Source organism: Cebidichthys violaceus, unplaced genomic scaffold (assembly GCF_023349555.1).
Source record: "Cebidichthys violaceus isolate CVI_PGR_0920_01 unplaced genomic scaffold, fCebVio1.0.p SCAF_12, whole genome shotgun sequence".
Lineage (NCBI taxonomy): Eukaryota > Metazoa > Chordata > Actinopteri > Perciformes > Stichaeidae > Cebidichthys > Cebidichthys violaceus.
The window spans coordinates 1690384-1978741 of NW_027176285.1; the positions used below are offsets into that span (position 1 = coordinate 1690384).

At 43.6% G+C, this 288358-nt stretch overlaps 10 protein-coding genes across 23 annotated transcripts in view; 4 read left to right on the forward strand and 6 right to left on the reverse strand.

The window, feature by feature from the left end:
• Positions 1 to 5437: 5437 nt before the first annotated feature.
• Positions 5438 to 23316, reverse strand: LOC137868872 (calcium/calmodulin-dependent protein kinase kinase 2). Of its 7 annotated transcripts, none has more exons than XM_068705871.1 (18): positions 23014 to 23316; positions 18860 to 18968; positions 17388 to 17721; positions 16568 to 16615; positions 15484 to 15537; positions 14274 to 14325; positions 13997 to 14130; positions 13433 to 13469; positions 13190 to 13211; positions 13004 to 13092; positions 11472 to 11671; positions 11174 to 11227; positions 11009 to 11082; positions 10792 to 10879; positions 10366 to 10497; positions 9383 to 9465; positions 9122 to 9175; positions 5438 to 8102 (listed from the first exon to the last, which is right to left on the reverse strand). In XM_068705871.1, the coding sequence occupies exons 3-18, from the start codon at positions 17718 to 17720 to the stop codon at positions 8030 to 8032; spliced, it is 1527 nt and encodes a 508-aa protein (XP_068561972.1). In that variant the 5' UTR covers position 17721; positions 18860 to 18968; positions 23014 to 23316; the 3' UTR covers positions 5438 to 8029. The 7 variants fall into 7 exon arrangements, with proteins under 7 accessions (XP_068561972.1, XP_068561970.1, XP_068561971.1 ...); XM_068705869.1 differs by having other exon boundaries at positions 18860 to 19474; XM_068705870.1 differs by lacking the exon at positions 23014 to 23316 and adding an exon at positions 22723 to 22983 and having other exon boundaries at positions 18860 to 19474.
• A 2752-nt stretch (positions 23317 to 26068) lies between these two features.
• Positions 26069 to 28245, reverse strand: snrpd3l (small nuclear ribonucleoprotein D3 polypeptide, like). Its single transcript, XM_068705493.1, has 4 exons — positions 28119 to 28245; positions 27310 to 27450; positions 26673 to 26865; positions 26069 to 26288 (listed from the first exon to the last, which is right to left on the reverse strand). The coding sequence occupies exons 2-4, from the start codon at positions 27433 to 27435 to the stop codon at positions 26224 to 26226; spliced, it is 384 nt and encodes a 127-aa protein (XP_068561594.1). The 5' UTR covers positions 27436 to 27450; positions 28119 to 28245; the 3' UTR covers positions 26069 to 26223.
• A 1652-nt stretch (positions 28246 to 29897) lies between these two features.
• adora2ab (adenosine A2a receptor b) lies at positions 29898 to 36984 on the reverse strand. Its single transcript, XM_068705873.1, has 5 exons — positions 36761 to 36984; positions 33564 to 34122; positions 33290 to 33421; positions 31858 to 31961; positions 29898 to 31363 (listed from the first exon to the last, which is right to left on the reverse strand). Exons 2-5 carry the CDS (start codon positions 33758 to 33760, stop codon positions 30387 to 30389), a joined length of 1410 nt encoding a protein of 469 aa, XP_068561974.1. The 5' UTR covers positions 33761 to 34122; positions 36761 to 36984; the 3' UTR covers positions 29898 to 30386.
• Positions 36985 to 43100: 6116 nt separating this feature from the next.
• On the reverse strand, positions 43101 to 111360 carry bcr (BCR activator of RhoGEF and GTPase). The gene is made up of 24 exons (XM_068705874.1): positions 110997 to 111360; positions 108828 to 110767; positions 72277 to 72461; positions 67087 to 67191; positions 66283 to 66468; positions 61705 to 61812; positions 59994 to 60054; positions 59814 to 59866; positions 59360 to 59500; positions 53148 to 53269; positions 52581 to 52746; positions 52274 to 52393; positions 51861 to 51936; positions 51560 to 51664; positions 50738 to 50812; positions 50205 to 50302; positions 49273 to 49404; positions 46893 to 46952; positions 46489 to 46598; positions 45589 to 45728; positions 44913 to 45047; positions 44717 to 44822; positions 44412 to 44574; positions 43101 to 44279 (listed from the first exon to the last, which is right to left on the reverse strand). Exons 2-24 carry the CDS (start codon positions 110455 to 110457, stop codon positions 44190 to 44192), a joined length of 4167 nt encoding a protein of 1388 aa, XP_068561975.1. The 5' UTR covers positions 110458 to 110767; positions 110997 to 111360; the 3' UTR covers positions 43101 to 44189.
• Positions 111361 to 112044: 684 nt separating this feature from the next.
• On the reverse strand, positions 112045 to 133724 carry atp2a2b (ATPase sarcoplasmic/endoplasmic reticulum Ca2+ transporting 2b). Of its 4 annotated transcripts, none has more exons than XR_011102247.1 (24): positions 133113 to 133724; positions 132743 to 132760; positions 132564 to 132646; positions 131148 to 131252; positions 128938 to 129076; positions 122975 to 123055; positions 122276 to 122361; positions 121685 to 121840; positions 121385 to 121526; positions 121073 to 121239; positions 119123 to 119211; positions 118929 to 119031; positions 118667 to 118798; positions 118420 to 118539; positions 117948 to 118166; positions 117683 to 117806; positions 117360 to 117571; positions 116974 to 117194; positions 116662 to 116864; positions 116431 to 116516; positions 116184 to 116317; positions 115836 to 115953; positions 113754 to 115676; positions 112045 to 113260 (listed from the first exon to the last, which is right to left on the reverse strand). XR_011102247.1 is itself a non-coding variant. In XM_068705877.1 (24 exons), exons 1-24 carry the CDS (start codon positions 133228 to 133230, stop codon positions 113247 to 113249), a joined length of 2991 nt encoding a protein of 996 aa, XP_068561978.1. In that variant the 5' UTR covers positions 133231 to 133724; the 3' UTR covers positions 112045 to 113246. The 4 variants fall into 4 exon arrangements, 2 of the variants coding, with proteins under 2 accessions (XP_068561978.1, XP_068561976.1); XR_011102246.1 differs by having other exon boundaries at positions 113594 to 115676; XM_068705877.1 differs by having other exon boundaries at positions 115556 to 115676.
• Positions 133725 to 137145: 3421 nt separating this feature from the next.
• On the forward strand, positions 137146 to 139509 carry pus1 (pseudouridine synthase 1). The gene is made up of 6 exons (XM_068705878.1): positions 137146 to 137433; positions 137690 to 137916; positions 138013 to 138150; positions 138297 to 138399; positions 138493 to 139199; positions 139299 to 139509. Exons 1-6 carry the CDS (start codon positions 137370 to 137372, stop codon positions 139329 to 139331), a joined length of 1272 nt encoding a protein of 423 aa, XP_068561979.1. The 5' UTR covers positions 137146 to 137369; the 3' UTR covers positions 139332 to 139509.
• A 1019-nt stretch (positions 139510 to 140528) lies between these two features.
• Positions 140529 to 144343, forward strand: noc4l (nucleolar complex associated 4 homolog). The gene is made up of 15 exons (XM_068705494.1): positions 140529 to 140687; positions 140847 to 140973; positions 141135 to 141241; positions 141432 to 141539; positions 141718 to 141867; positions 141993 to 142095; positions 142241 to 142275; positions 142366 to 142416; positions 142511 to 142622; positions 142770 to 142830; positions 142917 to 143027; positions 143210 to 143373; positions 143494 to 143576; positions 143749 to 143862; positions 143977 to 144343. The coding sequence occupies exons 1-15, from the start codon at positions 140535 to 140537 to the stop codon at positions 144094 to 144096; spliced, it is 1599 nt and encodes a 532-aa protein (XP_068561595.1). The 5' UTR covers positions 140529 to 140534; the 3' UTR covers positions 144097 to 144343.
• A 997-nt stretch (positions 144344 to 145340) lies between these two features.
• On the forward strand, positions 145341 to 200832 carry LOC137868878 (RIMS-binding protein 2-like). 5 transcript variants are annotated; one of them, XM_068705879.1, is made up of 23 exons: positions 145341 to 145479; positions 147129 to 147272; positions 154380 to 154523; positions 175636 to 175725; positions 177644 to 177766; positions 180459 to 180563; positions 184268 to 184472; positions 185492 to 185649; positions 185845 to 185924; positions 186044 to 186153; positions 187972 to 188787; positions 189049 to 189072; positions 190226 to 190377; positions 191001 to 191780; positions 192077 to 192232; positions 192507 to 192653; positions 193684 to 193786; positions 195905 to 196074; positions 196365 to 196533; positions 196658 to 196758; positions 196923 to 196994; positions 197662 to 197826; positions 200277 to 200832. In XM_068705879.1, the coding sequence occupies exons 1-23, from the start codon at positions 145420 to 145422 to the stop codon at positions 200508 to 200510; spliced, it is 4308 nt and encodes a 1435-aa protein (XP_068561980.1). In that variant the 5' UTR covers positions 145341 to 145419; the 3' UTR covers positions 200511 to 200832. The 5 variants fall into 5 exon arrangements, with proteins under 5 accessions (XP_068561980.1, XP_068561984.1, XP_068561981.1 ...); XM_068705881.1 differs by having other exon boundaries at positions 145345 to 145423; XM_068705882.1 differs by having other exon boundaries at positions 145465 to 146112.
• Positions 200833 to 210240: 9408 nt separating this feature from the next.
• Positions 210241 to 236420, forward strand: LOC137868617 (transmembrane protein 132D-like). Its single transcript, XM_068705495.1, has 10 exons — positions 210241 to 210821; positions 214315 to 215242; positions 219821 to 219967; positions 222795 to 222966; positions 225272 to 225415; positions 227520 to 227728; positions 230804 to 230984; positions 231118 to 231231; positions 231359 to 231550; positions 233996 to 236420. Exons 1-10 carry the CDS (start codon positions 210752 to 210754, stop codon positions 235496 to 235498), a joined length of 3660 nt encoding a protein of 1219 aa, XP_068561596.1. The 5' UTR covers positions 210241 to 210751; the 3' UTR covers positions 235499 to 236420.
• Positions 236421 to 265651: 29231 nt separating this feature from the next.
• LOC137868879 (transmembrane protein 132C-like) overlaps positions 265652 to 288358 on the reverse strand; it is a 122761-nt gene continuing 100054 nt past the window's right edge. Inside the window, 5 exon segments of the mRNA XM_068705884.1 lie at positions 265652 to 268002; positions 268501 to 268692; positions 273362 to 273671; positions 277344 to 277552; positions 283136 to 283279. Coding sequence (XP_068561985.1) covers positions 266920 to 268002; positions 268501 to 268692; positions 273362 to 273671; positions 277344 to 277552; positions 283136 to 283279 — 1938 coding nt within the window. The 3' untranslated portion in view covers positions 265652 to 266919.

The window sequence follows — 288358 nt, forward strand, 5'->3', positions numbered from 1 at the left end:
AAAAGGAAAATGAAAAACCAGATTTCCTTCTGTGTGGAATAAAACTCACTTCAGTGCCAGAAATAGTTTGGAAGCACAGGGAGACAGAGAGAGAGAGACGTGTGGACAAAAACAACACGCATTCCAAATTATTTTGTCTTTGTTGCAACTTAGTATGCAAGAGATGCAGATCAGGCCGTCCTGATTCACAGAAAGTAGAGCGGAGCCTTATCTCCTCGTCCCAGAAACGCCTCCATCCCTAATCTCCATGCACTCGCCTTACATGCACTCTGCCTTGTGCACACCGCTGCTCCGCCTTTTCTTTTTTTCCCCACTCAAATTAGAATTAGCATTGAGTTTGACACGCAAAACAGAGTTTGCAAATATCACAGACAGCTTGTTAATATTCATCTGCGATCCATTCAGAACAGTCCACACTCTGCCTCGCTTGTCTAGAAGCTTCATCACCAAGTTTTACAAACTTCCCTTTCACCTCTCTCTCTTGTATGAACACAAATGACATAAAAGAGTAAGTGTGTGTAAAGAGACAAGAGTTAAACTTTATGTAAACACAGACAGCTTATGGAAGTGAGCGTACTCAAAGACGCTGCTATCTTAAGCTGTCCTCATGAGTCTTTCAAGGTCAAAAAGGCATCTCTGCGCTGCACCTCCTGGGGGTTTAACATTATTAGGATGGTTGTTATGACTTCATATGAATGGTATTTGTATCTGCATTCACCAGCGGCGAAGGAAGTACTCAGATCCTTTAAGTAGACGTAGTTTTACTGAAGTAAAGTCAACAACACATCCTCGCTGTGAGGAGAAGGAAGTTCTGGAGTCTTGCGGTCATCAGGTCAACATTGTCCCTCATCAAATACTTAAGTTTATGACCTAAATATTTACAAAACTAATTTCAGCCACAGCTGTACTTGTTGTTTCAGTGCTAATTAGCTAATGTTGGCATGCTTACATGCTAAACTAAGAACGTGATAATCATCCTCAGAGCTTGAGACAATCAGGAATCCTGGTCACGGACCACTAGAAAGAGGACACTTCAGATAACACGTCTGATATTTTGCATCACTCCGACACACCGAACTCAGCACAGAACAGAGGGACGGTAATAAACCTCCAAGGCGAAACCATGAGAGTCCCACGCCAGCCATTAATCTGGACTCTGCTCTGTGTGGACTGGCCTTTCAACACAGAAGCAAGTCCAACACAAACAGCGGGGTCACACTGCTGCAGACGCACAGCAGCGTCCTCGATATGCAGCAGCGGGCTACGAAACATCAGCTGTACGCAGCAGATAAGTATTGCCTCGGATAAGAATCTCAGAAATGACAGAGCAACAGGTGACCAGCAGCAGCTCAGCGTAGCAGCAGCAACAAGAAACAGAAAACAGGAGGTCAGCTGTTTACGTACGTATTGCATGAAAAGCAGTAAAACAAGCTGACAAAGGAAATGTTTCTGCGACGCTTTGGTTGAATACGAGGAAGACATATTGAGTGTGCCACCTATAGTCTTGGTGTTTGTGTGAGAGCCTCGAACATAAACACCAAGCCTCGAACACCCGAGGTTGTGCGAGAGCCTCGAACACCCGAGGTTGTGCGAGAGCCTCGAACACCCGAGGTTTCCTGCCATGAAACCAATTCAGCACAAAAACACTCCAAAAGTAATGAAACTCAAACATGAATGTCAACATTTCTTCACAATGCAAAATCAGCAATTTATGAAAAATATGCCAAAGAAGAAAAATAACAAAGAGGAGCTGAGCCACTCCGAGAAATATGGATCTGCTGCAGACGCACAATAGATAGATAGATAGATAGATAGATAGATAGATAGATAGATAGATAGATAGATAGATAGATAGATAACATTAAATACTGTTGTTTCCTTAAGTTATCAGAAAGCAGAAATAAAACCCTAATATAGCAAACACTCAAACAAGAACTGGACAGGGCCCAGCCATGATCTCAGATCAGATGTTAGTAGAAGCAGCGCGTGGTTTACTTATCTTGGTTTCTGGCGTCTCGGCTCTCGTCCTGGTCTCAATCTGTCCACAGCAGGACTGCAGACTCCCCCTGATCCAGAATAATCCACAAAAAGACGTCCCGATGCAGCATAAAGTGACTGACGGTAGCACCGATGTTTGCAGCAGCGGCCTGTCGACGGGAAGCGTAACGTCAACAGAGAAACGCCAGACACGCAGGTGTTTAAATACCCGCCTAATTACGAAGGGTGCGTTGGATATACGTTACAGGGCCGCCCGCAGTGAGGGGAGTAGGAGTGGAAGAAGTGTTCACATCATTTAGGTAGTAGCGACACCAAAGTGTGCAAATAGTAGACACGGTAAAAAGTGTACAATTGGCATCAAAATTCCACTTAAAGTACTACAAAATAAAAAACTAGGCCATTATGCAGAGTGGCCCATTTCAGAATATTGTGATGTTATTTCATATTATTGGATTATAATTTGTTTGTATTAATGTATGCTAAATTATAGGCTGTACTACATGATTGTAAGAATATGTATTTTTTTTATTATATTTTGTATAATTTACCTGAACATACAAAAGTAATCAGTAACTAAGTTATCAAATAAATGTAGTGAAGTAGAAGTATAAAGTAGCAGCTCCTGGAAATACTCAAGTGGGCCTATAGTAGTCTCAGTACCTCAAATTGTACGGCAGTACTTGAGTAAAGGTACTTAGTTACTTTCCACCACTGAGTAAAAGTTCCAATACATACAATACAACAAATCCATTACAAGCAGATTTCTGCGTTCAGCACTAGAAACTTAATGTAGGCTATTTATAGTATCATGTAAAAGTACTCATGTGTACTTGTATTTGTCTGCGTGAAATAGCCTGAGAGCTTTATTAAGCTAAAATATCAAAGGCAACAATTGTATTATGCACCAGCGTTGTCTACCATGTAGAAAACTCCTAGATTTGGATTCATATTTTAAATATGGCTCAGATTTAAGCAAACTGGCTGAGGAGTTTACCATCTGCTAACAACATGTTCAGAAGGAGATCGTGTGTATTTCTGCTGTGAGTCATTCCTCCACTTCTGGTTTCACTTTTTGGAAGAGTGTAGTCGTTTCTGTCCGCTATACGTTTTAACATTTCCCTACAAATAAAAAAAAGTCCTAGAGTTTACATTATATATTTTAATAAAATAAGTTATTTTGTGAAAAAACAGTATGTGTTCTTCTCCAAATCTCTCTTATAGAAAACTACCTTAACAAAGAGATGGTGCTTCACATTCTTAATTTCTATTCAGCAGCTACTTCAAGCCTGGGATTCCTTCTGTAAATCTTCTTTTATCTTTCATTTTCATGACCGATGTCAAGTGCCTCATTTGAGTTCTTTCTGACTTTAAAGGCTTTTTGTAGTATAAATCATATACTCCTTTAATATCATAAGTTTAGCACTGGCAGCAAGTAGATTCACTTTGCTGCTAATTGAAAGGTTCTTTTCCTCTTTATTCTACCTTTTTAACTTCTTTTCTTTTGGTGTTATGATCTTCCATTTTGGAAGCCAGAGATTACGATCAGATTTAATTGGGCAGAGTACAGACACAGTGAAGCAGGGAGAAGGCCGGCTGATGGAAGAAATGGGTACCGCTGAACCGAAAACATGTTACCTGCAGAAGTAGGCCTGAGAGCGTGCGGCTGTACAGAATGCTGAGCAAGCCTTTTGTTGTTTTGTTTTAGTGCATTTTACTGCCGGCAGCCTGTAGCAGGTAAACAACTAACTGAGCATGAAGAGTGAAGGCTCCAATTCTGTCACAATCAGCACTTCTCATTTGCTGATGTGGGGTTCTCTGGCTCCCTTATGTACCCCAGCGGGGGCATAACAGCACAGTTCATGACTGGAGATGGCTTCTGAACTGTGTTTACCCTGTTTCTTACAAGACGAACATGACATTGTTCTCGATCCAATCTGTGATGGGCTTCAGCCCCAGAGGCTTTACTCTGTATCTTCTGGTACAACATTTGCTTTTTGGCGTGTTTAATCTATATTAGTTTGATATTTAATAAAATATTCATCTTTGCATGAAACTCAGTAGCACAACGGATGAACTTTTAACCTAAAAGCTTCTGCACTAATGCTGGAGGCTAAATTTGTCATTTAATTTCCTCAACTCATCAGGGACCATAATTGAGAACCTAAAAGCCGTTAAGTCGTCGCAGTCTGAGCAGCAGCGCTGTGAAGTCAGCAGAAGAGGTCAGTGTCACACTTTAAGGTGTGAAACCCTTTGAAGTGTGGAGACCCAAGGTCAACTTCTTGTATGTTGACATATTTTCCACAACCAAAGACCGACCAGTGCAGTGTGAAAAAATCAGGCAGCGCAGAGGCCACTACGACAAATCAGCATCATGACTGTGAACTTTAATGCAAATATCAGCACTGAGTGTCCATAAATTAATTTATATATATATATATATATATATATATATATATATATATATGTATATATATATATATATATATATATATATATATATATATATAGACTGCGTCTATATCAGACAACTGGAGATTTAGGCTTCACTTCGCTGGTAAGTCTTTTCATTATTGGTCTATGAATCATAGATGTGTCAACTGTTTCTAGTATTTAACATATTATGAATGTTTTGAAAACAAAATCATTTACTTTTCATATTGAAACATTTTCTAGACGGACATTGGTAACACTGAGCTGCAATGTAAATATGCTGCACTATTACATGAAAGAAAATATAAATGAATTTGTGAGGAATGTCATTTGAAGGGAGAAATAAATCCATATTTGTGCTAAAGTCTGACTGACCTGACGACATGGTCAAACTCTTCTTTCGTTTCCTTGAACACAATTTTGACCTTTTTGAATCGGTTTGCGTAACGTCAGCCTCTAGTGGCATTTAGAGGAACTACAACTTCAGTCACTTAAGTATCAACCTCAGGATTCCTTTTGTGTAAACATAGATTTAAAATTGAGCAAACTCAAAAAATATACTGAGCACATAAAATACTGTCTAAATAATGAGTCATAAACATTATATATATATATATACGTATATATACATATACATATATACATATATATATATACATATACATATATATATATATATATATATACATATACATATATATACATATATATATACATATACATATATATATATATATATACATATATAAAAACTAACTGAGGAATCTACAAAGGCCCTAATTAACCCAGTTTGGAGGTAGATGATGATTATATGCATTACAGTTGGAAGAATATGTCAGATGTAGGGAATGTGCTGTCATCACATACAAGACAGGTACAAAATGTGTTATTCAGGCTCTCGAGAGCATCTTACAGCTCCTGTATGTTGTGGTGCACAGCACCCTCTTGTGGTGGTTTTCTGGAACTGTTATCACAAAGCTCAACAACAATCGGACCAAAAAACATCACAGAAAGGCAATAATATTTTATTCAAATATGAAGATACAGTATGTATAGAATAATTAATTCAAAGGTCCCGTTTTGTTGCCAAGGACCTCTCATGCTATGACAATAGAGTGGTATGTGTTTAGTATGTTGGCATGCATTTAGGGGGAAAGAGACCCCAAAGCTCTTAATTAAATAAATGTACACTGCTGAATGCAAAACCATGTGAGCAATAAAGGTGAACCACTTAGTCAGGCCCTCGTGACAATAACGGGCAAAGACTGTATCGAAACAAACTACAAGTTTAAATATGTATAAAATATGTATCTTACAGCTTTTCTGCGGCTTGCACCGTCACCCTCCGTCCAGTCAGAGACAAACTGTCCTTCAGGTCATTCTTGTTGGTCGTTGAGGTCAAAATACTCACACCACAGAGGAAGAACCTACGCTGTTTCCCTCGAGGTTAAAAACTGTATCTTAGTTGACTCAAGAGACTGACAGTGTGACAGAATGTAAAATCCCTCGTGACGTGTGTGGGAAGCAAATGAGGTAACGTTTCACAGTAGAACACAAATTGACACGTTTTTGCAATTAATTCTGTGGCTAAATCATGGGCATTAAAAGATCATGGCGTTGTATAATTTAGAAGTACAGTACAATCATTTCATGGAAACTTAAAGCCGGACTGCCTGTCTCTCTTTGCAGAACTCCACAACCAGGAGTACAACTTCATTACATCTGTTTTGGGAAACACTTTGGGTAAGCAAAAAAACAAAAACAGAAATTAGAATCAGTCACCCACATACGCCCTCGTCGTCCAGCCACTGAACGTGACGATGTGAGCAGGGGGGGGGGGGGGGCGCTGCACCATGCAGGGAGAGACACGTCCTGTGCATAGTACTGGTCTTAGAAAACAGACACTTCAGAGAGACATGCAAGTAGTACGCTAAAAAAAAGTCCCTTTTCTCGTACATTAAACACATTAGTGCCGAAAAAATGAGTGCGGAAGCATTAAATGTTATAATTGATATTGTGTCAGTAGTCTATGTTGGAGACACATCAAATGCCTTTTATCTATACTTATTAACATTAAGTCAAATAAAAGGAAAGAAAGTGAAAGAATGCACTGCTTTGGGATCATTTAGAGTGAAACACATCAATACATAGAAAAGTACCGTATAGTGAATTTGAAATATTTGCAGAGCGGCCTTCTCCTCCCATCAAAGATGACAACACATTCTCAGTTCAACTCTACAGATGTGTCATGCATAGTTTTGTACAAAAAAAAAAAAAGAGTCTGCAGCTGCACTATGCTTCCACCTCATAACTCACTCCGGCAGCCAGCTCCAACAGTTCAATGAAGAACAAGTAGTTTAAAGGTTCCTTTTCTTTAGCTCACTGTACCACACTTTACAAAATCTGTCATAATTCACGTTTGTTTTTTTTTGGTGCCTTGGAAATGTTCGCTTTTAAAATAACACCAGAAATATATATATATACAAAACAGAACATTCACAAATTGTAACTCGAGGTTGAATAATCATTACTTTCTGATATTTTTCCGTCTACGTACAAAACATCCACTTTGAGAGGAGACAGGAATGAATGACGCTCTGATGAAACTCTGTTCCTCTGCATCACAACACACAACCTCACCTGTCCGAATAACTGGAGAGAACCGAGCCACTGCAAACAGAACGACTTCGCACCACCGACACATTCTGCTTTTTCTCATATGCATCTGGTAGATCAGTACCTTCAATATTAGTTGTAGCTGTAGACAGTAAAGACGGGTTTGACTGTTCACAAAGCACTAGATCACCAGCTTGTAATGCTTTCTACTGACTGCAGTAAATGGGAGCCTTCTTAAAGAGCCAGCGATACCCTAACTACTGTGTCTATGAGGGTGCAAATATTCAGAAATAGCTTATAGAGTCTTTGCATTGGGAGCGTAAACACATGCATTCAATGAAGTAAACATTTTTTTTTTTCATTTTGGGAAAACTGTACAGATTCTTCACTCTAAAATATGTTACAAAACTGAGCGCTGCTCCTCTTGAAGCAGAGTGAACCAGACAATCGTCGTCACGAAACCCGCTCTACTAAAGAGAATGCCGAGAGGTGGTGATTAAGACAACCCCCCCCCCCCCCCCCCGTTGACCGTCGCCTGTTCCCGTGCCCCGTGTACCTGAAGGAACTGTCAAGTGAAGACGAGGAGAAACGCAAGAGGCCGACTACAATAAAACACAAAACTGTACAGTCGAAGCCTGAGACGAAGCATGCGATGACGATCGATGCATGCAGGGTAAGAGGAGGAGAGCGGGATGGGCAATAAGAGCTGAAGACGGGTTCAACGTTCAGGAGGATTCTCTCAACGGGAAGATCCCATGGGACAGTCACAAGTCCCACAACCCCAAACTGAGCCGTGAAAGAGGAAAATAAATCAAACTGTTGCTTTCAGATCTTAAATTTCTCTTCTTTTTTTGTTTTTCTTGTCCACCTCCCGGGGGAATGTACACAGGTGTGGGCTGCCAGTATAAAAGACTGTGAGTAAAGGGGTGTTGTGCTGTGTGGTTACAGGCAGGCAGACGCCAGCGTGCATAATGAACCCTCCGCATCAGGAAAGAGCCTCGTCTTCTCCCACGTAGGGCAGGTCCACGCTCCTGGTGCCATCGGCGCTCTCCTGTTTCCTAAGTAACACACCAGAGACACAGAATCAGTGACGACACTCCTACACATCACAGAGCAGAGAGGAAGGGGGCAGGTATCGTGAAGCTGCGTTTAGGAACTGAAAACCAAACCGTTACATTGTTACAGAATGCGAGGCAGCCGGCACGAAGGAATCGCCGTCGGGCAAGTTTACGCATCACACACGAGGGGAAACTCAACAAAATAAAGAAAAGGGGGAAAACAAGGGGAGAGGAAAGGAACATTCAATTAAAGAAGTTAGTTATTTATGTCAAGGAGAGACACAAAGAACTAATCATCTACAGGTCCTAAGGATGCTTCATGCAAAGAGATGATGAAGGTAAGATGAAGCTTTGGGCTCCTGATGAACGACTGACTGCTACTTGAAGCGCTACCTCTGCTTTCACTGTGTCAGACAGGCTTTCATTTTCATTTTTGGACGTGTTATAAGTGTGGCACTGTTATATTTAGCCGCATTAGACATTAACACCAATCGAACCGCAGCCTCAAGTGTTGCTGCACAGCTGTATCGGCGCCTCTCTGACACAGTGTCAAATAAAACTGAATTGCAATAAGGTTTGGACAGGTGTTAATGATGTTGTGTTCATCCCCATGTTATTGTCAACTATTCCCACAGATCAGGTGCTCAGAATGTAATAAAGCTCGGGTCACTTGTCATGGCTTTGCTCATGCAAAGGGGTCCAGAGATGCACCGGAGTTCTTCAGCGTAAGGAAGGACTGCAACTCACTTTCAGCTGGATTCTATCCGTCCAGTGACCTGGAGCACTTCTGAGATGTGTTTGTGTGACAGAAGGTCCTTTAACTTTTTTTTTTTGGGAGATAATGCAAATTGTCCAAACACCACTGAACTAGCACAGGTTATTTTACAAACTCAAGAGTGTTGGAGCATTAAAGCAATAATGGAGACAAACAGCTGCTCATACCATGCCAGGGGTCTTAAGGTTTACTATCTAGACTTAACAGCTCTACAGCAGGCAGGAGATGTCCTAAAGTTATTTACCTTCTCTGGTTACAATGAATGTAGCAGTACCTCATATTGCCTGCTCTGCCTTTCCTGCAGGGCAGGACAGGGAGAAGAGAAACAATAACAGGATGCTTGACAAACATTATCTGGCTTTACTGTATAAGAGTCTAAGATCAGCAGCTGTAAGAGAGACTATGGCAGTGAGAGCACACTGCTGCATGTACTCCTGATATTACTGCTAAAGCTTCCCTAGAGACAGAGGTCAGAGTCCGTCGTGTGTCTATGAACAATCCTTACCTGAGCGCGCTGCGGTCCTCTTTACGGCTCCAATCGAAGGGGTTCCCAAAGGAGCGCTTCCTCAGCATAGTTCTCACCATGATCTGAGGAACGATTGTGCACAAATCCAAAAACTGTGCTCTGAAATGTCATTTTAAACAATGTTCTTGTTGTAAAACAATGGCGGGGTTATTTCATAAACAGCATAAAAAGCATAATTGTTTTATAAGAAGCTATAGACCATCTAGAAATCATAGACAGCATGACAACAGATGTGGTGAATTTGGAGGATTGATGCATTTCTACATCTAAACTTTGTACAGACATATGTACATATATGTATATATATATATATATATATATATATATATATATATGTATATATATATATATATGTATATATATATATATATAGCTTTTTTTTTTATATATGTATATATATATATATATGTATATTTTATATATATATATATGTATATTTTTTTATATATGTATATATATGTATATATATATATATATATATATATATATATATATATATATATATAGTTAAAAAAAAAGCTCTGAGAGGCTTCACATTCATTCAAAACATTCATATCTTTCATGAGTCATACAGCAGCTGTAGCACAAAGTGCAGAGAGGGTAATCAAGTAGGTGGTACTGGTGTATGTGGGTGGTACAATGTGACATATAGGAAAAAAACTGTAATACAAGAACTTGAAAAATGTCTTTTACACCATACAGATGTACAGAGAATTAGCAATTCATTAGCAATTCATCTGAAAAGCATTGATTCTCAGTTATGTCAATAATAATAATAATAATAATAATAATAATAATAGTAGGTGAAATCTGACGGTTCCCATGTCTCTTTCAGGGAAGCTAAATGTAAAACAAACTGGAGCCATTGGTGATCTTTGACTTGACCGAATCAGACCTGGACATGACTGTGTTGTTCATTCATGTGAGTGTTTGTTGAGACAGAAATGAATGCATTAACTCACCACTGTAGCCAGACTGGGGATGTGTTTGACAGAATTCTCCACCTCCTCTTCGGTCACCTCAATCAGCATACAACAGTTGTCATCCTCAGGAGGAAGAGGCTCGGCACCGTGCCTCGTCACCCACGGGTGCACCTGTACGCAAATACGAGGAGAACGCTGGTGTTCTGCATTTTCTTTCATATTGATTCCAAAGATTATTGAAAGACCTTCAAATCAAAACACAGATAGGGCCACCGTAGTTCTACGTCACACGCGGGAGAAGTTTCAGCTGGTTGCAATCTGCAACTTCACCACTAGATGTCGCCAAATCCTACACACTGCACCCTCAAGCCCGTTCACTCAGATTAGGTTCTGTGACAGGTGGTACACTGCACTCTCTAAATCCAAAGTAATGGAAACCAGCAGATGAACTAAAAGAGTCCTCACCTTAATCTGTGGGATTGATATTCTGGTCTCTGGATTCTTGTCCAGCATTTTCAGCAGCAAATCCTTGAGATCATCGGAGATGTCAGCGCTGTTGAGACAGAAAGAGCCACAGAACTGCAGACTGAGTTACATTTAAATCACATTCTGCAAAGTAAAACAGCCATTTAATCATATCAAAAGCAGTGATTGTGGCAAAGATGTGAGAAGCAGAGCTGACCGCTCAGGTAACTCCACAGGCTGCGTCTTGATTTTCTGATGAAGGCTAACGATGCGCTCGTCCATAAATGGACACTGTGAATGAAAGACAAGAGTTTTTCCATTCAGGAGACAAACAAAAATGACAGTATCTACCGTTTGTTTTTTTTGTCAAGCACACACTCACCACTCCAAAGACAAAGCAGTAGAGTGTCACCCCCATGGCCCAAACATCCAACGCCTTCACCAAGAAAACAAAAACATGAATCCATGTCAGGAAACTGTTATTTCAGTGTATGACAGTTGAAATCCACCACTGTGCAAGCAGAATGTAGTCAGTCCCCAGAACAATATGACAACTAGGAGAGTAAATTCTACACGAACACTAAGATAAACGTATTCATATAGATTTAGGAAAAACAAAAGGTTCACGCATTCCTGCAAATCCTCCCCAGAGGGCGCTGTTAAGCCCGCTGCTCCTTCACCTTTCCGGAGAAGTTCTTCCTGGTCTCAGAGAGCGCCTCAGGGGCGAGGAAGGCAGGCGTTCCCACTGTGCTGGTCAGCAGAGCGTCAGCCCCCTCGAACTGGTTACTGACTCCGAAGTCTGCTATCTTGATGTGTCCGTCTTCTCCCACCAGCAGGTTAGACGGTTTGACGTCTCTGTGGATGATCCTCTGGTAATGTACTGTTGAAATAGAAAAAAAATATTACAGCGACAATATATCATTTGGGGGAATTGGCAAGAGAGGGGGTGTTCAGATTACAGTTTTACCTTCTCAGTATTTTCATTTTTCATTTGTAAACAAATCAGTTGCTGGCTTGTTGGGAAAAATAAAACAGGCGTGGACCCATGTGCAGGAATCTCTGGAGGTTGGCTAACGTTTCAGCTATAACAGCCATCAAACTGTATGTATTAACCTAGCCCTGTCCACTTACCATTACATATAATGAAATAAAAATGTAGCTCCTGACAGTTCCTGCTGCCAAACCCTACCTCTCTTTTCCTCAGCGCTAGTCTCCTAGACGACAAAACCTCTTCTCCTTGCGTTGAAATACATTAAGAGCCACCGAGCTGATGTGAAATGAGCCTTGTGGGTGGCTGGAGTCAAGAACAGCACAGACGAAGGACTATAAATGGCATGGAAGAACTGTAGGATGAGGGCAGATCTAGATACAAACAAGCTTCATCTTCATACCACCATTACATAACTCTAATTAAGACGCTCACAGGTCTGTATATGATAGACCTTTATCTCTATAGGGGACATGGAAGGAAAGGATTACGGGCAAGTTCAGCTAATTATGGGATAATATTGTGCATTAGGCTCATTTTGCAACAAAACTTTCATTTGGAGGTGGTAATTATAAAATGATATGTAAACATGTGCCTCTGTCTGATCATTTTTACTCCAATGTTAGTTATGGTACCAACTACCAGGCATAACACAATAAAAAAACATTTTAACATATTAAAATATTGAATCAGCTTTAAATCAAAGTGTGTCTAGATGAGTAACAAGCCATCTGAGAGGGATAGAAACACAACCCTAATCAGACCCCAAACGTTCTCAAAAGAAAACATCTTTTGAAAAAATTCCACAAATGCACCGATGATTATAACCACAAGCTGTAAAATCAAAATGTTACTTGCATTTAAAACATTTTCAACGGTAACGAATCATTGGTGACGAACAGTTCTGTCAGAGTAAAGAAGAGGTTGTACAAATGTAAATAGTTACAAATGTTTTTTCCAACATTGGTAACACTTGAGGGCACTTGGACATATGTTGAATATATAGATTTCATTGTTTTCCAATTTTTGTAAAGTAATTTATCGGAGTAATTCTTCTTTTTTATGGTTTATGGAATTATAACTGTGTTTTCTCCCCGCGTTTAGCCATGATTGTGTTGATTCCATAAAGGTGCAGGACTTATATATACTGTAGTGGAAAACAAGGCCACAGTGAGTACAATGTGACTGAAATGGTTTGGGGTTCATGAGGTGTGGACAACTCACAATACTCGATTCCCCGGAGCAGATCTTTGAAGTAAAAGCGCGACTGGTCCTCACTGAAAGGTTTGTCTGTCGGCACCTCCATCACAGCCCTGAACACATAAACACGCACGACATTAGCAATCATAACTAATGAGATTGAGCTCATTCCAGTGACACAATCATTACCGTAAAAGAGGCTTAGCTTACCCTTGCTTGACCAGCTCAAACACTGTGACAGAAACAGATTCAGTTAGTGACGGAAGCTTTTCAAACTAAGAAACAACATACTTTAACATGGGGTTCAAATGCCTTTCTTGTATGCTTAATAATTGCATGACTGTGATGCGTGTGTCTGTGTGTGTGTGTGTGTGTGTGTGTGTGTGTCTGTGTGTGTGTGTGTGTGTGTGTTTGTTTGTGGTTCTGAAGGCTGACTGTCTGGCCACAACATACCCATGTACAGATGGTCCTCACTGGGGTCATCCAAAACCTGGCACCAAATGACAGAGAAATGGAAATGTGTGTAAACACACGCACACACACACACACACACACACACACACACACACACACACACACACACACACACACACACACACACACACACACACACACACACACACACACACACACACACACACACACACAAGATCATTGTCTGCAGTAAAATGAAATCCACACGCACAGTTTTGTTGTGTTTGAGGCTCTTTAAAGAGCTGGGAGGTTTCAGTCATTGCTACTCTCCAACTTTGTTTGGCTTGCTCTTTGTATGAAATGTGAAATAGCGCACGCTTCTTTCCAAATTGTTCCACAATAAGTGAGTTGGCAACATGACTTTGTTGCTCTTTAGAGAGAAGAGGCGCAATCAAATGACGTTTTAGCTTGAGGAGGCCTTATTGTTTATGTCACTCAAATATCATGGGCCTACTTTTCCTACTTTGATCTAATACCAACACTTGTTCTCCCTGAAATTAAAGCAAGTTAAAAAATAAATCAACATAGTCAAAAGAAACTCACCTCTACTAGTTTCACCACATTAGAATGGTCCAGCTTTTTCAGGATGGCAATCTCTTGATAGACCCGCTCCAGGGGCCCTTTGAGCTGAGGGGGGCCCTCAGGGGCAGCCTTGGCTCCACGAGGGGGAGGTCTCCCTGACGGAGGACAGAGGGACAATGTGGGTGTGCATGAGCGACAGATGATAGAATTACTATACAGTGTTCATGTACCACCGGAGACACGACAAGAGACGGTGCTCTCTGCCGTTCAGACCATCGGCCCCTGGATCCAGACTTACGTGGGAAACCGGCCTGCCTCATCAGCCTCTTCTTGGACAAAACCTTCATTGCCTACAGGAGACAACGGGAGACGGATTTGGACAGAGGGGGTGGGGGTGGGGGTGAGAGAGAGAGAGAGAGAGAGAGAGAGAGAGAGAGAGAGAGAGAGAGAGAGAGAGAGCCAAGTGGGCAAGAGATCCAGAGAAAAAATGAACAGAGAGGTAGACAAAAGAGAAGAGTGAGACACAGCAGAGTGAGGCGAGGAATATCTGACAGTGAACCCACTCACACACCCACAAACCAATATCCCGGCGCCTATACACTTCTCTCCTCACCTTGAGCATCCTTTGTGTATTCGCGACTGCTAACGCTGACCGCCGTCATCGGCATAAAAGATTATAAAAGCCGGACGTACAAAAGAGCCCTGGTGGAAAATGATTGCAATGCAAACGTGCGTGTAATGTGCGTTCCCTCATCGATAGCCATCGAATTAAAACCACTACAGTACAATACAAAACGCATGCGTGGCAAACACATTTCGGGGCTGAAGAGAATAGTATTTCCCGCCACACTGCATTGGTCTGACAGGACTGTGACACTCAATAAAAACAGCATTTCTCACGTTTTTTTTCCCCTTTAAAAACGATTAAACTGTAGAAGTGGAAAAACAGCAATAGACACAAAATAAAAGATGCTTTTAAACATCTAATCAAACTAATTATGTTTGACTAGATCACAGAACTTAAGCATTTGTTCCGTGCTCTGTCTTTACTTTGGCTGCCTCTGCGCGTGGGTCTTGAACAATTACCGAAAATAAACCATCAAGGCCGCGCGTTGAACGAGGAGCAACGTGTGACAGCTACATTGTTCGGCAGATATCTTCCCCCTTCTGGGGAAAAATATACTTCTTTTTTTTTATTTCTAATAGCCTTAATGCCATCTGTTATTCTGGCAATGATATAATCAGTGGATGTGACATGTGGTGCTTTGTCACTTGGGAGGAATAATAAAATAATCTCCATGTCATTGCCTGTCAACGTCACGCGGCTCGATGGGAATTTCAGCAATAATCTTGAACAGCAAAAAAATCAAGCGGATGCGTTGTCACAGGACTCAGCGAGGCACAATTAACTGTCATTTCAGATTCACATCACTAAAATGTCACGAAAGGGTTCGACTAGTATGCGGTACGAGATGAATCACATCTGTATTTTTATGTGCGCAACTCACATAGTACGTGTTGTCATCCTCGTTGTAAGCCAGCTTGACGACGCCGTAGGAGCCCTGGTCCGGGGAGAAGTAGAGAAGAACAGACACCATTAAAGTGAGATGGAGCAGCTGTCATTCTTCATGTGAAAATAAATTATCACACTGTGTGCAAAGCGATCTAAATAAATACAAAAACACACGAGAAACAATACTCTCTCACACACACACACACACACACACACACACACACACACACACACACACACACACAAGGGAAGTGAGTGGGCTGACAGTGAACACTGAAAGAGTACCAGCTGCTTCAAAGTGAGAACAGAGAAATTCAAATCATCTCTCCCTCTCTCTTTCATTTTTCATTTCAGGCTAATTAAGGAAACTGGATCTGGTTTGAGCTATCAGGCTCCCCTGCACACACACACACACGCGCACACACACACACACACACACACACACACACACACACACACACACACACACACACAGGAAATCAGGATAAAAACTAGGCCCAATTAGTAGCCTGTGTGCACAAAATCTCATGCCCAAAAAACAGAGAGAGGGAGGGGAGAGAGGGAGGATCAGTTCCTGCTGGGGGAGCAGATTGGAGAGGCAGCACAGAGCTCATGCTCCAGTCCCCGAGATGATCTGATAACAGGAGCCTCTCCAACAGTCCTGAAGGGCTCTCATAGTCTCAGCCAAACACCAAAACCACACGCATTACAAGTGTCTACCGTCATGCAGACACTCACAGCAGTCGTGCACATTCTGTCTTCTGAAGCCCGCCATCTGAAACGTGCACACGAGTACACAAACACACACACACACTTGTACCCACTGAGCCTTTTGCACAACCCTTAGAGAGCGCTATTTATACCGGCCTCTCGCCCGTCTTCCAACTCTCCCGTGGCCCGGTAGTTTACACAGAGTTTGGGAAATGAGGACAGCCGGGAGAGAGGACGGCGGAGACGGTTACGGCGTGTCCTTGGTGATGTGCGGCGCTACTTGACAAGACACGCAGCAGGCGGAAGGGAGAAAGGAAATGCAAGAGTTGGTGAAAGGGTGGAACGCAGTGAGCCGTCTCTGATGGTACCTTTCCAATCTCGTCTTTCAGCTTGTACTGGTTGAGTTGAACGCAATCCTTGAAGAGAGAGAGAGAGAGAGAGAGAGAGACAGGTAAGAGAAAAGAGAGGAGGAGGAGGAGGAAACAGCTTCTTTTGAATCTAATCACACCAGTTATTTTAGCAATTGGACACCAGAGATACATCAGAAGCATTCTTACAAAACTGGCTCTCCCTAAAAAATGGGACTGGATTATTAAAAAGACCAAGTGCCAAGTTTCCACCATAAGAGGATATTTAAAAAAAATATACCGCCTGCTTCATATTCAAAATTGGCGATTCAGTGAAAGCAAAGAATGTATACAAGGCTATAAATATGATATAGGACAACCTCTGCAGCCCCTAGGAGAGACTCTACCTACATTGGCATCTATGCCTAACAGGGATCACAGCTACTGTCTACATCTACTGAGACCTTACCTTTGCATCAGTCTGTACCAGTGCGCTGCTGCTTTTAAGACAAACGCACACTTGGTTCTGCTTGAGCCTGGCTCTGTGTGAACACCAGTCAGTCTGTTCATGCATGTGTAACGCTTTATGCAATGTAGTCCTTAAGGGAAAACGCTGGTCAGATGGTGCTGAGACCATGAATTATATAATCACTATTATGATCATCATGCTGGCAGTAGCCTCAAATTAGCTAACTTCCTGGGATTTGTTGACTGACTTTGAAATTCTAATATTATTTTGTGTTAGCAGGGATGTTGGTTGTGGGACAGATTTTAAGCAGCAATATCAACGTCACTTTAAATTTACATTTCTACCGTGTTACCCCTCGAGGCATGACCGTACCTGGAGGTCCGTGATGGAAACACTGTGGGACTCCACCGTGGGCCGGCGGGGCAGGCGAGGAGAGGAGTGGGGCGATGTGATGGGAGAGTAGGGTAACGACGGGTAAATGTAACGGCCGTTGAGTCCCGGAGAGCTGCAGGGCGACGTCGCAGACTGCGAGCGCTCCTGGAGAGACAGTTTCCGGTCGGACATGCTTAATCTGCCCCTTTGCTCTTGGCTTTCGGGCAGCAGAGCCTCTGACCGGCCAACCGTGTGGGACAGCAGGTCGCAGGAGGGAGTCCGGAAAGATGCCGCCGCAGAGGAAGCCGGCTCGGGCGTCTCAGAACTGTCCATTTCCTCCACCTGAGGTGTGACACGTTTGAATCAGATTTATTTTCCTTTCGTGCGTGTTCACATGTGTACGGTTGTCTAAGTTTGGATATCATATGATGCCCGATATGCAGTTTGTTCCTGCTTTCCAACTGATGTTCTACATTTTAATTCAAGGCATAATCTGTTATTCTTTAACAAGATACAATAACAGTAATACCTGCACAATATAACACAGTATAACAGAGAGAACATTCATAACATTTAGTTATAGTTGACCCTGTGTCAGATGTGTCAAGTGTTGATTCCACTCATGCTCATTATCCCGACATTTAGATTTATTCATGGGTCATGTTAAAGTAAGAACGCTTACTTCCGACAGTCTTAAAATCATATCTTCAAAGTGATGATTTGATAAATCTGAAATGGAAACTGTTAAAAAAAACAACCTATGACCATGTATCATCATGTGCCAAGCAATTATTTCATCCTGCAGAATCCCAAATAATCCAATTAGGCTCCATATCTGATGCGTAGAGTGAAACCCGGTGTGCGCGCCTCATCTTACCTCCTCCTGCCCAGCCTCTCCAGGCGGCCTGCTGGGCTCGTACTCCGTGACCACGATGAGGGACTCCATGGGGTCTGGGGAGGGCGTCTCAGAGTGGGCGCTCAAAGGTGGAGCGGGACAGCTGCACAGCAGATCGGGCAGGGGTTGTGAGGACTGCGCTGGGGGCGCATGACCGCAGGAGGCTGGCGGTTCAGCGGCGGGCCAGGGGGTCGCGTGACAAGGAAACATGGTGCCTCTTCACAAAGACGGACGACCACTGCTCCATCAGACGGGAGCCTCGGAGGGGGGGGGGGGGGGGGGGGGGGAATTGGTGCCTAAGACACAAGAGCAAAATGTGGAGAACAATCACCCCAAAATCAAAAATACATATTTTTCCTTCTTAGCTATAGTGCTATTTATCAGTCTACATTGTTTTGGTGCGAGTTGCCTAGTTTTGGAGACATCGGCTGTAGAGTTGGGACTGTTATTGTCTTGTGGTGCTCAAAAACAAAAGCAGCTCTGTCTCTTTCCAGAAATCAAGATGATCCACAGACCTTGTTGTAAACAGTGCTCACGACAAGAACAATGTGGATGTTTGATTTTGGGGCGTACCGTCCGTTACGGGCCGGTCTCACTGGTCCAAAGTTACACTAACCCGTAGCATACAATGATCTTGATCCTCTCGATGACGTCGGTAACAATTGTACACATGCTGACTATAGTGTCTGCAAACATGAACACGTATAGATTAGTGACACTCTATTTACTCCTGACGGATCAAAGTGCACAGTCACCTGGAGATAAGGTTTCTCATTCAGCTTGGGATATTTGCATTTTTGCGTTTCCGATTCACAAAACCTGAGAGTGTCATAAATGTTTGCTTGCCACAGATCACATTTTCTGCAATAATCCAAAATCCAATAGAAAAATCCAATTGGCTTTTTGTCAAGGGAACCAGTAACCAGGAAGGAGCCCGAGACCATATTCAACACCAACATCCTGCTTTAGGACAGAAGACAAACACTTCGCCACCAACATTGGACTTGACTGAGGGAGGCCTAAACAAATGAACACATGTTATGCGAGGAGGAAGAATAATTATCTTTAAACAACAACCTGCTTGAAGTGAACCAACGCTCGATGCCCCGTGAATTCCCCTCCGTTTCAGAGGCGTGGCCATGCAGGAACCGACTTAAATCAACCGCAGTTTGGCCAGTCAAACCGCGTTTCACTGGCCAGCGTGAACCACCATGAAGTCGTTGGTGTAATGAAAGCGTGTGGAGAGAAAAAAAAACAAATCAGAGATGCTGTTCACTGGCTGAGAAACATAAGGAGATGCAGCTTGTTCTGCAGAATCTGGACTTCTTTCCACACATTCTGTTTAGCGCTAATTAATGCATGTAAACAAGTGTCGTATCTCAAACTTCACCTCTAAGCGGACAGATTTGACGCGTCTATAAAAGCAACGGTTGAGTCTGCTTTTCATGTCAGTTATGTAACATGGTTAATGAATATATATATATATACACACAGCATTTTACCAAAGCCTTTTTTGCATAATTTCAAGAGGGCCATTTCCATCTTCATGTCCACTCAGCTTATTATCTGCTCATTATCTGTGAGAGGAATGGAGAGAGAAGGAAAGGAGGGGTAGAGAGAGAGAGAGAGAGAGAGAGAGAGAGAGAGAGAGAGAGAGAGAGAGAGAGAGAGAGAGAGAGAGGATCTCTCGCTCTCCATCATGGCTTGGACAGGATTGTGGCTCTGTCAGTGTGTGGGAGCTGAGCAAATCTCACAGACACAGGAAAACACAAAGGGAATCCATGCGGAAAAACAAGAACAGTGGAAGCTCCAGCCGAGTTCAGAATGAGGACCGTGTGTGGGAAGAGACACCCACTCCAGGTGGCCTCTCTACCTCCACATCCAGCCTCTATATATACCGTATATAGCGATGTGAACTCACAAACAGGGAAGAAAGAGTCGCCACACATCACACTGAGCACTACCGTTTCGTGGCAGGATCTTACTTCCTGGCGTTACTGACCGCCTGGTAGGGACGAGTGTCGTTGGGGTTTTATGGATACTAGTACTATCGTTCAGTTCCTCCTACAGGGAGGAGCGTATCTGGAGTTGAGAGCCTCGGTCATCTCCCTGCAGTAAAGAAGCCGACGTCGTTAAGGTGTGTCGGCTGGAGCGGTCGTGGGACTAGCAGCTGCAAAATAACAACACAGCTGCTTATTGATAACAACTGTGTGTGACACAACTCAATAGACACTGACAGACGTATTAGTCGTCCCATGAATCCCTTACAGTTATTATAGTAGTAGTTATATCACATTATAACAGTGATTATAAGGATGGGAATTATGATGTTATGAGTAGCTCTCTCCTCATCATGACTCCTCCGCGTCACCCTGTCATCACCCTGACTCAACCACGGAGTGATGAAGCCGTTGCTGCCGCCGCCGAATGGACCGCCTCAGACGTGAGAGACGCGCCTGCTGTTTGCTGCGATTCAGTCGGTGGTGCCGTTTCAGCGCAAGACTTTTCCGTGACGATTCATGCCGGTTGTGAGGCCTCAGAGACTGCCGGACCGGCAGATGACACCCGCCTCTGCACATGAAACTTTCAACGGTTCTGTGAGAGCAGAGTGACGCCGGTCCAATGGAGCAACTTTCAGCTCCCGCTGGTGGAGACTCAGTCACACCTGCCTAAGGGCTTTAATTTTGAAATGCTACATCAGAATGTCCTGGTTCTCTCTGAGTGACACCTGGAGGCGGTCCGCTATCAACCTGAGGAGAAATGATATCGTAACTATGCACCATTTCATCTAAAATCGAATCTGAAATTAGACAAATTGTCTCATGAACGTGATTTGAAGTTAGCTCATGAATGCGATTTTGAAGGGCTTTTATTTTGAAATGCTACATCAGAATGTCCTGGTTCTCTCTGAGTGACACCTTGAGGTGGTCCGCTATCAACCTGAGGTGAAATGGTTTCGTTCGCAGTAGCCTTTAACAAAAGTCAGCTGAACGCCAACTGAGTTTATGACAATGTTTCGGTGTCAACAGCCACTGGTAGGGAAGTGAGTTTCTGAAACTACAAACGACTGAAGCCTCGCACTCAAACTAATACTATAGGAAAGCTTTCTGCAAAACCTGAAATATCAAATCCCCCCTTGGTAGACATTCATGGATAAAAAAAGCCTCTGACCTTTGTGGCCCGAAACAGCGTAGCCCCCGATGTCTCTGTAGTTCCTAGACAAAGATGCTGAATATATCCTGGATAACTGGACTGCTGGCTAAAGCCCTGACTGTCCCTGATCCCTGGTGATCACAAACCCGCTAGACGAAGAACAAGCAGTTAAGAGTTGAGCCTTGTGAAATGCCAACAGATGCCGCCTAGCTCCAGATGCCTACTGCGCCTCTTATCATAACAAAAGTCACATGACTTGACCTTCACTAGGCGGGCGGTGAGGGGGGAGAGAGGGTCCAAGCCCATGTAATAACAACACAGACCCGATCCCACAGACGTAGGAGTAGAACACGGGGGCCATCTGGAGCAGCGGAGGATCCCCAGCTTCATTAAAAGATCAACAGGGCAACCCCCGTCAGTGGTCTGCGGAGCCGAGCGACAGATAAGCTGCTGTAAATGGAGGGATGAGCGTCCTCAGCCAACTGGACTGTGGTGTTATCACACAACCGCAGCAGCATTTCACTGAGAATCTGAACGATCTCACCGGTAGTCAACGTCTTAAACCACCACTAGACACTGCTGTATCAGTGTCAACGCTGAGTCAAACCACACACACACTGTTGGTATGAGAGCAAGATATTAATTTCTCAATAAATCATCAAAAATGGTGAAAAAAATGTGCAACACAACATCCAAGAAGCCAAGGAGACATCTTCAACGTGAAGATAAACACACACACACACACACACACACACACACACACACACACACACACACACACACACACACATATATCCCGTAATAATGTAGGATTTACAGTCCACTTGATCAACAATAGAAATGTGGTGCATTTCAAGTATGTTATCAAGTCTGTCATCTTATGATGAACCAAGCTACTGTATCATTGTGTGCAACTCAGATTTCAACTGACGTTATGATTTAATGGATTGAAGGTTTAAAAACATCCCAAAAACATCAAAAATAATGAGAAATAAATAATAAAGACAATAACATTATGGGACCTTAAGGCCGATATTTAATGCTATCTTTTATAAATGATATGCAACTTTGGGTTCTTAAAGAGCTGCACACGTTAACAATAAAACTGTTTACATTACATCATTAACGAACTTTGAGCAACGGTATTAACTCAACGCTGACGCAATCAAACCATCACCACGACTCACTACCTCGTTGCGTTAACTCTGCAACATCACAAATACAACAAACAACAACAACAACAACAACAGCGGGTTAGCTCGCTAAGAGCAACACTGTCTCTCTTACGCGATCACACCGACTATGAGGAACCAACGCGAGCAGCGTGCAGCGCCTCTTCCATCGACGCTGTCACAGGTCCACGGAGGAAACGAGCGTTAGCTCGTCTGAGGTCCCACACAAGCTAACTTAGCTCCGGGCTCCAGAGGCACTCGGCTCAGCTAACGTTAGCGGCTGCAGCATCTGTCAAGATACAGATGTTGGTGGGGCACGAGCCAAGGATGCTCGATGCCAACGCTGCAGACGACAACAAAAAACACAAACAAATACTATCTGACAAATAAATACATGAATCCTTACCTTAACGAGTGTTATTTAGGCGAACAGGGCAGAGTTGTGAGTTTCCTTCTCGTTCTTCATCCGCGGTGTACTTCGGGTCTGTACTACGACAGCTAGCGAGCTGTTTGACACGCCGATAACCGACGATGTGACGGACCAATCCCGCTGAGCACACGGGTCCCGTGCTTCACACGGAGGAGAGATGGGGGGGGGGGGGAAACGGGCGGTGTTTCTAATTTAACGTTTAATAGTTTCAGCAATGATGCTTCATGGAAACCTACATCCGCGGAGGAGGCGTGGGCTTCCTTTTGTTCTCCTTTTTCGTGTAACTCACGACCTCAAAATACAACACTTCGTGCTTCTTTCGGGGGGGATTTTGTTTTTGCTACAAGCGCTTTGTGGTCGACCGGCTCCCTCCTGTGGTTGCACCGTGGAATTGACAGCCTCTTTGGGGATTTACTCCATATTTATGTCATAATACCCAGGTTTACCCCGACATATTTCACTCATGAGCAGTGTCACAAAGACTGACGACTGTGCGTTGCTTTACAAGTTCCATTACTGCTTTTGTTATCATTGTTATTCTACTATATCCACATCTGCTGTTATTACTAGCAGTCGTACTTTTTCCATCATTATTCTGCTTACTACTCTCATTATATGAATCATTTCTGTCATATGCATTGAATGTGTTGTAACTCTGTGATGTTGTTCATTCTGTACACAATGCATCTATCACACTTCTGTCCATCCCTCCTCTGTGTCTCTCTCTAAGGTTTCTTCCTTTTTTTCCCCAATTAAAATGTTGCATAATGTTTAATTGAATTCTGGAACTCCAGAGTAGTAGAAGTTGGGGTCGTTTCATTCTCCATACAGATGATGAACCATTTGATCTGAGTCACTGTATTGATATTGGAGTCGGTGTATTGGTTTATTTTGTGTGGCCTTTAGCTCCCTCTAGTGGCGACTGTGAATAGCTGCACTGAAGAGGAAGCGAGCGAATAGTATCTCCTTCACTATGTGGGACATTTTGGACACATATTTTAAATAATTTAATTCAACGCGTTAGGTGATGTTTTAGAAAACATTTCCAAACAATTTATCTTCGTCGTTATCAGAAAAAAAATGACATATTTGTTTACGAAATGACAACAATGCTGTGTAGTTCGCTTCCTTTCCTGCCCGGAAGTGATAAAAAACCCAGCTGTCATGGCTGAAAAGAGGAATGTTTTTAAGGCTGCCACTGCTTCTTCTATTAATAACTGTGGCTCTTTTGCGTTTAATAATCTGTCCGTTCACTAAAGTTGAGGAAAGCTTTAATTTACAAGCGCCAGTCTGTATCACAGAATTAACTTTGACAAGCTAAATTAAGCAGGCGTAATCTATAGCATCTCTAGATGCTCGTGCTGGTTGTACTAACAAACTAACTATGCACAGCACCAGTGTATGAAATTATAGTTATTATAAATCACATAGTTGGCACAGTTTCTATGTATTTTAGAGCTCCACAGTTGTGTCATTTGTTTGAATGTAAAATTCATTAACAGTCACCAAGACGGTACATTGAATTGATTTCTGATAAATTCATACTTAATGCATACAAAACCATTAGTAAGAAAATAAATAAATATATTTACCAGAGGTAAAAGAAGAGTGCGGTTCAAAACAAAACAAAAGCACCGACTGAGGATAAAAATATATACAAAGGTCACATTCTGCACTTCCCAACCGAGGCTTCAACAGGAGGCTTTCAGGCCCGATTGATAATTCTGTACAAATCCTCCAACTCACCGTCCCAGTCACCTCTGTGAGGCTCGACCACACCAACCACATCCATCTCCTCCTCGTTGTCAACAGGGTGGATCTGAAGATGAGGGAGCTCAATGCGGCGGTTCTGAGGCCTGAAGAACCCACCGGCTGGGGGGGGGGAACAACACAAAAAATGTCACGTTCTGCATTTCCCTAAAACAGGATTCAACTCACCGTCTCACATCACCTTCATGAGGCACATCGTCTTCTCCATGGTCTTCCTCTCTCCTCCGGAAGGGGAGCCCGAGCATCATGGCCCAGAAAACACCATTGTGTTCCACGAGAGGCTCACGCACCTGACACACAGCATCGTTATTCACACCGACGTCCATCTCTTCTTCTACTCTTACCTGGTCAGCAGGAGGGAGAGGGGGATGTCTTCAGGCAGTGCAGGCAATCCACCTGAGAGGGAGGGGAAATGTATGGAAAGGTCACATTCATCACTTTAGTCAGAACTCAGGATTAAAAGCTGAATGAGTCCCATATATCTAGACTAGCTGTGAATGCTGCACTGCAGCAGGTGCATCACAGGTTGAAAAGCCACCAACACAGAAGGTGCTACTACCACATTTAAAAGTCAAATATTGTGCAGTTCACCTGCTGTTATATTGAACATCTGACAGGATGAGAGTCATGTGATGCTGCATTCATACTAGAATAAGGATTACTCTTCACACCACAATAACCTGTGTTACATTATGAATTAATAGCCTGATAATCCCACTTGATTGAACACAGCAGCTCTGGCTGTAGATCCAATCACGTCACTTCATCTCCTTCACTCAGGCTCATAACATCACAGACATGCTGCTGCAATTTGACTCATTTATGAAAATTGTGATTAATGAATATATAACTAATCTCATGTAGCCAAGGGTTATGTTGCACCTATACTTTACAATAGTAATAAAATAACAGTGCTCCATAGAACCTTTCCCCTTCCTTAGGTTTCATCCTTCACAATAAAAGCCCAAGACACAAACTGGAACACTGAGCTGAGATTAAAAACAGTTGGAGCGATTTTCAGACACTGGGGAAATTTGCTTTCAGGACATGCAAGGTGTAACTGGTGCATTCTGCCAAATAGCTAATACTGAATTTGTTAACTTGGATATATCATTCATGCAAGAAATCCATCTATGGCAGGTAGGAATTAGTTGATCACAAAGAGAGTAGCTGTCTGAAAACCAGGTAAATGTGGCCTTCAGTGACAAAATAAACAGCAGCAGGAATATTTAAATTTGAGTTAACCAGAGGACAGGAGACATCAAATCGAAATATGTTTATTTTCATAAAAAATGAAAGCAAAGCAACAAACTGCAAAGTACAGGATTGCAAAAAACAAAAGGTATCCAATCCAAAGACGACAAAATTAAAAACAGAAGACTATACAACGCAACGATCTTAACGGAGCTGGAGCAATTATCGCCTCTTCTGGAAGATGTTGCCTCGTCCCATTCCACCACGGCCCCGACCCCTCGCAGCCACTGCACATTAAAAAAAAGGGAAAAGACAAATTATACCAAAATGACAAAGTGGTTCACTAAATTTGCCACATAGATGATCTATAAACTAAATGTAAATAGGCAAGAGTTGAAAATATAAAACGCTGTAAATGCTACCTTTGTGAAATGATCATATTTTTGTCACAAGTCTGATTGTGAAACCCATGGGACAAAGTGTCGGGTACAGCTAATCTGTAATTTAAGTGCTTACGAGTAAGAAGATGCATTGACTTGTAAAACAAAAGATTTGGCAGCATTTGTGGAAAATGTTTCTCTCCTTGATAAGTTTGAGTTCTGCTGCACAAAAAAGGGATTCAATGTGTAAACTGCTACAAGAAGATACTGGTCCAAAAACGTTCCACTCACCTTGTGCTTTGAGAATAGCCGCCTTTCCCCTCCCTGCACCGGATCCCTGGTTCTTGTTCTTCATACTCTTTAACATCGGAGCGTTCTTTAACATGTCCGGTAAGATCAGGAAGCGGATCTTGCTGCCGCGGATGTAAACTTGCTCCAACTGTGCCACCCGGCCGTCACGGTAAGTCACTGTTATATTGGACATCTGCGGGGACGGGGGAAAAAAAACATTTTTAAATATTTAAATAATTCCTCCTGTCATGTTGTATTTTCTTTCTGTACTGTTACTCATCGCATTTACTTAACCTGACAGCTCACCACCCACAGTGAGTTATGCAAATAATCACGCAGACTACCTGAACTATTTTCTGTAGGCCGTACAGAGGAGCTCAATGTATGATCATTATTCAGCATTTGTGTCCGTGGCTAAGCGGAGAGCAGGGCCGCCTTTCAATCAGAGGGTCAGCGGTTCGATCCCCGGCTCCTGCTCCGCTAGTCTCATGTCTTGAGCAAGACACTTAAACACTTAACCGCAAAATTGCTCCCGTAGCTGCGTCTACGGTAGATAGTTACTGAATTGTAAGTCGCTTTGGATAAAAGCGTCTGCTAAATGACCGTAATGTAATGTAATTTATTAATAAAGACCAACCTGGCAGTTCATGTTGTCCTCGGCCTCGATCAGCTTGCCCCTGTACACCTCCCCGGTGTTGGTCTCACAGGTCACAATGTGGCCCTCTGCCTCATGCAGGACTTTGATTGGTACACCGATGGACATCTTTCAACCGTCTCCCTGAAAAAAACAAACACCAAGTGTTGTAGAAAATGTTACAATGTGTTGTCTCGTAATAAATGACGGTCACCAAACTTTATTACAATATACCTTTACTTCAAGAAATGTGGAATAACTTGTGGGAATGCGAACCCATTATCCTCTATGATTACCGTATGCTGCTTTAGCTCTGGAAATGTAAGGAATATTAGCTTACTTAGTCTAAAACGTAGCAACTACCGCAAGAAAATATTGCAATTAACTACTAAATAGTAGTCATAAACCTTTAGTAGGACGCAGTGTGAGAAAGCTAAAATTCAGGTCTGATAAATGTGACCAATTTCTTTGTAAAAGCAGTTAGCCGCTAGCTATATTAGCTACATTAGCTAACGTTAGTCCTCCATGAATTACAACAATACAACGCTAACGTCGCACTTAACGCAGAGGTAAGACCACCACATTGTTCTGAACGAACTTGAATTCTAACAAATCAAAGCATGGCGCAATTTAAGTACTTCATTTGACACCAACATTGGATTATTTACTGGAGAAAATGTGACTTCAGCTAACAGACGGAAGCTTGTTAGCCTACTGAATGAATGAGCACTTAGGAACAACACAGACAAACAACCGTGTTGAATAATCAAAGTTTTGAATTTCTATTTCGTCCCATCTGTTTCGACAGTTACCTTGATTCTCTCTTCAAACTGATTTCTTAATCGTTATTTCTTCTTCTTCTTCTTCTTCTTCTTCTTGAACGACTCCGCAACGTGCCGTTTGTCGCTTTCCCGTACCTTTTGGAGCCTTTTCCGCTTACCCACAATGCAACAGTGGTTCAAAGAAGTGCTTCCTGTGGCATCCCGCGTTGCATTGTGGGATTTGCATTTTGAGTCATTGAAGGGAATCCTGATTTTGTCGATGGCCCAGTGTTTTGCCAGAGGACTGAGGCTGTGTTTGCCTGATCTTTGGTCATTTGTGTTATCATACAGCAAGGTTTTGTGTATATTTCTCAAAGGAATACAATTAAAAGAGTTACTGCAGTCTATGCATGAATTTACCCACACACAAACATCACGTATGCAATAGATTTAGGGTTTTATTAAAACATTTGCATTCACTTTTTTTTAATTTGTCCTCAGCATGCTCTCTCACTGAATCAAAGTCTATCCAATAGATATAAGACACCGGATGTCTCCTGCATGCTGCCAGTCCATGTCTCCACTGCATCGGCCTGAGAGAGAACGCAAACAATGCTGCTGCCTCTAAGCAAATTTGTCATTGAGTTATTCTACTAATTTGCTAAACGGAGCACAGAAATTTTGCATGCCAATGTCATGCTTCCCGTATATATTGATTTATTACTGAACGGCATACTATAAAGACATACACTGGATTGTTTCCCATCTGGACATCACGCACTCATGTACCCAGCTGGAGCCTTGTCTGTGAGGTAGATGTGGCGGTTGCTATGGCACATGACTTCAACAGTCCCTTGTTTATTAAGGGTTTTTGTTTCTTTTATTGTACTGAAATGACTCTGGAATCATTCATAACCACATCATTTTCATAACCCTCATCTTGTGATAATCAAAAAAGTACCCAAAAAAAACAAAGCATTAAAATTAAATGGCGCCATCGATTTTAATATCCCTGGGCATGACCACAAAGTAATGAAATACCACTAATATGCATAGTTTCTGAATAAACATAATGTAAACAAGCTAGATACATACCAATGTATGTTTAGTCCTGGAGTCGCGTCTCTCGGATTGCCTCAAGGCACGTAAATGTTGCTTAATGCAAGCCTTTCCAACAGCGGAAGGGCTTTTTAATGAGGAAAGAGAAAGCGTAATGGCATAATAAAAGACATCGTCAAATGATCCTCCATTTGATTGCCATTGCATTAGGCTCATTGACTGGCGTCAGCAGCCAGGCCGCTCTGTAAACACCTCTTGCTGAGTAGTCTGCAGTCATGTGTATGTACTTTACGTGTGTGTGTGTGTGTGTGTGTGTTTTGCATTCTGTCTATTTGTGCAAGACTGACTCTGAAACTAGCCACACTACAGGCATATGGAGTACTATTTGAATAGGTCAAACAAGCTCTTTGTTTTGGTTGGTTGGTAACTCAACTGTATATATTGGCTGCCTTTGACGCATTTGTCTCATAGCTGTTGAACTAACGGACATGTGTTGCCTGGCAGTTATCGAATCACCGATCAAACTAGCAACATCAAATGTTAAGTAGCTATCTAGCACTTTGAGAAATTCGTTTTTGACAGATCTTTACACAAGAGATGGGGCGTGCCCGCATGCTCGACTTCAAACAGTGTCATTGTTTTCCACAAGCTGTCTGTGAGGACTGTGGTTTTTGATATTCAGACCATTAATTACTCTTAGAAGGACACTCTTCTCTGTGGTACATATAGGTGCAGCAGAACCTCAGCTGGTGAAAAAAGAGTAAACTAATACATATTTAAGACTTTTAATTCTCCAGTGAGTGAAAACAATACATTACAGCATTAGAAATTGTGAGGCAACATTATCAAAAAAGCAGTTCAAGAATATAAATGTCTCTTAAAAATTCATGGCAAGATACAGTACAGATGATGAAGCATTTGTTTTCTAAAATGCACATTGTTTGAAAGGCATGCAACCTAAAAAAAATGCACATTTGTCTTGGATAAAGTACAGAGATGTTATTATGCTGCATGTCAATAAAATGATATTAGCAGCCCATTTTAAACACCCACCTGCTTTTGACAAATTCTGGAGTGTGCTTGTAAATCTGATCCAACTCGGAGATGGTTGATGAGAAAGTGTAATGAAGCCAAAATAGTCCCTGCAACCAGTTAATGTGACTTCAGAATGAGAAACAGATTTGCTGTTAATTTAATGAGGCTTCAATAATCCTTCTTATATATAATATAATATATTTTTTAAATACCTAAATATCTGTGTCATGAGACTTCTGTAAGCTCTGTTGAGTACGAACGGTCGGTCTGTTTTAGATAGAGAGCATGAACATTCACAAAAGCAATGCAACTTCCACTGTCTGTCACCTCCAAAACATCTGTTGTTCCCCTCAGATCCGTGACCGACTCGACTCCTTCCTGAGCGCCAAAGCCCACGAAGCGTGGATGCAGCGGCTGCATTACTGGAAGGGTGCTACCCTGTTTTTGGTCCCCGTTGGGTATGTAGCTGCTTGGTGCAGCGTCTAACTTTGATGTCCATTGGCAAGAGGCTTCGTGAGCCGCTTTTGGCGGAGTTCGTTCAGGACTGGTGTCCAGGACGTAGCTGTTCACCACCGTGCTACACAACGAACCCTCTTTACTGGTGTGGGAGGAGGTCCGAATGATGTTGCTGCTCCCAACACCTCTGCCATTTCCACTCCCAACCTCCAACCCATGACCATCCGTCTGCCCTAGGATGTGCTGGTACAGGATCCTCCGAAAGGTCTGTCTGAACTCCAGAATGTGATACGCATAGATGAAGGGATTCACAACAGAGTTAGCATGGGAGAGGATGATGGCAATGTTTATCACCCAGATATGTGCACGGCCACAGTCCTGACACAGGTAGTTGAAACAGTTAATGATGTGCAGCGGAAGCCAACACAGAGCAAACCAACCCACAATGATGGCCAGCGATTTGGCAGCATGCACCTCCTTCTGCAGGGTGGAACGAGACGAACGGGGTGAGGCGACTTCTCCGGGAGCAGGGGTGTGAGCGACTTTCAGCCGCATCAGTCGGAGCTGGCGCCGAGCGGCCATGAAGATATGGACGTAGATGACCAGCATGACCACCAGGGGACCCAGCACGCAGCCGAAGAAATTGAAATAGATCATGTATTCCATGGTCACCACTTCTTCAAACAGGCACTCCGTCAAGCCTTCAGGGCAGGTTTGGCTGCTGGCTGCGGCGGTGCTGTTCAAACCTGTAGAACAGAATTAGGGGTGAGAGCAGAAATGATTATATATAGAAAAACATTTTTTCGTGAAATTATGGTAAGTTAGTGTGAATGGGTTGGGTTGCACCAATAAGAACCACTAAGGTGGACTGAAGCCAACGTAAAAATGCCACATACATTTTCTCTAACTGTCAGAATTGAAGTGAATTTGAGGACTTCTCTCATTTTTTTCTAAGTGTCTTTTTTTTTGCATAAACACATGTTGGAAAATGATTGTAGTAATTGGATGTTTAGGCTTAAAACAGGGTTTTGTTTGAAGATGTGTTTACTTTGATTTACTCTTTTCCCAAATTCACATGTTCTGGATTTAAACAACTGACAGTGAAACAAGTCCGAAACGAAACTCAGGCATCGAACCATCTCCTCAGAAAGCTACGAACGACGTAACATATGCCATATTTATCTTTTTCTACATCTTTGGGTAAACCGGGTTTTATATTTGCCAAAATAAAATCTCTCACCTCTGTTCCAGCCCAGCATCGGTGTCAGGCCGATGCCTACTGAGAGAACCCAGCACAATGCGATGATAGCCTTTGCCCTCTGCCCCGTCACCAGGCTGTTGTACCTGAAAGGGTGAGCGGAGCACAATCATACGTTTAGGGCTATTTGTTTTATCTGAGCTCTGCGTGATAGTATCCCTGTGAGGCAAAGTCAATATTTGATGATTTAAAAGAGGATACAATGGTTGTGCATTCACTGTGTTATTTATTCAATAAGCCAAAGCACGAGTTGAAGATTTGTTTTGTTATTGTTTCACTAATGGCTGATAAGCACTTACAATACTATTCTCCAGGAGAACTACACACTACACACCAAGAGTTTCAAATATCTAAATTCATTTTTAGATTTTTGGAAAGGTTTGTTAACAACAGGCTTTGATGCCAGTATGTGTTCTTCCTTCCTTTCATGATGTAAAATAGAGGAATATACACAGTGTGAAATGTCGCTGTGTGTCATTGAATGACTCCATAAATAGCTGTGTGACATCTGAAATAAAGGCATTTCCTTCCTGATTTAGTGCCACACTTCTTTCTCATCTAAGTTCTGAAAAATTTGTTATTTAGTCAAGTCATATAAGAGCTTCTGAGAAATGCAGAGAATTACAAAAATGACAAACATTAATATCACATAATTATCTGGAGGCTACTAACATGACATTTATTTTACAATGGAATCACTGATATGGGTATGCTAATTATACACATATTTGTATGTTATGTTAAAAAAAAAAAGCTATTGATATCCAAAATAATAATAAAAAAAATTGAAAATCTGCATGAACCACTACAGTATTCTGGGGACCATCACCTCACCTACAGCCATTGTCCCATGTGACTGAGATCGTTCATGGCCAGGGTGGCAGCCAGTTGGCTATATTAAGCCCCCTGAAACTCTGATGAATTATTAGCTCTCTTTGGTGCCAGTGTTTGTGGCACCAGTGTGAGCACACAAACACGCGCAGAAGCCGTTATGCAACTGCTTATGCAAATGCATCACCTGCTGTGGCTTACTCTATGAAATATCCTCCCGTGGCAGGAGTAGAATTTGAATGGTGTTAATTTCATGGATGAAAATGATCAAAGCCAAAGAGAGTTAATCCCTCTAACATTACGCAAACACTAACCCAATAAAGCCCGAGGAGACAGATCTACGTCTGCCCACAGCCGGCCAGATTAGCCTTAATTGAATAAGATCTCTCAATAATTCAAAGTGTTTTGCTACACTGCATATGTGCCTCTCACGTTCAATGGCTTACCCACACGCCTCTGACTCTCCCACAACCAGAGCGATTTGGTCAGTCTGAAAAGCCACGTTGGTTAAAGTGACAGCGTGGGAAGCCGACTCTGTTTCGGTTTTCAGCGCAGCTGATGTGACCTTTTTGTTTCCTCTCACCTGAGTGGGTTCTTGATAGCGACGTAGCGGTCTACAGCGATGGCCAGCAGGCTGAAGATGGAGCTCTGGGTGAGTATGAGGACGAAGCAAGCGATGAACAGGCAGCCGAAGAAGTTGGCACAGAAGCCGGTGCTGATGTTGGAAAGCGAGAAAACATCACGAGTGAACATTTTACATTCTTTCATATCCAATTAAGCAATGTCCATAAAGTTATAACCCAAAACCAATTTTAAATCCTATTGACAAAAAGACGAAATAAGAAACGTAACGATACCTAATAGTGATAGCAAAGGGAATTGCGAGCAGCCCAACAGCGATATCAGCCACGGCCAGCGACACCACAAAGAAGTTGGTGATGCTCTGCAGGTTGGAGTTGAGGCAGACGGCCCAGCAGACCAGGACGTTCCCAGCCACAGACAGGAAAGCGATCACCAGCTCCAGGCCAATATAGACCATCTGGTCATTCTTCATTATGGTTATTTTTTCCTCTTTTTTGCTTTCTTTGCACTTTCATCCCACAGACTCAGCTGCTTGACTTGTTTTTAGACGAAATACCTGCTTGCCAAACCGCAAGGCACGACTTAAGGGAAGCGTGATTGTGTCAAGCGAGGAAGAACCGAGGAAGGAAGTTCCCACCACAAACACCTGCTGACTCAACCTTTTACTGTCAATCACACTATAACAGTATGTCAGTCTTCCTCTTTGTCTCTGCAACCGTCTTCGCCTCCTTTGTGTGCAGCTCGGCGGTAAACTTTGCCACAGGCAGCAGCAGAATACTGAGGAGGAAGGGTCTGGGAGCTTTGCCGGACGGCTGCCAAATTAAGAGCAGGGTTCTGTAGAGGTAGAGGGAGAGAGAGAGAGAGAGCGAGAGAGAGAGAGAGAGAGAACGAGAGAGAGAGAACACAATCTCAGTACTCTTGCCTGTACAAACAGATCGCAGGATACCACACAGGTCAGAATAAAAACATCTATCTCTGGAAGACAGGCAGACACCGGACCAAAGCAGACAGGCCAACAATGCACCTTTTATTTCAGGAAAAGTTTCCCGAAACCATTCCATGCACTAATCATTCATGCTTTCCTCTAAAACCACTGGAAATGACACAAATTAAACCACCTATACATGTCAAAGTACCAACACTGGAACACTTGGTTAAGCTGTCTTTGCTGTGTTTTTTTTTCAGGGTATTTAGCTAAATTCCTCTATATTGTAAGCAGATTAGTTTTTAGAATTCATTTTATTACAACCTAGTTGTTTACAGTAGTACAACTGCTCGGGGGAGAGAGAGAGAGGAAGAGAGGTTTTCATGAAATAATAATCAAGGCTGCAGTGATACTGTAGATTAGTTTATGCATTATTATAAATAATGAAATTATCTTTCAACAACAGCTAGGAAGTAAAGTTGTTATGGAAAGTCTGAGTGGAAGCCTGTTATGAATTTGAATGAGAAATGTGCTTGTTAGCTTAGCCGGGCAATAAATGTATTTTTAATATGAAATCTAATTCTTAAAACCTCAATAAATACAGTATGAGTCAGTCTATAATATCAGCATTAACATATGAAATAGGCTGCTTTATGTAGTTTCACTCAGACCATAAGGAGCAACGCGTAAACATACCTATAAAACCTGTTTTTATCTCCTCTGAATTGTGGAGTTGACATATGATGAAGGTGAAAGTTATTGACTACAGTGAAAAAAAACGCTTTGTAAACATGACCTAGTTCCTGCCAAGGCCCATACAGTGAGTAACATTTGACCAGATAAGGTTCAACAAATGATCCTGGAGGGGAAACCGGGTCACTATAAGAGCCACGCTGGGACCATCTGACCAATTCAGTTTCTTTACAGTCCCTCAGCATATCTCAGAGAAGAGCAACTCACAATCCATTCGTTCATTCAATCCCAGCTTTTCTCCCACTGTGTCAGAAATGTATCCATAAATGAATGTCTTTATATAATATATGTTATTGCTTGGACCCCATAAGGATGCTCACTGACCTTCTCCCCATTACTCAAGCTGATGTCCATGTACTGAGAAGATCCTCAACCTCTAATGAACTTTGAAGTGGGTGTGTAGCAGAGAAGTATTACATTGGCTACGTTAAGTTTCAGTTTAGGTAAATTCAGTTATTGGGGAATTCTCCAATGAGTAATATGAAACCACAGAAATGTGGGGGTATTCAAATTCATATTTACCTTCTGCTCTGTTTAAAATGTGCACAATCGTATTAAATTATTTACTTGATTGAGAACAAGATCATTTACTGCTCTTTACTTCCCAATTAAACTCGCCTTCACTTGTACTGTATAAGAGGAAAAATACTTCAAAAGACCCTAACTGCACTTTAGTGTCCATACATGGAAATGTAAAGACACACTGCCAGTGTTGGAAATATAAAGAGAAGAGAAAAAAACAACCATTTGCTTCCCTTCCACACATTCTTCTTTCATTATTACACACACAGCCCTGTAGCTCTAGCAGCAGTGATCCTGATTGGCAGTATGTCGGACCAAAGTTCTACTTTTCCTCTATTGTTCCGCCGCTGAAACCTTCTCACCGGCCAAAGGAATTTAAAAAAAACAGGCTTTATCCAGCGGCTTTGGTGAGCTACAGCATCCAGCCATTACGCTTTTTCAAGATCTCAAGAGGCTGAAAAATGTTTCTGAAGCTGCACAAGAAAAGTAATTCATCGAATTTAAAGTAAAAAAAAAAAAAATGGATTTCCACTTCCATAGCTTTTCCCCATAGCTGCATTTTATAGGCTACACCATCAGCTGTGAGCCCTCTGGTTTAACCTTCCAGTTGGCTGCTTTGGCAAAAACTACTCCCTTTTATTATGATAGTGGCTGTAAGTGTATAGAGACCTTGGAGGAAGTGATAAGAAAAAGCGCATCCTGCTGGAGAGGGATCTGCCTCTGCCTTGTCAATCAATGGCTCCACCAAAGCCAAAGGAAAGCTGCTGTATTACTTCTGGCGAAAGCGCTGCGTGTATGACTAACGAGGGAGGCACTGACATGCTGTGAACTGATAGCAGGGACAGAAAAACATCAGTAGAGCCAATACCGAACAACCATGTGTGGATGATGTAATAGATGTCGAGTGATGGCGAAAAGGCTTCAGCAATGACCTCAATGTTAGTTTCCATTTATCAGCCTTACAAACTGAGATCAATGCAACCTCTCAAAATTACAGCTTCTTACTTATGCTTATTATAGTGAGCTTTTGTATTATTATGGGCTACTTTTTACTTCAACACATTCCTGAAACAGTGAAAGCTCCTATAAGAATAACTAGAACTGATGTGGGTTGAGTGTGCTTTTGTTCAATTTATTAAAAAAAAGAAGTCATTATATCATTCATTATGGAAAAAACACACCTGTTAAACTGTTAGAAGTCGTGTTAAAATGATCATCAACTGACAACGATTTTAAACACACCACGAACAAGCAGAAAACAAAATATCTTACCTTATTGTGAAAGTGAAAATAATTAGTGTTTCCACCCAAGCAACGTGTTCCGATGTTGTCGGGCAAGCAGCACATCAGAAAGTACAACAACGCAACAAGTAGACGCGTTTACGCCCAACACCAAGGCAGTGTAAATTCCCCTGATCGGGCACCGCCGCCCATGTTCGCTTTGCCCGGAGAAGTTTGAAGGTGCGCAATGTCACGCTGCAACAGGGTGAAGCGCATCCACGCCGCCTCTCCCTCTCCGTGCACGTGTGTGTCTGTGTGTGTGTGTGTGTGTGTGTGTGTGTGAGAGAGAGAGAGAGAGAGAGAGAGAGAGAGAGAGACTGTGAGGGGGGGTCTTCTGGTAAACCGTGACGTATGGACGACCGGGAATAACCGATACCGATAGGGTGAGCGGCAAATAAATGAAGTGAATGGGGCTCATACACTCAGAGTTTCACATTATGGATATATCAGCCATGAGAACGAGAGAAAAGCCCCTTCTGACTCCACGTGCGCAAACTCCACCACCAACCTTGTTTGGTTCCTTGTAAATGAAGCTTGTGCGTAAAAGGATTGTAAACTGTTTAAAGGTTAAGCGCTGAAATGATCTTCTACACCACTTCTGGGTGTTGTTGCATTTTGTGTTTTTCCATGGAGCTGGACCACACTGTTTGTTTATGTGTCACGTAAATACGGCTGTTTGTGTCACTTGTTATAATATGTGTGTGGCTGGCACATCATATGTCTTTGTTTTGCATCATTAAAGTTCAGCGCAAATACAGTTCAACATCTCTCTTCTATTTAATCCCTCCTTTTGTTGCTCTCTTTGCCTCTCGCTCTGAGAAAAAGGATAACGTTAACATTCAAATAAATAGCTTTAATTCAATTCACATTTCAATAGAACCACTGAGATCTGTTCTGAGATATCTCTAAACAGTCTAATTTGTGGAGACCTGTTTTCACAAGTTTGAGCAGTGCATTGCTAATAAATGATGAACAAAACTAGGGAAATATTAATAACAGCCATATTAATTATAAGGAACTGTTAGGTGTACACAGTGACTGAGTGGTCACCGTGATTCATCCCTTCTAACTAAGATTCCCCGGTGACAAGCAAAGATGCTCTGGATGTTTTCAAAACCCAGAGTCTCCTGCTGAAAGTCTTGATTATAATTAGACAAAGGAACTCAATAAAACTATCAAGCACATACGGTGGAGGTAGAAACATATGTTGAAGTGTGTCTGAAGCAAGCATATCCTGTTCTTTAAGGAGATGGCTTACACCATTCCAAATAATAGTATAAACCTTCAAAGACATATTGATATTTTACGGCATCAACCAAACTGCACCTTAAGATAAACTGCAAATACTGTGGATAACCTACCAACACTGCAGTAAGCGATCACAGATGGGACTGGACACTGTTTGCTGAGTGGATAACAATCATATTCACAATAAAAAATGCCCTGCTCACTAATACAGCTTATTATTTATCCAGTCCAGGATATTTGCCAAGGGTGACCACGGATACGTCAACACACCCGAGCCCCCCATGCACTGCCAGATGGCCTCTAGGATCCACAGCTACATCATCTAATTTGCTCTCTGCAGGATAAAACTGGTATTCTTAAAGACTCTCTGCCAGAAGCATGGCCGGTTCGAACATGAACAGCAGCTGTTTCCACCACATGGGGAAATTATTAGATAATAAATGCTACAACTTAGCGCAGAAAGAGCAACAAGAGTTGTAAAGTCAGCGAAACTACTATGAAATGTCATGTTACACAGCAACACCTATAGGCCTATCTAATGCTTGCGGTGGCTAAGTGTGGCTAACATTACCAAGTGAGGCTGTCATAGCAAAACCGCTGAGGGTATTAGCAACAATGCTTTTTATTGCTTGTGGGTTCTTCAATGTATTTATAAGAGGTCCTCCAATTCTTCTTTTAAAAGTTGTAATGTAGAATATTCCTCAATCAGGACTGAATGAGGGGTTTGCTGCTTATCAGATAATGTGATTAACACTACGGATGTGCTGTCAGGCGTAAGGAGATAGCGGAAGAGTCCATTCCAATTGTGATTCATTATAGAGGTCAGGTGAGGCTGGAAGTGTCCGGCTACCCTGTAAATAACTGGCAAGAATTAACACGACGTACATCATTCTAACTCAGCATAAATAAGTCAAGCGTCATGGTACTGTAAATAAATATATATGTGCTAAGAGGAAGGAAACTCATTCTCACTCAGGCATGCAACTGTTGCCAGCAGAGAGCCGAGGGTTCTGCTGCGGGTAATTTCAAAAGGCTCACAACTGAACTTAGTCCCATATGTGTAGGCGCTGATGAAGCTAGGCTCCTCCCACTTCTTTCACCTTCTGCGACAGCGCCGCCGCCTCCAGACCCGTTCTGTTCACAACTTGAGCTCTGCGTTCCAAATCGCATGCTTTTTCTTTTTACTTTTAGCATGCACTGCAGCCGCACCTACAAAGTAGCTACTGTTGCATGCATTGTGCGTTCAATTGAGACATACTACTTTGTCATTCAACATTGCATCTTGAACTTTTGACCTTCTTACTCGTCTACGCAGAGGATTGTGGGTCCGAATAGCCAGAAAAGCACGCTGGCTTGCATATTGCAAAAACGCTACTGTAGGAAAGTAGGACATCCTGGTATCTTGGCACACTGCATTTGACATACTCGGCATACTAAGTCTTTTTCTGCCACACTTAATGGGAGTATAGATATTGAAACAGTCAATTTTCAGCGACAAGCTTAACCTGCTAGACCTGAGTTCAGCCAGTGGGAGTCACTCTTTTCCTCTTCGCCCCTGCTGTTGTCCTGCATCTGAAATATTTTACAATAGGCAGTAAAATGACGGGCTCTATAAAAGTCTTAATTTCTACCTTTTTCAAGTTGAGTGCATCTCCAAATAATAGAAGGACTATGTCTACCCACAATGCCCTCCCTGCCGATATTGGGCTGCATCCCATTAACTCATCAAAGCTTTTTACACACCTCATGATTAACACCATCCTTCAATGTTTGCATGCTTCAACATATTGAAACATGCAAGAAAGAAAGCTTCTATAAATATAAGACATGTTCCAGTTATGTTGATAACATTAATATATTGTACATGTATCTAAGTACTGCTACATTTTAAGTGAAACCTTTCCTGAACAGAGAACACAGGGAGTCGACCTACAAATGAAACATTTCCATTAAAAGGTTTGCTTGCAAGTTGATATATTTAAAAATACTTTGAATCAGTCATTTCTATTTATATTCATTGTCTTTCAAATGCGTCACGAGTCTTGTACGTCACTGGATAGATAATATCATTTATGCACTAAATATAATGTGAACATCAGAATTTGCTGTATTCACGCCAAGTCCGTCATGGCGTAATCATTCTTATGTTGTATAGTTTCTTTTAAAGTCACAAATTAATTCAGAAATTAAAAAAGAAAACCCACAGACGTCGTTCTATGTAGTTACAAGGAGATTTTATTTAACAGTTTTGTGTACAAACAGGCTGCAAATGCCTTCCAAACATGTTTGCCCTCAGAATACGGTATTCCTTTTTACAGTTCTACAAGCAGAACATTTAATATTGAACAGGAACAAGAGTTCAAAAAATTGAGGAAGGTAAAAAGTGGTTGGTCAGCAAGTCTCGTCCTCGGCTTTATGCGTTAAGCGTCGAAACAAAACTATCGTGTTTCCGAAGGTTAAAGTTTTAGTCAGTTGGATGTGGTAGAAGTGGCAGTAGAGGGTTATTTGATAGTATTAACTACGGCATGGAAGTGTGATAATTACCAGGGTCATGTACAATAAATGGACGAGCTTTGTAACTTTCATATAGAGCAATATGTTCCATATCTTCAGGCTATTCCACAGAAAAATGTAACTTTTTCTACTGTATTTACTTGTTGATGTACAGAGGGACTGAGGTTATGGAGGGTACATGCAGTTACACTGACAATCAAACAGACCAAAAAACAAATGCCGATTTTAGAGCAATATAAGACTCTTGTCCTCTACCACATACGGACAGCTTGGCTTTTCAAAGAGACTAGAGGCGTACCGGCTCAACCCTCGACGACAATGCGCCAGCGGACGCCACAATAAATAAAACGGAAACCAAATAATGTACTCTCTAGTATAATACATATTATACAACTCCGTGGAAAATGATAGAAGTTTTGAGTTGCGCAAACTCACGGAATCTACCTTTTAGATTGACAGGAAGCTGCGTCTGCCATTCAGTTGTCTAGATCAGATGAACAATCACAGTGGCCAGTCTGTTGTACAACGCGTCTAACTGCGGAGGTGAGCCGACGCTGCAGGAGTTCAGGGAGTTCAAAGGTGTTTGCAGTTGTACACAGTGGTCGTGATTCTCGGACGAGATAGCGACAAACAGTTGAAACGTCAACAGGATGTTCAATAAACAGACTGTAACATAAGACTTACATTTCCCCAAAGAAAGCACACCACATAAAGACCATTTTTCCTAACATTAATTTAGCTTCAGATGATATTATATCATAAATAAATAGATCCAGTAGACCTTCTTATACCGAACAGGGACAAAGCATAAATAAATAAGAATAAAAGGCATTAAAGGAGCAGAAAATGTTAAGAGCCAAACAAGGAGAAGGGCAAAGAAAGTCTGTCCTTTGCCCAATTAAGACTGACTTCAACACATTTTGAATTACAGCATCACAGTCAGATGAAGATGAAGGGCATGTAGAGTATGAGCTAAGACCATGCTTAAGGTTAAGGTCCTGTCTTAGTCTTTAAGAGATGAACGGTGTGTGGCTGTCCTCAGCAAAGGCAACAGGAGACTGAACAACGTTTCAGAAAACCACAGGCGCAAAACCAAAACCACAGAAGAAGAAAAGTGTCGAGGCACGATAGGGTAAAACAGTGTAGGCAATCGGGACTTGTTATAAAGGTGACTAATGAATGAATGAATGAATGAATGTACGGTGGATTCATTCTCGGTCTCACATCATAACACATTAGATGATGAAACATTGTGTGCATGCTACAATAGGCCAACATTAGTGAAAGCACATTAAAAAGGCATGAAGACAAAATCTGGACATTGATATATCTGGGGTTGGTACAATAATGATGTTGTAGTCTATATGATCGTGTGCATTTGAGTGTAAATGACTTAACATCAAGAGAGCTGATATGGATCCAAAAGGAACGACTCCTTGAAGTAAACGTTAAATGTGTTATTAATAACATTTTCTCACTTACGCCCCTCCCTGCGTTATCTTAAAGATAGACACAACCACACACGAGCCCTTATCAGATCCATTAAACTGGTCAATTGGTTATAGTTTTATGCCTAATATATATGTGGAAACCAACAGTGATGTTTACTCCTAACGGATAGTTTTGCATTTTTTTGTGAACGTGTTCTTTAAATTGGCCAGAAAAGGACATGCTGTAATAATGTAAACCAAGATACTCATGGGTTACCAAAACCCCAAAGTCTAGACAGCAATAACACGACCAAAATGAAAAAAGAACAACAACAATAAAACATGCCTGCATGTTAAATCAAGGACACAGAAATTAAAATGAGAAATGTATTATTTTAGAATCAATAAAATGTCTTAATTGAATTGGCCGTTGAGTTGGACATCTTCGGGCTTAACGGGATGAAGAACAGTCAAAGAACAGATGCTTGAGATAAATAAGAAAAAAAAGATGTCAGGAGAAGATGAAACAAAATAATATTCCTTCATTATAACCAACAGATATGCTCTTCAATGGGCATAAATGCAGAGTGCTCTCAGGTTACTTGAATCATAATACAGTAGTTCTAACGTCGCATTGAGTGCACTTCTGCAGCCGCAGATTAAATGGTACAAAAAGAGAGACAATGTCGTATGCGTGTGTGTGTGTGTGTGTGTGTGTGTGTGTGTGTGTGTGTGTGTGTGTGTGTGTGTGTGTGTGTGCTCTATTATGACGTTGCATAATGTCTACACTAGACAGGCGACGGTCTCTGGATGGGAGACGTTCTGCTGAGGAACACCCAGCAGTTAAAGAGCTTGTGCCTTTTCCACAGCAGCATACAGTAATGTAACTACAATGTGTGTGTGTGTGTGTGTGTGTGTGTGTGTGTGTGTGTGTGTGTGTTACCTTTTATAATAATATCTAAAATGAATGAATCGATAGGCTGGACAGAACAGCTGAGTAAATTCTATAAGAACAAGGCTAAATCCTGCTTATTTACTGCAGGACTTGAAGTCAAGGCTAAGACCTACCACTTTCTTAATCAAACAGAAAAAAAAACATTCACATAGAAAAAAAACGATTTCTCCCCCCAGCCCCCCCCCCCCCCCCCCCCTCCAAAATAAATTACAATAATAGCAACAAGGATTATACTGTTTAACAAAAAGAAAGAAAAAAAATACAACTTTAAGATTATGTACATACTGTATCTGTAAATACAACCGCTTCCTTTTCTCCTAGAAACAAACGAACAACATATTAATTTGGCAAGATGTTCTATGTTACAATAACAAGGACATTTCGTCTGCAAAAGTACGAACACAGACATCCTATGTTAGAAAATATATTGCTTCCTCGGTATTCAAGCTGAAGACTACCTCGAGACACAAACAACACAACAACAGGAAATTTGCTTTTATGGTCTTAAAGAAAAAACGCAGGCAGGCAGATTGCAGTGTATTACTAATGTTTGAAATGTCTCACAGTCCCTTTTTCAAGCGGCAGCGTCGGGGTTTGTTTACGTTGTAAACGCCTCAGCGCACACGTGTCGGCTTCCTCACGCCAAGAAGAAAAGCCGGTACTGTGGCGGCTCTGGATGTTCATGTTTAAACGCCTACAAACGGCACAAATGTTTCCTCTAGTCTTCTCTGTAACAACGTGCTGAGGTTATGTAAGACACGGTTAGACTTCTACCCTGCGGGACATGATGCAATGTTTGAGATGGATCAACATATTTTGCCTTGAGAGCTGATGATTGTCCAAAATAATAAGAGGATAATGCCCAAACAAAAAGGTACATGGAATTTCTGATTTGTTGGCAAACTAAATCAAGAATCAAGAAAGGCGTATTTCCTTCTATTATGGACTGATTCTGACAACTTCTTGCAGTATGAACCACAACCGTCGACGAGCCGTAAAGGTTCAATGTTAAGACCAGCAAAGAGCTCGGTGGAGAAATGTAGAGGTCAGACGCGCCCAACATCGCTACTGAAGGTAGCGGGAAAGACCAGCGGCGCCCTCCTCTGTTTGAGGGAGGCAGGCAACGTCAGAGACAATCCTTTCCAGCTGCGAGAGCCTAATGCAATCTGATCAGTTAATTCAAAAGCATACTACTATAGGCTCACTTTGAGCCACGGTCCGTCTCAATTTCAAAGTCTCAGGTTCAAGGTTAATGTCAATGTCAATGCTAGCTCTATACTTCGGTGGAGAAGAGGATGCTCTGTCGTTTACTGTCCGGGGTGGGGATCGTCTCAAGCTGGAGGAAATACAGCAACACTTGGACCTGCAATGAAAAAGAAAAACGGGAGAAAGACAAATGAGGTTCTGGTTGCTCCAGCTTGCAGTTAGCGGAGCAACTTTTTCTGAAAAAGCTTCACAAAGACAAAAATGCCAGAAAAAGATCTTTATGGCGCACCTGCGCCATGACTTCCAGGGACCAGCTGTCCCCCATACTGATGGGCTGGGTGGGGTTAGCGGGGATCTTGCTGTCCTTCTCAGAAGGCCTCAGCAAGGTCGGCCCAAACACCGTCGCCAGGTTGTGGAGAGACATCTTGTTGATGCTTTCCTTCTCTGCCACCCTGAGGAGACAATGACAGACAAGTCCATTAGTGGCGTGGAGAGATCAGAGGAGCACATGGGGGTGACGTTGATGTGCAGTGATTGATCTGTGTGTATGTGGGCATCCCTCTCTACTTATGATGCAAGCATGTGTGTGTTTACCTCTTCATGTGATCCAAGAGGAAAAGGAATGTGACCAGGTTGGGCTCAGGCAGGGACAGCAGTAAGTTCAACATACAGCTCTCTTTGGCAACACTATCAGATAGGGCTGCACAGAAAGGAAGGGAGATTTTACATGTACTACAAATGCAGGACTTTTACCTTGAACTACTGATAATTAGCTGTGTTTGTCACTTACTGATGCCGCCTGCAAAATTGGGGTAGAGGTCATCGGTAAAGAGCGGCTCTGGCAGCTCTCTGAAGTACAGCTTCAAGGTCCCAGCGATGGCATTGACGTCCATCTCACTCATCATCACCGACACATCTTTATGGTCTGCAGGAGAGAGAGAGACGAGAACAACATGAAGTCAGGAGGTTGCGGCCCCGCCCCCCCTTAAAGGAAGGTGATAAGTCTTGGAAACACCTCGGCACAAGCAGCAGTCTCCATGCGTCTTATTTTTCATCAGAATTACAGTTAAGTACACACACTCGACACAAGATACATTCAAAAATAGCACACACACACACACACACACACACACACACACACACACACACACACACACAAAATGCAAATGCAAGGTCATACGGAATTAGTTCACACGTCTGGTTAATTGTTTGACATCAGAGAAAACGCCTCGTGTTAACTCACAGTCAGACTCACAGAACAATGATCACCTGATCAACAGAAACAGAAAGATTAGAAAAAGGGTTTCCTTCGGGTGACGGTCAATAAATCTTCTCAGCCACCTTTCCTAGAAATGCACAGCAGTTACACTTTTATAACCTTACAGGGTGACGGCAGTACGAGTTAAATCAAAGAGATTTGTTCTTCATCTCCACACCTACTGTGTGCAGATGAAGGGTGTACTCACTGGTGTCAAAGGCGGTCTTCAAGGCCTGAATGTCAGTGGCCACTCCTGATACTCTGTAGATGCCCACCTCCTCCATACCCCTCCTTTCAATCTCCTCTAGGCACTGCCGGACAATGTAGGGCACCTTGGAGCGCTCTCTCCTAGATGGAGACAAACATGAATGATTATGTTATGATTTACATTAAGTGGAACACTGAACAGCATAAATACTGAATAAATCACGAGGCACTTAACGTTTTGTTTTATTGAGGAAAAAAAAAGGGGAAATTGAACCCGGCTGTGGTTTGCATTGTTATGACTACTTGAGGGGCCAGTTATGCCTCTGGCTCTTTGCTTGTGTTTATGTTTAAATTATTTATCTGCAGCACTAATTGATTTTTTTTTTGCTGGTAAATCTAGTTAACCCACTTGTAATTCATCAGCAGCAACAATGGCCACAAACACAACACACTGAGGCTTCTACTACAGCTGCAGATGAAGTGTTTACAGAGAGCCTGCTACTGTCTAGGATAAGAATGAGACATGTGGCAGTCTGCACAGGGGAGAAGGTGGATTTGTTAATGCTGAAGAGAAGGTCCTCAGGACAAACATTCATCCAACTGGAGATGGCAGCTAGGCAAACATTGGCGAGTGCTCTAACCTTTTGTGTCAACATTGAACCCTCAGCATAACATTGTAGGATGTGAGTAAAGAAACAAAACTATTAGCACAGAGAATGCAGAGAAGAAGAGGAGGCCTGGAATCGAGCCCTGAGGAACGCCATTAACAAATACAAATGTGCCCTGATAGACCGACACTAGACCAATGGATGCAAGGAGAACAGTTTGGGGTTTAACAGCACAGGTGATCAGATGGTTACTCATGATCAGGCAGCATCTGTGTGTTTGAACGTCAACTCACCTGGTCACTGTGGAGATCTTGACACCAAACACACCCATGGGTTTCCGTGAGGGCATCCTCTTCAGGCTGAACTCTCGGCTGGTGAACTTCATGGACAGTTTAACCTCGATCTGACACGGGGAAAAAAAAGGGCTTGAAGTTGAAACAGGTTTACAAGCCTGACATCCATCTGCAATGGCTTTCCATGATCTGGAGGAAATCCTGCCATGTTAAACGCCAGATGTAGACTTCACAGAGATATCAACTACATCCTGGAGAAATTGTTTCAAATAGTCCAAATAGTAATGTAAGGCTGCATTGGAGCTACATAACAGGGACACCTATTATGAGTATTTAGAGAAACTAGATAGCTTTTGAAATGCTTGGGGAGGAAATAGAGGAAAAAGTAGAATCTATCTACTCACCCCATTCATGGGAATAACTGTTCTCTGCCAGTCTTTGCCTTGGAGAGTCGGAGGGTCGAGCTGGTGGAGATGACACAAAAGGAGAAAACATGTTAGCATATATTAAGGGACATTATATTTGAGCTACAGAGGTATTTCATAACATCCACACAGCTGATGCTTTTAGATCATCATTAGCGATTCGCTATTCAAATGCTTAAGATTGTGACTTTTACTTGTAATGGAGTTTTTCTACATTGTTGCATTGGAAGTAAAACGTCTTCCACCACTACCCATGCGTTTGTTAGATATGTACAACATTAAGGAGGTCTAGAGGCCACGGACTTGTAATAAAGTTAAAGTAGCATAAAGTTATAATTGCATCAACAGTACAAATCTTCCCTTTATCTTAGTGGAATGTTTTCAAAGGTGGTTTTGTTGTACGGTACGTCACTTTATTGTATTCTCATAAATATGATAAACAAATCTAGCTTGTTCAAAGAGACTAAATTCACACAAAAACGTGCACAAAAACCACTCAGATCTGCAGAGACATGCCATCTGGGGCAATACAATCTGAGTACACACACACAGATCTAACACAACCCAATAAACATACACACAGTATACTGTATGTTGAATGTTTAGCTAAGCCTCTTGAGTGAGCAAAGCTGGATCATGTTTCTCATAACTGAATCTTTCACTGCTGAGAGTGCTCTTCTGAGCCGTTTATCTACAAAGAATTACATTGCATGAAATAACAGCGCAGCTCCTGTTTTTGCTTCCTAATAAAAATGTTTTAACGCTCAAGTTTTTGGCCAACAAATACGATTTTATCTCAGCCTTTATCGGTCGATGGTGCTGTGCTGTTGAACAACATTTCCAATAAATCACAGATCTGTAAAACTACACCGTGTTTAATGCTGACGTGAAGCAAACAGTATGAGCTGAGACAATACGTTTTGGCTGATTATGCATAGAGAATGAAGAGAAATAAACATTTAAATTGCACTATATTTACATGCTGTTTGGCTACCAGCCTATCTAGTAAGATATAATGGTTATTTTATTATATTCTAAACATTCATTCGGTTGGTAAACCACTAAAACTGATCAGTAATCTGTGGGAAATAAACAGCCACTGTGGCTTCTGCTGAGGACAGGAGCGGCAGTTTCTTGCCCTGGATTTATGAAAATCCTGCTGAGCGACTTTCTCACCACTCTGGGTGGTTTGTTTTGAATGACATCATCTGTCAAGATGTGGCGCTGTGACAGGATTACCAGAGGAACCACTAGGTGGAGCATGTGACTGTGATTCACCGCTGGCAGTGAGGCTGCTGCAATTTGAACAAAGTGTGAAAGATACAGGCTGCTCAAAATGAATACTGATACTATAACATGAGGCTGATATTTCATTCTTCTATGACTGGTTCATTTTAATATCACATGTATAAAGAGGGACTCTCATTTGTATTTTTCTAGTGGTTTTGTATTTTCTTCAGTTTTTCTTGCTTTTTGTTTCTCAGTTCCTTTGAGAAAAACACCAAATAAGACGCAGAGTTAAGATCCATTTGTGTGTTTTTGTGGGTGTGAGTTCAAACAATGTTCAGAGATGCATTATCTCACACACAAAGACAAACACAAACACCCGCCCTGCTGTGGGTGGAGGAGCAAGAGAAGCACGTTTTTGAGAGGCGGTGAATCAACGACGAGACTCGTTGTTTCCGACAAAATCTCTCCGTCTGTCTGCTTCGCTCGCTCTCTCTCTCTCTCTCTCTCTCTCTCTCCTGTATCTTTGCTTTCTCTCTGTTGATCTCCTGAGTGACACTTGCCATTATCCTGCAAGGCTGGCGTCGTCTTGGCAACCTAATCTCACCTGCCATCTAGACCTGCTATTAACCTGCGATCAGCCAGTCTCACAGTATCTCTGTTGTTTCATTTTTTTTTGCCGTTTTATCAGAGTTTTGGGCACTTTTGAATGAACGGAGCAGCTGATAGTATCGACGTCATTTCCACACGTGCAGGATGGCATTGCTGTTACTCAATAGCCGTTGCAGACTCTGGACTGTGAGCGACGCTTTGAACAGCTTAGCCTGGCAGCACAGCGATAGATAGCTCAACGGCATGAAAATGAAAGCTTCGTGTCATTCTATCAAAAATGATGCACATCCTCTGAACGGCGATTTCTCTCCATATAACCAACCGCCACCCACCCATAACATATTAGGGTAATTAATCTAATCAGCAATTTTTACATCATGCTCAGTTTAAGTGGCTCACTGAGCAATAATATGGATTTCATGCTCTGTGGCAGTGGTGGTGACATAACTGCGTATCAGTAATGAGTCATGTTGGGTCTGCTGAATGTGGGGGGGGGGGGGGAGGTGACGTCATGTCATACCGGGATCTGTCCTTTCCCCATGATGCGGTCTGTGCTCTCTCCATCCTCTTTGTTCTGCTTGGTCTTGTTGTAGCACTTCTCATAGCAGAGCAGCCTCAGGGTCTGAGAGCCCTCCAGCTCAATCTCAAACTCCTTAGGGGAAGAAGAAGAAGATGGTTTTAGGGAGATTAGATTTCATTCAAGGACAATGACAACAATGGAGACGGTAATAACAACAAGAATGACAATATATAAAAATCTGCATCCACCCTGCATCTTAATTCATACATCCCACCACACAGCTGACCAACATTCCCTGTAATTATGCACAGGGGCACTCTGCATATGTTTTGCACGTCGTTCCGGGGCCCACACTGTGTTGGTTCACTTAACATTTGGAGAGATGTGAGTCATCACCAGCAGCTCCTCATTAGCTGATATTATTTCCACTTTGCTGAGCAAAATCCTCAAAGAGTCTTTGGGTCCACGATGGAAAAAAAAAGAAAGAAAAGAAATTGTGCCGCCGATGAACCGATCCACTGATTGTGTCTCAAAGCTCTCCTCTGCCCTGCTAACCTCCAACATCCAGCTGTGCCATCAATGCAGTCGTGTTCGTATATATATATATATATGTACGTCTGCTTGCATGCGCACAGAATGCGCACACGTGTGGTTTTGTTACATGTTCGCAGGGGCTTACTCGAAGATGGCCAGCTGACTGCTGATTACAGGACCAGATGTTAGATACATAGCAGGCCGCACAAACTCTACCAAGAAGTAAATGCGCATGAAAAAAAAAAAATTCCATCATTAACTTTGGAAGGCCTGTAGGTTGCAACGTAGACGTTACAGTGTATTTCAGCATTGACTCATCACCCGACCCCTCTATTATGTACAAAGACTCTGCAGGGACATGTCCTTCCAAGCGGAACATGTGCGGTACAGTCTCTCACCTCGTTCCATTTGGGTTCAGTAGTGTATCGATACACTCTCGTCTTGGCTTTGCTTGAAAAGAAGCCAAAGGAATCCACCTCCAATGTGCAGTAGAGATCTGGCAGAGAGGGGAGTGTTGAAAACATATGACATTCATATGGCTACTGAATTGTTATTCGTGGATGCATTACAGTAACAATTGAACTGGCTAAATGTTATCACCAGAAAGCGAAATAGGAATAAGTCACGATTAATTTGTCCAAATGTTTTGCGACTCAGTAAATATACCAAAATGACAATTTAAAAAAATGTCAATTCCTACAAATTAAACCCAAATCTAAGTAGTGAAACTTGAAAGATGAACCTAAAGTAAAGTCTGAGGGAAATGCGTACTTCTAAAAGCCTCCACCAGACCCCCCCCCCCCCCCCCCGTAAAATGCAGTTTTCCACTGCACAGTGGTCAAATTAAAGTTGAGCTTTCTCAGTAACTCATTTTGTCTGATTATATGTATTTTCTGTTGTGTGCATGAAGGCTAAAGGTGCCGTGACTCACTCAAGCTCTGTTTGAGGCCGGAGGCAGAGTGGACGATTACATTCAGGAACCCGTGGAGGCCGGGGGATTCATCCTCTGGAAAAACAGTCAGGAGAAGAAAAAAAAGACAGCGAGAGGGGGATTATAAAAGCATGCAGATCTCTGTTTGTTTTGGAGCAGAATCAGACATGGAAGGAAGGGATAAAATAAAACAGCCGTGGACAGCATAAAAAACACGTGGCTCAAACCTCTGTGCACTTTTTGTCCTCATCTGAATCACAACTATCATTAATCAAAAACATTTCTTTCCAGGACAATTTTCCGGCCATTTTAACAGAGCTGCCATACAAGACATGTATGCAGAAAAAGAATATAATGTGTAAGCACACCTCTATACAGACACTACCTACACTAAATCAAATAATTATGTAGCATTTGAATTAAAAAGACCAATAGCTGATCCCTCACAAATTGTTTTTTGCAAGTATCTATAATGCATTTTAAACATTACATGATTATACTACATATAATATATGCTTATAATGTTTTTTAAAAAGATTATACTGTACTACAACTATGGGAAATATAATACACTATGATCCTTGTCAATGAATGATCAGCAATTATGAAGTATTGATCTTATAAGTCATTATAAAAATGCTTTATAATGTTTTATGATGATCGTTATGAGGCAATATGTATATTTTAGGTTGCTTATTACTTTAATTATACAGCGCTAGAAGCAGAATATAATGCATTACAGGTGTGTTTGTAATGCATTATAGACCTGAGTTTCATAGAAAGTGTCACCACAACTTTCACAAGTGAACAATAGTAGCTTACCTTCTTTGTTGATGCTAAGTGGAATGTGGTGGACAGTCTGCAGTTTGACACAGGAGTTGGTCAACATCTGCAGCTCCATGGAAGTCAAGGAGGAAGTTTTCAAACCTTGAGGGACGACAATAAACGTAGACCGTAAATTACACTGCATACAATGACCAACAACCTTGTGAAGGAGACAGAGAGACCAGGAGGACGTACATGTATCCACACTGAGCCTCAACGTTTCATGTAAAGTGTCTTGGATGTTCTTCGCAGAGAAGAAGAAGACGTCGTCTGACAGGACATTTAATAGGACACTTACATTTCTTCTGCTGTTCCTTCATTATCTCCCTCCACTCTGCACGTTCATAGTCAGACGAAATCAGGAAACTGTAACCCTGAGCACAAACACATACACAAGATGGCTGTTATTACCTTAACGATTAATGTGCGGAGAGGCAGATTAAAAGGAAACGTGTCAGTTGTGCAAACATACAATATCAACATTCAAACTCGTGAATCTGCCTCCAGCTGGCTTTAACAGATGGAAGATATCACACAGAAACTGATACAAGAAAGTCCAAGTATGATAAGCTAGGGGATATTGTGCTTCATGGGAATGAAGCGGAGGACGGCAAAAAATGCAGTAAAATGAGAAGAGCAGATGAAATCTGGAGAAGGAGAGCGTACGGGGAGCAGTGGGAGGACGGGGATGAACTTGGAGAGTGTTATCACCTTGCCGTTCTTGTTGTAGACCCTGATGGGGAGGCTCGGAGACGTCAACAGGAGCAGAGACTCCTGTTCAGACAGCTTCTTCCTCAGACGGTCAATGACCTTTGAACCTTTGTTGCCTCTCTGAAATCACAGCAGTGAAAACGTTTGACTGTGTTTCTGCGTTACCTTGATCACCTTGTATTAGAAAAATGTTGTATCCAATAAGTTGCATGAAACACTTTAATAATCCCAAAGGCCAAACTTCAAATTTCAAATGTCAAGACTTTTTTTTTTTCGTTTTTGCAAAACAAGCGTTCATCGACGCTACCTTCTCTCTCTGAATCTCACTGCGGAGGTGTGAGATCTTGACCTTCATGGCGTCAAGCTCTTCGTCGGGGACCTGGGGGATGGTAAGGGGCTCGGTCTCCTCGGGGCCCTGGAAGGTCAGCTCAGTCAGCGGAATGTACCACTTACTGTCGTACTGTTGGTTTTTACTGTGTTGGGAAGAGGAGAGGAACAAAAGAGAAGGGATGGATGGTGAAGGGTGGGTAAAGAAGATGGATGTGAAGGAGGAGTCGATTGATAAGGATGGATCAAAGATGTGGATGAATGGGGGGAGGAGACAGTGGGAAAGGGGAGGAGACATTTTTTTATTTGACAACAATTAAGAAGCAGGATAACTGTGATTATGAAAAAAGTCCAATATAGAAATCTTGTGTAACTGAGATCTCATTAATTATGGGATTTTAACCGAAGAAAGAAATGATTGACTCACGATTTGAGATAATCCAACCATCTTCTGCACTACCAAACTACTGCAATGCTGGTAATCTATGTATTTTCACTACGGCTGCTAAGATACAAAAAAAACAAAACCATTTGCAACGTTTCTTACCCTCCGATCTGTTTCTTCAGCTTGGCGCAGAGCAGCAGATCAGTGAAGAGGAAGACATGCCGCAGCTTCCTGGCGCCCTCCACCAGCTCCACCATGAAACTGTCCCTCAGAAGCTGACGGCTCTGTGACGACAACAAACAACAGCGGTTGGTCAGTAACACCGCTGCAACTTGTGCACAGGAAACAGTTAGTTTGCAGAGCCTCTTTGTGCTGCATCCCAACGCTGTATTCCTTCTCCTCTCTTTTACCAGCAAGACAAAGAACAGAGTGGAGGCGAGGAGGGAGCCGGGGAGACTAGATTTAAGTTTCTCTTGGCGCTCCTTCATGAAAAATGTCCGGTTTACCTAATCATCCGTGACAAAGCTCATGTGCAACCTACTAATGTTCATTAAATACGAACCAAGTCATTACCTCAAAAAGTGTGGAGGGTCTTGCATTCATTTGCATTAATTACACTAATCACCTGGTAAATGCTTTTGTCATATCTTGGTATGATAATCCAGGTTGTAGAGGAATGAATGAGGTAAAGGCAGACCGGGAATCGCTGATGTCAGACTATGTAATGAGATGTGTAATACTGTCATTTGCCAAAAGGGGACAGTGATGTCATTTTCCAAGTAAGAAAACACATTTGGACTTGGAACAATAAAACACGGAGCAGAGAAATGCCAAACCACAACTCAGTAGTAAACGAGCCACCTTCACGAGCTCAGAAGCCTGGTCTGACTTGTGGTGCGGAGTACAAACGGTCGGGCAGGGGAGGCTTACTGTTAAAAATAACCTAATAATACAATAAAATGTTGTATTTTAACAAAGCAAACAAAGCAGGTAGGACCTAGTGGGGGGAGTGACCTCGTGAATACACAATATAGTACATTTTTTCCCTTGCTTTTGTTCTTTTGACTGCACAAATGATAATTTGTGAAAACAGATCAATTTTCAAGAGTCAAAAATGTGTGTTTTTGACATTTGAAAAAGTGTCTGCTTTAATTCTGATTAGTCTGCAAGTTTCAAGCGGATTTCACCCACGTTGACTTGGACCTATCTATCCGAACCGATATTTTGTTTTAATTACAAATGCATTTAGTTCGAACAAACAAATAATTAAATTCATCGTTAAACATTACAGAGTAGGCGCTGCTAGAGGACAACACCTGAGGACCAGAATGGCAGCTAATGGGCAACATAACATTACCAATATGCAGAAATAAGAGGTTTTACAGTCCATCTACTGCTGCTACAAGCCAAGCAAATCAGAGAGTACAGTTGTCCACCATTTGCCACAGTTAATGCATGTTTTACATTATAAACAAAATCTCTTTTCTTCACAGGGCTTCCTATTCACTTCCATGTTGTTCCAGGGGCCACAGCAGCACCCCGCCTAGCCAACCTTACATCAACTGGCCCTGGCAGTAAGGCCTGACATCACACTTGTTCAGAACCAATCACATCCCTATCTTCATCTTTGTGCCCTCCCCGCTCCTGCCCTCTTCCTCCTCCCACCTCCATCACGGCCACACGGCAGCAGAACACACTGGAGTGGAGCTGATGCTTGTGTAGGAGAGGTTTATGTGCTTACAAAACCCGACCGGACATCCGCTGGCAAAGGACCACGCCGTGTCAGTCGGTGTTAAGGCCTGCGCTTGATGGAGAGGGTGAAGTGGGGGTGACAAAAGACAGAGTGAGCCTGAGAGTATGTCAAAAGGAAAAGTAAGTGGCTCAAGGAGAATGGAGAGAAGGAGAAAGCAGCACGAAGTCAGGAAAGAGACAGAGCAGCTCTGGGATACGTGTCACGCCGCAGTTTCCTACTGTACTGATACCAAAACCATGTGACAGCCCCCACTGCGGTGATCTATTGTTGAGGCGTTTCTTCCTGCACATGCACTTGCATGCACACATGAAGATGCTGCAGCAGATTACAACCATGTTCTGATCCACAAAATAAGCATTTAATTGAAGTCTAATTCCCACTGGTGGATGTAATTATTCATTACCATCTAGATAATGAAGTCCGCGATGATGACGACCTGTGATAGATGATTTAGCTTCTGTCTATTTGGCATATTTCTCTAATGGCAACTGTGATGCTGTGATCTGTCAGACCGCACACAACAATCTAATTTCCGGTTCCAGGTTGTGTTGTAATGCAGACTGAGGTATGATGAAATGGCTCTTTATAAAGAGCCTCTGGTAGATATATTTACTGTAAAATCCATCATTCAGTCTCCATCTTTGGGTTTTGGGACTTTGATGCCACAAGGATGGCACATCTATGAAGTGATCCCACATGCAATGTAATCTCCTGAGGATATTATCTCGCTAGAATATAAATCAAGGCTCTGTCTTGCCTTACTTCTATCAGTCTGCATGCTGTCATGCTGGTCTATATTTAGGTCGAGTACAGTTAGTTAGAATGAAACATTGGTCACAATGTGCCGCTTGTTTTTGTCATGTTACTCAAATACAACATTAGGAATGAGGCACACTGGAGCTCATGCTATACTGTGAAGCTATACATGTATATGAAAAGCACCAATTCACCGTCAATGCACCGCACACCATCGCTCTGATCCTGTAATGTGATCGCGGATTTAAAGTTTAAAGGGCATTTAATCCACTGCCAATTACATTCAGCAGATTAAACTTCCATATGTAAGATATATATATATATATATATATATATATATATATATATATATATATATATATATATATATATATATATATATATATATATAGAGAGAGAGAGAGAGAGAGAGAGAGAGAGAGAGAGAGAGAGAGAGACTCCACAGCCAGAGCAGCTCCGTTAGGCACAGCAGAGCTTTGAGCTGAATGCTGACGTTAGCATGCTAACATGCACATGATTACAACGTCAAAGTGTAGATTGTAATGTTTGTTAGAATGCTGACATGTACTAATTAGCAAGTAGCCTACAGCTGAGGCTGATAGGAATGGCATTTGTTTTGCAGATATTTGGTCAGTATTGGAAAAACCTACAGCTGTGACGTTGGGTGTGGCCAGATGTTCGAGAGACTTACAGTATACCTTTCATCCCACAGAGGCCAGTGCAGCTATGTTCTTCCTCCTTCAAAGATCTAGTTTGTATTTCATCTTAATTTTTTTCTTTTCTTCTATGGATGGTAATCGGAGAAGACAACACAAATTCTGTTTGTTGAACAGAAAGCACAAAAGCTTAAGAAGGATTACTGTACACAAAGCGCCCTAACTGACAAACTAGAAACGCTGACTCATGCTCATCTCACGACAGAGAGAGACAATAAAGGGAGGGATAACAGCTTGATTAGGGATGAACGGGCTTCAAACTGTGGAAGGGAATCATTTGAAGGTATAAAGCAAGACTGGACATTAGAATACTGCAACACGAAAGCATCTGCTTTCCCTGCACAATGAAACATGGCGTTAAAAACCCTTCACAAAGGTTTTGACTCCATCAAATCAGAACGAATGTGTTATGAATAGAAATTTCTGAATCAGATGCTGTAGAGAAAAAAAAATCTCCAACAATAATAGCTTAAATAATGCTGTTCTCATGAGTTATGTTATTATTCACTGAATGCCCGCAGATATTTTTTTTTCCCCCCTTGATTAATAATGGTTCATATTTTCCTCTTCGAATGCAGACACACATTCCAGTTTCTACATCAGTAATCTGATAAATATAAAAATGTGCTTTGCTCTGCTACTGCGGGGGGGGGGGGGGGGAGAGACATCCTTAACAAATCAGCTGTCTCAGCGCATCAGATGACATTTTTCACAATATTAATACAGCCAGTAGGAGAAATTTGACTTTCTCTATTTCTCATAATAGCTGACCGCAACATCAGCAGCAGCAACGCTGAAGAAGAGCGACGTGAGGCAGAGCGAGCTGACGGCACACAACGCAGATTAAATATTGACCATCTCTTGGAGGAGCCTCGCTGAGAGCGTGAGCGCGAGTAATGGCATGAATTTACCAAAGATCCATGTTTATTTTTAGAAGACACGCTTGAAGGGTTTCCTCTGCGCTTGTGTGTTTTGCTGTTGTGTACAGTGTGTGTGTGTGTGTGTGTGTGTGTGTGTAAAACAATGTGTGTATACGGAGGGGCCAGTTTGTGTTATGGTAGAGTGAAGGACAGACACACAGACACTTGAAAGTGGTTGGCATTTCTGCCCGAAACACACACACACGCACGCACGCACGCACGCACGCACGCACGCACGCACGCACGCACGCACGCACGCACGCACGCACACACGCACACACACACACACACACACACACACACAGGAGCACATCTTTCCCACAGTAAAACAAAGCGGAGCGAGGAGGTGAATTGAGATTTAGGCAGCGCCATCATTTGCATTTTAATTAAGCAGCTTCTGTTTGTCCCCTCCCCTCTTCTGGCTGGGCCATGGCCTCTGGGGGCCACTTGTGCTGCTCTCGCATGCCTCCACTAAACAAACTACAGGTTACTCACTACCGCGCACACATGGAGGGTAAGAGTGACACTTCAGCGCTCCCTGAATCCTCTTCATTTCCGGTCGCATTATAATGGCCTCTGAACACTGGTGCTATCTGAACTTTTTTGCCTCTTCCAATCGGCAACTGCAGCAACTAAATGTTGCCCACACACCGTTAAACCTTCAGTGTTAACTCTGAAAACGACAGGTGATGTGCAGCCAAACAACTCAGAAGATGTGTGAGCCCAGTGTCGCTACCGATCGCTAAGGCTAGCAACCTACCGTAAAAATTAAATGAATGTAATTTTGCCGACACAATTCCGGCGTTCGTCAAATTTGTGTCGACAAAACATGAGTAAAGAATAATGAGGGCAAGCCTCAGTCCCCTTTGGACATCTGAAGGCACAAAAAAAAAAAAAGAACTGTTATCAACGCTGTGATGATGTTAATGTTCACAGACATCGTGAAGAGGTCAGAGAACAGATTCAGCTTCAGCAGAGCGACAATTTAAGAGGGTGAGGGTGCGCTGACTCGGTAGATCAAATCATTTGATCGTTTTATGGAATTACAGATATTGAAACATTGCGAACACATCTTCTCTACTGGAAGTGATTCAAGTTTTATTTTTGGCTAAAGCTATCACTTAATTTACACATTAATCCTCTACATTAAATGCAAGACATCATCGCCTCAACTTTCCAGGTAACCACAGTCTTTTGAAGCGAGTTATATGTTGCAGCTCAGTTGCCGAAATGTGGACAAAACCCTCAGGCATATTATATACTCTAAGGTACGATTTAATGAGCTCCATCGATTTCCATGCGCTGCTTTCATGTATCCATAATAAATATTTGATGACTGGTGTGGAGGTCTGGACGAACTGGGATGGAACTGGAGCCTGCGGGGATGGGAGGGGAAGTGTGTGTGTGTCCGTGTGTGTGTGTGTGTGTGTGTGTGTGTGTGCGTGTTTAAAGAGAAAGAGAGCGAGTGAATGGAACAGAGAACAGGAATGTGTGAATGTGTGTGTGTGTGTGTGTGTGTGTGTGTGTGGGGGGGGGGGGTAATGACCCCACTGTGAGCAGAGGGAGGAGCCGTCACGGCCTTTTCACTCGTTCGCTCCCACCCTCCATTTATGAATAATTAACTTGGAATCTGCCAGTCAGAGTGGACCGATGGCTCATTACAAGGCATAATGTACGGCAGAGTCACGCAAGCTATCAATCAAGAGGCGTCCATTCATGTGCGGCAAGTCATCTCCGGGGATGACAGAGACAGCGAGGGGGGGGTGGGGGGGGGGGTGTAGGTTGTGGGTGTGCATGTTTGCGTTAGGGGAGATGGAGGGATGGAGAAGAGAGACACAGAGCAAACACAGAATCACCCCTCAAGTAGGCAACCCTGGTATGACCATATAAGGACATGGGCTCTGCTTTAGGCTGCAGATTGGCGGCTCCTGTACACTCATTCGGCAAAGACTTCATGGGTATTGAGAGGGCGGAGTTATGACATCACCATGCTCAGCGTCGGAGCTGGGAAGAGTTGAACTGATGATAGAAATGACGATTGTCTGGAGGGCGGGTTGTATCACATTTGAGTCTTACTTTTGTTGAAACAGTTAATCAAATGTATTACAAGGGACGGTCTGTATGAATCAGACATTGATGCTTATTATTATTTGCTCCATTTCATAGTCATGATTTCAGAGATGCATTAAAACAAGTCATCAGCTGTTCGGTAAATCTCTGAAGGCTCACCTCTCCCTTCTTGACGGTCATAGACTGGCGTCGGGGCGTCGTCTCCTCATTGATGCTGGACAGGAAGTTCTGGGAGATCCGCAGGGCGTCCTGCAGAAGCGGGTGGTCCGGGTGGCTGGTGGGCGTGTGTTTGAGCAAGTCCTGGAGTACAGCGGGTATATGGAGAAATATTAATTTAGTCAAAACAAGGTTTGTGCATAATAAACACAACTTGGGTCGGGTACTGATGGAGAAACTGTTTTATAGATGGTGAGACAGCAGATTTGTAAGAAATACCTGAAATAAAAAAACAATTACATTTTACTTTCTGACAACGTAAAGGCAACGTTTAGTCCTCATTTGATTTGGTTTGATTTAGATTAAACTTTTAAGCAATAGAGGCAATTACTAGAACATTTCAGATCTTCAATTAGTGACATCATTAAGATGTGCTTCAGCTCTCACTCTTACTTACATGCAGTACCAATGTGCTGCGGGTCACTCGGTCCACTGGTTTATACAGCAACGCTGTGCATGGTAGAAGGAGAGAAACCAGATTGACTTGTTTTTATTTGTCTTCTGAATTCCTGTAATATGCTTTATGTATATAATTTAATGGATAGCATTGAGTAAAAACTAGCATGATGTGGCGGACCTTCTAGAGAGTTCTTGGCTGTCTGGTCCTTTGAGTCCTTTGGGCTCCTCACCTTCAGGTTCTGTTTGGAGACAAAATTTCGGTCGAGGAAAACCCTTTTAAAAAAGACCTTTAAAAAACCGTTCAGTGCAGTTAATCCATATGAAAACATAGCGAGGTTATTATCCTTGCTCAAGCACTGAGGTCATCCGTTTCCAAATTAATTATGCCATCCTCAGCAGCATTTCCCCTCACCAGCTTGCTCAAATGGCTCGGAGTCACGCATCATTACTTTGGCCATTAACAACCCTCGATGATGAATCCCCCATCCTGCATGTAGACACCAGCCTCAACGCTAACCGGTAGGCCTCATAAAACACTGACGAAGACCGATGCTACTACTTGAAAAATGAAGACAGAATATGTACAAAAAAAGAGCTCAAAAGACTTAGCCAGCGGTGTACATTTGCTTCGTATTAAAATAGATACGTTGGTTAAATAAGCCTGCTGCACTGAGTAACATTTAAAGTGATGAAACCTTCTTTTTAAAGGCTGCATCGGAACCCGTTTCTGTAGCTGCTGGACAAACAGAATAAAAATCCAAAATGGATGAAGAGAGCTGTAATATCACTTCCACAGTTCCCAGCCTCATTAGATTGGTTGAATATAGCACCGCTAGGAATGTAGATATGTTTAAAATCAGCCTGCAGAACTAGATTTGAGGCATGAGCATGAGTGTTTTTAAATATAGTATGCCTATGATAAAATAAAGCTGTTGGAACTTGTATAGGGAAAATATAAATATACAAATTTATTATGCTGTCACTGCTCATATTTACGATCTGTGACGGTGATACTGAGCTCAGCTGTTTCCTTGTCAGTAATGAGAATGAGATCAAGCAGCTATCCTCTGCACTGTCCACCATTTAACTGATACACACACACACGTGTTACTGATACACACACACACACACACACACACACACACACACACACACACACACACACACACACACACACACACACACACACATAAAAAAAATGCCTCTGGCTGCATTTCTATAGAAATATTGAGCAGAACATGCACAATTAAATGAAGGGAAGTGCTAAAAGCTGCGTGGGTGAATAATGGCAGAGCGTTTTGCAAGTACATTGCATCAGGGACAAAAACTGTTAAGCAGCTCTTAGAACAGCTCCTTTCCCTAATAACACATAATTTAACACTCTGCTGCAAGTCAGTTATCCTCTTTGTCATTTTTGTGTGACCAGACGACACCGCCTCTCTCTCTCACAAACTGTCCAGCTGCAACAAGTCTTTTTTGAAAATGAATATACAGCTACACAAGACCAAGTGTTTTGTGTTAAAATCCACAGGAACCACACTAGAGGTCGACTATGCTTTGTGAATTCGGAGAAAGAAAAGTTGCACGTAAACAAGAAAAGAGTACAGAATGAGGATATCTTGTATTATAGGCATGAATTATGGGACTACAACAAGCAATTAAGTGTAAGGTGATGGTGAAAATCCGATATCCGTAAAATGATCCGATGACTTAGAGATCACAGATTCAACTCCTGCAACAGCTCCGAGGTAGGAGCCAAACCAGTAACCACTTGCTTTTTGTCCAATTCTCTCCTCCACTTCTGCAGTATAGCTTTCAATAAAAAAAACAAAACACATTTCTATCCCTGCTTGGTGTTGTTATCCATTCTTTTCGTCCATCCTTCTTACCTCAGAGATTTCAGCAAACTGCGTGTTAGCCTGGCAGCACTTCTCCGCGGTCTCCACAGCCAGCTCGTAGTTGTCCACAAACGCTCGGTAGACTCCGAGCTGGCTGGCCTGATGGAGAGAGAGAGAGAGAGAGAGAGAGAGAGAGAGAGAGAGAGAAAAAAGGAAACAGAGGTTTTTAATTAACATATTAAGACATATTGATATGTTTTTTGGAAGAGCTTGTTTTGTGTTTTTGGCTCATATACAGGCAACACACTAATGAAGGAGACACATTAGAGAAACCAAACATTTGAACAGCCAGACAAATGGTCAGACTGTGTGTGACTTGCAGACAATGCAAACGAAACCACCAACAGAGGAAAGACACACCGGTCACAACAACAGCACGTAAACCACGGCGCACCTCGCAGCCGGGCCCGTCGCCCTGGCAACCAGCAAGGCCGGCACCGTGCAGGGGTGAGTAATTAATGATTGGTGTAACGGAGGCTATGAAAGCACATTTAGGAAGCGGGACGGCTGAGTAAAACTCCACCAAAACGCTGCCTGCCAGCGCCGCGATCCATCTCGACGGCGAACAAAAGGACAATCAATTCTCCCGAACAAAAGCCAGAGGAGGAACGAGTACAGTGGAGGTGGGTTTTGTGTGTTGAGAGTCACACACACACACACACACACACACACACACACACACACACACACACACACACACACACACACACACACACACACACACACACACCAAATACCCCAGAAAATCTCACCTGAGAGTACTGAACACATGAGTGTATTCAACATGAATTATTACCTTTAAAGACCATTATGACCCATCGCATTGCTCTATTTCAGACCTTTTAGCCCCATATAGGCCTGTGTGGAGCTTCAGTCATTTGGGCAAATTACTTTTGTCCCTTTCAGAAATCTGTAAGGACGGCACCGTGCTCATCGCTGAGATCTCGGACCGCGTCAACAAGGCTATGACGAAGGTCGACAAGGTGAGAAACAGGCAGTCAGATGATCTAAAACCACTTCATATGGAGGGGGAACTGAAAGTGAGGGCGCCCAAAAATGTATAATAATCCCAAATTGTGCAGGAAAACTCCTCATGCACAACTGTGGATACAGAACAGTAGGTCACAGCTGAAACAGGAAGTGGGTCTGTAAACTATAATGGATCTCTACAATAAACAGTTGTTTACCACCTGGTGTGATTGAATGCCCCATTACTGATGGGAATGATGGTTAAAAAAAAAAAGTACGAACCTTTAAAACTTGGGGGCACAGAGGCTTTACAGCCGTGAGCAACCTGCAGCCGTCTGGCCGAGTCAGTGCTTTCATTGTTGATTTCTGGCCTCGTGTGAAGAACTTTCTAATTAGATTAGAAATGGTCTAGAAATATAGGACTGCTACACATCTGTGAGTCAATCACTGTTATTGTCTCAAACTCTGCTTCCATCCTATTTTAAGGCCCTGACCTTTCTAACATGCCCTGATCTTTGCAGTCATGGGGGGGGGGGTTGTGAGATTCAATTCCGGCAGGAATGTGGAGTCACAAGTCTTCTAAACGTTGTCCACACTTGCCATGTTATCACTGCCAGTTACTATGTGTAAGTGAGTATGAAAATAGCAGCGAGCCACCATGAAAGAATCAAACGCACGACTGAAATAAGCAGCAAAATAGTTCCAAAATGGATCTACAATGCGTGCGCGTATATCCTACGCACTACGGCGGGAAGAAGAAAAGTGGAGGAAGGCGAGGAGAAAAGCAATTTTCACAATACTGCAATCCCGTGTCCTGCCCTGGGCCACACAATCTGCGCCACAGCGGAGGCCATTCAGAGCGTGACAGTTTGACTGTGGAGAGAGCAGAGAACCCGAATGTCTGGCAGCCACATCCACGTCGCCACGGAGGCTTATCGAGTGCGGGGCTGCAGCTACGGCGTCATAGCTAGAGAAGGACTTTGGGTGATGAAAGAATCTGCTTGGGTGTTTGGATTTCTCAGTCGGGGATTTGTCCTGTGAGAGAGTATGTGTGTGTAATCCACAGCGGAAAACAACATTAAGAAAACAGCCTCATGACAGACTACGGCCATTATACGAGAAGGCTGGATTCAGCCACTGGGTTTGCAACAGACGAGATATTTCCTTACACAGGGGTAAAGCGCTGTTTATTCCATAGTGATATGAAAAGACAGAGCGTAAGATCCTTTATTTGCTACAGCTTTTGGCAGCTCTATGTAACCAGGTGTTGTAAATCAAAAAATCGAACATGATTCGACATCTGCAAGGTCTATTTTATCACCTAGGAGTCATCCAGAAAACTGCAATTAAATTTGACAAAACCCAGGAACAGCCAAGGGGAAATCAAGGATTTGTCAGCAAAGCAGTTATCAATCAGTTGAAATAATTGTCCCACAACATAGTTTGTTCAATGATAGAAGTATTCATCTTCTCCACATGCGATGGTACGATGGTAGACAAGCAGACTTAGCCTATAGTGGGCTGTAGGAATGAGTCCTAACACTCAGAAGAGAGCTTTTTTGCACTTCCGGTTTCCTTGTCTTGAAATGAATGTCTATTTTTTGGATGTGTTTTTGTTTAGATGCCTGAAATAAGGTCTGTGGTTGACATGACTTAAAATATCTCACTCGTGAATTTTGATACTTTTATGTGTTAATCAAGTGGAAAAATGAGACAACTAAACGTCGTGACGTTGGACACTGGACCAACCTTAGCTTAGTGGTGGTGATGTCAAGTCATGTGACCGTGTTGTAGTTCGTTTGTAGCCTAACGTCGTCTTTACTTCTGCCGATTGCATGTTGGATGTCTGAGGCCAAATAACGGATCATTCTGCTATAAATTCACAGAATCAGCCCTTTTTTGTATCCTTCATCTCTGAAGAGCAACATTCCGTCTTCCTTCATGGTGTAAAACCACCACTTTGCCACTGTGCATGGTGTGCGTGTCTACGAAGAGCAGCAGTGTGATTTAGCCCTATTTTCAGCCTTCAGACACCTCTTCAGACACTCACGCTCAGAACCTGTCAGTGACGCTTCGCCTCTTCCTCTTTTCTCCTCTTCCTTGTTCTGATGTTTCATGATTCCCATAACCGTCTGCTCCGCTCACACACTTCAGAGTCATGGTGAGACAGCTCTATCAGAGCAGCCTAAATCTACTTGCCTCCCTGACTCTCACCCTCTCTCAACCCTTCCTCGCCCCATTCCTCGACTGCATCACCTCCTCTGCTCTCATCTAATCTCTTCTTCCCTCCCTCTTCACCTCCTAACGGAACGGCTGTCATGTAGCATTTCTTTCCCTTTTTTGATAGGCTCAGCGTCTTCTCCTCCTGACTTTTATTAACGTCTGTCTGGGGAGAGGGAGGGAGTCTGTTCCTCTGTGTGGAAGCGGTCGCTTTGCTCGATGTTTACGGTTCATCATCATCACAACCATGACGTCACTTCTTTGTGGGGCAGTTTTGTTTGATAGAAAAGCTAATGTAACGGTGAAGCAGTTTTTAGGAAATATATAGACAAGCTTTTTAAGCAATTATTAAAAAAAAAACGGATTTTGGCGCATGAGTCACTGACGGTAAAAGATACAAATTAAATCCTAATTTCTTTGCAAAGTCCCAAGTGGAGCTTCTTGAGATAAATTCATGAGAGTGCGTGAGAGAGAGAGAGAGAGAGAGAGAGAGAGAGAGAGAGAGAGAGAGAGAGAGAGAGAGAGAGAGAGAGAGAGGCTCCTATTTATAGCAGCTTCTTCAGGACACAAAGCACACAGTGCAGTGATGGCCTCAGCTGCCAGAGGCAGAAAGGCGGCATTGTGAAACACGCCTGCACCTCCGACTGTGTGTGTGTGTGTGTGTGTGTGCGTGCACGCATATGTGTGTGTGTGTGTGTTTTTGTGTGCGTGCATGCGTGTGTGTTCGAGCATTCGAGTGAGTCTGCGAGGGAGAGAGAGAGAGAGAGAGAGAGACCCAGGGAAAGTGAGGGAGACACTAGTGGGAGAGGAGCAGTATTTCGGAGAGAATTAACAAATGACTCATTGTGAGTTAATTGACCCATTGTGAAAATGATTAAATAGACCCAGTGTACATGTGGCCCAGACATCCTTGGCAGAAACTACTGGAGGGAAGAGAGACAGCAAACGAGCGGCTGTTGAGGAGGAAATAGGAAGGAAAAAAAGGACGATTCAGATTCAATTTGTCCAAATTTAAAATGATAAAGAAGAGCATCAGTAGAAAAATCAAATCTACGTTTTTTTTTTTATTGGTTTATTATTGAATTATGCTGACAGATTCTGCTTCTGAAAGCCTCCCAATTCAAGAAACAATGTTACTGTGAATTATGTCACTCCGGCACAGTGCTTTTGCTTTGGGTCTGCGCCCACGCGTCATTTCTAATACCGTCAGCTTTTGTGGGTGCCCAATGTTGTCACTTAGATTAAGGGTAAGGTCAGACATCCGCTATCATGGGCACAGACACACACACACACACACACACACACACACACACACACGCACACACACACTACAACCCCAAGCGCCCCAACCCCCGTCGACCAATCATTTATTTCCCTCACCAGTTTCTGGAAGAGGTCTCCGACTCTCTGGTGGTGGCTCCACTGCTGAACGCGAGGAAAAAGTCCGTCGTAGAACTCCCTGTGGATCTCGTAGAGCTCAGGCACTTTGAAGAAGATCGTTTCTATCTGGGCCACGGTGAGCACAGGCTGCGACGTCGTGGCGGCGGCCTTCAGAGGCTTCATGGGCTGAGAGGGACAAACGGGAGAGGCGAAAAAGTTGCTTTCGCGGGGCATCTTTTGTGTGAAGCGTGAGGACTTTAGATTACTGCAGTGGCTTCTTGTCTTTGAGCAACAGTTCTGGCTTGTCAAATCAACTTTTAAATGGCACGAAAGTAATAAGAAGTTAAGTTCTTATGGAAAACGAGTTCGCAAACAGTTGCTTATTCACACATCCAGCAAACACAGTATTATTATTCACAAACTCCTCATGCGACTCTTTAGCCGCACAACTCCTCCACTATGTTCTATTTACTTTCATAACACCCAATCATAAAATGTTTCATGTTTTCCTTTGTTGCAACTTAAAAAATAAATCAATATATTTGTTATTTATTTTTGGTTTGGCTATTTCGAAACTCTGATTGTTGTAATTTGTAATCTATTTGTGTTCCTTTCACATTTTGCAGATGCATCTAATGGCACTAAATTAAATCAAGTGTATGAAGAGTTTATCATTAAATAATTCCATACTTTATACTCAATTTGCCTAATCAATGGACTTCATTACATTCTCTTGTGGAGTACGGCTGTGTGTGTGTGTGTGTGTGTGTGTGTGTGTGTGTGTGTGTGTGTGTGTGTTCTCACCAGCAGCAGGGCCTCCAGGTGACTGAGGTACGTTTCCTCGGTGGCCAGGATCCCAGACAGGACCCACTTTCTCATCTCCAAACCTTTTTCCAGGTCGCATTCAGTCTGTAACAAACACACAGATATATAATAGTGAATCAAAAAAATAATATGCAGCAATACGATATTATGCACAACAAATAATCCAATCCTGTACGTGCCCACTTTGCCGTTTAACTTGCTCTTTAAATCCGATTTTTCTGTTTTCACACTGCATCATTTTGAGCCTGAGGCATGAAGAACATTCAAAGCGTCATATTGTTCCTTACATCAGCCGGTAAAAGGCCCTCTGATATTTGTAAATCTCAAAATTGACGGGCTCCTGGTTCTTAGCGGAGCTTGAAACCTCTGCAGTGTTGCCGTTTGTGAAGCGCCACAGTCTGGAAATTCAAAACGGCAAACAATCGCACCTTGGAGAAATCCTCCCCACTCTCCTCCCCATTCCCTTCAGCCCAGTCAAAGCTCACCGAGGACTACGGACATGAAAGGAAGCAGAGACACAGAGAGATTCCTCGGGCTTGTCTTGTTTAACCATGAACTCTGAAATAACACAAACAGGCAGGGTCTCCCATGGGAGCAAGGTTGGCGTGTAAGTATGTGTCTGTGAGAGAATGTGCAAGTGCCGGGAGCGCACACACACACACACACACACACACACACACACACACACACACACACACACACACACACACACACACACACACACACACACACACACACACAGACAGTGAGCCCAGGTTGGGACGTGGAAACATCCAGTCCTTCAGGCTATGAGGAGGAGGAAAGAGAGGAAACTGGGAGGAAGGGTGAGAGAGGATGACGAAGAAAGAAGAAGAGGAGCAGGAGAGATGGAGAGCAAGATAGATTCAGTATAATTAAGAGGGGGAGAGAGAGAGAGTAGGACTATATATTAAGAAGAAAAGGGGCGACATATTGAAAACTTGCAGCTGCACATTCTGTTTCGCTGCCTCTTTGGCAAGTTTGTCTGAAAATAACAGGTAATCTTCTTGAAATTGCCTGTTTTGTCTTAGCAACAGACCAAAAGCCAAACATATTGAATTTACAGCAAAACACCAAATTGAGACAAGCAGAAAATCCTCACATCGATCTACATTTTTGCTGAAATAAATGACTTCAACGTTTATGTCTATATGTCTATGTATGTTAAGCCACTTCTACAACTATATACCTAGACGGCAGAATTCAGGCATTGTATAGATGTGCATGCTAAAATGATGAGCAGCGATCCCGTGAGCCGCACATGAGTACGCGCTGTGAGTGCGTGGATGTCTGTGGGTGTGCATGCGTTTATTTAAATGAAGGGGTAAACAGGCCTGAAAGCTGTTTCCATGGCCACTGCATAAGCAAAATAAAAATAGCACTCAACATTCAAAGGTAACTGTATGTGGTTACGATCAATAACCATTAATCCTCCTGAACTCAGCTTTAAACAAGACAGGTGTGAAGAGGATTTAAGAGGCTACTTTGCTTCTTAGCATCTCCGCCGTTAACACAGTGGGTGTTAATTGCGTTATTAGTTGCTGCAACGAAATAATGTTTACATTAATAATTAATCTGCCAATCATTTTCACGATTTATCGATTCTTTTGGTCTACAAGAAAATCATAAAATGCCAAAAACCCAAGATGACGTCTTCATAAGTCCCGTTTTGTCCAAACAAATGAAAAAAACACTAATTGAAAAATGTTTGTTGTCTAATCTATAAACCGTCTGACCCTCCTCTACTTATTAATATAGTTTGGAGAAATCAGGTGAAGGCCTCAAGTAGAATGGGAGAGTATTTAAAGTACTCCTCTTCACCTGAAGTTAATACTCCTTACTGCACATCCTCTCTCTGTCTCTCTCTGTCTCTCTTTGTCTCTCTTTCTCAGGTGAAGCATAAAGGAAATGATTCTGACAGACATGTATTATGCATCACACAGACATGTCTGGGGATCTGAGCTGTTTATAACAGCATCAGGAAAAGAAAAAAAAAGCTCTAATTGCTCGTTATGTATAGACTCTAAGACGACCGAAAGCGTAAAAAAAACCCTCTTTTGGTATTAGGAATGCAAATAAAAGGCTGCAGAAAGTAAATAAGTAATGTAATCAAGAGTTATGACTGCTTTTAAATGTATTACATTAAATTACAGCGGCTCTGAATTGGTCTTAACTTAAAAGGGAGAGCTTGGGGCAGTGACGGAGCCCCCCCCCCCCCACCCCGCCGAATGTTTGTGAGTTAATGAAAAATGAATGAATCATTGCTGAGCTACAAGTATCGGCATGAGCTATCTGACTTCAGCCTCACAGGATGTGGCGCTGGTAATAGAGCTTGAGAAACACGGGGGTCCATTTGCAGCATCGAGAATATTTGAAGCAAATCACAAGGAGGAAACTTCAACATCCAGTAACATCCAGTTACTGACGTAGCGGAGGCGAGACGAAAGTGTTTATTCATCGCTTCAGACCCCAGACGACTCCCCTAGGAAGTACCCACTTCTCCAGACATATCATCTTTTATTCATCGCTGTAGCAACTAATGAGCCCATCTCTGGGTTCACACTAAAAAGGGGTGTCTGCCTGCCTTTTTCGGTTATAAAATAAGACACGCTCGTCCTGCTCGGGGTGTATTTGGGTTGGCGTGTCTATGTTTTCACGTCCGGTATGTGTCGACGAAAGCCTAATATTTCACATTTTTTGCCCCCCGTAGTGGTGGCTCTGCCTAAAATGATTCAGGAATTCTGACTTGCTTCTGATTTGTTCATGCATGGTGGATGAAGAGAATAAACACAAACAGTGTTTGTTTGCCGAGCGAGCAGACGTAGCTCAGGAGGTGCAGATGAAAGCCGAGCAGCAGTTATTACTATAACATTATTCCCCGTATCCCTCCGTGTCTTTCCCACGTCAGCTCTTAGAAACCTTCAGAGCAGGTCAGAGGTGGAAGAAGTGAGCGGCAATGCACGCCCTGTTGCACACTTTATTAACCATTCTCATGTTTCATATCCTAATCTCTTTAGCATCCTGTTCTGAACGGTCTAATGTGATTGTTTCCTATCTCCACATGTCTGCTAAGTGATGGGGTTGTCTTTGAATTACCGAGTGCTGCGGGAGAAAGACAGTGTCTTTTAAACTGGTTATTTAAATTGCACAGCAATGATAGACGTTGACAGAGTTGGTGTATGCAGGTCTTTTTTTTTTTTTTTTGATCGGCTGTTTGCAATTCAGCATCACATCATGCCTTTGATTGCAAGGAAACAAGCCTCCATTTCTAAAGGTTCTGCTCTGGCCCAGTAGGAAATGACCCCCCCCCCCCCTTCAGGTCTTGGCATCGAGGTGTGATGTCAGACAGGATGAGGGAGCATTATAGTTTCATTATAATACAGTATAAATGTGTGGAGGATTTAGATGAATACATATAAATGAGGAATCCACAGGAACAGAGAAACGGGTTTATGGCTTAAAAGGAATTTTGGGGGGGCCCCGGAGGCCACTAACCATAAACTACAATGTTCTTGATGTGAATCCAGCGAAGTACCTTTGTTCCATGTCTCTCTCTCTCTCTCTCTCTCTCTCTCTCTCTCTCTCTCTCTCATCTAGTAAAAAGCACTAAATGCCAAAGAAAAATACATAAAAAATATGAATTCTGTTTAACTTGGAAGAAGAGGAAAAAGTGGACTCTGACTGTCCTAGGTTGACCTACAAGTATGTGTCACATAATAAAACATATGCGCCAGTGTTTTTGCAAAAACAACAACATTACAGCACAGTCCTCACACGTCAGCTGACTTCTGATCAGTGACCACTCATTTCCCTCTTCAGTGCAAAAATTCCGACTATGAGAGAAAATTAAATCAGCAGTATTGCGGATGGCGATGACTCATCACAGTGACATCATAAAACCATCAGCCAATCAGAGATAGTCCGGGCTCTGACTCATCAATTAGAGAAGCAGACTGCAGCGGACGGGCAAGTCAAGGATGCTGGTAACTCCGCTTTCATGGCAGTTTTTGAACGCATGTCTGTCTGCGTGGAGAATTTGTTGAGGGATGATTGTTGTTCGGCTGTTTAGTATTTATGCTGTTGCTGCTAAACACACACACACACAGCGTCAAGTTTCCAAACATGAGAGGTCACTCTTCAAATCATCTTCAATGTGAATTCAACATTCTGCTGAGAGAAGAGGATGTGTGCATTTCTGTAAAAGAAGCCTATTGGCTTGTACAACCCAAAGCGTGTGTATAAATTAAAATCCAAGATCAGAGGTCAAAGGTTGGATGCAGTCAAGGGAGTCATCATTTATTGGCAGATTCAAGCTATAAATCAGATGGACAGCTAAGACAGTGAGCAAAGACTGAGGGGGCGGAGTAACACTGCTCCATGAACACTGATGCGATTACTTCCTCCAAGGGCACAGTGGAGGGAGGCAGTATTAGCCTATTACATTCTCCCAAAATACCTCGGTGTCCTAATCAAACACATGGCTCCAGCATGTTCACATGCTGCTACTCACAAATAACTCTTTGATGCAAGAGAGAATGGGTAAATGCTTCAATAGATTCTGGTGGTAGCATCCATGTTCATTCTCATCGTTGCTGACACTACAGTTTTGTGTGTGTGTGTGTGTGTGTGTGTGTGTGTGTATCCTCTCCATGGTAACCTTCGATAGCAGCAGACGTCACAGATCGCTGGTTTTCTCTTCGCAGACAAGAAACAGTAAAGGAGGGGGGGGGGGTTAAGAGGATGAAGGCAGTGGTGGGGTGATAGAGGTGATAGGTAATTCTGCCTAATACCCTGGATGAGAAAGAGCCAGACTCTTAAGGGGGATGAGTTTCTTCCCTGGATGACTGCTTCTGGGGGTTATGAGGCAGGCGATATTGTCCTTCATCCGTCCCCTCAAACAGCAGATTTGATTTTCTCGTCAATTGACAGATTTTTGACAGATCGGGATTGCTCTAAGAATATATTTAAGCCCACTTACTGCACTGTATTGAGGTCAAGCTACGTAACTATCGGCCATTGAAGAGTAATTACAGCCACGTTTGTAGGATTGCACTCTCATGCGGTATTATACTTTGGAACAATAGTAAAAGAAAAATTGGCCGGATGCGATGTCCAGCGGTGGGAGACGGTTGGACAGCGCAGCATACGTACCGACTTGGAGGACTCTAACGATCCGGAGGAGAGGGTGTCCCGACTGCTGCGGCTCTTGGAGCTGAGGTGCGGCGAAGATGACGGCGAGTCGTCGATGTACGGCAGGATGTCGTGGTGCCTCCGCTGCTCCTCTGCGCGGTCTGCATCGTAACCGTACGTGGGAGGAGTCCCGGTAAAATGACCATCTGTGACGGGGGAGAAAAAAAAAAGAACAACCTTAAGTTGGCACCTTGTCTTTCAACCACTTTTGACGCAGACGTCTAGACATCTTTTGCAAATCACCAAATGAATGCAATTCAAGCTTTCTGCACCTGGGACAAAGGTAGGGAGCTATAAAACTGACATTTGGAGATGCAAACGCCATCATTTCGTTTAAGGAACACAACTTTAGAAAGCCTCAATCTAACCAAAGGTCCATTACAGTTGCCTGTGCCTTTACGAAGCATCATGCACACAGAAGGTTAGGAATTAATTTTCCAACACTAATTAATGCGATTCTAGAAACTGGGGCACACAAAATGAGTTCCCCCCTCCCCCCCTGCATCTTTGTTCATGCACTCATATGAAAACATAAAGCTCGGAGAGAAAGCACTTTCAGAGGCCGACTATAAACTGGGTCAAGGTTCAAATAATTTCGACACCAGTGTGCAGCATCTCCGGGGACATTTTCAGCCACCTCCCTCCGACCCGCTTCTGCGGTGGCCGCTATCACTTTCTCTGCGGGGGAACGACAGCTCAGCCAGCACAAAGTGGCTTCGCGTATAATTACCCGCGCTGCCCTTTACGAGGAGAGGTGGGAGAGAAAGAGCTCGAAAACAAAATGTCAGTGAGCCGGACGCATTCTACAATTTGACTGCAAATACCTTGTTTTACAACATCACGCTCAGCGAGGCGATGCGTTCAAGCTGTGGATTCCGCTAGACACGTTTTTGTGATTTCAAATGGTTCCGGGTTTTCCGGGAGGCGAGAGTACAGTCAGTGGTTCGGGGAATCTGGTGTGTAACAGCTGAGGGGAAGACATCAAGCATCTCTGAATGTCACAGAAGACCTTTTTGCTCATCTCCTCCCACTCCTACATTCAACAGAGCTGAACTTCTCAGAGAGCTGGCCAGGCCTCCTCTGCGCTGACTCAGACTAATAACCCGCAACAGCACTTTCTAGACTGGCAGGCAAACAATAAAACATGCAGAATACACACCAGTTCAAAATCATTTATGAGTATTCTGTAGCTGTACAACACATTCAGCCAACACTGACACCAGCACATACACAGGCTGACATACGCTGTTAAAGTCAAAGGTCATAGAGGGAAAGAGATAGAAAGAACAATGATGGTGTGTTCAGGGCCCGTCTGACCTTCAGCCCACCCACCGCTCGCTCTGTGTACTCGCTGCCGCCTGTGGGCGGGTGCTGCCCACTCTGCTTCAACCGACGGCATCCTGCCAGGCAAAGACCAACATAGAGGCTCTGTGTGTGTGTGTGTGTGTGTGTGTGTGTGTGTGTGTGTGTGTGTGTGTTACACATTCTTCATTCATTTTTAGTCTTAGTGTGTGTCACTGCTGTTATTTATGACTTTCATTATCATATTCTTGTGTTCCTAAACATTCATCTTCTCCTTCGGTCTTTTCTCTGCTGTACCATTTTTTTTTGATGACTGAATTGCACTGCGGCATGATTTTGGGGTTGGATTTGATGTATTTACTGAGCACTTACTGTGCATAAACATTCAGCCTGTAGGAGGCCAGTCAGGATCACTGAGTTACCAGATCTAACATCTAGGAAACAACAAACATTCTGCAGACAGCATGCAAGCAAAAAGACAATGCGCATGTTAAGGTCTGATTCACTGCTTGTCTTAAAATACAGATGTGGAAAACACCAAGTGGGAAATGAGTGAGTGGCATCCCGGCATGTTTGTCTTCTCTTGTTTGCCAACCCCACCACCGTGTATTCATGTTGGCAGCATAACATCTCCAGCTGACTTATTTTAATCTTCCTACCACCTTGTTTTGGAAAAATACTGTCACTAGAAACACGCTGAGGTTGTGTGTGTGTGTGTGTGTGTGTGTGTGTGTGTGTGTGTGGTGCCCACACAATCCTGAGGCCAGAAATACTGAGCACCCAAACAACATTTTTTAGACTGTAACCACCTCTTGGTTACAGGGGGGGGGGGGCACAGTCGCAGAACCAAAACCACAGTCATGAATAATAATGATAAACTGTAGATAAAATATACGAAATGCCAAATGAATCACAGCAGCCCTGAATCTAACTAAACTCTGTGTCTTCTGGGAAATCCAGACAATCCAGAGTTGTTTGGTCTTTTTTTAACCTATAAACTACGATTGAAGGAATCACCACGACATTAAAACGCTTCAGACCCTTACTGGTCCGCTTGCCCGGTATGTATATCTTCAAACCGGCAGTTTCCAGCGGGGGAGGGGCAGAGCTTTACCAGTCTGTTAATGGGTCACTATAGCCCGTGGTCTTCAAACACTAGGATTCAGTCTGACCACGTGTGACCTCATCTCGGCCCAGACGCTGCTTCTAACGCAGCCCAGTCAGTGACTGACTCTCACGCTCTTTGTGTGTATCCCCCCGCATCGCCGCATATGTCAAACGGCTTCTTTCTATATATTTCGCCGTCTGTTCTCTCTGTCTTTCTCGCGAACAGATCGCTTGTGTCTCCGCTGATTTGGGGGCCTCCACAGCTGGCCTCTTCATCCTCATGCTGCTCACAGGTCTGCGTCTTCCTCTTCCTGCTCTGAGCTGCCTCACTTTCCCCTCCTCTCCTGTTCCCCCAAACGACTCCTCATCAGGAAAAGAATAAACTGCAAAAAGCTTAACACATAAGCACACACTTACGAACACACACACACACACACACACACACACACACACAAACACACAGAGTAGCACCTAATATACCATTGTCCAAAAAACTGTCCACCCATTGATATTTTCCTGGAGCTATTGGCAAAGTAAAGCAACCAAAATCTGCTTCTAACACCAGAAATAAAACACACACACACACACACACACACACACACACACACACACACACACACACACACACACACACACACACACACACACACACACACACACACATTCCTGTGAAATGTTTACATGGAAACAGTGGGAGGGGAACAGGTCTTTTTTCCTGCTGCAGGTGGAAAACTACAATCAAACTGGGAACAGCTGGTGCTCCGCTGCCATGGCAACGCATGGGTCTTTCCAAAACAATATCACAGGCAGGACAGGTATCAGGGTATCAGGGTGTCAGGGTGTCAGGGTGTCATGTGATACTGATCTGTGAACTGAACTGGGCCTCCTATATAATAGAAGACTTGTCTGTTAACTATTGTACTTGGGAGCTGCTTTCAACCGTTACAACCTCTGTGTGCGACGCACAATCAAGGGATTTTTTGGGAGCTTGATACACTTTGAACAGAATGGATTGTGCATCTAGTTCTGTGTTTTGTGTGCAACTCTCAAGGTAGACTGAGAAGACTATAGTGCTTTGTATCAATATCTGATTAGATTAATAATCCTGTTTACTAACATTTGACTAGATACTTTTTTGTGTGAAAGAAATGGCTCAACATTTTGGGTAGTTTGCATATTTGCTTTCTTGAGATGTTCCACACAGCTTTCACGTCTGTCATGCATATGGAGCAGGACCCACGAATGTTAGCTTAGCTTAACATAAAGACTGGAAGCGGGGGGAAACGGCTAGCCTGGTTACGCCCTTCTGAACAAACCATTGTTTTAAAACATTTGAAATAAATCCCAACCAAGTCTCATTAGCTGTTTTATATAATAATAATGCTAACAATAAATACATCTTTCGCACTACCTGTCTCATTGCAATGAGACATCATTTTGAGGGTTTTTAAAGGCCACTCGGCACACTCTCTGTCACTATCCATTCTTTGCTTCATGCTACCTCTTCTCTCTGCCCTTTTCTTTGACCGTGTCCCAGTTTTGCTCTCAGTCATAATGGATACAACATCTATTCATACTGTAACAGTGCTGAAGTGCAATAGCTTAAAAATGAGCTGACCCTCACTCATTCCCACACAGACAAGGAACAAAAAGGCTCATCTGAGTTGAGTTGCGATAAAGAGAGCCAACAGACAAAGGAAACAATTATTTCCTAAAACCCTGCAATGCTCCGTATGGTTCTGCAGGAAAGAAAAGGAAAATTGAAGAAATGATACACTGTGAAGACAGAAATTATTATTAAAAAAACTACAATAATAAGATGATAAATAGCAACGAAGAGAAAGACAATGCGACAGACTGAGAGCCATGAAATTGGAGCGAGAGAGAGAGAGAGAGAGAGAGAGAGAGAGAGAGAGAGAGAGAGAGAGAGAGAGAGAGAGAGAGGGAGTGACTCTCAAAGGAGGCATAAGATATCCTGGATAGTGAGCGCTGCCTCTCCATCCCCCATCACGCGTTCCACTCAGCACGGCCGTCGTAAATCTGCCCCGGCTGCTGACGCCTTTATAGGAGGAGGCCTGTCATCCCAACACTGCTGATATAACCCCACCTCTGGCTCTTTCTCTCTCTCTCTCACACACACACACACACACACACACACACACACACACACACACACACACATACACACACACTTACAGATACATTCACACCCTCACCTTAAAGCCCCACCCAGCCCCAAAGGATCCTAATGTTACGCTACAACACTCTCTCTCTTATTCCTGCCATTCAATGAGAGAGGTGAATGTAATCAGAGATGGAATGGTGTGTTTTAATGGCTTCCTCCTCCCCCGCCCCCCCCCCTCATGCTAAATCTGATTCATATACAGTGTGCTGGATTTGAGAAGGCTAAGCTTATTGAAGAGGCCAAGTCTGGATACTGGCGATAAAGAAGATGCACGTCTGTCTCCCAAACAACGCTGCTGCTTTTCATTACTGCCCATCAAAATGTAAAAATACATGCAGCACTGTGAACTATAATGGGGGGGGGGGGGGGAAGCAAAAGAAAGAGAGAGCATCCCTTCCCCTGAGTTCCTACATCCCCTTAAATATCCAATTTAGAGACAATTTACCACAGAAGAGAGGGGGCTGGTACACGAGCGGAAGAGGAAAGCTGTGGAAATTAAAGTGAAGGCTCGGCTACAGCATCGCTGGGGGGGACAGACATGTCGTCAAATGAAGTCCAACGCAGCGCTTCGCTCACAATCCTCCTGCGACCGCACGGGCACTTGACAGAAGTTAATTTGAGAAAAGTCACTATCTAGTCATTAGAGGGCAGACGCAGAGTGTCTGAACGGGTGACTCGATTTTTGACGTCCTCAATATCTGCACTTTAGGCATGAGAATCTGGAGGCGTGGCTCCCTTCGCCCACTCAGAAGATGCGGGGGAGGGTACTTTGCATCCCTCACAGAAACCATTCAGTGCAACTAGATCGGGACTCTCACGAGATGAAGATGACTCCTAAAGGCATTCTTTGTCACTGAATTGCTGCCTTGGAAGACATGTAATAAGCAAAGTGTGTGTTTGGCTACACAAATCACCATCCATGCAGAGGCAGTGTGTCCCTGGAAGCTGTTTTCATTTATGAATTTGTTTTGGTATTTCTATCGCTCCTTTGAGTGAACCAAGACTGCACATTGTCTGAGTGAAGGCTGCAACTTTCCTCAATTTATCATGAATGCTATTTCAACCGGCAATCACGGCCGCGTCACGTCTATCTGCCGGTGAATTCCTTGTTCCCGCTTCCTGCCGTTATTAACAACACTGGAGTTCAGAAATCATAATAAACCAATTTGCTTTTCCTGAGGGTAATCTCCCTGCCTCAGCGTTGATAATCTCTGCGGAAACGACCCAGCAGCAGCAGCAGCAGCCGGTTTCACTTTGAAAGCTGGGAGGACGGCCAAGTCGGAGACGCTGCTCCTTTAAAAAAAACCGAACAGCGCCCCCTGCAGTGATGCAATCATCCCTTTGTCTCAGGACGGAGAGATGAGAGGCAGAACAGCGATGAAAGAAGAAGGAAAGGGCATGGCCTGAAATCACACCACTAGAGGAAGAGAGATGAGTAGAGGAATGAGAATGTGTGTGTGTGTGTGTGTGTGTGTGTGTGTGTGTGTGTGTGTGTGTGGCTTCACAATGCTACGGTTTGTGCTGTGAGCTTTTTGTTTAAATATTTGTGGGATTGTGCGTTTGCCTGAACTACTCATGGGGACAGGTGTTTGGCCGTGTTCTCCGTGTCATAGATGTCTGACCCAGGGAATAAACACTGCTGCGTTGCCTTGTGCTGCCCATGTAAACGTAAAAAGACGTCTGTGGCTCCAGAGGGACACTGAAAGTTTTGAAAAGAAAAAAAAAAAATAGTCTGGGAGTGAAGAGCTGCATTATTAAAAAAGATGATATTTCTGCTGTGTTGATTTTTTGTCAATCGTGAGTTTCTATTTAGAGTTCTGCAGAATACGGACACTATATTACCACGACTACAGTGCCAATCATGTTTCACTATTGTCAGTTTTTTACGGTAATTCATCGTCAAAGGAGCACAGATAGTTAGTGAAAGCATGTATTAAAAATTATTAATCAACTAACTAATAACTTTAAATGAATATATAAATTACCCACTCTACAAAATGTCAGACCAACAGTCTAAAACCCTAAGTTATTAAATTTCCAATGACATAATACAGAGGAAATAACTAATTCTGTGTTTCCTGCGTCTCCGGCTTTACAGGCTGCATCACTGTCATACGTCAGGTATAAAGTATGGGAGAGTAGACAAACAGGGAGACAAGCAATAGAACGGGGAAAAAAATGATTTGATGAAAAGGAAGACGGATGAAAAGAGACAGTAAGGAGAAGACAAACGTTGACAGGCAGGCAAGCAGGTGGCAGATTTATACAGAAGAAAATGACCGAAACACCAAAAATAAACATAATTACAGTAGAACTAAAGACACGGACACAAAGATAATTACACAACCAATCACACAAACGCGCAGCCACATGTCGTATCTTTTACGTGGCGTCAGCTTCCCTCGGCGCTGCGTGTTTCACTTCTCTCCCCGTCTCCGTCTCTGTCTGCGTCCTTTCTATTCTCTCTCTCCTTCCCGCCGCCGCCTCCTTTGATCACACAAGACTTTCAAGGAGAGCGCTCTCCTGTCTTGGTGGACATATGCTCCAGCGCACACACACACACACACACACACACACACACACACACACACACACACACACACACACACACACACACACACACACACACACACACACACACCACTATACCCTCATCCTGCCAGACAAACCTTTGATTCATCAAGCGCCTGTCGTGTCTTCTCTGTCAACTGTCGGACTCATTAGCGAAGAGACACCCCCCAAAGCATTATGGGGGAAATAAGCGTTCAAATTGCTGCAAAAATCACGCAGAGACTCTGATTAATAATACAGCATGCTGAATTAGCGGCTCCGCTCTGAAACGTGGACAGCGTTCATTAGACTGCGGTTTCTGCAGGCAGAGATGGTAATGTGTGACGAAAAGTGGAAGACGCTCGCTTTAGGTTGTTAACTCAGCGAATGGAGGAGTCTTTAGTGGTATTTACGGTATGTGTCTTGAAGGTAAAAACAATACTAACACATTCCTATCTGCACTCTGCTCTTTCCTTTCCATTTCCATGACACAACGGGAGCTTTCTTTCTCTAAACGTCTTCTTAAATACTACCTTTCCTCAGCATGTCTCGCCCTTTTGTTGCGTCTCTCCTCTTTCCTCTCATTTCTCTTCCACGTTGGCCTTTGCAGGAGGCGCTCTGGGATCTCACCACGGCGGTAAATCTTGAGGGCAGACCTCAGCCCTCTGACACTCTGTTTAATGCATCACGAGCGCCGCAGCCGTTGCGTGTGTTTCAGTGTGGGCGGAGAGCAGCCTCATTCATTTATTTACACTTAAACCTGCATGGCTATCTGCAAAACACTCTGCCGGGCCCATCATGAATAATGTGTGGCTTATCAATGCTCTAATGTGCTGCTGGCTAAACAAAGAATAGATGGGACTGATAGGAATTCTTTATCTGTGCAACATTTAAGTTGGTTAAAAGATGCTAAATCACACCCCATAAAGTGTGAGTGGGATGGTCTATCATGACTGAATTTAAGATCTGCAATGAAGAACCACAAACAAGATCACATTGACAACTCCTTTCACATCTGGCAAATTCTGGATCAACTTTCTAGTAGGAGCTAAAAACGTGTGACTAAACAGTTCACATGGTGACGGAACCTGACCAGAAAGCTTACCGTCTTAGTTTAACATGTTAGCATGCTAACGTTTTCTAATTAGTGCTAAATACAAAGCACAGCTGTGGCTGATGGTAGCACTAGAGGAAACATTAAGAGGACCATCAAAGCCATCAGGGTTCATCCTCTGGGGACCATAAATATATGCACACAGTCTCGTGAAAATACATTCAGCAGTTGTTGAGATATGTCGGTCTGGACCGACGTGGCAGACGGATCGACTGACCACCTACAGAGCCATGCCGCTAGCGGCGCAACTAAAAAGACAACATGTGAATATCTGGCACAACACAATATGATCACACAATCACAGGTGTTAAGTGTTTTCATGCGTCTGTTGCTGGAGGGTGGAGGCACTCAAGGCCCCAAGCGGAGCAAAGGTTGGAGGTCAGAGGTTAACGCATTGGAGAAGGAGGGACAAAGGTCACATGGGTTCTCTGTCACTGTGTGTGTCTTTGTGTTTTCATCTGTGCCTCAAGCAGGGGAGCTGAAATCAAATTAACAAACAGTATTACTACTTCAATCAATACAATCACTAGCTAGAGAATGGACCCGGATCCTTATCCATACCTCCCCTTAGAAATACTTGTCATGTCTCGAAATCCTGGATAAAGCGGTACAATGCCGGTGTCGTGCCGCTGAGGAGGTATTATGATACACGACATGACGTGACGAGGAAGCTGGAGGCTGTTTCCATAAGTGCTTCCAGAAAAGCCAAAACTGAAAGTCAGCTACTCCTTTGATAAAGAGTAGTCTTTAATTAAAAAACGCACTACATTTGACTAAATCTCATCCGTCTATTGATCTCACCCTGAAGCTTACATCGAGCGTCATCTATTGTCCACATTTCATTTGGCTTTTTGTTGTCGTCGAACGAAGGGAGGAATGACAATCGAGTATCGCTCCCGTTTCATTCCATCCGGTCCGACAGAACAACTCATGATGTGAAAACAGAAGACAAACGAACGGAGCGATCGCTCCACGTCGGAGGATTTGACACTTTGAAGCTATCACTGATGAGTGATGAGTGCACCGCCACAACTCGCCATTTTAATCCGATTGGAGACGTTACGCTGACAGCAAAGATGAATGATTGAGCAATAATCTGTGACAGGCCACGATATTCCGCAAATAAAAGGTAAATTATCCGTGTGACAGACCGAGGTTCCACGGGGGTCTAATGACTAGAGACACGTCTTTTCTGTTTATTTGTACCACAACAGTCTCAGATCCACACACACACACACACACACACCTGTAATAGTATTTCTGTTAAATAGATTTTGATGCCAATAAATGGACTTTTACTTGAGTAAAAAACAATGATAATGCATGGCTTTTACTTGTAACAGACTGTGTACTTCTACACTGTGGTATTGCTCCACCACTGGCGGTTGATTTCACCATGAAACAACAGACCAAGACCAAGTCATTAAAAGGCTTTGTTAGTTCCCCAGGAGAAGCAATTCGACGAGAGCTGGGTTGGTTTTGTGTGCTCACGTGTCACACGATCTATTACGTACTGCACTTGTGTGCAGTGGTTGTGAGTTCTATGGTTATGGGACTATGTACAGAGCTGCAAGAGTCCTGTATAACGGGAATACAGTCTGGCAGCTGAACTGAGGGAGTGGCTCCTTCCACATAATGTTCTTCCGACCACGCTGCTTGAAACCGCATCCAATCATCGTACGTGCTCCATACAGCGGGTCGACGTTCAATGAGTGTGTGTGTTGCTGCCATTACTTGGTCTCTGAGGCTTACGCCGTCCCCATCATGACCCCCGGGGGTCCTGTACCGGCAGGTAATGATGCGCTGCTGCTGCTGCCGTCGCTGCTCAGCTTGTCTCCAAGAAACCAAGTCAAACCCTCAGAACTCCTGCTCAACCTTTCTGCCACACAACTGAACTTTTGCCTCTATAATATACTGCCGTTAGCTTCGTACAGCCCATACAACTGGCTCACTGGCTCTCAATGTGACATCCAATCAGCATGACGGTGTGAAGCTACATACATGATCTGATAATAATAACAATAAGCTAGTATTTTGAACAAATTGTACTTCTTTAGACTGATGTTTTTTCCTGTCAAACCAGCATGTGACATTAGTGGGGTGGGGTGGCTACGCTCAGTTTACCTTAACCCCGTTCCCTCTCCCACGGCTCCCGGCTCAGACATTACGGCCTGCAGTGGCGCTTATCATCAGCACACAGCAGAACGAGCACAAAAGGCCCCAATCTGCCTAATCTCTGGTCAAACACAAGCCGCAGCATCATCGGCGCTCAGGGCCATAAACTGCTGCTTTATGCCGGCGCTGCTCAGGGGACACGCGTTAGGACTTTGCTAAACGGACCATAAAGGTTTGCCAAAGCAAATCTCCAGGGGAAACTGTTGCCTTGGTTACCACAGCCAACAGGAAGAGCATTTCATTTGTGATTAGGTAACCTGTCGAGATGCAGAGGACGCTTTTATTTATGCTACTTATGAAATACAACCAGAAGGAATTAAGTTATCCCAAGTGAATATATTATGAATGATTGTTTTTTTGGTTTAAATTAAGAAACTGTGCAACCCCCCCCCCCCCCTCCTCCCCCAGAAAGGCCGATGTTTGGCTCATGGTCACTTCTAAAGCACAGTTACACACATGGATCCAGCCGACATCTGTTTGCCTTGACATCTACCTGAGCAGCTCTCAGAAGAACTGGCACGCTACTGCACTTCTTCGAAAATAGAGAACAGAAGGGGGGAAAAAAAAATGCAAGATTGCATTCCACCAAAAGCTAAACTGTCATTTAAGAATCCTTTTAATTCATTTCTCACCCGATCCGATGGTAGCCATGGAATTTCTGCAGCCTCTATCTCTTCTTCTCTAATCTTCTCCTCCTCCTCCCCCCCTATTTAAACTGGCACTGGGCCAGTCCGACTGTCTGCCAGTTTCAAGCGTCCCCAGCATCAATTACCTGATCCCAGCGCTCACATATTCCCATAATGGCTCTAAAACCTACACACACACACACACTTATGACATACATGCATCGCCCCCCCCCCCCCCCACCCAACACACACACACAGTGTCTGATCAAACACAAGATGAGAGAACATATTGACACTTTTAAAAACCTAGACTCTCAGCCTTTCTCTGTTCATGTACACACACACACACACACACACACACACACACACACACACACACACACACATATTCACATTTTCCCGAAATGAGGACACTGAATAATTAGGGGGATAAAAAAAAAAAGAAAGGAGTCAGAGCCTACACAGACAGTCATTTCAATTATCTCTATTCCTCCGGCTGTCTGGCTGCTGTCTCTGCAAGGTTATGGGCTCAGCTCACCACAGTCTCCACTGGGACTCAGTCATGAGGAACCAGTTTGCTATTTGATTCCCCTCCTTCCAGGGTACCTATGCTAGATCTCGTCACCGCGCTGAAGACCCGATGCGTCTTCATCCCACCTTTCCCGCTATACGCGACGGCTGCCTGCACCGGGCAAAACCCATTTACACTGCATGAAAGATTCATCCTCCGGCTGTGTGAAGGATGCGGGGTATTTGGACAGATTCCACAGCACACATGTGACGTTAAGACCAACGACGGCCAGCAGCCGAGCCAACTGCACGGCATTCCTTGTCTCTTTACGGCAGCATTGTGAGATGATAAACAGGGATGTTTGAATGAAGCAAACCCACTCTCCACCCCTTCCTCCCACTCCTAAATCCTCCCAGGTATTTACTGAATGCGCTCAGCCCAGGCCCCGGTCTCCTTGGCAACAGGACGTAGCAGGGAGACACAGGAAGCTCTGGGTAGACCTGTGTATGTGTGTGCGCTCTTTATCTGCTTCCCTCTGGAAAAGCATGCGAGTGTGCCGTCCTCCATGGCTTTGCTGCAAGGACACGACTCGATAACACCCAATGTCACGCTGACAGTTAAAACGCCTGCACATGAACCCAAGCGGACGCAGGAAATATGCTCAAAATAGGAAATCAAAGGCAAACACGTGCACACGTAGGTAGATGCACATGGGTAAGCACATGAAGCCTGCCAGTAGAAATAGAAGCAAAGCGCATGGTAACGTTGAATAAAACCTCAGTAACACTGAGCTGGAATGGTACAGTGTCTTATGTAACAGATGCAAGGACACAACAAGTCTTTGGGAGAAAAGCCCTGAAAAAAAAATGCTCAGTCGACATTACAGAAGGAAATTCCTTAAAGAGAGGAGCGTCAGGTCCCATCAGTCAATCGGACCATCAACTATCCTCCCATCCGTGTCATTCAATAAAGAGGTCAGCATGGACATGAATGAATTAATACACAAAATATAGATGAATTGCTCCACCGGCATTTCATTTCTTGAAACCACAGTTTCATATTTAAGGGGAAAAAATGGGCACAATAGGAATAACATCACATATTGTCACTGTTTATCCATCAAATGCTCCAGAGAATCCTGGGTAATCTAGACGAGTATAGAAAAGCATCATTTCCACTGGGGACGGGGTGGACACAGGTGGACACAGGTTGATTTCCTTACTGTTGATATACTCATTGGTGTCCTTCAATTATTATCATTCACAATAGGTTGACAATAATTATTTGTTGTCCTACCGTTATAATTTCTCGTAATTTGTTAATTGTTAGATAGCTTTTACATGTCTGTATATGCAGGATTGGTATGTTGATGCATGGTGCTGTTTGAAAAGTGACAAAGAATCTGCTCAGTTACCTGCTCAGTCTGAAATAGCAGTGAGTGAGTAAGTGTGTGTGTGTGTGTGTGTGTGGGGGGGGGTGTGACCTTTAGCCATGCAAAGAGTAAGTCTTGTTCTTGTTACTCATTGTGGCATTTTCCGACACGCATACCTCTCTGAAGACAAGCAGTTTGAGCTTTTCCGACACTTACCTGTCCACGAAGACAGCGGGAGAGAGTGTCAGTGTGTCAAAAGGTCAGGGACTGGAGAAGGGGGGAGTTAAAAGGTGAATTAATTGGAACTCTTTCGCCACAGAGTGTTATGTGTTTTGCCTGTACGGGAGGGAAAAGACAAATGAACCTTCCGCAAAGAAATCAACTGTAGATTTGCTGCCTCATCCTTGGCCGTGAATGCAACTGGAGCCAGAAAATGTGACAGGCAAAACAAGGAACGGGGTTTGACAGAGTAGAATAGTGAGAGAAAAACAGAGATTAGACGAGATAGGAGCCTCTCAGAAGCATTAACTACTTAGAGAGAGACGGTGAGGGAGGCAGTGTGAATTAGAGTCTTTCTTCACTGGCGCCTCGAGGGAGGAATGATACATTCAATTTGGGTTAAAAGAATGCGTTTAGAAAGGAAACACTATGACGGGCCCCGGGTGCATGCAAGACACGCATTGGAGGATTAATGCCTTTTTCTGTGTTTCTCTGCTGGATGGTAATTGAGAGATTCAGGAGAGGAGCTTTTACTGAGCCAGATCAAGGCTACAAAGCTGTCAATGAAAACTACAAACATGGCCATGAGGGCAGCCGGCTGTCACTGAAAACTGCAAAAATGCTACTCAGACGACAGGAGACCACGTTGAGCTTTACTTCTTCATCTTCATCTACTTCTTCACTAACTCCCGTTCAGTTTTTCAATCACATCTCTCCGTTGCTCGGACCTCCTCCTCTCCCATCCGATAAACTTTCCACCAATCATTTCAATGCCCTGCCTCCGCCTCCCTCTCATCTCTCCCCTCTTTCTCTTTTCGGGGGGTGATGACTGACTTTGAGGTGCCAGTTACACGGCTTGCTTTGGGTAACGTTAGCCTGCTTATGTAACCAGACGCTACAAGCAGGGGAGGGCACGGCACCGCAGGTCGTAGGGCTGCTCATGCGTACGCATGGGCGTACGCCCACGGGTGTCATTTTCCTTATGAGAGAGCAGTAGAGCATGTAACCAATTTTAAAGCTTCAATTCCTACAGGCAATAAAAAAAAAAGCTGTACATTCAGCTCGACGGCAACAGATGATACGACTCAAATAATTCAAAAACAAGCACCTCCAAAGATGTGACTCCAACCCTATTTGATTCCATGTAACTAAAAAGTTTTATGACGCAAATTACCAAAAATATAACGTAACTTTGCTCAACCATATGTTATGCAGGGTGTTCCATTTGTCGAGCTGGGATCGGTGAGTTTTAAAGCTTACAGATGACTGTCTAACATCAAGTTGATGCTTCGTACTTTTTTAAACCTCAGCGACACGTTTCTTTTTAAGACGCACTGATAAACGAAATGATCCTTGAGTTACAGAAAAGTAAGTGGAACAAAGCGGGACTCATGACTCATCAAGCCTGTCATTACAACTCTGGAACCTGAATGAAAGCCTGCTTCAGGACCGAGTGAGGTAAAGTACCAGCTATTAATACATACATCAGGAGTGTGTGACACAGTGAGGGGGAACGTGATGAAACCACAGCAGGTCCTTGCACTCATTCTGGCAAAAGGCAGATTTCCCCGTGGAGTTTGGGCGTCCTCAAACTCTGTGGAAACGACCTCCTTTGGTGTGTGTGCGTGTGTGTGTGTGTGTGTGTGTGTGTGTGTGTGTGTGTGTGTGTACAGTACAAAGTGCCTGGGAGGGCAGAGCAGGTGGGGGGTGGGGCAGCTGCTGGTGAAAATGGTGCACAGCAGCAGCACTGCATAGCTTCTCGACCATGAGACAGATGTGCAAAAAGCCGCAGTCCCACATGCTTATTACCTACCAAGGACAAGGCAGGGGAGCCCCACACACACACACACACACACACACACACACACACACACACACACACACACACACACACACACACACACACACACATGCGCGCCTGCGCAAACATGACCTCATGTAGAGCAAAATGCACCACAAGGACACATGAATGCCGTCTGAACAACTGTATTCCATACACACACTCCGGCCAGATGTGCGCGTTTTGAACCAGCAAAAACATCGACTTCAAATGGCCACTTCCTCATCACCACACAGACACACAGAGACATTAAACTCTACATGACCCCACGAGAGGAGGCAGACGGAGACGTACGGAGCATGTCGAACTACAGCGGGAGAACAAAGGAGTCATTTTTGTCGTCAATTCTGAGAAGCGGGTGTGTGACAATGAATCAAGCTTGTCTCACCAATCCATGAGCGTATGTGTGTGTGTGTGTGTGTGTGTGTGTGTGTGTGTGATGTGTTCTCGTGGTGTTGTACGGCACAGCGATGTGGTGGAGCAAACTGAAAGCGCTGCTTCTTTAACTAAAGCCCCGACGTCCTGCTGCCCTTGAATCCAAACACTTTCTGTCTGAAAACCTTTGATTTAGCTTTAGCACCCAAAACCACAGTCAGATTTAAAGAGAAAACTTCTTCTCAGTACAAGGTTGTTGTTTTTTGACTGTCCTGTTTGAGGGAACGATGACGAGGACGAAAATGATGATGAAAGTCATTATGCAACCGGGGCAACAGCATCACATTGCTTTGATTAGACTAGCCAGCTGTTAATTAAAGAGAAGCTGGACTCAGCTCAATCTCGTGTTTTTTTTTTCCAGCAGCAGCAGCAGCAGCAGAGCGAGAGGACACGAGAGGGGGAACATTTACAGGTTCATGGATGGATGAACAAAGGCAAAAATGGCCGGATGGATGGATGGGATATGGAACGAAAACGAGGCAAAATTGGTTGGCGGATGAAAGGCGTGAAAATAGTTTCTTATCAAAATCTTATAGCCCAGTCGCTAACACGTTAGCCAGCTTTTCTTGGGGTCTGGTCATAAATCCGACATTAAAGCTAATAAACCTTGAACTCCCCGGTCTTTTGAGTGTGAAATCACTCGTATGTTACAGTAGAATTAACAGGAGATAACTTGTCCTTTTGACTGAGTTTCCTCTCCTCCCTTTCATACAGGTTACTGCAGTTAAAGGTGCTTTACAGATGACCGGCGAACTGATGGCAACAGTCGTAGCAACAAGCTAGGATGAGATCCAAACACACAGCAACACATTTAAAAATACATGCATGAGACAGAGGCAAACAGTCACGCATCAACACGGGCTGATGCACAACGGTAAACAGAACAAGGAACACAAACACACAGGGGACCAGAGGCGAGCGGAGGAGAGAAGAGGACACACAACTGTTTCCTCTGCACGAGGCTAGAAGGTAAAAACTATATAGATAGATATACTTTTACGTATCTGATTTTTTCACAATTTGATTTTGCCTGATGCAAAGTTGATTTCTAAAGTCCTTTGCTTGTACTTTTGCTCTTCGACATTTTGGCCTTTCTGACCGAAGCCGCTCTCACAGCTCCGGATGGACGGAGGCCGTCAAACAGGCACGGGTTACAAATCACAAAGACAGAGTAGAAACCACCACGTTGTTATATTGTGTCAATTAAAGTTTGTTTAATAGTAAAGCATGATCTAGAAACCATAGAGCCGAGAGCAGAGAGTTGAGTCAATCAAAACAAACGGGCTTGAAACAGTCTCCCGAAAAAAAGTTCTCGGCTCGAACTCTACAGAGCCGTAAAAGCAGCTATTCCCCTGAGGGTGCTGTGCGCTCCGCTAATCTAACCGCCAGAGCGTCTGAATGATGGAGGGAGGAAGGCGGCAAAGAGGGAGGAAGGTGGATAATGAAACGTGTGCATGAATTACGATGCGCTTTGGGCGACATGATTGTTGAGTTTATTTATGTTTCTTAATATGGGATCGGTCCTCTGGATTCAACAGACGTATTGTCAGCCTTCAAAATGAGCTTTCCCTCAACTATGCTGCCGGTCACATCACATTTGGACCGTCGGACGGTCACCATGACTCAAGCTGGAGTCTGTCTGCACACACACACACACACACACACACACACACACACACACACACACAAAGAAAAGAAGAATAAGTGAAAAGGGCAACATCCCACTTAAGAGTTCTCCAATGTTGTCTTTCAGAAGCTAAGTGAATGGTTGATTGCTCCACCATGTGTGCAGTGCTGTTGTGTATGGGTGCACTTGAAAAGGTTGTACGCTAGAGACGCATAAATCTCGCATGGCCACAACAGTTCATTCATAAGTGTGTATATCTATTGGTTTCATTAAAACTCCAAAGGAAATGTGAACAAAAATGCAGCTTTTGACTTCAAATCTGTGTCTAAGAATGTGTCACACCACGGCCGCCACTGAATAACACGACAAGCGGCGGTCTGATGCGATAAAGGAATTGAGATTGAATTTGGTATAAACTTGGTAGATACAGTTGTTTATGATTAAAATACCATAAACATCTGTAGCTTTGTCTGCCGTGTTGTTAACCAAAGAAGATAAACCCTCACCAGACAAATACAATGAGTCATATGATGTGTCTGAGTTAATATTACTCCCACACACACACACACACACACACACACACACACACACACACACACACACACAGATTACTCAGCATGTCACTTGTGTGTTTGCTCCTTTCACCCACTATCTGCCAACAAAAGCAACCCTCACATAACACAAGACCTGCCTTACAGACGTTAAGCAGAAACAGATAGGACCGAGCTACTGTTGGGATATCAGTGACACACACACACACACACACACACACACACACACACACACACACATATATAAACACACACACACAGAGGGTAGAAGACGAAGTGTGTGTGTGTGTTTGTCATTAGACTCACCAGACAGGCTGTGTGAGGAAAAATGCAGGGCAGCACCAGTTCAACTGTGTGCATGGGAACAATTAACCCAAACTAGTGACAGAAGTGTAAGGACAAGCAATATTTATACTTGTGGTTTTGTGAGTTATGCTTTTGTTTCACGGCGCTACAAAGAGCTGAGCACAGTTTTCCACTACAACACTACTACACAGCCGGAGAAGAGGGTTAAACGTGTCACAAATCATCAAGGTGTGACAGCTTTCATCAGACCAGTTCCCATCAGTTCTGTTTGGGTTCTATTAACTGAACAAAGACGGAATATTGACTTCACTGTTAGGGAAGACGTAGCTGTGAAAGTCCTGTTAATCTGAATGAGTAAACTAAAGTACATTTGCACAAAGTACAAAGTGTTATATAAATAAACTTAACATGCTCATTTTTCATAAACGTGTTGAACGGCACCTGACAGAATGCTACATTATTGCATTTCTTTTTTTTTTAACTACATATGCATTGAATTGTAATTGTAAAAGTACTTCAAGCAAGTTTACTGTAAGCAAACAACTTTATATACTGTTGACTGTTGATCGTTAGTCACTCTACCTGTCACATACATGTAGAGGAGTAGAAGTAAAATGTTGGAAATAATCACGTACAAGTACCTCAAAAACTTTACCCAAGTCAGTTGTTGAGTACTCCACCTTCCTCACAACAACTACTTGGCACTATGACACTATGACACGTTGGTCGGCGGACACACACAAGTTGACGCCACGCTGTCGGTGCACACACCCTCCTCAGCTGGCCAAAGTAAGTAACCTTTTAGCACAGAGTTGGAGCCCTTGGCAATGAGCCTAAGGCAATACTGAGTCAACCAGTGGTCAAGGACGGACAGCGAGACAGAGAGACAGGGAGACAGGGAGACAGGGAGAGAGGCGGAGAGGAGAGGGAGGGGAAACCATTATCCATTGAGAAGTGAGACAAAGGACGTCGGGGCCTCGTCACACTCCAGTGAGAAAAAATAAAAGGTCCCAGAAGAAATGGGACAAGAACCTCGAGTGACCCACTTTTTTCCCCCCATAGTTGACCGGTGATAATACTCCAACTGCACACCAAAATGATCAGCAAGTCACCCATAGCTGTGTGAGGCTGTAGGTGTGTGTGTGTGTGTGTGTGTGAGAACGAGGTGCATGTGTGTTGGCGGAGATAGGGAGGGGCGTGGGAAAGCAGCGTGTGCTTCAGTTCATCTTCACCTCTCTCTTGATCTCCGTCAGCTGTGTTTTTTCTCCCTCATATCTCTCTGATCGCTGCAACGTGACTCGTAAACGACTCCTTCCAACAAACCAGCTGTGTATTGTTTTGATTTTAAAATCTGTTGATTGTGTCATCTGTAAAATGACAGAAAACTGTAAAAAAAAAAACAGTCCTTTCAGCCAAATCCAGCCCTGTTGGTTTTGTGCCCTCTCAGCAACATTTATCACATTTATCTGACAGAAACCTGAGATCACCCCATGAGAGAAGAAGATGGTGTGGAGAAATAATAAAAAAAGTAAGGTAAGGGTGTGAGAGTACCTTCACAGGGGGATTCAGTCTCTAATTGAAGCCATCAATTACAGCTGTCACAGTGATATCATGGGGGACTGACAAGCTATCACACACACACACACACACACACACACACACACACACACACACACACACACACACACACACTCTCTCTCTCTCTGAGGCCCGTATAATGTACAACTTTGTCAACTCTTGTCGTGTGAGGCTATCTATTATCAGCTTCATGAGTTCATTTAGCACAGAGAGGTATTACAGCCCTGATTCCTCACTTAAGGTTTATTCTGTTAACTTGGACACATAGAGTCTCTGATCAAATTTCCTTTTACAATATTTTTCTATCATATCTTCCCGGTACTTCTTTTATTTTTCATACTGACTAGCTTGTTCATTGTTTTGGGGAAAAGGGAATAAACTATCAAAAGGAATATAAAAAAAAAAAAGGTCAACCCTCCAGCAGATGTGACAGAGATCCAAATTAGTACCTGCATTATCCAGACTGTGTCTTTAACAACCATGTGGGACCCAGGCTTGTTTTCGTTTGAGTCACCAAATGGCACATGTCTTAAATATGCTTTAACAGGCTTTGGCTCCAGAGCAAAATGAACTCTGCTTATGTTGTGTAGCAGTCTGAAAATACTTCAGAGCGTTTGTTCTTGCGGCGGTCGCTCTTAGGACTGCGAGCCTTTTATGGCCCCTTTCTTCGTTACTCATCCGAAGAGTTTATTTAAAAATCTGTTTTGCCCTCTTTTCCTCTGTCAGTCGACGCTCCACGCCTTAAAGAAAAACTACCCCAGCAGATCAAAAATAGACTTATTCTCATTCAAGCCACCGAGGATGAAGACGCATGTATATACACACTCACTTTATATGTGATGTCCCACCCTCGCCCGTCCCCTCAGTCAGACGTTCCGCCTAGGATCCGTGAATCAGTCTCGAGCAGACGAGATGAGCGACTGTGACATCAGTGTCAAAATATAGCCGCCGACGTCCGACTGAAAAGCATTAGCCCAAGCGTTTCTGCTGTCGTTCAGCCTCGACCGCAAATAAACACGCATGTAAAAAATATCCGCATTAATGCACAAAGTGAGCATTGGCCAGACAGAAGCTATTACCTCCATGACAGTCATCAAAACCTTCAGAGTGATGTCATTCTCCTGTTTTGTGTTTCCTGCAACAATCCTGCTTTTTAATTCAAAACGTTAATATTTACCTCTGTGGTTCCCAAATTGATTCAAAGTAAAAGTCTCCACAAGGTTCTGGAAAATTTCTGCTGTTTTTCCTCATAACTGTGGCCACATGGGACACGTGACATGCCGCTCGCCACAAGAGATTCACGACACGCGACTCCAGCTAGACAACGAACCAAGCCAAGCGTCGGCGACCTCTTACAGCTTTCCAAACAAACTGAGTTCAAATGACAAATACAAAAAATATGGCCATCTAGATTAAGCTGTTGTAGCGGTTGCTGCATAAGGAACTTCTTGCGAGGAAAACCAAGCTAAGTGGAAAACTACCTCTTCATAATTTAACGGACTTTTCCTTTCAGGTTGTTGATGTGAAAGGAGGTAAATGGACGTAAACACAGACTAGAGCCCACTGGATTAGCTGTTGAAGCTAACTGCAGGGATCTACTTGCAAGGAAACCAAACCGCCAACCAAGCTAGCTGCTGGCTGTTTGAATATTATATATATATTATAATATATATATAGATGTATTTATTAGAAACTGTGTGAAATGGTTCAGGACTTTCTGGAGACAAAGCTAAAGAGAGAGTGAACCACGGTGACCAGAAACTCCAGATGAATGCTAATATTGCTCCATATCTGCCAGATGTGTAACTGTTGCTAACAACTTTGCCATATCAGTTCATTTCAATTCATTCAGCCTGCAAATATAGTGCACTCTACTTTCTACACTGGAGAGTATTTGTTTTCCCTAATAATAATAATAATAATCTTCTCTTTACCAGGGATGTATTTAACAATTTCAAATCCTGCTTCCACTTCAAAATGAGTCAAAAACAGGTCGAAGGAGAGAAATGGCATTTTTTTTTGTTGTTGTTTTTTTTTGCGCAGGGGAAAAGGAGGTAATGGCTTTTTACTGGCAGATAGCTTCTTCTTCTCAAGAGGCCTGGCCTTGAGACTAAAATGGCAACAGACCATGGCCCACCATCAATACCGATCCATCCACCTGAACAGGACAACACCCTTTAACCTGGATATCGCTCCTAATACATTCAACTTATCTTGGGATGCTCTAAAATCTACTAGTGCTGAGTCTGGTGGATTGATGTGTTCACAGTGGCCCTCTGAGAAGTGCTGCTGTGAGTGTCTTGTCCTTCAGACTTTCAGCAAAAACTTAAATGTTTCTTTTTGTGTCTCGAGTGCAAAAAAACACATCTGGCTGAATTACAGTATCTATCTTCTTTTTGGAAGATTAAGCACTAAACTAGGGCTGAAATAAATACATTATGTGGACAAATGTTTGTAGACATCGCACATGTGCGATTGTTGAACATCTCATATTAAGGTCGGTAAGAAATGAAGTTTACAGGAGGCATAAGGCAGGCGAAATGAAAGTGAGACGGGTTTTGCAGATTAATGGCAGAATCGGCTGCATTTCGTTTCATGTTTAAATCTTTCTCCTCAGCTGGAGAAGGATGACATAAGCCAGCTAGTCCCTGATCGCCAACACGGCACATGAAAAATGAAACGCTACATTGCCTGCGAAATTCACTTACATAAGAGCCTCAACTGAGATGTGAATTTTAAAGTACAATGACAGAGAGAAAAAAAAACCAACCAAGAATAAGCACAGAGAAGCATCTGGGCGGGAGGCAGGAGGACAAAGATGTCCATATTTGATTGTCTATTACAGGCCTATGCATTTTAAAGCCGTCCTTTGTATTTCAGCCAAAATAATACAGACCATTAACATGGCATGAAACATAAACTACACTGCAATTACTCTAATATACACTCCAAGCTTTTGGGAGTTTTTTGGGGTTTTTTATATTGCAGTGAATTTCTCGTACGCCCCGTGAGAAGATTTGTTTTCTCTCGCAGTCTTTAACACAAACAGACACGCTCACAGGCGGCGGAGATTTAGTAACTATGATCAACACTGCAGCTGACAGAGGAGGGCTGTAATCCTCCCGCAGTATTTCTGGAAACATGCCACTTTAGTTTTTGGTCGAGACAGAGCCAGCCTGTTTTTGCACTTCCTCATCACATGCATCACAATTGTTTCCAGGGTCTCAGTCAGTGTGTGTGTGTGTGTGTGTGTGTGTATCCTGAATGACATCGGAGAGACGCACACACACGCGCACATGTTTTCTTTTTTCCTTCTTCTTAATCTCTCTTGAAATCTCTCTGACAGTTAATGCACTAGTATTGCTTTTCTGTGGCCTAATGCCAGACTGACTGACGGTGACCGGCCAACCCGACAGCAGGCCAAACGGCGTCGACTGGAGGCCGATACATGCTAATCAAAGCTAACAATAACCCCCCCGACTTGCACACGCCACCGCCTCCCCAATAAGATGTCTACACTGTATTTGCTGAGCGTGTTTGTTTGAGAACAGCCTGATCGTGGAGGGGTTACAATCATTGACTCGTAAACACATCTGACTTCACCGTTTGCCAACAATGTTTAGGTTAAGCTGGCGACTTTTGCCATAATGTTATCCTGCTAATGGGACAAAATCCCCATGTTTGCATTCAAGGCTTTATGATGTGAAAAAGGAATCCACTAAACTGGTGCAGACTAGAAACCATACAGAGTCAGAGAAACGGCACAAGTGGACACAAAGGGTCACATGGACGGGTCTACGTGAGCTGAAAGTGTTTTATCGTGTGCATGTAAAATTAATTTATATGCTAAATACACGACTCAAAGATAAGAGAATCATTTCTATATATGTATATATATATATATATCAAGAGATAAAGAAGCTCTAACTGCTGCGTCACGGTGACTTTAAAGCTAATTTGGGCCTCTGAGAAAGACAAAAGACAAGAGAGGACAGTTAGAGACCGTAGTTTATTGTGGACTTCATGTGCGCTCTTAGGGATAAACTATATCGTCTTTTTTCACACATCTCCTGTTTTGTGAGTGAGACAGAGAGACATCTCTCTTGATTCAGCAATATATCGTGCATAGCTGCATTTAGCTTTTGGACCGACACACACACACACACACACACACACACACACACACACACACACACACACACACACACACACACACACACATAAAAAGAGCTCTCATCCAAACACACTTCCATAAAGCTAACACATCTGTTAGTGTGAAAGAACAGAGGCCTTGAAGCGTGATGCGGCGATGCGTCTGCCAGAGGAGCATCTGAGTCTCCCAGCGTTGTGTTCTTCACTGATGCCATCTCTACCTTGGCAGGCTAATTCAATTCATTACAGCTAATTGCGTCAGTGTAAAACACTGGAAGTTTCCACAGCGCGGAGCACTGCGTCTCCTCGCACGGTCGAGCCATCTGTTCGGCTTTCTGGAAGCCCTCTATTTTCAGGAGACGGACGAAATATGGCAGGTAGCTGGATGCTTTGTTTTATGTGAACAACCAGACACACAACCTGCACAAATACTCTTACTGCACTATAAGCCCAGGAGGCAATGTGAGGATCTTTTTCTTTCGTTTGCGACTACCGAAAGAAAAAGAAACGGTCCAGTTGGTTTGCGAGTCTGCTTACGGACGCGCTTTTGTTCCGCAGCAGAACGACTGGAGCGCGAAGATAAAGACGTCAGCAAGGTCAAAGCCAAGCACATGACTGCCACCGATCGTGAGCGCGGTCATCTCACACAGACGAGGGTGCAGCCATCTTTTAGGTGAAGATTTATAGAGGTCTTCTGATGGGCGCCCTCACCATGGATTCACTTAAGAAATCGATAAGAGTTATGAATATCTCTCGGCGTGGCACAACAGTAATAAAATTATTCCACTTTGCTCCGGCCCGGGGAGCAGACCGTGGGCACCGCGGGGCCTCGTATAGATCGCTCTCTGTTTTCAATACAAGGTCACGCTCAAGGCGGTCCGTCAAAAGCGCACACACACACACACACACACACACACACACACACACACACACACACACACACACACACCCAACCGCACAATTACAAGAGCACATTGTGCCCACACATTAACAGACACACATCCACAGCAGGGAGTGGCATCCCTCTGTGGCCTGTAACAGAAGCTTTCAAAGAAACAGCATTTCCAGCGAGGGACTAGCGTGTTTCTGCTACTAGGGAACACGCCTAGTGCGCTTCAGCACAGATCCCATGACACCTAAAGGAGGAGGAGGTGTGCGTATCCAGAAAATAGTACCGGGCGTGAGGTTGTCTGGAGCGTGTTTTATCTTTGTGTGTGTGTGTGTGTGTGTGTGTGTGTGTGTGTGTGTGTGTGTGTGTGTGTGTGTGTGTGTGCCAAAGCATCTCTGGAGACACAGGGATTCCTTGAGACACCTAGTCCTCTGGCCACCATCCAATCGACTGCAGAGGGGGGGGGGGGGACACACACCATGTCAATCACTTTTCACAGCGCCGCGGCTGACATTCTAACAGTGACTGTGATGCTTCTTCCCACATTGTTAGACTTTTCCCTAGATGTTTGATTTTGAATCAGAGGCTTGTCCGATCACACGTTAAGCTCTCACTGTGGGTCTCCTATAATGACTCGAATCAGAGACTATCCTCTAATCCAGGCAAAAAAAAAAGTATTTTAGTCTCGCACATATCCAAAGAGAAACGTCTCTATCGCTCAAATCAGATTTTAAAAAAAAAAATGTGTTAAATGTACAGAAATCTCCATTTTCTACAGTTTATGGTCAATTAGATATCATCCCTCTGTTTCACATGATGGGTGACTAACCTGAATTTGTTCTGACAGATGGAGTCGCACGGCATATAGCCAAGCCTACTGTTGTGTTGTTTACACTCCTGTGCATACCGCTCAACATCTGAGTTCAGATACGAGGGTATTCACAGATTTAAGTCAAAGTCAGAGCAGCTTTTGTCCTTTTAAAATACAACGTGAAACCTCAGTAGGTTATTCAACGATAACGCTCATTACAGAGGTTCAACGAAGCACTCGGTGATGGGGAAGTCATCGTGTTGCAGACAGGCGTCATGAGTGATTATGTGGAGGACTTTTATTCTAAGCTCGTCTAACGCAGCAATCGTCAATGTCAATTTCTTAAGACAACAGTGGAAGAACAGGATCTGTTGTTTGAAGGGTAAACGTCCCGTTTTAACATAATAAATTGTGGAGGTGACATTCCACACAAACGCTGTAACACCATTGAATACATCTGTGTATTCAATTGATTTTTGTTGTCGATCTTACTTCTTCATTTATTTGTGAGCTCCACCAAAAAAAGATTTGTCTGCATCCATTAACATGTTTACATTTATTATCTAAAACGTCTGTGTCAGATGTCAGAGCTTCTAACTCAATCTAAAAGTTGAGATGGGAGAACGTGAAAGTCGAGATTCATCAGTATTTGTGGTTGACGTGTCTTAGAGCTGCAACTATTAGTCCGTCAATATAAAATGAAATTAATATTTTCATGATTTACTATTGGTTTCAGTCATTTTTCAAGCAAAACATGCTAGATGTCGACTTTCCCAAATGTGAGGATTTGCTGCTTCTCTTTGTCATGTGTGACAGTGAATCCAACATCTTAAGCTTCTGGACTGCTGGTCAGGAAAAAAAACCAAGAGAACTGAAGGCATCATTATGCACGATTAATAGATCGAATAATCTGCCATAGGGTAACCCTGTGTCACGACAGTCAGTTTAAAGTTTTTGCAACAAGTGGGCTACAGCATCAATAATGGATGACAGAGATAGAGATTAGGTGGGGGAGGCAGAGTGCATGCGAGCGAACATGCCCCGTCATCAAAATCCAGCAGTCAATTAGCGGGTAAGTATTCAGCTCTACATGCGTATGAGACGGTGACTTTCCTTCTAAATATCTCCATTTGCATTTTTGTGTATTCATGTTGGGCTTTAGCCTAAAACCTTCCTCTGGCTTTATGCTGCTGGATGGCAGACAAACTGACACACACACACACACACACACACACACACACACACACACACGCAGCATGAATTCATTGAGGAGAGCTACTGTACGCTCTCCTCACAGATGCGACAAGAGAAAATACTTCTTGAGTTGTCACTCCGAGCCGATCACGAGGGCTTCGCCCTGAGCGCGCTCTGCCATTTATAGGTCTACAAAGTGGGCCAAATGAGAGGGAGCCGCAGTGACAATGACACATGAAGATTTGTAGAAACTGGAGCGACACAAAAAAAAGGAAAGAAAAAAGGACAACAGAGAGAGGGAAAAAAAAAGAACAAAGAGCTGACAAGGAATGAGAGAGAGAAGGAGAGAACAGAGCGTAGTTACATGAGACTGTTTGGACCATGTGGACGCCATGTGGACGCCATGTGGACGCTACGGAGGAAGCTCCAAATCCCGCGACAAAGCAGCACGTGAGGAATCACTTCTCCTCTTCCTCCTGCAGTCACAGGCAGCTCTGTCACTCGGTGCTGTTCATTTAACACAGAGAAATCAAGTCAGTGTCGAGTGAACCAAGTCTCCTGGCCGAGTGGCTTTTTTTTGGGGGGGGGGGGCATTTTACACACCAGCGTCAAACATTTTTGCCCAGTTGCTACTATAGTCTCATTTCTGATGCGTTAATAACATAACTGCTTATGTTTGAGTCAAAGCGCCCGTTCTCAAGACATATCAGCGGAGCGCAAACGTTACACGCCTTCAGTACAGCCTCGTTATCTGGCAGTCAGGGCTGTTTGCACAAGGTTTCTGTTGAGGACTTACGGATTGCATAACTCCGAGAGAGAGAGAGAGAGAGAGTATCCAAGAGCGGGTGCTATTATCCCAGCCTCTGCATCATTTGAAAGTTATGTTGATTATCTTCAACGTCAAAAGAATGTGTGCTCTAAGTGCTCTGCTGGGGGCACAGGTTGAGTTGGAAAAGCCGGAGGGAGTTGGATTTCTCGTCTCCATTTTGCTCTCGGCTGCAGTCGGAGATATACGTCCGATATTTTCGTCCGATATCTTTGCAGACAAGTGGGGCCTCTCCCTGAACTTGAGGATCAGTTGTCAAGACCAAATTGGGCTTAAAATCAGCCTTTATATTGTACAGTGTGCTCCAGGCTGAATAGCACTGAGTGAAAGAGGCAGAGAGAGAGAGAGCGAGAGAGCGAGAGCGTAATGGTCAGGGGGATAGAGAAAGGGATATTAAGTGACATAAAAGAGATATCACAGAAGGAGGGATGTTACCGAAGGGCATTCAGTGGAGAGATGGAGGAAAAAGGGGAGGGAGGGCAGATCACCACATGAAATCCGATCTTCCCCATGAGCCTCCAGTCATCCAGTCCCTCTGCAACCAGCGGCTCAGCAAACAACACACAATAAAAAGGAGCCCAGAGTCAGAGAAAGCGTAATGGGATTCAAACTCGTCCCCACGTCTGGTAAAGTCTTTTTTTTTTTTTGGTTTGTCATGTTTGTCCGTTCAGACGTGAGAGATTCTGCTCCTCCTCAGAATCAATCGGACCGCAGTCAGTTTCCTTCTCTTCCACTTCTGATGCCGACTCCCTGCATCTGTGCAGCCGTCCTCCAAACAGCATCGACGGCATCTACTCTGAATCCACAGTCATCCGTCACTGTGTCTATGTGAGCAGAGTCCCCTTCAATCACCCACTGGTGTCATTTTCACCACTCTGGAAGAGGAAATCTTTGGAACAGTAAATAGTGTTTTATTTCTAAATTACCTGTCTTAACGTTTCTTGTTCGTTTTATGACACTGAAATGCAAACAAATCCACAAAACAATTCCGTCACTGAGCAGTGTTGTTTTCATGACTTAAACCAATTCAGTGTCATTATGCCAAACATATTGTATACATGACTTCTTTCTTTCACTGGCCCTGGTTCGGTCCATGCATATTCTCTGAGACAGACAGAGCTACATCACAATCACTGTCCTTGACCTCTTGCCTCCAGTCTCACTCCCTCACTAACACATCTGGGTTTCAGTGAGCAGGACAATGCATCTTGGGTGCATCTTGCACACTTTTAACCCAACAAAATGGGTTGAAATGTAATTACACATGTCCTAAAAAAAGCTGCCGATCAGCAGCCAGTCACTTTGCTCATTTAGTTGATAATGTGTTATTTTGATAGAATAGCGAACTCATTCTGCAGTCTCTCTCTCTCTCTCTCTCTCTCTCTCTCTCTCTCTCTCTCTCTCTCTCTCTCTCTTTTGCAACTTCTCTCTCTAACTCACTCACACAGAAGGTGCGCCCCCCAAAACCACACACACACACACACACACACACACACACACACACACACACACACCACTGCCTCTAATAGCCCGGCAGCCTGAAACAAGTGCCATTTATTGAGCAAACCCATCCAGCTGCCCAGTGCAAACACAGTCCAATAACAAAAAGCCTGAGGGCAAGAGAGAGAGAGAGAGAGAGAGAGAGAGAGAGAGAGAGAGAGAGAGAGAGAGAGAGAGAGAGAGAGAGAGAGGTGAAAGGAGGCAAGAGGCCCAGAGTTTTGATTTAGCTAGCTGCACATTTGTTTTGTTTCTGCCTGGTCTGGAGTCTGGATATTGTTTTTTTAATATTTTTTTTTGTTCTGAATTTTAGTTGTTTTTCTATTTCAGTTGCTTACAAATGTTGAAAGCGAAGTGAACGTGTTTCAAAAGGATTCAGGTTTAAAAAGTCGATTCCATACTGGATCTAGATTCGATTAAATGCCACGGAACCCAGAATTTGACCCAAGCAACACGTCTGCAGAGATAAGTACAGTTTGTCTGCGTCCATGCTCGTGTTACTGAGGAAGAGGGTCTGAGAGAGAGAGAGAGAGAGAGAGAGAGAGAGAGAGAGAGAGAGAGAGAGAGAGAGAGAGAGAGAGAGAGAGAGAGCGTCCCGTCTGGCAGAGAGGAAGAGGACAAGGTGTCTCATCTTGTAGCTCTTCATCATCTGAAGCTACAAAAAAAGCTAATAAGGTCTGAAGTGCCTCCTCCCTCGTCTCTGGCCTTTCAGCTTCGCTATGGAAACGACTTCTGGGTTTTTTTTTTCCTGTCCCCGCAGGAGTGCACTGACAACTCCTGGTGCTCCACTTCTAGCAAAGGAGAAAGAGAAGTAGTCCCCTCACTCGGTAGTAAAAAGTCCCCAAATATCTAACGAGGCAATGTTTTGACCATCAAGGGCTCCGTCAGGACTTTGTGCTGCGACTGTGCCCAGCTGGATCTGGATGTGAACACTACCCACTTTCTCTGCTTCCAGTGAGAGGAATGTAAAGATTCACTACTAAATCTGCTCAACGTTGTATGACGAAAAGTAATGATCAGACTGTCATGTGGTATTTCTGTAGTGTTCCATAAATAACCACGTGTCTGTACGGACAGCTGCTCGATGTTTCTTCTCCTCTGCATCCACACCGCTCTCGATATCAAGGACGGCTAACGCTGCAGTGATCCACAGTCGGTTCGCTGCCGACAGTAAACCGAGGTTAACTCCATTAAAGTCAACTAAACCCGTTTACCGAAGAATCATGAGCTTTTAACCGCGTCTGTCAACACAAACGCACACTTAAGCTACACAGCTTGAACATACGAGGGGGGAATGGTGGACTGACAGACAGACGTAAAGAACTAGCTGCAGGAAGAGAGAGAAAACAAACAGGCTCAAGGAGCATCAGGAGCGCAGGGGAATAGACTCGGCGGTCTGCCCTGTTCTGCAACAAGGAGGCCGGCTGCTGACATTTGGCATTGATTGTGTTGTTTTATAGGCATTCGTCAGTTAAACCCCTATTGGACAATTACAGAGAGAGCCGGCTTGCTCCTGCAGGGGGGTCGTGACTTTGATCTCTCCCTAACCCCCCCCCCCCGCCCTTGCTCCGTGGAAAACCCGCAGAAACAAAGACGGAAAGGTGATGCACCTCTAATTGGCTCCGAGCAAAAGGAAAGTAGAAGCAGCTGGTTGAACGGAGCGTAGATGGAAGGAAAGAAAAGGGGGGAAACGGGAGAAGGTATGTTGAGATGAAGAGAAGAGGATGTAGTAAAGAGGACGAGGTGGAAAATAAGAGAGAGGAAAAGCTCCATTTGATGCATGTTCATCTTCTAAATGCCAGGAATAAAACCACCAAGCACACATTATCATAACCGAGTAAGAAAACATGACACTTCATGCATGCCAGCGCTGGCTTGTGGGCGACGATAATCCCATCCGTAATATATAGGACATCATGCATTAGCGGTGCGATGAGTGCAGCGCGGTGCGAGCCGTTGTCATACGAGGGAGGAATGGTTAATCTGATTGTTGGCCGGTTTCTAATTCCCCAGACTGAGGAGTGGAGATTAGGGTTTACATGTTTGCATTACTAGACACGTTTCTGTTGCCCTCTGACCCGGAGAAGAGTAATCACTTGGCTTTCAACTGTACATGCGTGTGACACGTTTGCGACGTGTAAACCTTCCACATTATTATACACGTGCCTCTTTAAGTCACCTTTGATGCATTTCTGCAGGATGTGTCATAAGGGCACCGGCCTCTAGTCACTTACGTGTGGGTCAAGAGCCCAAAACACTGGATCCTACACTTCCCATAATGCAACGAAAGACGGCTAACGTCCATGTCTATTAAAACCCACACCCAGTTTCAAACACAGGATATAGATACTCAAGTGAGTCACAAACATGTACTTTGACGTGTGAAATAGGTGGAATGCTCCTTTAATGTCTATACTCCAGCACAGATTGGGTCATTCTGATATTAATCTTCATGGACGCCACATTGCCTCCCGACCAGAGACCATAAACCAGGTCTTTCTTTCCATCCCCCGCCCCCCCATCCTTAACCCAGTCCCTCAGAGAGCTGGCTGTGATTAACAGCCCATACAGCTACGCTAGAATACACAGAGCGAGCACTCACATTACAATGCCTGTGGTGAGTGGTTAGCGGCGGACGCTAACTAGCGCAGTTTCCCCGTGCCGTGGCCAGTCCGGATGAAAAGCTCAGTGACTGCGACAACGTGGGCCGTGTTACAGAGAGCCAAGATGGCCGACGCTCAAAAGGGGGCAAGCAGCTACACATGGGGAGAAAAGAGTCACCGGGATTTATGTAAGGGATTTTCCATGTTTCTTTTTTTCTTCTTCTTTTCTTTTTTTTTTTTTTTTACAAGAGCTGCAGGTCACCAGAGGGAAGGATTGTGGCTGGATGCTTGGCATAGGAAGTATACAAGCGCACACAAAAAAGGAGAAGAAGTAAACCGAAGCAGGGAAGAGCAATTAGTCATTGGAGGGCTGTGAGTTTGTGTTTATGTGTGCTTGTATTCGCCTGTCTTTCTGTCCAGTTATGATCATCCAATCAGCTTCCCTACAAACAAAGTTTAGCTTGAATGTCCAAAAATCCCTCCCACACCCCCACCATCCTCACACACTACATCAAACACACACACACACACACACACACACACACACACACTGAGTGTAGGGCTGAAGCTGGCTGGGTCCAGCCCCACAAACCAAGCCAGGGCAGTTTGACTCTCACTGGGTAGCAGCTGGAGCTGCTCCACCCTCCTGCCTCCCACTGCCAACGGAGCGACGTGTCAAGATGGACTTCTGCTGCAGCAACACGGCGCGAGACACCACCAGACACGACTGCTTTACACACAGGATAGTTTACATCTTGTGTTTTGCAATGCCACAAAAAACCCCCGCTAAACCCTAACCCTACAGACAACTCGCTCAAATCTTGAATGAGTTCAACAGATTTCTTTTTTTTTTTTTTTTTTTTACTTTTTCTCAGAAAGGAAGTTTTCTTCCTCCATAACTGATCCCAGCAAAAAGGAAACAAAGAAGCCGCTTTGTGCCGGCATACTTGGTCCGAGCAGGTTGCAACAGTCCAATGAAAGACTGAGAGGAGCACCCATCTGGCAAGAAAGGCAGATCGGCTTCACCCCTCCCTCCTCCCTCCCTCCACCTCCACCTCTTCTTCTCCTCCCAGGCTTCTCTCCTCTCCTTCCTAACACTCAGGGCCCGACTGTAGGCCTGCAGCTCCTGTGTGCCCGCTGAGGTCACCGAGGCTTTTACTGCCAAGCTCTCTCGACAGCACGTACTGAATAAGCCTTTTTAAGAGCCACAGCCCCCCCCCCCCCCCCCCTCAGAGTGAAAAAAGGGTCACTGTGCCACGCCAGCCTACTGTAAAGCATGCGAGCTTGGCCGAAGGTACCGCGGAAAATCTCTCTCTGTGTGTCTCGTGAGCCGTGTCTACCCATCGTCATGATTCCATCTCCACTGATCGCCGGCTTGTTGTTGAGACAAACCACACGCACTCAAGCATCCCGCTCAACTCTGATATCCTAGGAAATAAGCGAGAGTGTGTGTTACACAGTGAGATGTTAAGCAACAAATATATATATATATATATATATATATATATATATATATATATATATATATATATATATATATATATATATATATATTTTTAAAACCCAGAAACACGCACAGAGCGGCACAACAACGTCATCAGATTTTATCTGTGTCCCTCAGGGACACCGAGCCCTTTTCTTTTTTTCCGTGACTGTTGTTTTTTTTGTCCTTTCCAACACCAACACATGCTAAAATACACACACACACACACACACACACACACACACACACACACACACACACACGCATTTCCCAGTAAGATCTAATCTGAGGTAATTTAGCCAAATGGTATTGGCGACAAGTTTTGGAAACTGAGGTATGTTGTGTTATTTTTTTTTAGAGAAATGTAATAAAGTCAAGTAAAATGAAGTGATAAGTGACCCTGAGACCAGAGAGAGAGAGAGAGAGAGAGAGAGAGAGAGAGAGACAGAGAGAGAGAGAGAGAGAGAGAGAGAGAGAGAGAGAGAGAGAGAGAGATAGAGGGCGGGAGGTCGTGTCCGTCTTAAAATACGGCCTCTGACAGGACCCAGCTGAGGGAGGTGGAGGTTGTGGACAATACAGCCATTGAGGCTCGTTCAGGTCCGTCCTGCTTTTGGCATCCCCGCCCTCAGAGACACAAACCCACAGGTATTCCCTGGTTAAGAGGCATATTTGCCTTCAAATGAATCACTGCAAACAGCATATGAAGAAAAAAAAAAAAAAAAGACATTTTGGTCACCGATGGTTTCATTACTGTAGGTAGTGAAAGCTCCTTTTCTTCAATGAACTCTGTCAGCTGAGTAATACGTGTGAGGTTTCGGTTTGGGACGTTTGGATTGGATTGTGCTGTTGGGTTTTCTTTTCTTTCTTTTTCGCAGAGTTTTACTTGCAGCGAGAGGTGAAGTACTGAGTCACAGCGACGCCAAAGAGGCGTCGTCTACCTTTGTTTGACCAAACATTGCAGCGCTCCTGTTTGTTCTGCTCAGTTTCACGAGCCGAGCTTCAACTCGCCAAGTGTCTCTGCTTCCTCCTCTGAATGACACTCGGGGGAGATATCTCCATCTTCATCTTTAACTCATTTTGTCATTTCGTTTTTATTTCTGTCGGAGCCACGAAGACCCGCTCGTCTCTGCTCAGCATGCAAACTTTTCATCCTTAAAGCCCCCCCAACATTAAATAAACAAAACACGCTGTGAGGCAATTGCTTCTGTTGTTAGCACGCAGAGAAAAAGAGAACTAATCGCTGCATCACAACAGCTCTGGCACATGGAGCGCCTCCTCCACGGAGAGACGGCGGCATCTCCAGATCCGAGTCATCCACGGGCAGGAAAGCATCCCCCCCCCCCCCCCTCGACCCGGTCTGAACGACACACCTATCGCTGAAGGCAAAGCCGCCTCAAGGTATACGAGTAAACATCGAGCGTGTGTGTGTGTGTGTGTGTGTGTGTGTGTGTGTGTGTCTCTGTGTGTTTCTGTTACGCAACGGGAGAGTTCTTCCCATCTGTGCCTCTCTGCAGCCCCCGCATCCCTGACCAATGAAGCGAGAAACGACAGCTCTGCCTTGCACTCTGCCTCCCTCAAGTCTTCCCTCGCAAAACACCGTCCCACTCTTCGTTATTACCATCAGCCCGCCCACTGAAGACGCACTCTTCTTCCCTTACTACCGCCTCTCTGTTCTGGTCTGTTCTGAAAACCACACGCCGCCGGAGGCCCAAAATGATGCAATATTCATCGTTATCATCACCTCCGCTGTCGACGTCGCGCTCGTCTGCCCTCAGCTCAAACCCCAACTAGAAAACAAAACCACTCTGCGGGGGTGTCTAACCAACAGTTTTACTTCTGATGCTCAAATTCCAGATTATCCCACTAAAATGCCTCCCCCCCCCCACCCTCACTCCCAATATCCTACACCCTCCATATCTCCGCCCCTGCTCTTCCGGCTCGCCAAACGCCCCACAGGGCTCACTGTTGTGGAAAAGATGTTAAAACAAAGAGAGCAGACGAGTGCAGCGATAATCCTGAACATAGCAGCTGGGGAATTAGCCAGCCATTTGCTGCGGAGTCACTATCTCCTCACAACCCGGGTGGCTGTTAGAGCTACGAACGTTAGCATTGTAACCTAATTGTCAATGCTGTTTGCCTATTACTTGTCATCAGGGAGGGAGTGGTAATTAAAAAGATCTCTTTCACTTTCACTGCACATGTGTCTGAGGTGGTTTATCTGTGAAAGGACGCTGTAGTTTGATGATCGCATCATGCCTGGAGAAAAAAAAAACATTTTAGTTGATTCCACCAGGACCACTGTGTCTGTGGTTCTATTCAAATAAATGAATTATAGATGCACAGGGACCCGTTCTCCGTTCAGGATATTTGGGCAATGAGCGGCATCGGGTTTCAGGCCGTAATGCTACCCAGAGAGATGACAGCATCGTCTTTAGTGCTGAATCTTATAGCACGAGAGCTAAATAATGGTATTAAGCTATCATTTTACTGTACAGGTACAGGTGGCATCTCTGGGCCCTCGGTGTCAGATCCCTTCTGCCTGCATACTTTCCCCCCCTCGCTTTATCTTTCGGCGTTCTCGTTCCCTCATTCTCTGTCATTATCGGACGACCTTTTGTCCCGGCACTGGAGCGAGCCTGTAAGGCCTGTCCGGTCCCAAATCTGTTACAATACTGTGGCGCTAAAACACAGACAACAAGCAAATTGCTGAAGCAAATTAAACCCGCACCTCGGTTCAACAACACTCAATGACTAAAAATCATGTCAAATATTTGACCTACCCGAGCAGTGTTTATCTGTGGAATCACAGTAAACTGAGTCCTACTAATGTGCTTCTTTGAGAGACACAGGCCGCTATTGTTGGGCATGAACTGCCAAGTTAGCTCCAGGCTGCACATCTATCCGCTAGCTGCTTTTTAAATTTGTTTTATTGTAGCTGCCATGGCTCTAAGTGGTTAGGGATACGGCACATAATTGTTTGGGGAGTGGATTTCTTTTGTCCGGCTCTGTGATAAAAAAGCGGGTGAAGAGTTTCAGCTTGGAGGCTCAGGGAATCGTCTTCAACTCACGTCACGCTTCAGGCAGAAGGACAGAGAGAGACAGACAGACAGACAGACAGACACCTGCGAATGAAATTTCATACTCGGAGCCACAGGAGTCGTCTGGGAAAGGCTAGACCTGCAGTTTCAACCCAGACTGACCGCATTTATTGTGAACCCTACCCGACTGACATTCCAGGAATAAGCATGGAGGTGGATCTTTCATCCGTCTCCCACGCGAGGCCATCCAAACAGCACACGGTACTGTGTGTGTGCGCCGCGCTCACGATCACGCACATACTATCAATCACGTCATCATTTGGCTGCTTTGTGGTTTTGGAGGAGGAAAGACGTGAAGAAGAGGCTAAAAATGCAGAAGAATAGACGCCAAAACATGACTAAAGTACACTCATTCATCTGTCGTTCCTCCACACACAACCAGACATACTCAGTTTCTCTCTGGGGTCCAGCCCACCTGCTTTCCATCACAACAAAGATTAGAGACGGTAGCCACCACTCACCTAGGTGGTCTCCATGGAAACTGTTGTCATGGGATGTTCTACCATGGGGCACGAGGTCGTGATGGGCACCGGGTGGCCAGATTTGACCGGTCTTGCGAACGCTCACAATAGTGGCTTCAGACATGACCACGTGGCCTCCCTGCTGCCGGTGCTGACGCTTCTGGGACTGCGGCGTCGGAGGGCTGCTGCTGTCAAAGGAGTGCTGGGAGTTCTGGGAGTTCTGGGACGGCGAGCGGCTCTTCTCTCTGAAGGGCCGGCGGAAGGCCGTGGTGGGACTGGGCGAGACGTGGCTGGACTGTCCCGAGGAGAAGTCCTCCTCGCTAGATGTCAGGTTCTCGTTGGAGCTGCAGTCCGGCGTGTAGCCGCCGCCTCCACCGACATCCTCAAAGCTCCCCGGGGAGTAGGACCGGCGTGGCCAGGTCAGGAGGTGGTCGTCGCCTCCCCCGAGGTCTCTCATTGTGACTCCGCTACCACTTCCCCCACCGCCTCTCCCATCTCCACCGCCACCTTCACCCATCATCACCCCACCAACGTAGACGCTGGAGTAGGCCTGGAACTCGGAGGGCTGCCAAGGAGGGGGTGGAGGTTTGCCACCGTTGGCCCTCCCTGCGTGCCGCTGGGTGGGTTCCCCGTCTTCATATTCTGCATCATAGCCGCAGGTGCTCTCAGTGGACCGGCCTCTGTACACTGGCCTGGCGCGGAGCTCCCCTGCCACCGTGGCCAGATTACCTGGGAGTGAGTGAAGAGATCTCTTTCGCTCCATCTGCATGGCCTGGCTGCCCAGGGTGCTGATCTTGTCAGAAACGTCACGGTCGTTGACCCTGATCAGACCCCTCTCGTGGTGGAATTCCATGTTAGAGTAGAACGGCGGCGGTGGCGGCGGCAGCTGCTGCTGCTGCTGCTGCTTCTCCTGGCCCTTTGCTACATCCCCCGCAGAGTGAGAGTTGGCCCGTTTGATCCTCTCAAAGTTGGACCTAAGGGCCGCCACGCCAAGTCCCATTCCCAGCTTGTCCTTGGGGTCAGTGGGCAGTTCCTTGTCTGGGGGCGGAAGGTTGAGTCTGCGGGGGGAGACCGAGATGCCGCCTCTCTGCTTGGACGGCGAGAGGCCATCGAGGCTGTCGCAAGACGTCGACTCAGCCTGCTGGGGCACCTCGAAGGCGGACTCCAGTCCGTCTCCGTGGGAGGCCGACTTCCTGGCTGGTGGAGGCCTGGGTTTGGACCTTCCAGCTCCATCTCCAAGAGGCTGATAACGGCTCCTCTCCATACTGCCGCCACCATACCCTCCACCGACTACTCCTACTCCTACTCCACCAGTCTCCTGCATGTGCGGCTGCTGGGACTGGCACTCTGCACCCTGTATGGCCGCAGGGTCCATCCCCTCGTTCAGCGGCGTCCTCCTGAAGCCCCACCGCTGCTTGTCGTAGCTCTTCCTCTCTTTGGCCAGGAGGGTCTGCAGGTAGATCATGCGGAAGCGCTCCTTGTTCACCTCCTGCTCCAGGCGCCTGATGGAGGCTTTGCACTTCTCCAGCTCCTGCTCGATGCCCCCGACGGATCGCAGCTCCATTTTGGGTGGCTCAGACTCCGGGAATTGCGCTTTCCACGCCTCGGTAAATCCCACCGGCTCCACCATATTGTGCCTAATTTATTTCTGAGACTGACCCTGGCTCACACACACACACAGGGTGAATGAAGCCAAGGGCGCACCGTTTTGTCCTTTTAGAGTCCAGTTCTCCCCAGAGTCCTTATCGACAACAATGGCCCCCTGCGGTCAGAGAGCAGGGGAGCAGTGACAGTGTTTCAGGCCTTCAGGTAAGCCGTTCAGAAACACACAGTGTGATTGCTGACACTTGTCGTGGGCTGCGCAGATGCGACAATACATCCCATTCTGAACCAGAGAAACCGGCTGTTCAGGCAGAGGGATAGCCGGGAATGTGGGAGGCCTGGAAGGGAATAAAAAGAGGCGATCTCATGCAGCTCGTCTTTCTCATGCATTATTCCAGAAAGGGACACTTTCAAAAGATTTTTTTTTTCTTTTTTTCTGCAAATCTCAGCCTTGACACAATGACAGCATCTATCCTCCCTCGCGGGGTGACACAGGGGTCTAGCTCCAATGGAGAGAGACACAAAATAAAAAAAATGAGAAAGTGTTTTAATCCTAGGTTTACTCACTGTCTGTGTCTACCATTCCGTGTTAGTCCGTGATAGCAGGTCCGTTCACTCTTCTCCATTCATATGTAATCCCAGCTGCTGCTGCTGCTGCTGCAGCTCCAGACCGAGCGCCTTTGTATCACCAGCGCGCAAGGAGAAAGGATAAAAAGCGCAAAACACAAGCGACGAACAACATCGGAGTTTCTCAGAGAACGCGATCAAGCGGTGCGATCCGGTTAAAGTGAATCAATTGTTTCGTTGACCTCATTGTTTTTTTCTCCCCCCCCCTCCACCGTACCTATGCGGTACTGTTGTTTTGTTCCGTTTCTTTTCCAGGTTTATCCCGTTTCTTCGGCCGTGATGGTGCCGCTTGTGCGCGCTCCCATCTCAGGCCAGCAGCACTGGAGGGCTGCAGGAATGGGAGGGACCAGTGACAGTGAGCGTGCTGGTTAAAGAGACAGAGCAGGGACGCGGACAACCCTTCACCTCGATACGAGTCCAGATGCATGTCTGGATATGAAATCTGACTGTGAACACTTATTTTCATTTCTTTATTTCACTGCATGGTTGCTGGTTTGTGTCTCACACTCAGGCAGCTACATGTTTTTAAATATCCTTCAGATTTCTTTAGGAACCAGTAAGCTTCCACTTCTCCCAATGTTCCTCTTCTACAGCCGTTATTGATATTTATTGATAATTATAATAATTTCAGGATATTAGCCTACTCCTTCTGGGCTGGTGTCTGTACCGGTCATGCAGGTGTTACAGAACACGCGGAGTGCTGTTGATATCTGTAACACAATGCTGCCACCTACTGGGGTAATATCATATAGCGTCCGTACATTTCTTTTACTAGTTTTCAATCAGCGGCGTCTCTATGGTGACGCCTGGTTCTCCACTTAAAATAATAAATAAATAAGAATAAATAAAAATTATAAGTGCTCAGTGTAGAACTTTCCTAAACTATTAAAACAGTGGCGTTGCTGTTTTAATCGTATAAAAAAAACTAATTGTGTAAAAATGTGGAACACAACATTCATTGGCTGTGCAAGAACGCAAAAGGACACAATTCAAATACTATGTTGTTTTATTTACCTGAAACCACAACCTCAGTAATGCATGTACAACCATTATTAGTCATCAATAACGATCCTCTTTTTACATGTTATTGTTCTTCGATCAGGTGTCGCTGAGGGGCCCCCTCACATTAGATCACAGTTTTACAGCAGTTGATAAAGATACATAATAATAATAATAATAATGCAGAGGCAATAAGACAACACTGTTGTATTGCAGGTTTACCAATGAATCAAAGTGTCTGTTGTCCTCATTGCAAAGGACTACTTCATTAGAAAGTAACTGGATCAGTGATCGGCCTACAGTAGTTGTCAAAGGGGAAAAATTAAGTTACAAAAAAAAACCTCAAGTAGAGCACAGTCAAGTTCAGCATGAGTCGTCTCTCCATGTCTAATATTGTGCAAATTCCTCAAACCGTTACAATAAAAACAGTGATTTACATATCTATGATATATCCATCTTAAAACCATCTTAATATGTCATTTGAGTATTATACATTAGACTCTATAAATACAAATTGCAAAAGCCTACATACAGCTGGAACGCATGCATGAATGTTTTGTACACTGGTGTACAGCTAAGACCATTCAAAGATGTTAAAGATGAAAGACTCTCTAAGCTACCATGGAAGTCGGAAACAAGAACTTCATGCAAGAAGGAACGCTGCGGGTGTTGAAAACTTCCCCACACACACACACACAACTGGAATAGTGTCGTATTGATATAGCATCTGCACAGAGGTATAAGTGTGTTAAGAAATGAGTGTGTGTGTGTGTGTGTGTGTGTGTGTGTGTGTGTGTGTGTGTGTGTGTGTGTGTGTGTGTGTGTGAGAGAGAGAGAGTGTGTGTGTCGTGGTGCAAAGGGGAATGTATTTCCAGCCCAAACCACTTTTAAGTACCCCCTTATGTATTTGGTCTTATTACTGTGAAAACATGTCCTTTTTTTTTTTTTTCTTTCTTGTCTGTGCAAGGGTCCACACACACACACACACACACACACACACACACACACACACACACACACACACACACACACACACACACACACACACACACACACACACACACACACACACACACACACACACACACACACACACACACACACACACAGCTGGTCATCACGGTGTCTGGAGTTAAGAGTGAGAGCACAACTCCAGCCTCTGAGCCCTCTCTTTAAAATCTGCAAAGCTTTTTATTGGAGCCAACCTAAAACAAAGGGAGAGGAGGAAAAAGCATTAGTACAAAACCCTGAAACCAGTTTACAGCTGTACATGTTTCTACCACACTATCAGGAGAAGTAGTGTTTATTTTTGGATTATAGGCACGTGTCAGAGCGGTGAAAAGAACAGCACACAGTGACATTCACAATAGCCAACGTGGTCGACGTCAACGCCTAATCATATTTATATTTGTATGGATCAGAAACATAAACGCTGCTCTATTTAATGGTGGAATGTTCCTCCGCTGTGGAGTTTCATTAGATCCTAATGAGGTGATTTGGTATTTAGTAGAGTGTGAACAAAGCAAATGGATACTCACTCTAGTGACAGGGGAGCCAATGGAAGGCATTGAGGAAGAGAAGCACACAGTTGTTAAGTGGAACACAAACACACACAAGCCCAGGCTGCTACCCAACAAAAACAACATGCTTTAGATTTCTCACTTGTGGAAAGTCACACAGAAAACAAGTTAACCCTACGTGGTTCTGAGATGAGTGCAGCCGACGGTATCATGTACACACCGAGTCCAGCACAAACCAAGACCTCCAACTATGGAAGCCTGTGAGGGTCAAATGTACACCAGATCTCTGTGCTTTGAAAATCTCCCGTCCGCCATGTTGTGCCAAGGACACTGAAGCGTTCATGTGTCTGAAATGATTTTGTATTCAAGTATTATATGCACATAAAAAAAAACAATAAAAACATTAGATTTGGGTAATGCTGACAGCCATCGGCCTCAATCATATTAAATAAAGACAGAAAACACTTTGATTCAAAGGGTTTATGGGTGGATTTTTCGTCGAAGTAAAAAAAACAACATTTTGGGCTCGTATTTGCAATCCAAGTTCATTTGGAGTACGTTCTGCATTAGTATTTATTGTTCTTAGGATTTTCATATTACTGTCCTTTGAATCAAACGCCATGGAGATGCTAATTAACGTACATCATCCCCACTCAGTTCCGTCTCCAAAGCAAAAACACAAATAAAGTTAATGAAAGTCAAAAATCAATACAAACAAAATATATCCTTTAAAATGTTAAGAGGGAAGGGGAAATGTTCTCGTTTTCTGCACAAGTAAATAGTGGCACACCTCAGATGTTACGCTTTAAGCACGACCGTTTAGGAAACTATGTAGAGAGGAGCAAAAAAATATCTTTTTATCATATTGAGGTAGCTGTGCTCTGCCCAGTGCAGACAAACTGGCTTGATTTCAAATCATTAGAGTAAAAAACAAAACATCCATGAGGTTAATGTATACTCTAACATGGGGGGGGGGGGATGAGAAACCACATACAGTTCATGCTTGGTCACAGGACATGCGGCTTTTGTTTTCAGATTATTATTATTATTTTTTTTTCCTTTTTGTTTAAGCGGAGCATTCAAACGTTCACTCCCAAACCTGTCCCCGTCCCCGTCCTCGTCCGCCACACGGAGCTCGTCCTCTCTGAAAGAGTTCTGAGTTCATACTGAAGACACAATGGTAAACAGGAGAACATAGATGAAGGCGGTGTATCGAAGCCACACTGGTCCAAACAATTGACGAAGCCATTTTTTAAAAAAAGAAGAAAGGAATGTTGCATAAAATTCAATCTCTGTACAGATCAGTGGATTTCTGATATAATGATCTCTTCATGAAGAGGGAAGCTAAACCAAATCATTTGCTGTTGTTGCTCTAGTGACGTAAGACAACTGATATTCCCAAAATCATAAAAAATATAAACCTTAAAGGCAATATTAACAATAATAATTAAAAAAAAAGAACTGGCAACAGTATATTTTCTTTCAAACCAGCAAGAAAGTCCAGAGCTACAGGAGCGTCGGTCTTCTACCACTCGTGTTTACAGCCTCCTATCCCAACTCAAAAACAGGTGACTCCTCAATGTTAACGTTTGATATCATTTGTTCAACTCATGTGTTAAAGTTGGTCCTTCTCGTACACACACACACACACACACACACACACACACACACAAGTACACACACTAACTCTACAAACACACACACACTCGCAAGCTATGCACACGTAGGAAGGCAGAGAGGGAAGAGGGAGAGGACAGAGGGAGGTGATGGCGGTGGTGGGGCGGAGGGGGAGGAGGAAATGGAAAAGTCGAGGTTGTGCTCAAGTCAGTCAGGACCAGAACATGTCGGCCATGTTAGTGTCGGTGCTGTAGATCCAGAGGACCAAGGGGAGGGAAAAGGCCACGAAGGGCCAGGAGATGCCCTCCACACATGCAGACAGGCAGCAGCCTTTGCAGCTGTCGGGCTTCTCCAGCTCGTTACCGGGATCCTGGTAGTTCCTGGAGGCAAACTTTAGAATCTCGTCAAGTAGAATGACCGGCAGCGACATCTTGAGCACCATCAGCCACTGTGTCAGATTCAGCGGGGTGATCTGGAAGATGATCTAAAAAAAAAAAAAAAAAAGACAAAACGCAGAGGTTCAGTCCGCACTCACGGCACACGTTTCAATGTTTCGATAGGCGGCAGACGCTGCAACGCTGCCGGCGTTGCTCGTCTCACAGTGTCGTGAACCGGTCGTCAAACTAAAAGAAATGTTCCTCACTGGGAGAGGCTCCACATAGAGGATGAGGAAGTGAAGGGACATGGAGAGGCAGATGGCTCCCAGCAGCCACACGTTCTCCCAGGGAGGCATTCTCAGCAGGGACTGGTTCTCTGACACACTGAGCAAAGACAAAAGACAAGTGGACACGTTTTAAAAACACACTCAGTGACTTCAGAGCCAGTGCTTGTGAATACTGCATTGCATGTTTATTCGTCCATATAAAACATAAGGTCTTTGTGTGTGAAAGGGGAGATGGAGATAAAACCCAGGATGTTGAAGCAAAGACTGTGAGGCTTGTAGGTAATTGGTTGGTAATAAGAGTCGGGAGGATGCCTTGCTCAAACTGACCTGTTTAAGGCATTGCACATCTCAATGGTGACCAGCACAGACAGGGCCATGGTCATCGGGTAAGGGGACTCGAACACCTTACAGTCCAGATCCGTGAAGTCTGGGTTCTCTGGGCCGCACTGCAGGAAGTGGCTCTATGAGAGGGGGGGGGGGGGGGATCAGATTAAAGCCAACAGCAGATTAGATTAAGTGTGTGTTGAAGTGTACATAATTAGCATGATAGCAGTTATTTGGCTGTAACACATACCAGCTGGTAAAATGTGATCCTTGGACCATCCTCAGCAGCAACAAACCACCAAGCAGCAGCACCAACAGTGGCAGCGCCAACATAACCTGGTGATCAAACCAAAACCACGTCATTCACACACCCGGCGTCACAGACCTCTGGCTGTAAGCGGGAGGTCTCCTTTATTTCTAATGCGGCAGCTTTGAGCAAGTCAAATGCTGTCCTGGCGTACAACACACTGCGGCTACTTACAGCCAATGGCGAGGTATCTGAAGAAGAGCCATCCGGAGATGAGGGGCTCGCGGGCGTTGCGCGGTGGCTTGCTCATGATGTCCAGGTCTGGTGGGTTGAAGCCTAGAGCGGTGGCAGGCAAACCGTCGGTCACCAGGTTCACCCAGAGCAGCTGGACGGGGATGAGGGCTTCTGGGAACCCCAGAGCGGCGGTCAGGAAGATGCTACACACAAAAAAAAATAAAAAAATAGCACAATTATGAAAGAGTAAAAGAAATGGTGTGATGTTTATCTTACGGGACACGGTTGTAGAGGGAATGGAGTCGTCCTTACCAGACAACTTCGCCCACGTTGGAAGAGATGAGGTATCGGATGAACTGTTTCATGTTGTTATAAATGGCTCTGCCTTCCTCCACTGCGGCCACAATGGTGGAGAAGTTGTCATCGGCCAGCACCATCTCGGAGGCCGTCTTGGCCACGGCCGTTCCTGAGCCCATGGCGATGCCGATTTCAGCCTTCTTTAGAGCAGGAGCGTCGTTCACTCCATCGCCAGTCTGAAGAGAGAGTGAATTAAAGAAGCTGTTTCACCCTAAAAAAAAATATATAAAACTTCCCACGAGGAGATCATTGATCTCATCTGGTTTTATTTCATGCAGATGGTAGATGGTAAGGTTCTATCAGCGTGCCAGAGGTCCTGAACACGGTTTGAATAGTCGTACCATTGCTGTGATCTCATCGTAGGACTGCAGATACTCGATAATCTTGGATTTATGCGACGGCTCAACGCGGGCGTAGCAGCGGGCCTTGACCACGGCCTCTCTTTGCGCAGCGGGCGACAGATCGTCGAACTCCCGGCCGGTGTACGCCATGCTGGACACATCATCGCCCTCTCCGAAAATACCAATACGTCTGCAGATGGCCACTGCCGTCCCTGTGACGCAAATCAGAGCACGTTTACTTCTCAAGGCTTACCTGGAATTGGAACGCAAGAAAGCATGCGGGACTCTGCGTGAGCATTTCACGTGTGACTTTCTCCACGTACCCTTGTTGTCTCCAGTGATCATAATGACTCGGATGCCTGCGAGGCGGCAGAGTCTAATAGAGGCTGCCACCTCTGCCCTGGGAGGGTCCAGCATGCCCACACAGCCAACAAATGTCAGGTCAGTCTGGAGGATGAAAGAAAAATAGATGCAGCGTTGTGATTATCTGGCTTATTCTCGCCATCTGAAGTGGAACCTAGACACCTAAAAGTGACACGAACGCTTGAGCTGAAGCCATCGACCGCATCCACCCGTCCCGGCTCTCACCTCATATTCAACAAAGCGGGTGGAGTCCTCCAACTTCAGCTCCTCTTTAATCATGCGCTGGTCTCGGGTGGCGAGAGCGAGACAGCGCAGCGTGTCCCTGCCGGTCCCGTATTCCCTGATCACAGACATGAGTTTCTCCTTGATGCCGGGGGTCATGGGCACCTTTTTACTGCCGACACGGACGTGCGTGCACCGGTCAATCACTCCCTCAGGGGCCCCCTACGAGCAGACATCGACAGGAGAACGAGAACACAAAGCACAAGATACTTTCAATAAGCAAAAACATTATATTTTGTAAAAAAAAAATTGCAAACGATTATCCAATATAGCCCCGACACCAACGCGACCATTTTAATATTATCCAGTTAATAAAAAGCATTTATTCTAACAGCATAGATAGACTTCCAGAAAAAAAAACAGCTGATCAACCATATCTAGTGACAGCAGTAACGTCTGATTCTCAATTTCGTACCTTAACAAACATCTTTCCGACTGAGGACCGGGCCTTATTAGCAGTGCAGTACACAGACATGGACTTCCTGTCTCTTGAAAATTCCAAAGTAAACTCTTTCTTCATCAGCTGCTTGATCACCTAAAGATGAGATAAAACACATTGCAGTTAGTTTTTCTGCATTTGGTTCATTTGTTTTAAGTATAAAACAATTCAAAAAGGTTGTTTCTACTGCAGGGAGATGAGTTTGAGAAACAGAGTTACATACAGAATTACAGGCGTTGGCTCGCTCAATCTTGGACAGGCCATTGACGTCCGTATCGAACACGTTCATCTTCTCCACCAGGCAGGTGAGAGCCGTCTCTGTGGCCTCGCCCACCTTCTCATACACACCTTTGGTCTGGAAACAGAAGTGAGAAGCATATAGGGTCAACCTTCATCCGAAACCGTCACACAAACCATGTAAGCCATTGTCGACAGAGCCACTTAAGGATCATGTGTCAGTTAACAGACAAAGATTCACCACCAACCTCGTTATAGTCCAAAGAGGAATCATTACACAGAGCACAGATGGAGGCCAGCTCCACCAGAGCATCATACTGGGAACATTTCACTGGTTTGGCATCATGGAACCTAAACACAACCCAGATGACTGTGACCTTTAGAGTAGTGTGTGACTTTAGATTGTCTCGCATGCATCACTTTCACGAGACTCAATACTCACACTTCTCCATCCGGGGCGTATGTGGAGCCAGTAATAGTGAAGTCCTTTAATGAACAACGATCGCCCTCTGCCTGGTCAATGATGAACATCTGGAAACACAAACATTGTCGAGACAAACTATTAGTACAGCAACTATATGTTTGTACCACATTTCAAGTGCTGCATCCATTCCATTGTATATTTAGATCTAAATGCCAAAAAGGAAAAGACGGGAGAGAAGATTCTGACGGACACTATGTCCAGCAGGTGGCAGCAGACCACCATCCGCAGGAAAGAAAACCCTCCTATTGTGAGTCCGCTTGAGCACAGAGCAGCAGGGTCATCATAATGAAATGCTGAGCCAAAGCAGACACAGAGTACTCTGGTGGGGAGGGTCCATAAATGTCATCTTACAGCAAGGCAGACACGGGATTCTTCCATGTGCCGTCACACCACACAGATACATACAGTTTATAAAAGAGATCCACTCCACGGCGGAAACAGTGTGACCCGGAGTATCCAAACCTCTGGGTACGGAGACGTTGGTTTAGAGTCTGGTTTATTTAGGGTCTTCATAAAATAAATTCAAAGTTTTTTCCATTGAAAGTGCAAAGGAAGCCTAACCCACAGACGTGAAGGGTACGCATTCACTCGTCAGCACTTAATTTGCCCAAAATTGAGAGGAGCAGGACGGAGATAGAAGGATGAAAATAGAAATATCTGAATAAAATGATGAGCTGGCATTACGGCTGCACTCTCCCCCCCTCAGGCATCAGCAAGACTAGAAAAAAAAAAGCAGTGAGGTCAGTAGCGGTCCTCTACAAAACGGAGAGCAAGTGAGGGATTGAATTGAGAGAGAAACATTCGGTCACTCAGGACAGAGACTTTCAAATAGCCAGGAATAGCATCCTTCGGTTTCCAAAATGAGGCCGTTCAAAAATTGCTAAACACGATATTGACTTGGAAATTGTGCAGGATGAGCGAGGGAAGAGGAAATATACAGGAGAGAGAGAGAGAGAGAGTCTTTCAACACAAGGTCAGTTATGCAACTCTACTGCTGGTTCTGCTGCAAGTGACTAACTACTGCATACTGATCAGCATGCTGCCTGAACCAAGGGGGGGGAAGAAGGGAGGAGGGAAACAGACGACCAGCGAGATAAAGGGCTGAGGAACGGAACCAGGAAAGATGGAGGGTGAAATGTAACGTCAAAAAAGATGAATGGGGAGCAACAAATGCTGTTCATGCTCATAAGGGACTGGTGGAAAATCATGTGTTTTCAGAGCGCTGAGAGACTGACAGTTGAAGGTCAATGAGCTGACTTTAAACAACCGGTTTCATTTGCAACAAATAGCCTGTGAGGTAAATCTGGGAAATGATGGATTAAATATAGGATTTCTGACTCACAGTTGAATAAAATGAAAAAGTAATCCGTAGACTTATTAGGGCTGCTCCCTGGAAGTCGATGAAACAAATCATCCGCTGGAGACTTGAAAGCCAAGCCGATGTACGTTTGTTTTTGTCAGCGTGTCTTACATAACATTTCTATATTCTACGAGGGCGAGCGCCTGCTGAAAGAAACTAATCACGGGAACATGAAGGGTAACAACACAGCAGAAAGTTACACCCACACAGCATGGTGACCGAGACGTGAGCCGTAACTCAAGACGGGTCGGTCGGGTCGCCAACAGAGCTGGACAATTTAGAAATCGAAAGTTTATCACGATATGGCCGACAGCGATATTTGCATCGCATGAGGCACATTTTGTTCACGGTGAACTTAAGTCAAACTAGCGCTCTGAATTGAAGATGTGGTGGTCTACACATCACGTTCTACACACTACCTCCATCTTTGTTTGGTACAAACAAAAATCACCCCAGACAGACACATTATAACAGACATTTATCCAGCTTTTGCTGATGGCTGTCAGGTTTCCGCTCTGACGCTCTGCCACCGTTCGCTCCTCTCTCACCCTGCACACAGACATCTGATTGGTGGTCAGCGTGCCGGTCTTGTCGGAGCAGATGACAGAGGTGCAGCCAAGGGTCTCCACGGACGGCAAACTGCGGACAATGGCGTTCTTCTTGGCCATGCGCCGCGTTCCTAAAGCCAGGCAAGTGGTGATGACTGCCGGCAGACCTGGTGAGGAGAGGAGAAGAGGATTAAAACACAGGAGAAAAAAAAGGAGCTCAACAACTGTGCTGCAGTCGGCACAGCATAGGAATCTCTCGGGGGCGTCCAGCATGTCACGGGCCAGGCTTCATGACGGAGCTCTCTAGCTTACCCTCGGGGATAGCGGCGACGGCCAGAGCCACGGCAATCTTGAAGTAGTAGACGGCGCCCCGGATCCAGGAGCCTCCGTGGACCGGATCATTGAAATGTCCAATATTGATGAGCCACACGGCAATGCAGATCAGTGTGATGACCTTAAATGATACGTTAGTTTAGACTTAAAGAGCACGTTTACAGCAAACAACCATAATTATGATCAAGCATGATTTCCTGAAGTCGTTTTATTAACATAACAGTACAAAAAGGGCAAAAAGACAACAACAAAGGGAGAGAATAGAGTAAGATAAATCACCTTTGATAGCTGCTGTCCAAACTCATCCAGCTTTTGCTGCAGCGGCGTGCGCTCCTGCTCCGTTGATGCCATCTCATCTCGGATTTTGCCAATCTCCGTATTGCCACCTGTGGCCACAACCACACCAACAGCCTTACCAGCTGCAATGTTGGTGCCCTGTTAAAAGCAGAAACACATGAGCCATTAAGCTCCTGGGCACTGGAGCAAAACTAGTCTGACAACTATTCTGATGCATGTGTCACGACGACACGGAGACGAGGTTCAACATGCAGCGAGTATCAACATGCAGCGAGGCTAATATACTGCGTTCCTAAATAGATTTAGGAAACGGTAGCAGCTGCCATGGAAGCAAACGTGACGATCTCTTTTGTGGATGAATGTACCGTCGGACAAGCACGTCTACTGGAATGGAGATGCATGTAATCGTGTGTTGTCTTGCATGTACGAGACAGAAAAAGCAAAGACATCAATGGATATTTCACTACTTTCCAAATAGACAAATGGATATAAAGAGGGACGGTGGGATGAGAACGAGCAGGATGTTTATAGGTGTAGACGGACACAGAAAGTGTGGATAATATTGAGACTCACAGAAAACAGCATGTTCTTCTTGTCCTGGTTGACGGCGCGCGGGTCAGGCACAGGGTCTGTGTGTTTGATCACAGACACAGACTCTCCTGCAGGAAGCGGAAACAAAAGGACGTGAGAGAGGGAAGCGGTGAGAACGTTTCTAAAACGGGAGAGAAACACAGTAGTCGTGAGTCTTGGGCAGATGTGTGTGGAAAAGGCTTTGTGGCCGACTGAGCAGGCCTGACAATTATCAAACACAGCGTTGTCTTTCAACCCTTATATCTGATATGTGTGTGTGTGTGTGTGTGTGTGTGTGTGTGTGCTTAATCAACTGTGCAAGGTCTGCACCGTTCTGATGGAGTACGGCAGCGAGCATTTGACAAGCGCTAGGGCCATGAATGGGGAAGGGAAGAGGGGAGAAAAACAGCTGAAACACTAAAATATCCCGTGGAATTTGCTACCAATTAAGGCAGCAGAGGAAGACAAGCGACTTAAGGACTTGATTCACATAAACCTCTACTCTCATGCATGCGTCCTTCAATATTCTCCCGTTCTAATCTTTTCCATCTCAACCGCTGGCAGCGATGCGACGGATCATAACGGTGCATGTGTGAGGAGGACACGGCATACAGAGACACACAAACATGAAGAGATAGAAGCTCACACACACACACACACACACACACACACACACACACACACACACACACACACACTTACCTGTGAGGATGGATTGGTCGACCCTCAGTGTGGTTGACTTGATAGAAGACAGCCTGATGTCTGCAGGCACTTTATCACCGACTGTGGACAGAAACAATAAGGTTTAGGAGACACTTAAGCACCTCTTTACAATTTAAAAGCATCTGTGAACGGCACGACTACAGGTGGATGGTTACCCTGCATAATGCCAGCGATAAAAACAGATGAGTGATGTTCAGATTGATCAAATGCTGGCTCCAGCCACGTTCTCGTGAAAAAGACATCATCCGTACATAGAGGTGAGATAAGATCGGCACTATAAACAAACAAAAGACGGTCCACACACGGAGACTGAAGTCCTGGAAATAAAACCGATGCTTTATTAACTCACTCGTGCTCCTTGGGACTGATAAAATAATTAATTCTTGGAAAGAGGCTGAGGGGAAAGTCATGCGTTAAAAAATATATTAATGTTCCGCTCATCTCCTACACGAGATGCAAATAGATCGCCGCTCTCTCTTTCCACCAACACAAGGCTTTAGCAAACTCCTAGTAAAACAAATGTAAATATACTCCACATTCTAAACAAGCGTATCGTCTTCAGAGAGCGGATGAGCCACCGGCGTTTATTAACTTGGTTTAAAAGGGTATTAAAGCGTTTTACTCCGCTGTAGGATTTCACGTGCGGTTTGGGTAAAAAGTATTTAAACGTTAGACCATGGTTGACATTCAGGTGCACATCTGCTTTAAGTGATATTCTGCTTTGAGTTTTCTCTTTTCAAAGCCCTTTTATGGGATGGGACTGGAAAAAAAACAAACAAGCAATATATCAGATCTAAGAATATAACCTGCAAGGATGTTTTTAATAAGAAATCATACATTCATGTCTTGAAACCGTTATGTTCCTGTATAATACCGCACCGTCACAGTTAGACAGCGTAGGGTCCCCGTAGTGCCCAAAAATGTGACGGCTGACATTTTAATGAAATTCTTAAAGCATGATAGAAAAATGCCTCTGTTGCACCAAAGTGAAATATCACTTTTCAGCTTTAAGTAAGACATCACACGGGGTGGAAAGGGTGAAGTTAAAAAAGGCAATATAACGCGCTGACCCAGAGGCTCTTAAGAGGTCCCTCTGTGGACAGTAGAGTGGTGACAGACACATAAACCAACCCTCAGGCCTCTGCAGTGCCAGAGTGGAGAGGAAGCGAGGGAGGGGGTGGAGAGAGAGAGAATGGGAAGGGGGATTGGATGAGTCCTGCAAAACACGGGTCCAAAAATGGGAAAACTATTTTGATCATTTGCAAACATGTGCTGCTGGATTTGGGGGGAGGAGGAATGATTAAAAAAGCGAGGAGAATCCACTCCACGTCGTAGGAGTTCAGATAGAAGCAGGGAGACTTCTTCTTCTGTAACAAACCGTTCATTCATTCCCATCACTCTCGTGAGTTTGTGACACATTTAAGCCACTCGGACTGAAGGGAGTATATTCTGCTCAATAACTAAGGAACCGATAAAACAAACAACGCTGCATGGTTTCACATCTTGTTTAAACTGAACCATAATCCAAAAATCCAAAAAAGGTTATTACTGTAAATGCACTGTAACATGTGGGAGTGATAAAGCTCCTGGACTGGACCAGCCGCACTACCAAATTTGGTCCTCCACTTGACGAGAGGCCGTCAAAGCCTCGTCATCGTCGCCTCAGACTCGATCCCCCTCGACAGACAGGAGACACCGAAGGAGACCAACAAGCTCGGCGCGAGGGAAGACAAAGTGGACGAGGAACTGCAGTCGCTGGGAATATTTAAAGGCTCAAAGCCCCGTGGGAAGGTTCCCATAGCGACCAATTAGAGAACCTCCTACGTCAACGTAATAGTGACCCTTACTCACCGCTCATTGGTGGAGGGAATAAGGACGCAGGAAGTGGAACGATCCACTTCCACAGGCAGTGAGGATAGTTTAGCACAAGAAGACCTATTAATGATTACAGCCTTTTGAATTAAAGCCTTAATTATAAACACAGGTATGTCGGTAATCACCATCATTACAAACCCATTTCTCCTGTTAATAATAAGTATTACATTTCACAGATCAAATCATAAATCACAATAATAACAGTGATGCACCGATCTGATGCGGGTGTTTGATTAATAACAGCATAATGTTTGTCTTAATGTATGGAAGAGACTAGCATCTTTAGACTTGACTTAAACATTGCTTTCCTAACCAAGTTAAAATGAAATGTAACAAACTAATAATTAGACATACATTTAATTAATTATTACGTTTAATTACAATAATAATTTGCTAATAATCAGCTTTAATAATCAGCTTGTAGAGACCCAAGAAGTTCTGTCAATAACAGTATAAGCCCCGCCTCTCGCCATGACGCTAACCATACCGATCTAATAAAGTCCTTTGGATTTGAATCATAGCGCAGATTACACAGCACATAACTATTCATCATGGGGGGTCCAGTGAATGTTAAGAGGCCTTAAGAGGTTGTATATTTCCTCTCAGCGACTGACTCCCTGATGTTCTAGCACGTACTCTGCAGCCCTCTGGGACCTTTCACGAGTTCCTCCAGGCCTCAAGGGACTCCTCCACTCATCAAAGCAGAAATCTGATCAAAACATACACAAACACACACATGCCACCGTGCATTACACATCCTCTCTGTGTTCCAATAACTAAGCCTTCATATTGACAAAGGAATGAGCAAAGAGGGTGGACGAGTGGAACCGACAGTCAGCAGAGGACGAGCAGAGACAATGGACAGACTATCCGACGCTCCAAACACCAGAGAGGAGATCTGGCCATGTGGAGCACACATTTATCAAATTAAATCTGTACCCTTTCTAACCGTTACATCCCATCATTGCCCTCTCTGACCACATTAATGGTTAAGATAGAACCACAAGTCACAGGAACAGAGGTGATCCGTCTCATACTGAGTTCCATACAGCCAGAGAGCACTCATCGGGGGACGGGAGACAAAGTGGGTAGAAAATGGCCCTCTTTTATTTCTTATGCGCAGGATGCTGTTGCTACAAGGGGTCGAGGCCGTCACTCTGGCAACAGACTAAGAACATCCAGTCCGATAAAGAACCGCACGGCGAAAACAAAAGGCAACCCAAAAGCAAAGAATTGGCACTGCTGCCTCAGCAGAGTGCTGGCAGCAATGAAAACCAGTCGACTCACTTTTGGTCTCCTGAGTATGGTGATGTTTCATTATGAACTCAAACAGTGTATGAATGGCTCGACTGTAGGGACAGAGAGTCGTTATGAAGCGGGAAACACAAGAGAACCAGGAAAACTAAGAACCCTGGCTGTGAAGACGACCCTTGATTCAGCAGAAGTAGACCACTTCCATTAAGAAGCTACATGAAACCAGACCTATTTTTTGACTGCTCGTGTTTTAATGCCCCATTTCATACTACACGACTTTAGCCTTTTTTTTTTTTCTTCCACTTGCCGACAGTTTTCGGAGCTCCCCCGACGAAAGCCCTCAGATCAGAGACAAATCCGCGTCGGCTCAGCGCTCGCAAACCAGTGCTCGAGCGCTACGCCTCCCAGATCCAGACACCTTCCAGACATCCAGCGCGTTACACTTCTGGACCTGTCGGGGGAGGCTGGGAGGGAGCTTTTGCCGATGAGAGCGCGACACGCGAGGGGGTTGCCCGTAACAACGGGAACTTCATGTGTTGCATACGAGCCAAAGTTGTTGTTGCACCTAGAATCTAAACGTAGCTCGGAGACCTCATCACGGACTCCTTCCAGTGAATGACCTTGGAGTGTGTGACCCTCTCTCGCCGGTTATAGTCCACAAGTCGCCATGGTTTATCACACTTGTTGAGTCTATTACTCACTTACCGCAAAATCATAATCAGCAGCAATCTTAGCTTAAATATAGAAAACTTAGAATGCACCAAAGGCCACCATATTGACATGTCAGCTAAAGCTATGTTCTGAGACGAGACCATGTGACCCTTTCCCTGTGCCACTGATGCATGAAGGTGTCATTTGACGCTGCGCCCAGAGAGACAGATTAAAGCAAACTGTGGTCAGTGATACTCAATTCAAAAGCACTGCAGCAAAACAAAGTGTTTATGCAACACACTGAACTGTGACAAGTAAGCAATCAATGGAAGGAAATGTTTACAGTGTATCCAAAAAAAATAATTACTGAAAAAAAACAATATCATTAACGCAAAGCAAGAGCCATAACCGCGGTAATTGACACACTCAGGACTCAGAGTTCCACCAGCCACTTAAAAACAACTGCTCAGACGCAGCAGCTGAGCTTGTGACGGCAAAATCATCGCAGCTCTAAATCTGAAAGTGCCCAAAGGATATAAACCATACGTCAGGTCTGACAAGACACTTTGCAGCCTGGCATTACGCTCATAAATCATCGAGCGTCACAGTAAATCAAACGGTGTGTGACGCTGTGTGATAGAAAGCACGTCGGCCTGCTGGTTTCATTCAGCTGCCGTCCCGCTAACACTTCTGAGTCGGCAGCTATACGGCTCTGAACGGGGGATAACAGCTGTGCAGCAGCAAAGTTACAGTCACTATAAGCTTTGAAGACAATACATTATAATGCAGATTACAGTTTTGAGCTAATTGATGCCTCAAGTTTTAATAAAAAACAGAAAAGAAAGGAGTACTATTTTAAAATATAACCGTATCAATGCTGCACTTAAGCTCTAAAAATCACATCAATATGAGAATTAAGAAAATGTTAGTTTAGTTAACTCAAGTTAGACTGAAACAGTATATTATTTAAGTACATTTATGCCACTGAGTAAATCCCAAAGCCTTTCTGTTAGCTTCTGACGAGATTAGAAACACAATAAAGACGTCTTTTCTGTAACTCTACTCCACTGACCTTTGCTTTGGGACAAAGAAAAGACATCTTTTATGGGAAGCTACATAATTACCAGAGACAGGAGAAAAAAAAAAAAAAAGAGAGAAAGAACCAAAGACAAGAAGAAAGATGGAAGACAGAAAGAGGCCCGCTGAGAATAACTGATGAGTAAGAAAACAAGAGAAATGGGGAGCAGTGACGCAGGAGCCAAAAACATATGTGGCTCTGTTCACGTTGAGGTTAGGAGAGAGTTTGGGAAACAGACTGGGCCTCTGCTCTTGTATTGCATAACTGCTTCACTGACTTGGTGCCACCATTACTCTGAAATTGTCAAGAGGGATGAACAGGATGAGGGATCGGCTGCGTGTGTGCGTGTGTGTGTGTGTGTGTGTGTGTGTGTGTGTGTGCGTCATAACACTGTTGGTGGTGTTTACGTCTGAACGTCCTCTACGCTCACTAAAAGCATCGGTGAGTTGAAGTACAGCCATCAATTCATCGGCTCTTCAAGATACGCCGTACGTCAGCAACTTATCAGATGAAACAAAAGGAACATGTTTAAATAGTATAAAGGCAGATGGCGCCGTGTCCAAAAAAATTAAATAAAAATGGAAGTGTGAGGCTGCACAGAGACAATGACACCACTTTCAGCGCACACACACACACACACACTCTTGGGACACGGCCTTAATCATAAACAACTCTCAAACAGATATTATCCATATTATCCATAGTCGGTGTATTACCTACAATGTGCTGCTGTGGACAAGATCAGCAGCAAACCACGATAATAAGCTTTATCTGTGTGCTATATTTAGAATATTCTTTACCACTTTATCTTGTCAGACAGTCATTTCCAACAAGGAAATGAACTGAATGTTAAACTTCTCTGAACCGTTTCACTTTCAGTTCCCAGATAAATATTCTAAATATAGCAGACATCTAAACTGGTATTGATTTCTAAAATATGTCCCCCGTCCACAGTTGTGTGTTGCTTTGCTCCTGTGTTGGTACTCCCGTCTTCACTGTAGGTGATACACAGACTATGGATCAGTACCTCGTACGGACCCACTTCAAGTAATCCAGGCTATCCCTTTAAGACTTTGAACAGTACCTGCCACCTCCACGATGTCCCCGGGCATAATGTCCCTGGCCTTGATTCTCTGGACGCTCTTCCTGTCCTGGCGGTACACCTTCCCCATCTCTGGCTCGTACTCCTTGAGCGCTTCAATGGCATTTTCTGCATTTCGCTCCTGAACGGTGGAAACGGGAGGAAGAGAATTTAGAAACAAAGTACGTTTCACATTTTTAACACATTTCACAAGAGCTGGATGGAGATGAAGACAAAGCTAAGTCTCAGATATGCTGTTTTAGTTAGAGCCCCCATTATTCAAAATGGATGGATTAGTATCAACTCTTTACATAAGCAAAGCGACAAATACAAAATATACTAAGTGCACAGGATGAGTGATCTCGGATAGACAGCGGAGCGGAATTATGTTAACACTGTGACGCGTTTTAAAGAGCTGAGGGGGAAAATAGGAAAGAAAGCTTTTGCCGAGGTCACATGGTTTTCTTTTCTCAGATGTCAAACAACACACCTAAGACTTACCCTAACAATGGAGATTTTGTATTTCACAGCACAATAACATTCTTAAGTTCCCCCCCCAAATGCTCTCTTAATGCCAGCTCAGTTCGTTCCCGATCGTTTCTTCTCTTGCACTTTTCTGTTAGTGCTGACTTCACCGTGTCTGACACATCGCTCTCAGACCGGACAGTTCTAGTGACAGCCTTCAGGCAGGCAGCATTCAACGAGACATGGCAAGCCAGGGCACGCACGCACGCGCGCGCGCACACACACACACACACACACACACACACACACACACACACACACACACACACACACACACACACACACACACACACACACACACACACACACACACACACACACACAGTCATTAAAATGGCTGCCAGTAACGGTGAGGGTCTACAAGGTTAAAAAAACCAAAAAAAAACAACTACAAAATAAAGCATTCAAAACATTCAACTGCTCTGCATTCAGAGGGAAACTATCCAAAGCAGCACCAGCAGATACAGCCTCCTCCACCTCCACATCATTCACAGAGGCTTTGTTTACACGAACACAGTCAAACAACCAACCGCTTACTGTAACGACTCCCCATTTACACACAAGCCTCGGCAGGACCTTCAACACGCATTTCATTCACAAGACAACCCAGCAGAGACCCGCCCAACCTGTCAGGTGTCCTCTTTGGCATCGTGTGGCGTGACTTACAAGCATGGGGGTTGTTCTTCAGATGAGTTTAGTAGAACACACTTTTGCTCTATGACAAGAGTAAGAAAAATAGCCTGACTCAAGACCTACACACTGTAAGACGTGCTCAATTCGTAGATGTTACCCACAGATTAGGAGTCAGGGGTTCCCCAAATTGTTCCCGGGACATCTATACATTTGTATAAGACATGCAAGGTCTTCTGTTGTATTAATCAGCTTGATGGATGTGTTTCTCCATGCCTTGTTTTCAATCTTGTCAATTAAATCTGTTTTAGTGTTTCTGGGGTGCTTTAATCTAACACTATTATCCACAAGCAGGTGCCAGGATGACTCCAGGGTAATATGTTGTATTCTGGGCAATTCTAAATGTGATCCGAAAAGGTGTCAGTGAAAAAAAACAACTAAAAGGATAATTCTTCTGTGTGTCCAGATGAGTGGCCCCATCCATGACCGCTGCTGCCTTTTCTTCCTGCCTATAATTAAAGTGTGTGTTGACCAATCAATACTGCGTCTCAAAGGAACGGACACCGTAAATCCCGGGAAAAGCCAAGCCTCTGCGGGCGCAGATAAATATAGAGGCAAAAAGAAGCTCCTCACAAGCACCATGAAAAACAATCGCATCGGTCGTCTCGTTTCACTGCTGGAGACTAAATGTTGTCCTGCTCCGTCAAAAAGGGTTTCCCTGAAAGGATCGGTCGATGAATAAGGACCGGAATATACCAAGTGAAGAGGAAGTGGGGCAGGCCAGATTTCCACAGTGTGACTGAGACGAGAAGAAGTGTATGAGATTGATTTGGGTCCAATAAGATATGTTCTGTATCCTTGGCCTGAACGAGAAACGTTATCAAATTCATGTCCAGATAAAAATGTCATTATAAGCTCTTCCGGTCCATTCTGTAATATCATGCTTTTTAGTAAAAAAAAATAAATGGAGTTTTGAAGAGCTCATGTAACTCTCCACTGTTTATGAACTCACTAGTTCAAAACTCAGTGACGTGAAATTGTAAATGCAATCTGTTTACCTGCCAGACTCCTACGATGGCATTTGCTATGAGAATAAGCAGGATGACAAAAGGCTCCACAAAGGCCGTCACGGTTTCTTCTCCCTCTTCAAACCAGGCCAGCACCTAAAACACACAAAACAGAGACAAACACATGAGCAGAGAGTAGAAACATAAGGACTGGACATTGCTGGACAACGATAACTACGAGGTTTGTTTCAGGATCTCTTCCCGGTGTCTTTTCTCCACACCTTCCTAGTAATTGGGAGTTGTGCCAGAACCTCACTCGGACTTTTACACATTTGGCACAATGATTTTAAGTATCAAACAATCATTTAATAATTCATAGCAAGGCCCGCGCCAGCTTCTGCCAGTATTGCAGAAACTGGGCCAAGAAAGCTGTGTGAGCGTAGTAACCACTTTCTCCTCTTTTAGAATCGGTGCCAGGAGTGAAGTGTGTCAAACGAAATGACACCGGCCCCCTTATTTCCTACTCCCAACCTATTTAAGCACGGCCGATCAAACGGCGCATTCAATTCGACGTGTCTGTCTGTAGTCTAAACATTGCCCTGCTAAAATAAATATGAGGTTGTATATTTTCTGCAGTTCATCTGCAGGTGCTTCTGTGATTGAGAGCGAGTCCTGCGCTACAGCTGGTGATTTGTAAGCTTTGTAACCATAGCTGGCTGTCAGCGCCATGCCTTGGTGGACTGATGATATTCTGAGCCAGTAGGCCAACAGCCAACCCTAGAACAAAAAAAAAAGGGCCACGTGATAGTTAACCTCACACTGTGTCACACAGTGGGGACTGTCACTTCACTGGTGACAACGACACAAGCGTCACAAGTTATTTCTGCTCATTTATGAAACGGTCGTCCTGTATTCACGGTGGCAACGCGAAAACTGGACGTCAAAGTAACACAGAGCATGTCGGATATTCCAACAACACACCACAACAAAGTGCCAGGATTTCTTGATAATTAACGCTGTAACATAATCTCTATAAAGCAACAGGCTCAAAGATACTGCGACGACTTGATTTTGGTACAAGAGAGGAAAACGCCCAGCGGACATAAAATACCATAAGACAGAATCATGAAAATCATCTGGGTCGTGTCAGCTGACAGATTCCGGGCGTCTTTTCCGCTCCACTGTGAACATCATTCTTGCTAAACTGTGATCTGCACTAAATCAATCAGAAAAGGTCTGTACACACTTTGAAGGATCACCTAAATACCCAATCTATGGTCATCGTATCTCGAGTTGAATGTTGAACACACGGCCTGATCACGGGCTTTTATTACGACTAATCTTGATCACATACAAAGAAGAAGTCAAATAGGAGCTGTTGTATTTGTTTTACTCGTAATATCTGGTCCATATGGGCTGAATCAACAGTCCACAAACCACCTGTAACAAAACACGCGTTATACTTACAAAGGATATGCAGGCGGCAAGGAGAAGGATCCTCACAAGCAGATCTTCAAACTGTTCAACCACTAGAGCCCAAAGGGATTTACCTAAAAAAAAAAAAACAAGAGTTCAAAATGAATCATTGAACTTAACATAAAGTGTTACAGGTTATTGATTGCATTCATTCACATTGGTCCACTCACCCTCCTCAGCCGGTAATTCTGCAGATCATCCCATCCAGACCGCAGGGAGAAAAAAAAGAGAGAGAGAGATGGAGAAGCTATTTATTTAAATCACTCAGATGAAATATAATAAATCAATACTTATAGCCGTGACGTTAGTGATGCAACATTACAGATACATCGTGTAAAAGGAGGAGGACGTGTTGTTTACTAAGTGAGTCACAGAAGAGATGCTCGCAGATATTTCGACATACAGATCGTGACGTCAACAACCTTTCCTTCTTCGTCCCGTTACAACCCGGGAGCCGTTACTGCCATAGCGGTTCACCGGGACGGAGGCGCTAACGTTACTTTTTTTTTTTAAACATACCGGTATTAACCAGCTCCTTACCGTTTGGTCCATATCGTTCCCGCTGTTTCTTCACTTGCTCTAGACTCAGACCCGTGCTTTCGTTCACGTTAAAAAAGCTGTAAACTTCTTCCACCGTCTTCGTGTGTCCGTTGTCCATGATGGTGAACGCGGCCACTTGAGGACACCGCTGGTGTCGCCCTGCTGGTTCCCGACCTCAACCTCTCAACGGTTCTCTCCCTTCTTTGGTGTCACCGCGGTGACTTAAACTGAATAATTTAAATACCAGAGTGTGATCCCTCGGTGTTGACTGTTACCGAGTAATTAGCTATAGCACGGGACAGGTGCCTGTGGCGAGAGTGCCCGAAAAAAAAATAGCGGCTCCCGAGCTATCGGATAGCTAACAGGCTAACAGCTAGCTAACTGTTGGGCTTCTTTAGGATCCGCTTGAATTAACCGGGCGTGGGTTTCCTGCGAGACCGTGCACGAAACACTCATATCAACATAGCATGGTCTCAATTCGATGTTGTGTCTTCCTCTTCTTTCAAAACAGCGAATTCCAGAACAATTCTGTCCAAATAGACGGCTCAAACATGTGCCTCTGTTGCAGTAAGTCTGCCCGTGCGTTGCGGAATCAGCAGCGTCCTCGTCGGCACCAATCGCGTTTGCCCGCTGCAGCTCTCGCGTGCGTCGAATGCGGTGTTCGGTGTCCGCATGTGGAATCCGCTCATTGGTTGGAAACACCGGAAATCCTACAGTCTCCTCGCTCCAAGCTCCACCTCCACGACAACGGAGCTTGGGATCAAGGCAGTTGACTTTACATATTTGTGTTTTTATATTTTCTACAAAATGTCCCAAATATTTCTAAATATCCTAATATATTTTGGGGGAAATTAAAAATATAATAACAGACCAGCACAAACCTGGACAATACTGTAGATATGAATTGTATTATCTCATAATTGCCAGTGGTTTTGGAGTTCCGTTTGCTCTGTGGGCTTTATCAAAATGTCAGAAAGAATTTATCTGTTAAAGTCCTCTTTGAAATTATACCATGGAGTGAAATTGAACAGTGACATGTGTAACATTTTGCATTAGACATTATATGGTTTCTATAAGAAATAAAAAGACTTCATATTGTACATCAAAAGCAATCAGAAATACGTTATCCAGAGGTTTCCCAGTTGCCTGTAATGCTGACCTCATAGGTAACAACAGAATGCCTGACAAATGGGGCGACCGTGGCTCATAGGGTAGAGAGGGTCGTCCAGTAACTGGAGGGTTGGAGGTTTGATGCTTGGCAACTACATGTTCCTGTGCCGAAGTGTCCCTGAGCAAGACGCTGAACCCCTAACTGCTCCCTGGGCACCTGTCATGGGCAGCCCACTGCTCCCTACATAGGGATGGATCAAATGCAGAGAATTTTTTATTGTATATACTGTGCATTTTTGTTATTTTGTCTTCTTATCTTCTTATATTTAATATGTTCTACTCTGTTATTTTATTGTATATACTTGTGCATCATTTACTCTGTTACTGCGTTTGCTAAAGTATATCTTTGCTGCTGTAACATACAAATTCCCCCCTGGGGATGAATAAAGTATACATCTATCTATCTGTCTATCTAAAATCCCTAAAGAGAAGGATATAGTTAATGTGTGGGAAGGCTTCTGTCTTTTGCAGCCTACAGTATCTGCTGTCTATTTGAAAGGCAAGTTATTTTAAGACTGTGATTAATGTTTGCTGCCGCAATCAGACTCCTGCTCAATGACAGGGAAAGACTAAATCTGTGCAGCTATAGTGACAGTTGTTCACAGTTGGGTTAGTTAATAAAAAATGAAATGTGATAAAACCTAATCTGTAACTATTAAGACGCACAACAGCTTGAGGTAAGAATTAAAAAATGCTGTGAATGAGAGCCAGGATGTCATAGATGTTTTGATTAATAACACCAATCAAGAAATACTTGGTGCAAAACATACACATATGTCTTAATTAAAGGACAAGTTGGTTTTATGTCACTTGAGTAATATCAGTTGTTATGCTTTAATAAAAAAAAGAAAAGATAATGACGACATATAAGAATGCAGAACATTATACTTGAACTATACAGACTTCAGCCAGGTTTTTGAATAATGATGTTGTGTTGTATGTGGTGGCAGTACAGAGGCAATGTGTTGCTGTCCAATCGGGTCAAGGTTGGGCTGTGGCTGTGGCCAGCTCACACTGGGAGTCCAGGTGAGTGTGAGCTTTGCGGAAAGCTTTAGGTCTGTTTGGACAGCTTACAGCTCACCGTGAGGCCAGTTCACTCTCTTTGGAGGCTGGAGAATCTTTCCTTTTAGTCTGATTTCTTTCTGTCAGACTTGAGATGAGACATCTCAGGACACTGAGGTTAAAACAATACAGGCTTTGTTTATGTCTGACTCCAGGGGATGGCTGAACATTTGCGAGAAAAAAAAGAAAGAAAATAAATGTTTTTGTCCACCAAGTTAGGAGACTCTTTTGTAATTTGAACCTTATACTTGGGGTTATTCTAAGACATCTGGGTGGAACATACATTTACAATCACAACGTGCTAAATGAAAAAGATTCTCGCTGCATTCAGTGATTTCACAGCTTTTCAATGTTGGGACTTGACACTCACCAATGCCCTTCTAGCTACAGGCTATGAAAAAGCTATCATAATTCAAGTGAAAGATACTCCTACGCTGTAAAGCCTAATCAGCTGCATTACCAGTCTTGAAGAATCACTGTTTCACATAAAGAATCACCAGCGTGCCGTGAGTAACTCCAGCATTTTGTTAGAACATTTGGCACACGCCGTGTGAGTTGGCATCGTGTCAAACAGGGCCCTTTTCCCATTGCATGCCTATGTTTGGCTTCGTGTTTTCCGCAGAAAACTACTCGGTCACCTTATAAGGGGCTCTGAAAAAGTGCAAGTGGACATTATAAGGCCATCCCAGGATGAGAGGGTTAAATGCTGAGCCTCTTGACAACCACAATCCCCCATTGTAGTGGAGTCCTTGGGAAAGACACAGACACCTCTCTCCTCAGGGAACGCTGAATCCCATTGCAACTATAATTTACCTTAAGCGTTTCCTCACGGGCATTATGGATTCGTGAGTCATAGCAAATTATAATGAGCCGCTAATGTGAATCAATATTGGAAAGGCTTCTTTATATCGATTATGCTTTGTATCATGTAATTGGTTTATACAAGAAACCCATATGTATCAATGCTCAAGTTATGTTACTATAGTGATAGTTATCATATAGCTACATGAGGAAAGAGTCCTTGTAAACCTCTTGACACAAGCAGCCAGTCTATACAGAAAGGAGGAAGCAGTGAGCTTTACCCTATAACAAGATACATTGTAGTCTTACATAAAAAGTATAAAGATTATGAATTATAAAGCTCAGTTGATGTTTGGCTCTGATTATTCAGTGATAGTTCCTGGAGCCCACCAAAGGAAACATCCCATTCTGTCTATACTGACTTTATATATTTCCTATGCCTCATGTTGCTTTTCATGTATAACAACCTGAGATTTGCCAGGAGAGTCACAAAATTGCAAACCATAATCTAAAACAAACAAACTTGGTGGCATTTGAATATCTATTTTCCAATGCAGCTGGATGACTCCTCCATTCATGTGATTCTGCTGCACTCAAGTGGACAAAAATATAAGTACATGTGGGTTTATGTCTGAGTTCTCTGGAAACTCTATTTGGCTGAATGTAGTGTTACTTTTCCTTAGTCCTCTACCAAACGTAAACACATAAAACCATTATGATTACATTCTAAAACATGATATAAGTGGTCCAGAAGTTGTCTGAGGTTCATCACTTGCCTACATTAAGAGACCTCATAAAAGACCATATTAAGCAGTTGAATTTCAAGGTTTGAATTTTCCATATAAGTGGATGTAAAAATGTTTTTTTCTTTTTTCTTTTATTTAATTCTATTTTTTTTAGAAATTGTTTCTTTTAAATAAATTACTTAAAGTATGCAAAAGTGAGAACAAGGCGAGTCTCGCGATATTTACCACAGGGGTCAAAGTTAACTTTGGCCATGTGTTTATGTTGCCGCATCTACTACAGGACTCTTAGACACAGCTACAGTTTGCATTATATTTACATATATTAATGAATTTTGCAAGGCAGAGTTGCGTCTTCAGGAGACTTTATATTTCGTCACCGGAAGTTGGTTGTGTCTGAATATTCCGCTCCGCGTTAGCTTCCGTAGTTCGGCTGACATGCCAGTCTGCATCCTCTAGCTGCATGATGGCTTAGCGTGACATGTTTAAAATCCGACCGCTGTTGAGTGCCTTAGTTAACAACAGACTGACGTTAGAAAGAAACGGTAAGCGAACACATCCAAGACGATGTGCCTGTGAATGCATTCGGTGTGCAAGTCGTGATTACGCGTGTTCCTGTTTTTAAAAAAAATACCCTTTTTATCCGCAGCACTTCTCTCTCTTACCGTGTTTATATTTGTGCAACATGTAATGGCGTCCTTCGTCATAATCACGGCTAACCTTACAGAACATGACATGTAGATAGCTCACAGGCTCATAGGCGCGTCCTGGTCATGGAGTATTTCTCGGGTCTCTCCACAGGTGGCCCTTGGAAGTCGCTTTGCATGATGAGTGAAGGATCCAGAGATGAGCAGACAGCCACGCTGCTGAAAAGAGCCAACGAGGAGAACGAGGACTCTGCGGAGAAGGTGCAGGCTGCAAAGAAATTAAAAGCAGAAGAGGAAAAAGCTGAAGATGAAAAGAAATATCCCAAAAAGAAAGTGGTGCTCCTCGTGGCTTACTCTGGGAAGGGATACTATGGCATGCAGGTACATACTGTAGCTGATTCTCCTCTCCAAGCACTTTGTATTCTTTTTTTGTTGTTGTTGTTACGTCTTTCTAAATGTGTGTTTTCTGTGTTTCAGAGGAATGCCGGAACCTCTCAGTTTCGGACCATCGAGGATGAACTGGTCACTGCACTCATTAAATCCGGTTGCATTCCTGAAAACCATGGCGATGAGATGAAGAAGATGTCTTTCCAAAGATGTGCCAGAACGGATAAGGTACGAGTCTGTGCAGGCATCCCAGAAGGAGTATTTGTCATAGAACAAGGCCGACACGGCCATCTTTAAAAGTGAAATATTCACTGTATTGTGCCCTGCGATGTGAGTTTGCATACAACATTATTGTTATCGGTGTGTTTGTTTAGGGCGTGTCTGCTGCTGGCCAAGTGGTGTCTCTAAAGCTGCGGTTGATTGAAGACACCGTTGAGAAAATCAACGAGCATCTGCCACCGCAGATCAGAATCCTCGGTGAAACATTGGTTTTAATAATCCAGGTTTGTTGATTGGAGTTTGAGATGCTTTTTTAACATTCTGCAATTTTCTTCCTTTTTGTTCCATCAGGTCTTAAACGGGTGACCCAAGGTTTCAATTCCAAAAACAACTGTGATGCTCGTACATACGCCTATATGCTTCCAACAGTGGCCTTTTCCCCGAAAGACTATGATACTGGCAACATAGCAGCCTTCCGCCTCGAGCCCGGGACGCTCCAGAAGGTCAACGGTCTGTTCTCTCTCTACAAAGGAACCCACAACTTCCACAACTTCACTTCTCAGAAGGCTCCGAGCGACCCCAGTGCCCGCCGCTATATCACGGAGATGTCTTGCGGAGAGCCTTTCATCAACAGCAACATACAGTTCGCTGTGATCACCGTACGAGGCCAGAGCTTCATGCTGCACCAAATCCGGAAGATGATCGGCCTGGTGATTGCGGTGACGAAGCGCTACGCGAAGGAGGAGGTGATGGAGCGCAGCTGGGGACACAACAAGGTGGATGTTCCCAAAGCTCCGGGACTGGGCTTGGTCCTGGAAAGGGTTCACTTCGACCGGTACAACAAGCGGTTCGGCGGGGACGGGCTGCACGAGCGGCTGGATTGGGACGGCGAGGAGGAGGCCATCAAGGGCTTCAAGGAGGCTCACATCTACCCCACCATCGTTGAGACGGAGTGTCAGGAGGGCTCCATGGTCAGCTGGATGGCCACACTTCCCATCCATGACTTTGAAGCTACAGCCACAGCTACTGACGCACAAGACAATAAGGACCAGAAACAGGTATCTGGAAGCCATCGTCGAGTAATCGTGTTTACTTAAAGCCATGATGTTTGATGTTTAAAATAAATAATTTTGTTCATTGTTCTCCTCTTCCCCCAGGACAACGCAGATTTAAGAAATGACTCGGATTAAGTCACCCTGCCAGCTGAAAGAAGAGAGGTTTTCAGAACTAAATATTCTCTCTTTTGTTGGGAATTAGCTTTCTTTCAATCTTCCAAGATTGACTTTTGTTTGTGATATTAAATTCTGCTTCTCTTATACAAATGTTATTAAACAAACAAGACAATAAACACCTCTGTTCTTTATTGTACCCTGAGTGTTTCCTGGTGTTATTTTGTCCCTGGATCAGACGCTAATACCCTCTACCAATGTGTCTCAGCTCCATTAGAGCCGTTTGGGTCTTTGTCTTGTAAGAAGACACTTAAGGATAGGTTTGGATTTTTTTGCAATGCAATACTCGCATTCTTATATGCACCTCACCTCAACTTCACTCTAAGATTGGGGACAAAATTCACTGTCAAGCTCTCAGACAAGATTGTATTTTAAAGATCAGCTGTAGCTACTGTGAGATCAAGTGTCTATATTTTGTAATATCTTAGTGATCAGTTATTTATTTGGCCTTGTATCTTCAAATTTGTAAAGCCAGTTAATGCTTTTTGTTGAAAATGATTTACCAATTGGCGTGTGGTAAGATCACCGTGACGCAAACCTTAGATTGTGCTAATAAAATAAAAAAACGTTGGAATGAGACTTATTTATTTTCAGTCCATTTTTCATTCAGTCATGTACTGAGCTAGGAAAGTCAACATCACAAATAGTATAGAGCTTTTATTTCACAGCTGCAGGAGCAGTGAAGATGTTTACACATGAGACATCATCTGTTTGATTAGATCATAGTTATTGTGTTACATGGGAAATAGTAAATGTGTAATAAAACGTCTTTCATCTTTACCCTAGCAGTGGTTAGGTTGGTTTGTGTTAAAACCTAAACCAGGACTTCACCCTCCCGTCACTAGGAGGCGACACATCAGTTGATTGGTCAAGACTGGTGCTGCATTCACTGTCCTTTGAAATAAAAGGAAAGTAGAATATCCTTCTCAAGTATGTTTGCCGCACGTCTATGCATGATATTCGTATATAGTATATTTATATATTACGTAATTCCTTGTATGGCGATATTCAATAGTCGTTACTGTTTATTTTATTGTCTATTTTAAATTATTCACAAACAAAATGTCTATGATGTTCACATGGAAGTTCCAGGATGTTTGTAGTAATATGTTTCATGTTTCATATTATTACAAAGTAACTTGAACGCAGCATCAGCCAGTAAACATGGCGCCGGCCAAAAGACGCAACGTGATTTCGGCGAAAACATCAGAACAAAGTGGAAAAAGAGCTAAAGTTGACTTTAATACCAAAGTTGAAAATGTACTTGAGAGTAGAAAAAACGCCAACGACGTTTTCGACATCCTCGAGTTCCTCGAGGTGAATATATGCGCAACTACGTTTCACTGTTACAGGACCCAGCTGAATACATGCTGGTTAGCTAGCTTTATTGACACCAGGTAGGATGTTAACGTGCTTCCCTCGGTCACTAACACGATACACTGCATTGTGTGTTTTATTCTCCGTGTCCGTTTGCAGTCAGACAAGGAGAAAGATGTTGTCAACGCCGTCAATGCTTGCAGCAAATTGTTCAGCGCCTTGTTGGAGAAGAAAGAGCTGTTTTTGGGGAAACTACCTGGAGAGGAGGAGGAGGATGCGTTGAGTGGTGAGTAACGTTACTAGGTTAATAATAATAACAATTGTACATTACAATGAACCCTAGTTATGAGGTGGATGCTAGCACGTGTTACACCAGCGCTGACCCTCGCTAGGGTTGCAGGTCACATCTGTATATGTGTATATATATATTTATGTTTTCTGCTTCAGGAAGGTTGAGTGCTGAAGAGAAGTACCGCATGTTCATGCGACACCGATACAACAGCTGTGTGGAGATGCTGCTCGAGCACCTCAACCATGAGCTTCATGGTGTGAAGGTGACACACACACACACACTCACACACTCACTCACTCACTCACTCACTTGACAAAGAACCATGATGCTCCTACTGTAAAAATGTGAATGCAGATGAAAAGGAGAGTCAAGTAATTTGTGGTTGGTTACTGCCTTTTACAGCTCAGGTCTGTTTTCTATGTATTTTTTTAACAATAACTGTCTGAATACAGGAGAGTGCCCTGTGCTGCCTCATGAAGTTTGCTGCAGGAGAAGGACAGCATCCCCTCCAGGACCTGGACTGGAGTGAACACTACAGCTTCCCACGAGAACTCATCCAGGTAACGATTCAGTCAGTGGTGGGGATATGAACACACTTTATCTGTTCCTTTATGCGACTTCAATTATTTCCCCATTTTGTTTTCCAAGACAAGAAATAAGGCAGTTTTTTTTTTTTTTTTAAATCATCCTACCTTTTTGTCTGGCGCCTTCTGATGTTTTCTATGGTTTCATCATCAGGCCGTGGTGGACAGACTGCTGACCAAAACGGCAGACAACTCCCTGCTGATCTCCAGGTTCTTCGAGTTCCTGGAGATGGAGGACGTTCGCTATTATGTCATGAGCTCCATCCGGGAGAATGTGGCCAAAGTCATGGACAAAAACAAAGGGGTAGGGGGCGCTTAGTTCGTCTGCTGTTGCTGAGCGTGTTCACCTTCCTCGTCCCATTTGTTCCTTTTATTCCGTAAATATCACTCGGTGCGCTGAAAGCTGCTGGCTTGTCTCGTTCCTCTCAGGCGTTGGTGCCTGTGTATCAGAACAACGTGTTCACCCTCATGTCCAACATCGGTATGCCGAGCCAGGAGTCGGAGCTCAACAACTTCATGATCAAACAGGAAGGTGAGACCTGCTTGTTGTCGATGCCACAATGTTGCAGCGTTAGTTTCTTCTGTGTGGGGAGAAGAGGCTGCTGTTGTTAGTTTTCTACATGAATGCTGTTTTTTTTTACAAGTCATTAAACTGATGTTTTTTTTCTTCTTTCTAGCCAAGCATGAGGACTGGAAAGCTGCTAAACTGAATGTAAGTCAAATATTTTTTTAATCCGACTTTGACATTTCTTAACTTGGATATTTCCCCGAATATGATTTCAAATGTTCTACTTCATAACAGGAACACAAGCGTGCCTTTGAGAGGATGTGGCTGGGCTTTCTCAAGTATAAGGTATTCTAAAAAAATCTTGACTTTCACAGTCATGTCTAAATGTCTTTTTTTTATTAAAATGTCTTCACCGTGCCGTCTCGTCTCTCTGTTGTAGCTGCCAAGCAGTATGTACAAAAAGATCTTGGTGATCCTCCATGTCTCCATTTTGCCCCACTTGAGTAAACCCACGCTGATGATCGACTTCTTGACCGCGGCCTATGAAGTCGGTAAGTTGTGCGCGTGGCTCGGTAGTGACAGTACTTCAACATCTTCGTGTGACAACGAACGCTTTAAAATGACCACAGGAGCGTTTTTTTTTTTTACACAGGGCGATGCTGGTAATCCTGATGTTTTGTCATGTTTTTGTTGAACAGGTGGGGCTATCAGCCTGCTGGCCCTCAATGGGCTTTTTGTCCTCATACATCAACACAACCTGTGAGTATTACATGAAAAGGACAACAGCAGACTGAAGGATGTTTGAATTGCTTAATTACTGTACTATATGATGTGTGTTCCTGCAGAGATTACCCGGATTTCTACAAGAAGTTGTATAATCTTCTTGAGCCTTCTGTTTTCCACGTGAAGTACAGAGCACGCTTTTTCCACCTAGCTAACCTCTTCCTTAGCTCCAGGTAAGAACATTCATGCTTCACTAAAAAAAACAGTGTTTAGGGAGAATGTGATAATCTGATTCAAACTGACTGTATGACCGTGAATAACTCAAAAAGTGTGTATATATATATATATATATATATATATATATATATATTGCATTAGTAACATTTGCTGCATATGTGTTTGTGCCTTCCCCCAGTCACCTGCCAGTGTACCTCGTGGCTGCGTTTGCCAAACGCCTGGCTCGTCTGGCTCTCACGGCGCCGCCCACAGCCCTCCTCATAGTGCTGCCCTTCATCTACAACCTGATCCGGCGCCACCCATCCTGCAGAGTCCTGATTCACAAGCCCAGCACACAGGATGGTGAGCGGCAGCCACTCTCCCGTTGGTGGTTGTAATTTCATCAGTTTCAAAATGTCGGGGGGGTTTTAGGTTGCCAGTTCACAATCCAAGGAAGCAGTTTGTTTCTACTCATAATGACAGAGCCCGTGGAGGACCCATATCTAATGGACGAAGAGGATCCTGCCCAGTGCCGTGCCTTAGAGAGCAGCTTGTGGGAGATTAAGGTGTGTGTGCAGCATGGGATGGTTTTGGATTCCCAAATAAATCGACTATGACACTGAATTTAACTGAGCCATGACTTGTGAAAATGAGATGAAGAAATATCATATATATTTAGGAATCTAGCTTAATGGAAGCATACTTAATTTTCAACTATTTTCTACTCGTTTCCCGCAGACACTGCAGAAGCATTACCATCCAGATGTGGCCAAAGCTGCTGGTTCCATCAACACACCTCTGTCAGGACAAGAAGATGACATCAACGAGGTGCTGGAGATAACAACATATGAGGTAGTGTGACACTTCCGCACTTTAGATAACAGTTACTGTTACTCATACAGGATAATGCTCCTTTATACTCCGTTTGAGGAGCATGAATAATGCGTCCCGTGTTCTTATCCCTAGCTGATGGAGAGAGACCTGAAGAAACCCCAGACCAAGAGTGTCCCGCTGGAGTTTGAAACTGCCACACAGTTACTAAAAGGAGGGGGAGATGTGTTGGGACAGCACTTCTGTCTGGATTAAAACAAGGACGAATGAGCGACCTGCATTCTTACACACTATACAACTCTGGGATCAGTTCATCTGTCAGGGTGACTGTTTACAGCCGTTTGGCCCGGACAGGAAGTGAGAACAGACTTCTCTATGAGAGCAGCAGCAAGAACAACATGCATGCATCCAACCTGCAGTTGTGTTGTTATGTTTTTCTCCATGACTATTGATGTCTTTGATGTGTAACTATTGAGTGTCTATAAAATCATAGTGAATAAATCTCTGGGTTTGTATTTGGCACTTTTTTTGGGACTGTTAAAAGAAAGTTTGAGTATTGTTTGGCCTAAATTGTCATCGATGGACTGTTAAATTATTTTTTTTTTCTTCTGAATCAGGGCCAAAAGATAGCGATGATCTATTCAGCACAGATTGAAAAGCCCCTTGAGGCTGATTTGTGACACTGGGCTGTATAAATAATATTGACTCGACTTTCCAGCTCTACAGTGCTTAGTAGCCTATTTCTAAACTATTGAATGGTACTTTCACCGTTTGATTTCAGTCACCCCTTGCTACAGCAGCAGTAGTAACCATACAGCTACACCACTGCTAATCCCAGGCTACCCTAGCAGCTGAAGACCCCAGAGATAAAAGGGATTGGATCAGTATTGGAGTTCTACTAGCTGGTGGCCAGAAACGAATTCAATCTGGAGAAGACGGATGTCAGGCCTGTGTGTGTGTGTGTGTGTGTGTGTGTGTGTGTGTGTGTGTGTGTGTGTGTGTGTGTGTGTGTGTGTGTGTGTGTGTGTGTGTGTGTGTGTGCGTGTGTGTGTGTGCGTGGGGTGCTTTCAGTTCTACAAACAAAACCGTGTCTTTTACGCGTTACCGGGAAGTATCGCGGTCACGTTTACGCGATATTGGACCTTTAGCGTTAGCGCTACACGAGCACGAGGTCAGGTCTTTCCCCCATATGTGCGAAGTTAGCCTTAAACGCTCTTTTTCCCGTCACCAGTTCATGTTTCATGTTCTCGTTAAGTGTGCCATATGGTCGACCAGCAGGCAGCCCTGGGTACAGGAACACCGCGAGAGAGAAAACCCTGAATCACAACTGACTGAAGTCATGTCAGGTGTAGCGCTGTCCCAGACGCGTGACGTTCCTTACGGGCGGACGTGCTTATGTGGTGCAGCGATACACAGCATCCATGCATGTCTTAATTTTATTTGTTTTAATGTGAAGTTTTTTTAAATGTTATGTGTTTGTCTTTTGAGGCTCATCGTTTTTGAGGATTATTATCGGGAAGGTGAGAAGCCAACAGGAAAGAAGATCAGTGTGAAGAGGATGAGAGCGAGCTCACGTGGATGGGTAAAACGCAACCTTCCGAAGTCATCATAGTGACAGTTTGTTCCCCACCCAAAACAGTAGGATTTTTATTAACATTTAAGGTTTACAGTGTTGCAGGTGCAACATCATGTTCTTAGATATACGTTGTCCTTTTTCTAAGGATATGCAAACTGCAATTGTATGAAGTTTTTCTCCAGTTGCAGAAACTCCTGTACTGCAGACAAAGTCCATGCATTATCAGCTTTATACACGCAGAGCTTGGAGCATGTCTCCAAAACCATTTAAAGCTATTTTTGTTTGTAATAATGCCATAATTGAACTCCGCGTGTTTCTAATTAGGAATGTGCTAAAGTGTTAATAGCAGAACAATAATGCTCAGAATTAACTACATGGCATCACAATAGTAATGCTGTTCTTCAGAGGGAGGTGACATATTTACGGCAAATCAATCATAGTAATGGGCTAATAGAATAATTAATAGATAGATGAAAACCCCCATTGAGGCCTGGATAATGAGGCACGCGCAGCATCCTCCTCTCACTTTAATACATCTGTGAGATGCTTACCATTGCAGCTTCATACATGGCTTGGCGGGATGGGACATTTCTGCATGAATCTACAGGACTCCTGAGCTTTGTGTTGTTGTTGTTGTTGTTGTTTTGTCTGTCCTCGTCCACCAGTCCCCTGCAAGGAAATAGAAGCTGTCCAAGGTGAGTCAGCACTGAGAAGCTGTTTGAGCAGTTGGCTGAGGCTTTAATAAGAGAGACTGGGGAAGAGGGAGCTGATTCATTTGACAATATTTTATTTTTTTTCTTATTTCCTCTATAAGAAAAAACTGGTTGAAAACAAATCACCCGTATTTCTTCTTTTTCCATTGGTTGATAGTACCCGCCCCCCCCCACCCAAAAAAAAGTATTTTTAGCATCACAATTTAGTTTCATTACTGTGATCTTGTTCTGCAGTTGCATTAGTCTAAAAGACAGAACGCAGATGACTGAAATCAGCTGTTTGAGTCTTTATTATGATGCAGCAGCAGCAGCAGCAGAGTCAGATAAATCCAATCTCCTGAAGCAGCATTAACCTTCTTAACCTTCCATGTGTCACTGTATAGTAGTTTCTATGGATACAGTGGGCACACATGCATGCTTGCATGTGTGTGTGTGTGTGTGTGTGTGTGTGTGTGTGTGTGTGTGTGTGTGTGTGTTTGCGCAAAGGTACAAAACAGGATACATAGATGGGGATTTAGGACTGACTGATAACATCTTATGTTTTTTTCCATGCTCCCCCCTGTCATTGTGTTGCTGTGATACAGTAATCCTCTGTTATGTAACTGAGTGTCTCTCTCTCTCTCTCTCTCTCTCTCTCTCTCTCTCTCTCTCTCTCTCTCTCTCTCTCTCTCTCTCACTCACTCACTCACTCACTCACTCACTCACTCACTCACTCACTCACTCAATGAACACACTCGAACACATGCACATGGACACACACATGTATATATCAACCACACCAGTCAGCACCTACACATGCATGTAGACGTACCGATGCAGGCGGCATGCACTGTTTAACTGGACATTGGATCGATGATACACTTTGCAGTAACAAACAAGTTCTGTGTTTTGAAATGAAAGAAGATGAAGGAATTGTACAGTAAGTGTCATGGAACGTTTATGCTTGAGGTGTGAGGTTTGCAGTGTGTGTAACCTCTTGGTCGTGTGGGTTTTTGCAGGTGATAATGCGGGATCACACGTCCGGCGCTAACATGGAGGAGCTGCTGAGGCGCTCTCAGGTGGAGTTGCAGTGGATCCAAAGACAGCTGGCCATGATTGCTGCCAGAAACATACAGCATCACCACCTGCACACCAAGGGCAAGGTATCTGTGGCTCCACTGTAGTAGGCCTGTGTTACTGCTACTGCCGCTACGACATGAAAGCACGACTAGGAGGGGGACGTTTGCTCGTGATTAAATGATCCTGTTATCAACATAAAACAGGCCTCCTCTGTTAGTAGCCCACTTGAGAGGAGGGCATCTGGGGATAAAGCACCACTTTCATGGACTGTCCTTAGAAAATAGGAACATCTGCTCAACCTAATCTGATAGATCTACAGGTTATTGTGAGGCAACATTTGATGACGCGTTTAGACTTTCCTCCGCTCTTCATGATAGACTTCCTGTTGGAGTTTGTCAACCGCCTTCTCCAATACGCTCTTTAGAACACAGATGTAGGTCTTTGCGATGGCATTCGTTGTGATGTGTAATCTTTTAGTTTAACAAGTCAAACTTTGACCTAATATTTAGCCCTACACTTGAATTCTTCAAGCTCAAATAGATAGAAAATCTTATCACTGGGAAGGTCTATTTTCTGATCTGTAGAGCACAAAAGCAGAACAACTAAAATATGATTTCAACATCTATTTTTGTTCTTCAGCACGGTCACCATTGTTATTCCTGAATAATATTTAATCTCATTCCCGCTCCTCCAGTCTTAACATTTTAAAGAGTTTCGTGTTTTTGACCGCAAATCCGTTGTTGTCAATAATCTTTTCCCTTACACGACCCTAACAAATGAACCACTGTCTGCTGCTGTGGTTTTAAATCTTCCTATACTACAAATGTTTCGGGAGCTTTGATGCCATGTCCTGGTTTAGATGTGCCGGTCAACAAGATGGATCGTAAAAGGCATTTCTATCCTTGACTGATATTCTTTATGGGGATAAAAACAGAAGCACTGCAATGGCTCAATGAGAAGAACTCAGACCTTGAAGTGAAATATCAAATAAGCCAAATATTTAACAATACATTCCCATACAAAATCTATTTAGTTTGTGTCACCAGGTGTAGAGAAAGTCTTCAACCGATAACTCCATCCCACATGTTTGGATTTTTCCTTTTATTCAATATGACCAGAAGAGGACAGCATACTTCTTAAAAAACACATATCAAACATTACAACTTGCCCGGCCACACCACGCTGTAGAGGCAGCAGCTTGTTGGGTAGTTAAATGACACGCTGCCTTCAGCTATTTGCATATTTAAAGGGGTCATTGCATATTTTTGCCCAATCCGGTTTCCATCTGTTCCTGAACCCCTGGTCTCACAGGGCTTCATGTCACGAAAACCAGTTCACTACGAGAGCAACGCGTCTACAGTAAGGAAGCAAGCGTTGCTAGGCAACAGAGTGGAACAAAGAGTACTTTCTGCTTTCTCTTCTCACTCACGCACACTTAGTGTCTCCTTTCTTTCTGTCCTCTCCTCTGTCCTGTGCCTCCGCTCCGGTGTTAAACGGAGGACGCCTATCGACATAATACATTGAGTGCCTGCTGCTGATGCAACCTCACTAAAACCGCCGCGCTGATTCAATTTGAGTCCTCCGATCGGGGATTTAGAGGAGGTGAAGAGAGCGGATGGATGGTTGTATCTGAGGTCTGTCCAGGAACAGTAAAGTGTAGATTGGATTTGATGCTAAAGGAATGTTGCAAGTAGTAATACCGGGGCAAACGTTAAACATGTGATATATATATATATTTATGTGTAAATCTGGAGTGTGTGCTTTGTTGCTTCTGTCAGCAAAACAGAACACCAGATGCAGAGGAAACAGGGATGCTGGACAATGATCTACTCTGCTTGGGAAATCTATTCAGAGAGGACAAAATGCTCATCTATGATGTAATGATTTACACATCACTGCTCACCGGATTTACTAAGTCCTTTTAAATGAAAGCTGCCCTGCATGTCTTTTTTTTTTCCTCCTTTTTTTCTTGCCAGCGTGACGTCGTTTTGGGGTGTGCACATGTCTGCGTATGGGCGAGACGGAGAGCAAAACGAGTCAGGGAGGGGGGAAGCAGAGAGCGCGAGAGGGAGCGTTAACACATTCAGGGGTGGGACTCAGGGTGTGTGTGTGTGTGTGTGTGTGTGTGTGTGTGTGTGTGTGTGTGTGTGTTGTCTGAGAGTGCCAAGCTACTGTAGCTTTTTTTTTTCTTTGCTTTCACTGATCGGGTGAGAACCTCCAGCCTGTTCCAGTAGCGTACAGAACAGGCAAGCTAGTGGAGCTGCAGATCTGAAAACGCTCATCACACACACACAGGCACTCATGCACCGGCAAACACGTGCATACGTGCGAACGAGTCACCTCTGCCTCCACTGCCAGCCTGTGATGTGACAGGAAGAGAGTCATTTTGGGACATTAGCGGCACTGCTTTGAAGGTAGGGACATTGTCAATGTTTGTATCCGCAAAGACATACATGTCTGTCCACGCTGCTGTCCCCGTTCCCTTGTATGGACTGTTAGACACTGTTGATTTTTGTTAAACTCCAAACACACACATTATGTGCTGGATGCTGCTGTAGCTGCTGTGATTCCGAGAGGTTTAATGCATTCTGGGAAACACAGGACAACATGTATTCTTTTCATGAGGAGCAGCGATACGTGTTTGTGAATGATACGGAATTATTTATCTCCCGAGCAGTTGACGCTAGATTTATAACAGTCTGTCTAAATCCAAATCCAAGTGAAACACGTTCATAGCAACACTCGCGCTGGAGAAGAGTAGCTTGATGGGCTTGAAAAGACTGATTTTCTCTTTGTTGGAGATCCATTTAATGACGGGTCAATAGCTGTACATCCGTGGCTGAGTGCTTCAGGCAGCCCGGATGCAAGTGTTGCACTCACACACCAGATGGCGATGTGGCAATCCATTTAAATCACACCCCAGTCAAAATAAGATTACCTCGGGGTATCCTGGCGGGTCGGTTGGCTGAGCACACGCCACTTAACCACAATGCCCTTGGTTCGAAGCCAGCCACCACATGCTGCTTTACTAACCCACTCTCCTGTGTCTCTCCACCGTAAGTCATCCAACAAAGCAGAAATGCCATTAAAATCCTAGAAAATGGTGGTTTTATTAAGTGAATCACTGTATGTACTAGACTCGCAGCATTTCTCGACGTCCGTGAAGAATTAAAATCGGTAGCTATTAATTGCTGCAGAAGTGGAGGAAAGCCCAACTGTGCACAGAATAAAGTACTAAAAAGCCACTATTACATAATTATATGCTGTAACATGTTAATAGCTACCCACATTATCTGCTTTGCTTAATCAACAGTTAACCCCAGCTTCCAGTTGTTCATCGGTTTTAAATAGATAATCCATTCACAGTCTACCCATCATTGGTGGGCAGTTCACAGAAAGTGAAGCTCCCTGAATGTTTTCCTTTTCCAAGAAATGTGTCCATGACTTTCTCGTTGAGTCGCGACTTGTAAAGCGTGCTGCCTCTGTGTAAGCTAAAGTTAAACTCCCTTTTGAATCAAGGAAAACTTGATTCTATTCAGCACTGTGTCCCGCGATAAAAGATAACTTTCTCACCTTTTCTATTGTGATTGGTAAACGCAAAAGGAATTTGTCTCTTTTGATGAAGGAAAAAAAAAAACTGCATATAATTTAGCATATAAAATGGTTAAAACTTTTTACATTGTGTGTCACTGAAATCAACAATAACAGACCTTCCGTTGTCAACCTAGCGACTGAGCGAAGGTGAAGTACACTGCTGGATCATTCAGTGACACTGGGAAATACAGACGTCACCTTCACCAGTAGTTGCCGAGCTATTCCTGTCATTAGGGTTATCGATCAATCATGTGGTTACACTTTCGTTATCGCAGACTTCCTGTGAGCACCCTATGCCTGGATTTTGAGATACGACAGGAGGAGCATATACCGTTGAGGAGAGGTTACCTCAGACACTTTTCACAGAGCGTTTGCGAGCTCCAGTAGGGCTTGGGAGTCAGTTTGAGAGCACGGTTTTAGACCGACGAGTCCACTTGATATTTCCTTAGTGCCGTCTCACTCCTGTCTTACCTCCAGTCAAAACTTAATTTATTGCTCGAGTAATCTTTTACCTTTGACTGACCCCTTGAGATGGACTAGCTTTATTCAATAGGATTAAAAGACATGAAAGAGGAAACAAGCAGTTTTGGATACAGTGCTTGGCTTGGATAATAGCGGCTTATGAGACATTGTAACAGATTTAGACAAACACTTGGAAATTATTATTCCGTCTTTGTGTGTGTTATCCACCGTGATGAATACAAAAAGGAAGAGAAAGACTGTTTTTGCTTAGTGTGCTGTGTTTCTCTTGTGATATACGGTGTCGCATCCTTCCGCACATCGTCGAGCTTCTTATTTACTCACTATTCATATATCTTATGTTCATCCACAGTGCTCTATGAAAGACAAACAGAAGAACCGCTGTTCCGTCATAATGACTCAATGAATGAATGAATGCCAAATGTCGAATCCACATTGATATGAAAGGCTGCCATTCAGGAAGTGTGTGACACGGCCCACCTTTGGGAGTGAATGCACGGCCCCAGAACGTGTCTCACTTTTGTCCCTTTTATATCCCTCCCCTCCTGGCTCACATTTAGCAGGAGATGTCGTCGGTGGTTTCTCGTGGCCCCCAGAGCGCACGAGTGCGTCACGATTCCCAACTCTGACGCAGCTCCTGTCAGAGCAGCTTTGGCAGCTCCCTCGGCACAAGGACGATGTCTCCCAAGTGGACGGCACAGTTGGGCCCTGCCCGTCTCGGGACCGGTGTGCAGTGGCAGCCTCTGTTGTCCGGATGACTTTGTTACTCGCGTGCACTAATCACGTCTCAATTAGACGTCTCGACCTGGCGTTGATAAGTGTGCATGAGTACCGTTAATCTGCTCCAGTGCCCAGCCTGCAATCAGTTTATAATTTTATAATAACCACATGTTGTCGGGTTACCAAAGTGATAACCTGTTTTTTTTTGTTTTTTTCGAGCGCACATTCAGTTTTTTTTTGTTTTTTTTGCACCAACGGTTTTCTGGTCTAAATGACTCATGCATCAGTTCTCACACGGATGTCCATATGGCCTAATATCTCACTCTAAATAGGCTGACTGAATGTGTTAGTCTGTCTGTCTGTTTAGAAAACCCACAGTACTGGTTGGCAGGTCTATCTATCTCTCTGTCTGTTCTTGGAAAGTCCACCGTATTACACTGGTGGGTCTATCTGCAGGCTTGTCTGCTTGGCAGGTCTGCTGCAGTAGCAGGTGTATCTGGCTGTCTTTCTGTCTGCTTGGCAGGTCCACCACACTGGCTTTGGTAGCTTCGGCTGTTATCTGTTAACAGACATATTGCCTGCAACTTTCTTTTTGGTCTTTGTGGAGGATGATAGTCTAGCTTGCAGTCAGGGGATACGGTTTGTTATTTTTGTGCGAGTTCTTTTATGTGCCTGACAAGATGCCAAATGCTCTGCTAACACGCTAATTGATATATCAGAGTTATATTAACCGATATTAGGACCATCTGTTGGTTGGTCTGTTCTGCGGGTTTCTACAAGGAAAAAAGTGCTTTAAGAGAAGAAATTGGCATATATTTCCCTCTCTTCCTTAATTATCCTCCAAGTGGTAATTTAAATTTTTAGAGGGAGAAAGCATAGATGAAGAGAAAAGTGAACAGACTTCAGAGTAATGCAGCACAGATTTCTTTTGTCTAGGGTGGTAATGTTTTCCCTTTTATAGCTCTGGTAATATTGGAGTGGCTGGGCTGGCTAAGTGGGCTTTTTTCAGAAGGCAAATGGGAAGACTGCACCCCATTTGGGATTTAATGATTGTAGCTCTCCAAACTGTTCCCGTTTCATACTTTTACATTACTAAAAGTAGATATTCTGGAACAGAGCATCAAATCTGTTTTTAGATTAACTTCTTTCATCTGACACAAAATGGAGCAAAAGGCACCCTCACATCCTTGGAGGGTGTTTAACTTCTGGAGGCGCGGGCAGAGTGTACATGCACTTATTCTAAATCAGCTTCCCTCCTTACCTCGGCCAAACAGCTGCTCGGTTCCTCTGCTATCTGCAGCCCCTCTGGTGGCCTCAAAGTCATTGGAAAATTTAAGAAAGTACAAGATTGGCACCAGAGCAGTTCTCTTCCAAAGCAAGACAATTGTTGACTCAATAACGTACTATCGAATCGTACACATGGATGTCTGGCGCGAAGGAAAGCTGAGCAATACCAGAAACTATTCACCACCCCAATCTGCCCATTACAGATATGCAGTTTATTTCCATGGAAGGTCCAAGCGTCAGAGTGGAAATTCACTTTCAAAGGCCATTCTAATCCATCAAGAAAACTTCTAAGGAGAAAAACACTGACTGGCAAATCCTGCTGAGGCTCAAAACCTGTTGCAGTAGCAGCTTCATTTTCAGGCCTGGTAATCCTTTTCCTGTGACTGACCCCGCGGGACGGGACTAAAGCCTGAGGACGTCGCCGTAAGCAAGATTGACAGTAGCCTCACGTCCTCTTCCATAACTTATATTAATCAAGTGGCGGCTTCCTCCTTATGTATGCTTTTCATACCCACTAACCGGCCTGTCTGTTGTTTCCTCAACAACTAGTGGATTGGATTGCCATGTGGTTTGGTACAGATATCCATGGTGCCCAATGATTTTGGTAATCATCTGGCTTGTTCTGTAGTTCCACCAGCGGGTCAAAAGTTTTCATTTATCTTGTGAAATATCGCTCCATATAACCTTTTGTAATCCCTTCTTTCACATTCATGGTGTTGAGTGAAATGGAGTTATCCTCAGGATGAATTGTAATAATGTGGGCGATCCACTGATTTGTCCAGTATTTTGGTCTACGAACAAATAAATAGCGCAACTAATCACGTTCAGTTATACTTATCTTATATATGCTAGTTAGCGAGTGCTATGCTAACACACTAAACTACGTTGATGAACATGGCGGACATCATGCTCAGCATCAGAATGTTAGCATTGTCATTATGAGCTTGTTAGTAAATTGACATTAGCGTTCACCGCAAAGCTCTGCTGTGGCTAAGTGTAGTCTCTCAGAGCCGCTGGCTGTGGACTCTTGTTACTGTATATTTAGTCTAGTTAATCATGTTGGATTTGTATATGGTATAGTTTTCTCATCTTCACTTTTCGTCTTGCAGACAAGATATGAAGTTTCATCCCAGCAACCTACCGGTAACTCTGCCTACAATGTGAGCCGCTTTCGATTTCTGGAGGAAAGAAACCGAGCTCTGAAGCTTGAGGTATCCACGCTTCGCCAGGAGAAACAGCAGTATAGGAAAAAGGTACATTTCACCACACACACACACACACACACACACACACACACACACACACACACACACACACACACACACACACACACACACACACACACACACACACATATCTACCTTTCTCAGCCACTCTGCGCTGTTCACCCTCATTATTCTAGATGAGCTTTATTTGCCTGCAAATGTGCACAATATACACATTAACCGATACACTCCTCTGGAATTCAGACTGTTAAGACGTGATAATTGTGGCACTGTATGTGCGCAGAGAGTTTCAGTGAGTCACTCTGTTCAAGTCCCTGTTGCAGCTTTTATTCCTCAAGGACGCAGCTGTGTGTAGCGGGGTGACTCGCATGACTCTGTGCACATATACTCCCTCTGATTGGTCTTGGTTATGCAGACATGTGGGCATGTGTAATGTGGTGTAAAATAGATAAGGAGGGGCGTGTGGTTCGGGTGTGTTGTGCATTAGAGTGCGTGCGTGCGTGTGCGCCTTTAGTTTGCGCCGTATGCTTATGCATGCATTTATGTATTTAGTCCTTCGGAGGCCTCCCCCAGGTGGTCTCGGGTGGCAAGGTGTGTGAGCTGTTGTCTTGGCAACACGCCTATTTGCAGAAGTGTGGACAGACTGTCCGAGGGGAACCGACATAACATAATGGCTGCTTCTGTTATAAGCCTCAATGGCTTGAGATTAGTGTCAGTAAAATAGAGCGAGACCTGCATGCTACAGTCTGCCTGTACAAACGCTTTGCTGACAGTGGTTCAGCACAGTGTAGCTCTCAGGCTTAAACATTTTGTCACACCACTCATTTGGTTTGTGAATGTCAGCATTGTCGCCTTCTCCTCATTTATGTTGTATTGAAGCATACCTCAAGTAAAACCAACATATTTACTTAAAGTCTATAAGTTGTTGCCTCGATATATATGGAAACTAGATACAGTACAAATGAAAAATGAACCAATGAGAAGAACCCTCACGCGTATAACTTTCCTACTTCGTACTCTCCTTTCACTGTAGAGGAAAAGCTGACAAATCACTTCTAAAACAGCAATTCATCCTTTTATATGAACACATTACCACACTTCTGATCCAATAGCGTAATTCATGGCAACCTGCCCAGTGGGAGATTTTGTCCATCTTCACAACCAAAAACCTTGGCACGAGACATGTCTGTCACCGTAGCTAACATGCAGTAGTCGGCAACATAACTCAGTAATGTCATGTAATCATGTATGTATGTGTTCGTGTTCATGTGCTTTTCATATGTGGGTAGATGCTGTTGGAGGTAGTCCAGCTGGGTGCCTGGCAGTCTCTTTGCTGTCACTGCTGACGGCTACACTATCACAGACTGCATCATGGTCATTCATGCAAAGACAGACTCAGCTATGGATCAGTCGGACTAAGAGGAGCTCAGTCATGAGAGTGGGTTTGCTCATGCAGATGGACTCTCTCGTCAAAGACTGGAGAAGATGGCGGTGTATCACATCCGTCAATCTTGACTTTAATGCAAAAAATGATTTTTCTTTCTTTTCATTCTTTATTAGGTGATGGAACATATGGCCGTATGATATTTAGAAACAGCCCTCGAGGATTGTCAAACTCACAGCCAGCGAGTTATTCATGGTTTACATGGATGGCGTCTAAACTCGATTCTACACAAAATATCAGTTGTTATTGTAAAACAAATCATATATTTTGTCACATATTAGCAGCATGACATAACTTGCCTCTAGCTTTGTTGCACAGGGTGATGATGGGTGCATAACATGTAGCTATTTCTAGATGTTTTTAAATGTACTAGCAGTCAAAGCTACAGTATGCTCAAAATCACCATGAGTTTATAACACCTTTTTAAAATTGTTGGCATACGTTTTTTGCCCGTAGGAAAAAAATAACAAGAAAAGTAAGAACTGTACCAATTACATATCTACATAATAAAGTGGCTATATTAAATTAGAAATGGATCACATGACTGCTTACTGTATATATTCACTATGAAGCTGGAGAATTCTCCAGGTGGAGAGGGTGACAGCACAAAATGAATGCTAATCTCCTGGATGTTTAAAAAGACGATTTAAAAGGTGACATGTCAGCGTTGTGTCTACTGCTTTGTTTTTGCTGCCCCCGATGGCATTACCAGGGACTACAGGTTTAAGTAATCTTATGTTTTATAACGAACTCAAATCGTAACATGCCACAGTGTACGTTGTTCTCCACCTAGCGCAGACAGTTACGTTGAGTGTTTGATTTGAGAGGGAGACCACACCCAGATCAATGAAACTCGGTCCTCCTTTTCTCCTCATTCATCTTTTGTAGAGTTAGGGAAGCGTGTTGTCTAATCCTTGTTTTATCGTTGAGAATGAGGCACTTCAGCTACATTCTCACATCTCTTGCCTGTTCTTCCAATTCATTTGTTATTTTGCTCCTGAAATGGCAAGAAAAAAAAACAACCAACTGAGAGGGTGGACTGCTTCCTCGAAAAAACAAACAAAGAGCTTTAGATCGGTTGCCTGGAAACAATCTGTGATGGACAGTCGGAGAAAGGTACCTTAGGTGAGGAATGACCTTCTGTGTGCAGTGTGGCTGCTGCTAAAAGGCCACAGCTGTCTCCCTGGACACCGTCCCTATGGCAACGATTGTGTACCGCTAGCAGCTGGCCCACTCGGATGATAGTCCTCGTGATGATACGGGCTGTCCCGCTGCAAAAAGGAACGTCTAATCAATAACCTCTAATAGCCGTGTTGTCTCAGCTGACCCAGTAATCTCCATTTGAACTCGTTCGAATCAAAGATGCACAGACACACCAGGGTTAATAATAGTCTCGTGTAATGTAACACAAATCAGCTGGAATAATACGTACCACCGCCCACAGGATTCTTCAGAATGGTCCCTTTGTTTTGACTCACAACGCTGTTTTAACAACCGGTATTAGACAGGGTGTGTTTAAGCTGAAGTTTTTATTCTTTTCTTAATTGAGTTTATTTCAGACAGTGTCCTTTCAGACGGTTGGAGTTGTGTCTCTATAACTCCATTATCCTCTTTTTACCGGTCCATTTCCCATTCCTTGTCTCGTTACTTAAGTAAAACTACTCAGAGCTAAGGCATGGCACAATAAGTTTTACCCTTTAGAAGAAATTATCAATAATTTTGATGTCTGAGATTCAGCTAAGGCGTCCCTTTTTCTGTCCACACTGACTGTTTATCTGCATTAACATCATGTACTACTCAGACTACAAACAGAAGCCAACAATCTTGTCCCATTTCGGAACGCATTCATATGCAAGCATGTGTTTATAGACAACATTGTAATAGCTCACACGGCCAGTAGTGGGAACATGCTAGCAGATTAGCTTGCTAGTGGTAGCACTGGCTTTGTTGGTCACGTGATCCTCCCTTTTCAAGTTGTAGCAGTCCGAGTCTCCCATCTGTAAATCTCTTTCTTTCTTTTTATGTTTCTCTTTTTAATCCCTCACATCTCCTCTGTTCTCTCCCCCTTCACTTTGTCTCCCATACAATCCACTTCCCCCCCCCCCCCCCCCGGACTTCCATCCGCATCCTACTTCCTGTCCAAACCTCCTGACTGAGGCCACTAATCTGGCCTGTGCAGCTTCATGCCTGCATTCATTTAAGAAGATGTGATGGCCGTGCCAGACTGTGATCAAATTTCAGACATCTTCTGAGAGTTCACTCCAGACACACATTTTGAAATGAATTATGTTTTCTTCCCGGCTGTGAGTGGATAATACTTACATGATAAAACCAATGCCATTTAAGTTCCACCCTAGGATTATTTTTTACTTAGGAAACATAAAAAAACCCCACAGCCACAAAAAGAAGCTGCTACAGTCTTACTGATCATGGTAGGCCTATTGTTTTTCAAAAATCCCAATCCAAAGTGTTTCATGCAGTGTTTTCCATAACGGTACACTTAACTTTTAATTCCAACCAAGCGGTATAACTCATTATGACCGTATTAAGTCATTTACAGTCTATATATTCAAAGATCTATCGTGACTCATAATCTACATAACCACAATTATTAATGTACCCCACAGTGCTGCTTCCTAGGCAACTGCTGCTTTCTTTGAGTTGGAGCTGGATATAGAAATGACAATAAAAGAAATCTGTGAATAATGGCTACCGAGACAGATAGTTACATAAATGTCCAGCATTGGCTTAGATTTCAGAGCATACACTGATGCAAGTGTCCGAAACAAATTTGCTTTCCATCTTGTGAGAGCACTGAATCATATCAGCTCTGGGAAAAATAAATTATGTTGCATCAGTAGGAAAATGTGCTAAAAATATGGCACTGTCAAAATGTAGGGCTCTCCTGGATTAATTGAAAATCCCCTTAACCGGATTAAATCATTTTAGGGGCTAACTGTGGTATACCCACACTCTCAATCACACATACACATGCACGAGCCCCCACACATAAGCTGATGTCAATATGATATAATTACTCATTGTGACAAGGACGTGTAGGCAGTGTGATTGCAAGTGTGTTCTGTGTTGTAGTTAAAGGCTAAGAGCTGTGAAACTGTGAGGATTAGAGTTGGAACAGACCGAAAATGGAATAATTGGTCGCATGGGGATGAAATTGAGCTCCCACCATTAATGCATGTCGAATTTAAGTTTGGCCAGTGTTTTCAGAAAACTTTATATTAAAGCCTCTCAATATAATAAGAGCATCTCAGCAGGAGTTCCCTAACCCTACAAGTGTGGAGTAATATCACAGAGATGGTGCAAGTCATTTCACCCCCTTTGGCCTTGAAAAGGAGGCCGTAAAACGTTCGTAGTGTTCTCCGTAGTGGTTACAAGAGGCGTGCATTAGCCATTGGAGCATGGCATGGCTCTATGGATGGCAATGTCAGGTCTGTTGGTCGTTCAGTCGGACCACCACTTTTGTCCACATTGCATGGATTGCCATGAAATTCTGTTGAAGACAGTCATGGTTCCCTCAGGATGATTTGTAATATCCCATTACTTTGTCTCTAGCACCTCCCTCAGGTTTAAGAACTATAGAATATATATTGAAACTAAAATATCACTTTGTCCACTATTTTGGTTTAAGACCAATTACCTGCAAAACTAATTGCATTACCATCAGCCTGTACTTTGTGTTTGGTGCTAATTAGCAAAAGTAGCATGCTAGTCGGTGTAATTGTATACATGTTAGCATGCTGATGTTAGCATTGACCTGAAAGCACAGCGGTGCCTCAGTACAACCTCACAGAGCAGCCGCTTGGCTGTAGAATATCAGTCTTGTTTTACTATATTAAAATGTCCAAAGATCTTAATTAACTAAAAATGTTGATTTTGGGTGTTTCTAAATAACGACATCCTATGATCAATTAAAAGCCGTTTTAAACAGCTCAAACCATGGCTCAACAGAATGTTTTACTTCTCAAATTTCAAGTAAGTAAATTAAAGTGCCGATGACCTCATTAAAGGACCCACATTACAGTAGAACACACTTTTATTACTACTATGTATTTTTACACTATTCGCAACATCCACACATTTGCCTTTCAATAGTCTCACTGTAGGCCTTTTCACAGTGATTGACAAACTTACCATCTTAAGCTATACCCTGTTTATTAACACTAGTAACATCATTATCAGATGTTTGTATGTCAGTAAAAAGGTGGCATCAATCAAGGCCCTGTTCAATTAGTGTCGTGGCTTAAGACGGGGAGCAGAGACGAGGAGGAGGAGCATTACGCAGGCGGCTGTCATTTCAGTCAACTTGGCAGACAGACAGGAAGGTCCAGACTGTGGTTGTACAGGGCAGCTTTCCAATAAACCATCCCCATTTGTATCCCAGACTCCAAGATGCCCGTTTCCTGTTGCCAACGATACCTCTTCCGATGTAGCTGACGGTTGTAGCAGTGGAGCTGGCTGATTAATTCAACAGAGTAGATTTCCGCAGCTCGCTGCACACGCATACAGAGAGAGAGAGAGCGCAAGAGAGAGAAAGAGAGAGAGAGAGAGAGACAGAGAGAGGGGGGAATTGAGCAGAGGAAGAGAACGCGTAAGAGAAAAGGAGAAAATGATGGAGGAAGGGTGTTAAGGAGGAGGGTCTTCGGGGGTGGGGAGAGAGTGAGAGGAAAGGGAGGATAGGAAAGAGAGAGTGTGTGGAGAGGGGGCGGAGGAAAGGGAGAGCGAGAGAGAGAGAGAGAGAGAGAGAGAGAGAGAGAGAGAGACACACGCAGGCCCCGGAGCTGCTACTGATGCTGCTGCTGATGCTGCTGCAGCCGTTTGACAATTCCCCACCCAGAGAGAGCAGGGAAGAAGGGAGGAGATCAGAGCAAGGAGGAAGAAGGAGGAAGAAGGAGTAAGCGACACCTCAGTCAAGATGCTCCTGTGCTAGCCAACACTCACGGTAAATACCAACCCTTTATCACCACTCTGCTTCCCCTTTACTGCCTCTGTATGTCTCAGCGGCCCGAGTGTGTTTCTGTTTGATTTAGCTCTGTTGAGTCCTATATATAGTGCACAGGGTTAGCATAGCCAAGCAGCTGGGGAAAAGCTGTCTGTGCAGCTGCGGCAGGAGGAGACAGACGTCCACAGAGAGGTGGAAAGGAGAGGAGGATTTGTACATTTTTGTCTCTCCTGGGACTTAATGAGGAGAAAAAAGCAACCTCTAGCTTGCTCTGTTTCTTGGCTGTAGCAGGGCCACCTGTTTGGAGATGTGTGGGTGTGTGCGGTGTGTATTGAAGGGTGGGGGGTGGGGTTACGGCGTATGGGTGTAATGGTGTGTTTGTGGTGTGGAAAGGTTAGTATGTGCATGTGATTGTGCGCGTGCGCGTATGTTTGCACATGGAGTTTTCAAAGTGTAGGACATCGCTGCCTTTTGACTGCTGTCAAATTATGAATCTGATCGTGTTCGTGTGCACATGCAAGCATTATTTGTAGAACGGCATATGTAGACACATGTTCACATGAGCCCTCAGACACACTGGGAGAAAGACAAATGCTTTGTCAAACAAATAGATTTTGTGTGTGCGTGTGCGTGTGTGTGTGCGTGTGTGTGTGTGTGTGTGCTTTGACGTTATCGGCTCCTGCAACCTGAGCTTTTCCTGGTTCCTGCCTGCTGAGGGGTTGCCAGGTGTTGGTGATGAATATTAACCAACTCGTGGCTGATTGACATTTGCTCTCCAGTTATTTATCCTCATGAGGCAAAGTCTCTTGCTAAATATGTGTGTGTGTGTGTGTGTGTGTGTGTGTGTGTGTGTGTGTGTGTGTGTGTGTGCTCATGGGAAGATGCTGTCTTATATACACTCATTTGCCAGTTTATTAGGTGCACCTACTGTAGCTAAAACTGTTGCGGTCTAACACGACCACCCTTCATTTCCTACCTTCATGTTCAGTTTTTGTTGAGCGATACTGATTCATATGGTATGATAGGCTACAGTTCATGGTGCTGTTGAACCGTATTGCAATATAATAAAGGAACGGCGTTTAGTGACTTCTAGCAGTGAGGCTGCAGAACACCACTCCGCTCACCCCCCTCCCTCTCCAATTGTGTCGGAGAACTACGGTGGCCTTCAGGTAACGTAAAAAACCTGAAAGGTTCTCTTCAGAGCCGGTGTTTGGTTTGCCCTTTTTTTTGGGGGCTGCTGTAGAATCATGACTGTGCTGCATGGCGCACTACATGAAGAGGACCTGCTCCCTATGTAGAGACGAGGGACTCATTCTTAGCTAGAATGTGTTTAGTAAAGCTAGTTCCAGGTGAGATGAAAACATAGTTCTGAATATTTTACTCCATTTCTGCTAATAGCTCCCCCTAAATCCTACACACTGGTATTTTGTCAACCGATTTTACATTATGATGAGCTAAATATTATAATAGGAATTTTACCTCCCAAAATACATACAACACCATTTTCATTTAGATAATAAATTCACCCGACATCACATTTTCAATCATAAGGGTGATGGATCCTCACCCCCCATGTTGCTGCCCATAATAACTGCTGTGTCTTTATATGAAATCTCAATATCCTAAAGGACTACTTTGTGGGAACCAGGTGTGCTAACCAGGTGTTTAGACCTGTAACTGGTATCAAATGAGCATTTGGGTGAAAACGTTTGATAAGAGATTAATTACAACTGGGCAAGGTTATGCTAATGTTTTGGTAGCAGTTAGGTATAAAACATTGAGCAATGAAAGAACATTAGTTTCTTATGTCTCGCTGTAGTCCTTTCATGGTTAGAAAACGTAGTCCGATCACGTGTTGTGCTCAGAGTGTGTGTGAATTTTGCAGAGATGGTAGAATGGAAGTAATCTGGTCAGTTGTTGAAACGAGAGAAACTCCACTGCCAATCATTCCGCTACTGCTTTCTCTGTTGGCTGTGGTCGTGTTACTGTACATGCTTAGAAGTGTGTGTGTGTGTGTGTGTAGGTTAGAATATACATTCATATCCCTGCACCATGCATATGTTTGAATGTATGGCTGTGTGGGTGGGTGAGAGACCGAAGGAGAGATACGGCAGAGGAGAGAGAAAGTAATGGTGCTGAGACGGTCTCTTTTTGCAGCATTTTGCTTCATGTGAGCGGTGTAACTTTCTCTTTTTTCCTTCTCTTTGACTACCCCCCTTTTTTCTCCCTCCCTTTCCCTTTTTTTTTTTACCACATGAAAGTGTAAAAATCAGGTATCAGAATCTTACACACTCCCGTAATAACACTCCTCTTGCACCATTCTCCCGTTCCTTCTTCCACTTCCTCATCTCCATGCGGCAGACTGGTCGGCTGTGCCGGCTGACGTTCAGTCGGATGCTAAGGGGCGAGAAGGAGAGAGGGGAGGAAAATAAGATGAAACTTGTGTTTTCAGTCTCATGGCTGATTTCCCCAGTCCTCTCCTGAGATCATCAGTGAGTCTGGCAGCCAAAAGACACCGTCCTCGACTAATCAAAATGTCCCTCGAACGTACAGACGCCGCAATGATCCCTGAACAAGAAACAGCCTCGTCGGGGTGTGGCTGCACATATCAATAAACACACATGTACAACATGCACTAACATGTGGAGACGGGGAGCGCAAACCGTTGTGTACTTTACACAGTTGCTCTGGATTACATGCCTTCACACACATTCATTTCCACTGTATTATTAACAGTGTATCCATCCACTTACTCTCCTCTATTACACATCCACATCACATAGAGCCGACTATGCTGTGCATCGTTCTGTACAAGATTGTATTGCTTACTCGTGTGCACGCTCGCTGAGCATCTTTGGTTTGCTAACTGTTCATTCATCCCCGCAGGTTGAAACAGCAAATAAATTAGACGGCTTTTGTTTGCGATACTTGCGCGCCGGCTCGCATTCAGACGATTCAAAGGGCATCAGATATGTTGGATGTGATACTCCGTTGCTACTTTTTTTTTTTTAATCATCCTGACACACCATACCTGAAAGAGAACAGTTTCTATAGCAACCCCATCATCCCCTCCCCTCGCCCCCCACTGCTGTTGTATGTGTGTGTGTGTGTGTGTGTGTGTGTGTGTGTGTGTGTGTGTGTCTGTGAGTGTGTTCCCTAACGTGTGTATCTCCGAATGCGAACACATGCCTGAATATGAGTGAGTGCTGTATTGATCGCCAGCATACACGTGTTGATGTCATCTAGCCAGCGGGGGAAGCAGAGAGGGAAACAATAAAGGAACATTTCCTCCGCACATTTCCTGGCAGCTTTTCAAGATACACAGAAGTTTTATTAAAGGAAAGAGACAGAGCACTGCAGAGGGGGGAAAAGCAAAAAAGAGGAGGGTGGGGCACAGAAGGAAAGTGAGAGGTGGAAGAGAGGGAGGGCAGGTAGTAAATGGCTGTCTGATTGAAGTCTAAATACAAATACAGTTTCAAATAAGCTTTGATTGACCAGCCAATTAATCAGATGATATTAAGTGATTTTGTCTTAGGATCACTCTACTGAGTGTCAGGTGTACAGAGCCTCTATATGACCCTGAACCAAATTTATACGTTGTAAAAGTTGTGGCATACGTCTAGGGTGGTGTAGCAGACCAAAGTGCCTTTTCAAAAAAACCTAATTTGTGACCTCTTTGATTTTGTTTCGCTCCATAATTTTGCCATGGCACTGCAAGGCTTGGTGAGCCCTTTAGCAAAGACACACGCTGATTAAAGGCCTGTTTATTCCGCAGCACTGATTGTCTCCCACTGTCTCCTGTCCTTTTTTTAGGTTGACTTCTCCCTTCACTTTCCCCTTTATCTCCTTCTCCCTTTGTCTCCTTTCTGTTGAGATCACACTTCCCTCTCAGACTCTGTTCCTCTAAATAACTACTTGATTACCTAAATTACACCTGTCCTGTGCCTCAGTCTTTCTCTACATTTGCCTTCGCTCAACACTTCCACTCTCGTCCTTCTTTCTTTCAGCCCCCAGTGGGTTGTGTCTGGATGGGCTTGAATGATTAAACATAGGACAGGAGCCTTTGGTGGAGTGAACACCAAGGGCAACTAGATGGAGGGAGGAAAGGAGAGCGAGAGAGAGAGAGAGAGAGAGAGAGAGAGAGAGAGAGAGAGAGAGAGAGAGACAGAGACAGTACACACACTGTCAAGCACACCGGCCTGTTTGGATACAGATGACATGACAGGAACTGTGCTTTTGTAACTGTCACCTATTGCTCTGTGCCACAGAGTCCTGCTCACTTGAGGCCTAAAACTCGGTCACATGCATTCCTGTTCCAGGAACCATTATAGAATTCTCTATGTGTTTGTCATTAAATCCTGAGCAGTATTTTGAGCACAGATATAAATTAAAAATATTAATGATCTGCTGTTTTCTACAGTAAAACTTGTTTTGACCCCAGATGATGGGAACTGTTTGTCGTCTGTATGTGATTGTTTCTTTTTTAATTCTAAGGTCTCATTATCCATATTTCTGGGTTTTTTTTAAAGGAACATTTTTCAGACAGAGCTTAATGAGACAGAAGTCTGTGAGGGATTAAAGGTGATTTGCATGTTTTGTTCAAATGTAGTCATGGTAGCAGTCCCAATTCTTTTTTTGCTTCATTGAACCATTTGGTGGATTGTGCCATACTAATGTAGAATAAAAAGTAGGTATATATGTAAAGTAAGCAATGATTTATTTATGTAAGTGCCTCACAATAAAAGCATTTAGCGCAAAATGTCAAAAGGGCAGGATAGAAACAAATGACACAAAACAGAATTAATAAAACTGAAATGACCTCAACTAAAGAGCAATATATCCTGTTAAGGAATACAAACGAATCATATTTATGATCCACTTTGATATTGAGAGCACAAACTTATTCCAAAGTTTAGCAAATGCTCGTTCTTCATTTTATGCAAAGCAGAGAGAAAACATCCAGCGGTCCCCGGTCAGTCGACCTGAGTGACTTAAAGAGGACGTGTGCACACATGCATATAGGTGTCTGGAGTGCCTACCAACCCACAAACTGTGAAATAAGATATTAGAATATACCCCCCCCCCCTCGCAGGCCAATCAGAGCAGACTCTGCTTAAAGAGACAGCCGCTGAAACGGAGCTTTCCAGCCAGAGGGTGAATACAGGTATATTCAGACCGACGGTATGAGAGAACAGTAAAGCATGGGAAGAAAACACAGGTATGAACCTGAAAATGTCTCCTGCAAGTCAATTAAGAGATGTACTCAGGGACGTCGATGTCTGCTGCCTAATAAATGTAAACAAAAACTAATAGGATGAATTCTAAGATCCAGTGGCAGCTGACGTAAAGAGGCCAACGCTGCATAACCTCCCCGCGCTTCGTCTTTGTTAGAAGACTTGCTTGCTGCATTTAGAAGCATCTGCTGATGAGTATAAAATGCTAATTCTGTACTGCTAACCGTTGCGACGTGTACTTCAGTTTGCTGTTTTTGTAATAGGATACACGTACAGCACAGCACTGGTCTAGAAACCAGTGGCGAGGAAACCTCTGCTAAGGCTCTGTCAGTGTATTTCTAGCATACTGTACATTTTAGCAACTGTGCAATGGGGTCAGATGTAAATTATTTAGCACCTTGTGCAGTATGTTTTGCTGCAGATTGGGGTCACGTGTGTGTGTGTGTGTGTGTGTGTGTGTGTGTGTGTGTGTGTATTGTGTGTGGGTCTGTGTATGCACATATAGAAATTGGTGTGCATCCCTGGCCGGGTTTGCTTTGTGTGTGTGTGAGAGAGAGTTTTATGGATTCGCTTGTGCCTGAGCGTTGGTACGCCAGCTTGTGTGTGTGTTTTGTGAGTGCACGTGTGTATTCTGAGCATGGAGTTCCATCCAAGCATTATGTGAGCATGAAGGTCCATCGAAGCACATGTAATCCCTAACCAGCTCTTGGGCTTCTCATTAGCATTACACTGATCTTCCGCAGAACTTATTTTCCAGGCCTCTGATATTCTCTGTGGCCTGAGGGAACAATAGGTCCTGTTCACATCAAATGGGTTATGTCATCAATGTGACTGGAAGCTTTGCTTCTCACGTCATGGAAGCCCTACTTCACTCTCGCTGCCCGCTCCCTCGGTGTGTACATACAGCGCGTGCACACACACTTCAATGTGCATGTTCCCTTGCCCTAATGTTCCCCGTGGGGCATGTGTATTCTCAAGAGAGGCCAGTGTTTCCCCCGGAGGGCCCTCCATATACAGTACAGCTGGAACAACTCTACATATCACATACAGTACACAGTCAAAGGTAATAATACACTCACATGGGCTCTCTCTTTCTCCCCGTTCAGACCACTTTCACATTGGATCTAGATCCAGTTGGGACACATTGCAGTTCATGTCCTGTGTCATATTGTGCTTCAAATGTAAATTGTAAAAAAGAAAGAAACATGTTGAAATCTTTGGATGTCAACCCAAAGCGGTGTTCTTGGATGGCATCGTGCGTCTGTAGTCTGAGTATTTATAACCTCAGTGAGGAAAGGCGAGCTTAGCCAAAATTGACATGTGACAACCTCTACGACCCACGTCTACAATCCAGCCAATCAGAACAATTTTTATCCAAGTTTTTTTGTGTGCTACGGGTAAAGCATGTTTATTGTGCTGCAAAATGTTCAGAACATAAGAGTAACGCAGGAGGAAGACTTGGGTTCTTGCATCCGGTTTGACATAAGCGCTACGATTCACCAGGCATTCATTGCACATTTTGACACACATAACACGCGCAATAACAATCCTATAAAGTCATCGCATGTCGCATTATGCGAGATGGGTCTAGAACGCAGTCTACACACGTCTTAAGGCTGCATCTAACTTTTTTTTCTCCATTATTGCTCATTCTGTCATTTATTTTTAAATTTTTTTATAACATAAGCTGATCGCAAATTGTGGCAGCATCGCGTCTTACAAACAATTGTCGCTTGCAAATTGCAGATGATTTTTTTAAATACTACAGTATTGCTCATGCATTTACCCGGTTTGTTTTGATTAGTGAAAAGTATCAAACTCTATGGGAGAGGAAATGCTCTCATGTTGAAAATTGCAGCTTGCATGTTGCTAAATTTGGTGGCCCCTACGTGAGAATATAGAAAACCATAGCTATTTGGTAACTTGCCCCAGATGTGGGCCTAAAACTTTGAGTTGATGTGAAAAATCAGCTCTGCTGTTGTTGCAATATGGCCACATGCTGCCTGTGGAGACTCAAAAGCAAACACCGTATGAACTCCATATATGTTCACAGCACATACACAAGCACAAGCATTACAGGATCTTAGCAGGGTTCAGATGAGTACCAGGCGAAGCGACAGAGGAGGTCGAAGAGTGAGGTGAATGAGGATGTGCGTTAGGTGGAGGAGAAGTTAATCTCTCCTGACGACAGCGCCGGCCTCTCCCTGCCTCTCCTCTGTCCTCTCTCCTCCATAAAACTCTGGATTGTCTCCCGCTCGGCACACCCACACACTAAAACACACACGGCGGGATGTGGAGAAACCACGGCGTTTAAACAAAACACAAGCCGTTTGATTTTTTTTGCTCGAGAGAAAAGGTTAGCACCAATTTTAAACTACATGTCCCACAAGGCTCTTTATTTGCGCTCAGATATGAGTCTTTGAACTCTTATCCTTCTTGGTAAAATCTTGAGTATGCGGTTTCACTTAGCTCAAGAGATTGTTCAGTCTGTGCAGGGATTCCTTTCCCAGTAAGAAGATTTTATATGTGCATAAAATCTTTGCTGCCACATTGACCTGATGTAGAGTCTTTTGGGCTTGAGACATTAATATTAAACGTCTGTGACTGCGTAGGCTGGCTTTCCATTCAAGCGCCAGTTGATCCACATTATTAAATCTGCAGGAGTGAGTCACATATTTCATACTGAGACCTTTTTTCAAACCTTTATTTACACATCCACCAACAACAGGGGGTTTCCTCAAATGATTAGGGTGTTAAACATCGTGAGAACTTACAGTTTTAACTTAGTAGAGTGTGTATTTGTTTATTATGAGAGGTGGTTCTTGCCGCATGAATTCTTTTTTTAGAGATTTTGAATCCTTAGGATTCAAATGAGAGCTTTGGAACACTGGATGCACAAGAGCTTAAGGCTGATGTATGCCTGGAGATGCCAGTTATGCAACTCATTCATGCTTGCACACACACACACACACGCTCACACACACACACACACACACACACACACACACACACACACGCACACACACACACGCACACACACACACGCGTCACTATATTGATGTTACCCACTGCCATCTGCGTCCACACTTTACACCACAGAAATAGAATAGGACTGGAATGGACATTTGATGAGTACAAAAGAAAATGCAGATGATTGTTAGTTGCTGTGGCGACAACACGTCAGTGGGTTCATAAAGTGTTCGCCGAGAAGAGCCCGCTGGTCGGCTCATCTTCTGGAACCAGTGTAGCATTAAAGCATAGCAGAATTAGCAAGCTAGCTATCTAGCCAGCTGCCCCTCAGTTAGCTAGCTAGCTTGTTAATTCCACCATGCTTTAATGCTACACTAGTGACACAAATTAAGCCGAACAAAGTTGTCACTCATCTGGGAAAAGCAATGTGCTGTCTTACACTTAGACAAGAGTGAGCAGAAGAAGCATGAAGTTGTTAAATGTTACTCATTGACTCTGGCTCTCTGTGCTTCATAGCTTTACTGCACGTTTAAGTCGTTACTGCAAAAAAAACCCCTCACCTCAGTGAGTCTGCAACATGCTGTCTTCTGGCTGTGACGTGTGTATGTGTACACACACACACACACACACACACACACACACACACACAGACACACACACACACACACACACACACACACACACACACAGACACACACACAGATTAGTCACACATTTATGTTTTATGAATGAGGAACCTGTAGAGACACATTAGTGCAGAAGTTGAAATGGACACAAAAAGATAAGATTTTATAGCATGTCGATGAAAAATCTATTGGTGACATTATGGTCACATTCAGCGCACTTCATCATATGACTAATGCAAAAGGTTGCACACAGGAACACTACATGCCTTAAAGGTTAAAGGAAATGTGAATGAACTCTCCAGCTATTAGCCAGTAGTTGTCCCGGTGCCACGCGCATGTCGCAAACCAGCAGTAATGCGCAGTGTTTTGCATTGTAACGATTGATATCACAATGATCTTGAGCCATGCCATAGGCCGCCAAAGAAGCTGATTTCCGCCTGAATATTAAGTGGGATAGAAGTCTCTTGTGAAAAGGAAAAACACCTACTAAGCCCTTCAGAGGACGAACTCTGTGTTATACATCATCTTTTGTGCTGCAGTGAAGACCTTGCTAATGCTACACAATAAATCTTTGACATGTCCCTTGTTTTCATAACCAATTCCTTAAGTGGGGATGTACAGTGCTGACGCTCAACCGCTTTAAAGTTAACACCAACCTTGAAAGTGTGTCCTCTTTCGGACACATTGTGTTGTTAAGTCTACGGTACAATTTCAAAGTTTCTTCTCTTTTCATTCCAGTACGGCATCTTGAGCTACGCTTCAGGTGGGTGATCCATCACGGTGAAATAATACTTGTGATACTACAGCTACACGGTGCCACAGCTGCGATCATTGTATGAATGCTCCTTGAATCAGCTGAGTTGTGTGCAAGGCAACATCACAGATTTGCAGAGCTGATTTTGTGGATATTTTAAATTGTTTACATCCATGTTTGCCAGCCTGGACGTCTTCTTCTTTGCTACCTTTGCTGGACTGTTGCGGGAAACTGGTGGCATGGCTGTGCATCATGTCACCCAATAACTAGTTCACATGTACGTCAAGGAGGGTTCAAGTAACAAAAGGTCACATTTTCATATTGCGTCATGTAAATTGGGGTACAAGACATGAAAACGTTCTATTGTATGTCGGTTGCCATCCATTAGAGCGTACCCCAAAAAAAAGTTCTGGAAGGCTGAGCTCACCCAAAGAGCACGTGAGCGGACGCCATCCCGTTATTTCATATTTCATATTTTATATTTCATTCCACCGCCGGCTGTAATCCTCCTGCGCCGCAGCGCCAGTTAAACTACGCATGTGTCACGCGCCACAGCTCAAGACCGTGTCCCGGCCTTCACTGGTGTGTGATATCAACAAAATGTGGTCCATTCTTAACAGCATCGCACCATAGCGTTACTCGTGTTCAAAGACTCCACAGGGAACCTTTTTATTGTCTTAGTATACTGAAATGAACTGAAACCAATTGCTTCCAATAGAAGTTGAGAAATATTTTTTTGTGACATGCCCTAAAAAAAATGGCCAGTACTGTAGAATATAGTTAATGTTAAAGCAACTGTATCAAAGTTGTTAAAGGGTCAGTCTACAGTCCTTATCCAGGTCTTCACCGCTGAGCCACAGCAGTCTAGGAGGCTCCACAGTTGAGGGAACTGTCCATGGTGCTGATCGCTTCAGCTACTGGACAGTGCTGAGCAGGCAGCTGATGTTGCAGCAGCTGTAATTGGTGAGGACAACATTCATGGCTCTGAATCCATTTGCCCGTTCTGCAACCGCACAAGTGCAGAACAATGTATGGCGACACGGTTGTCGGTATATATGCGCACACGCACACACACACACACACACACACACACACACACACACACACACAGACACACACACGCTGACTAGTCGTCCTGTTTAACACTCTGCACAAAGTTTAGAGGATGATAGCATTGGAGGAAGTTTATGACATGAATTTATAATATCACAATATTTGAAATAAGATGGAAATCCTCTGATACAGAAGCGTGAAGCCTTTTGTTTGAGGATCAGTCTGCTCTCTACCTAATGTAACTTGCAAAGGAAGACAAAGACGAGATTATGCTTCATCTCTGGGTTGAGAGTGAGGTGAGCTCTTTTCTGTTATGATCGCCACACTTTTAAGTCATGAACTCCAGTTTAACTTTCACATGGAGTGGCTGTGGGGGAAGAAGGAGCAATTCTATATTCATTTATATATATATATATATATATATATATATATATATATATATATTGTACATGAAGGTTGTATCTTCACTTATTAGATTTGTTAGGACATCTCTGCTTGTCTGTGACTTCACTGGTGCTCCCACTGAGGACAGCTGATGTCCTCGGTGTCTTTCCGCCCACGGTTAAGTGGAACAAAGTGTTTCACCGTGACATCTGATTAATGACAATCCCCCTGGGAGTTGAGGGAGAGCAGCAGCAATCCTCTACCCACAAAAAAAAAAAAAAAAAAAATCCCATTTAGAGTCAGCAGTAGCCATCGTAGAAATCTCAATCTGCATCAATTACTTAATCCTCCATCCGTTCTCCTCTATAAGTGCAGCAGCTACTGGCTAATGCTCACTCAAATACCATCCTGCAATATTCATTATTATCAATATGAACCAAAAAACGTTTTTTTTTTCTTCTAAATTAAGCAAATCCACGATGATATCCGTGTAATTTTCTGTGGGCTTGCAAGAGGCAATATTTGAATGTTGCGATTGATTCCCATTAATGTCTGTTTTATTCTTAAGTGGCACATCAGCAATTCAAAAGCGCTAACACTTCTTTAAATACATTTTAAGCCTGCATGGAAAAATACAGTGTGTTCAAGATACTAAAACAGCTACAAGGACCAGAGTTAAACAAAGCTGGATGTGCTCTTTATTAAAGAGGGAGAATATTTGAGGAATTTTTCCATCCAATTTGGATCAGTATGAATACAGTTTACGTTTCTGCCCGTTTCCAGTCTTTATATTATGCTAAGCTAAGCTAACTCCTGGCCGTAGCTTTATATATATATATATATATATATATATATATATATATATATATATATATATATAGAGTGAGTGGTATCAATCTAACTCTCGTCAAAAGTGTAGATAATAAGTGGATTTCCCAGAATGTGAAACTAATCCTTTAAAGCTTTCTAAGGTCCAGCCAGTTGTGGAAAAGTTACTTTTATATTTCTTTCTGAAGCATAGTGGAAAATGCTGCTATTGTAAGGTTATTATTATTATGTATTTATTATTATACAATATGATATAAAACGCTTGTTAACATTGAGATTCGGGAGTCACTCGTACGGACGCAGAGTAGATTTTGGTTCTTTAGAAGCTCGGTAAGAAGCCACAGCAGAGCAGAGCAGATCCAGGGCCAGCAGCTAAATTAGTGGGTTTGGGGAGAGAGACTGATAATCATGGTGCTGATGGAAGGGGAAGCGCATGCATGAGTGTGTATGTGTGTGGGAGACGGAGATAGATGGAGAGAAAAGACAGAAGAGGAAGGAAGAAAGAAGTTGTCGAAGTGAATTAGTCGTTAGTGGTGTTGAGGTCTCTCCCCCTAGCTTGTCCACTCTTTCCACACACACACACACACACACACACACACACACACACACACACACACACACACACACACACACACACACACATAGATCTCAGATTTCGGCCATGCAGATTCACACCACACTTTTCACTCAAACATGGATTCCGCAGACGTCCTCGGAGTGCTGTTAATCCCCTTTTAAAGTGTTCTTCCTTAAGAGAAGGTCTAATTATCAAATCATTTATACATTCTAACCAGATTGTCTCTGTTTATTTGTACATATTGAAGGTTTGAATTGTCGCAGGAATGTGCGCGCGTGTCCCTTGGCTTAGCAGTATAGCAATGTGTTTACAAGATGTTGCGAAGTGTTAAGCAGAGCTGTGAACGTGTGATTCACTGGAAGTGGGAGGAAGCGGAGAAGCAGACATCATTCCTGAGGCCCATAAAAAGAAGCCCATAAAAAGGTCACTCTTTGTGTCTTCCTCTCTTTCTTTTGTTATCATAGCAACCTCAAATGAACCCCAAGCTTCCTTTTTTCACTTGAGCTGTCTTTACTCGACCTGTCCATCACTTCCTTCCGGTTATCTTCACATCTCCTACCAAACCCTCACCACGCTTCCCTTCGGTGTCAAACAACAAGGCCACGTCCTGGCGTGTCGGCCGCAGAGGACGACTGTCACGTCTTCCATAATTACCAGTCGAGAGGCGGAAAAGAACAGGATCATTTTTTGCCCGCTGCTGTGGCTCGGTGTGCTTCAGTACAGTTGCTGCTGCTCCGTAGTCTGCGGTGACGTGATGCGGAGGTAGCGTTACACAATAAGAGCAGCGTGTGAACTCACTCACCAGTCTCCGTGTCTTCCCGTCCTTGTCTGTTCTCGATCTGTCGCCTCGGTTTGATCGCGTCTTCCTCCGACAGCCCTGGCTGTCTCTCTGCCTGAAGAGAAGGAGGAACCTGGCTGGCCCCTCTCTTTCCGTTCCTTCCTCTCTTCTCCTCTTGGCTCAGGGTTTATTTGAGTTTCTCCATTTGTCCTGATAAATTTGATCACAAACCTCTGAGCCGGCAGCCGACGTACGATGCCCGAACTCCTCTTTTGCTTGAGTATATCCCAGCAATCGGGCTCAACGGAGCGCATCACATGTGCTGTGTGTGAGGCGTGTCACAGTGTTTACATGGCGCTGCGGCGTGGAATAAAAAAAACAGCACGGTCAGCTGTGCTTTATGGAGCTAGAATGCATCTTGCCAGTCGGATGTTTTTCATCAGTTTATGACACATAGGTGGCAACTGGATTAAACCCTGTTTTAGAGACTGTACATCTTCTTGTTTTTATTTGGGGCAATATTTTTAGATTCATAAAACATGTTGAAACAAAACCCCCACCGGTCTTGGAGCCACCATTTTAACGTACTAGACGTACAAGGAAAAATAAAAGCTGTGATCTTACGCTTTTTGTATGAAGACAAAGCTGAACAGAGAAAAGGCTTGACTGCTATTATAAATGACTTATCCACATGTTATGACGGCGATGCTGACACTGACAATCAACAGCATGAGCTCAGTGCACTGGCATGAAGTGGCATCATGGGCCCAGGATATGACCAGTCGCAGTGTCTTAAATGCTCAGCGCTGTGATAGGAGGAGAGCGATGCCCTAGTTTGAGTCTGCCCTAATTATGTAATGCTTGAGTACCTGCAGCACCGGCGGCGTGACAACTTCTGAATGTGGATCTGGGCAGCGGAGAGTGCAGACAGGGACTAACTACACACCTCTTTTCAATCCTTTTTTTTACGTGGCGTGCCACTTAATATCATCTTGAGCTCGCTACTTTTTGAATGAAATTATGGAATCATTTGCTTATTTAGCATTCAACTGACATATTCAGCACTCCCTCATTCCATGCTTTCATCTCATCGGTCTGTTAGGTTTTTCCTGAATAGATCTCCCTCTAACCTTTTCCCACTTCCTTTTCCTCTTTTCCATCCCTCTCTTCTCCTCGTCTCTTTTTTCCTGTGCCCCTCCCCCCCACCCCCTCTTTTTTCCAGCTCTCCTCGTCCGTTCCTAATGCCATATACCAAATGGAGGGTGACAGTGTGCAGCTGTGGGTTTTGTCCTCCAGACAGCATCTTAGAGAAAAGCTTACCCCCCCCCCACACACACACACACACACACGTGTGCAGATAGAGGGGAGGGATCGGCGCTAACCTGAGTGTTTCCTCTGTCGTTTATATAATAGTTTTAAGATGGAGTTGTGCTGGTTGCCTTGCATACGTGATGCAGTCAGACATGAGGAAGAAGATGCATCATAATGTAACAACGCACTTAACTCTCTTTTGTGTCTCTTGGTTATTTAGAGGGCAAAGCTCCATGCTGCCTTGCAGGAGAAAAATCGTCTGAACCTTGAGCTGATCAACCGCCACCTGAAGACGTCCGAGTATGACCAGGTATGGCATCACACACACACACACACACACACACACACACACACACACACACACACACACACACACACACACTCGCACGCAATGATAATCAATGACCAACCAGGCTGTGATCAATGGTAACATCTATTGTATATTACACTACTACCAGTGATATAGGTGCTACGTATCACAAGCACAAGGTCTTATAAATGGCTGCAACATCAGTCATATGTTGCTGTCTGTGAACCGTCTCTGCAGATCAATACACCTGCAGCCTTTTTCATCATCATCATACATGTTATCGTGTGTTGCCTCTTCATGGGCTTTCTATTGCTTCTTCACCCACATGTGCTGTTAATGTCATGTCTTCCATCTTTAACACACACACACACACACACACACACACACACACACACACACATCATTGCTACGTTTCCTTTCCCATCGCTGTGTCCTTACTGGCACAGACAGCCAGAGTCTCCCACTTCACACATGCATACATAAACAAACACACACACACACACACACACACACACACACACACACACACACACACACACACAGACCCAGATGGAGACAGTCTGTGATGGTAGGCGATTAGCTACTCTGGCGCTAATAGTGACTTTCACAGAGGGGGCAGATTTGACACGTGTCCAGGGACTCAGCTTGGAGCTTTTGCTCCAGCGTGCCACACAAAAAGATGCCATCTGTGCACGGACAAGGTGGGCACAGAGATGAAAAGGAAGCACGTCCAGTCCAGCCTCTGGTTCGTAAGAGCAATCCTGGCAGCGTGCGGTGGACGGAGCGCAGGGAGGAAAGGAAGGGATGAAAGAGGGAGAAGAGGCAGAGAACAGAAAGAAAGTGGTGAGATTATTAGAGAAAGTAATCACAGAGAAGACATTCTACTTCCTGTGGAGTTCAAGAGAATTAACTGTTTCAAAAGGAACTGTATTGACTCAAAATCACCGTGTGCTTGTACTGGACTCACTGAGTCAGGGTGCTGTCATTGACAATTACTCATTTCAGTTTTGAAGAAATATTTGAATGTTGCTGATTAAATAGCACAGCTAAAGACAGAATATTTATCAAATATATATTAGATTAGAATATTTATTAAGGGGAGATACACAACACAAGGTCTTATTACCAGACCACGGTTTTTTAAAGTTTAATTTTATATCTTTTAGTTTTTACTCACCTCATCTTATTTTATGATGTAAACCATCTTTGGGTATCGAGATAAATGCTTGGAAATGATTGCTATGCTACTCGTCTGACGTGACACAGCTCAGATTAATAGAGCTCCAGTCATAAATTCCACGATACGAATGAACTCATTGCCTTTGAAGCGGCGTAGTTTTGTGCAGTTGAGTAAGCATGCTTATCTATTGTACCCTCGTCTCTTTTGCTCGTTAATGAGATGATTGGTGCACGGCTGAGGGATGGTTCTGCTCGGTCCTATGAGGCCACCTTGAGAGGAACCAGCTTGACTCAAGGCCTCTGACTGATGAAGGAGCGAGAGGCAGAACGCTTAAGTCAGCAGCTCTGTCTCATCAAGGCTAAATTGAAATGTGCTGATTAATTTCTCTTCAGACTGTGAACTCCCAATCAACCCTCCAGCACAAAAAAGAACAGCCTCTATTCATAAATGTAAAAAGTAGGTCTACTGCAAGCACAAACCTCATCAAAATTGCATGTTTCTTTTCCTCTTTGAAAAGAAAACCCAGAATAAATGCTGCATTTACTCTCAAGTAAAAAACAGGGAGGAAATGAAGTGCTATGTTGGTTTTTCTGGTTGCCTGTGTCTCCGCTGACCTTTTTTTTTATGGCTGTTTATCCATGTTGTTTTTTTATTTTAATCCTCTTAATCTCCTCTTGCTCTTTTTGTCTCTTTCTTGTCCCTCCCTCCCTTGCGTCTGGACTCGTTCTCTCCATGTAGGTGCGATCAGACTATGAGCAGCTGAGACAGACCTTTGCTGTAGTGAGCCAGGAGAGAGACGTGGCCCAGCAGCAGAGGAGCCAACTCCAAGACAAAGTGGAGAACCTGGAACAGGTTCTAAAGGTGAGACGTTGTGGAACTTGTGTTCACTTTCATCCCATGTACCCCTCAATACAAATATCAGTAGTCTTCTTATAATAACTCCAGCTCTTCATCTCTATATTCATCTCTGTATTCTTTGGTGCGCTCATAATTCTATCCTTACTACATGTTTCATATTATTAATTAATATCATAATTAATGTCATACATACAATTACCTTTGACCACTTCACATTTTGGAAAATCCTGCCCCTGATCTCTCACACTTTGAATCATCTTTACTGCAGGGCAGTGGTAGTAATCTGAGCTCCATGTCACTTCATCATGTCAGAAAATTATTTTGAGTATTGTGGGAGAACTCAGAAATCCTTCCAGTAAGTGTCAGTAATGAACCTTTGGATTACTTGATTAAAGGATTCTGATTTGCCGTTTTTCATACATCCCCCAAGGAAAACATTTCCTTTCTCTCCCGCATTTAATCGCCTGCAGTTCTGGATTAAATTATGTAAATGAATTAAAAGTTAGTTCAGGGATTGATATCATAAACCTGCATTAGTTTCTTCTTCATCTCTCCCGTTCTTGTGCAGAAGACCACTGAGCAATGGCAAACCCATGCGCATGTCTTTCTGCTAAGTAGGCATAGCAAAAAGAATTAGGAGACCCCCTTTATCCTCCTCTATCACCGCTGATTCTATCCGTCCACTTTTTCATCTGGCATACTGTATATCTCACCACATTTCTCCAGCACTCCTATCTGCACTCATTCATCCCTCGCTCACTTCAGTGGTTCTGTTCAGCTCACGCCGTTCATCAGATTTGGAGGTTGTTTTTTTTTCTTTTTTTCGGCCCTATTTCTGCTGCCTCTTTTGGAAATATCCAAATCATCCCATGTGTTGGTTTTGTAAGAAAACTTCAGAAGGAAAGCGATGCAACTCACGAGGTGAAGTGTCATCGGATTCATGGAGAGGCTCTTTTTTCCACCGTCTTCCAGTCTGCCAATAGTAATCAGACACAGTCTCCCTGCGCCGTGAGAGGCGCTCTCATTACAAATCCTCGCCTCCCTGCATCTCCTATCGATTGTCTGTTTGTCAGGATATTTGAGAGAGAAATGTACCCATCGGAGAAAAACTGACCCGCTCCCTAATACAGCAAAGAAAGGTTTGTCACTTTCTCATTGTGTATTGATTAAGCAGACAAAGAGACTATTTAGAGAAAATTACACGAGGGGCAATGTGGATGAAGAGAGCAGAGATGGAGGAGATGCAACATGGAGAAAAAACTAAATATGGCAAAACACGGACTTCTTCAGTCGAAGCTAATGAGATACAGCACTGTCAATCTTGGCTTTAAAGTTATGTAATCTGGTAACAAAACACTTATTCTCATATATGTGTGAATTCAAGACACTTCTCTGTCATACAGAACGTCTAAAGGGCAATATGCAAGACAAATGTAAAGCGGCCTGTTACAACAGTCCATAGGATTAAGCAGTGCTAGTAGCGGCTAATGTAGCTTCGAGCCACAAGCAGAGAGGGGGAGTGGTCTACGGCGGTCTGGTGAGCTCACTTCTTTTTTTAACTCAACGCCCTCAACTGTAGTCTTCAGACCCAACTGATGTTGCAATCACTTAAGTCCAAATCCCAGGTTTCAGGTCTACAGTTCTGCTAAGCAGTAAACATCGCTTGTCTCAAAGATACTGCTCTGTGGTGTTGAAGCAGAGTGGGGGGTTCCTGGCACAGCTTCACCTACTTCCAAGGTGCACGGAAAAGTGTAAAAACTTATATTTTATATATATATATATATGTATATTATATAGAACAACTTTATAGACCAACGTGTTTCATCATGAAGGCCACAAACCAAAAGAAGAAAGGCTGGCAGTGGTCTGAAGGGCTTGAGCTGCAGACTTGTGTGAGGCAGGTTGTTGGTTTAAAATCAATGTCTGTCTCTGGTTTAACATGACATCACAGAGTGTTTGCTTAAAATGTAGGTGAGTTCATCAAGCCTACCGTGAATATCCGAGAGTTATAAAAAGCAGTTTTTTCCACTAAGGCTCCGGTGACAGCCTCTCAGCCAGCCCGGTCCTCTGCAGCTTAGAACTTCTCCCTGATTATGCAAAGCAGTAGCTGCCTGCTCAGGACACCTCGAAGCCACTCCGGGAGGTAAAGAGGCTTTTCTTTTTCTCTTTTTTTTTTTTCAAGGGAGAGAGAACACAGAGAGAAAATGATGAATGTCAGAGCTTTTTAAGCTGTCTTTTCTTCTTAAGCCCGTGGAAACATCTTATGGCCTTAACTCTGTTTCTGTAAGACGTGGCAGCCGGTCGTGACTCCGCGGCTAGATACTGTATGGTTATGACTCGGCTAATTTGGGAAAGGGTAGATTTAGGATCAGCGTGGGTGACCGTGCGTGACAGCTTCGTCTGACTCAGTTTGGAGTATACAGTGGGTTGCATCTGATACGCGTTATACGAAAAGCTCATACTGTATAGCACTACTTTACTTCCGCAATGAACTTCAACGCTCGAGTGCCTGAGATTGCAAAATCTGCTTTTAAAGAAATAGTTCAACTTTCTAGCTGAAACGGTATACTGTCAAAAATCATCTCTAAAGAACATCCGTCAACATAACCTTCTCTCTCTCTCTCTCTCTCTCTCTCTCTCTCTCTCTCTCTCTCTCTCTCTCTCTCTCTCTCTCTCTCTCTCTCTCTCTCTCCAGCATATGCACGAGGCTGTAGAGCTGAAGCAGCAGCTGCAGATAGAGCATGAGCAAGCGTTGGTGGCCCTCCACACCAAGCAGAAGGAGATCAATCAACTGCAAAAGGTATGGCCTCATGGATAACGGCAAAAGTACAAAAATTCGTCATTGAAAGCTTACTCTTTTTTTTTTTTTTTTTTTATACTTTTGACACAACGCTCCTTTTGTAATTGATTTTTGTGATAAGAGCGGTGACGAACTGAAGCTGCTTGTTCAGTAACTGATGTGTCAGTAGTCACTTTGTGCTGAATCACTGTCATTGAATCGCTGCTACTCTATCAGAAAATATGAAGACCTTTGAAAGCTGTCAAATGAAGTCAAAATCAGCAGATTTTGTCCGAAGTGCAGTCTCAGCTTTCAGCGTCTTCTGATATTGTTTGATCGTGTGATGAAGAGCGCTTTGCTAAAAATGTTGCCTCTCTAGTTGTTGGTAAATTTAAACACCGTGTGAACATCTTTCAGACTCGAGGCCTCGTATCCTGTCTGGTCCCTTTTTTAAATATTGGGATATATTCTTACTCTGCTTGGAGACTGCAAATATCACAAGGGACACATGGATTTAAATTTGATGTACCAGAAACTGTTCAAAAGAAGAGGTTTAATCATCTGTCTTAATCATGCATTCAATACATTCAATCACCCTGATGTTCAACATTGTGGAGCCTACATTTTAAACTGTTAGATGAACAAATATGTAGCTTTAAAGAATGTATTTGTTGCACCTTTGTCCTGTTGCAGCATTATTTTACAATTCATTGTTTACACGCCGTACAGAGATAAAACAAAAAGCTAAAAAGCCCATTTCTTATTCTATTGACTGATATGTAAATATACTCAAAATACCTGCTGGTTTAGAGCATGCAAGCTTTTATATGCCTTAGAACAGCTGAATAGTGACTGCTTCCTCACAAATCTGTCAGGTTTTTTTCCATCCACTTATGGTCTTGTATTTGCACCGGCGTCCTTTCAAAGAAAAACAAACAGACACTAAGCAGATGCTAAGTCATTTGTAAAACTAAGCAAAGAGGGTTTTTTTAATGTTGAAAACTGTGCTTTTACTTCTGCCACCAGCCACTTCTCGCACACTAAAATAAATCTGTTACTGCTCATCAGAGCCATCAGGAGCAGGCTTCTCCTCAAGTACCAGTGCTGTGATCAACCTGTGCATTGGGTCGACAGTGTGTCGGCGGTGTGCGGTCTGTTCTTCCTCATGGACGGTGATCGCGGTGTCAGCTGCCACTGTGTGTCTCTCTGTAGGCTAGGTTTCACGCTGACCAACGGCACGAGGAAGCGGCGCACCTGTTCGAGGTGCAGCTTTACCTCAGTGTTCCCAGATGTTTCACATAGTATTAGACAGATGTGGGACAAGGGGTTCTACACAAACTCTCTAAAACAATGCATTTCATTTGAGTGTAAACGTTTAAATGAAAATGATTCAAATATCACTTTATCTGTAAAAAAAGAAGAAGCAAAGTCTGTGCACTCACAGGTGTTTTAAATGACTTTGGCTGATTGCACCTCTGCTCATTTAGTGTTGGTTTAGCTCTGCCCCCCCCCCCCCCTCCTTGTTAGCATTGCTGTCAAGCTTTCTGTTAGTTTCTCAGAATTTTTTGAAACCTTTGCTTGATTCCAGATAGATTTCTAGTCCGCAACCGTCCAGGGACACTACACCTGTCAGTAAGAATGCAAGATCATGATGATGACGTAGAAGTGTCTCAATGTTCTACTCATAGATGAGTGTTCCTTGTGTAGAGCGTAGTTTCAGACATACCTGGTCACTCGAAGAAGGACAAAGGTGTGAACAGGTGCATCAGCAAGACGTTAACGAGACGTCAATCTGCACACGGCCACACAGCCTAGAGAAGAGGTCTAATCAGGCCAGTGAAGTGAAAACACCTGTCTGTGTGTGTCTGTGTGTGTGTGTCTGTGTGTGTGTGTGTGTGTGTGTGTGTGTGTGTGTGTGTGTGTGTGGACATTAAATGTGGAGGGTCTTTTATGTTAAGCACGAGGAGGAAAACCAGGCCTAGGTTTCTGGATCCTCTTTTAACACAATTTCTTCGAGAAGTGGAAGATTTAGTGGCATCGTCAGGGTGCTGGTCGATGCCCTCTGCCCTGAAACAGGTGGTTCTGGCATGAAATTGTGTTTTAAACTTTGAAATCCACCGACGATAAACTGGCCTTTTCCCACCTAGAAGTGGTTGTGAACAAATACTGTAATCCCGTGTCGGTTATTCAATACTCCACACCAGTTTGTGACTCATACCCCAGAGAGTCTAAACCAATCCGTAGCTCAGCTTCTGTGTCTGCAGCATTGTTCCTATATTGTCCTTTGTCTTCCCGTAGGTTTTCTGTACTTTTGCTGTGTGACACATTCCTCCAAACTTTAACAATAGTTGCAGATTCCCATTAATCCTGCAACCAGGCTGACTTTGAATACTAACTGTCCCTATGATCGAAATCACTGACCTGCTGTGTTTCTTCAGTCTCTTAAGAAGCTTGTCACTGGCTCATCTACTCAAAATTATTTTCTCATTTCACTCTAAATCCTTTTGTCACGACAGACTCCTTTGAGTGTAGTTCAAGTAAGGTCATGTTATTATCCAGCTGAAGCACTTTAATACGATTTTACTGAGCAAGCAGGCCCAGTTTGGCTGAGACAAATATCAGGGGTTTGGTCGGAGAAATGGAAGCTCCACAGTCGATGAGTTACTTCTCTTCTTGCAAATCCCTCGAAATCAATTACTAGTCTCTGTCCCATGCCTGTTTCTCTACACTAATGAGCAAACACACAAACACACACTTCAGCGGGAGGAAAAACACAGCCCCACTGTTCAGAACAAACCCCCCGATTCCACCGTCCTGTTGCTCGGAAGGCTTTTACAGATAGACAAACATAAAGTTGTCTTTCTTTTTGGTTCCTTTTACTTTAACTTCATGTTCGTATATTTATCTGCACCGATAAATATATTAATGTTTTGCATTTCACTTTTAGTCTTTGCATCGATTGCAATGCCATTTATTTGTGTTTGGTTCAATCTTCATTATGTTTTTTTCTTTACATTTTTCTTCTTTCTTCACTTTTTTCTTTCTCCTCCTTTTTTTTTGTCGGAACAGAACAATAAGGACAGAATGTTTCAGGTATTTACTTTCCTCCCTGATTAGTTTCATGTGTGAATTTTTTTTAGCAAATCATTAAAACTTTCAAAACCTTATTTTGGGCGAAGTGAGAATCCATTTGTGTCCTGAATGATACTGAGTATCACTGTACTCGCCGTACTCCCCATCCATCTTCCCTGACTTCCTCTGATGTATTTATGATATGACATATTTAATGTCTATACTGTAAGTGTTATAATCCTCTTAACTGCTTGCAGTACTTAGGCTTCCTTATCAGAGTCTAACAGTGTTATGTATCAGCAGCTGCAGCAGTGCAGATGCCGCTACACTTCCATGTGCTTTGATTAGACTGCAGTGGTTCCAATATAACATGCTGCTCAATGCTGAAACATGGCTCTTTAGGGATCCTTTTCTAATTGGGTCTTTGTTTGATCGCCATTAATAGATGAAACGTTGGCTGTTCTTCAGAGAATTCCTATCTGAACATTACATGTGATGAAGTACTCCATGCTTTGTGTGTGTATTTTCCCTCATGTTTCACTCTTTACCTCCTGCTCTCACTCTCTCTCTCTCTCTCTTTTGTTTCTCTCCCTCCTCTCGGTCATTACACCCCCCCTCCTCCTCCTCTGCTCTCTTTGTTATCTTTTTCAAAGGTCAAGGTTCGTGACCTGGAGCAGAAATGCAGGTCACAGAGTGAACACTTCCACCAGCTGTCCAACGAGCTGCTGAATTTCCGTTTGCAATCAGATACTGTGGGCGTCCTTACAAATAATCCTGCCTCCGCGTCCCAGATCCCTCTCTCATCAGAGAAGACACTCTCCCGAGTCGTCGTGGGATTTGAAGCCCAGACGGAGAACGGTGGGTCAGGGCTCTCACTTCACGGCCAAACTTTCACATAAACATGTACATTTCTGAGACGCCAGGTTTTGAAAAGGAAGACAAATTGATACTGCAATGATTTTGAGACTTTCTTTTTTTGTAAACTGTCCATCGTGAGTCTGATATAGAAGTGCATTGCTAAATCTGTGGCGTAAATGTTACTTAGACTACCGGTGTTCAATGGTTCACTACCAGTGAGGTCCACCCATTCTAAAAACATAATGACTGCACTCTGGATAAAAGCATTCACCAAATTACATGTGATCAAAAGGCCTCTGATCAGAATGAAATGAGAGTGATCTAGTCCCCAGACGGCTCGCATAACAGCTGGATCAGCTAACTCCTGACCAGAGGTGGACGACCATTAATGGCAGCGCCGCTTATTCATGATCAATATCCACCCTAATTGATCATAGGCCTGATGTATGACATGAATGTGGTTTAACACATTAGTATTCTAACGACACATAGTGCAACCTGCAGAGCCAGCAGATAGAGCCGTATCAACGATGTAGATTTATACAGTCTGGCACAGACCAGAGGTCTTTGAAGTGCTGGAAATCCTGTTTTATCTTTCCCTCCACTTGAAACAGAGGGGGCACTCACTGATGCTTTCGGGCTAATGCATAATATTACTCACTCACAAACCGCAAGAACCCACTGATGCCGTAGACCCATGTTGTTGACTGACTTTAATTTCCTCAAGGAATTCAGCCGTTCACACTCTTAGACTGCAGTTTTCTATTTTGAGTTGAGTTTTTCAAGTGTTTGTGTGTGTCCCCCCCCCCCCCCCCCTCCATGCGAGGACCTCAGTGGTATTTAAGGACAAATGCATCGCAGATGTGAGGCGTTGATTGGGGTGGAATAGCCTTTGCCACGAAGAGTGTTTGCTGTACACTCGCTTCAACAGGAGATCAATAGCTGTACAGTGAGCAGCAAATGGGTGCAGAAGGAATGACAGTTGCTCTTTATTTGCTATGGAAATCAATGTCTCCCAGGCGATGAGAGCGCAGCAAACACGCCTCTTCTGATCTCCCAGTTCTCGCCCTGCACACCACAGACTGGAGACAGAAAAAGACCAGAACCGCTGTCTGTCAAGTCCAGCACCGTGACGACGGACCGCCCCGGCAACCCTCGACAGCGGACCCTCTCAGAGGTGGGTCTGATGCATCGATGTGACCACTGGCGCATCGACGCTTGTAGAACTTCTCATGTCTTCAAGATAGTTGTACGTTTTGTCATGTATTCAGAGTTAATGGCTTACTTTGCTTACTCTCTGGGTTGAATCCTAATTATGAATAGTACGCATATAGTGTATGACATTAATGTCGGCTACGTTGTCAATCCATAGATGGAGGATGAGGCCAGCCCGTCACCCAGGTCCAAGCCTCGCTACACAGGCCAGGTCCGCCTTTGCACTGCCCGATACAGGTGAATGAGATCAGCTTCAGGAATCTGTTGATTGCTTCTTTATTTAAAAATATAAATGTAAAAAAAAAAGCTACTGTCATGAAAACTAACAAAAAAAGAAATGGAACTCCTCCTTTCAGTTATAACCCTTACGATGGACCAAACGAGCACCCTGAAGCAGAACTCCCCCTTGTGGCTGGGAAGTATCTGTACGTGTATGGAAACATGGACGATGACGGCTTCTATCAAGGTGAGAAGTAAAACGAGGCTCGGAGACGACGTGGAAAATAATGATTAATTATTGTTATTTTCCAAAATTGCACTTTATGTATCAAAGATTACAGTACAGCAGGAGGTGTTCCTTTGTTGCCTTCCAAGTCTGTGGTTTTGCCCGAGTCCCTGTCTGCTGCTGTAGCAGAGAATGCTCGACAGTCACAACAAGCGCGTGCATCATCGCATATTGATTATCTCGCAATGAGACAACACGCCGACATCTGTGCGTCAGCTCACAGTTATCCCCCAGTGAATTTGTTACAGTCAACATCCTTTTAAAATTACCATGTCATATACTATGCATGACGTATTTTGTCCACCTACTTGTCACTTGTACAGTATATCTTGTTGACTTCGTCCTCAATGTGCGAGACGTGACATTACATCACGATCAAACCTTAATGTAAAGAGGCTACAGTGCTGACGCGATCGTCACTGTGAACACTGTTGCTCTTCTTGGGCACCATGACAGTAGCAGTATTTGTCACCCTGATACTTACGTCTTACTGGTTATTTTAACCTTGCGACCCGAACTCCTCTTTGTCAGTGCAGTCAAACATAGAGCTATCACACATTTTAGCAGTTTTTCTTCGACTGATCCACCTTCAGTTTGGGCTCTGATGACAGTGCTGTTGTTGAGCTGCATATCGCTTTGAAAAAGCTCACTATTAAACCTCTTTTAAAGCAATCAAAATTCCAGCTTGACATTCAACCTGTTACTTTAAAGTTAGTCATTCACCCACTAGGCGATTACGTTGATTTGCCGACACCTGTATGTAAGTATGCTCTGTATCAGTCACCAAGAACACGCCCTGTACACTTTTTGTAACTGGTGATTGGAGTGATTCTCTGTCTAATCTCTTTAGAATTATGAAGGCTTCTCCATCAGAGGCAATCCTAATCCCCCTGACTAGAAATCCTGCCGACAGCGCAGCCCGCTGCAGACACAGTCGTACTCAGCTGTAGTGATTCATTAGCTGTGGGCGGTGAAATTGCATGGCATCGTGGAAGAGCCTTGTATTTACCACGCAGGAGGGAGACTCATGCCTCAGACCGAGCTGTTGTCAAGATGGGACCTTGGTCCCTTTTAGCTCGATGACTAATCCAGCAGGGCTCAGTTTAATCATCGGCGCACACAAACAAAACACATTCGCACACAAATACACACGACACACACGGATGTCTTAAGGTCTCCCAGGCCTCTGTGGAGAAAGGGATTGAAGGACAAGATGATAGGGAGCTGTTTTGAAGACAAACTTCTTCCCTTTGGGAAAAAAGTACAGTGCAAATCTAAGCTGTTTTTTCTTTTCTTCTTCTTCCTGCTTTGACCGCAGCATCTACATGCTCAGGGGTGTTCCTGGAAATGTTCAAAAGCGGTGAACTAAAGTTCACGCTCTTCAAAATGTTGAAATGTTTTCTGAGCTCTGTGTTTACTGGAGAGAGTACAAAAGATAGCATCAGAGCAGCAGTTAATCCTGCGTCTTAGGGGATAGCACACACTGTATGTTTACATATCGGACTCTTTCCCACCACACAAGGAAAATAGATCCCACTGATGATTAGCTCTTATTCAAGTTACAGCTTGTCCTTGTGTCTTTTTCTCGTAAGGAGCCATTAGTGAGCCTAATTTGAACATTTGCGTGAGGCATCACGGAGGGACCGTCTTTCCTATAGAGACAAGACAAGGGTAGCATTTTCAGCCTTTTTGTTCCTCAACATGAACAGGAAGAATAAAGGCACCTTGTTGAGTTACTCATCTCCTACAACTTCCAATCTATGTCCTTCTGTGTCACAGGGGAGCTGCTAGACGGCCAGCGAGGACTTGTTCCCTCCAACTTCGTGGAATTTGTCCAAGACAAGGAAAAACTAGCGATTGAGTCGGGAGAGGGAGGAGACGACCTGGGCCCTCTGGACCATATGCCCCTGGCCTTGATGGCAGTGGATGGAGGTGCCCAGGACGGCCTCCTGGGCTCATCTAACGCCTTGGTTCCCTGTAGCAATGGGACAGGGGGGCCCCTGGACCCTGAGGACCTGGCCGAAGACGTTGTGCCTTATCCCCGGAAGATCAACTTGATCAAGCAGCTGGCACGGAGCGTCATTGTGGCCTGGGAGCCTCCACTAGTGCCTTTGGGCTGGGGGAACATCTCTGGCTACAACGTGTTAGTAGACGGGGAGCTTCGCGCCAGCGTAATGTATGGCGGCCGGGCCAAGTGTTTGCTGGAGAAGCTGGACCTGGACGGCTGCGTCCATCGCGTGTCGGTGCAGAGCGCCACGGACCGGGGCTTGTCAGACGAGCTGCGCTGCACCTTGCTGGTGGGGGCCAACGTGGTGGTGGCGCCGTGCGGCCTTCGGGTGGACGACATCCAGCGTGACACTGCCGAGCTCTCCTGGTTGCCTAGCAACAGTAACTATGGTCACAACGTGTTCCTGGACGGGGCAGAGCATGCAGTGGTAAAGCCGGGAAGGTATAGACTACGCTTCATCAACCTGAAGCCCCTGACAGTTTACAAAGTGACGGTGGTGGCACAGCCGCACCAGGTGCCATGGCAACTGCCGCTGGAGCAGAGAGAGAGGAAAGAAGCCGGCGTGGAGTTCTGCACTCAGGCTGCAGGTCAGCAAAGCTCATTACTATACATAAAGATACAATATCAATAATACATGCATAGCGCCAAAGCAGACGATTGCTTGTTTTTAAACAGTCTTGGAGACAGATGGAGACGACAGACTGCTACTGCTCTGTTTGTGTATGTAATGCCAGCGCAAATATGTCACATAATGCCATACCACTTTTAAGGTTATTGTACTGTGCTGTAGAAGAGTGCGGTGCATCATTGCCTTACCTTGCCGTTGTTGTGTATTGTATTTTGTCTAGGTCCAACACCATATTGCAGAACAGGTCAGAATGAAACATCAGTCATGGGCTGGGTTTCCCGAATCATTTTCCTCTATTGCAAACCAATGGACAGAGATGACTTTAGTGCTATGATACTTTCGGAAGAGGCTTGTGGTCATGGAACTGAGAATAATTATGACATATTGTTCAATTAAGAGATTTGGGCAAAATAGCATTTATTGAAAAAAGATTTTTTCTTCTACGAACAATGTACGATTTATATATCTATTTAAATTGAAACATACTAAACATCTTTATGAATAGTTTATTTTTGGAAACCAAATTCTGAGTATATCACTTATTAGAGAGCAGCCATGCGTCACAAGATATGATCAGTTATTATTCTGATGAGTCATTTCCTCAGCCTATAGCCTAGCCTGTAGTAACCAGCACTATATAAAGCAGAGCCTCTCCACTGCTCACTGAAATGACCATTTTGTATGAGTGTGCATTTGCCTCTGCTTGACTGCAGTTGTGCATGTTTTACCCAGTGATCCAGGAGAGTGGGAGACAAAGAGTGAGCTGTAGTCTCTCCGGATTGTGTCCTGCATGCGGAGACAACAGCGCTTCTCTCTGGAGGCCCAGAGGCCCACATTGTTTTATTTTACCCTACATTGTTTCCCCTCACACAAAGAGTAGTCTGAGGTTATGGTACAGCACTAGGCCAGAGGAATACACACTGAATTGTTCATATTTGATTTTGCAAGAAATACTGCTACACAAAGAGGATTGCATTTCACATCTCAGTTTGATTTTGGAGTATATCACATCAGATAATGTTAATGTACTGCCATCATAGGTTTATTATAGGAATATTAATACTTTTTTATAAACACAGCACACAACAGCAATGTCATATTATCACAAGTATCCGCATGAACTGTGCATCTCTACACAGTATAAATATAGTGTTGTGTAATTCTCTCACAAATATAAATATGACTATAAGTGAATTCATAAATGAACCCAGTTTGTTGTGTCTTGAATCCTCACCCCCACCTCACCCCCTCTCATTTCTGTGCATGGTTGTGCGTGCACCACTTTGTGCATTCGATGAATGCTTCACACCCTTTCCCCTTGTTTATATCTTTGTGATGATAAAACAGTAAATGATTACACAGCTTTTAAGCTATTTTTTTTGTTTCTCACCTCCCAGGCCCTCCCCAGCCTCCCCAGGATGTACAGGTGCTCTGTGGGCAGGCTCCAGGGGTCCTACAGGTCCGCTGGAAGCCCCCCGTCCTCTCCCCCACAGGCACGTCTAATGGGGCAAATGTCGTCGGCTACGCGGTCTGCACTAAAGGACAGAGGGTGAGTCAGCAGGCGTTACCCACCGAGACGACATCCTCTGTTAAAAGGCATCTTGGGCTAACGGCATCAATAATAATAACACAGAAAATAAGTGACATCGTACAGCAACGTGAATAGTACCGAGGGACCGGTTTGCGGAGAATTTCCCAAGCATATTGGGATCCATATTTCAAAGGCCTACATGCCGCACACAGATACAGCAAAACACTGATTGAGTTGTTTTAATCATATTTAATCCAGTTGAAACATGAGAACATGCATCACAGATGGGGTGATAATAGAATCTGATGTTGAGTTGAGCATTATGTCATCAGTGGCCTGAGCGCATACGCAGCAGTGCCATCTACTTGTGATTCATGTTCAGAGCAAGCCTCTCAAGCTGGGAAAAGGTCTCTCACTCCCTCTGGTGGCTGCCACAGTGAAGCACACTATGTTGAAACTTTGACAGCATTGGTGTTTCCTGCTTTATTATTTGCTTCACATACTAATATTAACATTGATAAATTGTGAAGGAGGTTTTGCTCAAACAAAGAGAATATTAACAAGAAATGATGTTATCATGTTAGAAGTGATTATGCCGCTTCTGTGCATGCTAACATTTCATTTTCTCTTTTTAAATCCAGATAGCTGAAGTGTTGTTCCCAATGGCAGACTATGTTACTGTCGAGCTGACAAGGATTCAGTGCCTGGAGGCCAGGGAAGTCATCGTGAGGACGCTGTCAGTGCAGGGAGAATCCCAGGACTCCCTCGTCGCCGTCATTCCAAACAACCTCCTCGTGCCTCTACCTGCAATCCCCCTGCCACCGCCAATGCACCCCCACGCAGGCCCCCCTCCACACCCCCATCCTCAGCCCCACCTCCAATCCCCTCACCTTCCTCATGCCGCAGCCCAACTTCCTGCTCCACCCCAGGCACACGGACAACCACCCCCACTCCATCCTCCTCACCCTCAACCCCATCCCAGACTCCCCCACCCAGGCGGACCCCCGCAACCCCAGCACCGACCCCCACATCCTCAGCCCCAACCCCTACACCTTCCGCCTCGCCATCCGCACCAAGGTCCCAGGCCCCAGCACCAACTGCCTCTGCTACCCCACCCTCATCACCACCCTATACCTCAGAGACCAGTATGTGCCAGAGACCTGGATGCCAAAGAGCACGCAGCCCACCACGGGGGAGCTTTTCCACCTGGCCAGCCTGGCTGGGACCCAACACGCTCTCCCACTTCCCAGCCTCCTGTGCCCATGCAAGGCCACACCCTTGAGGCCCCTCCCCCTCCCAATCCACGTTCCCCCTCCCCCCAGAGGATTCTTCCTCAGCCCCGAGGCACGCTCATCCCGGACACTGTGGCCAAAGCCATCGCCCGAGAAGCCGCGCAGAGGGTGGCAGCAGAAAGTGGCAAGGTCTGATGAAAACGGCAACGCTGAGTCCATTCACATAAATTACACAGTCAAGAGAGAAAAGGACACTTGCAGCATGACAATAAACAGCGAATTTAATTAAGATTTAAGAACAAAATTAGCTTGAAATGAAAAGAATACAGCGATCTATTGATTGCTGAATGTACAACAGTATATTTGGCTTTCTATGACTGTCATTATACTCACACCCTAGAATAAAAGCGTATTGAACTGTCAAACAAGTAGAGATCAAGTACCTCTGGTTACCTGCTTACCTCACTTTTCATGCATGTTTTCAGGTGGACAGGAGGCAGGGCAGATATGGAGAGCAGGGTCGTTCATTTCACCAGCATCATTCTGACGAGGAAGAGGAAGACGAAGAAGGGTTTGCGCGCGGCCGTCGGAGAGGACCCTCCGTGGACGAGTTCCTCAGAGGCTCTGAGCTCGGGAGGCCGGTAAGAACAGCGATGAATCTTTTTACCTTATTTTTTTGTCCCAATGTGTTTTCCAATGGACAACCTCTTAAGTGTGTGTATGTTTGGATGTGTGTGTGCACGCATGTCTGGGTGGTTGCATGCATACACTCCTGTGCCCGTGTCCCTGTGTGTGCTCACATGCGTGTGTTTGCCCATCCATGTGTGTTTGGTGTGCGCATGTACGTACGGATGTATGTGGACTTAAACAATTGCGTCTGTGTGTTTGTTTGTGTGTGTGCGTGACTGCCAAAAGCCTCACTATAGTCACAATGAAGATTATCACAGCGAAAGCAGCCGGGGCTCTGACCTGTCTGACATCATGGAAGAGGATGAGGAGGAGCTGTACTCTGAGATGCAGCTGGAAGAGGGACGTCGACGCAACTCGCACAACACACCCAAGGTGCAGTTCTTTGCACTTATTCTAAACCCAAAAGTCATAACCACCCAAATTTATTATTAGTTAGTGAACTGCACGGGCACAGATACTTCAACTGAGACTGCTGCCTCGACATGCATTTAATTAAGTGTTGTTAAGTGTGTGCTGAGTTTAGGTCAAATTTCCTTTTTTTTAAAAAGAGAGAAAGAAACTGGGTTTCAGCACTATGGAGAGAAACAGAGAGAGACAGACTGGGCTTTAATGCTTTCAGGCAGCATTTCCACATATCATTGAAGAGAAAGAGTTCTGAAGCAACATCTTCAGAGTTTGACTATCAAGTCTGGCCCGATGTGTGATGATATTAGTCAGCGAAATTCGCTATATTGCTAACCTAAACTGTAAATCCTCTCCATTTGGCTATGAGCTAGCTAGAAGCAGCCCGTGGTGTATAGAAGTGGATATTAGCAGGATCGGAGGTGACGTGGAGCTGCGGCGACTGCAGCCCGCTGCAACAAATTTCAAAATGCAGAACACTGACGCCGCGAGGCTGCAGTCTGAGAGCAACAGAGAGAAGGAAGCTGGGTTTGAATGTTTCAGCTTCGTGGAGAGAAACTAGGATACACTGGGCGTGAATGTGTTCAGCACCATGGAGAGAGACACAGGGAGAGACCGGGGCGTGGACACTGTAGCGTTGTACACAGTAATATATACGGTGGACAAGTGCTTACTGATATCTTTGACACGATACATTTCCTTTTACATATTTTAAATCAGTCATTTTTTTTTTTTTTTAATCAGTATTTGCTTAATATTGGAATGTTGAAATGATTTCCCGTGGGCTTGTGTGTGTCTGAGTGCGTGTCTATGCGTCTGTGTTTCAGTGTGCCTGCCTGTGAGTGCTGCATGACTTTGTTTACATAACAAGTTGTACGAGTACGTCGACGTGCGTTTTTTTTTTTTTTTTTTCACACACCGTTTGCGAGTCCTGTGTCGGCGAGCAGCTCGTGAATGTTTAATGTTTGCGAATGTTTTCTGTGCTTTATGTGCATTTCAGGGCAACGCTCCGGCCGGAGGTCGTCATGACCGGGACACAGGCAGGAGAAACCACCGCGGCGGCCCCCAGCCTCAGAGAAGACCTCTAATGGTCCCCTCCATTGGTCAGTATGGGCGGGTGGACAGAGCGAGCGGAGGGGGGTTGTCGTTTATTTTATTTATTTTTAATCATTTTTGTGTTTTTTTGTGCCTTAGTACAGACATGTATGTTGCTCTGTTAACACCATCATGAGCTTCTCTGTGTCTCCAGATCACCTCTGTGTCTATGAACCATGCTCATGCCCTTCACTACCTGAACATCTTGCAGAGATTATTATGATGCAACAAACACACTTTTCTTAAATTGCCTCGCAAACAGTTTGCACAACACGCTGATATGCTAATCTACTCTGACAATCATGATAGTTTTTTTGCCATAGTCGTTTGTTTCCTGTGTGTATTTGTATTTACCTTGTGTCTCAGCAGTGAGACGCTTTAGGTGGCAACACAAATCTTCAGTTAACCTTTTGGGAAGGGAATGTTGAGCTTTGCATTGTAACCCCATCACCCTCTAATTGGTGTTTCCTGTAGAGGTAACCTTTGAGAATAGCAGTGAGGCAAACCCCGTCACCGAGGATGTTTACTATGGCAGAGTAGCTCGGCACAGGACGTGGTCTTCCCGCAGGCACATGGGCGGCACCAGGTCACCCCATGGTATGTGCCTGCAGTCCTGTTTCTACCACCACAGCATGGCGACAAAAAAAAAAAAAAAAAAAAAAATGCCACCAGCAACTGGCAAACAGCAAGACGTAGCTGTGGACACCTGCAAGTGCCTGTCTCTCCGTCTCAAATAATACTAGATATTATTATGCTTACAGTTGAACAGCATGACTGCACTGCACTGAAATGGTGGACCCACTGGCAAGCCATACCTGGGGTCCAGGATGAACCTTCCCACAGTTGCAGATGATAAATGATTGATTGACTGCTCGGAGAATGCCTCACTCACTGCACTGAACTCCAGATGCCTGCTAAACCCCTTCCCCTTGTAGTACAACCACACCCACACGACACCCTCAATGAGAGCATTCATGCATGACACGTAGAAGAATTAGTGGCAGACAATTAATAAATAAGGACGACACGTTCGCTGCTTCCTTGTTTTCTTTCAGACGTTTTGAGTTTCTTGAGTTTGAAATATCAGCTGTTGGAAATGCAGTTGTCCTTTGGTCGTGCGACATAAATAGGGACCTTCTGTGGGTTGGCCTACGCTCAGCCGGGGAGCAGTGCATTTCACACCACGCTTGTATTTCCAAGCACCAAAATAAAGCTTTGTCCTATACAGTATCACACTTTGCTAGCAAATTCAAATAAATGACTTCCACAACAACTCTGCCATCCCTGCTTTAGACCTCCTGCTGCTACAATTGTTGGCAATGTGTGGCAAGTTTTGGATTTTGCTTTAGATCTCAGGATTTCATTTGTGTTTTTATTTGAAGTGCAAATAGACACATGGAGATGTATCTTTGTCTTTTTTTTTTTTTTGGCTTCTTGTAGCATGCTTGTCTGAGTCTTGTGTGTGTCTCTGGTGTTGTGTCATGTCCATGAATCACGTTCTCTGTGTATTGCACCATGGTTTGTATTGCTCCTCGTCTGTCTCCCACTGCATATTTATATGTAAAAATTGCCAAAATGAAACATGAAAGTACATGTAATGTGTGTCTGTATGTGTGTGTATGTGTGTGTTTTTGTTGGTGCATGCGTGGGTGATATTTGACTGACCACTGATTTTTTTTCCTGCATGCTGACAGGCACAATTATGGCTCGACTGGAAAATCAAATCTGTCATGCAATACAGCAAATCAATGAGACGTATTAGGACAAAAAAAGAAGCATTTAAAGCATGGCTAAGACACATCAATATGTTCTGTAACTGTAACATACTGTATGGACTTGCTCAGTATAGGAGTAAGTGGTGTATACTGTATGAAGCCGTAGGTTTCGTCACCAAATTACTTTAAAGTTTTTGTTGCTGAGCCCTAAAATCTGTGACCAAACATCACAAACAGGCTCATATTTTACAGAAGACAAACATAAAAACTATGTTTGCAAATATGAAATATTTCCACAAAGAAACAAAGCTTCCTCCAAAGTTCCTGTTTTGTGTGTTGGACCACATTAATAGGTTGTTCTTTGCAGCGATGCAGGATGATGGAATTTGTTTTCTCTTCAATGTGTTTAAGACGGCTACAGGGACCGGGACCGCCGCTCTCCCACCTACTACGATGAGTCCGAGCCGGAGGAGTCCTTCCGGATCTTCGTGGCCCTCTTTGACTACGATCCTCTGTCCATGTCCCCCAACCCAGACGCAGCCGATGAGGAGCTGCCCTTCAAAGAGGGGCAGATCATTAGGGTGGGAGTTTATGTTTATTCATATTTCATAAGGCGCTAGTTGTTTGCTGTATTTTGGCCATGAAACACAAACACTATAATTCTGAAATGTTGGGAGTCATATATAGTTATTTCAGTGTGCAGTAGCTGCAGAAAGTATGTTCAGTTGAAACTTGAATCTTTTATCTTTTATGTATACTCCTTCTTCTTTAACTAGATGTCAATTAGCTCGACTGTGGCTCAATCATAACAGAAGTGCTGCCTGTGTTTTGGGAGATCTAAACGTCTCTCGTCTTCTCTCTTCTCTGACAGGTGTACGGTGACAAAGACACTGATGGGTTCTACAGAGGAGAGGTGAGGGGCAGGATGGGGCTGATCCCCTGTAACATGGTGTCCGAGATCAGAGCGGAGGACGAGGAGACCATGGACCAGCTCATCAAACAGGGCTTCCTGCCGCTCAGCACCCCTGTGGACAGATTAGGTACTACGCAGGCTGACTCGCTCTCACGATTGCCCGCTGTCAGCGGGGTTGCAACGTTTGATTGTGACTGAAAACACAAGTTGAAATACTTTTATGTTAAGATTGAATCCCTTATTGATTCCAGAGCAGCACAGAAGAGGCCTGCGTCGAGATCAGGCCTCGAGGAGGATGGTGGCCCTGTACGACTACGACCCCCGAGAGAGCTCCCCTAACGTTGATGTCGAGGTATCGGTAACTGCTAACGACTCATTACCGAACACGCATGTATTTACAGATCCAAGGAAGTGCTGTAATCAGACCATGAGTTCGCATGAACCAGTATGACAGATTAAGACATCGTCGACTTCCCCCTGGATCGCATACCTTTCTGTATCTCTGTCTTCTGATAGGCCGAGTTGACCTTCTGTGCTGGTGACATCATGGCTGTGTTTGGAGATATTGATGAAGACGGATTCTATTATGTGAGTGCCGCTTGGCCATGTTTGCTTTTGTAACAACACTTCATATTTTTTTTTGTACAGAAACTGAACTGTTATTTTTTTCTCCTTTGACTTTTAGACACATGTTCATTTTTAGAAGTGCTGCTATGCAAATTATGAGTATTTTTTTCCTAAAGAGGCAGAGCCAGGCTAGCTGTTTTCCCTTATTCCAATCTGTATCCAATGCTAAGGTTACCGCCTGCTGGTTGTAGCTTTGCAGACATTAGAGAATCAGTCTTCTCCTGAAACTATCATAAAGACAGTGAGATGTGGAACTTTGAACATGCAGGCCTTTCCTGGCTATTAACAGCAATGTGTTAACTGTAGAGTCACGATTCTTGCACAGTGATTGATTGCAGGCAAGGGTGGTTGGTGTCAAACAATCTTTAATTTAACAAATCAGCAGGTTGGGAAGAATGATGAATATGCAAATGAATAATTTTAAAACATGAATTAAATGAGGAATAGGTCCAGGGGATTGGCAGTGTAAATTCGGGAAAAAAAATGATGGAAAGTGTCCCGATACATCCCTGAGGGGATTACCTCAAATCCCAGCCCATACAGTAGTATATATACGCCATGCTGTGTTGACCGTGTTAAATGCATCATGTCCAGCCACTCTGACAGAACTCCTCGTTACTGTCGACAGGGTGAGATCAACGGCCACCGCGGTCTGGTTCCCTCTAACTTCCTGGAAGAAGTGCCTGATGACGTGGAGGTGTATCTGACCGATACTCCGTCCCACTACCCCCAGGAAGAGCCTGCCAACCGGCCCCCCGCCAACTCTGCCTCCACCGTCTCAGAGGGCAAACGGGTACACCATCATCGCCGCTCTCAGCGCTAGGCCCTGTGTTCATCCATCCTCCGTCCTCTCTCTTGATTTCCGTCTCTCGCTTCCTCCACTTGCCGTCTGTGTGCTGTTCATTGTGTGTGTTTGTCCATGTGGTGACAGTGGTGACTCTATACAAACTAACAACCCCCTTCTCCCCCTTCTCCCCCTTCTCCCCCTGCCCCCTCACCCTTTGGAAAAGGGGACAAAAAAAAACAAACAAAATCCAGTGTTAACACCTTTCTGAGTCTCAGAGAAAGGAAGAAGCAAAGCCTGACATGGACAGAGAGAGAGGATAGACTGTGGGAGCTCTGCGGGTGATTTATGCATGTAGCACTGGTTATAAGGAGGACTTGAAAAAGGCTCAACTCATTCCTTACACAACATAATTTGGTACCTCTTTGCACTGAAACACAAAATCAAAATGTGGTTATTGTGTATAATAATAAGTGCTTTATTAACACATAACGATGGCTACCCAAGGACACTGAGGGAAAACTTTTAAGATGAAAAAGAGAGAGAAGCATGCCTTTTTCATACTTGATACATTTTATAATAACTTTCTCGATTCGACTGCTGTATTTCCTTAAAGAGGCTTTGTTTCTTTATGTATATTGCACACACATCAAATCTATTTTTCAGCCCTGTTGACAGTGGATATGCCATGTTTGCTCTGAGCTCGAGAGACAAAACTAATCGCAGCACTGATACATCCATACTGTATTGTTACAATGGAACAATAAAAGAAGAAAAAAATTGGATATTAAAAACATTCTTTTTTTTTTTGGCGCTCTGTGTTCGGTGTGTTGACGTTGTTGTTGTTGTTGTTGTTGTTGTTGTTGTTTTCAGTTTTCATAGTGGTGTGGGTTTTTGAAGCGACGGTGACTTTGCTGCCACATCTGATTTCTTTTTTGTTTTTCCTCACCCGCTTGGCAAAACAAAACAAACAAGCAGAAGAAGATTGTTCATTTCACACCATAAATGGCTCTGTCCGCCTTGTACAGTAAGTCGGCAACTTGAGATACCAAACTCTAATGCACACAGCTCGTGGTCACAGCGGAGGGCTCTCTTGTTGTCCACGGCGATGTATCAGATCAGTGAAATGTGCAGTTTTTTCCTGGTTTGAGTGTTACCCAAATGTCTTGGTACACTTTCAAAAATATACAATGTTCATTTCGAAATGTTAAAAGGTTCATAATATTGGCATGGCATCATTTTTGTCACCCAAAAGACGTATATATTATGATACATCACCGACAATCTGAGAAATTGAGACTCTTTAAATCTGAAATTCTAAACTCAAACTATCATCTGTCTGAATGACGATGCTCTGAAGAGCATCGCTGCGTATCCAGCTGCTGCATCCGTTGAGACGCCTGGTATCTACAGTTGTGTCCCTTGGTGTTGTACTGTTTGACGCTGTACTGTGTGTTCCCTACCGATGGCCTACTGATGGTGGACTTCTGCGGCTCTGTGTTGTGCTGATGTCGTACTCAACATTTGATGGCTTCCTCCTCTGTGTGTTTCTTCTACATATGTACAATGTCTGTGTGTGTGTGTGTGTGTGTGTGTGTGTGTGTGTGTGTGAATTTAATTGCACAAATGTAATTATGAAACTATGAGAGATAGATGGATAACTTTATTAATCCTAAGAAGTTGCGGTAGTTAGAGCAGCCAAGTAAGAATCACCGAACAAACAACAGAAAGACACTGAGGTAGATAATACACAACATAAACATAAATAACTCAAATATATTTGCTAAGAAAATGAGATTAATACAAAAACAATGTTTATAATGATGGTGCCTGATAATATTCTGTACACAGTAAAGTTAGAGAATGCAAATAGTCAATTCTGCATAATCCTCTGTCGTCTTCTTACTTCTTTTAATAGTAGAAAAACAGCTGTTTAACATCTGCATCGTATTGGACAGCCATGGGATACGTGTTCCATTTGACAATTTTAAGAGAGAAGGAAATTAGTTATTTCTTCACCCATGACTTAAATTTCCACCAAATGTTTTTTTTTTTTCAAATTTTCTGCTAAACAACAGAAATGGCCGAATATGTAACCTTCTTGCTTGGAGGTAATTACAAAAGGAATTCACTTGAATTACTGGATGAAACCAGTCAGACGTGTTTCTCCACAAGTACCATCAGGCAACAAACAAGCATGTAAGACGTCAGTGAGTCAGTGGGTGATTTGTTCATTATGTGCTCAGTGAGTGCAGCTTTTAGATGCACAGGGCACTCAGAAGGACTGTACACTGCTTACTGTACAGAAACAAGCAATTCAGTTTGAAAAGCGTCTGCATCTCGAGACCATTGATGAAGAGCTGAGCCAGACTCAGGCCTAGTCTGCAGTGTAAAAGTGTTGCTTCCTTTGTAATTCGCCGCCCCGTGCCTCCGCTCCTCCCCATCGCTTCTCTCCTCAGGTGACCACGGAAACCACGGACGCGGTCGACAACGACGCCGCACCTGTCCGAGCGCCGTCCCCGATTGTTCGGCCCCTCCTCCCAGGCACCATGAGGCCCCTCAGCCCTACGAGGGGCCCCCGCCTCCCGCTGGAGCCTCGAGACCCCCGGGACCAAGATCTGGCAAACAAGAAGAAGAAAGGACTGCTTTCCAAAGGGAAGAAGCTCCTGAAGAGACTCTCCCCTGTGAAATAAAAGAAGAAGAAGAAGAAGAAAAAAGCATACATGTACAATACGTGCACAGGCTCTGTATATTGCATCCACACAATCAACTCTGATCCGAGAACACATGGCAGAGAGGATGTGAGCTTTGTCTCTCGGACTGTGTGAGCCTATTTTAATATAACCAGTGATACAGTTATTCATGTGCGGTGATGGATACAAATCAACTAAATTATGTATAGTGCCAAAATCAAAGAGAGAGAGAGAGAGAGGTCACCTGCGGACACAAAAACATATTACTGTGATGTATTTTAAATCAACGGATAATTTAAAAAAAAACAAAAAAAAAAAACAACTAGGATTTTCATGACATGTACTTTTCTCTTTTCTTTATCATAAGTCGAAGAAACTGTACACTTGTTTCAAGCAGGGTAGCTGTGAAAACAAAGCATCTGGGTACGTCTATGTTTCTAACGGGCTTTTTTTTCTCTGCAAAAAAAGAAAAAAAGAAAAGAAAAAGACGTCAATTTTTGCGGAGTATTGATGTCACAACGAGGAAACGAGGGGACCGCGGTCCTCTAAGAACATCTCAAATAGACTACACTGTTATCAAGGCATTCTGTGAAGTAATGCTGGCTGCTAACTCAAAGCCTTTATTCAGTGCAATATCATGGAGAGGCGGTAGCATACGTGGGAAGAAAAGAAACATTTCCACTTGTACCTGTGATTTCATCAGAGTGGAGTTCTTATGTGATGAAAGGAATTTATAAAAAAAAAAAAAAATAGAATAGAAGATTGGCAACAGGGCATTAACTTCAGAGGCGAGCTTAGCTGTCTCAGTGGCCTTTATGAGAACAATATGAGCCCGACATTCCTCAGTTGATTTACACGAGGCTCTTTTGTTTCATGACGGGTCGCTTGTGCTTTGTCATTTTTGGGAAATTAAATAAGAGCAGAAGTGTTTGTTGTCCTTGCTGTCAAACTGTCATGAAACGCCTAGTTCAAGACTAAAATTGTGTGTCTGTCTTCCTATTGCACAAAGGTGGGTGTTTTGATTGGTAAAAGACATGTTTTGTGTGCCTGTGTGCCTGTGTGTGTGTGTGTGTGTGTGTGTGTGTGTGTGTGTGTGTGTGTGTGTGTGTGTGTGTGTGTGTGTGTGTGTGTGAGGCAGTGTGTGATGCGTTCATGTGTTTTCACCTTTCATGTTTGTCTTTCACTGATATGTTTCCTGAAGGAGAGGCCATGTACTTCTTGGTCCTGTGCTTGAGTGATGTGCTGCTCCCTCCGTGGCCTGTGCAGCGTTCACTTCTGTCGCGTCGTGTTGATTTAGGGAGGCCACGTTAAAGCCTCGGAGACGTCCCGAATCAAAACGTCAAGGTGTGCATTGTTCACTGCTTCTGCTTCAGCTACCGGAGGTCTGTGGAGAGACATCACTAACATTTAATGTGTCCTTTTATGCTCTACATGACTTGTACTTGTACTTACAGTACATAAGGACTATACCATAACAAGTTAACATGTTACACACCCTATATATATATATATATATATATATATATATATATATATATATATATATATATATATATATATATATATATATATATATATATATATATAAAAGGGAATCTGGTACAGAACTGACTTTTACTTTATTTCTATGATCTCGGATAATTTAACAATTTATGAATTAAGTACATCCACTCAAAGCCGGAGTCTGGAGACACTAATCAGTAATGTCGACGTTCAGTTTGGTCCATTGGGTCTGTTGACTCACTGAATGTTTCATATGTTGCAATCAAGTCTTCAGAATCAAACACACCTATTTGCATAATGCCGCTAGAAGATTTTGCAACAGAAAACGTGATTATATCAGAGGGAACTGCCTAGTACCCTGCAGGCTGACTGTCTATACATTCAGTTTCTCCAAAATGTGTCTTCATTGCGAGGTAGATGACGCTGCATGGAGAGAGAAAATACTGTGTGTTTGATGTGATCAATGATTTTGAATGATAGCGTTTCACTTTTTCTTAGAATAATTTTTTTACTTGTTTTTTAAAGCCTTTTTTCAACATTTAGTCCAAATTTAATTCAGAAACTTTGTCTAACATTCATCGCATACTTTTAACTTTCACATCGTTCTGTGGACATCATTTTAAATTCCATCTTTGAGATGTTTTTTTTTTTGCCAGGTTTTCCCATATAGGTACAGTTGGAAAACCTGTAGGTTGGAGAGCAAATCGAATTCTAAAACGCAACCGAATTTAAAAGAAAAAAAATAGACGAGTGAAAATTCAAATGGGAATGCTAAACGTCCATCTCACTGATCACATAAAGTCACAGCACATAGTTCAAATGTTTTTATCTGGTGACCTGAACACAACTCAACCTCACTGTCCTACCTCAGTCTCTGACTCTGAGGTAAAGACTCACAGTCGTTATGTGTGTCAATTATATGAGATTATAGAAATAATAAGTTGGAATTTCAGATTGGAAAGCAAATGTATATAAGTTGGATTCGTAAAAAGGAACAGTGTACCAACATTTTGTGTGCCGGAAAGATGACAAAGTGCTCAAGAACCCAATTACTAACTGGAGGGATAGAACGTCTCATAGCTTTAATAATTTACAAAACTTCTACTCGCTCAGTTTATTTTCAAAGTACCATTCTGTCTTGTTTATCGCTACAGTTGTCCCTTGTTTCAACTTGCACTTAAGGGTTCTCTCTCCTCATTATTTGTTCATATTATCGATTAAATGCAATGACAAGAGAGTGTTTGCCAAAATGGAATGTAAGAAAAGTTCGGCTGGTATTAGGTTTACATGATTTTCTGTTCCAAAGCTATTCATGTGTAGTTCCTCATTCACAAAGTCACAGAGTTGAATAACTGTAACATGATGTCCCGGTACCAAATCATCCACCTGTGAATGGGTGTAGTGTCTCTAAACGCTGTGGTTCTTTTGTACTTTGATCCATTTGTAGATCATTTCTAAATGTTTCTACTTGATTTTACGACAGCTTTTTTCTTTTTCTTAGTGCACTGAGATTCCTTCCACCTGTAACCGACTGCGAGCATTCTCCATAGTGTCCTTTGAAACCAGATGTATCGGTCCACCGTATGTGCTTGCTTTGTGAATCAAGGGTTAAAACAGAAAAAAAGAAAAAGAGAAATCATTGGACGGCATTTATGGTGATCATTATGTATGGGTGTGCATGTGAAAAAATACAACTTTTATAACCAAATAAAATTTGATATTTTTTAGGAAATTGTTGTTTGTGTTGATTTGTGTGTAAATGTGTTCTCGCTGAGTGTGTGTGTGTGTGTGTGTGTGTGGGGGGGGGGGGGGGGGGGGGGGGGTCAGATGTTGCATTTGATACAGCAGAAGATGTTCAGCCTTTTGTGGCTCTGACCGTTTAACATATATGATTTATGATTAATATTCTGTTAGCCACTGTTGGCTTAAGAATCCATCCTTCATTTGCTGTATATGTGTCATTGAGGGAATAAGTGTTCTTAAGTTACCTTATCATGATAACGTTTAATGCTATATAATAAATTCATAAAAATGAATCAAGTGAGATACATTTACAAAGATGTCCAATCCTATTTTCATATCCTGGACTGACGGACCTGACTGATGGCTATTTTTGGATTTGAGCTATCTTTAATCATCACAGTGTCACAAAAATTAATGAGATGTGACATTCAAAAAGAAAAGCCCTTAATTAAATGTATGCAGACATGACATGTAGCATGTGACATTAGCACAGTGTAAAAGCTGGGTTTGTATGCCGGGGGGGGGGGGGGGGATCCATATCAGACAAGCTTTCATGGCTTATTTGTTTGACTGCAACAAACAAAGCTCCTCACAGCCGTCGTCTCAGTGGAGGTAAAATGCTTGTCAATAGAAACTGTGTCCTAATCAGTGCCGTCAAATGCATTCAAGGGGTTTCTCTCCGGAAAGAATATTGGTTGTTTTGTCTCAGCTCGCTTAATGGCACATCCACTGTCGGTCTGATTGAATCATTAACCCCAGGTTGTAATCGGCTGCAACAAGTGGTTGTTTGGAGAGAAAATCCTCAAAATCAGCTTCAGAACAATTATCTGCGAGGCCTCACGCTCATTAATGAATGGCAATAACGGGACGACAGTTATCTTTTGTGATCGTTTCAATCAAGACGTGACAAATTGCAATGATTTGATGAAGTGATTTATGGAACATTTATTAACACGTTTTATCTGAATTCAATATTCTCTCTGTCTGGATGTAGGCTGTCATTCAGCCCGGAACATCACAACAAATCACATCCCGCCTGTCATCACATCAGGGACAAAAGGCTGAAGGCACGGTGACAATGCTGAGTTCACACAAGCCTGCCTGGCAGTTCATAAACAACAAGACTGACTGTCAGAAAAAGTTAGATTCCTAATTAACGAGACGTTGGAGAGACTTGGCTTCGATGCAACAACAAGTAATAAGTGAAGTGCTGTTCAGCGAGATCTGAAGTAGAACAGATGTTGACTGTCATCCATGACTTCAAGCTCTCTGAGTGAAAGGAGCCTTGAATGATATTTTAACAATTAGTCTCAAAGCTCTCAAAAACTGCGATCCAGCAGAGATGCTTTGGATGTGATTCATTTGTGTCGTTTCACAAGTCTGAAATGAGAAACAGCACATCCGACAAATTCATAACGTCATAAGTCCATAAAGGATTTCATTTTTTTGTAGGCACGCTTCTCCTTTCCCCTTTCCTCCAGTTTTATATCTCCGTTTTACAAGTTCCACGCCTCACTGTGTCCACCACATTTACATGAAGGCAGGGAACAATCCAATCAGAGGCAGGGAGCAGATTGAAATCAGCGCTGTGGGTGAATTAATCTTTCAAATAAAAAAAATAAATAAAAAGAAGATTGTTCATGCTGTTACATCTCAGTCCTCTGGAGGGCAGCAGTGCTTTTCAGTTTTGGCGCAGACAGCAGAAGACTGCAGTTTCACAATGAGGGATGCGAGACAGAACGCGACACACGCAGGTCTCACTCTTCATTAACGTATTTCATTTTCTGATGTCAACACAGTTGCCACAAGACACACAACCCACATCGTGAAATGTGTGTAAGGCTGAACTCGAGAAATAGTCCCTCTTCCTCCTCCTCCTCCTCCTCCTCCTCCTCCTTTTTTAATACCCTGCTTCACATGCATATTTGTGTTTTAATCATTGGCTTAATTTCAATGTTGATTCAAACAGGAGAGAACCTCAAAGTGAGTGAATACTGCAGCGTTTCAGTACTGAAACACCCATTGTGCTCTCCGGGTGGCGATAAACAAAGACGGAATGTATAAATCAATGAATATTTGTTTTGTTGCTTCTTATATATTTGCCCTATACTCTCATCTCTCCCTGTCCTTCCTCTTCTCTCACTCCCCTCCCTTCTTCCTCCCCCGTACGCCCCCCCCCCCCCCCCCCCTCAGCTCTCTCTTGCCCTTATTTTCCCTCACTATCCAACAGATCTTTATTGAGCTGTAAGTCTGTGGAGTTCCCGAGGGCCAATGGATGTTTAAAATTCTTGCCAGTTGTAACCTCTCTATCACTCGCTTTCGTCCTGCCAGCAACGCCACCAGAGGGGGGGAGTTGGGAGGGGGGGGGGCATGAGGAGACATCCATCTTCTGCTGGCCTCTCTGAATATTTCACAAAACCTCAGAGTGCCAGTTAAACACTCCACGTCCATTTGACCCGCCTTCCCCCAGAATCCCAGCAGGGATCTCCCAGGTAAAATATTTTAATTTGACTTTGATATACCGAGACGCGAGTTGGAGGCTTCTTTTGAAGTCTCTGGGAACAGTTTTGAAAACTTCCTGGAGCTCATGCAGTAAATGTGTGGTACAGAGGTTTAGGGGGGGGGGCGTGAATGATACTACAAGTTACTTTGCATGTGAAGTAAGTGTGTGCTTTTATTACAGGCCGTGTTGTTATAGATCCTTCGATGGATGCGCACAGGGCCGGATCAACCAGCTCGAGGGCCCTGAGGGGAGTTTGTATCCTCTTACTTTTAATTACAACGTTCACAGCAAGCCTGTGAGCTTCATTGTGCCACACACCAACCAGTGCTCCCATGCTGGGATTACCAGTCAGTCCCCAGGTTAGACTTGGTGCCAGTTAGTGTGTGACAATATGATTAATCACAGGTTCATTTAGTCACCAAAACAACTTCAAACACCATTTCACATGGTTACATTTTACATCTACATGTAGTTTACGGATATTTCACATTAAAATAATGTAGGCACCTGCAGCCTTTGGGGCCCCCCGAGGGTCTGGGGGCCCTTGGGGAAGCTGCTGCCTGATTTGCCTGGTCTCTAATAAATAAAAGAGAGGGAGTTTCTTCTGCATTCTGTTATGAAGCACGCGTATACAAGTCAGACATTTATGAGAACCTACGGCCTGATGCCGTGATATATGACACGGAGTTGTGCACAGTAAATTTTACAGAACACAGAAATGCTAGATCACACTGAATAGTTCATGTGTGTCCATCCATCCATTCCAACATGAGTGCGTTTCCCAGCAGGTGGTTTGAGGCGAGCCTCTTTCCCGTCCATCACGGCGGCGCTCTGAGGCGAAGGCCGTCGGTGGGAGGATATACCACCTGGCCTGTAACTCATCCGAGGCGGAGAACCGATGTCCGCGCTGGCTCTGCCCAGGGAAGAGCGTTCATTCGTCATCAGAGGATGAATGTCGGCTGACGTCAGCAAAGGGGAGGAAGCCAGGGCAAGGGGCCTCGTCTCGGTGATTCATCTTTGGCTGAGACTGCTGCGAGCGGGAGACGCTCACTGGGCACAACTTGGCTGGAGAACCAAGAGTGTTGAAAAGACTGGCCGCCCCCCCGGCAGGCTGTGGTGCTAAGTGTTATTACACAGGTATACCGGCTGCTTTATGTTCAGAAAATGGACTCCGGCACTCCCCGGAGATCAGAGCACAGACTACAGAAGCAGTTTGCAGTGATTTACGCTCAGATGGTTTTCATAAATGCTAATGGCTCCAATTGTCTTGATTATTCTTGAGCCACCTTTTCAGTTAATATTCTATTCATGCACTCCCCTGGCAACCTGATAGATGAGTTGTTCTAATCTTTGTTTGATTGATGAAAGTTAGGACAATAGGATTATTAAGATGGGACATTGCTGTGGTTCAATATCCATCTAAGCTGGTTGAGTGTCAGTAAAGGTTAATAGATCTAGTAATCATAGGATGACCCCAGTGTGCACCGAGGAGTTGAGACCAACTGGATGTCAACTTCCAGATTAAAGCTTTGATAGAACATGTCCCGGTTGTTCGAACACGGTTCAATATATGCGACGCCTCTTGAGTCAGTTGTATTTTCTTTATTTGTAATATTATTGTACATTGTTTTTTTGGAAGTCAAATTCTTCTGAACCACATTAAGATGTTATTGAAACACTATTTTTTTCTTTGCTGTTTAAATTTGATGCAAATTGTTTTAGTAAATTCAAACCATGTTTTGATGTTTAATGGAGAGAGGTACACAATTGAAGATGCAAGTACCAGTGATATACATTATTTCACGTTTGAACAAAGTGTCATAAAGAGGCATCAGAGATGTGAATGCCTCACTGAGGCTGACGACAGATGGAACACAACGTGTGATTCAGTTTTGAGGGTCAAAAAGATAATGGGCAGACATGCTACTTCTAACCATTTATGTTATGCAGCCTTGATACATCAGCCAACATCTGGATACATATTCAAAAACCAACCAGCAGATCAAAGACTGGGAGTCTACACCCATGCGAGCAGCTCTGTTTAGCATATTAGCATGCTAAAATCTGCTAATTAGAGCTAAGCACAAGTACAGCTGTGGACGATGGGAGAGTAATTAGCTTTGCAGGTGTTTGGTCATAAACCAAAGTATTAGACAAATTGAAATTTTGACCTGATAATGGCGCTAGAGGAAAAGTAGAGTAATCACTAAAGTGATTACAATTCACCCTGAGGGCGACATGAACATCTGCACCAAATGCCATGGTAGTCCATCCAATAGCTGTGGAGATATTCCAGCCTGGAACAAAGCGGAGGATCAACCGGCCGTCTGGCCGACATTGCCATCCCTGGAGTCACACAGAGTGCTCATGGCGGAAAAAGAGGCAGCGGTCTATTTCCTGAATTCTTGACGAAGCTTTCGCTCGGACCAGTTGTCACTGAAGTCTTTTCTCCTGCAGTCTATCAGTTTCAAAAGCTCAATGAAGCACTGCTTCATGTTATAGAAGAAACAATTCTACAGGGATTTAGGCCTTTACTCATTTGGCTCCGCATCAAATGACCACCAGAAACTTTATGTGGAGTGTTGGAGTCAGACGCAGTGCATCGGACCATCTCTCTGTCATGTCTAATAGCACCAGCAGCAGGTTGCATGTCTGGAACAACAACTGAGATCTGGAGACGTTCCCAGACTCAATAGTCGGTGGCCTCTGCCACTGTCGGCTTTAATAACCTCATCCAGCCAAAACCACAGACAACCTGCTCAAATTAAAGCTCAGTGGCTTCCAAATGTGCTAACCCTGCACTGTAAACACTAGAGCAATATGTACAGAAAAATCAAGTCCCACCCCTGAGATAATACAGACTCCAGTAGTTCTTCAAAGTTTTATTGGCATTTAGAGATGCCTAAATGTCTCCCTAAGGCACATATTTATTCTAATCAGCCTCTACTGGCAGCAGAGAACATGTTTATTTGCCAAATGATGCCTGCATGCATATTGCTGTCACCTTGGCACTGGTGCCACCTTGTAATAAAACAGGCATTGAGGCAGTGGGCACAGTGGGTTTCGCTGGCAGGCGTATTCTGCCAGTAAAGCACATTTGTTTCAGTGAACAGGTATTCAGTGGGATATTAGAGAGTGGAGGAGTGAACACTAGTCCGACCGAGCTCATTAAACACTAGGTGTTCTTTAACATAAATCTGATGTCAGCACTTAGTCCGATGTGGATGGATGCCATGGTGCTTAAACTGCACAGCCCCACATCATTGTTTCCCTGGTTGTAGGGCACATCCAACGAGACAGCACGCTGTTTCAGGCATGAGTTCAGGCTTGGAACTCACGCCGATGCTCAACGCACCTCGTTATAATGAGTGAGTAAGAGATTTTAGGTCAAGGCAGATGAAGTGATACACATAAAGAGAGAGAGAGAGAGAGAGAGAGAGAGAGAGAGAGAGAGAGAGAGAGAGAGAAAAAAAAACCGTAATTAACCAAATTGTTAAGATGTTAAATGTGGCCTGAAGGCCTGATGTAGCTCAGAAAAGAAGAAGATATATAATTCAACTTTTCTTTGTTTGAATTGTGGACTGGACACGTGAGGTTGTCTCAAATCGCTGATAATCAACTTTATGTTGCTGAGGACGCACAAGACTGAAGTGGAGTAAACGGAGTGTTTGCTGCTCCTTTGTACCGTGTTGCCAAATGTATGGTGTGCTGTGACACCGCACAGGTTTTAGCTATCGTGCCTGTATCCATCTGCTCCGTCCTACGCAATATGATCCCATCTGATGCTGTCGACTGGGAATATGCAGCTGGCAGCTGGCAAAACCTGCACTTAACTTTTTTTTCTCCCCCCCCCCCCCCCCCCCCCCCCCCCCCCCCACGCAATAACTGGCACATCGCAATCAATACAAAGGGCCTACTTAGAGTGATATTAACATCTGTGCATTTCAACATGTACTTTAAATACAGTTACAAAAGGAAAGAAAAAGAAAGAGTCTATGTGTTCTCGCCCTTCATTAAATGAGTCGTGGAGAAACACTGATCCCCTTGACCTCATGTGCATTTAATTTGCTCGCGGCTCTTCCCCTACCGGCAATAACCCACGTGGTCCCGTTAATCTGAGAGAGGGCACATGTTTACCCATTTCTATCATGGGAATAGCCGTGCCTGTTGCTGTCCTGCCGTGCCAGCTCGAGCCGTGTGCTCCCGGAGGAAATCATCCCTCTCATCATACAGAGGAACCAGAAGAAGATACAAACATATCCCCAAAACTATTCCAGATGCACCGAGACGAAGCTCTGTGCGGATAAGGAAGTAAACAAGGATTTTAGTTTTTCCACAGTCAGAGGAAGTAGCTCTACCGACATCGGGCAATCTAGTGATTTGCTTCCAGCGTCTTTTTTTCTTTTTTCTTCCAACCGACCGCAGACAGTCACCAAAGCGCAACTATAGGTGCGCACCGAGGGAACGCAGCAGAACCTGCGACTCTGCTGAAATGATGCTCAACTTTCCCCTCCGCTCATTGTTCCCAGTCGTCGCTGTGGCGGTTCTTACTGTTGTTAAAGGTGAGAATCTACGATGGACTCTTTGATTTCATTCATCTGATGCTCATGTGTGTTGGAACGTTTTTAACACATATATAGATATAACTAGGTTGGAAGTAGCCTCAGGCTCCAGCTGTGTTGACAGTGGGAACGTTAATGGAGATGAAATAAGCAAATATGTTTTACAAGATGTTCTTTATTGTCCCCCTTTATTGAAGTTTTGGTTTAATCTCACATATGCACAAACTAGGACAGTGTGCTGCTGTTTCTTTAGCACAGACTTTAATTAAGTAGGCCCACCAAAAGACTATGACTTACTGTGTGCATTAGGAGGAGAAGTGCCTCGAAAATATAGAACCGGTTTAGAACAAAAATGTCACATTGGGATCTTAAAACTATTCAAATGTGTTCAGGCGACTGGCTTTATGAGGACAGAGGGTTGAGTTCTCCTGTGTTGATGATTTTGTGGTTACTACCTCTGTCCATTTCATCGTCCCTGTGTGTAAATGAAAGTGACAGCATGCTCTCAGTGTGCATCAGGAAGCCTCATCTGTGGGATTAAAGAGGCCTGGAGCTGTGGCTGCACAGCTGTTTCTCTGGTTGTTTAAAGATAACCTGCATTGGGAGCTACGAAGTCACAGTAAGCTCTCTGTCTCTCTGTGATACCGATATCATGCGTAATACTACTTTCTGAGATTCCTGCGCTTACATCTGCACATGACATCTCTGTGTGCACGCTTCATCATCCATACGTTGTGTCTGGGGCCGCTGTATTTCTGCAGACTCTGCAGCGCAGCTGTGCTCTTAATTCGTGTCTAAGTGATAGAGTTCAGCCTTTGATATCCTCTCTGCATGGGACCCATGAATATTAATGGCAGCCTTATCGCTCAGTCCAGTCACAGATGCGCCGCCTGTTGTGTCGACGGGACCCCGTCTGAGGCTGGACTAACATTTTGCAAAAGTAGTTCAATTATTTCAAACCGGTTCTTCTGATGTCACACGATACTTCAGGGGATCCGGCCAGGACTCGCCAAATTGATATCTGATCAATACATAGTTCACTGATGCACAGCAGCGTATATATCAGCGATGAACTAATTATGGATCTCAGATCAGAGGCCGCCACTAAAAATACTGCGATCTTACTCTTTACTGGCAATGTGAGTGTGTGAGGATTACTTTTGATGTAAGTATGTACTTATGAACCCTGTCCTTATAGTCACTTTATAGGCAGACATGTTGCAGACTTGTTTTGAACCAGTCTGCAACATATTTCCCTCTTTTTGTTTTCTTCATTCCATGAATTGCTTTGACCTGCAGTATAGACTTAAGACGTGACCGGCCCGCTTCATGAGGATATATCTTATCGAGATGGAATTACAACCTTGAGACAGTATCGGCCAATCTATAACTGTGCAGGGGTTCTTTATAACAGGGGTCAGTTAATGTCCAATTTTAACAAGTGAACTGAAAGTATACAGACCATTTCCTGCTTGTTAGAGTAGAATACTGACAATAAAATGAACTAGGAGGCACAAATCTCTTCCAAACATTAATTCTCCAATTTAAATCCAAAGTCAGCATTTAAAAAAAACCCAATTTAAATGGATTACTGTATAAAACTGTCTGGGATTTGGAATCAAGTCCTTTTGATTATGTTGTTTTACCTTTTTATTTCCTGTTTATTGCTAAAAGTCAGTCGTCGTCTAAAGGTGGAAATATCAGATCTGGATCATCACAAAAATTTAATTAGTTGAACATTGGCCTGGGGCCGATTTTACAGGGTCTGAAAAATGTCATGTCCTTAGTAGTGTCTCGTAAAATGGCAAATTACAAATTAGACAATTACATTTTTTTGTTCTCATTGCCCCAGCAGCAGATAGGACATGAACCATATACAATTGGATCACCTCGGTATCGCATTTAATTTTACTTTTGGTTTGCCTGCGTTCTGCAGATATCATGTAAATGTGATGTTTGCCTGCCAATATCTTCTTTGGCCTCTTTCAACGGCGTCAGTCTGATAGAACAGTTTCCCGTGTGCGTTTATGAATACGACATTTTTAATATCAACTCTGACGTGTGTATTTTTTTCATAGATTTTCCTTTACCTTCAGAAAGAAAATTGCTTTACGTATATAGATGCATTCGTGAAATATGGTTAGAGAATCTGAAAATAACGATGCATCACTTGTAAGACATTTTGGGGGTGGAGGGGAGGTTCTGCCTTGACTTAACATTTGCCGACAAATTATTTTTATGAGGTGGAGAAAGTCAAATTTGCACATTAATTCTGAAGCACTTGAACACGGAGGGTGACAAATTACCGAGGGTCTTTGGCAGGAGTGGGGTGGAAGCTGTCACATGCAGCTTCCTGTTGGGACAAACAGTCCTCTCATGGAAGCTACAAGCGAGGCTTTTTACCCCTCAGACGCCGCGTTTGACATTCCCTTTTATTGCGTCACGTAGAAGTAGTTTGTTGAGAGCGGATACATTTAATTTCTATTGAAGCGTGGGTGTAACTTTGGTACACATAATACCGCATAAGAGTTAAACACATAGTACCTCTGTGTTGTTGTGCCACAATGATAACTACAATGGAGAATTAATTCCCTGAAATTGAGCCATTTAGCAGCAGTGTGTCATTTGGCTGAACATTTAATGTGTGACCTGTGGATTTACTATAGTTGTTACCATCTGGTTATTTTGTATGCCGTTGGAAACACTGTGTTTTTTTTACCATCGGTCCAACTACGTTGAGCGCCATCATTAGAGTGTTCCATCTGCACTTTATAGAAGCGAATCGCTTTGGAGGAGTGTTTGGTTTTCGCACTGCTTTGCTTTGGTCCATTTAAATAGTCTCTTTAACTTTAAGAGACGGGGATAGTGTGATCAAAAATGTGCTCGGCGTAAAACTGTTAAGAAAAAAGAAAAAGAAATCCCTTCATGTTCTTCGTCACACAGCGGCTATGATGGTCCCATGAATTAATGATTTAATGTTGCAGTAATTACCTTTAGAGTTATTTTTGTCCGTACGTGTTCATCTCCTAGCCCCGCTTTAGGATGCACTCACTATCAAAGGCCAATCCTTTTCATGACAAACCCCTCGCTCTCCTGTTTGTCTCCACCATGAACACTTTGTGTGTTTTCCTTTGCTCTCCTTTTTTCCAGTGCAGCAACTATGTGGGGGAAATGAGTCACGCCCACTTTCCTTGGTTTCACCGCCCCTAGGCTCCTCCAGATGACCCACCTACCCATACCGACCTTTCTTGATCCCTGTTGAACCCAACTCGACCCTTTGCTGTGTTTCTCCAGCTGTGATCCTTTTGTCAACCCTTCGTCTACCTGCCGTCCTCATCACGCGCTCTTATTTAAAGTAACTGGCTGATTTTGTGAGTGGCAACTGTATGTATCTTAAAAGCAGATTTCAAAACCCGAACACTGAAATGTTGAGTTTAAGCAGCGGTAGAGTAGTTAATGCGCTAATTTCTCTTTGCAAATTCTCTCCTCCCAGTCGCTGAAAGTCAGAAGGTTGCTGTGGACATTGGGATATCCTCCAAACCATCGCCAGTCTATCCCACCGTCAACTTTCAGGTCCTCAATTTGGATCATGTGTTACTGAGGCAGGAAAGTCCAGAGTCATCCAGGAACTCCAGCCTGAAGGCTCAGACTCAGACTTTTCTCATTACTGGTAAAGGCGCCGGGCTCCTCCAGCCAGCTGTCAACGCTTCATACCGCCCCCTGAGTGTGGATGCCCCGATTCCTCCAGACCTCCTCCTCAGCGGGCGCAGGATCCTGCCTGTCATTCTGGTCCGCAAGGTTCGTTCCTCATCCCCTGTTGTCAAGATTCTCTTCCACATGCCCACGGAAAATGACATCGCTGTTGGGCAAGAGAAGGTGGGGTCTGAAGACGACAATGGCAGGAAAAGCGCCGGAGCCAAGGCAAAGGACAGAGCTCACTGTGTGACTGCTTACGCCTTCTGGGAGACGAGGGAAGTTCGCGGGGCATGCCTGGTGTTCCCGGGTGGATTCTGTGTGGCACAGCTTCGGCCAGAACCGGCCTGGTTCAGCTCAGGCAGCCGATCAGGCAGCTCTAGCAGCGAAGCAGGAAGAACGGAAGGAATTAAGGGGCTTCAGGGGAACCTAGTGGAGGTCTACTTCCAGAGTCGGAGGGATCGGACGGGCCAGTGTAACCCGCAGGACAGCCTGCAACGTGTAGGAGTAGGAAGAGGCAGAGACTCTGGGGGATCAGGGACACCGATGAGGCGAATAGGAAGTGTCAATCTGCTCAAAACCCTGCCAGGGAACCCCACCTATTTTCGACTGAGACTGGGAGGTGCCTTGGTGATCCAGACCTCTTCCAAGCCCCTGAAGGCCACAGACGTTGCAACTTTCTATGTCTTCCTGGCGAGCACATCTACCCTGGAAACCTTTACTCTCAGGTGAGAGATCTTCACTCTTTCTTTATCAGGCCTTAACGGAATTGTTTGACACTGTGGACAATATGCTTGTTTACTGAGTTGCGGTTTCACAGGGGTGGGGGGGGGGGGGTGTACCCACTTAAAATGAATTCTGCCGGTTGTTTTGCATGCATTGCGGTGACGATGTCGCCAGATTTGGATAGCTAAGTAGCTAGTTTGTAAGCCACAGAGTGCAAAAGCCTGTACCTGCCGCTTTGGTAAAGAACCACCTAATATCATACTGAACCAGGGTGTCCACATTACACACTGTCACATTTTGGCCGTACAGTACATAACTAGAGAAAGCTAGAGAGGGTTTGGCTTAAGATGTCATTCCCGGAAAACATTAAAATTAATCAACTATGTTGCTGAGTCTGCAGAGGCCAAGAGTTTAGGAGGAGTCACATAAAATTTAATTGAAACATATGAAGCAGAAAAAGAGACTGAAACCAAGTTGAATCTCCATGATGAACAGTATATTTGAGTGTCTTCATGAACGATAAGCTCCATGCATTTAAATGGTTACTTAAGGCACTTGGATACTGATGGGGGCTCGCCATCAAGGCCATTCACTAAAATGCTTGAGCGCCAACATGACTTGTGTTGTTTGCCAGTTTCGCTGGCTTCATAAATTACTGACATGTTCTATCCTGTCTACTTCAACTTCTCAGTTAGTGGGGGAGTTATGGAGAGCACTCTTCCATAAACAGGGAAATAATTGGCAAATGATTCACCGGTTTCCATATCTCAACATCCCACTAACGTTTCAACAAGGTTCTCTGGGTATTTGACTTCATAAATAATGCATCTATTTAATGGTGCAGGAAAACAAATAACTAACATCTCCCTCACTCCTGTGGGTAAAAGTGAAGTCAATATAAAAGCAGCCCTGACGCACCGACACCAGCAGTTCAATCTGTCTCAAAGTTTCTACTTGCTGCCTTTTGATGCACATCACTAAGTGGAGTAAAAAATAGTTTTTTATCAGAATGCTTCAGATCAGTAACATGTAAAGCCATTGCAGTTAGGTTTGCGTTTCCAGTCTTTACTCAGCTTAATGGTTGTTTTTTTTTTTTTTTTAAACGCAAGACGCATTTTTCTCTTAATCCCATGATTTAGTGATATCATGCTGCAAACAACACACCAACCCCTGCAGTAATCTGCGGTCGGGATATGCAGGCAAATGGAGAGCAATGTGAAGATATGCGTATTAATCCACAGTGGCACGTAGTTAAACCTGTGGCTGTGTGTCAGTCAACCCCTTCTCGTGGATCACACTAGCCATCCACAGACACAAACACGTAAAACCCAGTGACCTGAATGCGGCTCCGCTGACATTGTTGAAGCTACGTGAAATAAAGATTTTGGTAGAGAGAGAGACGCCGACCCTTCAACATCTGCCGTTGTTTTGATGACTGTTTGGAAGGATTTACAGCCCCTCCACCTGACTCCCCAAACTCTGACTCACTGACCGCACCAAGAAGTCCCTCCAGTCAGGTCAGTGATTTCAGTCCGTGTATTTCTGACCTACTGCCACATCCGGAATGAGATTGGACAAGAAGAGGGGACTGAGTCCAGCGGTTAAGTCCGAGTGAAGGCTAGCAGTGAGGAGCTTGGCAAAGTGATTGATTCCTCCTGGGAGAAATCCCTGCTCTACTTCACTCTTTGGCCCAAGATTGAGTCCACTCCAGCAGGGTTAGGCCAGATAATCTGCCTCTCTGATTGAAAATGAATCAAGAGGTTAACCCTTTCGGGTTGAGATGATCTGGGCCGACTGCCAGGATTAACCATGTAGATATGTGCGTGTGTGTGTGTGTGTTTGGTTTGCAAGGCCATCCTATGCACCTGTTAAGCGCACAGGCAGCTTGTAAACACAACATTTGTTGATAAAAAATCATCTATTTTCAAAATTGCCATCACATGGAATTATGAAAAATGTCATCGGACTGAATAGCAGACATTGCGTGCTCTCGCATTCAGGTAAAAAAAAGAACAGCGGGAGTAACATCAGATATTAAAAATATACAGCGTCGCCATATCAGCAGAATATCTGAGAGAAAAACAAAATGCAATGTCCACAGACCTTTCCTGCATGAATGCTCATAAATGAATAGGCAAAGAGCAGAGTCGCTCCAGCTTTCACCGTCTTAAAGAAAGAGAGATTGACAGAGTTTGGTAAAACAGCACTGAAGAGTCGTTATCTTTACCGGTCGATATCCATTCTGCTGCCCTCCTCCCCCGCACCTGTGGTCATGAACTCTGGGTAGTGACTGACAAAGACAAAGAGCGAGCACAGAAGTGGCCGAAATGAGGTTTCTCCGCGGGGAGTATCTTGTCTCCTTGAGGGCGAGAAACTCAGTGATCCAGGAAGATTCTGGCATTGAGTTACTGCTCCTCCACACTCTACAGGAGCATGTTGAAGAGGTTTGTGCCCCGGGGAAGGATGGTCATCAGGTGCTGTAGTCACTGTGACGCTGAGCTGGACAAGCAGCGAGAAAAAGAGTCAACGGATGGAGGTAGTTCGGTAGGATCGTGATATGAGAAAAATACATAAATATTAGGAGTGAACAAAACAACAGTTCGAACATTTTTGAATTCAAATTGAAGTCTCAGGTTTTTTCAGTTAGATTTGTTTTACAAATCTACATCATTGAAATTGTAAATTAAAACGTAACGTGGAAATTTGGCCTTGGGCTGCAAGATTTTTCAATCTTGAAAATGATCTCTGCACAAGTAGATCCAGCATTTGTTGAAATGTGAGCGTGTCAATTTGCTTCAAGGACCGACCAATTGTGTGTGTGTGTGTGTGTCTGTGTGTCTGTGTGTGTGTGTGTGTGTGTCTGTGTGTGTGTGTGTGTGTGTGTGTGTGTGTGTGTGTGTGTGTGTGTGTGTGTGCGCGCTCGCATCCTGTGTTTTGTCTGTCAACCCGCTCTGACCTTGACCCTGTCTCAATGGTTATTGATCAGTCTGGTTGCTGTTTGATTACAAATCAGCATTTGTAAGTTTGTGCTGAACATGAGGGCGTGCGTACTGACCGGTACTGCAGCAGGAGCAGAAGTGTCTCTCTGAATGTGATTCAGCTATTTGGACACCGTTTCGCTGCTGCGATGACGAGCTACAGGTTGTTGAAACAGACGCGGAGACAGATCGACTGCTGTAACACAGCAGGTAAACCGTCACTGCGCAGCAAATTGTGTGAAAAAAAAGCGTTTCTACAATCATTTCCTCGTAAATTGTTGTCGTTTTGAGTTTTTGTTTGTGGTGTATTTATTTAATATACCACCATGAAGTGGATGGGCTAGAGGGCCGCTGCTAGAAAGTAGAAAACTGAGACTTCTAGTAAATCCTATATTTGTGTCTGAACACGCTGATGGCGGGAACAGAATGTGTGGTAGACACAATACAAGTTTAAATCCGTCCTTCCCGGTGTCAATATTTGGGAAAAGTGGCTAAGTTTTAATGGCATCTTGAATGTGTTTACTTTTTCTTTTTCTTTTTGGTCTTATTCTGACAACGTGCATCCTCTCATGGCCGCCGTCTACCCGTTGTCACATCGAAGCCGCACGTCTCCTCCAGATTGTTTCAGCGACTTCAATCAAGCGGCATTCACACTTTGCAAACCTAATGCGCCACGTTGTCGAGGTTGAGGGTTTTTGAAAAATTATTCTCAGCGTGAATATCCTGCCGACAGAACCGCGGGTGCTGAGTGATGCTCATGAGTGAGCATGAGCTGAATTCCCTCTGGAACATTTCCAGCACCTCGTTGAATCCCAGCCATGAGGAAATTGGCCTGTTTTGGAAACACCCCCCCCCAACACCCCCTGTAGCCGGGTGTCTGTGTGAGTGCAGATTAGTGATTCATTGCATTTTAAACTTGGAACAGACGCGTTTCGTGTCCCTCAATTCACTTTTGAGCCTAATACTTAGATAACTGCTCTATGACCCTGTCCAATGATATTTGACGCAATGATTTAGCGGAGAGACATCTGCTTTAAAAAAAAACAACAACCCACAAAGGCTTGGTGATTGTTGGACCTTCTGGACTGTCTGGTCCATTCACATTACTTATAATAAGCCCTCTATCTCTCCTAGCAGAGTGACGTTTGTGTCTGAATCAGACATGTGATTAACTGATTCCCAGTTGTCCTCAGGGCTAATGGGAATAAATACTTCTCAGTCAAATTCTCAGTAAATTCTCAGTCCGACGGCAGCCGCCGACACGTCAGTCTGTCGGAGACTCACCTCGTTAGGCACAACACGAACGACTAAAAGCGTAAACTAGCACACGCAAAACACACACGCATGCATTACGCATACATTATACAAGGCAATAATTCAAGTATTTCTGTTCAACGTTGGAGCATTATTATACTCTGTTGTACAGCTCATCTTGCACAATATATTGAAACCTTTGTTTGTATTAAAAGAATCATAAACTCCATAGAAACTAAGAACACCACATGAAGCTAACTTTAATGAGACGTGTCGTGAGTAACGTTCACGCTTTGCACTAACTGGATCATGTCCTTATTTGTTTATTTATTTATGTGTTCACTGCAGGGCCACAGTAAAAGCGGGCTTGTCATTCAGTGCGGCGCGGCCCAGTGACTCAGCGCTGTGGGACATCGTAGTGAAGCCCGGCAGAGAAGCGACTCCCAACACCGTCTCCGTTGTCTGCCAGAGGAAGGTTGCTGTCACCGCAAAGAGGTCAGTCCTGTACTTTCTCCACCCATGACAAAAAAAAAAAAGATTGTTATTATCTCTCATTCTCTTTATTTTCTGAGATATCAACGCTGCTACCATAAAGGAAATCAATCAGTTCTCGTGAAAAAAACAGAAAACAGATCTTCAATGTTACATTTTACAGGAAAAGTAATAATGTCTGTTCTTGGCCACAGCGATGTAAAGAGACTGTGTCACTGCATCAGCTCTCATGTAGAAGACTTGCTTTTGTCAGCAGAGGTAAGAGAGTAACCGTGCACCTCTCCAAAAATCAGCATTAGAAGAAATGCATTTTAAAAAAATGCAAACCGTCTTTTGCTTTTTGCAGACCCTTTTCTGTGAAGGAGTTCTTCCGTAAGGACTGACAGTCTACATGTTTTTTAAAATCCGCAGAATATTACAGTGAACCCGCAGGAGCAGGAACACTGTAAAAACATCGGGAGGAATGAATCCAAAGCAACATATAAACAGTCGAGAGTAGTTATTTGTGTTGTTTGAATTGTCAGCTGTGTTCAGTTTTCATTAGGATGCACTGAAGAGGTTAATGAGATGCAGCCATGTTCAAAAATAAAAGATGGATAATTAGCTTCCTGTTCGCAAATCTGGAAAAACTCAGTTGACTGAGTTCCTTTTGATTTTGATTATATTTTCCTAAAATATAATATCTATATGTCTTATCCTATCTGATATCATTAAATTATTTGGTTAATTTGGAACTTCCTTCCTTCCTAAATTCCTGTTCCCATTAGTGATCATCCTAATTCTGTAGGATGGGGATGATCACTAAAATAAAGTGTAATTGAGTTCTTCTACCTCTATTGACTTTATTGTAAATGAATATAACACTTCCCCTGCATGATTTGACTGATACACACCAGTTATTTTCAACAGTTTTGCCAGACGCTGGTGGTGGTGGTGGTGGTGGTGGTGGTGGTGGCACACACCGACAGCCACCTCTGCCCAGCAACCTCCCGCCCACACACACACACACACACACACACAGGCCGCCGTCCGCCCGACCCACTTACGCGTAATCATTCATAATCACGGCTACGTTATCCAGGCTTAAGCGCTTGCACGTTCAGAAGGGGAGATTAGGAAGGAGAGATATTCCAAGTTGTGTGTCCCTTCTGCTGAGCCCCCACCAGGAAACACACACACACACACACACACACACACACACACACACACACACACGTACTCCTTCCACTGTGCTTTGAAGTGATGATACGTCCAGGGGTTTAAAATCCCCCCTAATAGATGGATTTCCAGGAAATAAGGACATTAACCCCTTCTGTGTTTCTCGGTCTGGCTCTCATGCACACTCTCGCAGTGTTTTCTGTGTGAATCATTTCAATCATTTTTAAAATCAGATTCAGATTTTATTGAAGAAAATACAAGAAGACGACAAATTTAGCAGACAATTGGACTTAGTGTGGAACTCTTTAATTTAACATGCTTTAAGGTACATTTGCCCCTGGTCTCTTGATCATCACCACTCTATGCTGGTTGTCAAAGACATTTTGGGACATTTATTTGCTTTCTTGGCAAGAGTTAGATTAGTAAGTCTTCTTAACGAAGCGAATGAGCACATTTCCCAAACTTCTCCTTTTTAAAAGCGTGAGGTTTGTTTGGCCGTCAGTGAAATGACTCGGCGGAAGCTTCCTCTTCGTGGAGCTTCGCCGTGGTCTCGCTGAGCCTCTGTGAGCAGCAGGAGGATGTCGCCATCAAGAGAAGAGGAACATCCTAATTGAACTCGGCTTGAATTGCGAGTCTACTGCCTGGAGCATCAGCTCGACTTTCACACTCCATAATAGATGATTTTTTTGATTTTATAATATCGGCGGCCAGGACTTTTAATCTCTAACCACGCAGTCCAAAGCACATGGATGCACACGAGCAAACTCCTCGAGTTCCTTTAGATAGAGCGTCAGTATTTCTGCATGTTTTTTATATTTTTTATATTTCAATATTTATGACTTTTTTTTTTTTTTTAAATGTGAGTTTTATTAACCATGTACTGTAGAGGTTCATTGTTTTGCTTTATGCAAAGTTTTGCTCCACTTCAAAGTGCCACAGCTCCATTCACATTCTGCGCTTTCTCCCCTTTGATCTGTTCCTACTGGCAGGTACTCTCTCCAGCATCAAATAACATCACATGCCTTTTCTTTGACAATCCTTTGACCAGAATACTCAAATGGCTCAAGTCTCTGCCGGCTCACTTAATCTTCCTTCCACACTCTCACCTCACTCTTCCATCAGCTGATGGAAATGAGACCCCTTGTGTTTTGCGCTGGCTTTCGGTTTAAACTCTACAGTTTGTTTTTCCAAAATAATTCTTTTCAATTTTCGGAGGCAGTCTCTTAAAAAATATCCACATTTCTTCCCCATGGCACACGAGAGAGAGAGATAACAGCTCATCTCAGATCCTAACTGATTCAAATGTCACCTCTGCTTGTCTTGGTTATTTAACTGCATCGCTTCTAGTAATTTAACAAAAATAATCCTCAAAATAAAGCTCGTAGTTCATGTTTCATTACTCTCCACAGTCAAACCCTTGAAAATCCTTGAAATTCCATTTGGGTTAAGTTTTCATATAGTATTTTCCTGAAATACATAGCTATGATTTTGTTACATATAAGTCTGAATTAATGGTAAATGTGATAAAAATGTACTTCTGCTACTGTTGTACTATGTTTTAGCATTCGCCATGTTCCCCTAATGAGCCACTTGTGGCTGTATTTTTCCGTCTTTCCGCAAAGGTTGCCATGGCTTGCTTTAACTGGTATTTTAAAATGCTATCTCTAAACAGGGGTCTTCTGGAAGTTTTACAACTGGACTTTGTGCCAAAAGATGTTTCCGAGCAGGCTGAGAGTCAGACGATCTCCTGGCGTCTGGAGTTGCCAGGGAACGTCAAAGATGTGGGCATAATGCGGATCTACACAACTCGGAGAGACTATGTGGGGCTGGCACCTCTGGTGATGGTGAGTACAATATCTGTATTTATTTCTGTGGTGTTAAAAGTACTGACTTACAACAAGGAAACACTGCAGTACCTGCAGGGTGCGCAGTAAATGATCTATTGCGATCTTATCGATCCTGATGTTCGAGGAAGAAGGAGGCCCTGCAAAGTGTGCAAAGGATGGAGAGAATCTGTTAGTTATAGACCCCGGGTCACTTGGCTTTGCCACAGGTTGAATTTCATGCACTCCACTTCCTGATGACTCCCTCGACGCGTAAAACAAGATGAGACGATCATAAATTCACAGTTTTAAGTTAGTTTAAGGGTCAATGGTCTCCTGGATGTAGAGGAAAGTGTTGCGTCCGTCAGTCGTACAGATATTTCAGTCTTTGTCCATCAGGACGAGACATCATCGCCCTCCTTAAAGAAATGTCCCCTCATTTGCGTGGTTTTATCTGACTAGACTCTAGTTCATTCTGGTCCTACAGTTAATTGTTGTTTTTAAAGAGAATACCAACAATACCCCATTATTAGCTAATGTTACCAATCATTTTTCCTCCGTTTCAAATTCACTCGATACGTTTCAAATCACCTCTGGCCCGTTTGCAAAGACATTTTTTATTATCAATGATGCGCAGCCATTTCTTTTGATGCCTCGGACTGATTCCCCGCTGCTGTGTTTCCTTTTTCTCGGAAACCTTTGCATTTGAATGCAACCGTCAGAAAGCTACAGTACGTGCGTGTCTGTCTTTGACAGGAGATTCAGTAGGCTATTTCATGGTGCAACAATCAACATGAATCAAACAATACATCGGCAAATATGTTTTCATCTCTGTCACTTACAGCGTTCACGTGAAGAAAAGAACAAACATTTCTCTCCCCTAACTGTGGAGCGAATAGACTTATTTCACACGTAGGCTTTTTCTCTGAAGTAAAGTCGTTGTAGCTTTATGTTTATAGCAGAACAAATTCAATTTATTTACATTTATTGCAATCCGTCACCGTATGGAAGGAAAGTGAAGGAAGTGCATGGTGGATTTTGCCTCGCAGCAAAGCAGGCTGTGTGTTTGACTTTCCGACCTTTCTTTGTAGGGTTTGCATGTTCTTCCCATGTTAATGAACCGTTTATCCCTTTTATATAACCCTATAAAGGATTTAGCCCTTAGACTCACTTAATGAACAAGTAAACGCAGGAATGAATGGATGCACAATACCAAGGCTTACCGCTGAGTGTAAAGATAACACTGTTTTCAGAGAAGAAGAAAAAGATTTAAAAACAGAGCTGAACTACTTGATCACTCTGAGGCAGATTACCAGGGAGCCAGCGGAGAACATCGGAAGTCGACGTCTCTCCTGTTAGGCGCTACAAGCGCTGATGTTGGCGTCTATGCCCACCATGCAGTGGCTTATGTTTGGGTCAGTGTCGCGGTCTGAACTAGAGCATGTCCTTTTGTGAATTGCGGTCAGCAGCTGTCAAGCCAACAAGAGTTCAGAATATGAAGCCGCCGGGCAACATCTGCCAAGTGTTGTCTTATCCACATGCATCAGGAGGAAGAAAAAAAACAACAACCTGCTGATGACCCAGAGCTCCTTACACAGACACTCACCCTGCCTCACCTATAATAGATTTAGAAGACCTTATCAGAGATCGTGTAAACTGCAAAGTAGTTGTAAATCCATGTTGAAGTGTAAGAATAACGCTACATCAGGCTTGATGTATGAGAGCTAAGCTGCTGCTAAACATTGATTAAAGATGCACAAGGTGGGGAAAATGATTTTTTTTTCAGGGTTATTTACGATACGAATAAAACGACGCAGCTGAGGATTTATTTGCTTCCAGGTGTGTGAGTTTGTGAGAGACAGTACATGCGCTGTATAATATCATCACAGAGAGATTCTTTTTTTTTTTTCCAGCCCATCTGGCCGAATCGAGTTTGTGATCCTTGCGAGTGTTTTAATCTCTGTTAGTCCTGCTACAGTAGCACTCTCCGCCTGTCCTCCCTGCCCCCATACGAGTAGTGATGGTCGTTAAAAGTACTGATACCGCACCGCAAAAAGTCTCTATGTGCAGTTTGAAGTGCTGATTCAGAATAAAGCTCAAGTTCACCTGTAGCTTAGCTCAATTGCTGGTCGCCTATGGGCCTCAGGCAGTAGCTCCTCACAAAGGTATAATACACCTTCAACATAATTACATCCAAGACTATATTATGAAGAAGATGTAGAGGAAATTAATATCAGCCTTTAACCTTCAAACTACACTGAAACATATAACAATGCATCCACAAGTTTGTCCTGTTCTAATTAACGTTGCCCTCCGCTCTGCACAGAACTCTGATATCTTGAATACGGCTGTGCTGACGGGTGAAGCGGTGTCGGTGCCTGTGAGAACTCTGGCTGTTGAGGCCGATGGCTCCGTCACAGATGTGACCAACTACACCAGCTGTAGGTCCACAGAGGAGGATGTGCTCAAGGTAAACCATTTCACCCACACGCTCGATCAACCGGGATTGAAATACTCACTGTGATCATTTCTGTGTTGCTTGTAAATGTATTTGCTTCATGTCTGCACTCATGGAAAAATACAGAGCTTTAGCGTCTGCGATCAGGCTCAGAAAATTCCTTGTTCTTGCTTTAGAGCAATTGCACTGCTGGAATTGGCGAGAGATATTTAGTACAAGACTTTTCAACAGAGTTTCACTTTAGTGCATCGGTTTAATCTTAAGTAGTGTTCATGCACACTCAACAGTATGTACAGATAATACAAAATGTAACTTTTTTTATGACGAAAACAGACAAAAATAATTATGTATAACTCCCAAGACATTCGATTTCACTATGCTATCACACTCAACAGGTCCAGCTCTAGTCTGTGTGTGTGTGTGTGTGTGTGTGTGTGTGTGTGTGTCAAAGCATTGTGGATAAAAGCAGGCTCTCCCATATGGCACTGGAGACTGAGCCCATGATCCCAGCACTCAGTCCACAAGCACAGTGGTTTGACCTTCATGTAATGGATCTATGTTACTGGGACAGTAGGAGCAAACAGAGGGAGACGGAGAACAGAATACCAGAGAAGAAGAAAAGGAATTATATGATTTTCCATTAGACGACGCAGCAGCGGAGGCGGTGTGCTTAAGTGTGTGAGCTTTAGAGAGTGAGAAAGAGCCAAAATAGGGAGATTGTGTTTGTAACGATTTTCTGTATCAGTAGAGGAACTTAATCCAGTTATTATTGTATCTCTGAATAGTCTCTTACTCTCCCTGCTGTCATTGACCCCTCTTAGAGCAAAGCTACCGGCCAGATGAATTCGGTAAAGATTGAACTCTTACGTTTAGCTAGCATAGGATGTGGTTGTGTGTAGTGGAAAGAGCAAAATCGTTGTGTGGTTGCGTGTTTGACCTCTTTAAAGAAACATATATTGATTTTTTTCTTGCCCACTCGGGGGCCAACAAACAAGCTGACATATTAACATATTATAACATTATGAAATTGTTATGTGGATCAAGCAAACAGCTGCCTGTTTGCACATTTAGCAGACGGCCATCTGTTAAATGTAAGTTCAATATCCACTCTGCTTTTATCTCTGATTTGGTCTCCACCAACCCCTGAATCTGTACCTTTGTCAGTTCTAAGCTGAAAAAAAACCCCATGATTTAAGAGATTACAGAATTTATTTTCTGTCCGTCGACACTATATGTGGTGGCACTGGAGACATCGGAGATTTTCGGTTCACACCAGGTGGCATGATGGGAAAAAGGCTTCACAGACTGCTCCCTCTTAAGATTTCCACAGGAGTTCATGTTGACTTCCCTCGGAAGTCATTCCTCCCTCTGCTTTTTTTTCCCTCCCTTTTTTCCGCCTCCCCTTACTCACCTCCCTCTCTCCTGTGCTGCACTCCGCTCTCCAGTCTAGCGCTCTCCAATTACCGCTGTGGAGCCACTGGTTTGTTAAGATAAGTGAGGCGGCAATGGAGATAGGCCTCCAATCTTAAATAAAACACACCAACTGCTGTGTCTCACCTCATTGCTCTCACTGGTGGGGGAACTGCAACGCTCCCGCCTACCGCACAGCACTACAGCAACAGTCATACGGCAGATGTAGTTTATATTCCGCGGCGGTTTCATAGAGACCCCTTGGTTGTGAATTTACATGACATATAGAGAAACGCTGGCCAGACTTTGGAAGTTGTACAAAGTGTATAAAATGTGTGTTTGTGAGGTTTTAGCTCATTTGCATTGGCGCCTCTGTTCAGCCTCTCCTCTCCTTGTCAGTTCACATTAAAACTTTCTCATTAATTTTCCACAGGGCTTTGCGCGGAAAAACCCTCCTCTGGTGTTTGTCTGGAGAAAGTTGAATCCAGTGAAATCACTAGACGACAGTTCAGTCCCAACTCTAGTCCAGTGATTCTAAAGTGACTCTGGGCTTTTTGAAATGGCTTCCTTGCCTTCTATCGTGATGTTTGTTGATGACAGACAGTCAGATGGCCAGTCGAAGTTCTCGGACCAGATTCAAACCCGGGACATTGCCTCATTCGCCTTTCCTCTTTCTCTCTTTTTTTTCCCCCTCTGCCTTATCCAGGTGTCAAAGCGATGTGAATACGTGTATGTAAACGGGAAGGAGACAACGGGGAGGAGCAGGGTGATGCTCAACTTCACTTACGGTTTCCTGAGCGCCCAGCTGGAGATGAGCGTGTGGATGCCCCGTCTGCCTTTGCTAATTGATGTGGCCGACGCCGAGCTCAGCCAGATCAAAGGCTGGCGAGTCCCTGTTATTACAGGCAGCAGGAGGTAAGGCCGGCCCAGTTGTGTGTCAAACAGTTGTGTTGCTATACATCTGTAATTCCTAGAGCTCCTGTTAGCGTGATTGTGAGGGTGCCATGAGAAAAAGAATCATTTCAAACTGTTACTTGAAAGCAAAGACGCAGCACCGTGCTATTATACTGTATTATACTCTAGAAACAGGTATAGTAGGCATTGGGGGGGGGGGGGGGGGGGGGGACCAGGTTTAAAGATATTTGTTTTGCGTACTTCAGTAATGCTACTTCCACAGTTATTTTATTCCAAACCACGATCTTTTCCTGAATCACACCAAGCAGTTTTGTGGCATAAACATAAGCAAGTTGTTTCTAGTGAAGACGTAAGTTTATTTTGAAAAGACTGTATGCACACAACAAGAGGACATTGACGCGTGTCGCTGGACAACCCGTGAACTCTCAAAAATGAGGAATTACTTTTTTGTAAGATATGATGCAAACCTTTGCATGAGGATACAGATCAGATCAATGACGGATAGCTAACGTTAGACATGTCCTGTTTATTGATTTTAACACACAATAACAAGGCTACTAAAGCTATACAACAATTTTGACTAATTACTTCAGTCGTCTGACTTAAATCCACACCAAAAGGGCTAAATGTAAGAATTTGCAGCAATAATGAATACATTTTTTGTATGTTTGCCGTTATGTTTGGTCAGCTTAAATGTGTTTTATGTGGCATTTTCATGTAAGTAATGGATATTGTGCAGATAGACCCGCACCCAGGAAAGGGTTGCTAGAGACCATTTCCAGTTATGACAGGAAATGTCATAACTAGAACTGAAAAAATCTGTTTCTATATTTTCGGACCCGTCTCTTGTAAATGTTGTACTGTATTTCCATCTTGGTTTGACAGGTCCTCCCCCCTCCCCCCCCCCCCCCCCCCCCACCTCTCTCCTTTCACCTCAGGCTGCACTCTGCTTGGCTGATTCACCTGAAGTGTATTTTGGACGCGTTTCCATTGTGCTGTCTTCATAGAAGAGTTTGGTTATGCAGTTGACCCTGTGGAGATATTTAAACGGAGACAGCATCAGCTGCCGTGACATGTACTGAGTTAGCCATGCATCAGCCTCGTTGCGTCTTTGTGAAGTTCAAATAATCAGACACAGTTTCAGAGACGTGTCTTCAGCTGTTTTCTGAGTCTGCAGTTAGTGGTGATATTGAATTGGAAAACAGCACGTAGAGAGGTGTGTTTCTAATATCTGTCTGTCTACTGTAAATGCAGTGTTTGGTGCATTAGTGGCTAGGACACAACACAGTTGCCCTCGAGACAAAGGTTAGTGGAATTTCACTCAATACTTACAGTAAAGTCGTTATTTTTCACTCGATACTAATGTTGGTGGTCGACTGATGGGCGTTTTTTTTTCTCCAGGGTAAAAACTCTTTGAGGCTTTCATTTCCCATAACATTCAATACCCACAAACAATACTGGGAATGTGACATTTCTATGGCTATTGTGACGGCCGGTCTCGGCTCAATGTGCTGAATTTTCGGCGTAGTGCTTGCTGTGTTACTGCAGTGTCGGACATGTGCATTCTTTGTGGCAGAGAAGCAAAGTGGGATTTCTGTGTCATTAGTAGCGACATACTAGACTGGTATTAAACTTTGGGCTAACTGCTGTTTGCTTTGAAACTGTGGATTCGTGAAACATCCTCACTCCGGCTTTGCCTTCTTCCTCTCTTTGTGTGGGTACCATCAGGCTGTAAAACCTTATGATTTGCAGGAAAGTTTTCACTTTTATTTCATCTCTGTCGGTTTCAAGATTGATTGAAATAAACACTTGTAATCAGTTAACACAAAACGAGTTTGATTAAAACTAACAATAGCACATCATATGAGCTGCCTGGCATCGACCATTTAATGGCTCAAGGGTCATCAAGAAGTAATGTAGTTGAGTAACCATGGCAAAGAGACAAGAAGTACAAAAATGCAATTAAGTAAATTGCTGATACTATGAATGCTAATATTTGAAAGATTTGTACTTGGAATCAAAGACAATTAAAATTACATATATATATATATATATAGAGAGAGAGAGTTGACTTGAAATAGCGCGGTTTATTCCTGCAGGTGGAAACATGGTAACGTATTATTAACCTACATGAGTTGGAAGAAGGATGGAGGAAAGACTTACTTTGCTGGTGTTGAGTCACGCTTATTTAATTCAAGCAGCATCTCCATCACATGTAAAGCTCTGACCTTAGGCTATATAATAATGATGTTTATTTGGACTGTAGTGCCTGACAGTAGCTTCCTGCCTGCAGTATGAAAGCATACCCATCAGCCCTCCAGCACACCTGTGGTGTAGTGCTGGGCAGGCCAGCTGTGCTCACCATAATTATACAGAATGATTATTGCTGAGGGGTTTGAGGATGGTTCACAGCTTAACCTCTATCACCCACAAACAAACCGGTCGTCGGTTGGATCCTGGTAAATTCAACCTGTATTCATTGAGAAGTAATTCTGCAACTGTTTTGTGCCTCGCTGCTGGTCTCCAGTATTGCATCTAAAGTCTCTCTGCTGGCAACTAGAAACACCATTTAGGAGTTCACGTTACAGATGAACTGCATGATTTTATAGTCATTTATTATTTAAATAAGGAGAGATCAACATTCGTAGTTTGCGTATTTTTAGTCTCGGTATATTTTAGTCAATAGTTCAGTTATTTTGTTGAAGCTTGAAGAAATATCTACATATCTGTAAATAATTGTGTAGTACACAAAGCATGCAATAGCGCGTTATTCATAGTTTTGTTATGAAAGGTATAGCTCAGCTGTTTGGAAACACTTATTTGCTCCCGTGAAGAAATTCGGGATCGCTTTCATGTCACTAAATATGAAGCTGCAGTCAGCAGGGGGTTAGCTCTTTCATTAATGCACTTTGGTTCTTGTGTTGTTAGAATATGAATATATAACATGTTCATTTGTGAGCTTCAGAGGTGCTGGCTGTTGCCCCCTGCTTCAAGTCTTTATGCAATGCTGTGCTAAGCTAACCACCTGACTGTGGCTTCACATGCGTCATGTGTCCGATTACCTTTGTGTGTCAGGTCGACGTGGGACAGCGAAGAAGAGGAGGAGATGAGGAAGGGCAGGGGCTGCATGCTGCAGTACCAGCACTCTACACTCAGGGTGCTAACGCCATTCACAGCTCAGGCCGACAATGAGGTGCCGCCTGACCCGCTTACTGGGGCGGAGCCTGTTGAGTACTTCCTGGGTCCTGACTGGCAGGTAAAAACATGTAACAGTCCGAACGAAGCTGCACTTAGCAGCATTCAGGTCCAGCCTTTACTGTCAGACCATACATAGTAGCTTTGGCTATGGATTTAATACCATCAACGTTTTTCTCTCTTTTGATTGACAGGTGGATGTGACCAGTCTTGTTCGGTCTTCTCTAAAAGTGGCAGATCCTGATGTAGCCAGAGTGCAGGATGGGGTGGTGCTGCAGGGACGGGCTGTGGGCACTACTGCCGTACAGGTGAGCCATGGCTCGTGTGTATGTGTGTGTGTGTGTGTGTGTGTGGGGGGGGGGTGTTCTAGCAGGTGCAGTGCATGATGGTCATGAATATCCATCTGCAGTTTGGACGAGCTTCTCCTCGTTGCAGGTGCTCTCCCCTCTGACATCATCGGTCCTGGCCGAGAGGAGCGTCAGGGTTCTGGATGATAAAGTGAGCGTGACGGAGCTGGGGGTGCAGTTGGTTTCTGGACTCTCTCTGTCCCTGCAGCTCAGCCCGGGGAGCAACAGGGCCATCGTTGCCACGGCAACCGCCCGGGAGACGATCACGCAGCTCAAACAGGTAAGTAACTGGAAAATTGTAGCACACAAAGCATAAAGCTGTGGGGCAGAGCTCAGCTGTTTGCGAGGATGCTCGTCTCTTTTCCGTTTTACAGTTTCACTCGGTTTTAGCCTCGCCGCATAAAATGTGAAGGTGCGTTCAACAGAGTGTGGAAATCAGATGGCACAGGAAATAAACAAAAGCAGTGAGTCATGCATGTAACGATAAGTTATGGATTCAACGTGCGATTATGAAAGTGCGTTTGCATATTGAGGGGTTATTTTGTGATTAAGAGTAAATCTTTAATTCAGATGTTGAAACAGTGACAGTAGATTTCTAGATGTGTCACGTGATGCAGAACAAGACATTTGTTTTGTACAAAATCTGTAGATTTGAAAAAGGCAGCATGGGAAGATAACAATCAAAACATGCCATTAAATGCATTCAAAGATTTAACAGAATACAGTGAACAACGTCAACGTTCCTTTCGCCGCCAACTCTCTCGCTTTGTGACACTTCTTTTGAAATTCATAGACGTTGCTTCATCTGAGTGCTTGCTTACATAACAGCGGAAACACGAGCTGAATTGAGATTGCTACAGTATAGGCTGTGATTAAATATCAAAGGTTTTTGACTGCATTATTAGTGTAATTATTTTGAATAAGCAAGCTATTTCCCTCCCATAGTGATCTGCTACAGCACCACTATAGCTATGCGGTTGCCTATGTCTTGAGTCTTAAATCATCTCCTTTTTTCTTGTTTTCTTGCATTTAACAAGCAAGCCCCGCTGGCATTCGACGAGTGTCATCCACTGACAATCTTCCTCCTTTCATTACCAGCACAGACGGTCACAGATGCATGTATAATAAACACCATAAATAACATCAACACCCCCACAGACCTGCGTTGTAAGACCAACATGCATCTTGCACTGTTAGCAGATTTAAAACAAATCTTTTCCTGCATACAAATCAAACCTTGTACATACAACTTAAAGTATTGATCTTAGTGTTTGGATTTAGGATTTAGCACTTAATCATAGTCTGGCTGAAGCCAAAGGAATTGCCTAAATTGCAGGTGTGGTTAACTCTTATTAATCGATTTGGATTTTGTAGTTTGAGCTATAACCCCATCAAATATTTGTCAAGACATCTGTAGGGACAGCATTTCTACGTTCAGTGACACATTTTATTGTCAGGGTAAGGGTATACCAGAATAAAGAAGTTGTGAATAGAAAAGTGAGAGGACCTGTTGTTCACAGAGGAGGTTGGTGAGAATCTAAACTCTACATTTGGTGGATGACAGGACATAATATCTGGACGGAGGGACAGGGCAGAGAGGTGTTTGAGAGAGAGAAATGTGGCGACACTGAATAAAGGAAGTAAAATACTTTTTGTCACTGGAGGCAAAATTTGGCATTTAGGCAGCAGTGTTACTCATTACATTTTGAAACATTTAAATGAGTTGGATTAATGACTCTTGCACCAAGATGGTATTCAAAATTTCAAGGGTCAAAAGCAGAAAGAAAATTAATTTAAGAATGTTCTGGTGAGTTGTTCCGGCACAGGGAGCAGAAGCAGTATATGCACCACAATACTGTCATTCAAAACAACTTTATTGTAAAGCCTCTGTGAGTCGGCTCTTCAAATGACACTTCAGACTTCTATGAATAGTTTGCTATTCACGTCTCCCAAATGTTTGTTTTCCTGCACAGATATAATGGGCTCCTACAGAGAGGATTTGAGTTACCACTGCCGCCACAGAGCAGATTTACACAACAACCACCTCAAGGGTGTCATCATATTATATCATATTGTGTTTTCTCTTTGCATTCTAAACATGTGAACTCAATATGCTCACAGCCCTGACCATCATCTGTGGTTACCGTGCCGTGTGAGAGAGCGCCAGAGGCAGACAGCTCACTTTACCCACAGTACACTGTGGCTGTGGCTGCTCTGCGCCTGTCAATAACAAACTATTGGAACCATGCCAGGGCAGAAGACCAGCCAATTGTGTCTGTGATGACAAGCTGTTAATGATCTGCTCAGGGCGATTCATGATGTGTTCAAACCCCCCCCAAAAAAAAATAGGTTAGGTCTACGGCGACCCAGTGGCTCACATGAGCAACAGGAAATGGGTCATTGTGTATTAATGTGATTGGATTGGCTCTTAACATGACCCTTGTCGCTGTATTTTTTTTTTGTTCTTGTTTAAAGGACTTCCATTATCCTCTCTTTATTCAGTTTGGGTAAATTATAGTTCAAACCCTGACTTCATAGGACTATAATCTATGGAACAATAGCGCCCTTACTGAGTGTAATCATAAAGAGATTAGCATAGGCAATTTAGTGCTATTAACAATCATGGGAATGTAGCTCTTACTGAAGGCGGAGGGAGAATACTGATTTGCTGTGTTCTGAACTGTTTTTCTACCCGATTACCAGGTTCTTTCTGTCTTACTTTCAGGAAGCAGTGGTCAGCTGTTGGGTTCAGTTCAGCGATGGCGCAGTCGTTCCGCTGGAGCTGTTCGACCGCAGCGTCTACTCTCTGACAGTCTCTACCCCAGACGAGGGGGTGGCCACGGTACGCCGCACCCCGCAGTCCACATTTCTAGTGGCGCAAGGTGAAGGTGGAGGCCAGGGGGCGCTGGTGAGAGTGGAGCTGAGGATCTGTGAGGAATGTCAGAAGTCCAAGAGGAAGAGCAAGTTGGCAGTGGGCACGGGCCTCCTCAGGATCAACTTCCAGAGTAGCAGCAGAGTCGTAGCAGGAGGGGGTGGCGGTAATGAGGTCGGCGCTGACGGAAGTAAAGGTTTTGATGGCGGTGCATTGGAATTAGTAGGAGAGCTCAAAACGACACAGCGCGCCGTCACAGATGAGGACAAATGGCTGTTCAGGAGCACAGCGCCCGACCAGCGAGAGTCCACCCCGCCGGAAACTACCGCCCCAACCGCGCTTTCAACGAAACCCGCGCAGCCGTACGTCGTGAGGATTGGAACCACGACCAGAGCTACAAGGAGTAACACATATACTGTCATTCCCACAACTACCACAACAACTATGAGCAAAACAAGCTTAAAGACGCCACTGAGCACTGCCACGCCTAAAGATGCCACGGTGGGTTTAGTTATTGAAGGGGAGGGGCAGAAGAGGAGCTATGGAAACATGCTTGACAGCCCCAATTCACCCACTAACGAAGACATTCCTAAAGCAGAAGTGACACCCAAGAAGGAGCCTCCTAAATCTAAAACCCCGAAAGTAATTGAGAGCGACCTCATTCGGACATTCAGAGCCATGTCGGACATGGAAATCGGCATATATGCCTTGGTTGGGGTCTCCTGTATTGCTATCTTTGCTTTTTTGCTCAACTGCGCTTCGTATAAACTCTGTTTCCGTAATCAAAAGACGCCCATACAGACAGGCCCGTTACCCATGGGCGACCCGAAGGACCACAAGCACGACTGGGTGTGGCTGGGAAGCAGCAGTGACAGCACTTCCGCCCCAGGTGCCCCGGCTCAAGTGTCCACACTCAAACGCGAGGCTCACCGCTCTCTGGAGTCCCATCATTCCATGGACTCGATCGGCCACCGCAGCATGGAGGGCGCCCTGCCCACCGTGAGCGCCCCCTCGGTCCCCGAAAGAACCGCCACCCTGGGCCGCAGCAGGAACAGCTCCCTGCAGCAGCAGTTTCAGGGAAAGGCGATGGACCCCATGGCGAACCGTTCAGCCACCTTGCTGGCCAGGCCACACCGCAGCGAGCCGCTTCATTCCCCCACCAGCAAGCGGAACCAGGTCCAGTTCACCACCTTCACCACGCTGGACATCAAGCACTTGGCTGCGCTGAAGAAGAACGGCGTGGACTTAAACTGGGCCAACCAGCAGACTCTGCAACACCAGGTCCCTGCCGAGCCCCAGTCAGCTTTACCCGACATGCCGTGGCCTGTAGTCAAACCTCTAGGAGAGCCCCAGTGAGTGTGTGTGTGTGTGTGTGTGTGTGTGTGTGTGTGTGTGTGTGTGTGTGTGTGTGAGAGTACGAGTATGAGTGAGTAAGAGGGAGAGAGAGAATAAAAGAGTGACATACACAGCAAGTTCTGGTGTTGTCTAAAAGAAAAGAAGCTGGCTTTTGTTTTTGTTTTTTGATAAAAGATAAATCACTTTAGAGGCTGCATTTATTGAGACTAGATAAAGGACTTTTTATATTAAACTATGTGCTCAGTGAAAGCCTGTAAATACATTACGTAACCATGTACCCATGAAGAGCAACATAAGAGATACTTTGGTCCTTTTTTTTTTTTAAAGATTTAAAGCTTGATTTTATCCTCAAAATGAAAGATTCTTGTATTTGAAAAATATGTGCTGTTGTAAATATAAATAGATCTATACTATTACCTTTTTATACATTCCCAACTCAAGACAAATGGATTTTCATCTCCTGTGTGCAATTCTGTTGCCCCGTAGAAACTGCTCCAGATATTGCTAGTTGCCGGGCTAAATGCAGTTCGGTAGGGATTATTTCTAGTAATTCTGTTCCTTTCCAACTTTTTGTACTTTTTTTCTCGGATTCCTCCAGAGAATACCTGAAGAGTCTGTGCAATTTGTCAGAGAATATGCAACATTTATCAGGTTATTTGGAGCACTCTGTCACTGCAGTCGTCACCGGATAGTTATTCAAATCAAATGCATGTTATGCAAAGATAGTCTCTTGCCGCATTGGAAGTGGACATTGTTTCGGAATTTTTTAACAAATTTACCTTGGTCTCCAGGCTTCTCCTGGGGGCCTGCTTCTACAATCTGTAAAAAAAATAAATTTATAATCTTGCTCTCCTGACAGAGCAATACTTATTCAACCGTAAGATTTTTCATGTGTGAATGAAAAATGACAATGCCTTTTGTATGTAAGAGCCTCTTATTTTTAAACCAAAATGTGATGTGTATTTCCTACGAGATCCAATCAATAAAGAACAAATGGATACATTGTTGTATTGAAATTGAATTGAATTCAATCATTGTTTTTAAAGCCTTTAAAATGTTATGGTGTCATTCATGGGAAAGCGCAGTGAATGGTTTGGATTAAAGGCTAAAGCTCTTCTATGAATCAGTGGGATTTGATTGTGTTTAATCACTATTGAAAGTCTTTTAAGGCTGATGTCATCATTCAGCGAAATGTCATACTGACTGCAACCTATTTGATGTGTCTGCCAATAATGCTGTTGGACAAAAAAAACAAAAAACTGTCACATAGAGACCAAGAGAAAGATGGGGAAAGAGAAAGTGATTCTCATTTTGTGTATTGTGACAGTGTCCCCAAAGAATCACAGCTATTTTATCAACGGTGGAGGCTCTCGCACGCTATAACTCACGGCTCATTTGTCTCTCTTTCTTTCCGTCCTCCTTGTTGTGTCTCTGAGGTGACCACAGCTACACCTCTCAAAATGATATTCTAGGGGCTGTGACAAATAAACAGCGTCCCCAGTTTTAAAGGAGATAATCTGATGCCCTGCACCTCAGGAATTGGCAGCTGTGGATATGACGGCGAGCGTTCGGCACTCCCTGCTGCACAACAGCATCGGGTGGATTTAGAGTGTTGATAAAAGCAATTTTAATAACTTGCTCCCAAATTCTCTACCAACGGGCCCAGCGGTTTTTTTTTGTATGCGTATAAGCTCTCAATGCTTTCCGGTCGGTTTATCTGTCCACCAGCGCCAGGAAACGTAAACAAACTCGCCTCGGAGATAAGCAGTGATTCAAAGCTGTCTCTGCGGTGCATCGTGGCCCGGCATCTTTGATTGCGGACCTGCCGTATCATCGACGCAGGATTCAGAACTTAAATGTTCAGGCGCCGTGATGATGAAGATATAAAGGCTGAACAGTTTGTGCGACAACAATAGAGCCTCGAAATAACTCTCCATGTGCTTTTCCACTGAAATGCTTACAATTTCTGCAGCTCAGGTCCATCCTTCGGTCTCCCACCGTGTAAACTGAACACCACTGAAATAGTCTAAGCTTTGTATTTGAAGTACTTGGCTTCATCACATTACTTGAAGGGCACTTCAGTTAATCATACTCATCATGCAAGCTGCAATAAGAGTTTATCTGGAGTGGTCGGGACACTGCGTCGTGAATTATAATTCCAGTTACATTATTTCAGCAATAATCTATTGAGATCCAGGTCCACAGATATAGCAGTCAGGGCCGTTTTTGCATATAATGAATTATGCAAATCACAAACCATGTGTGTTTGTCTTGCGAACAACAAGACAGTAGCAGAGTCCCTCAGTATCATTACAGCAGGATCTCTAATCTGGAGCATCAGCTTCCGTATTGACAGATTTAAGGGATTGGGGTCATTGTGTTGGAGGATTAGTGTGCATTAGTGGACCCTCTCCATGACACAATCCTGATAATGTAGGCCAAAAGAGACAAGGTCGCTTTTTTTTCTCCACATGGCTGCTTTCACACACGTTGGACACAAATGATCAAAGATGGGGGCAGGTGTTGGTGGGAAGGTGTAGCTGCAAATGGAAAAACTCACCTGTGAAAATGCAGCGTAGTTGAGATGCTGTACACATCTATAATGTGGTCCGCTTAAAAGGGGCAATGTGTAATTCTCTTGGCCACATGTTCCAACGAAATAGGGGTCAGCATTTCACCTCTACTTCTGGGGCCAGACGATTGAAATTTACAGTTACAACGATAAAAAAAATAGACAGCTACTAACAAACAGCCGGGCAAGAATACGTAAAATTTGCCTTTGGGGCAGATCTACATCTTTGTCCTCTCACGAGGGCAGACTGGACGCCGCAGTGACTCACCGTCGCCTCCCTAAGGGACGCCACGGGCCGGGGCTGGCTGTTTAGCGTGCTCATTTCAGTCGATATCTCCGCAGCACGATACATAGACGTCGCTGACATAACGGCAACAAAGACAGACGGGAGAAGACAGGCACACACAGAAGTCAGTCCGAAGGTGAATTGGGAGATGAGAGAGGTAAAAGTCTCATATCACAGGTGGAGGGGAACTCAGGCTGGCAGCTCATTAAGACAAAGTAGCTCCAGCTTCCCCGCTGCGCTCGTCGCTGTCGTTGCTTGTCAGCGCAGTGTCATTGCTCAGTGTGCGCGGGAAGATAATGTCACCAATATTACAAAGGAAGCAGACAAAAAGCAGAGGAGAGGTTCTTTGTGTTAATGAGACAGAGATTGAAGAACACAGCGTTTGTAGGAGCAGGAGAGGGAAGAGCCTTAATTGCTGGCAACAGGTAGATGAGCGTGGTCACAATAGTTGTTATGTTTTTTTAGTTTATTTATTTGAGTGAGGAGACAATATACAACACTTATTAAGTGTGCAAGTATAACAGGCATGAGTGCATGCTCCTCAGGAAGAGATTTTCCTGCTCGGTGCAGGAGTCGTGCAGAAAACAATGCTTTCTTAAGTACGGTTTGAGCCGACGCACTCTGTGATTCCCCACAGATATCGAGTCAGATCCCTTGTGGGGTTTTCGCCAATATCAGCCTTAGGGAGACTATAAAAATTTCATGGCAATCCATCATACTGTAGTTATCGAGGTACTTTATTCTGGACCAACACGGTGGACTGACCGCCAACATATACCACTAAAAAGATCACTAATATATATATATATATATATATATATATATATATATATATATATATATATATATATATATATATATATGTATATATATATATGTATTACCAAAGCACAGAATGGTAAAAAAGTTTTACATGAATACATTTGAATTATTGATGAAAGAAAGGAGCCCTGTAACTGAAACAACGATGTCAAAGGCAATAAATGTCCATAAATGTAGAAAATGTGTGCAAGCCAAACAGCTAGTTTACTCATAGATTACGGACATATACAAGTGCAAAGGTGTAAAAATAACATTGGTCAAAATGGTGGTGTACGTGTGCACTCACATTCAGCACCAGGCATTGTGGCACAAACAAGCTAAGTGCATAAGAGAGATGAAATGGTTCATAGAAAAGGAGCCTCTGACAGAGTATGAATGGTTCATATTTTCAAAAGAAAGAGTGAGATGGGTTTGAGCCAGAGCAAACAAACAACGAACATGCCGCAAGGCCGACAACTGTGCAGGTTAGGCCTCCATTAATAACCATACAAAAGATAGAGACACAAACTGCACAGTGACCTGCTTATTCTGTCTCTGAGGGCATCATTTGAAACAGGCTGATTGAGAAGAAATTTAAAAAGTTACCTGCAGCATTAAACTATCAAAAATGATCGAACATATATGCATCTATCATAGGACAGAGATTCTTTAAAAAAGGTCTGACATACATACAGAAGAATCTGATTACAGTTATAGAATATGGTATTATAAGTATATATATATATATATATATATATATATATATAATCAAATCATTTTCCATTGAACATCAAAGGCATTAATTCATTTATTTTTTGTATGATAGCTTAGACATACATGTAGTCAGTAGAGTAGAGTGTGATGCTATAATATTTACGGAACACAAATACCTCTTATACTTCACAGGTTGACGAGTTCTCTTATTGGAGGTGTTCATTGGTCTCATTACTTTTTGTTATTGTTATCATAATCATCGTCTGTGTGCAAATCTCACACGCAGCAAAGTACCAGGAAATCTGAGTCTTACAAGGGAATATCAATTGCAAAAATAACAACAACAAAAAAAAACCCGATAGAAATCGAGCAGAACCTTGACGTTGGATCACACAGCTGTGACGGGCAGATTTAAATCGTCTACGGGAACCAGGATTGTTGCGTTTATACTAATCCTGCCTCCACAGCTGTCACAAGTCTTTCACACATCCCAGCAGAGTTGGTTTCTTTCACCTCAAGCATCTTGCTTCTGTGAACTGAATTTATTTTCCAAGGCCGTTAATGTGTTGCTCACAACTAAACTCTGTTTGTGAAAGTCGTGAAGGACTTGGAGATGCCTTCTCATTAGAAAACACATTGGTTGATTGCTGTTTGGCCCCTTTTGATGAGTCGCACGCTGCGAAGTTGTAACCGGTAATAATAATGTTTGTACCTTCAAGAAAAAATGAAAATGATGTGACTGCATAGCAAGTCGGACGCACCGTGGCGACATTAAAGGTGTTTGTAATGGAATAGTTGTATTCATCCCTGAGATAGCTGCAGGCTCCCGTCTGGCTTCGCAGTTACTTTTCCGCCTCATTTCAGATCTGAAGAGCAGGGTGTGTGTGTGTGTGTGTGTGTGTGTGTGTGTGTGAGAAGCATTCACACACTCATGCTCGCACACACAGAGAGTGTGTGCCGGTGTCTGACTGGGTTTAGGATGGAGGTAAAGGAGACAGAGCTGGTCTTTCACACGCAGCAGAAATAAGGAAAACGTATGACAGAGAGCAACGTTTGGTTCGGCACAGTTTCTTGAAGCTCAGACAGATGTTTGAAATATTTCTTCTTTTTAGCTGACAGACATTTTGAAGCAACCGTACACGTCAGTGTTTCATCTACATTTGTTTTGGAAACGTGGTCTTGTCTAGTATACGGCAGACAGTTCTCTATATGCATTTAGACCACTACCCCCACCCCCCCCACCTCACCCCATTCGTTTTTTGCCTCTCTGTCTCTCTTCTCTACCTTCTTCTCCTCGACTTGATTCCCCACTTGCTTCACACTTTATACACATGCTGCATTCATCTTGCCTACAGCCCTTAAACAAAGACTGCCTGTCTTGCTATTTTTACTCTACTTCCCTCACACCTGCCACTCTCACTGTATCCTCTTGATATTTGTTTCCCCCTCAAGCTTTTTTTTGCTGACACTACGTTTTCCTCGGTCTCTGAGATATCTGTGTTGGACGAAAAGTGAAGCTACGGGATTTAGGATTCATTCCAATTGGAGTCTTTATGGGAACTACAATTGCAGTTGATTTTTTGGAATTTTAATTCATTTTTTGCATAACTGCCACAGCTCTCTGATTAAAAAAATCAGACTCCATCTGAAAAAAATCACATTAGATATTGATTTATTATGAAAAAGTAAATGCTTACAGAAAACGGAGACCTGACACTTTGAATTGCCTTGTGGTTGAAATGTGCGACACAAATAAACTTGCCCTGCCTTGACATGTTGGCTGACCATTCTGCCATGTTTGTGACATTATGAATAAAGCAATAGAATGTTGCATTGACGACATATTTTTGTAGGCCAACCAGGAAGTTAGCATCGCACCTGTTCACTTGACAAAAAGCCAATGGGATTATTGCATTGGGTTTTGGATTATTGCAGAAAATAAACTCTGTGGCAAACAAACGTTTAAGATACTCACATGTTTTGTTCAGCAAGCTAATCTTCACAAATAAACTCCACATGTTCCGGACCTTCGCATGAGGAAATTCTCTCTAACTGTTGAACATGTATTGACTACCCTTGCAGTATAGGAAAGGCCTTCAGAGAGCTTTATCAGAGGGAGAAAAAAGAAATAGTAAATCAAGGCCTTGATATTATTTATTCTCTGTATGGTCACTCCCGTGCTCCGTCACTTCCGGTCGTCTTTGTTGGGTAATTCTCATATTTGGGCCCAATGTCCCCCCTATAGCCTCAAACCCGGAACCCTCAAGGACTCACTGACGTCACCTGGTGAGTGGTTGAGTGTGAGAGACTGTGAGGGCTTGGAATAGGAATGGGACAGCACTCTGCTGCAACATAACACATTACCATGAAAACGACAACAAATATGATGTATAATTGTGGGTATTTATTTTCGGCTCTTTCCTCAGAGATGTAACCTCATATCATCTATTTACTCGTTTTTGTCAAAACAGCTTCAATGACAAAATCAAATATTCGATGAATGAATAAATACATATCCTCTGATTCATGTTTTTTTTTTTGTTCCATCTTTAACCCTTAATGTTTCTGAGTAAATTGAATAGACATGCTGAACACACGTGAGCCGTCCTCTTTGTTTACCTTTTTTTTTTTTTTTTTTTTTTTTTACAATTTTGCGGGAGCGCGCCTCAGAGTCCGTGAGTCCGTACGGGTGGAGCTCGGGATTGGGCCTAGAACTCTTCTGCTTTGTCGAATGTTGAGTCAAACGACACTTCAAGCCTCGAGAGGAGTTGGACTCCATGCGCGTGAGTTCGGCTGACAGGCCGGGGGATGACAGCTAGCTTCACCAAGGTAGGGACTTGCTGCTTTAACTAACATCTGCGAACATGTCTTGGCTCTGTTCCGCTGTTTGTGTGTTTGCTGTTGCTTCAGCGCTGGCTGGCATTGCTCTAAGTTACCATCTGTGCTTGTTTTGTGACGCTTCGTGCTTGCTGGCTGCTTATTTCTGCTCTTGCGCAGCTGTCAATCATGGAAGTCACCTATGTGCAGTGATAGTAGCTAAGAATTCAATTCTTGAGCTGATTTTAATTTTCTCTTTGGCTGCTGTTTTTTTTGTTTTATGCTTACAATGGTTGCCCATGTGTGTCGTGATTTGTGTTGAATGTCTTTATATGGCATACTTCCCCCTTTTGGTTGCTGCTTTTATTGTGCGTGTTGTCTGTATATCTGCTACAGGGACGTAAACATGACTGCAGTCCATTCACATAGTGTGTCAACATGTGTATCAAATGAATAGATTGTTACATTCCCAGTGTCTTCACACACTTGATGGTGAAGTACTATACAGTACTCAAAACAATAGCTTTTGTTTGCCATGTTTAGACATAAACTGCTGATATCCTGTTCTGCTGCTCATTATACATATGGAGACATTTGCTCCATTTTATTTTGGCGGTGTGCTGTTCATAAAGATCTGCTGCACAGCTGATGGGGTTCAGCCTTGCTGCAGTGCAGGTGTGCTGCTGGGTTCAGATTGCTCCATGTCGGGTCGTCGGCAGTGTGCTCCCCTTGTGGTCTGAGGTGCTCAGCGGGAGACTTTGCACACGGCGGTTGGTCTCAAACGCTGTAGCATGAACGTTTGTAATGGGCTCTGTTCCTCACGTGTTCGCTGCTGTCCCGAGCTCGTGGGTAGAGCCTCAACCTAGATGCCAAATCACCCCTACACTTTTCTTTATTATGCTGTGTTTCCACATAGTGCATCTGCTCCTAGGTTGGCTGACTGGAATGAACTATTTTTTGCCAAAAGAATGCTAGAAATGTATTCTCTTCATATATATATATATATATATATATATATATATATATATATATATATATATATATATATATATATATATATATATATATATATATATATATATATGTCTAAGCGTTATGCATCCTAACTTGTTGTGTGCTACTATCCAGGAGGCATGAATGCATAAAGTTGATTTGTAGGTTTATTGCAGCTCTGTCTCTCTCTTTTCTCCCGTGCTTTATCTCCGTCTCGTACTTTCGCCCACATTCAGCAGCAGGCCGCTGTGTTAATTGTGCCACGGTGCTAAACTTACCTTATCCGTGCCAAGAAGAGAAGGCGATTCTATTTAGATAATACTACTTCAGCAGTGGTCTGTTTACCGCAGCAGTTGTCTCGATCCATTCTCCGTGTGGTTTGCAACTCCGTCAGTTACATTCACGCTAATTATTTGCTATAGGGAGAAGAAAATACTTTGAAGTGACGTTGACAACTTCTTTTTTTTTTGCACCATTTTGATAGCAGATAGTACATCACTAATCCTGTTGTGACTGACACGCGTTGTATTCCACGTGACATACGTAAACACATGACCATATGTAAAAGAACACAGTCTGAATGACACACATACTGTACATCTATCATCCTTTACCCGCACAGGAAACACTGAAGGAAATCTGCCTCTCAGACTCAGAAAGCTCGTTCACTCGTGAAATAATCCTTCCTCAGGCTTGAGGGTATGGCGGGCGTTCAGCGATAGGAGAGACTAATACTCGCTGACAGTCGGGGCGTGCGTTTCATTTCCCATCAGAGGGCTGATCTATGTGGGTCTATTTTACGCTAAAGCCAGTGACCCGGAGTATCCCCGTGTCAAACCATTTACACACCACGTGGACCGGAGAGAGAGCCGGCCACCACGTCATGCTCTTGTCAGGTCTGCGGTAATGCAGTCCGTTAATTACTCATAGCTTAGTGACCCTTCGGATATAGGGACCAGTGTAACACGCGTGGGTCCTGTTTTCTAAGTGGGCGGGGTGGACAGGCCGAAACTCGCTCGCAATGCTGATTGACCCCGGATGCTGATGATCGTTTTCCTCGCTGCATGTGGTACAGCAGCCACGGTGGAGGACACCTGTTGAATGGGCCACAATGATCCCATACTCAATCATACCCATCATACATTTACTGTTAGTACATTTAACAATTTCAAAGATCCCTATCAAAAAATGTTTTATTGATGTAAGCGGTTTACAACATCTCTTTATCACTCAAATAACAATATTTGCAGAAAAAATACAGGAACGTTTGGGGTCTGATGAAAGGAATTTCACCAATTTCCCTTCAGCATCATGTTTGGCAACATTTTGGGATGGTGAAATATGCCCCCTAAATCCCGAAACACCAGTAAAAATGCTGTAAAAAACAGGTTTGTATAATAAATTGCTGTTTATTCCTCTTGTTACCGGTTCTGTGTGTTTATATGACAATTGTTAAAAGAGAATCAAGAGATTTTTAACATTAATTCCAGCAGTCATGAAAAGCTATCACCCCCTTTTTAATGCTATTTCATCCATTCAGTTACTTAAATAACACAGTCGTAAAAAATCAGTGGCTTTGTTTGGTAAGAACAAAGAAAGAAAGCTCAAGATTTTATTTAGAGGCGAACATAAAACACCCCGTCTGGCAGTGTCTGCATCAGTGCACTTGTCGCCAGAAGTGATGGGTGCGCTGTCCGCGGCAGCTTTTGGATCACGACGAAGCCGGTGTCATTGCGAGCTGGTGGGACTTTGATTGTCAGTATTGCTCCACGTCTGGAATGGTATCGGGATTGGTTTTGCTGATCCAGCAGCGACGTGCGGGGGTGCACCCAGCAGGTGGTTTTCTCCCACAGCACGTCTGATGTCTTGACACCCACGGGACATCTGCGGGGCTGGTGTGTCACTATCAAACGTTGCCACCCTGGATTCGGTGGCGGAGAGATGCAATTACATTGGGTTGCATGAAAAAAATGAAACGGGAGACAGAAAGGGGAGAGAGGGGGGGGGGGGGGCGGAGAGAGAAATCGAGAGTCATTACCTTTTGCAGCGACGACTCACCGGCAGAGACGGTGGGTCTTTGATGGTGGGCCCGGTGAGCATCTCTGTGATGTCAAATTGGAGATCTGAGGATCATTTATTCATGAGTCTACATCTCTAATGCTCGCTGGTTTGCTAAGTTGTTTGTATTGCTCGCCTCGGGCCTGAATAGTGGTTAAATTGCTCCAGAATAATTTCCTCTATCCGCCATTGTTTCAGGTTCATTTGGCTACAGAGGAGGAAGTCATCACATTCATTTGCTCCCTCTTCTCTCTGTCTCTGTTTTTATTTACATTTGAATCGCAGATTGGGCCTCTTTAAAACGTGCTCATCACATATTCATTCTGATTAGCAAAACGAGTATAAATTGCTTCTCTACAGCATCGGCTGTCACTTTTAACGTTCTCTTCAGAGACAATATTTTAAACATAAGCAGGTATTCTAAGCGCTTGCAGTTGTGTTTGTTGATCAGAAGCGCATGAATGTACTCGGCAGGTGTTGTTATACGTAAAGTCATTTATGAATTTGTTTGACTCCCCCCCCCCATCTGCTCACGTCTACTCACAAAGACCTCCATTTATTCAGCTAATTGACTTGGTAGAAAGACCGACCGCGGAAATGTTTTGGAACTTCCTGACTTGAAATGGAGTCTGATGTCTAATGACTCGTACAGGAATAACATATCAGAAACTTTTTGTGTATAACTGACAAATTAATTCAAGCTAAAAACGTGTTTTTTTTTTTTTTGCCATTACGTTTGCTGGACATGTGTGAAGCGAAGTTTGGACTTGACTGTAACAGAAGTAAGGTCTGTAGCTGCAGACCTCGTTTGGCACATAATTAGAGAAAAATGTATCCAGAATATACAAGTCTTCTTCTATGAACCAGCCTGGAAGTTAACAGGCCCAGCCGACATGATGTGTCAGTATGTTCTTTAATCCTCTGGGATTCATAATGAAACATGACAAGTGGGAGCAGCTTGTCTCTGTGATGGATGTTAAAACTCATGCTGACTTTAGTCATGTAACTGCTCCGCCTGTTCCAGTGGGCAAAAGCAGGCTTTTTCCTCCCGCTGAAGAAAATACGAGGTTCACGTAGCGAGATCAAACAGCTGAGAACACAGAACATGCTTGTTTTTAATTGCTGTTCCTCTTTATAGTCTCTGCAGCAAAGACTCGTCCTAATTCACCGTGGCCGTGTGATAATTGAGTCAAGCCGAACGTACATTTTGATGCAGATTTCAAAGGACGAGGTGGGCTTCATGTCACGCCAGCAGTGGTCTCGATTTCTACACCAGCCAGCCAGGTTTGTCCAAGTCGTTCGCCGTGGATCACAAGATGTCAGCCAAATGCCTAAAAGGTAAACTGTGTGCCTCTGCTTTGGGAAATCTCTTTACACGTGTCCGCTGTTCTCAATCTGTGACATCGGAGCGGGTGGGAGGGCTGTTCCTCATGTGGAACAAACCTTCTGAAAACACTCATATTTGTATATTATTTTGCAGCGGCGAATGACTCATAAGTGCTGAATCACTTCCTGAGGTAAACAAACCTCTTACTGGCGTCCGTTGTTTTGCATGCCTCCATTGGTGTGAACTCATCAGGACGAATCTAGAGTTTTGATGGTACGATGTACAGACCCGAATCGGCACATTCACTCAACATCTTCACGAAGAGCAAAATGTCTCCGTCGAGCTCTTTAAAAGGAACGCGTCCCTTTTTGTTTCTTTACCTACATTGTGTTCTCTTTATTTCCTAAGTTTAGACGCTGGCCTTTCAAATAGTTTGGCAGTGTTTCATCACATGAACAAAAAGAAATAATAACCCCAAAAGGGAACATAGATTAGGTCTAAATACTGTTGGTAAATCCCGACTTCTAAGAAGATAAGATAAGATAGATAAGATGTACTTTATTGTCCCACAGGGGACATTTGTCTTGGGTCACATGATACACCTGCCAGCGTCAGAAGTGTTGCACATTGACTGCCACAGGTAAAACACATTTAGCTGAATTTATACCACAAAACCTCCACTTGGCCGATTCAAAGTGAAAGTCTTTTGTACTTTTTCTGTATTGCATACATATGCGGTGCACAGGGATTGAAATGCAAAGCTTGTTTCGTCACTTTTCGAGCTGCGGAGTCAGTCTGTGTATCGATCGAGCTTCTCTGTGTTCAGCTCAGACAAACTTTCCCACTTCTCGTTGGGCGTATCCTGGTGAAGGCTGCTCTGTTGTACTTTCAGTTGTGCGCTCATCTTGGTCAAATACACTCTCTGTTGCATTGCGTGCCATGAACGTGTGTTTGCGGCTTATCTAATTGTCCGTCTCGTTCTGTTCTTCCTCTTCCTTTTGTGTCGGACCAATTTTTTTTTCATGTTTTCTATAACTTCCAATGCTTTATGCGGCAATTCCAGTCACGTTTCCTGTAATTTGAATGCGTGACTGAGTGTAAACACCATGCATACTTGCTGTAATTTCCCTCTATTTTCATACCATATCATATTTTTATCTGATTATCTCAGACAGATGTTTTCCATTATTTTTGCCTCACTAGATCTCCTTCTCAGAACTGTGTGGGCATCTACACACTCTGGTTGATTGACACCTCTCTCACTCTCTCTGTTGCACCTGTGACATTTTTCCAATTTGCTACGCTGAGTTTGGTGACCTCTTGTAGTTTTCACCAGAGTTTTGCCTCTTTTCTGCCAGAATGAACACACCACTGTGGGTGTGCATTCAGGGCCTCAACAAACGATATTATAAACATGTGCATACGATTGCTCAGCAGGGTTTTCATGAAAACAAAAACCTCCTTCTGGATCTGAAGTATACAAAAAAACGTTTCGAGCTAAGTCATCCAAGTTTAAGCTTTTCACTTGTGAAAAGTCAATTCTGCAACACGGCAGTAGAGGAATTATGTTCATTACTATTTATTTTATTATAGTCCAGGGTCGTTTTAAGCTCACCTTCTTTGCAGTAGTAAAACCACTCTCCATTATCATGATGTTCTTCTCGTACAAGTTCACTTTGTAAGACAAATTTAACATTATACTAGGAGGACATTATTTCATGAGTTATTTCAGAGGAATACAGTCAATCTGTGTGTTTTTTGAAATGCTTCCTTAAGCTAATATTCCTCTTTCTCACAGAATCATCGTACAGCATAGTGAACACGAGGGCTTCCTTCCAGTTGTCACAACCGTCTATTAATCTGTCCGCGCACTATGAGACAGTCTGTCGCCATCGTCACTTTCTCCGTGTTTTGAACGTTGAAGGCAGTGGTATTGTTGCTAGGTAGCCACCAGTGTAACAGCAGCAGAGGGATGCTTTTTTTTTTTTTTTTCTGTTGAAGCAGACTGCAGTAAACAATTTTGCACATGGCAAAATTGGACAAATGGGATTGAATTTGGAGCAATAAGTGGTTGTAAATTCCGATCGGAAATATAATAAAGTATGTCTTTTTCTTAATTAGTTTATAAATTATTCAAAGTTCCCATTGATTAAATTAATTGGGGTGTTATCCACAGGCTGGACCCGTCATTAGCAGGACTCTATGATGCCTGAGGATAATATGTGGTGAAATGCTTAATGCTGTTTGTGATTTGTCCAGTGCTCGGTTGTAGATAGTTTTGATAAGTTTAACAATATTTACAAAGTAGCAGCTGTTTATCTACCGCCACAAATAATGTGTGATGTAGTTATTTGTTTAAATTTCAGGCCTTCTATATATATCAAGATAGGCTTTTGACAAATAACTGCCACATGTAGTTTGATCTATCCATGGTAAGCAGTATTTATGAAATCCTACCATTAAACCATCTTGTGAAAGTCTTTTTATAGACATTTTTCATCGCTTTTTGATAAATGCACGGTCTCCGTTTAGCATTTTATTTCTGTCGACAGTTCCCCGATAAGAACACAAGCGCAGATAAGGACCGGACACTTGGAGGACATGAGGCAAAACAAATGGACTGCCTCCTAAATGTTGACGATCTGAATCATCAGCAGTGAAGGGCCGGAGCCGGCTGGCATTCTGCCAGTCGAATCGCTTTTGTTTAGCTGTGTCAGTGGCGGGCTGGCGGGCTGTGAACTCGTGCAAACCAAGTCTTGTCGTCGAATGACTTCATACATAACTGTAATGAAACAAAGCATTGGTAGCCAATTGGCTTGTGATAGCCACTACTGCTGGTACCTTGGACAGCTCCTGTGCTTGTGACTTATAATACCAGGAGAGCACAGCCATACCTAACTTCAGGATTGTTCTGTTAGATTTAAGTTTACCGGTTTACAACTATATAGAGAAACAACATATCCAACTTGGCGCTTGATAGTACAGTGTTGCCTGAAAACTAAATGGAAAAATGGATCCCTCCCATGCTGATGCATGTGAGTGAGTCAGCATGCACTGTAGCAGAGCGCTGGAGCTGAAGCATTAACCTGAGTGCAGTACTTACTATTGTGATTAGTTAAACCTTTGCTTTTTCTGCAATAAATGTCACGATGACCTTTTCAGACGTCAGCTAACTCCATTCAGCTTTCTCTGTTTTGAACTCTCATTGCCAAGCTAGTGTTCTACACAGCGCTGCTTAAACCTTTGCTTTGATCCTTGTCACTTTCGTTGCTGTTATATTTAATGTGACCATATGGAATTGGGTTTGTTACTCTTGTGGCCCGTTACTTTAAGTCCTCCGCATTATCAACATTATTTATTAGATACTCCATTTAACTTGTTTCTGAATGGCTCTGGTTAAAGGGCTTTCATACGATCACTGTTTGCATATTGGCCTTCATATTTCAGAATGAGTGATTCAGCAAAGACTCATACCTTTTGGGCTGTTTCCAGTGATTTGCAATACTGCAGGATGATTGCCATTCTGTAGCACACTTATATCCTCTGAGTCATAATCCTATGACAGAACGGAAGACTAGAGACACACTCTCTCTAGTGGATCATTCAAGTGTGTGTTCATAAATGATGAACATGAAATGTAAATAATATTTACATTTCAGAGAAGAAATGGAGAAAATATAATTTGGCACAGTGTATAGACCTATTATAGAGCGTCAACAATGTATGCTTTTATTTATACAAAACAATTTAAGGATCAGTTTGTGTATTATGTTATATTATCTCCCACTCAGCGAGAGGCCTCCTCACACCTACTGCATGCGCACGGAAGACGAGACACACTGCGCTTCTGGCAGTAGAGCCGGTCACTGCGATTACTCTTAGCAGCATGCATTGGAATAAATTACAATATGTTGTGTTATATTTGAATATATTTCTCGCTTTTTTTTTTTTTTTTTCCCCTGACGGTCTGAGTGAGTCGCTAAATATGTTGCTGGTTTTATAAATAAAGTTGCTAAGAGGGTCTGAAAATTTGCTAAATCCAGCGAGAGAGTCGCCAAGCCGGCATCGCTGTGTGCGGCTGTGACAAATAGTCGGTTGCTGTCTGTGCACCAATGTGCGACGCAAAACATGCAAATTTGACCAGTCCAGGAGGATCAGCTGAACCCGGTCAGCGGGGCGATCGATGATTTGATCGGCGCATCTCGACAGAAGACGGCTGTTGTCCAGGAAAAGACTCCCCTATGAACACCACACTCATTCATTGTGTGTTGGTTCAATGTTCAATGCAGGACCGTTGGCACGGTCCTGTTGTTACGTTGTGCGATAATAAGGTTGAAAGCTGTTCAGTTCAGTTTGAATTATTTGTGTAAACTTCAACCCCCATGAAGCACCCACCAAGAGTATATCACTCATTAATACATGTTTGTCTTTTTATCGATGTTATAAAGAAGCGTTGTAAAAAAAGTGACCTCTGCTGAGATGTCCCCAGACCGTCAGCAGGGTGATCGGAGCCACCAGAGTATTACAATTTTGATATGAAAAACAGGAGGACCCCCTACCCAAGAACAATCACAAAGTCAAAATAAACACACATGCACTCCCAGCCTCTCTGCAGAGTTTGTATTCATGCACGCAGGCCTCATTGTCTGTACCACGCAGGCTTTGTCCTCCATCACAGCCTCCAAACATCCTGCTGAGATCTCCGACCGGCTCGTCTAGGGCTCTGAATTCTACCAGCCAAGCAGAGGAGCCGTGGTGAGAGAGCAGACACTGCTGAAATTTGAAATAAGACACACACACACACACACACACACACACACACACACACACACACACACACACACACACACACGCATACACATACTCAAGTGTTGTTCACACAAACACTACAGAAGAAGTGGGGCGTAAAAGTTAAAATGACTATTCTAGACCCCAAGTTGCTTTTAAGTATCATATTTTGCGTTTCACATTCATGAATTTAGTTCACAATACCGGCGCTTATTGTTAATGGTTGTATGTTAGTATTTAGTTTCCTTGTGTACCACTTCAATTATGTCTTCTCAGTATGCCACCAGCTGGTTCTTTTTATCCCGCTCACACTGACAGGACCCGACTTGCAGAGCTTGGGCATCTGGATGGATGAAGGGGAGGGGGAGAAGGAGAGGAAGAAGGGAGACAATTTGCTCCTGTTATGGGTCTATTGTGTCCCCACATGCTCTTTTCCTTCTCTCTGGTGACTAGAGGAGGCATGTGTTGCGCCGGGAGACAGATGGTTTAAAGCAGATTTCTTTTAGAGCCAGGAGAGAGACGGAGGGAGGTAGCGGGAGATGAATGAAAAAGAAAGTGGGAGGGCGGTGGGAGAGAAATAGAAATGTAGTGAAGACATTATTCTCTTAAGCCAGAGCTCACCGTTAGAAATCCTTTGATTTAAGAGCTCACAGACGTTTTGGTACATTTTTTTGCATTTGAGACAGAATGAAGAAACAAGAAACAACACTTTTATTCCCCATTATTCACTATCGGGTAGGAATTACGTTCACATCGGAGCATTCCGTCCTACATAATTGATGTGCAGTGCTAAAGTTCAGGGCAAAAGCAGGAAGTAGCAGTGCACTGTGTGTAGCATGGCTGAAAATAAAGGTGTGGAGGTGTGGATGGTGGGAGGGAATGTATAGCATGTCTGACTTCCATATAGTTTTCCGTAGACAAATATGATCAGATAAATAATGAAGTCCACGGTCAAAGTAGCAGCTCTGTCTGGTGCTTTGAGCTAAGGGCTAATGTCAGCACGCTAACATGCTCACAATGACAATGCTAACATGTTTTCCATCTTAGCTTAGCATGTTAGCATGATGGGAACTATTGCCATTAGCTGTGCAGTTAATTGATCATAAACCAAAGTACTGGACCAGTCAGTCAGAAGTCGAGAGAAGTCTCTACACACACATTTCAATCTGAGAATCTCAGAGGAATGAAGTCATTATGGTATATTTTCATATTCATATATTTTCTCTTCCAAATTACGTGTCAAAATATTTCACTGTGTAACTGAAAACTTTGATCTGCTAATGGTCATAAGAGCTGTCTGGTGGTGGTGCACTGAACGGCCGACCAGCATTATTGCTGTACCGAGAGCCACCCTGTCATTAGTTATGCATTCAGATAAGCGATTTAGCAAAGGCTACAATATGTGGCACGGTTTGATTTTGGGCTGGAGCACTTCCCTCAAACACTAGTGGCCTCCATATGAATAAGTTGGAAGTATACAGTAATTGCCTGCAAGACATTCCCTGGCATTAGTATCCAGACCCACACTGGCCATCCATAATACTAGTTTTCAAGTGAAAGGGGCTGAATGTTGCCAAGATGAAAAAGTGCTTTATCTAAAAGCCACAACTGGCAACTGTTGGGCTCCTGATTCATTTTGCAAGCTACGCAGCAGGTTGTTTCGGCCTCCAGAGCCTCTTAATCATGCTCTCATTCACTGCAGAAGTAAAAAATGACATTTCTCTGCTGCTGCTTCCTCCCAGGCGGTTGGCAAAATAGCACCCAGAATTATTTCCACATTTAACACTTTTAATTGAGCTGCCATACGCTCCTCCAGAAAGCGCTTCCCCCGTCCGCTGCGGAAGCTCCTCTTTGGTCATCCATTTGCAATCCAAGGCTGTCAGCAGGTCCGTGCAGCTTTCTGTGGGAAGGCTAAACTTCTGCCTCGGATCTGAACTGTGTTTCTGTAATGGGGTTAATTGAATCAGTAATCAATTTACACTTTGCCCTCAATTACACACTTAATCAAACGCTGAGTCACTGTGGAAGTCAGGTAGCCCTCAGACAGAAAGCTAGCAATTATTGCATTCAAACCAAAAACTACTCGCAACAGACGCACTGCAAAAAAACACAATATCTGCAGTGTTATTACTTCCATATTAACTTGTCGTGTTTGTGAACGTGTTACATGTTGGGGAAACAAAAAGAAAAGTTTTGGAAATGTTTATAGTGGTATAAGAAAAGAGGTCACATCTCAGTGCAGACCGCCTTGAAGCTGCAGCGTTGGCAGTACAGTAAACCCTGACAGGGAGCCAGAGGGGCCTTGACAGGTTATGTCAGGGCAGCAAATAAACGTTTGAATGGGAGAGTGGGCCCCAAAGAAAAATAAGCGCACGCGCAGGCAGACAGGCTAACACCACCCAGATAATGGAGCTGCCAGAGCCTCTCCCATATTACATCTCACCTCAACAAAACACAATCGCAAGAAAACACTCCCACAGGCACGAGCAGACACGCTGCTGTACACAGGCAGCGTCGCACACATACACTCTCAAGATTTGTGTTGAGCTCTTTAAGAAATGGATGTCTCGGAGTGAGACAGAGGTTGGATAGGTGTGCGGAGAGGATGCTTCATTGATTAGAGGCTAAAGCACAGGGCTGTGCTGAAAGAAAACTCCTTCTCCATGTAGTGGTAATCTCCCTTGCCAGGCTGTAATTTGATAAATCGCTGGGCTGAGATGAAGTGAGAATAGGCTTGACAGTGCGGGGGCCTCCCGTCCTCTGACACCGATCATCTGATCCCTTTTTACAGCACATTAAATGTAGAGCCCCTTTCTTCCACGGTTTCACGTTGGGAGACACACTAGCGATTTGTGTTGCCAGGAAAAGAATGGGATTTAAAAGAAAGAGGCCGTGGTCGTCACTACAGAATGATAGCAAAAGTGCAGGCCTTTCAGGCAGAGGTTAAATCGGTCTGACGGATCGTTTCACTCGCCGTCTTTCACGTTTCACTGCAGTCCTCCCAGTAGTTGGTCGGGATATTCCCGGACCAAATTAGTGGACTGACTAATCAACAAACAAACATGGACCTCCTGAGAGCCGTGCAGCAAGCTGAACAACTCTCAGATGATAGACAGCTTTATTGTCTCGCGGCACATATCATTATATTGCCCACGCTTTTATACGATGTGGTGCTTGAACGATGAGTTGATGAATCAATTCCGGTCAATCAACATTAAGTGAATCAACAACAGTTTTGATAATTGGTCATTGAAGCCACTTACATTCTAATGTCTCAAAGGGGAGGTGTATTTTTTTTTTTATATAATTGCAAATTGAATATCTTCGGGTTTTGATTTGTTGCACAAACTGTGAAATTAAAAATAATTGTTAGCTGCTGCCTGTAACTATCTACAGCACAGTAAGATGCAACACCACACAAACTGCATCCTCAAAAGTGACAAGTGGGAGTCGGCACCGAAAGTTTCAAAAGCTTTGAAAGGCAGCGCTGTTGCAAAGGTATTGCATCGGTATTGCATTGTATCGTACAGGTTTTCCAGTAACAATTGCATCTACCTGCAGCATCTTTATCATTGTCAGCGCACTATGGGAGGGGCCATGGTGCGCTCTGTTCTGAACGCAACAGTAATATCTGAGGGGCTGCGTGTATTTTTTACTAAAACTATAGCTTTCCCCTTTTTAAAGAAAGGGAAAGCTATTGTAAACACATGTTCACGCGGTAAATAGAAATGTGTCTCCAGTTTGCAGAATCGGAACTAATTTGTGAAAGGAGAAGAAAAGGTAGTCCTGACAGAAGGTGTTTTCTGTGATGGTGTGTTAATATTCAAATACGATTTTTCAGCACAGCGTATGTTGTTTGTGACTTATTCGAGGTGCTCCACTCGTATTCTCACAATGTGGGGCGATGCTGTTGCTACACGGTTGCAGGTAGCTCAAATATTTAACGAGCTCAAATAACAACAACTGGTGTCCCCATTGCTTTTGCTCACGTTTACTCACAGAAGTCCTAAGTTGAAATATTAAAGTATGAAGACAAGCTCATTTACATTTATTGTAGTCAGAGTAAAGATATTTGTTTCCCACTGAAGCCTCTTGTTAGAAACAAACATATGCTCTCCCCCAGGAGCAATGATACAGAACCGCAAACACCTGCATGTATGTTCTCCTTCTGGCATTGTTTATGCTGTAGATCTTTTACTGGGAATGCACCGGCCAATATTTTTCCATCTCTGCACAGAAATAAACATACACATTTACAGATCCGCCTACTTACCACTTGAACCACAACAGACGCAGAAAACACAGCACACACTTGGTGTAAGCAGCGTTGTCTCATTATATTCTGAGCTCCTGCTGGCAGTTTTTATTTAACGGTTTGAACATGTATTATCTGGGGAAACCTGACTAAAAATGCACTGCATAGGGTTTATTATTATTCGTTAAATTAGTAGCAGCTTTAGAAATATGTGTGTGTCCACATTTAAATGGCAAATACTGTTATGCATTCTATTTTCTGTGGGTGTTCTTTGGGCTTTGCCCAAATAACACACCCATTCCATGTTGAAAACCAGCCAACAATCCCAACAACCCTGCATTTATTAGCATCTTACTCTTAAATATATGAAGAAACCCTTAAATGAATATGTTTGTCAGGTAGTGAAAAGTGAGCCCTTCTTTTTACAGTTCAGGACGACAAATTGTCAAGAGAGGCAGGGGAACAGCGGCACTAATAACATTTGGTACCAGGTGCCAAGTGAGGCTGAAACACTGTTGTCTGTGGGACCATTTGGAAGTTATAAATTAGAAAATGATTTTGCGGTGTATGATAGATTACTGTGAACCACCGGGTGTGCTTGAGAATCTTCAATTTCTGTAAAAAAATAACTAGCAATGGTGCTAGAGACAAAGAAACACGACAGAGAGCAAACGTATATATATATATATATATATATATATATATATATATATATATATATGAAACTGACAAGTTTGAGGTCATAAAGTATAGAAAAGGTTTCTTAACGCTTCTACTGTATGTTAGTGAAAAAAATATAATTAATTATGCTTGACTACAGCAATTATTTGTCAAGTTAGCTCCACAGTAATTTGCTAAAAATAGTGTCTGTAGGATTAACTGAACCAAATGCCAGGCCTCTAAAATGTTGCCAAGAGTATGAAATATGAAACTCAAGATGATCACAAAGCTCTCTCTCTCTCTCTCTCTCTCTCTCTCTCTCTCTCTCTCTCTCTCATTCAATTGCTTTATTGGCCAATTAGCCAATTTATTTCAATATGGCGGCTGCTCTCTCTGGCTTCGTTAAGAAAGTAAAATCTTTACAGTGTCGATTGGACTCCCAAATCCGCCCTGAGGTATCGGCTGAAAAAGTTAGTTTTTTTTAAATGCTACACAATCTAACCAACCAGAGGGTTGGAAACACCCCTGGGCTTCACATGCACATGCTGCCCTGCAGCTCCTCTAAACGCAAGTAAAGTTCCCGTGTCTCGCTTCTCGCCTCCTGGGTAAATTGAAGGGGGTTAGTCCCGAAAGTGAGCTCCAACTTCGGCCCTGGAGGCACAACAAAGTCTCCCCTGTGCATCCAAACCCCGTTAACCAGGAGGCTTAGAATGAGGCTCTGAGCTGTAAACATGCTTGTAGAGAGGTTTGGTTTGTGTCATTTGTTATCATACTATTGCTGACTGCAGATCAGTGAGATTCATGTTTATTTTTAATATTTTAATTCATGTTCATACTGAGACTGTGGTGTGTGAGGAGAGAGGGTCGTTTATACATTAAATCAACATGTTCATCAGGTGCTTTTTATATTTCTGTACTTTAGTTTGTTTTCTGACTGGAGGTCAATAATATACATATTTTTCAAATATCAATGTTGCACTAGTCCTGTTGATCTGCATGCTTTGTTCTATTTTCAGATTTTAATCAAGTTAATTCATAATGATTGTATTAAATGTTCTCACAGGCTTGATGTTTCAGAGTTATAATATTCTACTGTGATTGAAGGTTTTTACAAATCAGTTGCTAATATTTTTTATTTTTTTTCCTTTATCATTCAGCCCTACCAGGGGATGTCACAGGCCATGGGGTATACAGTAGTGTGCTGTGTGGTGAATGCTTCTTCACAGTGAGGTTGGTAAAATGCACAGATGCACTAAGCCACGACACTAATTATCATTAGTTTAGAGCAGTGTACAGAACATTCTGGGAGCAGCTTCTCATTTAAGCTGGCGTGTCTGTCACTAACCGTCACTAATCTTCGCTCACCGTCCAACAGAGTGATGTAACTCCTCTCTGGCGGATCGGGTCACGTCAACTTCAGGACTATCATTCTCCCTGTCGAAATCATATCAGTGATTCAAGCTTAGAAACGTAACGGCTTTGAACCGGGGCCTTCAGTATTTGGATCAAGTAGCTTGTGAAAAATAAGGGGTATGAGATGAAGTAGGCTGTTATTTATTGTGCCCGATATGCATTTATTCAACATTTAAGTAAGCATAAGTACAGATCAGGTCAGGATGTTAAAGTCCTAGGATCAGGATCAGGGCTAGATAGAGTTGATAGGGACGTTAACATTTCTTTCAATAAACTGTTCCTTTAACAGAGCAGCTGTTTAGGTATATCAAATATTAAAAGCAACTTATTAAAACATCAGCAACAATGCTATCCACTCAGGTTTTGGTGTTGAGCAAAGCCACAGCTGTTTCTGGTTGTCTTGATTCCTGAACTTTCCCTTTCTATACGCCTGGTCTGTCAGATTGCCATTGTGCCGCGGAAACAAAGAAACCAGCGAGCAAGCCGTCATTATCACTTCAGGGACCCAGAATACACAATCCCCCCCAAAGACGCTGGAAAACACAGACCTAAAAACAAAAACACCATTAGAGATGAAATAAGCGAAAAATACATCCCAGAGGGTAGAAGTGATGCTTTATATTTAGTGGAAGGGGTCTATTAACGGCTGCAGCTACCATCTCTACTTGGAGCTCAATAAGGCCATCGCCATAGGGATTTCCAATGATCAACGGCACGCAGCTGAAAATGCCATGCTTCGTTTCCTTTAATGAACTATTCGTTGTTTTCCAGGCTGCATCAAGACTCTCATTGTGACATTCTCTAAGGCTTGATCCATTTCCCTGAATTGTTTTTACATTTGTAGTCAGAGCCGGGTAAAAGGCGTCTTCAACAAATAAATAAAGAAAAGAGAGTTTCGTTTGGAGGGCAACTGTGGCTCAGAGGTAGAATAGGGTCGTCCTTCAATCAGAGGATCGGCGGTTTGATCCCCGGCTAGTCCTTGGGCAAGACCTCCAAAATTTGCTCCTGCAGCGTGTGAACGGGTGAATGATGACATGTAGTGTAGAAGCGCTCTGAGTGGTCGGAAGACCAGAAAAAACGCTCTACAAGTACAGTCCATTTACCATTTGCTGTCAATGTCAGCAGAATAAAGTAAACAATACCACATTCAAACCTATTTTAATTGCACCGGTCTAACCCATAAATCACATTTGACACACAAACAGACACACAGACACACACACACACACAGACACACACACACACACACACAGACACACACACACACACACACACACACACACACACACACACACACACACACACAGGATCATTTTTCTCAGTTTATCTACACCCACCCGATGGCAAACAATCATGCAGTATGCCAATGGGAGTCGGACTGGCCAGTGGACACACGTGAACAATAGAGACTTAGACTTAGAGGTCCTGCAAAAAGCCTTTTACCTTTTGTATCTTGTAGACTGGACACGGATTGCTGCCAAAAATAAATCTGGCTTAAATTAATGAACAGAGCAACAATGCTTCATTGTGATGTGTCATGGAAACGGACAGCAGAAAAGAAATTGGCTCTGTGAATTTGAAGAGGAGGGACATTTTTGACAACTGTCTTTGTTAATATTTAACACAAAGCTGTGAGATAACGAATACAACCATATTAAAAACCTGGGGGTCCTTGAACGTTTATTTCCTTGAATAAACCAGCATAAGACTATGGACCCTCAATTGGATATAGTAGGACTTTGTACCCAAACAATGTTTAACTGCTTACAGGCCTAATACCCTTGGTGAATATAGAGAAGTTTCCACTTTCCCAGCAGTGAAGGGAGCAGACTGCATTTACGGCGTGCCACAAAGTGTATCACCTCTCCATCATCAATGCAAGAAGTGAGCAGAGTACTATACTAGTACTATACTCGTTGTACTCTTTACTCTTTTTCTTTGTGCACCGACACGTCTCACAAGTTGCAGGTACCCTCCTGGGTGATTCTTGAAGGCGACTCATAAAGGCACAGAGCCGGTGTTTTTTTTTGCACCGCGCCTCAAAAGCCGTATCATTTTACAATTAAATGTTCAGACAAAGGCTGTGATATACAGTAGGCTTTAACATGTGAATAAGGGCAGCACTTATTTCTTTCCACCTCAAGCGCTTCATAGCAATGAACATATGATTCCGTACCGATCCCCCTCCCACATTCGACACTTTCAGCTACCTTTTTGAGGACATGTGACTCCTACCTCATCAAGCATGGAAAGTGTGCAGCTTCTAACTGAAGACCTCTCATTTCAAACCCAGACTCTCCACCATATGGGCATACTGCATGTCCAGCCTGGTAGGACAAATACCTGAATCCCTTTTGTGATGTGAAATGTGCTTCAATGAAATGCATTATTATCCTGAAGTTTATTATGATTATTTACCCTCTAAAGTTGCAATTTCTAAGATATGGCTTCATTTGCGGATTCAAATGGAAAACCTGATTTTAGTTTTGTGTCTTTCCTAACCTTTTCCACCCCTCTAGAGTTTGCAGGTCTGGAGAAGGTAATGAGTGTAAACCCTAGATGAAGGGCAACTGTCAGCTTGAGGGGTTGATAGGTGACATCAGGAGTGTAATTGGCGATGCGCGCCCCAACCTGCGAGAAAAGGAATGGAGAAGAGAAGGAAAGGAGTAAAGGTCGCGTTGAGGATTGTTGGCACAGTAACGGTATAGGGAGGTTGTGAAATAGGATAACCAGTAATGTATTGGCATGGGGGATGTCAGTGAAGATGGTTTGTAATGGCTACAAGGCTCCGTTCCATTATACATGACAGCAGCTGTCAGATAGTTAGTTAGTGCAAGTGCAGATCCGGAGATCCTCATGTCTGCAAGGCGAATACCTAGCAGTTCATTGCTGAAGACACAGGCACAAGTCTAAGAGGGATGAGACTGAGGAGTGAAAGGCAAGTGGAGCAGTTTGGAGCGCCTCCGTAGCGGGGAGAAAAATCTCAGTGGGGCAGAGTGGGCTGTTTGTGGTCCGGTGCGATAAGGATGTCCACCGAGTCGTTACTTAAAGGTTAGGAGAACACCAAGCTGCAGTTTCAGGAAAAAAAAGCATCATTTCTTGCAGCGGTCTCTAAGTGAATGATTACAGATGATAGGTTGCAGCCTTGATTACAGGGAGGAGTTGACAGAAGTTGGCAGAAAATGGGACAGTTAGTGATGACCCGGGGGAGTAAAAAAGGAAGGTCAGGGGGCAAGTGTTGACCCTGCTGGAGGAAGACAAGCTAGAGATGGGAGAGAAAGAAATCGGGGGAGATACACGATAGTTAGGGAAATGATAATGGGGCCAGAATCTGACACAATTGATCTGAGTCACTCACACTCTCAGCTTCAACCAAGCCTTTTGAATGCTGCAGAAATTCCATTTGAAATGAGTAATGAACACCACCAGAAGGCCTCAGACCATATTAGAAAATGTGTAAAATATGTTATAGATATTGTGAGTTTAAAGGCAAGGAGAGTTTATTTGTATAGCACACTTCATAAACAAAGGAAATTAAAAGAAATAAAGCATAAAAGTGCATAAAAGAATAGACAAAGTTTTAAAGGAAATGAATACGAAATAAATACAGGATCGAGACAGCTGGTACTGTGGACGATGCAAGATGCTCAATTTCCTCCACAGTGCTGTGGTCAGTAGCATCAAACCGTGTCCATTTTGCCGTATTCCTTCCCTGCGATTGAAGATGGGAATTCATTTTTTTGGCAGGACATTGACATTTTAACGGTTGAATTTCGTTACTGAAGAAGTCAACAAAATCATTCCATTTGTCAGTGATAAGGTGTTCAGATGCAAATAAGTCCCTCTCAGTTCTAAATTGTTTAACCCCAGCAAATACAATGCCATTAATGGCAATTCTGTAATTTAAATTGTTTAGAAGGTCATTCGCGGAGGGCAAGGCGAGTGTATGCAGAGATAGTGCACCAGCATCCTCACTGTGGTAACACTTTTCAACAGTCGATCTGGTGTGGACTTTTAGGAGCAAACGACAAATCAGGTAAAACACAGAATTGATTAAGATCAGTTGAGACATTAGAAAGGCCGGTTGGTGGGCCCGTCTTTGTGCTCAGTACAAATGCACAAGAAAGCGTCATTAAATAAGGCTGCAACTCCTCCTACTCTCCTTTCACCTCTGATTACATCTGTTAAATTGAAATTAGGAGGGCCTGATTTAATAAGAGCAGTTGCACTGCCACTTTCAACGAACCGGGCTTCTGTTAAAAAGATCAAATCAAGTTTAAAAGTAGTGATAAGATCGTTAATTAAAAATGATGTTTTGTTAAAGACCTAACATTAAGCAGGGCCAGTTTCAGATTATTTCTGACAGGGCTGAGGACAGATTGTACCTGACCAGGACATCATGGTTGAGGAATTTGCTGTGTGAGTTGGTTGCATCTAGTTCTACTCTACTCCTTGGCAGTAATGGCGGCTACCATAGGATCCATGCCCAACCGAGGAAACATGGAGGATACTGGGGGGAGTAGAGGTGTATGTCCTAGGCATCTTCTCTCTTGTCTGCGCCTGGCAGATTTTGCTTTGCGTTGATATGACTGGCAGTGTTTAGAGATGCGGCACTGCAACTCAGTGGTATCCAATTGCAACCCATCCAGTTCCTTTATCTGTGATCTCAGCTTGTCGGAGACAACCCGAAAGAGGAAAGGTAGGGGAGATGAGGCAAACGTTTTGGTGACCTCCGCTGGCCTCATCAGTCTAACCAGCACAGACGGGAGAGAGCTGTTTTCTCGTTCTGAACGTCGTCATTATCGTCTAGGTCGGTGTCACAGAACGCGCTTGTTTGCGGCGGAGGCAAACGACATGGCAGAGCTCTATTTTATCGAGTGAGGCAGGGAGGAGGGATTGGTTTTCAGCATGTTGACGTAGTGGCTGTGATGTTTTCTCTTGGTGGCAATGAGGCTGCTGTGAGCGAGGTTGCTTCATCTTCGGCCTTGATGGGTGTTGCAGGCTGAACCAATAATGATCCATCAGTACTTTAACTCCAACGTTTGGTTGGAGGCCAGCTGTCCTGACTAGATACCTACAGATCAATGTCATCGACGCAGTGGATCCCTTTCAGACCACAGGTTTGGCTGAGCCATGTGTTCAACGATCAAAGTCTGCCAAACCTGTTATCCCTCTTTTGACCGTTGGCAGTGGTCCACTATTAAACAACTGGGCTTCCAGTTTGCCAAGGCCATTAAAAGCTGTTCAATGAAATGATTGACCTCTGCAAACAGCATCGACTTCCACATGTAGAATAATTAGATAGCACCTTGCAAGCAGTGTGTTTTGACTTAAGGCTAACATATCTGATAGCAGCTGCTCTCACAACCAACGGTTGAAATGTCTCTTTAGATGTCCTCACCCCCCCCCCCCCCTCGCCCCCCTTTTTGCTCCATTCCTCATGCCTGTCTTACCTTTTTTTCTTTTGGCTCAAATTCTTCATAATACAGGTAGAAATCCCAGCCACCACACACACGTCTTGACTGTTTGAGTTTCAGTGAGTCTGGGAAAAGTCGCGGTGTCATTCAGAGTCGGCTGTTCATTTAAATCGTGTCAAGTTGAGTTTTTCTTAGCTGACTCACCGGCGTTGGGAGTCTGTCACGGAGGTAACAACTCGTTTCCGGTGCAGTTCTTGTTGTTTTGAGTACGGCAATCTTCTTTGGAAACGTATGGCAGTCCTGCGTTCTTCATCGATGCAGATGAGCACAGAGACATTGTGTTGTCTGAGACACTGCTGTCAGAAGTCCGGGAAGTCGCTTTTTGGGAACTAAAGGCAGTTGATAGTCGACGATTTGCAACCAGGAGTTTCAGTCATAAATTAGCATTCCATCCTACCGATGCTTTAGTTGTGACAGGAAACCACCTTACATTATAAGCTCTGCAATTGAACAAAATAGCCGCTAAATACAAACAAAGCAGAGAGCAAGAGAAAGGAGTGTTTGCACTGTAGCAGAGCTGGAAACAGTAGACCCCTTCTCCATTTTTAATCATAGCTAAAACATCAAAATATGTTTGATTTATTGTTTGACCGTCGCATCATCACCAGTACTTTGTAGAGATGTATGTTAATATAAATGTTGCTCAGGCTTTTATTTTGTACATCTACTGAGATTTGTTGACAAATCAAAAAATATAGCACTCTCCTGAGGCAGGTTTGTATAAAACCAAAGAGCCTCAACATCGCTGTGCTCCTTCTGTCGTGAAATCTCCTGCTTTAAATCTCGGCATCTATAGTGTTCCGCTGTCATCCGTGGTGCATGGTGTGTCAACGTATCCAGCACAGACGGACAATTTTTTCTTAATGCAATACAGAACTATTCAATTGTCAAGCATATATATATATATATATATGTATGTATGTATATATATATATATATATATATATATATATATATATTGGATTGGTTTAAATAACTTTAATGTACCCGAAGTGTGTATGTAGCTGTAATATCCAGGACAAAAGAAGTATTGGATCGGAACCCTGTGTGGGCAGGAACACTTGGATGGAGTGGAAAAAGAACTTCGATCTGGACCTTGCCGCTGTCTCTGAAAGGTAGAGGTAGGCAGTGTGGAACGGGCGTTAGACTTCCCGGTAACCCGGGCACATCTCCAATGCACAGGTCGTTGGCTTTGCTTTAATTAGGGTGCAAATTATATCTGAGTAGATTCATAGGTAAGCTACCGTAAGTGTGTACAAGACAAATTGCTCAGGAAATGCCACATTAACATGTAATAAGACTGAACTAAGTAATCTCTAATTAGATTGCCCTTTTAGAAAGGGGAGCGTGTCTGTGATCCTGTGCAAAACGGCTTTTTAAAGCTCTGGAGAACTTATCTGGAACCTTTTTTAACAGCTGCTTATGATACAAAACTGTTACTCAGGTATTATTATATAGTGCCTAATGATGGTGATGACATTTCTTTTACTTTATTCCTGCCTCTACTGAAAACAGCATTTGTTTTTGAATGGCTATCATTTTGACTTTGTATACATATCAGCCATTCACTGCCTCTTTACCTCCACTGATGGAATCTGAGATGACAACTTTAAGGTTGTTTGTGCTTTTAATAGTTTCTCGGAATTAAGTACACACTTTGTTGAACTTTCGTATCAGATGCCAGTTTCTTTCGCCTTTTCGCTTTTCATCTAATCGCAGTGTGGGGTGCAACAACCCCAATAAATCATTCCCAGAATGCATCATTTTTAAAACTGGCGTTACGGCCTTTGCGGTTGTATGCCTCTACCAAGCAGACATGTTGCAGTTTATATCCATGTCTGTCCAAAATGTCATCACGTCACAATTTTACCTAGCAAAATGATCCTATAATAATTCTAGAGGGCGGAGTACGACTGAACGCTGCATAAGAAATTTAAAGGCGACCAACAGAAGAATTCAACAGCCAGACCAATGACTCACACAGCAGCATGATGGAGAAGAGTCACCTCCAGCTTTAATTAGTCCAGCAGCCAATTTTAAAACAGAGATAGAAAAGGATGGACTTGACCAAATACCGACATATTAAGTCAAAAGAGTGAAGGGGTGAGACTTTCACGTCACAGTTTGTCACTCACTGTCATGGCGCTTTTAACGGTATCCAAAATGTCATATACAGAAGTTTAAGAAATGAACTATGTGTACAGATCTCCACCTAGACCTTACGAACTGTAAAGTGGACTGATTTCATGGAACGTTATAAATGAAGGGGATTGAACCATACATTATTCATGTGATTGTCTGTGGATTTTCTTGATGGTGATCAGTGGTTTTTTCTGTTGTGACTACTGCCTTTTTTTTAAAATTTGTAATATTAGCATTTGAAGTAGTATAAGAAGTCTGTGTTATGTGAAGTATGGCTCCATGAAAAATAACGATAACATAAGCAGGGTTAAGGTGTACGGGCTAACTGACATTCTTTAAATCAGTATCAACATAGTGAAACCAACCCAAAGCTCAGGTCCAGGATGAATGAATGCAATAATATTAAACAGACATGTCTCCAGAGGTATTGGTATTAGTTATCTACATCCTGTCATTTCAGGGACCAGATCAGACACACATGCCTCCTCTTAATAACATCATGCTTGGATCTGGTTTCTGAAGACAAAAAACGAAAACTAGGCTACAAACGAAACTAAACCGAAACCAAACGGCACTTTACAAAATGTTACTATACATATAATACCTCCAAATCAAACTATACAACAATACAAAATTGCTTTTAACTCTTCTCCCCTAGAATCTATTTTTGCTTGACATGTGGTACAGAGCATACAGCAACTCTTATAAAAAAGCAAGAAAGCGCAAAAAAGTACAACAAACACAACAGTAAAATATGATGAATTAATAAAGAAAAGGTAAAACAAAGTAGATGGCGCATTGAAAAGGAAACTGAACCTCAAGTAAAGACAAACAACATACATTAAAGTTAAGCAACAATATCAAGATCACATTTTCCCCTCGTGGCAAACCATGTCTCACTGTGGTCCGTTGCCTAACGCTCTCTGAGTAATGGAAATGACAGAAGCTGAGCGGACTATCCTGTTGCTATGACGAGAAGCAGTTCATCAGCAGTCCCAGTCTCTTTCCTGCACCCCCTTTTTTTTTTTTCCATTTCCCCCTCCAACCCTCATCCCCTCCTTATTCTGAAGGCATTCAGGTGAGTTTCTCTTTAGTCCATTGAAAACACCCAGCACCTCCTACGCAGTGTTCTTAATTGCATTCTCATTAAGCTTTTCCATGTAGTTCCTAAGATCCTGTGAGTCCCCAAGCTCGATGTCCGGACATACCCATTTTATCTCACTGGTCTGCACAAGTGCTAATGGGCTGAGCACAGGACATCCATTGCTGGACTTGACGTTGGAAAAGGTGGTGAACTTCACCCTCTTTCTCTTGGTGGTGGGTGAGTTGAGGGACTCGTTCCTGTGATCCCTCCCGCTCGAACTACAGCCTCCAACACCAATATTTCCACGCTGAATGCCCCCGTTCAGTAACTGACTACCCTCCTCTAGGGCACCGCTCAGCTCGTCCTGCTGCTGCTGCTGCAGACACAGCCCCTCGTCTTGGCCCAGCCAAACCCAGTCGTGGGCATGGGGCATTGCCTCCGGGGCCTCCAGGGACAGCTGCTTGCTACGGTACTTGTATGCATAGGAGATGCAGTTAATGAGAAAAACCAGGATGGCCAGGCAGAAGACTCCCAGCAGGGCGTACATACCGATCTCCAGGTCTGTCAGGCCTCGTCGGGATGGTAACAAGTCGTCATCGGTGCTGCGGCTACGAGGCAGGTCTGCCTGGTCTGGATATTCAGAGAATTCATTTGGGACCCTGGCCCCGCTGTCCGCTGATAGACGGCCTCCGTTAGGTCTCACTGGGACATGGCCCCTGATTGTCGTGGCTCCACGGTTGATTAACCCAGTTTCCACGTCAGCGATAGACCCGCCATAATACGGAGGATCAGGACGTGTTCGCCGGTCTCCCGGTTGTCGGTATTGCTCCCCTGGCTGACCAAACCTCGTCTGTATGTTTGCCATTCCAGTCGCTAAGATGGTGCGTCGTTTTCCCTTCTGGCACACCTCCGACGGGCTCATTTCAACACGCACAAGCAAACCCTGACCCTCCCCCTTGGCAACAATGATTGGCCATTTCCATGCTGCACTGCGCTGCACCGCCACCACCTGTTCATCCAAAGAGGTGGCTGTCAGGGTAAAATGGGCAGGGTTGTAGTTGTCCAGCGCCGTCATGGACCCATCACTGAACTGGAGCCAAGCGCTGATAAGCGACTCCTAAGGAAACAGACAAACAGAAATTGTTATCGTTACAATAGCAACAAAAATAACTGTGCCTCAGTGATCTGTGATCTCACTTTCAATTGATGCACAAGGATGACTGTAGGATAAAACAAAGGAACATGGGGAAAGAAAAAAGTGAGCCTTAATTACAGTAGAAAAGGCTCAATTGGAAATGAAACTATTATCCCGAAAGCCAAATATTCTTTTCTCTCCAAGGGAAGAGACAGAAGCCGTTCCCATTTGAAATTCTAATTACGAGAATAACAGAGCTGTTCAGTGGTTGTATATGCAAATCAAAGAGATGGCTTCACTATATCAAGAGTGAATTAATTATAAAAGGAAAATTGCAACACATATCGTAGACTTCATATTAGCTCTGATTCAGCCCTTAACTTGTAAGCCAAATACAATGTGGGGTGCTAATACAGTAAAGACCATCCTCTTGTGGATAGATATTATTAGATAAGATATTTGGACGCCGTGGATTAGCACCTGTTTGAGTGATTCCATGACTTCCTGCGTGGTTGCAGTGGCGACGATGGCCCTGTTGCTCCCTGGGCTGAGCTGCAGGGACAGAGCGAGTCCAGAGACCAGCTGCACCCCCAGCTCCGTCACGCTCACTTTGTCATCCAGAACCCTGACGCTCCTCTCGGCCAGGACCGATGATGTCAGAGGGGAGAGCACCTGCAACACACAGAAACACTTGCTGCTCGCGTTGGTCTATTAAGACCCAAAATGACTGTTTCTGTGACTGAAGAGGAGGAGCCAACAAACCACTGTTGTTGACAATGATGTCTCTAAAGATGATAAGATGTCCAATCCCTGAGAGCCAAAGCATGCACTCTAATTAGATTTTTTATCAAGAATTGCCTTTGTAGTTCCTTCTTCCAGTGGTCCACAACTAATGAAATGCAACCTTAGTCCAAAACTATAAATTAAGTGTTAAAGAAAAACGCAAATGTAACACAAAAATACATATATTTATACCAATGCTCAAGGAAAAGGCTGCTACTGCCAGTATGGCATCATTTGTCTGAGCTTTCAAAAACCAAATCCTGGTAGTAGTTAGTTATTCAGACAGTAGGATGACTCGGTACGGGTAACGTGATAACATGGGTGCCATGATAAGCACTTAGCTAAAGTCAGGGAACGGCCGCGGTCATGGGTAAAAGAATGGAACAAAAAAAATGCCACATCCTTTGTATGATAATCTCTAATTAGTAACCGAGACCACGTGCGTAGATGGAGAAATATTGTGACACACTGTAAACGAACGCACACTAACATAATAACGCCTCTAACCTCACATGCAAACATACAAACCCCGCCTCGCTAACACATTCTCCGCCTCCCTGAGGTGCCAGAGGCGTAAGCGTGTAAATAGTTGTGATTATTGTTATGAGTATGAGTATCCCTCCCATCCGCTCCAATTAGGGCTTCAGTCTCTCCTCCAACCGCCCCCTCATGGCCGCATTTGCCAGCCGTAATAAACTGTCAGCGCCTATCACTGCCTCATTTGTACGGACCCTTTTCCCTGTTTACCTCCCTATGGTTTACCGCTTTTCATTTTCCCTTTTGCCTCGCACGGCTAAAATCATCCTAGTCTCACAACATGGGCGTATGGTTTATTAACCTCACCTCTGAGATGAGTGCAGAGGTTAAACTGGGCAGACTGGTGATGACTTTCACTCCGATTATTAAGCGAGCACACGGATTGTCTGACAGTGTCAAGAGGTTCTGTATCATCTTCTCTTATCAGGAGACACTTCCCAACTTCATAAAGAATCTTTCCCCTCTAAAGATCTCGGGAAGCACAACCTATAACCCCTCCAGAACTCTCCACAAGAAGCCTCTTAATAACCCTAACCGAGACTATACACTAACGAATGTCCGTATCTTTATCTTTATCGTTGTGCTACTCTCCTCTCAGAGATGTCAAGGCTCCTTCCCTTGATTCCGTAGAAGTGGTCAGACCCCTTCTCCGCCCCTTCACCGGAGTGCTTTGTTCATTATTCAGAGACGTCGTCTCCCTCCTCAAACCCATTAGAGAGATAGCAGGGCCTGCCTTTGGCCTAAATCCACAGTCGTGAGATTCCCTCACCAGTAATGCCCAGATACAACCCTTCCTCACACCAAGTTACAGGTTTGCTTCATTCCACCACCAGAGAGCAATTAAAGACCCCTTCAAGGCTTCCCTCTTTTTATTCAAAGCTGTCTTCTCTTGTATTATTTCTCTCCAAATTTCAGAGGGCTTTCACTACCCGACCCCACAAAAGCCTGTGTGCACCAGGATCCAGCCTAATGCCAACCAACACTGACACTTCTACAAAGGTTACTGGCAAAATGTGTGCAAGTAGTCTATCCATAACATGTGAGGAAGAAATTGATTCATTCCTTTTCTTCTGGTACACCATTGAACTTGCAGCCCAGTATATTAATGATCACATTACCAATTCTATGGCCACTATGGAATCGTTTAATACCTCAGTGGCCTTTTGAAATCCTTGGCTTTCATTTAATTGTCAAATCCAAGTCATTTATTGTAATTCTGAGTAGTTTGATCAAAAATAAAACTCCTAATATTTTATGTATTCAAAGCCTTTGGAAATCGCTGCTGTATTACTGGTACTGGGATGATTGAGGCAGAAATCCTCATTTTTAACGAAGGAGCTCTCAAGTTCACATGATGCTTTTCACAATTCCTCAACGATAATGTATGTATGTAATACGGTTACATTAGTAGAGAGAAGGTGTACTCACAATAGTATCCAGACTGGACTTAAATGATTGGAAACTATATTAAAGACTCTATTAAAGATATTCAACAATGTACTCAATTATTTGCTTTGGAAAATGTCACACAACAGCTTGGTCTTATAAGACCTTTGAGCTATTTATTAATGGATTTACAAATGCAAATAATGCTAAATCAATTTCGGAAAAACAAGTAAAAAAAACAGTTTTTGTTCTTTCCACATTTCCTCTTATGCAATGTTTGAATACAAATATAGTCTAGGACCAAATATCAGAAAATGCAAAACAAATATTTGTTCTTGTTACAAGTCATTTGTGATTTGTGACGGTGAGATCATGGAACAGCCCCAGCCCATTCTGTGTGTTGCTAAAAGGCCAATGTTTCCCTGCGTGGATATTGCAGTATTTATAATATCCTGCCTAGAAGGAGCCAATCAAGGCAGGCGTGCAGCTGTCACTCACAAAAGAATATGGAGAAACAAAGGTCACAGGAAATGGTGATATTGAATACGGTTTTTGTTGTTTTCAGGAAAATGAGGAAACCTTTGGAATAAGGAACCCTAGTGGTTCACGGAGCTGAATTCATGCTTTGCTTTGTCTATTCCCCTCAGTGTTTACATGATTTCTCTGGATTAAAGCAAAAGCTTTGTGCTAAATCAAGAGCATGTTTTCATTCAGAGTGATTTAACCTTTCCTCCGTCCACCTGACCAGCACACCAAAGACCAAACACAGCTGACACAAGATACATTAAATATCAAATCATTTCTGCATTGAGTACAACTAACCTTTATGCTCATTACATCATTTTCATTTCAGAGGATTATCAGACTGCACAATTATTCAAAAGTGTATCAACATTGCAAATGGACTTGGATTTTCCAAAATATTTGTTAAAAGAGAAATGTGTGTCAAAATACCTCCACATCATATGCAAACTTCTCTAATATCCCAAATCCTACCTTCATTGCATTATCGCTCGAAATAATTCAATGTGTTTTTCCAAATCGTTCAGCCCCACATATTATAGGTACCAGCAATTATAATTCCCCGTGTAAGAGCTAGATTAAGCTGCTCTTCACAGAAAACAAATGAGAGGACATTATTCCTTCATTACTATGATATATCTCTCTAATGGGTTGAAATCACCGCGGCCAAAATGAAGGAATGAAGGAAAACAAAGAGGATCGGCACCGCTTTTGATAGATACTTTATCCAAAAAAGAAAGAAATCCCAGGCGTTAATGCCACAGCCCTTCTAGAAGTGCCCACATTTCTTTCAAATGCAAACTATAGCCTCAAAATGACCTGCAGCTTCAGCCCAGAAATGATTTCAGAACCGTTCTGACCCAGTCTTTTATGACGTCTTATAAGCTTTACAAATGCTTATAAGCATTTGTAAAGCTGGTCTGCGTAATTTAACCCACCCCCTGAACTAGTGCAATAATGCACACAGTACACTAGGGGAATCGGTCTGAGCTGACTGTGTCAAAATCAGCTCTGGATTAATATCTGGTGCTGAAAATGGAGCATTTAAGTCTGTTAACAAGTGTTGAAATACAGTTTGTTAAATGGCCCATAGTGCCATTCCCCCTTCATTCCACTGTATAACATCTGCACAGATCAGTAAGATGTAAATCTACCACATGATAACTTTGAAGTAAAAACGAGCAATCAAAAATTGCACACATTTTCAGTTTCCCGTTTCATCAGCGTCGGGCTTAAAACAAGTCGATCTCACACACATACATCTTTCTAGTCACTTTTCTTTCCATTTAAAGCGTGTCCAGGCCAACAGGGAAACACCACTCTATCTCACACACATGTCGCCACTCCTGCGGTGCACACAGCTGTTCTATTGATACGTAAAGAGAAGCAGATTAGGATTCCGGTCCACTGCTTCAGCAATGTGTTGTCCCGCATTGTGCTATCTTGTAAATGCCAGATTGATGTTGGTTTACGGTGTTGGCGGACACGTGTGTCATCCTAAGCAAGCACCTGGCTGTAGTATAATGTAAATAGGATTCTGAGTGTTGTGTATGAAGGAGGGGAGAGAGAGAGAGAGAGTGAGAGAGACAGATCTATCACTCTCTCTCCCTGCAGAGGTGCAAGCTTGTAGTAGATGCACCACGTTTCTCTGTTAGCTCCTGATAGGCTTAAGTATTTGTGCTATGCTGTTTTTGTAACCGCTTCTCTTTCCACAGCCAGACCTGTTGTGTCTCGCTCCACATTCTCTACAATGTGTAGCTTCCTCGCAAACCTCTTTCTTTTGGAAACTTTTTGTAGTTGTCCAGCCAAAACATGCAAACCGCTCGCCTGCTTTTATGCCTTCAGCATACGTGGGACAGCATTAGCACTTACTCAGGGAATGAACTGCCACTGAAATGGCAGGTTGTTGAGTTTCATTTCTGTGTCGGCTAAACATTCTGTTAACGTGACAGATGTGTCAGTCGCTACTGATTGGTTGGGGCAAAGAAAGTCACTCCCCCACCTAAACAAAACGGCTACATGAACATGATTTCATACCACACACACACACACACACACACACACACACACACACACACACACACACACACACACACACACACACCCATACAACCTGTAGTTTGGTGATTCCAGCGCCCACTCCAATCAGAACTTGGCCCTCCAGCAGTTGCGCAACCTTCGGGACCTCCACCCTCAGAAAGTCCTTGATCAGTTGTGTCACCTCCACCTGCCAGTCACTACCCAGCAGGAAGTTCTGCTGGCCCGTGCCGTCCTCGTCCGCGGCTCCTCTAACTTCTCCCGCGTCCGCCACAAAGTGCGTGAGGACACGGAGGGTGGTGCTCTGATACTGGGCAACGCAGCCGCTCTCCTTCCTCTCGTCTGCCGCATCGTCTTCATCCTTGTCGTCTGTGACCCTCTCATACCTGCGCGAATGAGAAAAGGAATGCAGACGAGCAGCGATAATAAAGCGTGGATCAAATGACCTCTAACGGTGAAGAGCGTGAAGGCAGATGGCTTAAGCGTGCTTCTGTTCGTGAAGTAAAAAGCAATGGAAGCTCTTTGTGTTTCGAGAAGTCCTCAGATTTTTCTTTCTCAGGTGACAAAGACACTTTGAAGGTCATCACCAGTATAATTCTATTTCTTCCTGTCACAATTCAATGTAATTCACGTTTTCCTTATCACCATTAATGCACATACAGTCAAAACCCTCTGATGTATTTACTGCAGTGCAGTCAAAGCCTCTACTGTCTGTTGTGTTGCAGGTTTTCTCGACCTCCCGAAAGTCATAGGCTCCCAGTGTTTTCAAAAAAAAATCCATTAAAAACAGCTTGCAGAGACAAACTGCTGCCTTGCTTGCTTTCTCATTTTCTTTAAAAGGGCAACTGATATTTTGCTGTATGTCTGCCATCTATTTGGCCCGCGGCAAACACTTTGCAGATACAGCCATCTCAAAAAGATATACGTTTTTGTTACAAATGAACGTTTGCGAACCCAGTCGCGGGATTTTTTTTTACACATTTGTTCCGCACTTTTCCTCCTAGTTAAGTGAAGTTTATATGGCTCTTCATCACATTAACAGGCCCACATTAGAGTGGGGAAGGTCGGACAGGAAGGACGAGGGTTGGCAATTGGAGAAATCCTGCAAAGAATTACAAAAAGAGGTCTTATAGGTCTCCACTGTGGATCTAATACAACATCCAAACCAATTCATACAAATAGACAACTTCAAAATATATCATGGTCGAAGCCATTAGGCACCTAGATGTTTGATATGAGTTTTACTTATAACATTCCAAAAGTCAATACATATCTGAAATACAAAATGAATAAAACAACTTTATACTCGGCTCCATTTGATTCTATTCTGCTTAATTTATTATATATTCTCAGCAGGTTGTCTTGCATCATGATTAACTGGAATTTAATGTACCTCCCAGAGGTTCATATTCTGCTCCCTCCCCCCCAAAAAAACAAAGATTAGAACTGCTTGTAGACACAAACTGCTCCCTCAGCTACTATAATACATCATATTAAACAACATATTGTATTTTTTTTGGTCTCCATGCAGGGCTGTGGGAGCTGCAGTGAGGGGTGAAATGTGGCCTTGGGACACGGATCCTCTCCTAAGAGTCAACCGTGTTGACGATGAAGAGAAACATTGCTACAGCTATTAGCCTCATACATCACTCGTATCCATCCGCATTCCTTCACCTCCCATCACTCTTTACCACTAGGTCTAGTTTGTTGTCCGGTGCATTACCATTGTTATCTCTCTCTCTCTCTCTCTCTCTCTCTGCACCACTGACTCTCATTCTATATTTTGTGCGTCAGTTTCTAACTTGACTTGACTTTAATCCATTTTTCAACTCTCTCCCTCACTCTCACTTTTTATTCTCTTTCACTCTCCGACTGTGCCTGCATCTCTGTCTCTAACAGTCAGCTGGCCGGGGGGAGTGACAGTGACAGTTTCCATTAGGTTTAATGAGGCATGGCCGGTCAGGCAGAGAAACGGGCTGACAGGTTAACATGCTGTGGCCCAATGGCTTGGCTTAGTTCCTGGCCTCCCTTCACCATGCCCTCACCCTTTTCCCTTATTCCACATCAGTGAGGGAGCGGCGGTCTAAACCAAGGTGACATTTCTGGCTGGCAACAGAAACATGAGGTCGGGTCACGTCTGTAGCAGTGAGTGACAGGTCAGTGAAGGTGTCGGAGTGTAATGAGGCGGCTTGCGTTTATGTGAATGTGCGCACGCGAAGTCGGAGCCCGCGCACATTCACACACTATGTCGACTTTTTGTTAAAATATGTAATTTAGTTTTTGATATTCTCTCTCTTCTCGTACAAAATATGCACAGAAACTTGACATATCCCGCGTGTTCTTCATGCAGCGATGCACTTGACAGACATGACTGATGGGATCAGGCGTGGATAGCAGGGCGTTAGAGTGCCACCCTGTGGGGTGTAGGCCAATGGGGAAAATGGCACGGAAGTGACTTTTTGGCAGGAATGTACTTTAAAAAAAAATATGTTTTCCATACAGATCTTTCATATTGTATAACTTTTAATTTTAAAACAAATTCACTTTTGATGTTAATTGGGGTCTGTAAAGTTAAAATCGTGACTTGACGTTCTCCCCCATTATTCAGTTTTTGAATGAATTACTGTGATGGGAAAAAAAAACTATTCAATAGTTCTGAATGAGTCCCATAATACTGAACACTGAAACAAGAAACATTGAGGAAAGAAGTTTATCTTTCATCGTCAGTTTGCAGGAGGAATCGGCAAAGAATCCAGTTTCTGAGATGCTTGTAAGCATCTCAACACACAGGGTGTGGGGGGGGGGGGGGTGGGGGGGGGACATCAGCTATTTACATTATCACAATTGATCAGCAATTTCAAGCTCCCCAGTGACCCCTCCAGTCATCCCCTTCCTCTCCTGAGCCTCGTCACACGAAGAGATCTGTCTTTATTTCCCTTGATTACCCCTGGCGACACTCTCTGGTTATACTGCATATATCAAAGCAAAGGCCCGACATATTCTATATGGTGCTGTTACCACTCTCCTAGGTGCTCAAGCACATGTCACATATATAGTGTTGTTGGTGAGTAAGGCGCATAAACTACGTCACAGTAGAAATGTACTAGCACAGGGGAAATTCTCCATCACATTGCTAACAATAAAGACAACCTTTATCTCAACGGCTACATCAATTACATGTAATTACTGTTTTCATCTCCCAGTATGAATTGTGCATGAATGTAATATCCTCGCTCTTATCAGGGGCTAAACACCGGGGCGTATGGAACAATGTAATTCCTTTTTCCACTACAAACATGGTAAAAAAAAACATAGTTACTGTGTGATCAAAAGTTATTAGTAATAATAATAGCTATTATTAAATGTTTAAATTATTCAGTGTGCCTCAATGATCATCTGTTTTAATTTCAGTAGCGTTGTTTCTTTTTTTAATAGAGCCATATTCATATTTGAAGGAAAAACTAATATAGTTAAAGATAATAATAACTTTATTGTAACCGCATCATACAACTCACGATGCGGCGCACCGTGTCATTTTTCAGCCCCGGGAATTTTGGCCACGTCTCTGTAATGCTCAAAATTATTACTTATTTCTTATTCAGCATAGATACCTTTTTTGGGAGACCAGTGGATCCAATGAATTATGAGACTCTCATTATAGCGACTCTGCAGCTGCACCTGCATTTTATGCCTCATATGTCTGCGCCGACATTACCGAGACAATTTATTGTGGCCTCTATTTATTTTACCAAGTGAAGAATGTGATCGGATTCTCATGCAGGACCTGTTGAAAACCCCTCAGGTTAATGACCTAAATAAAGAAGTGTAGACTTGTCCCGTATGGCCAACTTGTGCTGTGACACATGGGCAGTCACTCGACGAAGCCCAACATCTATTTTGCATTTAGCTTGTGCGAGAGTTTTGTGTTTGTTTTAAGATGCAAAGGATTAACGTGCTGGAAATAGTTCCCTTACAGCTGCTGATGTGGCGCCGCAGTTCAATTCAAAATAGGCGTGGATTTTGCAATAATGCACGGTACAAAATGCAACGGGCCTCACCTCCTGTTCCCCGTGCTAAGGGGGACCCTCCAGCCCTTTATCTGGCTGAGCTCGGGGTCGGCCACGTCGATGAACAAGGGCAGGTGGGGCATCCACACGCTCATCTCCAGCTGGGCGCTCATGAAGCTGTAGGTGAAGTTGAGCATCACCTTGCTCTTCCCTCTCGTCTCCTTCCCGTTGACATACACGTAGTCGCATCGCTCTGACACCTGCAGAAAACGGGCACAAATTAGGGAAACGGGAGGATGAGAGAGGGAGAAGAAAGAAGGGCAATCTATTTGACAGAAGTATTTAAATTCTAATAAGGAGTCATATAAACGAAATGCTTCTGAAATGTGTCATCTTGAGAGAGATCCTCTGTTCCGTCTGTCCAGTTGATGTTTTCGTCAGCAGCCTCTTCTGAGATGTTGGCGCGTGGAAAGATTCTGGCATTGCTTCAGTAAAACCTCACGAGTCAGGTCCGCTGAGTTTCTTCTGCGTGTGCGTTTTGAATGTGCGCAGATAAGTCGTCGACGCGCGCGGGTGTGCGTGCATGCAGGGTAATATGTGTGCGAGTAATGTGACTTTGGTTCCAACCGAACAGATGGAGCTCAATAAAAGACGCAAACTTTCTTCAGCCAACCAGAGAACGGAAACCTCAAACCGAATTATGATTGGCCGCGTGAAATACAGCTCCAATCAGTTTATTGAGGTTTTGTTGACTCGTCTCCAACACAGAGAAATGATACAGCAGAACATGTCTTAAATGTCTGTCTATTATCTTCAAAGCAGCAGAACCGTCACATGTTTTGTTTCCAATCCCTTGCATTTCGATCTCAAATACCATCATAAGCTTGATTGGCACAGCTGCTAATTTTGGCACACGTCCCCATTACTGACAATTGCTTCTTTGTAACAAACCACTCACAAGAAGACTGTCATCTGTCTCCACGTCTTTGGATAAAACTTGGCTCTGCTCTCCAATGATGTCAGGCCAGCCCCCTATCTCTGGGGAACTGAACTGACAGCTTGGTGTCTGTCAGTTCTCTCCTCCTCCTCCTCCTCCTCCCATTCGTTTCCTCTTTCTCTCCCGCTCTCTCACTCTTACCCTCGTCCTACTAAACTACCACTGTGGACTTCTACATGTTCGGTCTTGATGGAATGGGAACAGGCTGTGCGTCAGGAAGGGACCGATTCTCAGGCTGGAATCAGCTTGTTGAAAGGTTCAAGAAGTCAACCGGACGATTTTGGTCAAATTATCAGTTTAGGTTCATCAAGCCACCGTGTGACATTCAGCAAATGACGATAAAGGAATATCTACCCAAATGCATCTGTCACACGATGAAGTGTGTGACTTTAATATCAAAATGATGTAGCCTTATTTGATAGGATCAACAGAGAAATTCTCATGGGAAATTTTCACTATCACTAATTCTATAATCGATTCATTGTAAAGATATTTGAACAGAATGATGCAGAATAATAATAATCATCAGTTGCAGCCTTACAACTTGTTTTGTAGAACTGATGCAGGCAGAGGAGATACATGCTATAATACTCTATATTATATACTCTCACAAGAGGCTAGATCTATGAGAAACGTTGTGCTCATTGAGAAGTGTAAACAATATTCCATATTCTTAGTTTTTAATTGTTTTATTCTTCAAAAAAGCGTGAAGCAGCCTAACTGGAATGAAATCTAGTTTTAAATCTAGAGCGTAATGCCTTTAAGGACATCCGAACTGTGGCTTCACTTGTAGTCTTGATAGTATAAACAGTTAACAGAGGAGCGATGCACTTGTGTGTCTTCAAAAGTATTTTATACTACAGTACGCTCGCTGTACATGTAAACTGGTATACATGTAATAAAAGAGACAGGCTGCTTCTTCATTTGAGGGATTACAGCTTTCTGCCCTCGCTGGTTTTGAACAGTTGATGCGAGTTGATGACGATGGATTGTATATGCTATGGAAATTACTCTCTTTGGGAAGTGTGTGCACGTTGAAGTCCCAGGAACACACACACACACACACACACACACACACACACACACACACACACACACACACACACACACACACACACAGAACATGCACTAATGCGCAGGGTTTCTAGAGGCAACCATCCAGAAAGTGAGCAGAAAAAATCCACTTCACTCCTCATTGAGTCTCTTAAGCCTCACCTCTAGTTCTGCTGCCTTTTCACCGTTCATTTCCTCCCCCCCCCCCCCCTCTCTGTCTGCCTCACCCCTCTGTGTCGCCTCGTTGCTGCAATCAAATTATGTCAAGTTGTCAACCCATTTCTACCTTTTTTGTCGTTTTTTTTCCCCCCCCACTTTGTTTCCCAGTTCTAGCTCCATCTGCATCTTTCCTTCTTGAAGGGAATGGAAGTTGATAAGCATAAAAATTTAATTGAGATCTGCTGAAGGTGGCATCTCGTGAAGAATGTATCACCGCGAATGTGTCACGAAACCACGCACGATGTCCACACCTCTCCATGGAAATAATCCATTGTGTCGCTAATCATGCAGGCTTGAAATGTATCCAGAGTGACGCACGCAAACGGATGCGATGTGTCACTTACATTACACTGTGCTTGTGCTTCTGCTGTGGCCATTTCCCAAAGCATGTTAAGCTTTGTTTTGATTCCTTAAAATACATAATTGTCTTAATACTTAACTGAAATCCAGGGCACTGGGCTGAAGTGATATCTTTCTTTGATTCTTGCTTAGAGCAGCAATTAATTCCGATTTCCATCACTGTAAACTTTGCATGGAACTTTACGGTGAGGTTTATTGAATACACCTCAGGGCTCTACATCACTGTGATAAAAGGAGAAACATCTACAGCTCGCGTTAAAACGGAATATTAAAACACGTCCTTGTTTTCTTTGTGTTCACCTCATTTTTTTGATTTTAGACATTTGATAAACATAATTATAATACCCCGCTGTTCATTCTTTTTCACTCTTTATTTTAGGAGAAAATATTGAATCAATATTTGTTTTGCCCAGTCACAAAGCATGGCTTGGAAGCCAGTCAAAAGCAGCAAGAACCCACTGAGTCATGCTAATTCCTGGCCTCACTTGTTACCGTAGAGCACTGCGCTACTTATGATAATGGGCAGAGAAGGCGAGTGGCATTGCCATCAGGTCTAAAGAGAGTTAACAATAGAGGGTAGGTAAATCACAGAGACTGAATACAATATGGACGTTGCAATGGAGATTGACTCACTTTTGCCTTCAAGCCTCAAATGATTTGAGTCTCTGCAGTTTTTTCGCGCTTCCGTTTTGGATTTGTTTCTCGGCGCCGGAGGTTTATGCGTGGTAAATCCACAACAAAATGTACTTTCTGTCAGGTTGGCTGTAACTTATCATAGGCCTTGTTCTGCATTTGCAAACAGGAACTATTTCAAAAACCTGTTGTTGTCTTTGTGTGTAAGGATGATGCCTTTTCACTGAGAGATACGACAGAAGTATTCCTATCCTAACCCTATTTTCGGTGTTTTACTTTCCAATAAAATTGCTCTTGACTGCAAAAAGCATACTTTGAATGCCACAACAGGAAGTCAAGTAAGCTCTATTACTGCTCACCACAGCAATAGCCCGATAGGCGATAGTGCCACTAAAAATAAGCGAAAGGAAGAGTGCTCTCTGTGATGGCACAGAGCTCCCTGAAGACTCAAGGTGGACTTTTTTCTTTCTCCTGAACTACCCTAAACCCCTCGCAATAAATTCACCATTCCCTCGCAATATTTTGCCATATCTAGTAATTTGTCTTGCATTCCCATTTCAAATCCTGCGTGGCTTAACAATGCAAAGAGTAGCCACAGTACGGCTACGGTCGCCATATCGTAGAACCATAGATGCTACAGCCATCGTCGGATCAATCGTCACATCCACAGCCAGGCGGAGCAGCTGCAGCTGTGCTCACAGCCAGCGGCTGTATACTGTCAGTTTGACAGTAATGAGCAATAAATGCAGTAATGAGCAATAAATGCACAATGTAAAGTGTCACATCTATCCTTTCTGTAGTATGTGCAGAGTGTTTCCCTGAACGGGTCCAACTCACTAACTCTCACTATGGATCAGCGGGAATGCAAACATTATTGCAAATGACAAAAAAAAAAAAAAACGAAATCCCACCGCGACCCTTCAGGAATGATTTGCGATGTCAAGCAGCTTTACACGTCACAAAATGATGTTCTATAGCACTGTGCTGTAAGAATCAACTTGTTAAGCAATCAATTAGAGCCCATGATATCAAACATTATCTCTTTTTTACAAGCGAGGCCATTATGGCAGTGATTAATCTTCTGATTATCTTCTCAATTAAGCGATTAATCATTCGGTCCATAAAATTTCAGAAAGCAGGGTAATAGGGACAATCACGCCGTCCTCCTCAAAGTTTCGGTTAAACAGTTAGAGAGGATGGAGAAGCCTTCCGATCCTAAAAAAAAAAAAAAAAAAAAAAAAAAAAAAGTTTTATTTTGAGTTTCCTTTGAAAATAGGGTGGAGAGAGGAGGGGCACCGCTTACTGTTCCCAATCTAGACGGTTGGGCATGGGAGTACGCTACCGAGGTCAGCGTCACAATGTGTGGTTCTTTTTCAGTGGATAATTAAACCCTTTGAGAGATCCGCTCCTTCTCTTCTCTCTGATATGCATGTACGGTACACAGAAACACAAATCAGCTCCTCAATATAACACAGACACGCTTGCAACACTATTCTTTTTTTTTTCTTTTCTCGCGCACACATCAAACAGTTCATTCTCTCACTTCGTTTTCTCTCATTCCTCCTTTCGTATAATACAATGGGGACGTGTTCAAGGGCAGATATTTAATCCAAAATTGCTAAAGGAAAGAGCTCCGTCTTTTACTTACCGGTACTTTGCTTTTTTTTATTTTTTTTTTATATCAGACAACAAATCCTGTGTAACGTTTCCCAAAGAATTCAATAAGGTTTGAGATTGATCACTTAAGCTTTCAGAAAGCCGATGAAAATCAATTTACGGAGCCTCGTGTTGAACTTGCTCAAGATAGGAAATCAATCAGGGTGAACATTTTGTCACCTTTTATGGTTTGTCAAAGCCATGTTATTGAAGTTGCAAACAGGGGCTGTCTCCTATGTGCATACAGTCAGCTTACAAACAAATACCTCTTTAAAGCAAGAAATAACCTAATTGATGCTATGTTTTATATGATATACCGAATATGTGATGCAGTGACATTGTTTTAACATTATCTGGAGGCAAGTATAACGAGCAGAGGGAGATTGGAGTTGCAATTGTGTCTAATAAGACTCTGAGCTGCCGTTTTCCTGATGTGTAGCTCCTTCATATGAGTAAGTAAGTACAGGTATTGTTTTACAAGATGAGCAAAAACAAGCAGACTAGTAGTTTATTTTTGTATTCATACCGATCTGACATTTTGTACATTCTGGGACTGCATAGAGCTACAGGCAGAATGTGTTTCTTTCAGCAGCTTGTGCAATGAAGAAAGATAATTGTTGCTCAAATCTTTTTTTTTTTTGAATTTCGCTGGTATCACTCTGTGACCTGAGGAGACGCTCTCGCTTTCTGGCACACCATGTGACAAAGAAAGAGGAAAAAGCCAGGCCCTATGTTGCTGGAGGTAATTCAGCACCTGCTTGCTAAACTAATGTGCACAAACCACTTCTACAACTACCTTTTATTCATCCTGCTCACTCACCCACCTACCACTAGACAGCTGAACGTGAGGCAGAAGACAATAAAGACAAATTGGAAAAAAAGGTAAAACAAAAAGCAGCTGCTCAAAACCCATCCCCCCACACACCTTGATAACCTGCTCGTCTGTTGATTTGCATTCCACTGACTCCGTTACATCAGAGACCGCTCCGTCCGTTCCTACGGTGACTACCTTTACTGGCACGGCAACTGTTCGCCCATTGAGGACAGCTGTGTTGAGGATCTCGGTGTCCTGCAAGGGAAAAAATAGAAAGACACAAATCAGTACAACTCACTGACTGCTGGGACTCAAACTATGATCAATATCAATATTTAAGAATTGTATTCAATGCTATTATACTGTATTTAGGTCAATGTCCTATTTTTTAAAAACATAAACACTATGATGACACTACTGATCAGGATCCCTGAAATTGAATCGGTTGAAAAAAAGTTTGTCACTGCCAACCAGAAAGACATAAAAAGTGTTTTCTGATCTGATGCCAACATCAGCAGGATGACATAATTTGACTGTACCCTCCAAAACCGAAAAAAAAAATGACTCAGACAACACAATGGTTGGAGTATGGTGAGACGGAGCAAACATGACTTGGTTGTGGAAAGTAGGGTTCAATGTCAGTGTTTGTTTTTTTTTCTTGCAAATCGGACAAATCGGTCACAAATCTACAAGCCCAAAGTTCATTTTTTCTTGCCCCGATACAAATTATTTGCCCGATCGCTTGTGCACATGAGCAAATCTCAACAGAGATGAGAAAGAAGAGAGATGGCCCACTCCTTAGCTACTTCCATTAGCACCGGACAAAGGCAAGGTGTTTAATTCTTTAATTCCACTTGCCGATTAGGCAAGCATGTTGCTAGATCTACTAGCCTCAAGTAGCATTTTACTTGTCCTGGGCAAGCGGGCATTCCTTATTGTCCAGCCGTGGAACGATCATGATTAGGGCTAAAATGACGTCCTTGTTGAGGTTGGGAGACCATCGTTGTCATGGTTAGATGGTAACCACTTGGTTAAGCTCAGGTAAAGATTGTGGTCAATGTTAAAAGATGCCAAAGTTGACTGTTGGTTGAAAATAGGAGATGGACAGCGGCCTCAACCATACATTCGGCATCTGTGTACTGCAGTTTACTTATTGGTGGACATATATATATATATATATATTGACACCAATGTTTTTGCAATAAGCTGACGTTGATATAATTCTCAAAGTAATACTCCAAAATTAGGGGAAATATGATTGTCTGCTGCCTTGGGAGGACTAAGAGACAGTGTCATGTTAGTGACATCAGACTTCTCTAGACCTTGTTTAGTCTAGCTTAGAGCAGTTCCTAGAATTTAGGGAAAATAGATAACCTCCACCAAAAGAGGAACAATTTGCTTTTCAGCTGCTCCAACTTCACAATGTCCTGTTTTCAGTCTCTGCATGTGTTAAATAGACACCCACAACATGTGAATTAGACAGCTGTGAGTTGTTTTTTAACAATCGATGGACCTATGTTCGCTGTTTACCCTCTGCTTTCTGTGCTTGTGCTAAGCTAACACAACCTGCGAGTAAGAGTGTGAGAAAGACTTTAGGTTTTTCATTTCTAATTACCGTAGTTCCGAATGATTCCGAGTACATAAATTGAACATCGCATTCGTTTTTTATCAGCTACCATCAACTGGTTCATTCACGTTTCACCATCGGCGTCATTGAGATCTCAAAGCGCAGCTCATTTCCAATGAATTCAACTGTGTAACCTTGAGGTTAATTCCTCGACGCACTAAGTGTCTCCAACTGATACAGACATATTAAGTGTAATGATGATTGCGATTTAAACAATGTATGTATGTAAATGTATATGTGTTTGTTCTGCCGTAAACAGGTCAAATATTTACTTATTGTAGCACTATACTATATGAACAGAAAAAAAAATCTATATAAATATGACATTTTTTATGTCATTGTCAAAATATTATTATTTGAATCTCAGCTAAACCCCGGAACTCCACTTTAGTGGGAAAAAAAAACAACTTTTACAATAATGCGTAATGTCAAATTGCAGGCGTTTAATAAGAGATATCACAAGATACACTTGAGAACTGAAGGCCTTATAGAGGAGAAGGAAGAAGATAATGAGATCAATTAAGACAACATCTGGTAATCCTTGAGCTCTGAGTGTGTTGGTTGTACATAGGATATGCTATGACAGTGTAAACCGCTCATCACAGCTTAGTTTCATTAACAGACTACCGAGAGGCCCAAACCCTTTGAAAGGCAAAGGAAAAGTGGTCTCCAGACAGCTCTGTGTTCACCACAACTGGTGCCTCACTGTTTGCTTTGTTTCTTCAAACCGCATACTCCTTTTGAGGAAAATACTATCATTTAAGCTCTTCTTGGGAGTTGTGGTCAGAAGGCCATCGGTGCCTGTCACGGTGGCAGCCTAACCCAGGGAGACTGTCAAGCTGAAGAAGGAGGCCTTTCGGGCTTGGTGACACGGGGGTCTCTGGAACAGCAGACGGGCCAGAAGGGCTGAAGCTTCAGCGGTTGCCAAAGCAAAAACCCGGGTGTTTCGGGGAGACTATAGAGGAGTACTTTAGCTTGGCTTCAAGAAAGCTTCAGAGAGGGAAAGCAGGACTCTGCGTGTGATTGAAATAATTAGATTGCGGGCAAAATGAGCTTCCTTCATAGGTTGGCTGGGCTCAGCCTTAGGGATGGGGTGCTTGGGGTAGGGCTGCTGCCCCTTCGCGTCGAAAAGGGGCTAACGGAGGTGGTTCAGGCATCTGATCAGGATGCCTCCTGGACGCCTCCCTTTTTAGAGGTTTTACGGGCACGTCAAACTGGTAAGAGGCCTCGGTTGGACCCAGAACACACTGGAGGGATTATTCATCTCGTCTGGCCTTGGAACGCCTCAGGGTCCCCCAGGAGGAGCTGGTGAGAGGGACGTCTGGAATACCCTCCGACGCAACCTGGCCCCCGGATAAGTGGATAGAGAACGGATGGAAGAGACCAAATAATGCCAACAAGGGTCCCAAAACAGACTGACGGGCAATTAAACTGTCTGAATTCCTTTTTTCTTTTCCCATGAATTGAAATGAAGAACAAAACTCTGGACAGGTGGACTAGACACTCCCATATGTTACCAGCCAAAGTAGGACTTTCTCCATTCTTAATCAAAGCACAATCTCAGTGAGAGGACTCAAACAAACCTAGTACACGTATTAATCAGAGCGCTCACATAAGAATGTACTATCGAAATGCTAACTATATTTGGAATTTATGAACAATTCTCTGTCAAATCAGCAGGAAGACATGTAGAAACAGCTGTTTCTCTCTCTCTCTCTCTCTCTCGCTCTCTCTCTCTCTCTCTCTCTCTCTCTCTCTCTCTCTCTCTCTCCCATTGACTGTCACTTCGTTTCCCTGTCGCTTCCCTTCTGTCTGTGGATCACTACAATGGGGAAAACAGAATTAGGGCTGAAAGTTCTATTTATAACTATGAAAAGCCGGAAGACTAAAAAACCGTGTGTCGCTCCGTTTCAATACTTTACACACACACACGCACGCACGCACGCACGCACGCACACACACACACACACACACACACACACACACACACACACACACACGCATGCACACGCACACACACACACACGCATGCACATGCACACACACACACACACACACACACACACGAACAACAGCTGAGTGATACTCGCATGTATCTCTGCAAAAATTTGGCTGTTTTTACTTTTTCTTTTAACCCTTAAACAGAGGATGATTAATGAGCAAAAAAACAAAACAAAATATGATTTGACAATCGGTCAACAACAACAGGTGACAAATTACATGTAATGTATGTAATGTCTTAGCAGGGAAGAAATGAGGTGTATTAGGTAGGTCTGTACGTTGATGCAAAATGATTAGGAAACTAATGCATGTCAGGTCATGATGATGTGGGTGTATGCAAGATGTGTTCAAGTTAATATGTAAGTAGGGAGTTGAGAAAAAAATGAAAAAGGTATTTACGCTTATTGTATGCTATAAAATTCCATCAACTTTCATACCTGCTCCTCTGTGAACAATGAACGTCTTTGCTCATAATCATGTGATGAGACAGAATGTACAGTCTCTTGAGCCGATGGAAAGTGTTGCATGGGTTCCGTCCATCTACAGGTGATGGGAAGTGTCATTAACGAGCCGCTAACGCTGGAACAACTCGATGAAAAGAGAGGTCCTTAATGAGCTTCGACATGTTTTATTGGGACTGTTTGTTTGTGCCACAAAGAATAGAATGTTGACTGTGCTCGGATATAATACACACGATCACAAACACGTGTTTTCTTGGCTGGAATTAAGTGCGGTTTAGTGAGACATGAGGCACAAAAGGCTGTATTTTTTTTTTTCCCCCCTGCATGAAATTCGCTCATCTCTCACTGGGCATCTCCTGGCTGATTAATACTCTCCTGGAGTCATAAAGGGCTGAGATGCACATCCTATTGATGAAGCCTATTTGTACACAATGCAGATAAACACCCATGTCTCCAAATGGCTGCATTATTGGCTTACACACACACACACACACACACACACACACACACACACACACACACACACACACACACACACACACACACACTCACTCATGTGCTGCTCCTTAATTGGCTGATATTAGCTATTGGTATCAAAGCATATGCTGCACGATTAGTACAGATATGGAAAGTGCAGAGTGGACTACTATTTAAACACAGTGACATGCAGTCGGGTATGAGATGCAAGACATTACAAACACTGAACACACAAGTCCCGCATTAGGCAACAGGTGCTACAATCGGAATATCGGTTGCTAATATCGGAATCGACATCTGTTCCAAAAATCCTGTATCAGTTGGGCTCTGCTAGTATCCAAACCTGCACATACGTCCATAGACACGCTCACACATGACGCACAAGCACAAATACAGGCTTTCTGCCCCGCTTATAGGAGAAGAGGCACGGCTCCCTCCGAACGCAGCAGCTTATCTTAACAACCGCTCATTGCAGTGCAGAGAAGACAGCAAGAAAAGAGAAGAAAGACGGCGAGAGAGGGAAGAATCGATAAAAGGCCATTACGCTTCTGTGCAGCCGGGGTAGAAGGGTGGAGTGTGTGTGGGGGCTGATATGGTTGTGGATAAATGATGTGCAAAGGGAGCAGACAACCTACAGAAGCACCTTTTTTTTTTTTTTAGAGAAAAGTCACTGCATGTGAACGTCAGCCAGCTCAAGGACACGACAGACACTGGTGTCGGGGAAAATCACAGCAACAAAACTCTCAGCAATATGTTCCTGAGATCTGG

What these genes read in the sequence shown, in the direction of transcription:
- atp2a2b (XM_068705875.1), bottom strand. Translation starts at nt 133,230, where the DNA reads ATGGACAACGGACACACGAAGACGGTGGAAGAAGTTTACAGCTTTTTT. An exon ending in CGTCGCCGCTATCCCCGAGG is followed by an intron (nt 121,240 to 121,384) that starts GTAAGCTAGAGA and finishes TCTCCTCACCAG; the next exon opens with GTCTGCCGGCAGTCATCACC. An exon ending in ATCAGATGTCTGTGTGCAGG is followed by an intron (nt 119,212 to 121,072) that starts GTGAGAGAGGAG and finishes TTGTGTTTCCAG; the next exon opens with ATGTTCATCATTGACCAGGC.
- LOC137868872 (XM_068705866.1), bottom strand. Translation starts at nt 18,492, where the DNA reads ATGTTTCCTTGTCACGCGACCCCCTGGCCCGCCGCTGAACCGCCAGCC. An exon ending in AGGATGACAACACGTACTAT is followed by an intron (nt 14,326 to 15,483) that starts GTGAGTTGCGCA and finishes TGTCTCCTGTAG; the next exon opens with GCAATGAAGGTTTTGTCCAA. An exon ending in ATTCATTGTAACCAGAGAAG is followed by an intron (nt 8,103 to 9,121) that starts GTAAATAACTTT and finishes TGTGTTACTTAG; the next exon opens with GAAACAGGAGAGCGCCGATG.
- bcr (XM_068705874.1), bottom strand. Translation starts at nt 110,457, where the DNA reads ATGGTGGAGCCGGTGGGATTTACCGAGGCGTGGAAAGCGCAATTCCCG. An exon ending in GCAGCACATTGGTACTGCAT is followed by an intron (nt 59,501 to 59,813) that starts GTAAGTAAGAGT and finishes GCTGTACTCCAG; the next exon opens with GACTTGCTCAAACACACGCC. An exon ending in CCCTGGAAGTCATGGCGCAG is followed by an intron (nt 44,280 to 44,411) that starts GTGCGCCATAAA and finishes TTTTCATTGCAG; the next exon opens with GTCCAAGTGTTGCTGTATTT.
- LOC137868878 (XM_068705879.1), top strand. Translation starts at nt 145,420, where the DNA reads ATGGGTAAAACGCAACCTTCCGAAGTCATCATAGTGACAGTTTGTTCC. An exon ending in TTTGTTCCCCACCCAAAACA is followed by an intron (nt 145,480 to 147,128) that starts GTAGGATTTTTA and finishes GGGTTTTTGCAG; the next exon opens with GTGATAATGCGGGATCACAC. An exon ending in ACCTGGAACAGGTTCTAAAG is followed by an intron (nt 177,767 to 180,458) that starts GTGAGACGTTGT and finishes CTCTCTCTCCAG; the next exon opens with CATATGCACGAGGCTGTAGA.
- pus1 (XM_068705878.1), top strand. Translation starts at nt 137,370, where the DNA reads ATGTTTAAAATCCGACCGCTGTTGAGTGCCTTAGTTAACAACAGACTG. An exon ending in AGGGATACTATGGCATGCAG is followed by an intron (nt 137,917 to 138,012) that starts GTACATACTGTA and finishes TCTGTGTTTCAG; the next exon opens with AGGAATGCCGGAACCTCTCA. An exon ending in ACCGCAGATCAGAATCCTCG is followed by an intron (nt 138,400 to 138,492) that starts GTGAAACATTGG and finishes TTGTTCCATCAG; the next exon opens with GTCTTAAACGGGTGACCCAA.
- noc4l (XM_068705494.1), top strand. Translation starts at nt 140,535, where the DNA reads ATGGCGCCGGCCAAAAGACGCAACGTGATTTCGGCGAAAACATCAGAA. An exon ending in GGAGGAGGATGCGTTGAGTG is followed by an intron (nt 140,974 to 141,134) that starts GTGAGTAACGTT and finishes TTTCTGCTTCAG; the next exon opens with GAAGGTTGAGTGCTGAAGAG. An exon ending in TCATGGACAAAAACAAAGGG is followed by an intron (nt 141,868 to 141,992) that starts GTAGGGGGCGCT and finishes CGTTCCTCTCAG; the next exon opens with GCGTTGGTGCCTGTGTATCA.
- adora2ab (XM_068705873.1), bottom strand. Translation starts at nt 33,760, where the DNA reads ATGAAGAATGACCAGATGGTCTATATTGGCCTGGAGCTGGTGATCGCT. An exon ending in CCCTTTGCTATCACTATTAG is followed by an intron (nt 33,422 to 33,563) that starts GTATCGTTACGT and finishes TTCCAACATCAG; the next exon opens with CACCGGCTTCTGTGCCAACT. An exon ending in GATGCTGGGCTGGAACAGAG is followed by an intron (nt 31,364 to 31,857) that starts GTGAGAGATTTT and finishes TCTGTTCTACAG; the next exon opens with GTTTGAACAGCACCGCCGCA.
- snrpd3l (XM_068705493.1), bottom strand. Translation starts at nt 27,435, where the DNA reads ATGTCCATCGGTGTACCAATCAAAGTCCTGCATGAGGCAGAGGGCCAC. An exon ending in AGGACAACATGAACTGCCAG is followed by an intron (nt 26,866 to 27,309) that starts GTTGGTCTTTAT and finishes CCGTCCCCGCAG; the next exon opens with ATGTCCAATATAACAGTGAC. An exon ending in GGCTATTCTCAAAGCACAAG is followed by an intron (nt 26,289 to 26,672) that starts GTGAGTGGAACG and finishes TTTAATGTGCAG; the next exon opens with TGGCTGCGAGGGGTCGGGGC.
- LOC137868617 (XM_068705495.1), top strand. Translation starts at nt 210,752, where the DNA reads ATGATGCTCAACTTTCCCCTCCGCTCATTGTTCCCAGTCGTCGCTGTG. An exon ending in GTTGCTGTCACCGCAAAGAG is followed by an intron (nt 219,968 to 222,794) that starts GTCAGTCCTGTA and finishes ATCTCTAAACAG; the next exon opens with GGGTCTTCTGGAAGTTTTAC. An exon ending in CGATCACGCAGCTCAAACAG is followed by an intron (nt 231,551 to 233,995) that starts GTAAGTAACTGG and finishes TCTTACTTTCAG; the next exon opens with GAAGCAGTGGTCAGCTGTTG.